General features: G+C 43.8%; 5 protein-coding genes across 7 annotated transcripts; 2 read left to right on the forward strand and 3 right to left on the reverse strand.

Moving 5' to 3' along the window:
• Positions 1 to 21,083: 21,083 nt before the first annotated feature.
• ADAMTS14 (ADAM metallopeptidase with thrombospondin type 1 motif 14) lies at positions 21,084 to 118,468 on the forward strand. Of its 2 annotated transcripts, none has more exons than XM_063133004.1 (22): positions 21,084 to 21,173; positions 23,573 to 23,991; positions 50,688 to 50,844; positions 51,982 to 52,178; positions 75,445 to 75,528; positions 76,504 to 76,660; positions 90,548 to 90,653; positions 91,698 to 91,841; positions 92,102 to 92,234; positions 94,493 to 94,606; positions 96,645 to 96,793; positions 98,288 to 98,463; positions 99,478 to 99,611; positions 101,123 to 101,246; positions 102,825 to 102,908; positions 104,842 to 105,005; positions 105,683 to 105,848; positions 110,612 to 110,744; positions 111,401 to 111,608; positions 112,307 to 112,436; positions 113,460 to 113,570; positions 117,623 to 118,468. In XM_063133004.1, exons 1-22 carry the CDS (start codon positions 21,086 to 21,088, stop codon positions 118,243 to 118,245), a joined length of 3,801 nt encoding a protein of 1,266 aa, XP_062989074.1. In that variant the 5' UTR covers positions 21,084 to 21,085; the 3' UTR covers positions 118,246 to 118,468. The 2 variants fall into 2 exon arrangements, with proteins under 2 accessions (XP_062989074.1, XP_062989075.1); XM_063133005.1 differs by having other exon boundaries at positions 76,504 to 76,651.
• A 10,797-nt stretch (positions 118,469 to 129,265) lies between these two features.
• Positions 129,266 to 157,389, reverse strand: LOC134402994 (microsomal triglyceride transfer protein large subunit-like). The gene is made up of 18 exons (XM_063133001.1): positions 157,106 to 157,389; positions 154,743 to 154,930; positions 153,445 to 153,579; positions 150,739 to 150,846; positions 149,363 to 149,479; positions 147,390 to 147,529; positions 146,545 to 146,695; positions 145,762 to 145,916; positions 144,302 to 144,470; positions 142,930 to 143,037; positions 142,585 to 142,797; positions 141,422 to 141,636; positions 139,413 to 139,513; positions 138,245 to 138,369; positions 137,407 to 137,628; positions 136,130 to 136,254; positions 133,721 to 133,891; positions 129,266 to 129,498 (listed from the first exon to the last, which is right to left on the reverse strand). Exons 1-18 carry the CDS (start codon positions 157,170 to 157,172, stop codon positions 129,357 to 129,359), a joined length of 2,652 nt encoding a protein of 883 aa, XP_062989071.1. The 5' UTR covers positions 157,173 to 157,389; the 3' UTR covers positions 129,266 to 129,356.
• A 2,546-nt stretch (positions 157,390 to 159,935) lies between these two features.
• On the reverse strand, positions 159,936 to 178,088 carry TBATA (thymus, brain and testes associated). Its single transcript, XM_063133285.1, has 8 exons — positions 177,869 to 178,088; positions 175,140 to 175,310; positions 174,768 to 174,859; positions 172,450 to 172,614; positions 170,445 to 170,526; positions 168,664 to 168,817; positions 167,090 to 167,142; positions 159,936 to 160,015 (listed from the first exon to the last, which is right to left on the reverse strand). The coding sequence occupies exons 1-8, from the start codon at positions 178,086 to 178,088 to the stop codon at positions 159,936 to 159,938; spliced, it is 1,017 nt and encodes a 338-aa protein (XP_062989355.1).
• An 11,096-nt stretch (positions 178,089 to 189,184) lies between these two features.
• On the forward strand, positions 189,185 to 248,116 carry SGPL1 (sphingosine-1-phosphate lyase 1). Its single transcript, XM_063133008.1, has 14 exons — positions 189,185 to 189,417; positions 206,923 to 207,088; positions 207,566 to 207,633; positions 210,662 to 210,809; positions 213,529 to 213,608; positions 221,367 to 221,495; positions 229,285 to 229,373; positions 231,910 to 232,015; positions 232,191 to 232,289; positions 233,727 to 233,876; positions 238,333 to 238,571; positions 240,640 to 240,786; positions 243,905 to 244,025; positions 245,388 to 248,116. The coding sequence occupies exons 1-14, from the start codon at positions 189,415 to 189,417 to the stop codon at positions 245,529 to 245,531; spliced, it is 1,689 nt and encodes a 562-aa protein (XP_062989078.1). The 5' UTR covers positions 189,185 to 189,414; the 3' UTR covers positions 245,532 to 248,116.
• A 736-nt stretch (positions 248,117 to 248,852) lies between these two features.
• Positions 248,853 to 258,867, reverse strand: PCBD1 (pterin-4 alpha-carbinolamine dehydratase 1). Of its 2 annotated transcripts, XM_063133006.1 has the most exons (5): positions 258,765 to 258,867; positions 257,740 to 257,781; positions 252,049 to 252,180; positions 250,988 to 251,068; positions 248,853 to 249,334 (listed from the first exon to the last, which is right to left on the reverse strand). In XM_063133006.1, exons 1-5 carry the CDS (start codon positions 258,765 to 258,767, stop codon positions 249,236 to 249,238), a joined length of 357 nt encoding a protein of 118 aa, XP_062989076.1. In that variant the 5' UTR covers positions 258,768 to 258,867; the 3' UTR covers positions 248,853 to 249,235. The 2 variants fall into 2 exon arrangements, with proteins under 2 accessions (XP_062989076.1, XP_062989077.1); XM_063133007.1 differs by lacking the exon at positions 257,740 to 257,781.
• Between the last annotated feature and the right edge of the window lie 29,491 nt (positions 258,868 to 288,358).

The raw sequence follows: 288,358 nt of genomic DNA on the forward strand, positions 1-288,358 counted from the left end.
ATGGGCGCACTGACTGGGGCCCCCGCCACTGATATTACATGGTATCAGTTGCCCCACCTCCTGGTGTCCACATATACAATGACCTGATTGGCATGTAATGATAATCCAGAGTATGAATTGTTGCCTGAATTATTACTCATGATTTGTTTGCCAGATGATTGCACAAAGTGCAGATTTTTTTTCAGTTCCTGGGTTGTTGGAATCCCTCCTCTTTCACCCACTCCCTCCCTATATCCCAAATGTCTTTGCAGTGTTATAGTACTGTCCTATAGAGTGGCCAGTTGTTGTTGTTTTACTATACCACCTCTGTACCATGATGAAACAACCCATGAACAACCCACGATTTTGGATTCGCATGTAACAATAACCCAGAGTTAAAACAACCCAGAGTTCAGAACCCAATAACAAATCATAGGTTCTCTTCCTGGGTTGTTCATGGTTAACAACCCATAGTTAACCCATAATTTTGGCATCACATGTAACGGCAATCCAGGATTCAACAGCCTATAATCAACCCCTATCCTGGATTGTCATTTTGTGCTAACCAAATTAGTGTCAACCTCTGCAGGGCAGGATACTATTTGCAGACAGCTGTAACCTCATGCAGCCTGGAACTACTCAAGCGCATAAGTGCTCATTTAAAGAGTGGAGCCTTTTATTAAATTTTTAAAAAATATTTGATTAAGTCCTTTGATGGCCAGAAGTTTTTCCTTTTCAGTACTGGACTACGCATCTCTCCTCATTATTTAAAAAGCAGCGGACAGAGCTCTTGCTAACTTGCTGCAACCAGGCTAGTGTCTCCATTCAGTCACATGAGGAACTTCACACTTCTGACATTGGATCCACATGGGTATGTGTATAGTGCTAACAGAATAGGATCAGGTTTCTAATGGCCTCCAAGAATGGACCAAAATAGCCTTAAGCTGTGAAGTGTGGGAGAGTCTGAACACAATGACTCTAGCTACAAAAAATCTGCAGTGTGGATTTGAAGGTGTCGTGCTGACATTTAGGATTAATTAAGAACCATATGGAATCAACATCACTTTTGCACTGGAACAATAACTCGAGGGAGGGGGCATAGACGTAGGGAATAAAAAGCCACTCTAAAAGAAGCTGCTGAGGATTCCTGTGGCACAAAATTGTTCTGGACAGGTCTAACATTCTTTTCGAGAGATTTAACATAGGGCACAGTCTGATACTGAAACATCAGGACTGAGCTACACATTCAGAACAAAGTTGATTTACTTTGCCAAATACAAACAGAGTTTGACTCCTACTTGCAAGTTCAACATGCCTGCTCTACACTGATGGCTGTATCCAGTGTAGCATGGGATGGCCAATGAAGTGGCTGTTATGAATGCATGGATGCTTTATTAGAACAAGCGACAACTTGAATCTTAGGGCTCATCTACACCAAGCAGGATATTCCACTATGAAAATGGTATATAAAAGGCAGGAGCCACACTACTGCTTTATAGTGATATTGAAGTGCACTGCAGGATTTATACTACTGTATTTCTTCAATTGTAAGACGCCATCGATTGTAAGACGCACACTAATTTCAGTACCAAAAAACAAAACAAAAAAAAAACCCTAAGACACACCTGTGATTCTAAGACGCACCCCATTTTTAGAGATGTTTATATGGGGGGAAAAGTGTGGCTTAGAATTGAAGAAATAGGGTACTGCTTTATAGCAGTACTGAAGTGCATTGACAACTGTTGGGGCCCATGACGCATCTACACCAAGCAGGATATAGCACTATAAAAGTGGTATGAAAGCAGTATATGGTATGTGTCAATGGGCCCAACAGTTGTCAGTGCACTTCAATACTGCTATAAAGCAGCAGTGTGGCTCCTGCCTTTTATATACCGCTTTCATAGTGGAATGCCCTGCTTAGTGTAGATGAGCCCTCAGAGAACACCATGAACTGAGCATGGATTTCTGAGTAGCTGGATAAAGACTGAACTCTTTGAAATATGGGCTCATGGACGTCCTATTCTGATGATGATACCATTTTTATATGTCTGCACATAGGAACAAAGGAGACCACCTGGACCGGGTCAGGTCATTGGTGCATTGAGCTCAGTATTGTCTACAGTGATTGGCAGCGGCTTTCCATGGTTTCAGACAGGAATCTCTCCCAATGCTATCTGGAGATGCTAGGAATAGACTCACATGGGTGAGTCATTCCTACAGCCATCCTACGGATGCAAAGTTTTTCATATAGGGACTTGCCCTAAGAAACATGAAGGGGCAGGCTTGCAATTCTGGGATATAACTCATTTTGGGATGGGCAGCATATTGCTCCCACCTTCCCTACAGGCACATTCTCATTGCCCTCATACAAAATACAGACTTAGGTGTTCGAAGTATACCCAGCACTCTGTTGAATTTGGTGGTTGAGCTTGTCTTTGCCCCTTGGCTGACCTAGCATTTAGAAACTGATGACTCAGCATAACCATAGCTACTAATTTCAAAACGAGTACAGTTGGAGGTTGGCCCCTGTATCAGTTTTTCACAGAAGTTCATTTGCTGTTCCATCACAGTTCAATTTCCTTATTCATTTGTGTCAAGGAATGTAGACTAGAGATTTTGCTGATCAAATTTGTGGCTGGTACGAACCTAAGAGGGATCTTGGATTCTTGAGGAGATAACAGCAGGATTAAAATCACAGCATTTTTCATTAATGAGAAAACTGGATTGATATAAATAAATCACTATTCATGTAAGAGGTTTGTTTTGGGTTGTATTCCAAACAACAGGCACAAATATAGGACGGGGGGAAGAGCCAAAGAGTTTTAGGACAAGAATTTTAGGCCATGGTTAGTGACAAATTGGAATTGAATCAACTATATGAGGCCATGATCAAAATACTCCCCAAAGAGTCATGCATTACGCTGGATTACAAAAATAGGACATGTAATCAGTGAAATAATTATTCTGCTCTGCTTAGTTCTGGTAAATGGTATTATGAACACCGGGAGAGAGAGTGAGAGTGCGCAAAAGGGCATTTTGTTTTTTAAAGTAAGGTCAGTGAAGAAAGGCAAATAGGATTCAGGTATTTATGGTCATCAACCGATGAACAAAATTAAATAAAGAATGACGGTTATGGCAGAAAACACCAATGTTTCAACAAATGTGGAAATGCAAAAGGATTTCAAAATCACAAATATTCTGGTGCCACAATCCAGAAAATTAACTGGTGGAGTTGCACCCCAAAGGTGAGATTTTGCTGAAACCCACGTGCACTTACTTGGAGTAAGTTCCATTGAATTCAGCAGGACTTATTTCACTGTAAACGTGCAGAGGATCAGGTGGACTTCACTGTTCCCTTTCTGCTACAAATCTGGTCTGAAAATACCTGACAGATGTATAATTGGGAGAGCCAGCTCTTTCCCTCTTCCATGGGGCGATGTTGAAATAATAAATTATGTTTCCTTGATCATGGGCCACCTAAGAACGTTTCAGTCCATATTGTCAGGAAATGGTTTGCTTGATTTAGGGCCATTTTTTTCTTAACCAAAAATAGGAGGGGACAGAGGAGTGCAGCAATGCTGTGTTTCTCTGTGGGCCCATTCAGAAGACACCTTAAACCATGGCTTTCACCATGCTGGTTAAGCCAGAAATCCAGGCCGTGTTCAGAAGACACCTTAAACTATGACTTTAACCACAGTGAATAAGGCTTTTTGCTTTATTCACCATGGTTAAAGTCATGGTTTAAGGTGTCTTCTGAACACGGCCTGGATTTCTGGCTTAAAAGCCATGGTTAAAGCCATGGTTTAATGTGTCTTCTGAATGGGGCCTGTATGTTGCAGCTTCCCAGCAAAGGAGCCACAAGGCAAGGACAGTTGTTTGTGCAACAGCATGGTTCTAAGCACGTTTACTCAGAAATCCCACTCAAGTACTGAGAGTTCCAAATCTATCCAGATACAGACCCTATACACACTTACCTGGGTGGCTGTGTGTCCTCTTTTACAGAGGGCAGTCCTCTCTTTGAAAGACTGCCAGAGGACTGTCCTGTATTTTGAAGGTGTTCTCTCTTTAAAAGACTGTCCAGTCCAAGTCCAGTATGAAGATTAAAAAAACCATCAGCCTTGGAATTGTCCATCAGCAGCACCTGGTCAACAAACTGAGCGAGGCACACTGGTCATCTGGTCACAGACTTCCATACTATGGTGAGATAGACTGTATTTCTATCTAAATTATAATCATTATTTCCAAATGTGCATCTGTACATATAAATTAGCATATTAAATTTTATGCAAATAGGTATCCTCTTTTGTCCTCTTTATCAGCAAATTACAAGTGGCTGCCCTAGCATGTGGTGTTGGTGAGAACTGACTTGAAAGCAACACCACCATCACCAAGCCATTTCCCCACCCCACACCCCAGTGGGTTCGAAACCCTGCACAAAGAGCTCCATCAGACGCGTGTTTTCTTGCCCGCTCGATACTGAGCACCCATGGATTTTTGCAGGTCCCTCTCATGATGTTGTCTGTCTCCTGTGCAGCTCCTGCCCCTTCTAGCCTTCTTCGCCCCAGTAAGTCCAACTTATTTTAAAGATGGAAGTTGCCGCTATCTCCTGCTGTGTGCAGGAGAAGCAGCGGGATCAAAACGGCCCCCTGAGTGGGCCGCGTGTGCGTTGTTTACTTCTTCTTTTGAAAGAGGAAGTAATGAAGGACAAACATGTGGGCGGAGAAGCGATGGTAAGCAAACACAGTTTTCCCTAGTGTGATGAGTCTCAAAATGTCCTCTGATGACAAAATGTTGTCAGTGGTGCCTGGTGGGATTATGTGGCTCATGGGGCCTGGTGGCAGCATCCCAAGCAGTTCTGAGCAGCTATATTTCGCTATTATTATTATTATTATTATTATTATTATTATTATTATTATTTTCTATTCTATTCTATTCTATTCTGTTCTATTCCAGGACTTGGTGTGGTGTATATTTTCTCTCTAAAAATGAGCAACCCTACTAATATATCAACAGCAGCTTCCCCAACCTGGTGCCCTCCTGATGTGTTAGACCACAGTGGCTGCGAATGATGAGAGTTGCAGTCCAACACATCTGGGGGACACCAGGTTGAGGAATAGCTTCGGCTATTGGGCGGCATAGAAATGCAATAAATAAATAAATAAATAAATAAATATAACACTGACTGATAGCGGCCCTCCAGCAAGAGTGTAACTCCATGAGGCTCAGCAGAATTTTTTTTCATGTAGCGGCCAAGTCTACATGGTACTTTAAGTCTGTCCCTGCAATAATGGCCTCTCCCCCCAAAAAAGGACAGCTAATAACTACGCGAGAGTGATTCTTGCTATGGTTATAGTATCATCCACTTAGGGCCTGTTCAGTCAACACACACTGTCATGTTTAGGGCTGCTAACCTTTTTGCAGCATGTGGTTAGTGAGCATGGTTAAATCATGGTTATGTAGCCACCATGATTAGGAAAAACCCCATTCACATGACACATTAAACCATCATGGTTAGCTCAAAAGGCTTAACCATCATGGCTTAGTGTGTTGTCTGAGCAGGGCCTTACATAGTCCATGCTTATAACAACTGAATACCTTGCAAAACGAACATGGCGACTACTGTTGGTGGATGGCAATAACATCCAGCAGCCTTTCCCAAACTGGTACCCTCCAGATGTTTTGGACTACAGCTCCCAGGATTCCTGACCATTGGCTATGCTGGCTGGGGCTCATGAGAACTGAAACCTAAAACACTTGGAGGGCAGCAGGTTGGGGAAAGTTGACTAACATTGTTACAATGATGGTATGTAAGGCCTGGTGATGTGAAAGGCTTTGTTACTTGTCATCAGAGAATCTGTTCCTAGAAGGAGAGCAAAACTTTCCCCTCCTTCTCCCTCTTCACCCCATAGCACTGGCATGAGCTGTTTACAGTAGGCTCTGGAAAGCATCCAAGCTTGTCTGCCTAATTCCCACTGACCCCATTTCAGCCCACGTTGCTTTGCAATCAAGTTTCCGATTAGCTGGGGTTTGTTTCCACTCTTTCTTTCACCTCATGGCCCTGTCTCCTCTTGCCAAGACCTTTTGTCTTGTCAGGATCCACCTCTCTTCAAGTTTTAGTTATCACCATGTCCCCTCCCCACCCCCAACTTTCTATATCATTTCTGTTAAACACATTTAGGGAGATAATTTCTCTTTCCAAAACTAAGAGATGGGATTTTGCAACAAAAGCTCAAGAATTGTAATTAAAGTGCATTTTTAGACAAAGGCCCACTGAAGTTTTCTTGGCAATTGTTCGAAACAAAGTGAAAGCTCCATTCCTATACCCACTTACCTGGGAGTAAGCCCCATTGAACTCAATGGGACTTACTTCTGAGTAGGCATAGGATTGCGCTGTAAGTGTTGACACATGGCATGGAGGTGGGGGTTGGAGAAGCTGTAAAGTAGTACACAATAGACTCCAGCAAGTATAGTGGAGGTAATTCAGGAGGGGATGGATATGACAACCTACATGCGAGTTCAAGGCAGTTGTTCTAGTTTCCTAATAATATGGCCTGTCATAAAAACACATGCAGTTAATAAAATACAAAGGGTCTTTTTTAAAACCTCGAGGCCCTCATTTAGTAGAAGATTTACGACTTTGGGAGGTATCTGCCTGCCACCTGCATCTATTTTACTCCTAAATCTCCTTGGCCATAACTTGATTTCACGCTTTTGAGATGATTGTTTCCAGCCAATGCAACTACGGAATCACTCACAGCAGCGAAAGGCCAGAGAATGTCCCCACATCTCTGCGGAATGACAGTGAGAGAGGCGAGGAGAATGGCAGGGAGATGAGAAAAACAGTGACAGCTGCTCCAAAGGTGACAGGCGTTACAGCGGGGCTATGGCAACCGCTGTGATGGCAGAGCAACAACCAGTTGATGTTGGTGGCTCCGATGTCAGTCGGGCAGGAAACCCACTTCGAGTTTCAGTCAGAAACAATCTGGACTCCAAAGGAGCTAGCCAAGGTCCTTTAGAATCCTGACTGGTTCTGACTGAAACCCGGAGCGGATTCACCATCCCACTGACATCAGAGCCACCAGCCTCCTCTGGCAACACTACAGCACATTCCCTCAAAAGAGAGCTAGACAATAGGACACTTGAACTCCTGTGGTTGACTAGTTGCACTCAAGCAGGGCTGGATGGCGTCAGAGATCTTTTCATTATTGTGCTTTCATTATGAATTGGCTATTTTATTTATACTTAGGGTGACCATATGAAAAGGAGGACAGGGCTCCTGTATCTTTAACAGTTGCATAGAGAAGGGAATTTCAGCAGGTGTCATTTGTATGCATGAAGCACCTGGTGAAATTACTTCTTCATCACAACAGTTAAAGCTGCAGGAGCTATACTAGAGTGACCAGATTTAAAAGAGGGCAGGGCACCTGCATCTTTAACTGTTGTGATGAAGAGGGAATTTCACCAGGTTCTCCATATATGTGACTGCCCAAAGTTACCCAGTGAACTTCCATGGCTGAGAAGGGAATAGAACCCAGATCTACCGACTCCCAGTGCCACAGTCTAACCGCTACACCACACTGGCTCTTGTTGTGCCCCTATCCATCGTATCAACTTAGGGTGGGGTTGATGTTGCAATTTTGGTTTTGCCTTGTCACTTCGTTGGGTGCTTTTGTGTTTTCCAGTGCTCGAGTAACAATGTGGAGTGATAAACTGATGACATCAGAGCTTTGAAATGGTTTCGGATCCAGCCTTCCCCAACCTGGTGACCTCCAGATGGCTTGGACTACAAACCCCAGTACCAGACTATTGGCTATGCTGGATGGGGCTGATGGGAATTGTAATCCCAAACACCTTGGGGGCGCCACCTTGGGGAAGACAGTAGTAGATTCCAGAAAATATTGCATTTTTAAAAGCAAAAACTACATTTATTTTTTATCTATTTATTGCAGTTTTATACTGCCTGCTAGCTGAAGTTCTCTGGGCAGTTCACTAAACTTTATATTTGAACATTCAATTCAAACAGTGTTTGAACAATTTCAGGATCAACTGAATTTATGTGCTGCTACAACCTCAAGGTGCTCTTTCCAGCAAGCTCTAGACTGTCTATTCCCTGCTGAGTTGGAGAAGAAGAATGAAATTGATAGAGATAGATGGGGAAAACACTGCCACAACCAAATTAGGAACAGTGAAAGAGTGGTGTCCGATTTTTACTAAAGAGGCATTTGTTCACTTGTCAACAATGCAATGTTGTATTTTGGAGATGAAAAATTACTAATTCCATTTCTATTCTGCCCAAGGCAGCGTATATGGTTCTCCCCTCTGCCATTTAATCCTCCCAACAACCCTGTGAGGTGGGTTAGGCCAAGAGACAGAGCAACTAGCCCAACTAGCCCAAGGTGAGCCTCATGGCTGAGTGGGAATTTGACCTTGGGTCTTCCTGGTCTTACTCTGACATTCCAGCCATTATACCACCCTGGCTTACAATTCCCTTGCACAGTATATATAATTCTGGAATTCTCAGAGGCTTTGTCAATGTGTCCTTTTGGAGCAGTGTTTCCCAAACTTCTAATAGACAAAGTGTACTTTTTTCTGATTGAAATTTGGACACACGCTTCACTTCTACAATGAACATGAGAACTGCCATTATATTACGTTAGTGACTTGTTCCATTTAAAGGCCCAATTCAAAGTGCAGGTTTTGACCTTTGATTCTCTTCATGGTTTGGGACCACCAGGGTCACCAAGGGTCCACCTGTTTCCACATGTGCCTGCACACCAAGATCTTCATCAGAGGCTCTCCTCTGTGTTCCCCACTATCTGAGGTGTGGTGAGTGACTCCCGGGGACAGGGCCTTTTAGGTGGTGGCATACAGACTCCGGAGTGCACTCCTGAGGTAAATTCACCTGGCACTAACTTTGTACTCTTTTACGCACCAACTTAAAACCTTTTTATTTGCCTGGACATTTAATTTTGTTTATAATTTAACATTGTGGTATTGTTTTAGCTGGTTACTGAGTTGTTTTATTCCTCTCATTTTTATGGATTGATGTTTGACTGTGTTTTATTGTTGTGGTGTTTATTTTGTCTTTGTACACTGCCCTGGAAACCACTTTTGTGGGCAAATGGCAGCATAGATTTTTAAATAAATATGGTTGAATCTATTTTATGGTGGTTTTGTAAGTCACCCTGATAACACGATTGAAGGGCAGGACATACATTTTAAGAATAAATCAATACCTGACTGGACTGGGGTTGCTTTCGCTATGGGCAGCTAATTATGCTGTACCTCAGATTCATGTGTAAATGAATTCCCCCCACGTACCCTGATGAAGAGTCTGAATGGAAGAGGGCAACAAGGCCAGACTGTGAACCATGCAGAGAGACAGTGGGCATCCTCCTTTGTGATCAGGGAGATGGGGCTGGCAGGAACCATTAACTGCTTCCTCTTGACATTCTGGGCAGTTCTCTCTTGATGCACAGCTTGGGAATCACTGTTTGAAAGATGTTTCCCTGGCATTGACAGGCTTCCCTCCTCATAGTTAGCGTGTTTGGTACAGTCATTGCATGCCTGTCTAAAGGCTAGTAGATTCCCTTTCTTTCTCTTCTGCACATCCAGACCCTTCCCTCTCTGCTGTTGGGGCAGCCGCTGAAAATACTTTCCGTTCTCGTATAATCCCAGCTCTGCACGTCTGGGGCATGAGATCATCCCCATTCATGGGGATACTGCTGGCGGCTTCCCTCTAGTCCTTTTGGAAGGGATATTGCATTAGGCCAGTCAAGGCTAGAGGAACACAGACACTGAGGAGAGCTTGGCGAGATGCAATGAAGGTAGATGTTGCTTTGACGGCCGGTGCGACCGCTCAGATAATGGCCACGGGAGACCTTAAATACCAGAGCAAATCTCATGGTCCAATCTCTTTATTCATTAGCATCAAACTCCTCACTTCCCAGATGGGATCTTTCAGGCCTTTTTCAGGGTCCAAGCGATGGCTGATCAGCTGGGCAATGGGGAAAAGTGGGTGCAGCTGTCTGGGCCTCCATGGGCTGCAGGTGGTGCCACCTACGGTCTAGACGGCAGACCTCGCAACTTTGTGCCCCCTTGTCTCCTTGGCCCACAGTCCCTAACCTCCCAGTTCTACTTTGCCTGAGGTGATGGAGTGTGAGAGGATAGGGATTTGCATAAAACTAACATATGCTAATTTCTGTATGGATTCAAATTTAGACAAGATGACTATAATTTAAATAAAAATACATCTCACCATAGTGTAGAAGACTGTGACCAAGTGACCGTCCAGGTGCTGCTGGTGGGCAACTCCAAGGCCCAATTCTCCCTTCTGTTGGTTCTTTGTCTTTAAACCCAACTTGGAATGGACAGCCTTTCAAAGAGAGGACCATCCTCCGCAAAGGAAGAGATATGGCCACCCCAATACATGGGGATGAGTTCAGTTGAGGTTCAGGCCTGGTTTTGGTACTGAGACTGCCTTGGTTGCTCTGTATGATGATCTAGGTTATGAGCAAGCCAAAGGGTGTGTGTGTCCCTGTTGATACTAATTAATCTATCAATTCCATTAATCATGATATCCCTAATTGAGCCAATCCAATTATTAAGATCTACAGGAAAGGCCCTTCTGAGGATACTGCTACTTGCAGAGGCTCGCTCGATGGGCACACATGAGCGTTTTCCTATATCACTCCCAATTCATGGAATGTGCTCCATTCAGAGTTATAAGGGGTCCCCACACTCTCAGCTTTTAGAAAAGGTATCAAGATGCAGTTTCTTTAATTTGGCCATTTAAGGTGTTCTTTAAAAATGTTTTAATATCACATTAAGTCAATGAGGGTTCCGTGTTGGTTAAGGTCAAGGGAAGAACTAAAATAAATGGGGCTAGGAATAAAAAGAATATGATAATCGGAGTCTACTACCGACCACCCAATCAAGGAGAAGACGAGGATGAAACTTTTGAGAAACAAATTGCCAGTGTTTCAAGGAAGTGTGATGTACTAGTGATGGGGGACTTCAATTACCCTGATATCTGTTGGGAGACCATTACTGCCAAAAGCGGCCCTTCCAAGAAATTCCTGACATGTATGGGTGATAACTTTCTCCTACAGGAAGTGGTGGAAGGAACTAGAGGGTCGGCAATCCTTGACTTGTTATTGACCAATAGGGATGACTTAGTGAATAAAGTGGCAGTCACGGGAACTCTGGGGGAAAGTGACCACGTCATACTTGAATTCTTGATTATGAAGGAGACAAAAGTCGAGCATAGCCATACACGTACTCTGGATTTTAGGAAAGCTGATTTTAATAAACTCAGAACTATAATAAGTAAGGTCCCGTGGCAAGGGAGCCTAATGAGAAAAGGAGTGCAGGATGGGTGGGAGTATTTAAAAAAGGAAATTTTAAAGGCACAGTTACAAACAATTCCAACAAGGAGAAAAGATAGAAGACAACAGAGGAAACCAATATGGCTCCACAAAAAGCTTAGAGATGACCTGAAAACAAAAAGGGATACCTATAGGAAGTGGAAGGAAGGCCAGGCTACAAAAGAAGAGTACAGACAAGTGGCGCAGAAGTGCCGAAATGGCGTCAGGAAGGCTAAAGCTGTGAATGAGCTGAGATTAACGAGGGATGCTAAAAGCAATAAAAAGGCTTTCTTCAGATACGTGAGTAGTAAAAGACAGAGGAAAGAAATGGTGGTTCAACTGCTTAATGAGGATGGCAAATTGATAACAGACGACAAAGAAAAGGCTGAAATGCTCAATTCCTACTTTGCCTTGGTCTTCTCCCAAAAGCGGGTCTATGACCCCACTGGAAAAAGTGAAGCAGAAGTTGAGGGGGCAGGATTGCAGTTTGAGATTGATAAACAAATGGTCAAAGAACACCTAATTTCCTTGAATGAGTTTAAATCTCCAGGGCCCGATGAACTGCATCCAAGAGTAATGAAGGAGCTAGCAGAAGAACTCTCAGAACCTTTGTCTATTACTTTGCAAAATCATGGAAGACGGGTGAGGTGCCGGACGACTGGAGGAGGGCTAACGTTGTCCCTATCTTCAAAAAGGGCAAAAAGGAGGAACCTGGGAACTACAGACCAGTCAGTCTGACATCCATCCCTGGGAAAATTCTGGAGCAGATTATAAAGAAGTCAATCTGTAAACACCTTGAAATCAATGCAGTGATTACTAGAAGCCAACATGGATTTGTCAGGAACAAATCCTGTCAGACTAATTTGATCTCATTTTTTGATAGGATAACCTCCCTTGTGGACTGTGGGAATGCTGTGGATGTCATATATCTTGACTTCAGCAAAGCTTTTGACAAAGTACCACATGACATTCTGATTAACAAACTAGCTAAAAGTGGGCTAGATGGAACAACTATTAGGTGGATCCACAGCTGGCTACAGAATCGGACTCAAGGAGTACTTATCAATGGAACCTTCTCAAACTGGGGAGAGGCAACGAGTGGGATGCCGCAGGGCTCGGTCCTGGGCCCAGTGCTCTTCAACATTTTTATTAATGATTTGGACGAGGAGGTGCAGGGAACGCTGATCAAATTTGCAGATGACACAAAATTGGGTGGGATAGCTAATACCCTGGAAGACAGAAACAAACTTCAAAGTGATCTTGATAGGCTGGAGTGCTGGGCTGAAAACAACAGAATGAAATTTAATAGGGATAAATGCCAAGTTCTACATTTAGGGAACAGGAACCAAATGCACAGTTACAAGATGGGGGACACTTGGCTCAGCAATACTACAAACGAGAAAGATCTTGGAATTGTTGTAGATCACAAGCTGAATATGAGCCAACAGTGCGATATGGCTGCAAGAAAGGCAAATGCTATTTTGGGCTGCATTAATAGAAGTATAACGTCCAAATCACGTGAGGTACTGGTTCCTCTCTATTCGGCCCTGGTTAGGCCTCATCTAGAGTATTGTGTCCAGTTCTGGGCTCCACAATTCAAGAAGGACGCAGACAAGCTGGAGCGTGTTCAGAAGAGGGCAACCAGGATGATCAGAGGTCTAGAAACAAAGCCCTATGAAGAGAGACTGAAAGAACTGGGCATGTTTAGCCTGGAGAAGAGAAGATTGAGGGGAGAGGGAGACATGATAGCACTCTTCAAATACTTAAAAGGTTGTCACACAGAGGAGGGCCAGGATCTCTTCTCGATCCTCCCAGAGTGCAGGACACGGAATAACAGGCTCAAGTTAAAGGAAGCCAGATTCCGGCTGGACATCAGGAAAAACTTCCTAACTGTTAGAGCAGTGCGATGGTGGAATCAGTTACCTAGGGAGGTTGTGGGCGCTCCCACACTAGAGGCATTCAAGAGGCAGCTGGACAACCATCTGTCAGGGATGCTTTAGGGTGGATTCCTGCATTGAGCAGGGGGTTGGACTCGATGGCCTTGTAGGCCCCTTCCAACTCTGCTATTCTATGATTCTATGATACATCCATTTGCCACTTCTGCTGGTCAGTTTAGAGAAATGGCCACAAGCTAACATAGAGCTCCATCACACCAGCTATTTATCACACACTCGCCATGCCTGGTATGTGGATTTGCAGCGTGGTACTCACATGACGTCATCCCTGTCCTGCACTCATCTTGCCCCTCCCCCCTTTGTGTTTTATTTTGGTGCAGGGAAAGTCTGGATTATTTTCCCCTCTTGTTTTTTCCTTTGTTGGGGGCGTGTGCTAATGGAGTCTTGCTGATGAAAGGGGAGGACAGGGCAATTATCCTCCTCCAGCATGTTGTCGGAGGGACTTGTTAGTCAGTTGAATGGACTTTTTAGTGCACCAACACCCCCCTCATTGCCTGCAGAAATGAAGCCCAGATGAAACCTTAAATCAGTAATTCCTAGATAACAAAGCCAGAGCCAGGGAGGGGGGAGATCCCACACGCATCAGAGTAGCACAACCAATGAACTGGAGGAGGAAGGAGAAGGGGTGGAGTGGAGTGGAAAAGCAAACAAGCAAAAACCCACGTGAAAGGGACTGTGTGTGATGGAGCCCTTGACACGCTTATAAAAAGAAGGTAAAAAACTTGAAGGTAAACCAGAAAAAAAATAGATGTGATGGAGCCCTTAGGATGGACTGAAGCATTCCAGGTTCAGTGTTGATTGTGGCATATATATATATATATATATATAGAGAGAGAGAGAGGGGGGGGGCATTCCGTTGGCAGAGTTTCATCTTTTTAAAAAGCCTGTTGTTGCCCACTACAATTAATTCATTTTGTGATTCACAGATGACTGTGTGAGATGCATGATTACACTTCAATATGTACTTGGTCACTGTTATTTATAATGATTGCCAAGGGTGGATTCTGCCAAATGAAAGGACTACTTTCCATTCTCACCTTGGAGGTCCTGTATTGGATCATATTCATGAGATGCTTCCAAATAGGAAATCTATTTTTGTCATGGTTAGAAAGATGTCTCTAATTCATTCTTAGGAGCTTGCACAGCTGGGCTTGCAATGACTTGTGCTCATGGATTTCACAGATGAGGGGTGTGATGGTGGGGAACCAATTAAAATGTATTTTAGAACTTTGGCCAACATTTCTGAAATAGGTCTTTGGTAAAAATGTGACATATGCAAAATGCATTATAGCATTGGGTGAAGGAGAAGTTGATGCTCATTTGGGATACGCATTTGTTCAGATGTCCCAAATTCATGGCCACGAAGACCCTCCTTACAATACCATAACATACGATCTATAAAAATCTGGGTGAGAAAGTACTTAGTATTTATAGAACTATATTTCTATAAATGGGGTTGAGTGCTCAGGGCAAAAGGCGCATCTACTGACGGAGAATGGCAGCAGTGTATTTAAAAAATGAGCACAAATATGCATGTGACCATTTGTGTTGTTGAGACATAGATTCACATTCCTGGATGCTATTGGGAATGCTCCCTGGACTGACTCAAGTCTTCAGAGGGCAATAGAACTTCCACAGCCCATGGCTCCCCCACCCCCCCAAAATGTGTGTGTTTGCTTAGTTTCTACAGGAACGCTGCCTTCTATTATGCTGAAAGCGTCACATTTGAAGCCAATTACAAGGGAACCCCATGAAGAATGGGGAAAAAAGCCAAAAGCAAAGGGGTAGGGGGGAAAAGGATGTTTAATTCAAAGAGTACTTTCTCAGACACTAAGGAATTGTTTTCATTGAACTAAACATCCTTTTTGTCTACCCTTTTGCTTTTGGCTTTTTTGGCACCCTAAATTTGAACTGTTTTGACATTTTGATGTCTCCAAACAGTAACTTTCCAATTGGTGTGAAAATCCCCTAACCCAGAGGTAGGCAACTTAGCACCCTCCAGATGTTTTCAACTATAACTGCCATCAACCCTAGACAACATGGCCAATAGGTAGTAATTATGGGAGTTGTAGTCCAAAACATCCGGAGATCACCAGGTGGCCTTCCTCTGCCCCAACTATTTTAAGATACACTTTGAGGTCAGACTGAAACAAGTGATCTTAAGCATGTGATTAAAAACGTGCTTAGATTGGCCGTGACTTTTTGTTTACAAAAAGGAGCTGCTGTTTCACCTCACTTAAATTGGGACCATAGCATGGGAGAATTCCTGCACCTTTTTCTGGAAAAAAAAATCACCCCCCCGAAGCTACTTGGTCCATTTTCAGCAATATGAGGAAAGAGCAGTTTGGGTGGATGTGGGGAGAGGTTTTAGTTCCCCCTCATGCCACAGTCTCATGGGAACACAAGTATAGTCATGCTGGATCAGACAAAGGTCCATCTCTCCCAGCATTCACATCGTGGCCAACTGTATGCCCGTGAGAAACTCACAAATAGGACAAGTAGTTGTTGTTTACATTTCTATACCACCCAATTGCCAAAGTTATCTGGCCAATTTACAAAGATTAAAAACATTAAAAACACAATAAGAAAAATTTAAAAATATCGAAGCACACAAGCAGGCAGTATACACACACAGACAACATATATCTAAAAACGATGTGACAAATCCAGGATTGATGAAAACACATCATATGCTGCAATGTTGTTATTAGTCATTCTTGTTTGTATGGTAATTGACATGAGAGGGAGATTAGAGATTAGTGGGAAAAGGAGCACAGTTATTTAGCTCTTGTTTGGGTGTGACCATTGAAGTTATAATATCATATTTCTTTGATTCTAAGACACACTTTTCCCCCTATATAAACATCTCTAAAAACGGTGCATCTTAGAATCGCGGGTGCATTTATTATTTCTTAGAATCAAAGCTTTTTTTCTGTTGGTGGTACTGAAATTAGTGTGCGTCTTACAATCGATGGCGTCTTAGAATCAAAGAAATACGGTAATGTTCTTGTTCTGCAACTTCCCAGGTGGTCTTAAATGAGATGTGTACAACATTTCTGGGTGATGCTTCAACCATTTTAGGTTTGATACCTAAGCCTTTGATGTCTCAACCTCAGCTGTTTATGGGAAAACCTACTGTCTTGGCTCCTAGTTATCAGCTATAACCCTGCTGGAGGCCTGTTCTGCTGTGCCCAAAAATGTGTGATGGGGAAGAAATTTGCTTGTATTGCATTGTAATGTGAACTTACCCAATTTCTCAGTTTTGAACCTATTCCCGAAATGAAATCCATTCACCTCTCAAAATTTGCACTTCTCCAAATTTTGTGATGGAATTTTCCAATCAAAATAATAAATGGGTGCTCAAAATTTGTATCTTAGGCCATAGCTAGACCTAAGGTTTATCCCGGGATCGTCTCAGGGTCATCCCTGTTCACACATAGGATATCCCAGGAGCAGGAAGGGACGACCCTGGGACCATCCTGGGATAAACCTTTGGTCTAGCTAAGGCCTTAATGAAAATGACAATATAATCAAATATATTAGGAGAAATGGCTTGCAAAAAAAGAAGCATGATTTATTTATTTATTTAGGGTGCAATCCTATGGAGATAGTCGTCAGCCTCCGAACTCAGAGGTTGATAGCTATCCAATGCAGGGCGGCTGGAACATGGAGGAAAGAAAGAATCCTTACCTCTGTGCTTCAGATACCTGGCAATTTCGCCTGTCTAGCCAAGGAGCTTCGGAGCAGGGCAGCGGAGAGGCTGCACAGTATATAGGATGCTACAGAAAGCAGCTTCCACAGTCTCCTCCCCTCCCTGCCGGGACCGCCCCCTTTTTGCCCTCTCTGTGCTCTGTTTCTGAGCATGGAGATGTAGCCAGCATGGCGAGAACTGGGACAGCTACGAGGGTGCAGAGGAGGAGGAGGGTTTCTGGACTTTGAAGTCGGAGGCCTGGTTCCAAGCTCAGATCCCAGAAATGGAAAAACCCTATGTCCCCCAGATGCTCTCTAGGTGACATAGGATAGGTAGCACCCTTAACATGATATTTTAGGCCACCTTTATGGTTACAAACTTGCATTAAAATGTGCATATTAGAAGAAATGCATGCACATTTTCAAGCAAACGTAAAAAAGAAAGAATGGCTCAAACTGATGTGGAAGTGGGATGAGCTGTATTAAAGATTGGAGAAATGAAAATCAGAAAGAAACTGAATTGGACAGATTCGTCCATCCTTAATTTAGAATGCTGGCTCCAGAATCATGTCCCACTCTGACAAGGACTGAACAGATGTAAGGATACAGTGGTGGTGGGTCATTTCCAAAGAAGGAGCCTCATTCTAGACCATCCTGGTTCCATATCACTTACTCAGTCACACTTTTATTTTTGAATGTTTGCTTCAGTAATCCTAGGAGCTGCAAAATTCCTACTGGGGTTCCAGGGACCCCCCCTGGAGATTCTTCTGCAGACAGCTGTTTGCACTTAAGATCATATGGTGGCTGTGCTTTACTGCTCATGATTTGTATCATGCCAAACAGATGTTGTAAAGTCTCATCACCGAATTGTACATGAAGATGAAGATCTCAGTCGTGCTGAAGGGAGGAGGGGTACTTCCTTGCAGTTACCTTGTGGTGCATGAGGAATGGGATGGGTGGGGGTTGGAATGGAAGAAAACAGTGTGCATCTTGATCCTAAATATGTGTACGCTATCAATGCAACCCTCAACCATATTCTCATGGAAATAGATTCCATTGTGCTCAATGGGGTTTGCTCCCTGAAAAATATGCTGTTCAGAATTGCAGTGTTTGTTAAATGGGGCCTATTCCCAGGTATGTTTGCAAGCATAAGATTGCAACAAACCTAAGAGATGATAATTGAATCAATATTGCTTTAATAATGCGCCTTGATTTGTTCATGTGACAGAGAATGAAATTGTTCAAGTGTGTGTGTTTCATCATCATCTGTGTACCACCTTCTTTTCTAAAAAGCCATCAAGGTGGTGGCCAGCAATTAGCAAGAGAAGGTGTGTACAAAAATCCCTGGCCGATGGCTGGTTGGCCACTGTGTGAACAGAGTGCTGGACTAGATGGACCCTTGGTCTGATCCAGCATGGCTCTTCTTATGTTCTTAAGATGCCTGAAAGCATTATGGAGAAAGTTTTAAAGAAATAAATACATATGTTTGTTATTGAGGCAAACATTGCTCCAGGGCAAGGCTGGAGAAGTGTTTTGATTTGTCTTCCCCAAGTCATTGGAAGGTCAGGGCAGCCTTCGCAAGGGTTCATTTCCTTCAGACTTCATTGGTGCTTTTAATCATTTTGTTTCCAAATGTTTCAAAGTGAACATGAATGTTGGAGAAGCAGCCACCGCTGCCACCACCAGCATACCTTGTCTGAATCCCACACTAGACGAGTCAAAGCAACATGTCATTGGTTTGATGAAATTTTGAGCAGCGATTCAAAAGGTATTAAGGTTTTCTTGCCTGATTAAAGCCTGTGGCAGTGGCTGCTGGCAAAGTTACACAGATTCGTTCCGAAGCTCAAATGCTGCCAGTACTCCAATGTTTGCAGAGGGATTCTATGTTGCAGAGGGATTCTAATAGATTCTATGTGCAATGTCTATTGTGGAATGTGACCTCTCAGGGACAAAGTACTCATTACTACCCAGACTGGGGCCTAGCATGGTGGGAGGCAACTTGGGGGCTTTTACCTTTTGTCCCTGCTGTGGTCTGGATTGGGCCCCCATTTACATTCCATGTACAAAAGCCAACTGGACTAGCAGATGAATCTGAAGGCACAGAATCTGAAGGCCCCTCTGCATCTGAAGGCACAGGCAAGCTTAGGGAGTGCAACAGAGCGTGCAGTAAAACGTTCGTCGGATGGAGCTTTAAAACGAATTTTTAAAAAGTATGAGTCCTTCAGGTTTGCAACAATAACAACAACAACAGTTCAGGTATGCCAGACATTGCTTAGCCACAGTATACCCAATCACTTTTCATAACAATAGAGGACTGAACAACAAGACTAAAAACCAGCCAGCTCTTCTTATCTATTGGTGTGTGTGTTTGTGTGTGTGTGTGTGTGTGTGATGAACTGGGGGGCGCTTACCCTTCCCTATAGGATCATTGACAACTTTGGCCAAGAGCCCATTAAGTTTGAAGTGCTCAGCCTTTATTGCCCATGATGAACATGCATCTGAATTGGCTCTCCCAACTCCAAATACTCTGTCCACATTCTTGAACCAGAGCAGATCAAAGTGACTCAAGCAACTGTGACAATCTTTTACTTCCGACACTGTTGGTATAGATTCATCTTGGGCAGGTGGGGGGTAAACTTAACCTGTGGCCCTACATACTAACCAGGGAGTAAGTCCCAGTTAATTCAATGGGGCTTATTTCTCAGTATATACGTATAGAATTTCTTCTTTTATTAACTCACCTTTGATATATTTAGGAAGGAAGGGTGCAAATCTTCTAGCTAGGTGGCTGGGTGGTTCGGGATTTCATTTATTATTACCATTATCATTATTATTACTTTTCTGCCAGGGAAGGGAAGAGGCGCTTGTGGTGTGGTGTAGTGGCTAAAGTGTTGGACTGGGAGGGAGATCCAGGTTCTAGGCCCCATTTGGCCATGGAAACCCAGTGGCTGACTTTGGGCCAGTCACAGACTCTCAGCCCAACCTACCTCACAGGGTTGTTGTTGTGAGGATAAAATGGAGAAGAGGAAGGTTATGTCCGCCACCATGGGTTCCTTAACAGGAAAAAAGGAGGGATATAAATGCCATAATGATAATGATAAAAGACAGATGGAAACCTTTTCCCTTTTCTTCTTCCTGTGACTGGTCTCCTCCGAGCCACATGACAGCGAGAACACAGGCACAGGTTCCTCCTAGCTGCATCGTCTTCCTGGGAAAAGCCACGCCTGTGCCTGTGGAACTTCTTCTTCCTTTCTTTACAAAACCAGGCAAGCAAGCAAGCAAGCATTCCTGAGAGGCATCGCCTGCTTCTGACGAAGCCCTTCTCCACTTGAGCATCTCAGGTGGCTGAGTGGACAGGTGTAGGGCTCTGCGAAGTCCTTCAAGCGAGGAGGGCGCGAGCGCGCTTTGCACACCAGCAATGCAAGGGGCTCCTGGGCGCGACGCGCACTTCAGAGAGAGGGGGGCGTGGCGTGGCGTGGCGTGATATTTACGATGTGCGTGTGCGCGTGCTGCAGCGTATCTGGGACCGTTGGCGAAGCCCTTTCGGGACCCTTCCCGGCTGCCAGGGGGAGTGGGCGGAGCTTGGCGCGGGGGCTGGCCAATGGCAAGTGGAGTGGCGCTGGGAACGCCACGTGCAATGGAAAGTCCTCTCTCTTTCTCTTGGCTCCCGCGGGAGAGGTGGAGGAGGAAGAAGAAGAAGCGGGGGGAGGTCTTCGCAGCCCCCCTCTCCTTCGCGCTATTCCGGCTGTCACTCACAGGCGTCGCCGCCGTCACGGAGCGCGCGGACCTGCCCCGCCCGGCTCGGCTCCCCTCAGCTGGCAGAGCCGCCTTGCGGTGGGAAGCGCCTCCTCCGCTCGGCGGCCGGCCGCTGCGCGTTGCCATTTGCATTGCATGGAGGGGACGCGTCCCGGGTCGGGCGCAGTGCGGCGACGGCGGGGCCAGCTGGAGGACCGGCTCCTGCGCTCTGGGCTCTGCCGCTGACAGCGCGCCCTGCTCGGCGAAGCGGCCGCGAAGGCAGGCAGAGCGCCCCGGCGCCCCTCGAGCCGCTCCGCGCGACGCGTCCGGAGGAGCCGAGGGACTTCCTCCTCTCGCCAAATGGATTGTCCTCCCCTCTATGTGGTGCTGTCTTGCTTGGTTCCTCTCCACTGCTGGCTCGCCACGGGCAGGGGAGCGAGAGCCCAAGGTAGGAGCCGCGCTCCTTGACCCCCGCGCTCGAGGGCTGGGGGAAGCCAGGACGGACGAGGAGGAGGAGGAGGCAGCGGCAGCGGCAGCGCAGGGTGGGCTGAGGAGGAGGAGGGCGGTGGGAGCCACGCCGGCGTGCCGACCTGTCTGCGGTCGCTGCAACCCTAAGCACGCTTGAACCCCGCAGCCCGGGAACGCGATTGCCTTGCCCCTCACAGGGGCTTGGGAGGGGGGCGCATCTGGCTGTCCTTGGTTGGGAACTGGGCTCGGGGGATTCTTGGTCTGCTCCCGAACAAGTCTCATTGGGTTCAGTGGAACTTAAGGTGTTTCCAGGCGGAGGGTTCCTAGCGCTACCCATCACAAGGCATTGCACAGCTATTCAGTCTTTTCTGCCTTAACGGGTATGAGTGTGTGTGGACGGTAAAAAGAAGAAGTGGTGGAAAACACAGGGAGGGGTACAAATGGAATTCGCCAACGCCTGGACCCCACCGTAAAATTCCATGAATGGGACAGGGTGGTGGTGCAGTTAAAGCCTGGTCCGGAAGCACCTTCACTTGTGAGCAAGCAGGCGTATCAGCTGGAATGGTGTCCCCCAGGCTTCAATCCTATGCTTGCTTGTTTGGAAGCAACTTTTGTTGGGCATCTGTGGGACTTTGTGCCAAATAAACAAACCTGTGGATTTAAATGCTAGGTCTTCAGAGCTTGAGTTTTGAAATACTGGCTCATGAGATATTGAAATACTGTCTTACTACACCGAAGCACAAATCACTTTTCCGCCTGTCATCTGTCATCCATCTCATCAGTACCAAATTGCTATACTAAACACTGCTAGAGATCTATTCTAGATAGAGATTTCAAATACCCAGGCAGTAACTGGGATGCACACTGTGATATATACTGTCCCATATACAATGAAATTAGGGCAAAAAAATAAACACAAAAAGCACCTTTTGATGTTGATGCTTAGACAAGTCCTCCTTAGGACTGCCCCCCCCCCCCCCCAAAGAGTCAGATTTCTAGAAGCCGGGTTATTTCAAAATATCTATGATTTACCTGGCTCTGGCTTTCATGATTTTATTTCTTTAAAGTAGGAAGGGAGACATAGCATTTCCCATATCACCAGCAATACATTTTCTTTTCATTACAGAGAGGAAGAGGATTAAGAGATTTCTGTTTTTCACATGACAGTGTTTGTTCATTCTCTTGTTAGTTCTTTTTATTTATTTTTAAGGCTGTTAGAAATTGGAATATGAATACAACATATGGGATCCTTTTGCAAGCCCTTTCAAAGTGTGTTATGATGCTGACACACTATTTTTAATTTCAATGGGATTCTCTACTTTAGAGGAGAGATGTTACATGGAAACTGCACAATGAATAGTTTGGATGCTTGGTGTCTGGTGGGCATGGAAATGCGTGTCAATATGAATTTCTTCTGTGTTGAACACACCCAGTTGACACTCCATAAACCACAGTTTATGAGGAGGAAATAAGCAAGGTTCTGCAAGTGGGCTTCCCCACTTCCCAGACCCCACTGGAAGATATAAAAGTATGCTGCCACCAGCATTTTGGGCTACTAGGGGAAATAATGTTTGAAGGTTTAAATGCTTCTATGTAAATGTAGAACATCCATAAAAATGTGGTGGAGGATGGATCAAAGTCAAAACTAAAATGTCGTCATCCTCCTCGCAAGTGGACAGAATATATAGTACCCCAACAAAATGACACCCATGTGTGTGCATTACTATAATTTCCCAAGAGCACGGAAAAAAGTGCAAAATGTGGTTTGGGCACAGAACTTTCTGAGATTCTCAGCTTTCAATTTAAAAAGCAATTTTTTGGAGTGCTTGTTATATAAGAGCATGGTTCTTGATTTGTTTACTTTGTTTTTAAACAAGGTTCCATCCCTTACGGCTGTGAAGTTATGCTTGAAAATATGTGGGCAATGCCTGCTGGTGCTGATGTGTATAGGGGGTATGGCCAAGTAAGTTTTTCAGTGGACAGGAGGCTGGGCTTCAAGGTCTTATATAGCTCCTTGCACTTCTTTATGATTAGCAAAAACAGAATAAATTGTGCATATGTATTACATTTGCAAACATTTATCCACGTTCCAAAATCCATCTGATTTGGTGCAGAATTTATTCACATTCCAAAATCCATCTGATTTGATGTAGATTGTTTTGTTTTTTTACACCCAACCATTTACCAGATAGATGACTTGAGTGATAGCAAAAGGCGTTGTGACTTACTGTGGGCAAATGACTCACTGGAACTAAGCTCCAGAATGCTGAAGTCCCAAGCATGCATATCCTGAGAGGAAAGGCTTTCCTTGCACAAAAAGGATTTCTCTCTCTGCTTTGAATATATTGAAGTTTGTCTGTCTGTATTTATTTCCACTAGAACTGCTCCTGTCTGGAAAGCTAAGTGAATATGGTGTGATTGTGCCCTTCAGTGCAGATTGCCAGGGACGGTTCCTCTCGCACGTGGTGTCTGGCTCAGTAGCGGCACGGAGGGGAGAAGCCCTCCATCCTTCTGCTCCTCCGCCTCACTCAGGTCGACGCAGAGTGGTCCGCAGCACCCCTCTGAACCAAGGCATGTCTGGGAATCACTTCTATTACTTCAATGTTACTGTTTTGGGGCAACAACTACATCTTCGCCTCAAGCCCAACCGGCGGCTGGTGTCCCCTGGTGCATTGGCTGAGTGGCAGGAGGACTTCCAAGAGGTATTTCGGAAACCTCTGCAGCAGGAATGTGTCTTCACAGGAGGAGTTTCGGGCATGCCAGGTGCCACTGTGGCCATCAGCAATTGTGATGGACTGGTAAGCAAAAGGGACTCTCATCTCACTCTTTTTCTTCTTCTTTGTCCCAGAAGAGGTTAATATCTTTCTATCTCCTGTTTCTCAATCAGTAGAACCATCATTGTTTTACTTAATCCTTGCTGAGTTTGGAAGTAGAAATCATGAGGTGTTTTTTTTATGAATCCATATTATGCTGAGTATGGAATTCCCCTTAAAGTCCAGTAAAGAGTGTGGAATTCCCCTTATAGCCCAATAAAGATAGCGAAAAATACATGCCAACTTTAAATTAATTGCAAAAGAAGTGATTTTTTTTGAGACAACCATCAGATTAGTAGAAGAAGCAACATACTAAGGGTGCAGTCCTGTGCATGTTTAGACAGAAAAAGTCCTACAACTTCCAGGTAGCATCCCTAACTTGTGCATGTTGGAAGTTGTATTTATTTATTTATTTATTTAAGGATTTTTATGCCGCCATTCAGCCAAAAAAGGCTCTCATGGCGGCTTACAGAGGTATTTCTTGACAGTCCCTGCCCACAGGCTTACAATCTAAAAGACATGACACAAAAGGAAAGGGGATTGGGAGGGAGGAGGAAAGGGGGGGGGGAAAGGAAAGCAAATTCAGGCACTACAATCTTAGTTGGAAAGTTCAGCAGTTACAGGTGACAGCAGGAGGGAGGGGGCTCTCAGCTGGAGCTGGACCCAGGCACGGTGGAGAGGTGCCTGGCTGCTGCTTCCTCCCTCACTGGTGGCCTCTCCAGAGACAGTTGGTAGCAGGAGGGAGGGGGCTCTCAGCTGGAGCTGGACCCAGGCATGGTGGAGAGGTGCCTGGCTGCTGCTTTCTCCCTCACTGGTGGCCTCTGCAGAGACAGTTGTATGACTTTTTTCTATCTAAACATGCCTTGGATTGCACCCTAAGTATTACAATGTCTAGCTCAATGAAAAACGGTTTTTTTTCATCCTCCGATGTCAGGCTAGCCTTATGACAGGGCAGATAAGTGTGGCCAATCTGGTCACTGCATGCTGCCCTCCTGTGGGGTCTTGAAAAGCACCATGTCGTTGCTGAAACTTCTTCCCAGGCTTTGAGAAGAGAGGGGGAACATACTCCAACCAAACTAGAAGTGACAGCACCAGGATGCTGACAAGCATGATGTCCCCATACCAATATTAGCCAATGTATCTAGAAACGAATAAGGAACTGGGTGTGTTCACCCCAGAATAAGCTTTGGGCAGCCCCAAATCCTAGCAATGTCATCTTCAGGCAGGGGCATTGCTAGGCATGTGAAAGATTTGGGACACAGGCCTGCAGGACACAAATCGGCATAAATGTGTAGATGTGAATTTATATCTATATATGCAGACTTACTAACAGTTACTAGGATTTATTTAAAATTCATAGGAGGCAAAGCCAGCCAATTCTCCATCCAAGTCACAACAGATAAATTCTTCAGTTAATTTATACCCAACCCCAGATCATCCAAAACCAGCTGATCTTATTCAATTACAATTAATTTGCAGTGCTTGTAAACAGATGTGAACAAATGCACAAAACAAGATGGGTTTTTTCATGAGCCCTTCCTTACACACACACCTAAAAATGGCAACTTTTGCACCAAACTGGAGTTCTAAAAAGTTAACAGAGCATGAATCCAAAAGCATCCCAAGGGCGAATCACTCCCAATTAATTTCCCTTTTCGCACCCAGATCCTGTTCCAAAATGTAATCAGTTCCCCTTTAGTTAGTGTCTTCAATTGTTGAGCATCATGACCTCCTTAAATTTAACTTCAAAATGAAATAAAATGCACAATTCTGTACAGAAGGTTTCAAACTGCTGGCTGGGTAGTGGGAGGAGTGAGGGCTAGAGCGTGAGGAAGAGAAAAGGGGGCAAGGAAGAAGGTTAGGAAGGAGAATAGAAGGGCAGGTTGAAGGGTGGAGGGAAGGAACAGGCAGGTTTGGAGGTGAAGATTAGAGGGAGGGAAAAGATGGAGCAAGGACTGGGCATCGTGGAGGAGAGAACACCTGGAACGAGAAAGTAGAAGAGGAGGTTCAGGCAGGGGCATGTGGAAAGATGGCTCTTTCCCTCTAAGCTTTGGGCCACCCCAAATCATACACCTGCACCTCCAGGAGAACATTCTTTAGGTGATGGTATAGAATTGTATCCAGCCTAATGTTTGTTTTGGCACAAGAAACCATCAAGTGTAAATAAGAAGAGCCTTGCAGGATCAGACCAAGGGTCCATCTAGTCCAGTATTCTGTTCACACAGTGGCCAAGCAGCTGTCAACCAGGAAACCACAAGTAACACACAGGTGCAACAGTATGCTACTGCCCATGTTCCCATGATCCACCCAGTGTTTGTGCACTAGGTATCATATTTGCAAAAGAAGCCAATGTGTGTAGAGCCCAGAACATGTAGGCTTGAACTGTGTATACCACAAAATCTTTAGGCATCAATTCGCTCAACAAGCAGATGACGGGTAGGCCTGGAGTGGGTGTGTCAGAAGGGGGTGGGTTGAGTTGGTGCCATCCTGATTCCACATTGCCTGCTTGATTAAACATCTGTGCAGGTCCTAGCTTGGACAGGCTTGAGTGAAGAATTTGGTTACTTTGCACGTATCAGTTCAACATGGTTTTATCAACATTGTCCTGTATGATAAAAGAAGCCTTGTAAACAGCAAAGCCATTTATGAATGTTTCCATATGTATGAAAATTGTGAAAGTCTTTATGCTGCTTCAGTTGTTGTATAGCGTTTATTTTTAGTTGCCTTATCATCATCAGTGACATTGAGCAGAAGGCTTATGCACCACAGTTTGCAAAGCCTTATTATTGGCAGTTCAAGGAGTGGGCACAGAGGGGTCTGTAGCGTGTCTGGCATGCACCTTGGCAGCTAAATTTCATTTTCCATATTGGATTCAAATTGGAAGTACCTGCTGGCTTTTTGTTCAGCTACTTGTGGGTGCTTTCTGTCCTGTAGGTCCTCCCTATGCCTAGGATATCCTGAGATCTGCCTACATTTAACAAAAATATATTGACATTTTTGCTTCTAAAGAAGTGGGGAGGGCGTAATCCCAGACATTTCCCCATATGTGGTGCTTCTCAACACATTTTCTCTTAATAGGTAAAAGAACCAGCTACTTTTGGATGCAAGAAGCATGTGCTCACTTGGCATCATACTTGTTCTAAAAATGATAAAGGAAGCCTTCCTTAAGAAAATGTAAGTCTTCCCCAAATAAGGAAAACAAAAGGGAGCACAAGTTTGGACAAAAGAGATGTAAAAAAAGCATTTTCAGGAATATATCACTAACATCATTAAGGCCAAAAATAAAGAATTATATGTACAGTTCTGGTCATCACACCTAAAACATGTTATTGTAGAGTTGGGAAAAGGGCAGAAAAGGGCAACAAAAAGACCAAGGGGGTGGAGCAACTCCCTTATGAGGGAAAATTACAACAGCTGGGATTGTTTAGCTTGGAGAAAAGGTGAGTAAGGGGAGACATGATTTATTTATTTATTGCATTTTTATACCACCCAATAGCTGAAGCTCTCTGGGTGGTTTACAAAAATTAAAACCACAAAAAACATTCAAAATATAAAACAACCAGTATAAAAGCATAATATAAAATACAATATAAAAGCACAACCAGGATAAAATCAAGCAGCAATGCAAAAATTAATACAGATTTAAAATACAAATTTAAAACAGCAAAGTTAAAATTAGGTTACTAGACTGTTAAAATGCTGAGAAAATAACAAGGTCTTCACCTGGTGTCTAAAGGAGTAAAGTGTAGGTGCCAGGCAAACTTCTTTAGGGAGCTCATTCCACAAAATTATGCATAGAGTGGAGAGTGAGACATTTTTCTCCCTCTCTCATAATACTAGAACCTGGTGTCATTCAGGACAGGTAAAAGGAAGTACTTCCCCCCCCCCCCCCACATAGTACAGACTTAAGCTATTGAATTCACTATCGTAAGATGTTATAGGCACCAATTTGGATGATTTTAAACAGGGTTAGATAAATAGCTAGAGAAGGCTGTCAAGGCTAGTAGCCCTGATGGCTATATGCTACTTCCAGTATCAGAGGCTTTGTGCCTGTGTACACCAGTTGCTAGGGTGCATGGGCCAGAGGGTGCTGTTGCACTCAAGTCCTGCTGGTGGGTTTCCATAGGCACCTAGTTGGCCCCTGTGTGAACAGAATGCTGGACTAGATGGACCCTTGGTCTGATCCAGCATGGCTCTTCTAATGTTCTTCTGCTTTTGGCACATACTATAATGCTATGCTTTTGGCATGTAATACGTCATCATGCACAACATTTGATCGTTCATTGGCTGACTTCTTTTGTTTCACCTAGAGTCTGCCTGTGAGATTCTGTCCCCCTGTCCTGCCACTGCCTGAACTGCTGTGATATCAACAACATTCTAGGAACTTAGGAAGCTGCCTTATACTGAGTCAGAGCCTTAGTCCATCTAGCCCAGTACTGCCTACACTGACTGGCAGCAGCTCTCCAAAGTTACAGGAAGGATTTCCCCCCCAGTCTTACCTGGAGAAGCTGGGGATCAAAACTGGGACCTTCTGAAAGCAAAGCAGGTGCTTTATCACACCCTGAGCCACAAACCCTCTAATTCTGAAGTAGGCAATCTGATGTCTCCAGATGTTTTAGATGTGTTGTCTTGGGCTGATGGGAATTGCAGTCCAAAACATCTGGAGGGCATCCCCCTGTTATCTAACTTTAATTAGAAATGTTTGGAGCCAATACAGCTATCGCATTGAAGAAGAGAAATGCACAACCACCCTTAATTCACACTTGGTACTTGGCGACTGTTGACATGATGTCTGCTGTGAGATTTGAGACTTCTGATGTTCCATTTATAAAAGTTTTATGGTATTATAAAATTAAAGTAATTACAAAATTCAAAAATTGTAAGAAACGAAAGGAAAGATTATTGAGGACAAATAATACATCACATGTAGAATTTTCACAGTTACATTATCCAAAGGCAAAGAGAGACACATGCTTCCTTCTAATGAAATTTGTGCCCTCAGAACAATGAGAGTTCGAAACTTTTAAAATGAAGATCAATACACTTGGGATTTTGTACATTGGGTTTCTCAGCCTCAGCATCTGCACCCCCCTTCTAGTTGATATCATGAGCTACTATCCCAAGAAATGGAATTGCTAACAGTTACTCTTATCATGAGCAGAGATATATAGGAAACACGTAGGGAGACTAGAGGAGGCAGGCAGTGAGGGCACACATCAAGGTGTTGTCATTGGCTATTCATTAATTTTGGAACTTCTTTTCACCCAAAGTTTGTCAAAATAGTCTGATTAATATCTTCCAGAAGTGCTCTTGGCTGGTTTTATTTGGGCAGGCATCTACTCACCAGGTAGAAACAAGCCATTTTTTAAAAAAATAATAATAATCACCCCATCCTCTAAAAGTTTTACAAATTGTTTTACTCATCCAGAATCTACAGGGGTATGGTGTGTTTATTTTATTTTTTATTTGTTTAAAATACAGAGCAGTTTCTTTTAGATGATAAAAGAGATCAGGTGAAAACCAACAGTAATTGCAAGATATGTAGGAACAAACACCTTCAGACACATTTTCCCCTTATGCTGAAATGCTTTTCTACTTCTCAGCCATATAATTATGCACAAAGGATGAAGTCTTTCAAAGTGATTTAGCAAATTAGAAGTTCGATAGAACTGAAAGCCTAAGGGTATAGCTAGACGGGGCGATATCCCGGGGATCGCCCCAGGATCGCCCCTATGCATCCACATGATGCACTGGGCATCTCGGGAGCAGAGAGGTATGATCCCTCCCTTTCCCCGGGATATTGCCGTACTCTTCTGTTGTGCTTTTTCCGTGGTCTCAGGATGATCCCGAGGCTGCAGAACGTGTGGCCGGGTGTTGCGGTTTGTCCCAGCTCGTCGCGAGTAACCGTGAGGAGCCAGGACCTGGGCATGGGGCACACAGCTCCTCAGGAGCTCTGTGCCCATCGGGGGTGGGGAGGGCAAGGTTTTGGTGGTTTTTTTAAAACCCACCTCACCGGTTTGTGCACGAGCGTTTGTGCGCTCCTTCTGGGGTTATTTTTTTTAAAAGGTAGCCGTGATGTCGTGCTCTGCGTGTAGACCAGGGTGACAATCTTGTGATCATAAAATTGCGAGATCGTTGCTGTACAACCCCCTCGTCTAGCCATGGCCTAAGTCTTGTATCCATTTGAAAACAGCACTTCAGCTGTAACTTATATGTCTCTCCGCCAGCTGCTTGTCATTGTCTCGGCAAGTGAGTAAGCAGGTTAGGAAGGTGCCCTGGAATCTTTATCTTCTCAGAGACCTAGATTTCCCTCTTGGCCCCTACGTTTCATTTCACCGTCCAGATGTCTGCTGAATTTTCCACCCTTGATGATCTGCAGTGGGAAGGGATGTGATTTCCCGTAGCCTAAGCAAGTAGTGTTTGGGAGGGGGCTGGTAACATTCTTGTTAAATTTTTAGAATTGCAGCCATATTTTAAAGGGGGAGCACACAGGCAGCTGCCGTATACCGAGTCAGGCCATGGGTCCGTCTAGTGTTGTCTTTCCCAGCCATGCCTGGATCAAACCAGGAACCTTTTGCACCCAAAGCATGTTCTCTCTCACTGAGATAAGGCTGTTCCCATTTTAAATGGCTGCTGGTTAGAAGACATCACAAAACTGCTGCCTCATCTTGGCGTGCTTTAGCACCATTGGACATCTGCCTGGTAAGAACCGGCCAATAGCCACAATAGTAAAGCTTTTGGCAAATAGGATGGATGGGATGGACAAAGCTGTGCACAGGAACTAGATGAGGAAGAGATGTTGAACGGCAGGATTCGAAGTGGATCAGCAGAACGTGTCAGGAAAAATCTCAGACTCTGCCTCCTATCTTGTATGTGTTTGAACCCCATTTCCTATGAAAATCAATACTCTACCTGCATGGTTTTTTGCACACTCTGAACATTTCCCTGCTCATGGAAGAGCACGATGAAGTCCGTGTTTGGGAATCTTCATAAGATGCTGTTATAATACATTTTAACGAGGCATTGTCACTCTTTTTAATGCACTGTGATTTAATGATACCAGGTATCTAAAACCAAGAGGTATTAATTGGGCTTTTTATTAGATAGATTTTTCTGTGACTTCTCTTGTATTTGGAGGAAATGCACTTTGCTATTGAAACAATGGGTCAGGGTATCTGGGTAGGCACAATGGTGGGCAGCTTTGATCTGGAGTGAAAGGGGTTGCAGAATCATTTGCCTCACTGCCCCCCCCCCCCAGCTTATCATTCCATAAGAAGGGAAAGAGTATTTGGGGAGTTCTTCCCAATGTTGGCAGATCTTTTTACAGAACCATGATGGTTGCTCATGCACCCTTCCCCTCTCTGGAAGCCTTGTGAGGCCTTCCAGCATTCATGGCATGAACTTTTTCTTCAACCCCCATCTCCACATGCCTCAGGTGAATTTCCCCCCCATTTTCCCATATAATGGTGATTGTAGTTCATTTCTCCTCCTCTCTCTGTTTTCCATCTTAATGACACCAGGGATGATGATGATGATGATGATGATGATGATGATGATGATTAATATAGCACCATCAATGTACATGGTGCTGTACAGAGTAAAACAGAGTAAAACAATAAAATAGCAAAACCCTGCCGCATAGGCTTACATTCTAATAAAATCATAATAAAACAATAAGGAGGGGAAGAGAATGCACCAAACAGGCACAGGGTAGAGTAAAACTAACAGTATAAAAGTCAGATCAAAATCAAGTTTTAAAAGCTTTAGAAAAAAGAAAAGTTTTTAGCTGAGCTTTAAAAACTGCGATTGAACTTGTAGTTCGCAAATGTTCTGGAACACATAATACTTGACATTTTTGAAACAAACATACAAAACTGACAAAGCAGTGGTGACGTTTATCTCTTTGAGCATTTTTACCCCTCTCTTTAAAAAAAAAAAAGTTCACAGAATGGCTTAGGAAGAGGAAAAACATGATAGACCTTGCTTTTAGGCTTACAATCTAAAAGTCACAACATGAAAGGAAAAGGGTTTGGGAGGGAAGAAGGAAGAAAAATTGAAAATCTGGGCTCTAGAACATGGGTGGGCAACCAGAACTGAGTGGGGGCCAAATGATACCACCACCACCCAGCCCTCTGTGGGCTGAATGATGTCAAAGAGCAAGGAGTGGGCTGGATGGGAAACTTTTGCCGGTTGGAGGTTGCCCACCCATACTCTAGAACTTAGTTACAAAGTTTTTGTAATGAGCAGTTCAAGGAGAAGAGTAGCCCAAGTTGCTGGCTTTTCACTGGACTTCAGGGAAGAGAAAGGAAGATGGTGAGCAAAACAGTGGTGGAGTGAGTGGGCAGGTTCTGCACAGAGGGAAGGGGGTGCTTACATAGACTGTTAACAAGCTTGTCGTGATAGGATTGTGTCAGAGTCTAGTTGTAGGGCAGCATGGCTCAGACTCCAGGGCAGGAAAAGGGGGAATATATTCTCCCACCTTAGGTGGAGAAGATAACCTGGATGCTATCGCACAATGCCCTGCAGCTAGACCAGCTGGTGGGAGTATGGGGAAACTTAGAGCATCATCAAACGAGCGTTTTATTGCAGCATGCACGGTTTTTCGCAGGTCCACCTCCCATGCATCTCCTGCTCCTTCTAGCTTTCTTTCCATTACAAAATAAGTCCCCAGCAAGTCCGATTTATTTTTAGAAGCAAAACTTGCAGTGATCTCCGCAATAAAAAATGCCCATTGAATGGGCCACATGGTCATTGTTTACTTCCTCTTCTTCTGTGAAGAAAGAGGAAGTGTTGTGCTACAGAAGTGGCGGGAGGAGGGGGGAGAAGCGATGGCAGGGAACCATGATTCCCCCCCCCCCGTGATCCTCTTCAAGTGAGAGAAAACATAACTTGCAAACAATAATAACAAGTATTAACAGAACTGAGGGAAGATTCCAGAGTGATCATGAAAACACTTGAAATGCACATGTAATTTTAGCCCATTAGCTCTTTCTTCAGGAAGGGTCAATTGCTTTCCTGAATGTTATGTAAGAGAGGTTTAGCCTTCCACTAAAGGTCAGGAGAAACATTCTTAAGAATTCACTTTCTGGGCCATAGTTAACTTAGGCTGATTTTTGTGGCATTTGAAAACACCTGTCTTCTTGTTACAGGTCTTCTTTTTTTAATCTGAGTGAAATGTTAGTTACACCGGGCTGTTCTTTTGCAGTCAAGGTTGCTTGCCTTGCAGTCTGAAGGTAGCAATTTTATCAGTTCTCTCATATTTCAACTACTTTTCAATGTCAGCATTTCCCATCTTTTGCAGAGTGTCATCCTCTTCCTCCCTTTCCCTCCCATCCTATTGATTTATTGAGGAGACACTAGAGAGTTCAGTAATTTTATCTGTGGCACAATAGATAATGCCTGTGCCAAACTGTCTGACTTTTCATTAAAGGGTTGGCATCTTTCCAGCTTGGTGGATTCTACTGTTGTCTATCAAAGCAGACAATCAGTGAAGGTTAACACCCTCCCCCCCACCTATTCTTTTTTTTTTAAGATACAGGGCCATTAAGGGTAAAACCATCCTCCATAATATTCCTCCATTTAAAAATCTCTGTTTGAAATAAATTTGTTTCAGTGTTTCTTAATGAATTAGTGGCATATTCAATCAACTATTGCTGTAAGGAAATGCTGTTTTGAGCAACTTCTATCTTGATATGTGTCATTGATGGCTCCTTCAAACTACACAAAACAGTGCTGAATTGTTTTTCCAGAGCATACACACCCAGGAGGAGTGCCGGAGATGTGCAAACTCTTTTCAGCTCAAATTGGAAGTGAGTTCGCCATTATCACCAGCATTGGGGGTAAAAATGGGATTTTCCTTTTGGAGTTCTAAACTGGCTCGTAATTATTAGGAAAGCATCACTCTTTCTTGAGATGCATATACATTCTTGCACTGCTACTTTGGAATTGTAGTGCACAGTCAGGGAAAGGCAACACGTTGCCCTAGCAGAGTTTAGGATTTTTAAATTCACCAGATTGCTATATTTTTTGGGGTGTGACTTTTCCTGCATAATTGGTTTTGGTAGGTCACCATTGAATTGGTTGGCACATTGCAATATTTTCAAATTGATGTATTTGTTCACAAAATATGACAAAAGCTAAATCAGAAGACTAGCTGCCAATTTAAATCACAAAACAAACAAAAACAAACAAACAAATCCATAATCCCTTTTCTTAAATTTCATGAAGTAAGGAATTTAGGGGTTTTGGGGTATTCAAATTGTAACAGCCAAGCTCCTGTTTTAGTTTTTGTCATATTTAGCTTATAGTTATATGATGGGGTGTACATTAATTTTTCTTAGTTAAAAATTCCAAGCCAAATTGCTTGCCTGAGCCATGACTCAGAAGACAGGGTATCATTGATTAAATTACAAACCAGGAAATTGAAGTCTGTTTCAGCAATCAGAAGATATTACAGATGCTTCTGAATTTCTCATCCAAATCTCTTCTTGAATCACGATGTCTTGTTTCCAAAGTAAAACCAGCACATCAAGATTTTTCCATTTTGATTTTAATTTCTGAATTTTGAATGCAGCACTGTGTTTGTGCAGTTTATAGCAGCTTTCACTTTCCTGAAGGGTTTCCACCCCCACCCTTGTGTTTCTTTCCACACTCTCTTCAGTGCTATTGATAGAATATTGGGGTGGGGGTAGCATGTTGATGTGACTGTATTGTATGATTGTATCAAGGTTCTTTTTGTGTGGTGCTATGCCCTTGTGCCCTTGTATTTATAAATATGGTTATACCTAGAGCCTTTTGTGTGGTGTTCTTCCAGTGTTTGCTTTGGTAAAATATCACACACACACACACAAAGAATTCTGATAGAATCATAAGATTGCTTTTTTGAAATGTTTTACTGATGGGTTGTATACAATGTTAGACCCATTTGTTTCAATGGTTCTATTCTAAATATGACTAACATTGGATACAACCCAGTGTATGTATATGGTCACACTAGTAACCTAGATGGAGAAACGATGCAAGTGAGGTGAAGGAACTGAAATCCCGGAATTAATTATAGACGTTTTCGTAGTTAAAAAGAAATTTGGATGGAGTGGAATGCAGGGTAGACCAAAGTGGAGAAAGAATAAAGGAAAATCCTCTCACCTCCCTGTGAAGGTTTGAGGCTTACTGAGGCAAGGTAATAAAGTCAGGCCTTAGAGTAGGGTAACCATATGAAAAGGAGGACAGGGCTCTTGAATCTTTAACAGTTGTATTGAAAAGGGAATTTCAGCGGGTGTCGTTTGTATATATGGAGAACCTGGTGAAATTTCCTCTTCATCACAACAGTTAAAGTTGCAGGTGCCCTGCCCTCTTTTAAATCTGGTCACTCTAGTATAGCTCCTGCACCTTTAACTGTTGTGATGAAGAGGAAATTTCACCAGGTTCCCCATATATACAAATGACACCTGCTGAAATTCCTTTTTCTATGCAACTGTTAAAGATACAGGAGCCCTGTCCTCCTTTTCACATGGTCACCCTACCTTAGAGACCTGGTTTTTTTCTGTTGGTAAGGGGTATCCCTGAGAGGAGTAGTTTCATTTCTCTAGTTAAGATATATCTCCCAGTTAAGTTTCATTTTACCTGTCAAATTTCATTTCTTCAAGATGGAAATAGTACTTTCACTTTTGGGGGAAGAGTGGATAAAAGGAGAGAGCGAGCCAGCGAGAGAGAGAGAGAAAGGAATCCAGGGAATACCAGAGCATAAGAAAGGAGCAGAAAGATACAGCTTGAAAAAGTCTAGGTGCAGCTTAGGGTAAAAGAACTTGCGTTTTTTTTTGCAAATTTTCTCTTAATGTCTTTTGTATGACTCAGCTCTATTGACTAAATACCTTTAGTTGTAAGTTGCTTGTTTTGTTTTACTACTAAACTGTTGTGTTAAACCTAAAGTGTCTGGAGTGTCACTCATCCAATGTCTACAGCCTAAACCCCATGTTACTTGGAAGGGGAAGATAAAAGAAAGAAGTGAGACTCTTAAGGAACAGAGATCCTTAAGGAGTTGCTCAGGGGATGCAGGTCACAAAAGGAACCCTGATACCCCCTAATAAAAATGCACTATAGCAGCTGCCCTTTTAATCATGTACTCAAGGGAAGGTAGCTATGCAGGTGCAAAATTGGCATATAAACTCATAACGTTCGCACTTTTAAATTATGAGCAGAAGACCTTTTTGTGGAGCAAGGGGACTTACCTTAAAATATATTTGTGTATTGTAAGCTAGGCAAATTTATTTATTTATTTATTTATTTATTACATTTCTATACCGCCCAATAGCCGGAGCTCTCTGGGCGGTTCACAAAAATTAAAACCATTCAAAGTATAAAACAACAGTATAAAACCATAATATAAAATACAATATAAAAGCTCAACCAGATAAAAACAGCAGCAATGCAAAATTACAAATTTAAAACCATGTTATTTAAAATTTATAGATTGTTAAAATGTTGGGAGAATAAAAAGGTCTTCACCTGGCGTCTAAAAGCATATAATGTAGGTGCCAAGCGAACCTCCTTAGGGAGCTCATTCCACAGCCGGGGTGCCACAGCAGAGAAGGCCCTCCTCCTGGTAGCCACCTGCCTCACTTCCTTTGGCAGGGGCTCACGGAGAAGGACCCCTGAAGATGACCTTAGGGTCCGGGTAGGTACATATGGGAGGAGGCGTTCCTTCAGATAACCTGGCCCCAAGCCGTTTAGGGCTTTAAATGTTAATACCAGCACTTTGAATCGGGCCCGGACCTGGACTGGCAGCCAATGAAGCTGGAAAAGGACTGGCGTAATGTGGTCTCATCGGCCAGTCCCTGTTAGTAAGCATGCTGCCCTGTTTTGCACCAGTTGAAGTTTCCGGACCGTTTTCAAAGGCAGCCCCACGTATAACGCATTGCAGTAATCCAAACAAGAGGTTATCAGAGCATGGATAACTGTAGCTAAGCTATCTCTGTCCAGATAAGGGCGCAGCTGGTATATCAACCTGAGCTGATAAAAGGTGCTCTTTGCCACTGAGTTCACCTGTGCCTCAAGTGACAGTTCTGGATCCAAGAGCACCCCCAAACTACAGACCCGATCCTTTAGGGGGAGTGCAACCCCGTCCAGGACAGGGCAAACATCACCTCGCCGGACAGAAGAACCACCCGCTAACAGTACCTCCGTCTTGTCTGGATTAAGTTTCAGTTTATTAGCCCTCATCCAGTCCATTACCGTGCCCAGGCACTGGTTCAGAGCAGCCACTGCCTCACCTGGGTTTGATGAAAAGGAAATGTAGAGCTGGGTATCATCCGCATATTGATGACACCTCAGTCCACATCTCCGGATAACCTCCCCCAGCGGCTTCATGTATATGTTAAACAGCATAGGGGATAAGATAGAGCCCTGTGGAACCCCATGGCTTAGGTGCCACGGCACAGAGCAATAATCCCCCAGCACCACCTTCTGGAATTGGCCATCCAAGTAGGAGCGGAACCACTGCAACGCAGTACCTCCAACTCCCAGCTCAGACAACCTATCCTGAAGGATACCATGGTCGATGGTATCGAAGGCCGCTGAGAGGTCTAGGAGAACCAACAGGGTCACACTCCCCCTGTCTCTCTCCCGACAGAGGTCATCCCACAGGGCGACCAAGGCAGTTTCTGTTCTAAAACCAGGCCTGAAACCCGATTGAAATGGATCTAGATAATCCGTTTCATTCAAGAGTGCCTGGAGTTGTCCTGCAACCACCCGCTCGAGCACCTTGCCCAGGAAAGGGATATTAGCCACCGGCCTGTAGTTGTTAACATCCTCCGGGTCCAGGTTAGGCTTCTTCAGGAGTGGTCTAATTGCCTCCTCTTTTAAAGAGGCCGGCACCACTCCCTCTCTCAAGGAGGCATTTACAACCTCCTGGACCCAGCTGGCGATCCCCTCCTTATTTGATGTAATGAGCCAAGAGGGGGAAGGGTCAAGCACACAGGTGGTCGACCGGACTTGGCCAAGCACCTTGTCCACATCCTCGGGCCTCAATAACTGAAACTCATCCAATAAAACTGAACCGGACGGCGCTCCGAACACCTCTACTAGTGGAGCTGCATTAAGTGTGGTGTCCAATTCATGACGAATCTGAGCGACTTTATCTTCAAAGTGCCGTGCAAACTCGTCGCAGCGTGCTACCGAGGGTTTCCCGCTTTTCGGAATTTGTATTCCGAGCTTAATATTTTTAAACTTTGGTGGTATTGCAAGTGAGCACATGGACTATGGACCTTATTCCTGCCAATACCCACCAATGCCCTATAAAGCTGATCACTATTTCCTCTTAATATTCCTAACTGCTGACCAAAGCCCCCTAACATGGCACCTTTGTTATCTGATCACCTACTGTCAATGGAGGGTGGAAAGAAGAGCTGGGAAAGAACTGAACCTCAGAATGTCCCAGGTTCAATCCCCAGCATCTGCAGGTAGGGCTGGGGCAAACATCTGTCTGAAACTTTGGGGAGTCAGTGTAAACAGTCATAAGCTAGGTGGACCAACATGGCAGCTTCCCATATTGCTATGTGCCTAACTCACTGTGTTAGTGATGTTGGATCAGGTATGGAGAAGTGTTCTGGAGCAATACTGTTGCATTCCATAACCCCATTTCTTCATGTTTTCATTTGCACACAAGCTGGCAAATCATGTAAATAAAGCTAGTGTTCTTTAAAATGGGCATACTTACAAAATGTTAAGTGCCCAATTTCCCTGGCAGGAGTTGAAGGGGCTGCTCTGAGGTCTGCTTGGCTTTTTGCTTTTTTAGAATACTCTCATTGTAAGTGAAAAGTGCACACCAGTCATTATTCCATTTACACTGTAATGGGAACTTGTTGGACTTTGATTAATGGACAGGGATGTGAGGTTCCCCATGGCCTCTACCAAGATTGCTGTGTCTGCAGCTGGTACAAATGTTGCTTAATAACCACCTTAACTAATGCTCAATATGTATTGCTGTTACTTTGCAGGAACCTTATACTCAGTCCTGTTTACTTTAGGACTGAGCTGGAATGGGTGTGGGTTGCTTTTCATGAATAATTCCAGAGGTGGCAAAAGGTGATTGTTCTTGGGGTGTGGGGGTGTGATGGTGAAAGAGGGTGGGAATGTTTAGCCATTTTGCAGTGGCGGCAACTGTCCCGTCAGGAGTAGAGGGACAGCAGTATAGAGCCAACACAGGACAGCCTGTGCAGAAGCATTGGCCTTGCTCCCCTGATTGGTTACAAGGGCTTGTGATACTGTCACACTCTCTATGTGATCCTTGATTGGTTTCGATCACTATTTGCAGGAAGAAGACAACCCAGTTAAGAAGAAAATTTGTTGTTGCTTTGGTACCAAAGAGGCAGAAAACAAGGATGGAGTTGGGGTTGGGGAATAGTTCCATAAAATGGAACACATTTATTAAAGCTGTTGGGAGATCATTCAGTGTTCATGTCAGCAAAGTCTAGGTATGTACATAGTCTGTGTCCAGAACAGTGCCAGCTCTTGAAATAAATAATTACGGTACCTAGGGCAGGGCTAGGGGATGAGTCCAGCATTTTGTTTTTGTTTTTTTGGTGGATCTGAGGATGGAACTCAGCGCAAAAGCTGTCTATTCATGTTAATGTATTGCTTTTTAAAAAATAGCAGTGCAAAAAACAGAAAAACTTGACAGTCTCTTACCCCCCGTCTTGTAGGTTGGCATCCCTAGTTTTGGCTACATTGTGATGTTTTGATGGTCCCCAGAGTTGAGACATATTCCCCTACCCCAGGATCAGCTCCCATGGGAGCGTAATTCCTGGGCACCAACTTGGAAATGCATCCTCCTAAAATTAATAACAGATGTATATGTGTATATAGTTAATACTAACTTCCTTCAGGTTGTTATTGATATATTTATTCTACCTACATGTAGAGATACATCCCCCCCATTTCCCCCCATCAAGGACTGTTTTTGTTTTCTACCCCCACCCCAAAATGGAAGAATTTAACAGCTTTAGATTATGAAATATTTGCTTTTAGAATTTAAGACCATGTATTTATATGTTGTCCCCCAAAATAATTTCTAAAAATGATGTAATAAAAACACTTTTATAGAAAGACTACATAAGTAAAATGTCTGGAAATAATGAAGCCATGAAGATTTTTTTTTTAAATCCTCTCAGTAAGATTACCAGCATAGTTATTTATTTCATTCATTGTTGAAATTATTGATCTAAATTATATTTTACTGCTAGACATTTATGTTCAATTTCCTAACACGTGAGTAGAGTCACCATTGTCTGTTCTTGACAGTAAATGTGAACTCTTGACTGAGTTTTGTTCTATAAAGTCCTTTGTTTCTGATGCTGTAACAGTCATTTCATGTGGTTCAAATCTATTCAGATAACAATTACAAATTTACCAAGTTAACTTTTAAAAGTTTTAAAATGTAATATTAATTTTATGAGCAAACTAAGTTATACGTAAAATAACTTTGGGAACAGAAAGGCTGCTCTACGTTCCTAAAGCAGCCCTCCCCATCCTGATGCTCTCCAGATGTTTTAGACTACAGTGCCCAGCATTCCTGACCATTAGCCATGCTGCCTGAGGCTGATAGGAACTAAAGTCCAAAATATCTGAAGGGCACCAGGTTGGGGAAGGCAGTCTTAAAGCAACAGTGATTTTAGATCTGTAAAGAGTGCTAAAAAGAAGTAAGTATTGCTGATTTTTCCATTTTCCCCAATTTTTTTGTCCCCCCTCCAAACAAAACCACCCCAGAAAAAACATACATTTCCCCCCCAGGGCCTCAAAATTTCTGGAAATTTTACATCTCTACCTACATGTGCCATAAATTTGACCTGTTGTAAATTAATGACTAAGGTTCCGTCTTGTCCCTCATGCTACTTAATTTCCACATGAAACTGCTGAGTGAGGTCATCAAGAGATTTAGAGTGGCATTTCAAGTGTGTGCTGATGACATGTAGTCCTATTTCCTTTTCTTTTTATCAGACCCAAATGAAGCAGTGAAAATGGTTCATCACAGCCTGGCTATGGTAATGGACTGGATGAGGCCAATAAAGTGAAACTAGATAATGCTGAGATATTATTGGTGAGCAGCTCATCTTTCCAGGGTACTGGTTGCCCTCCCCTTAAAGGGTCAAGTTTGTAGTTTGGACTGTTGGATCCATCTCTGTGTCTTCTGTGTCACAGACCACCTTTTATCAGTCTAAGCTGGTATGCCAACTACGACTCTACCTGGGTGATGGTAGCTTGGCTTTACCTTCCATTTAGATTGCTGCATTACATTCTGTGTGCCTAAGAAGTTCAGAAACTTTGGTTCATTTAAAACATGGCAGGAGAACTTATTCGAACTGGACATTACAGCTATTTTACATCAGTTTTATATTACCTTCACTGGCTCCTGGTTCATTTCATAGTGTTAGATTTTTTAAAAAACATACAGATCATAATGGCTTGGGAACACAGTATCAGAAGGACCACCTCTTCCCATGTGTTCCTACCTGAGCCCTGAGATAATCGACAGAGACCCTGCTCAGAGTGTTCCTGCCTTCTGCATACTGAGGACATGGCTAGACCTACTGGGTCTAGCGTGACGGAAGGGGGAGAATCTCCACCTCTGTCTACACGCGGCGCACGATGTCCCAGGAGAAAGAGGACATCTCATCCGCCATTTTTTTTTAAAGGAGAAGGAGCGCACAAGCGCTCATGCACAAAATGTAAGTGTTTTTTAATAAATATATTTCCCCGCTTCCCCCACCCCACCCCCGATGGGCACAGAGCTCCTGAGGAGCTCTGTGTCCCGTGCCCGGCTCCTTGTGGTTACTTGCGAGGAGCCGGGACAACCCGCAACACTCGGCCACATGTTCTGCAGTCTTGGGATCATCCCGAGGCCGTGGAAAAAGCGGGAAAAAAGGGTAGGGCAATATCCCTGGCCAAGGGAGGAATTATCCCTCCTTGCTCCCGGGATCCCCTATCTGTCATGTGAATGCACAGGGATGATTCCGGGGCGATCCCCGGGATATCGCCCTGTCTAGCTATGCTCTGAGACTCAGCAAGTAGCTACCCACCAATGCAACATATACGCTATGTTGGGACAAGGGAGAGGGCTTTCTCTGTGGTGGCACCCCGACTGTGGAATGCCCTCCCCTTGGAGGCCTGATTGGCGCGAACATTGACTGCATTTCAACGACAAGTAAAAACATGGCTTTTTAACAAAGCCTTTGATGGTTAAACTCACTGGCACATTGTTTTAACTGTTTTAACTGCATTTACTGCTTTTAAATTGTATATTGTTTTAACTTGGATCATGGTTTAATTTGTTTTTAACTGTGCATATTTATTGTTTTATACTGTATGTTTTTATCTGTACGCTGCTCTGAGATCCTAATGATATAGGGCGGGATATAAATGTTTTAAATAAATAAATAATAATACTTGTGAGCAGTGCCTTCTCATTGGTAGCTTCCCAATTGTGGAATGCCCTCCCTAGAGAGGTTTGCCTTGCATACACTTTGTTGGCTTTTCATCACCAGGCTAAGATGTTTTTATTCTCTCAGGTCATTTAACATTACTGCCAGTTGTATTTGAAGTTGCCTTTTATGATAGTTTTTTCCCCTCCTGCTTGGATAACTTTTAGATTGTTTGGGGTATCTGTTGCCTTTAATACTTATTCACTGCTTTGTAAAGTGTGTTTTACTGCTCCTTTTTGATTATGTTTATTGATTTTATTGTGGTTTCTTTATTTCTTTATTTTTATGTACATTGCTCTGAGAGCTTTGACTATAAGTTAAGAAATAATAGAATAAAATAAGTTGTAAGCAGGGGTTGGACTCGATGGCCTTATAGGCCCCCTTCCAACTCTACTATTCTATGATTCTATGTTAGTTGTGATTACCAGGACTTTTCTGATTTGAGCTACAGTTCTGTTATGAACTCATTATGTGTTTTTAGGTAAGAAACTATTTCTTCATTTCTGCATCTTCATATGCAATAATATGGTGTGCAATTTTTTTTTACCTACTTTACACGATTGTTGAGAATAGTGTATGCAGAACATTTAGAAAGCTCTATAAATATTAAGCATTTGTATTATTATTTTCAGGATAGAGGTAAGAATCGGACAAATACTGGGAAATCAGGATGGCCTGTAGCTAAAATGTTGGGCTTGATCCGGGTTCAGAATGTTGGGATGAAATCTGGGGTAGCATTGGACAAGTGTGTGTATTTTCATGCATCTTTCCCCCCCCAAATGTACACATTTTACACATCTTTGAAATGTATGCATTTTTCTATTAATTAAAGTGGGTTTGTGCGCATTTTCAAAAGGATGTCTTTTTCATAGTATGCGTGCTGATGAATGCATTAATTCTTTTGGTCCATCAATCACACTGCAAGCTTGCAAATGTGTGGACTTTGACTGTAGAGTTTTGAGTCTGTGTTCGGTCCTGGAAAGTGTGAACTGGTAAATCCTGATCTGAAACTAATTTCTAATACATCACTGCCTGAAATGCTGGAGACTCACTGCCAATCAGAATATACAATACTGGGCTAGATAGATCAATGCTCTGACTCTACATAAGTTTGCTCCCTATGTTACCCATCCTTGCAACACTACGTTCTCAATACTCGATGCTGTTTCTGAACAATTAGATGAGCTTTGATCGTATTTGTGTACATGACAAACTTCTGAATTTTATTTAACTTTTTAACATTGGGAAAAAACTTGCACCAGCCCAGAGTTTTAAGTTCCAGCGGTAGGCTCACCGCCTCTGCTCTAACGAAAATGTTTAAGACTGAACTTTACCAGATAGCTGGCAAGCAGTTGCAGGCATTGGCAGAGGCAACTAAAGCGCTGCCTACTGCCGTCCTGTGCTGGGGGCTGCCAGGACTTTCTGCCAAGCAAATCTTTCTTGGCTTGGAGCTGGCTTCAAGCTCCAGAGCTGCTCAGCAGACAAGATTCCAGAGGAGAAATGCGCTTGAGTGAAATGTCTGGTGTCAGGCTCATTGGGAGAAGTGAAAATAACGGGATTAGGCTCCAGTTTGGGTTCATTTTGGGATATTGTGCTTGCACATCTACGGCTTTAACTCTGCTCCAAAAGACGTAGGCAATAGAATTGTCTTTATTTTTGAATTAGCTGATGTTGATTGCTTTTTGAAGGAGTGCAGTTCTTATGTGCAGTTCAGTCGACATGGAATAACCCTGGTAGTGATCTCTTAGGAATTCTACCTGTGCCATTGGCTTATACCAGCCTGTTCCAACCTTGCTACAACTTCCATCATCCCCAGACAACATGGCCATTGATGAGAGTTAGTCTAATACACCTACAGGGCACCAGGTTGGGGAAACCTGGCTTATGCAGTAGAAGTTGAAGACTGCAATCCTATGCTCACTTAACTGAGTAGGCATGCATAAGTTTGCACTTTTAGTGCACTATCTTTATTTTTTAAAAAGTATTGGTTGCTTTTTTGCAACAACAGTAACAACAGCAACAACAATAAATACACCCAATTCAAAAATGCACATTTAAAAATGGCTAAAAGGAGCATAATTAATTAACAAGTAAAGCAATACAAAACCCATTTCTATCATATTACTTCATCTAATTAAATTACAACTGCTTGAGAAAGTGATTTTCTTTAAACTACTACTAAAGATGTCTCTTAGGGCCTTGCTAGACGAGGCCTTAGCGCGCTTTGAGGCCCGGTTTCCCTGCTGTGCGTCCAGATGACTCACAGGGGAATCCGGGGTCAAGCCGTGCTCAGACCTCCCTTAACACGCCATAAGTGAAGTCGCTTATGGCGCGCCTTTTCCGCAGCCCCAGCCTGAGGCCGGGGCCGCGGAACGTCTAGCAAGGTCCGTAGCTTTTTGCGGCTACTTGCTTACTCGCGAGTAGCTGGGAAAAGCCACGGACTGGGCACAGCGCTCATACGAGCGCTGTGCCCATCGGGCCGGGGGGATCCCGGGGGGGGGACATAGGGGGGGGATCAGGAGTGGATGGGGGGGGCTTAATTTAAAAAAACCCACCTACCTTCTCCGGAGTCTTCGGGGCGCACATGGCCCCTTTAACAACAACAACAACAAAACAAAAACAAAAAAATGGCCGACGCTACAGGGCTTCCGCAGTCCCTGCGTGTCGGCCATCTAGGAGGCGGGGTGGCGTGCACTAAAGTTAGTGCGCCGTCTCCCCGCCTCCCTGCCGGCTTATCCAGCAGGGTCTAGCAAGGCCCTCTGATACGCTTTTTAGATTTAACATGGGAATTGGTGACCGGATTGCTTGATTATTATTATTATTTTAAATGGAAATCGTGGGAAAGGTTAAATGCCCCCTGACAACAAAGACGTTGGGAGAAGCATTCGTGGGTCTCCTGCTGCATCAATTGAGATTTGGCCCTTATTACTCATGCTAAAAATGAGCAACAAAGTTACCATTGCTGACTGGCCTAAGAGAAAACCAACTAAGAAACTCACTCACTGTTTGTTCCTTAGTTTGTTTTCTCTTGAGCCAATGATGATATCCCCAGTTTGTATAGATTTAGCAATGGTAATTTTGTTGATGCTAACAGGTAAAATGGGCACTTTATTACTGATGGTTTTAAATATTATTTTGTCTTGTTTTTAATATATATGTCTTCTTGGTTTTGTTCAAAATTGCTTTAGGCATTTTATAGAGATCATACTAATCAGCTTTATAAAATAAATAAGGCCATGCACATAGGCGTGCGCAAGGGGTGTGCCAGGTGTGCCTAGGCACATCCTAATGTCTCGAGCACTAGGGGGCCATTGAGTAGGAATCCAGAGAGGGATGCAGATGTAGTGGGAATAGTTCTCCGGCTGCTCTCTGGCTGCTCTGCTGCCGCACTGAAGAACCCCTGCCTCCAAGAGAGCACCATTGCTCCCAGCACTAGAAGTGAAAAGGAATGGCTCTTCTGGGAGCTTCTCTGCCAGAAGCCACACCCCCTTGGCCATTAGGTCTTTGCCGGAGCAGCTATGCCAACTGACCTCACACCAACTGAGGCGCATTGTAAATGATACTAGGTGTCCACCACGCTGAAATGTCGCCCACACGGCGGGAATGGCCCTCCAACAGCATGCTGTTGCTCGGCAGCAGGAGCAAAAAGGAATCACTTTGCTGGGCGCCTCACTGCTGGGAGCCACGCTTCAAAGCGGCCAGGAAGAGGGCCCCCGAAGGCTGATATCACCTCTTAAGTCCCTCCTCTGGCCTGCGTCATCACAAAACCCCACCAACACTGGGGCTTGAGGAGCATCTCCTCATTCCCCTCACCTCACCTGCCATGGGCCTACCACAGTCCGGCAAGCCAAACGCAGAGTAGGACATCAGTGTCTACAGTGTTCAATAAATAAATGAATAAAAATAATTTCCTTTATGATTGAGTATTCAATAAATATTCAACTTTTTAAAAAAACAACAACCCTGGGTGCACACCTTAATAAAATGTGTTACGTAAGCATCTTTGATTCCTTCATGTCTTAAGAAGGTGCACTTACAGCGGTGGCCAAAATTGTGGACACTTTTTGAAATTTTCATGTTTTGCAACTTTGCATGCTTATAGAAAATGTTCCGTTTAGCGAAATTCAAATGTTTATATATCAACTGAAAGATAATGTAATGCTGAATTCAATACAAAAAACAGAAAGCAAATATCTGCAGTACAAAAAACGTTATGCGGACTTTAGTTTAAAAACAAACACAGGTGTGATTGAGTGAAGAAGCGGATTGGAATTGCAAACCCTACTGGCCAATCACAGTCCTTGTTCTGGGGACCAATCATATGGCAGTAGCTTTGATTCATCATGTTTCAAGTTGGGGAAAGTCAGTTTTGCTGTATGTTCTGTAACTGAAGCGCAATTGGAGATTATGTGAATATTTGAAGTATTTCTCAAATTAAAAATGATGTACATACATCATAAATAGAGCAATGGCACCAAATAAAAGAGTTGGTTGGACACCCAGGAAAAGAAGCAGGATTGTTATATTATGTGAATCAGGTCTTTCAGTTGATATATAAACATTTGAATTTCGTGAAACAGAACATTTTCTTTAAGCATGCAAAGTTGTAAAACATGAAAATTTCAAAAAAGTGTCCACAATTTTGGCCACCACTGTAGCTATCTTTCTCCTGGAAATCACAGGGCTAGTGTTGGTCAAAAATACGCAGGTCTGCATTGAACTGCATTCCTGGACCCAACAGCCAAAGAGCACACATGCCAGTGGTCTCTATAATCTTGTTCTGACTTGAAGTTAATTGTTTTATTTGAAAGCACTACTCATAGATGTTTCATTGACTAGCTTACATGTACTTGTATATGTCAAAGTGGCTCGAATAGCAGATTGGCCCAAGGCGTCTTCCTGGAAGACATTATAGCTTGCTCAGGTGAGAAGAACGGCAGGAAGGCAAGGCTAACCTGAATAATATGTTTGATTTACAGAACTGAGATTTTCCCTAGTTGCAACGCTTGGAGAGTTTGTTTGTTTTTTGTTTTATAAAACGAGTGATTCTAGGTTCTCGATCAACATTGCATGCCACTCTTTAGCAGAGGCGGCCTGCCACCTGCAGTTCTGTGACCTTAATCTGTTGGAAGGCACCACTAATACATGGAAAAATAGATTGTCCAGCAGGGCGCAGATCATTAAAATCAATTGTCTAGACTAGCTTTTTGATCATCTCAGGAAGTTGGCAGCGTAAAAGAATAAAGCAGGATAAAAGGATAGAGCACCGTTTGCAAAAGTCAAAGAAAGTGATGCTTAAATTTTGTGCAGAAATGTAGTGGAGCTGATAGTGTTAGAGCAGCAAATAATAAGCACACCTTGGTGGGGTTGCCTCCCATTTAGCTCAGCAGGGAACTGAGCGTATCATCAGACGAGCATTTTATCGCACACTCGTTACTGGCCACTCACGGTTTTTCGCGACTCCTTTGGACGTCGCCATCCACCCCACACATCTGCTGTTTCTGGTCATTTCCCATGTCAAAATATGACCCATTAAATAATAATAATAATTATTATTATTTATTTATTTATTTATTTATTTATCTGGTGGTTTACCTTGCCCATCTGTTTACATCAGGCAAAACAAGTTAAAACATTCAGCAAAATTATTTGCAATGCATTCTATGTTGTAAGAGAGCAAACTTGTTTAGCATTGTCATAGCAATGTGCCTGTGTTCTGCATTCTTAGCAGGCTGATTGAAAGAGGAAGGTTGATATTCTTCAAACAGTTGTATGGGAACTGATTTGCAAAGGAGGAGAGAAGGCATAGATGTCTTCTTTAGTAATATTGATTATTATTATAGACAGACACTAGAGGGATATAGCATCTTCTTCTGTTGTGGTGTAATAACAGCATCCAGTGCAATTACTTATCACAGAAATGCATGTAAAAGGGATAGGACTTGAGAAAACATATATGCCTTCCTAAAGGCCGTTTGGCCACCATGTCAGCAAAACCTCATGTGCCTGATGCATTGTAGTCAGTACTTAAAATGGGGTTGCTGTAGGGTGCTGTTGTAGCTTTGTTGGTGCAGCCACTGCATGGCCCAACAGATGTTTAAGAACTACAGATGTGCTGCATGCTTGATATGCAAGATAAGTTTATCACAGAGCATTGGATATCAGAGCAATGCAACTCTTTGGTAATGCAGTCCATACAAACTAGTTGGCCTATAAACGTGGTAACCACAGACCGTCAGTACTGCCATAGACAGACTGGCACGTATGGGCAAGTCTGTGGTAATAAATGAAGACTGGGGTATGATAGACTGGAGGCCACCAAATATGGCAACCTGGCTGATCTTCGTTTCAGATTCCCAAAGGGTTTGTTGATTTAATAGGGACAAAAATATGTCTTAAAAAAATAGTCTGGATTATTGCAGAGCTTCAAAGGATACCGCTGATGTGTGTTACAAAAGAGCTTTCTCCTAGCCAACAGTTGAAATAAAAGTGAATGGTGGTCAGGCAGAGCCAGTGACTGCTAGGTCAATATTATCATCCTTGCCAAAAAACCGCCAGCCGTCCATGTGTAATTCTATTTCCTTTTGATTTCCTTAATCAGATGGCTGTTCAGAACATAACTGATGGACAGTTTCAGTGCAGATTTACTGGAAGTGTAATGCTTATTTCAAACAGCTGGCATCTGAAGCATTTCTAGTTACTTTTGTTGTTTTGTGCAACTTCTTTGTGGAAATTAATCTCTGATGCCTTGCATTTTCTAAAGCAGATTCTGCCTGAAACATTCAAAATAGACTCTATCAGAGCTGCAGTGAATTGAAATCAGGAAGACACTTGAAAATGGCATTTGAAAATGTAGGATTTGATAGTGGTTCCCTGTGTAGCTCTTGGATGCATGTTAAGAATTATATAGATAACTTGGGGGGAAAAAATACAGGATCCAACAAAGGCCTTAGCTAGACCAGGCTTTATCCCAGGGCAAACCCTGGGATTGTCCCTGTGCGTCCAGATGATGCACAGGGGATCTCAGGATCAGGGAGGGATCATCCCTCCCTTGCCCTGGGATACAGCCCTCCCCTTTGGGCCCGCTTTTTCCGCGGTCTTTGGCTGAACCCGAGACCATGGAGCGTGTGGCCCGTTTCCGCGGGTTTACCCAGCTCTGCGCGATTACTCGCATGGAGCCGGGAGCTGCGCACGGGGCAAAGCGCTCCTCAGGAGTGCTACACCCATCGGGGTAGGGTGGGGGTTGCGGGGAAAGTAGTTAAAATTAAAAAAAAAACCTTACCTTTGCGCACGACCGTTCATGAGCTCTGTCTCCTTTAAAAAATAAAAAGAATTGGTGGGCGCGACGCCTCTCTTCCTGAGGTCATCGCGCCTTATGTGTAAACAGAGGAGGGATCTCGCGTTAATTGCAACACGAGAACTCCCATCCTCCGTCCGGGACTTTCAGGTAGGTCTAGCTAAGGCCAAAGATTGCAATGGCACAAATGGGAAGAATTCACATACTATCATTGAGATTTAATTATTGATCATTTCCTAGTGCTGGTCTTAATATCATCCGTTGGCGCAGAGAACCCATAAGATTAAAAATTGCTCTCCTTGATATGATGTTCACATGTGCAGCACCATGCCTATGTTATTTCTGCTATTCCTTTATTGCTAAGTGAAAATGTTCTTGTGCTTGTTGACCCCTGAAGAAACTGTGAGTTATCTGCATTTCCCCCCCCAGTGGTAGAAAGATGTCGGGATGTCGAAATGCTCCAGTGAGCTTTTCTACATGAGACTGTTAATTAGTTGTTTCCCTGATTTTTTAAACAACTAAAACTTGCTGAAAGTGCTGGTTGGACACAGAAGTGAAACTGGAGGGTTATGACCTAAAAACCCCATAGACAACTGGGAGGAGGGAACGACAAGCTCATGATAAATGCCTCATGTAGCAAATCCCTACGTTTAATTCAGTAATAAAATCAGAACACTGCTATTCCTTTATCACCAAGTGATATGAATAGGCCCTTAGTGGTGTTAGCCTTGCAAATAATTGGATGATCAGTGGGTATTTTCAGGACAAAATTTGGGGAATTCAGAGATGCTGTAATACTGCAGTGCATAAGATGAATAGGGCAAATAATATGAATAGGGCTTCATATTATTAATATCACAAATATGTCTTTTCTTTGTTTTTACTCACCATTTCCTTTGATGGTTTTCCAGGCAGGTCTGATTCGGACAGACAGTGGTGAGTTTTTTATTGAGCCCCTGGAGCGAGGACAGTGGGAGAAGGAAAAGACTGGGAGAGCTCACGTGGTTTACCGCAGGTCTACCATCAAACAGGAGAGAGCAGAAGCATTCAAGGAACATCAAAATGAAGGTACAACCATGTCTGCATATAGTTTAGGTCAAGGGTGGACAATTTGTGGCTCTTAGGATATTTTGGCCTACAACTCCCATCAGCCCTAGCCAACATATGAGGATGGTGGAAAGTGTAGGCCAAAACATCTGGAGGGTCACAAACTGGCCACTCTCTGGTTAGGAGATTGCACATCTCATGCAACATCTTAATTCCTCCTGTGTCCACTCCAGATACAGTTGGCACTGAGGAAATACTTGTTACCTTAATGACTCCAGGCAGAGGGACATTATGCCTCCACTGCTCAGGTGCTGCAGTGGTCTTTGAAGTGTTGTCCATTTCACCACACTCTTCATCTAGAGAAGACAGACATTTGTGCCAAACAAATTCAAGAGTTCTGTAACCATAAAATGCCAATGCTTGCAGTTAGTGCCTTTTGACTCCCCCTTCCCGCAATCCAGATTGTGTATTCCCCACACACATACAGGGCACAGGGCGGAGGGACATAATCTGCAGGCACGGGGCCTCTGATCTGGATTGTTGTGGGGGTGTAGATGGACTTTAACTCTTTGACCCCCCCCCCACTGTATTCCCAATCCAGATCCCCGCACGCCTGCAATCATTTCAGTAAATCCTTTTTTGGAAATTCAAATCACAGGCATGGCAGGCCTGACCTGGATCAGGCCACCAGGAACTCTAGCCTGCCTACCCACTATTCCAAGGTCCCAGTCTGGATCAGGCCAGCAGCACCTGGAATTTGCTTTTTCCCATATTGGCTGGGTAGGAAGAGAGCATTGACTCTGAGAAGGAAGGGACAGAGCTGAGGAGGAGGAGAAGAAGCCCTTGGGGCTGGATGGGAAGCCAGGGATGGGTGGGGGAGGTCACATCTAGCCCATGGGCCAGAAGTTCCCCTTCCCTGTGCTACGGGGATTCATTTCCTTAGGATGAGAGAGAGAAGTGAAGAATTACAACGTCCAACATTTATTTTATTTACAAAGGTTTGGCTTGCATGTTTGTTTTTTGGAGGGGGCACTGGAGTTGGAACAATACATTTTTGAGAAATCAGGATATATAAATAAATAAATAATAATAATAAACTATGCTCTTGTGCCTGCAATAGTTCCTTGATTCCTTTATATTTGCTCTTAACTTTTCTAGTTCCAGGCTTTAGCCTGGGTCAGCTCCCAGACACTCTGAACCTGATTGAAGACCAAGTTGGTGAAGCAGATCGGAAGAGACGCCACGCCAAGAAAGATGACTACAATATAGAGGTTCTGCTGGCAGTGGATGATTCAGTTGTGCGGTTCCATGGGAAGGAACATGTCCAGAATTATGTCCTCACCCTCATGAACATAGTGAGGCTCCTTGTTGACTTTTGACTGTTATGGATGAGGATAGGAAGGGAGAAAGGAGCCTGGCACTGATGTGTGCTTTGGCGTGTGTGTGTATGTGTACGTGCGTGCGTGCGTGCAGGCACACATGTACCCTAGCTATCTGCATGGCTGTGATCATGTCGTGGTGCAGAATATGGAATTAGTATGACATTTGCCCTGTTTGGATGTAACCAGCGATTCATTGACCCTGTTTGGTGTGCAGCAGCGATTTGTGGGGATGCCTGCTGTGCATGAGTTGCATTTGAGGGTTGTTGCTGTGTTCATGGATTAAACAACCTCAAGTTAACCCAAGAACAAGCCATGGGTTAACCGTTATTGAAAACTGTGTGTGGCTTGGGTGCATCACTCGTCCCCACAACTTGTAGGTTAATGAACCCACAAATTCCCAGCAGATGCCGCTGTTACATCTGGACAGCCCCATTGTGTACAGAATTCAGTGTTTCACGAGGAGGGGCTGGCCTCATTGAAGGGTAGCTGAGGTTGCATGACAATGAAGAAATTCAAAGGAAACACAAACATTTTGGAGCAGAGAAAGCAAAAGAACAATGACTTTGCCCCTGTTGAAAGAATTTGTTTAAATGGGGTTGTTTGCAGTTTTAGCATAATTGTAACTCTGAGAATTCCTGGTGTGTGTTTGTGTGTGTGTGTGTGTGAGAGAGAGAGAGAGAGAGAGAGAGAGAGAGAGAAAGAGAGAGAGAGAGTTTTGTGTGTGGGGTGCTGGGTGTTGGTGTTGGTGGTGTTATGATTTTTGAATCCTAAGATAAAACTGGTGTGTTATTTAGCTGCTGTCCAAAGCACCAGCTTGGTTGACTGGGTAAAATCAAGTACTCAGCAAGTAGGCAGATATGATTTATTTAGGATTTTCTCCTAGGGCAGAGAAAATGTCACCTCTTTTTTATTTTCTGTTTCTTCTGCCAATGTTTGTTTAATGCTGATCACATCTGAGGATAGAACATCACATTTCCTATAAATGTAACAGAACCTTCACAGCTGCTTTTTGTAGGGAGAAGCAGCTTTGTGAGCGCAAACATATGTATGGCAGGACCCCCTGGGAGAGGATTAAGCAGCTTCTCACCCGAGTGTTTGTCAGCTTCAAATTACTCTCTCTCCAAACTGCTTCTTTATTTAAGAAGTGGATGTTGGACTTCGTTACATGCATTTCTTTTCAAAATGTATGTCTGACCTTAAGTGGTAAATAGTTCTCAAACATGAAGCTTAGGAATTATTCAGGTGTAATGTTCCCAATCTCCAAACCCGAGTTTAGAGATTGGGAACATGCTGCAGACTACCCCATCCCCCTTCTCTTCTCCTATTTTGTGTGCAAATCTTCCCTCTCCCTTCCATAGTTTGCCATAGCCAAGGTTTAATGTGTGTACATGAGGCTTAATCATCATTAGAGCTAACCAGAGTTGCCTTGAACCATGGGTTTAGGCTGATGACAAGCCTTGATTTTGGGACAATGTGCGTTCTAACCTGAGGCCATAGCTAGACGGGACAAAATCCCAGGGTGATCCCCGGGATCATCCCTGTGCATCCACATGACACACAGGGGGTCCCGGGATCAGGGAGGGATGATCCCTCCCTTGCCCCGGGATCTCACCCTCCCCTTTAGCCCTGGTTTTTCTGCGGTCTCGGGCTCAGACACGTGGCCAGGTGCAGCGGGTTGACCCGGCTCCTCGCGATTCCTCGCGAGGAGCCGGGAGCCGCACACGGAGCGCAGCGCTCCTCAGGACCACTGCGCCCATCGGGGGTAGGGTGGGGGGAGTGGGGAAAATAATTTAAATTTTAAAAATTACTTATCGTACGAGCATTCATGCGCTGCTGGCCCTTCAATAAAAAAAATGGCAGGTGCAACACCTCTCCTTCTGAAGTCGTCGCGTGTAAACAGAGGAGGGATCTCGCGATAAACACATTGTGAGATGTCGTGTGCTAACAGGTAGGTCTGGCTAAAGCCATAGTTAGCTACAGTGTCCACATAATGCTAAGTGGTGGTTACAGCATACCACAGAAGTGAGGGAGGGGGAATTTGCACAGAACATAGGAGGGGGGAATCTGAAGCATATTCCTAAACTTTAAATCATGATTTTGTGTTTGGACATGTTGCATGTAGATTGCATCTTTAAAAGGCTCTGGTTTCACTGTTTTTTAAAACCTACATTGACTGGAATACTCATTCCATTACAAATGTGCCCCTTCCATTTTTGATTCTGTGTTTACAGTTATACAAGTAGTGCAAGAGAGGCTGAAAAGCAACTTAAGCCTTTTGAATTAAAATGTGTATAGGATATCTGCTTTATTTCCAATAAATATGAACTAAGATCCTCTTTCACCTGTCTATAAACACTTCCTATTAGATCAAAGTAATTTTGCTGTTTTCTGTCTCACTGCTGTTGTTTTTCCCTGACCTTTCCTCTTTCATAGCTCACAAGAACTTCTATTTCATAATTTATTTATTTTTAAAAGGGAAAGGCTAAGATATATTTCCTAAGTGCTAGAGAATGTGGAAGACTAATATTGAATTTGCTCTTAATTTGTCTGAGTATTTGCTTTCCTACACTTCTGGCATCTAAATACCTGCAGTCAGACACTTTTACAACTTTCTGTTTATGTCTTTTACCTTCAAATATCAGTCCATTGATTTTTCTCTTCTTGGCTGGGTTAGGGAGATTAGATATAAGGTCTAGGCACAGATGGACCTTGAAGCATTTTTTAATGAATATCTTTTTTGGCTCCTCTGTTTGCTTCTTTTTTGTCTGAAGTGCAGAGATTAGGATTCCATCCCTGGAATTCTACTTAAAGGGTTAGGTGACCAAGCAGTATTAGTTGAAAGAGCAGAAGCACAACAGAGTAAGTAGTTCAGGATGCAAATGTTGGTTGGTTAATATCCAGGCATCCACAAATAGGCCCACCATGGCAAACTTGGTGAGCACCCCTAGTGAGTGTGACAAGCTCCTGCCCCCTGCCCTGCCCTGTCCCAGAGTGAAGACTGTGCAGGTCAGGAAGCATGCGCTGTTGGTCACTTTTGCCCAGGAGATGCCCCATGCGCCTTTGCGCAGTGGTACCCAGGAGTGCCTGCTTCCACTCAGTCATCCCCTCAGGAAACACTGGGTGCATTGGAGCATTGGCTGCCACTTCCCGAAGGTCCATCTTGGGATGTGTTGCCCAAGAGCACAAGCATTCTGATCTGCCTTCCCCTTGGGAACAGCCAGGCGGAGGTGGAGAAGGAGGACCCTGCTGCCTGGAGATTCATGGAGCACCTCAGGGCAGCAGAACCCAAGAGTGTCTGCTTCCTATTCACGCTCTACCACAGCAGGAGGATGGGGGCACTTTCAGTTGTTCCTCAGCATTGGGGCTGTGGGCCCCTTCGCTGAACATTGGCTGAAGTCTGTGCTCTCCATGCCTCTTTTTCCCACAGAAAAAGTGCTTTCAGTCACTGGTCAGCACTGGGACTGAAGGCATGTGGACACCTCCAGGTAGCGGTGCCAAAGAGCATGGGCTTCCTGCTCTGACTTCCCCTCAGCCAGGCAGAGTTTTCTCTTTGAGCGCAATGGCACCTAACAAGACTGGGGCCATAATGGAAGGTCTGGTGACTACTATGGATGACATGGCCAGCAAGGCAAATCCAAATTTGTGAACTCTTGTTTGCATCAGATAATATTTCCTCTCCAATTGCACATCTCTTCTTTCCTGTAGTTACTGACTAGAGATATTGACTAGAGATATTGACTAGTAGAAATATGATAGAACTTTCTTTTGAATCCTGCTGTTCTTAAGGGGAGAGGGATATCTTATCACAAATAAAGTTTGATGATTTCAGGGGAGAAAAGGGCTGTAGACTTGAAAAACTAGTTCTGTGCCATGTTCTAACCAAATGTTTCCCCTGCTCACGCCACAATATGAGGCTAATGCATTCCATTAACCATTTTGTGGTTAAGCAGCATGGTTTAGCGTGTTGTCTGAATGGGGCCAATGTGTGGAGCTCCGTCACAAGACAAAATAATAATAATAGAGAAGTGGACAGGTGATCCCTTATTTGTACCTTATTTCCTTTGAATCTCATTTTGAACTAATTGACTTTCTAGCAATATGATTATGATGGGGAAATTCTCTTTGTAAGGTGAAAGAATGAAGGTTGCATACATGGCATGCTAGTGTTGGGAGTTTCTAGATGGGATGTGTGCTAATACTATGAGTAAATGGCAAGGGCATGAGAATAGAAGGAAATGCATGGGAGCAGGGGTACAGAATGGTGAAAACCGTTACGTGTCTCTCTTCCTTGACCCCCCTTCCATTTTCTTGGCAGATTTCATGGGGTGGGGGAAACGTGGATGATGAAGTAAGGAGTTGCGCTGAAATCATCTTCAAAGAAAACCATCACTCTTCATCAAAAAGTCTGATTAGTATAGTAGTTGGTACTAAAGGATTTTCAAATCATTCTTTAAACTAGGCTCCCCATTTTTCTGGCATCTTAATGATAGTTTCAACACATGTAAGCTTTCTTTAAAACTCTGACTATATAGTGCTGTGTGTCTGAAGTGACCAGTTGAAAGTGTTGCCTGCAATTGAACTAAAAATCAGGCAAATCATTGTTGGGACTTAAATAAATACTGGAGCAGCTTTGAAGTTATTTCAAAGGAGGTTATTTCTTTTTTTATTGTTGAAGTCCCCAGTGCAACAGTTACTTACAACAAATTGTGCTGTTTTTGAGAAATGTTCAGACGGATGCTTTTAATTAACATTTTTCAGGAAGACATGCATAATGGAATATAAGGTCTCATTTGAGATCCGAACATTTGCCCAAGTCCCTGTCTACACCAGGCAGGATTTTGCACTATGACAGTGGTATATAAAAGGCAGGAGCCACACCAACCAGGATGATCAGGGGTCTAGAAACAAAGTCCTCTGAAGAGATACTGAAACAACTGGAGAGTTGTTTCAGTATCTCTTCACAGAGAGCTTCGGCTATTGGGCGGTATGAAAATGTAATAAATAAATAAATAAATAAATAAATGTTTAGACTGGAGACGAGAAGATTGAGGGGAGACATGATAGCACTCTTCAAATACTTAAAAAGTTGTCACACAGAGGAGGGCCAGGATGTCTTCTCAATCCTCCCAGAGTGCAGGACACGGGATAATGGGCTCAAGTTACAGGAAGCCAGATTCCAGCTGGACATCAGGAAAAACTTCCTGACTGTTAGAGCAGTACAACAATGGAACCAGTTACCTAGTGTGGGCTCTCCCACACTAGAGGCATTCAAGAGGCAGCTGGACAACCATCTGTCAGGTATGCTTTAGGGTAGGATGACCATATGAAAAGGAGGACACGGCTCCTGTGTCCTAACAGCATAGAAAAGGGAATTTCTGCAGGTGTCATTTATATATATGGAGAACCTAGTGAAATGTCCTCTTCATCACAACAGTTAAAGCTGCCCTCTTTTAAATCTGGTCACTCTAGTATAGCTCCTGCAGCTTTAACTGTTGTGATGAAGAGGGAATTTCACCAGGTTCTCCATATATACAAATGACACCTGCTGAAATTCCCTTTTCTATGCAACTGTTAAAGATACAGGAGCCCTGTCCTCCTTTTCATATGGTCACCCTACTTTAGGGTGGATTTCTGCATTGAGCAGGGGGTTGGACTTGATGGCCTTATAGGCCCCTTCCAACTCTACTATTCTATGATTCTATGATAGCAGTATGAAAGCGGTATATGGTATGTGTCAATGGGCCCCAACTGTTGTCAGTGCACTTCAACACCACTATAAAGCAGTAGTGTGGCTCCTGCCTTTTATAAAACCGTTTTCATAGTGCAATATCCTGCTTGGTATAGATGAGGCCCTAGTTTGTCCCTCCGATTTATCTGTTATTTTGTATGCCAGCTGCTGGGGCAGGTCTATGTTCTAGAATATCTGTGCATAAATGATACACTTCTGCATGTGCCAAATGGTTCACTTGCTAGTAGTTCATAAATTCAGATTGTAAAGTTGGCCTGCAACAAAACGTAAATGCAAAGGCATCTTCTGTGCGTACAACTTGATGTTTGAGGTGAGTTGTGTTTATGGAAACCCGTCCTCAGCATTCATTAATTTGCTTGTGAAACCAGTCCAAACGGTGAGCACAGAACCGGGTTTTCCCTGCTTCTGACTCTTTACTCTCCCTTCTTGCACTGCTGGTGTCATGTATGATGTCATTTTTTTCAGCTTGTGGGGGATGGCATGAGAAGCTCAAAATTGTCAGGTTTAATCAAAAGCTTTATTTTCAACCCTATTTCACGGTTTATACTCAGCAGGGAATGCTTTTCACTTTGTGAATGTTCAGGATGCTGTGGGGGGAACTGAAAGAGGGACAGCGGCCTTTTCAAATGGAAAAAAGCCCCATTTGAGTGCTTAATGAGCTAAAAGAAAAGATCAATAAAAAGGGAAAACATGACCTCTTCGGAATAGTTTACCAAAGCATTATTTCCTTCATCAGGCTTCGGGCGGGCCTTTTTCTTCCCTTTCTCTTTGTTCCTGCTTCTAGTTCTGACACTTTCTTTTTGCAACCTTGTCAAGTCTCCCGGCACTCGGTGAGCAACACCCACAGTTTAATGGCCTCACTCCCTAGTTATCCATTATTGGTGGTGACCTTTTGAGAGGCTTCTCTTTGGGGTGGACTCCCACCATGCCATGACGTCACAGTGGGGGCTGCGGCACTTCAGAAGGTGTTTTGGCCTAGCCTGCTTCCCATGCCGCTTTCCTCAGAATTTGACAGGCCTGTCTTCTGTTACCGTAATACCAGAATGTAGCTTTCGTTTATTTCATCTGAGCCAGAATGAAATGAAGGGGACACAAGTAGTAATGGCAACCCTGCAGGTAGTAAGAGAATCAGAGAGAGCTGATGTAGCTTAGGGTGCAATCCTATGCATGTTTAGATAGAAAAACATCCTACAACTCCCAGCATTTTCCAGCTGGAATGGCTAGCTAGGGAATGCTGGAAGTTGTAGGACTTTTTTCTGTCTAAACATGGATAGGATTTGCACCCTTCGTTGCCGAAGGACTGTCCCATGAAATCTTGCTTCTGCAATGTACTCTCTAGGTGTCCTTTCGCAAGTCGCCATTATCTTAGCATCTCCCCCCAAATCTGCAATATGGAGAGGAAGGCCTTAGCTAGACCTACCTCTTGTTCCGGGGGAGAGGAGGGCAGACCTCGCATTGCGATTAATGTGAGATCTCGCCCCCATTTACATGTAAGGTGCGACAACCTCAGGAAGAGACGTGTCGCGCCGCCGTTTTTAAAATTTTTAAAGGAAGAGGAGCGCAAGAACGGTCGTGCACAAAGGTAAGTTTTTTTTTAAATTTTAACTACTTTCTCTGCTCCCCCCACCCTACACCGATGGGCGCAGCACTCCTTAGGAGTGCTGTGCCCTGTGTGCGGCTCCTGGCTCCACACGCATAATTGCGCAGAGCTGGGTAAACCTGTGGAAACGTGCCACACGCTCCGCGGTCAGCCCGAAACCGCGGAAAAAGCGGGCCCAAAGGGGAGGGCTGTATCCCGGGACAAGGGAGGGATCACCTGTGCATCATCTGAACGCACAGGGATGATCCCGGGGTTTGCCCCAGGATAAAGCTTGGTCTAGCTAAGGCCAAAGATAATAGTGTTCTGCCTTTGTTGTAAGGATTTCGAAGATAATGTTTGTGAAATAGGGCTGCCTTTGAAAACTATTTGGAAATTTCAGTTAGTCCAAAACTAGTCTAGTTAGTCTTCCAAACCTATTTGGAATATATCACACCTGTGTTGAGAGAAATGTGCTGGCCTTCAGTTTGTTTCAAAGTGCTGTGAAGCCCTAAGTGGACTGCATGATGGATACCTCCAGGAGCACATCTCCTATATGAACCTCCCTGTACACTAAAGCTCCATGCAGGAAGCCTCCATCAGATAAATAAATAAGCCTTACTCTTAGTAGAGAAGAAGTGGGCAACTAGTGGCTCTGAAGATGTTTTGGCCTACAACTCCCATGATCCCTCACCATTTGTTGTGCTGGCTAGGGTTGATGGGAATTGTAGACCAAAAGATCTGGAAGGCTACAAGTTGTCTATCCCTGCAATAAAGTTTAAAATGTGTTCTCTAGCTTCTACCATGTTCACACTGGGACAGCATTTTCATTGAGAGTTTTCTGCATATAAAGCATGTGCACTATCACTGAGCTAAGGACTTTTCTAAGGGGTGTGTGTGTGTGTGTGTGTGTGTGTGTGTGTGTGTATATATATATATATATATATATATATATATATATATATATATATATATTATTACTTCAGTTCCAAACCCTTTCTTTGTCTGGCATGGTGAATTTAGTTAGGATAAGAGGCAGGATATTCCTGGTGGTGGCAGGAAATTATTGAACTTTCTCCTCAGGTTATTGAAAACCTTCCCCGGAGAAATTTATCAGGGCAGCTCAATTTTTGCCATAAAAAGGATCTTGAAAACTGTTTTATTTCAATGAGCATTTGGATGTCTGGCCCAAATTACAAATTATTTGGCTTTTTACCGATGGCTGAAAATTGGTTTGTAATATATTTATTATTGCTTTTACCCACTATATTGTTGGTTGTTTTGTATTTTTACTTATATCTAGGAGTGAATTGTGTCATTTGATTTATCAAAAGGCACCCTGTTTGTGGGACAGTAATGAAGGAATAATATAAAGTATTTTGAATACTTTTAAGTTGCTATATCAGTGCTAAGTGAGTAAAGCTAACCTTTACTCACAAAGACACAAGCCATTGCATGAAGGAGACTGACATCGGTAGTGAAAGATGAGAGTGTGCTTGAGGTTAGCTTTACTCAGAAGTAGCTTGTTCACTCTCTTTCTTTCTCAGCTAAGAAATATGTTAGTGCAATGCACACTTTAAGCAGGATGCCCTGTGCTTTGTGGGGCGGGTGACCCAGGAGGAGCAAGGCGGTGTTCGGAGTTCATCAGAAAGAGACACACATGGGAGCCAGCAACTCTAAATCACAACCTGACCAAGACCACACAAATGAACACTAATCCTATTAGTTCAAGGGAAGGTTGAAGAGGAGTGTCAGAAGGGAAGAAGAAAGGATTTGATGAACTGGTAGCTTGGGTGAACAGAGACTGCAGCATGAATAGAGTTAATACATGAGGCCTGCACTGAGAGCTCATCAATAAATACATCACATATTTTTTTCTTATTCTTTTAAGGTTATTCCTGCAACAGGGTTCCCATGAAAACTTGTTGCTTCAGGCACATTATGTCAATTGGAGAACTTCATTATGCTGTACATTTTCTTTTCACCAAACAAAATGGTGCTCAGGGCTGCTAACAGTAATAATAACTTCCATATAAAAGAAGATATTCTGATTAACAATTATAATCTCTACAGTTAGAACCTTGTGACAACTACCAAGTATTGGAATGCTATGAGATGGCTGAGCTTTGTGGTGGAGAAGAAAGTTTATGAGAAGTTGCAGAGAGATATCTAGATGCTCTTCTGTGGTGAAACCTTAGGTTGGACTAATTCACATGACCAAAAAGCAAATTCAGGTTGTTTCCTCCTGCCCACACCCAGTGTGTGTTTGTGTGTGTGTGTGTGTGTGTGTGTTCCCAGATAAATGTGGTAAATTCCTTTGTGTAAGACGAACGTGTGCAATTATTTCCCACAATTATAAATTACTGGTCTACTTGCAGTAAGCAAGATACATTTTCTTATATACCTTTTCTCAGACACAGCAGTGAATTGAGACCATAATGGACAGGTTCTTGCAGGTGACTCATCATGTGTATACATCAGCTGTTTTGGCCACTAGGTGAACAGAATGCTGGGCTAGATGGACCCTTGGTCTGATCCAGCAGGGCTCTTCTTATGTACTTCCAAATGACTTTTACTCTGAGTGACCAGTGACTTTTACTCTGACAACATGAGCCTGTTTGGAAAAGGAAAAGATGCCTGGAATAATATCTAGATGTCGGTACCTATCTGTGACTTCCTGATGTTGGTGCTGTAAGAAACGAGAGAAACATTTATTCAAATATTAAGTTCACAGCATCCGTATTTCCAAATCTGTGATCCTCTACATGGGATTGGGAGGTGGAGGGAGGCATTTCAGGCAGCTCTCTGTGAGCTTGCGGAGTTTTGATGAGGAGAGTCTACTAGTTCCTGCCACCTTAAGCTGATTAGAGGGAGAAAATCCTTCTGTCATATTCTCACAATGAGCCAAGTTCAAAACTGTAACAGTTACCATTTGGCACTAATGAGGTGGCCTGATTACCTGCAATGGCCCAAACATTGGCTTTGTAGATGTCTGGAGATCTATCTAGGATCAGTTAGGGGAATGTTACATACAGATACCTAGAATTTGTTACTGGCTTGCCGTTGACGGCAGCTGTTACAATTGTTGTCGTTGCTGCTTTTTCAAACGATAATATAAGAAACCTTACATGGTGTGTGTGTGTTCTCTATAATAAAATCAGCTTTACTGCAAATGTAGTGATGCTTGATGTTTAAGGAAGTCCATTTTCTCCTCTACTATAATTAATGCGGTGTCCCTAATTAGTTGATCTATCTTTGCATGGCCAGCTGATTCTCACCATAGAATCCACCTCACCCCCCGCATTGTGCTCCCCCACCACACAGAGGACAATCATGTTCTTTTCTTTTTGATCTTTTAAGTGGGCACAGAATGGACATACAATACCATGGCTCCTTTCAACACATCCATAGCAAGAAGTCCTGCTCAGTCTATTTATTTATTTGTACAAATGTATATACTACTAAACATAAAATACTACAGTGGCATATAACATAAAAATCACAACATTAAAATATGTAATAAAGATAAAACAATCACATAATAAAACCGGTATACGTAGCTCGTTCACATTGCAGAGAAAGCCAGAGTGAGCAGATATGTCTTAAGCAGGGGCCTAAAATGCAAATAGTCAGGGCCTAATGTTAAGAGAGAGACAATTTCACAGGGCAGGAGTTGCGACACTATGTCAGGAATAGCTTGGGCACGGCTGTAGGGTCTTGTACCTTTTAGCTAAGATTTAATAGGCTGGAAGGCTTTGGGTCTGGTCAGCCTCTGGAATGTTACAATCTGTGTGAATTGATCTCTGTCAGGCCTTAGCTAGACTTAAGAGAGCTCCCCCTCTGTTCACACGCGACACGTGATGACCTCAGAGGGAGAGGCGTCACGCCTGCCATTTTGTTTTTTGTTTTTTCTTAAAGGGGAAGATGCGCATGAGTGCTTGTACGCTTGTGCGCAAAAGGTAAGGTGTTTTTTTTAAAAATATATATTTCCCCTGCTCCCTCTACCCCACCCCCTATGGGCACAGTGCTCCTGAAGAGGTCTGTGCCCCGTGCGCGGGACCCGGCTCCTCACGAGTAACCGTGAGGATCTGGGGAAAACTGTGATGCCCGGCCACACATTCCGTGGTTTCAGGCTCAGCCCAGGACTGCGGAAAAAACAGGCTCAAAGGGTAGGGCGAGATCCCGTGGCAAGGGAGGGATCATCCCTCCCTGATTCTGGGATCCCCTGTCTGTCATGTGAATGCACCGGGATGATCCCGGGGATTGCCCTGGGATTTTGACGCGTCTAGCTAAGGCCTCAGTGTTCTCAGAGCAGAGTTATAGGAGTGCTTGCTTGCTTGAGGGACTGAGAGACCTGACACACTAAAGGTTCCATTCTTGGTGGTTATAAGATGATGATGATGATTTCTTACCCGCCTGTCCCTCCGGATTGAGGCGGGGAACAACATTAAATACAAAAATGTTATAAAATACATAAAACTGATTAAAACATATAAAATTAATACTAATTGGGAGATCATCCCCCCTCCGCAGGTAGGTCTAGCCATGCCCAAAGAGAATGAGAAGCAAGAGCAGCTGGTGACAAGGGTGATGAGAAGGTAGACTCATTGAGGGAGGGGCCCCATTGAGGGCTTCTTGCCGAAGGGCCTCCAAAAATCTGGAGCTGAGAAACAGGGTAGCCAATTTGGCTTTTTTTTAGGGTTGGGGCTGCCCATTCTCCTTCCAGAGAGCAACAGCATCTATGCTGTGGCTTGATGTAGTTTGCCTTCAAGAAAGACACATGTTGGCTGCCAGCTTCCTTTTTCTTTCCCCCACCCCAGCTTGTGGCAACACATCCCTGGAGGACCGAGGCTCCTATTTACGATAAATAACCTCTTCATCTCATACTACCCACCCCACACTTACACACTTCCCTTTCCCCCTTTGTACTCTACTCCCCCAGTTCCATATATATTAGGAGAGGGGAGGTGGAGTGAAAAGAGAGAAAGAGAGGGGCGAGAGCGAGAGAGCACACTTTTAAAATTTGTTTACTGTGACTTTTTAAAAGCAACAACAACCAAACAAAGTAAACTCTCCCTGAAATGTTTGGGATATTTCCTCAAAATCCCCCCCTAAATTCTGATGCCCTTCCAACTGCCAAAACTGCATGTTTAGGGACCGAAATAGTTAGATCTGAACTGTTTTGGCCCACCCCTTCATGTTGGAAGCTGTGTAGCAACAAATAAATGAATCTAGAATTGTTTAATAGAGTCAGTTTAGGTAAAATATGAAACTCCTGGAATGAAGCATACCACATTATGCTAAAATGCAACTTAATCCCAAAGCTAGTGATATTTTCCAGACAGGGAACACTCTGCGTGATGTGCGGCACAAGACCTTGTTTGGCAAGGAACAGACGTTGGCTGCTACAGTGGAGATGGAATAGCTGTTGCCAAAGGAGGAAGAGGAAAGAACCAGAGTGTTGGATGGTTTTGTTTTGTCCTTCATGCAGAAAGCAGAGAAACATAGTATGAGGGATTGTGTGCATGGTTGAGTCTTTTGGTTTGGCTTAATCGTTTATTTAAGCATGTTATAGTTTTATAGAAAGAACATTTCAAAACCCTCCTGCTCCCTCTTCCAAAATCACAAAACTTTTATTGCTTGTATAATCTCCCTTCCTTCCACACCTCCCCATTTCTAATATATAAGGAAAGGGTGGACGGAAGAAAGTAGAGAGAAGGCAAAGGGTGGGTGCATCTGGGCAGGGTAGGGGTAGGGCATCAGTGGGAGATGAAGGGCCCAATCCTATATGGGTTTAGACAGAAATGCTGGGAGTTGTAGGACTTCTTTCTCTTTAAACCTGCATGGGATTGCACCCAAAGATGTTGTTTATTATAAATAGAAGCCTCAATTCTCCAGGGACATGTCCCATGCTTTAAGAAAGTCCCCAAGATACTGACCCCATTCAGAAGACACCTTAAACCATGGCTTAAAGCCTTGGTTTAAGGTGTCTTCTGAACACAGCCTGGCTTTCTGGCTTAACCACCACAGTTAAAGCCATGGTTTAAGGTGTCTTTTGAACGGGGCCAACATCTTTGGAACAGAAAAAGTGCCAGAAAAAAATTGTGCAGCCTGTACACTGGATCACTACAGCAATCTTATGCCAGTCCCAAGTCATCACAAGTGACTTCTCTTTGGGGCATCATTGATAAGCCAAATGTCTTTTCCTGATGACACAGGAACCAAAAATTGGCATGAGATGGCAAGGAAACCTGATAAATGAATTGCAAGAGGATACACTGAAACTAACCCAGCAGCAGATAGTAATGTACCATATGCAAAGGGCTCGAGATCACTTCAAGCAAATCGGGTTTTAAAAATGGGGAAGGGGGAATAAGATCTCTAGAATCACCCAATCGGTCACTACTCAGTTCTTATTTTGCACTAGCTGTACCCTGCCACGCGTTGCTGTGGCTCAGTCTGGTTAAATTGAAAAGAAAGAAAAGACAAAGCGGATGTTTCTAATATGTTTAATTTCACAATGCTTGTGGATATACAATATTTGTAGTTGTTCCATTGTCTGTGTAGATATAGAGATTGTCTGGTTTGCCGACTCTAGAACACACAACATATAATTGTCCATGTGAGAAGCAATCTGTGTCTAGATCTAAACCGCACAATTCTAAAGATTGGCCCTGAGCTTTGTTGATGGTGATTGCAAACGCCAATCGAATTGGGAATTGCAATCTCTTAAATTGAAATGGCATATCTGTTGGAATCATAGGAATGCGAGGAATGAGGACATCTTCACCTTTGAAAGGTCCTGTCAAGATTGTTCCTTCTATGACGTTGCTCAGTAATTTTTTTACTGCAAGCCGCGTGCTGTTGCAAAGTTTTGTGAGAGAACATGCAAATAGGAGAGGAGGCAGAGGCAGTGGATTGGCCTACTGTTTGGTTTTTAAAAAAGGATGTTTTTACGGTGAGGAGGTTAGTGGAAACTCCTGGCAGTTACCTTTCTTCAGAACGTGTAACTGTCACAGGTGTGACATCTATATTCACTCAGCCAATTGTGAGAGAACATGCAAATAGGAGAGGAGGCAGAGGCAGTGGATTGGCCTGCTGTTTGGTTTTTAAAAAAGGATGTTTTTACGGTGAGGAGGTTAGTGGAAACTCCTGGCAGTTACCTTTCTTCAGAACGTGTAACTGTCACAGGTGTGACATCTATATTCACTCAGCCAATTGTGAGAGAACATGCAAATAGGAGAGGAAGCAGAGGCAGTGGATTGGCCTACTGGTTGGTGATGTCACAATGACCTATAAGAGCAAATAGGAGAGAACATGCAAATAGGAGAGAAGGCAGAGGCAGTGGATTGGCCTACTGGTTGGCGATGTCACAATGACCTATAAGAGCAAATAGGAGAGAACATGCAAATAGGAGAGGAGGCAGTGGATTTGCCTACTGTTTGGTTTTTAAAAAAGGATGTTTTTACGGTGAGGAGGTTAGTGGAAACTCCTGGCAGTTACTTTTCTTCAGAACGTGTAACTGTCACAGGTGTGACATCTATATTCACTCAGCCAATTGTGAGAGAACATGCAAATAGGAGAGGAAGCAGAGGCAGTGGATTGGCCTACTGGTTGGTGATGTCACAATGACCTATAAGAGCAAATAGGAGAGAACATGCAAATAGGAGAGAAGGCAGAGGCAGTGGATTGGCCTACTGGTTGGCGATGTCACAATGACCTATAAGAGCAAATAGGAGAGAACATGCAAATAGGAGAGGAGGCAGAGGCAGTGGATTGGCCTACTGGTTGGCGATGTCACAATGATCAGCAGGACTGGTTTTTAGGAGGCCTATTTCTTCGATTTTAAGACAAACTTTTGTCCCCATATAGAACATAGTTATATAACAACGCTCGCGTATTCGAATGCAACGTTGTGTCAAAATTTCAAAGCAATCAGTGAAGAACTTTTGGAGATATAACGTCTATTTCGACCGAGCATTTACATTTTTATTTATATAGATTTCCCTGCTCTTTAGGATAAGAGCAGTGTTTTCCCTACTAAAAAATAGAATCTTCTCATAATTTTATCCCGCTCTGCCAAATGACCTGCCAAATGACCTGCCATTTATGTATTTATGTATTGTTTATTTACTAAAGCTTTTATAATCCCACCTGTCCATTTTTAAAAGAATATGCCCAAGACAGCTATCAAGGCTTGATGGAACTCTTAATGTGACATTCTATGGTTGAATTCTATTACTTAAAGCCGAGATACCTTTCAGCTTGATTTGTTCACTAGAAGGATTTATACTGAGTTAAATCATTAGTCAGATCTTTCTCAGTTTACTATAAGTGGGGATTATGTTTTTCCTGGTTGTGGAGTACCAGTTCTCTTCCCATCTTTCTGTGACCTACATTTTACCCCCTTAGTAAGTGTAGCCTAACATTTATCCTTATCTTGAAGTGATGAATTGCACAAGTGAATTGGCATATTCAGTTTTTATAATGCTAACTCAGGGTTTGGATGTCTGTTCGTACACTGAATCATTCACTCTGTTGCACTATTCTGTAGTCTCCATTATCTCAGCAGTCCATATTTAATGAGTCCTTGTGCAGAGGGGGCTTAACGGAATGCACTGCATATTTGAGACAGTCCTTGTGGCAATATAGGCCCCCAAGGGCCAGAAAATTCAACAGTATACTAGAAGACTTTCAGTAGAATTTGACAGTATCTTCATTCTTACTTTAAAAACAGGCAACTAATAATAACAATAAATAATAATAATAATAATAATAATAATAATAATAATAATAATGTATTTCTTACTCTCCTCTCCATTTTGATCGAGGCAGGGAACAACAGTCAATATAAAATACATAAAACTGAATTAAAACATAATATACATTGTTAAAACATCCTAAAAACATTCTAAAAACACTGGATAGGCCTGCCAGAAGAGATCAGTCTTGATAGCTTTCTTGAATGCTAATAGACTGTCAAGTTTATCACATGCCTTTGCATAAAATAGATGTAACATGAATATAATACAAATTAGCCATTTCACAACACTCTCCCTGTTGCATTCTGTTCCCCAAATGCATTATACTTCCCCAGCATTTGTCAAATTCTAATAAGGCTTAAGGCCTACGCTATGAATTTTTTCCATCTTGTTAGAACAAAGATGGTAGACTAGTCCATGTTAGTTATGTCACATCAGGCTATCAAAGGACTACTAATCATGATGGCTCTATATTACCTCTAGTATCGGAGGCAGTATGCCTTGGGATATGAGTTGCTGGAGAATATGAGTTGCACTTATTCCATTGCACTTATGTTCTGCTTGTGGACTTTTCATTGGGAAGCTGGTTGGTCATTGTGCAAACAGAGTGCTGGACTTTGGTCTTATCCAGCTCGTCTATGTTTTTAGCTTTCTGTGTGTAGATGTGTCCCCCCCCCCCACCAGTAAACCTAGACACAGGCCTTAGCTGTGCATATTTATTGTTTTATACTGTATGTTTTTATCTGTACGCCGCTCTGAGATCTTAATGATATAGGGCGGGATATAAATGTTTTAAATAAATAAATAAATAAATAAATAGCTAGACCTACCTTCTATCCCACGACAGAGGAGTGAAGATCTCGCGTTGTGATTAATAAAAGATCCCTCCTCAGTTTACACGTAAGGCGTGACGACCTCAGGAGAAGAGGCGTCGCGCCCGCCATTTTAATTTTTTTTTAAAGAAGACGGAGTGCACGAATGGTCGTGTGCAAAGGTAAGTTTTTTTTAACTTTTTTTAACTTAATTTCCCTGCTCCCCCCCACCCTACCCCTGATGCGCGCAGCTCCCAGCTCCGCGTGAGTAATCGCACGGAGCTGGGTCAAGCCGTGGCAACGGGCCACACGTCCCGTGGTCTCGCACTCAGCCCAGGACCGCGGAAAAAGCAGGCCCAAAGTGGCGGGCAAGATCCCGGGGCAAGGGAGGGATCATCCCTCCCTGATCCTGGGATCCCCTGTGCGTCATGTGGACGCACAGGGACGATCCCAGGGTTCGCCCCGGGATTTCGCCCGGTCTAGCTAAGGCAACAGACTAGACACAGGTTTACCACCACAGTGAAAACGACAGATATTGTGGCATTATGCATGAAAGGCATGGGCATGGCGAGTGTGGGTAGGGGTTTGGACTTGAAAAAAGCACTCAAGCTCTCTGTCCCTCATGCCTCTTCCATCCATGACACTTGACAGACCTTTAGCTAGTTACATTACAAGCATGACGAGAGAGTGTTATTTTAATCACTAATTAGTTTTGCCTGTTGGAGTTGAACACAGTCTACTTTCAGGGACAGTAAACTATACAGGAGGGTGGACAAAAAGCTTCTTTTCATAGGCTGCAACCTGTGCAACTTCCCATTGTATTTTCTTACTCTTGCGGCACATTAAACTTGGGCGGTGGGCTCCCCAGTAAATTTAGTTGACAATAGAAAATCCTCTTAATGTTTTCCTGTTTTGGGTTACCAAGGAAACGTAACTGCAAACTGCGTTTCCCCAGGGGAGAATGTCTTTGATCCAAGTCATTCGCTAGTCAGGATTCTGAAAAGCTGAATCTTCTTGAATCCTCCCTAAGGGCCAAATTAGGCATGCCATCCCGCCATTGCGAATGTGCACCTGACACATTTGTTTTGACTCGCTTCCCGCACCTGCATGACAGATGAGGATTTTTGACTAAAGCAGAGGCCCATCAATGGGATGTCTTCATTCTTTCAGACCTCCCTGCAAGTTCCAAGGCCTCACTCGGGTATGAAACCCCCTTGCCCATTTTTGTCCTAACAGCTTGAATTAAAACTAGAATGAGAAAGGGTCCCTCCCCCCGACCCTTCCTGATTTCAAGAAACCTCACTTCAGTTGTCAGAAGCTTAACAGAGTTCGATGCCCAGACTGCCCCAAAAGCCTGAGCATGGAGTTTCTGCACCATCTCTTTGCATGAGGTGTGGCCCTTTTAAAAAGCATGCGTAGAGCAGTTCTTTGTTTTGACTTGCTGCCCGCATCTTCTCCCATCCCAACAGTGAAAATATTCCCTGAGCAGCATAGCGACAAGTGCACATTTCATTGCTGCCAGCAGTAACAGCTCTGCTCTTCCGTTCCGAGCAAACTTGACCATGCTCCAGGATACTTTGCTCTCGGTGTAACTCTATCTCTCCGATTAACTGGGGGAAGGAGGGCATAGCATTTTCCTGCAGAGGGCTAATAGCCAAAGATTGCTTCTGCCCACCCCTTTAATGTCAGACTGGATTCAAATCATATGCATGTACAGCAAATGCTTAATCCTCTTGGAGGTGTGGAGAGATGAGGAAAAGGATTGATTTAACAATGCGGAGAGAAGCAACGTGCTACCGCTTGGCAGCTAACTTTTGTTTGCTTAGCTCCATAGTTTTGCTCTCTCCTGTCCTTTCCCTCATTCTTTTTTCCTTTCCTTGACTCTGACTGAGGCCAACCCGCTTGAGGTTTTGTTTGTAAGCTGCCAAAGTGTTTCTGAAGGCACTTCAGGTCAGGTTTGTCGGGTTCAGAGAGGAGCTGGCTTGCTCAGTGCTAGTGAAATTTCTGGTTCTCCACTGACAGATGTTATTTGTACCAGAAAGGCAAGCAGCTCATAGCTCTCCTTTTTCTGCTATATGTTATTATTGATTGCAACCAGGCTCATTATGGTATCTCTTTCTTCTTTCCCTTTCTTTCGCTAAGTGAGCATCTGATTTTTTTCATTTGCAAACTTAACTATCTGTATAATTATGGACACGATGCTGTGGGGGTATTATATTGTAGGACTCATATGCCTTAGGAACTACCTCTTTCCTATGTTCTGAAGCAACTTCTCACTCTGATCCGGAGAGATGTGTGCACAGCTGTCAGCCACCCACACATTGCTTGAGCGTGCCAACATCTAGCTATTCAGTAAGAGGTTTGCATATGTGAGTTTTGGCAGTGACAATCATCTGTTCGAAGAAATAAGGGAGGGTTTAGATTCAGTCCCTCCTTCCAAACAGATGATTGGTGCTGTTTAGAGATGTAAAATTTCCGGAAATTTTGAAGCCATGGGGGAAAAAGCTAGTTTTTTTCCGGGGGTTTTCAGGATAAAGGAAATTTTCGGAAAAATTGAAATAATGCAATATTAGCACTTTTTGCAGATTGAAAGTCACTTTGTTATTTTAGGAACATAAAATGTAATTATGTCCAAGTTGGTTTGGTATAAAATGATTATATTTGGTATATTAAAAGTAGTGTATTCAAACAATTATTACAAATTTAATTCACGTTTTTACTTTTTTTTTTGGTAACAAATGGAACTGTAAGGAACTTCTTTTGTTCTGCCAGTTTATGAGGAGCAGGCAAAAAACAATTTTAAAAAACAACAGAAGAAACCACCAACATTAGTAACAAAGAAAATTATTTATGTCTCCACTAGACCTCCAGTGTCAAGACATAAAGCACCCATTCCCATAAAAAGAACTGAGAAAAAAAAAAAGGGGGGGGACACACCAAGATTCAATGAATATGCATGAAGTTTAATCAGGCTCATTTTCTGACCTGTAGTTATCAATCACTATTAGTTTCAGTCTCTTTTAGTGGTAGTGCCCCCTAGAGGCAGAAATGCATCTTGCTCTTGCATTTGAGAGTTGTAGTCTCCATTTATAACCTAGGACTTGCTTGTCCTTGGTGCACAGAAATTGTAATAATCTGATACTGCACAGTTTTTAGAAATCATTTGGAGAAGTAAATAACTGAACACCTTGTCTTAAACATTGTATTCATCATGCTAAAATAAAACATCCCGTAATCCGTTTTTCTTCATTTTTTTTCCAATTTTTCCAATTTTTGGGGGGGAAACCCAAAAAAGGCTTTGGAAAAAAAACAGTTTTTTTCTGAATTTTTCCGTTTTTTTTCCAGGCCTTCACATCTCTAGTGCTGTTCCAGCTGAGACTGCTGATCATAGTTTTGGAGGTGCAAACACAGTCCCTAGTCCAGTTGATACAGAGACTGAACACTGGGAATTGTATATGCAACTCCCAGATGATGATGATGATGATGATGATGAATTAGCATATGATTATACCTCTGTGTTGCAGGTTAGACTGGCTAAAGGTGCATAGGAAGTAGAGTTATTGGTGGCTTTGGAAGACTTTACTCCAAGAGGTCTGCTGGAGCCTGAGCTTCATTGTAGATTATCTATATTGACAAGGGGCTAATCTACACCTACAGCCCTTTTGCAAGGGAGGAGGGGTGAGCACGACTTTTGCCGCATCCATGATCAGCTCTTACGGGGCGCACATGAACGAAGTTTCCCACCATTTCAGGAGTGCCGTTGCAGGAGGATGTGTGCCCCATGATGGCTCTTCCGCATGTGGGTCGGGAGAAGTGGGCGGGGCTATGCAGATGACGTGGCTACTGAGCTGGGTGTTTTTTATGACTCATGAGGATTGCGCATAAATGCAAATGCATAGCAATGCATGGGGTGGATGCATAGTCCGTTGAATATGCAATGCTATGCACAGACATGTTTGTGTAAAAACCTGCACATTCTCAGTGCCAAAACACGCCTATACACATCCAAAACATGTGGCGAAAATAGCGGCTGCGTCCGTTCCCACACACCTCCGAAACCGCTAGACACGCCCCTGGCAGCAGGTTCACTATTCATTGAGCAGGGAAGTTGCACCAAAGAGCAACAGCTTCGTGAAGGGGGGGGGGGCACACAAGCCGCAGACTTTGGGATTATTGCGAAAGAGGGGAGCAAAACGTGACAAATCCAGTCAGGGATATCCTGGAATAACTGAGTGGTGGACTCGAGGTCACAGTGGGATCAGGTGTGCGCCATGTGGGGATGACTTCGATATTATTCTGGAATAAACAGCTAGTTTAGACATGGCTAAGTACTCAAGGAGTGTGGGAAATCATGTTTCTGGGTCTCTCTTTATGCTTACTTTTCAACCACAAAATTATGTCTAGCTCATATATTTAAACTAGTCATAGTCTGGAAATTCATGATAGTGCACAGGGAAAATATTTCTGCCTCTGGTAATGTGGAAAATATTAAAATTAATTTGTTTATTTGACAATTATCGGGTTTGTTTTCTCTCCCTAAAAGCAAAATGCATTTCTAATTTATAGGGCTGCATATCATCATCATCATCATCATCATCATCATCATCATCAAATAACAGTCTTGGAAGAAAAGAAACTTCTAAGCTGGACAAGTTTAGAATTGTCTAATTTGTTTATTTTGACAGCTAAGGAAGCAAATTTGGAGGTTCTGCAGGTTAGGAAAGGTATCTGTTAGTAGTAGCATGTATCAGCCCATTCAGAAAGTGTGTGTGTGTGTGTGTGTGTGTGTGTGTGTGTGTGTGTGTGTGTGTGAAAGAGAAATTAGACAGATTCCTTCTTCAAAGGGTTTACTAACCACTTTCAGATTCTAGTTTGAGGGGTTTCTCCACCAAAATGAATAATATGCATCCGGTTTCTCTATAAGGTACAAATGAACAGTTTCCTCTTGCTGGATGAATCCCATCCAGTTCTTGGCCCTTGCATCTGTTAATTGCTTGCAGGATGTTCCATGACTGGTGATGAACTCCCCATGGCTAATCCAGCTGAACTTGGTTCCTTTTGGTGATATCATCATCTAGCCTTGTACCCTTATTTGCACATTTTGTTTACTCAAGATTGACCGGTTTATCGAAATGGAAGATGTTCCTACAGCACCTGGCAAATGAGGAGAGGAGAAGGAAAGGAAAGGATGGGAAATTTTAGCAATGTCTGCATGTTGCCACTGAAAATACTTTAAAATATTTAGAAGTCTCTATGTATGCTTGTATGTTGGTGCATGCATGCATGAGTTAGATATTTAATCTGCAGCTACATCTTTAGGTTTTTCAATAGTTGTTCCACTATCCTTAAGAAATAGAAAGTATTTTCATGTCATTTTTTTTGAAGGCACCCTGGGTATACAACTTCTTTTTTAAATAATTCAATTCATTTTCCTTTAATATAGTCTTTCCCTCCACCAGTGAAACTGATGGAAGATTATTTAAACCTTAAACTATTCCCAATTCCCAAAGCACATTCCTACTTACAAATGGGGGACTTTATTGAATGTGGGAAGGTATCAAAGGAGGGGGGAAAGGTTGGGGGGAGGGGAGCAAAGTAAGAGGAAGGGGAAATGCTTTGGAGAAACCTCTTACAAGTCAGCCAGCATTTATTCAGCTCCTGATTCAAGAGTGATTGTAGGGATTAGTTGGTGAAAGAAAGGTGGAAAGATGTAAGCCATGCTGGGAATTTCTTTTGAAGGTGGTATAAAAATTGGTATAATTAAATTAATTAAGATAGAGTGGGCTCTGTTTACATTTCAGGGCTGATTTTATGCATTATTAGTTTTCTACCCAAATCACACATTCAGGAATGAAACCGTATGAATCCCTATTTACATTATTCTTCCTGTTCTGTAAGCTGCCAATTTGTGCGAAACTTTTGGTGAATAAGCCAGTATGAGCTGAATTCACCCTTCTATATTCATGTGGTGAAGTAGCTTTTCAGTGACAAGGTTCCAAGCTATTGTGTCCTGAATGCTACTGGGGGGGGAAATAGTGTCTTCTGCTTGTTTCCTGGTGGTTTCTCTGCTTTTGCATCATTTGTCCTGTTATTTCTCTTGCAAAGGCCACAGACACCATCCTTACAACAAGGATGTCAAGCTAAGTGAAGCCAGGTTGAAATTCCAGCTCAGCATAGGAATCCTTGAATAGATTTGGGCGTCACACTCTCATTTTTCAAAAGTAGAGCCCAGACAGGAGGCCATAACCATAGTGCTGGTGTGAGGATGAATGAAGGAAAGGTTGGGACATGCTTTGTACCCCAAATGTATTGCATTTTAATCTGTCATTTTCCTCTTTAGGTAGATGAAATTTACCATGATGAATCATTGGGGGTTCACATCAACATTGTCCTGGTTAGAATGATCATGGTGGGATACAGACAGGTAAAATACTAATAGCACCTCTCTCTCTCTCTCTCCTGGTTTCCCCCTACTCTCCCTCTCCTTTGCTTTCCAATGTAAAGTAATTAATGTATGTGCATGCTGGTGATTTAGGCAGAAGGTGTAAGAAGCTTTCAAACAGGTTTACATTGGTGAAAAAACCCAACTTTTTCTAAAAGCTATTCACTGACTGGCTTGATATTAATATATCTCATGCCAAAAAACAGTGTTGTACCCTGCCTCGATCCAGAGGGCGAGGTGGCGGGTAAGAAATAAAATTATTATTATTATTATTATTATTATTATTATTATTATTATTTACTGTCAAATTCTAATTTTAAGGGAAGGATTCCCAGAGACGTGTGGTGGTGGTGGTGGTGGTGGTAAAGGAGCACAACAACCTGAAGGGCCAATCTTTATATGCAGAGAAATGATGAGGAGAAGCTTTGGAGGATCTGTATGATTTCAGGCTATGTGTAGGGGATCTTATGTTCTGAATACTACCCTTATGTACATACAAACAAACAAGCAACAGACTCTGCTTGAGTATAAAAATCTGCATATCAGGGAGAAGGCTGAGCAGATACATGGCTCTAGTACTGGGAGAAGATTTGATAACTGTGGAGATCCCTTGCTGTCCTCTGATTGGTCAGCTAAATGGTGTATGGAGATACTTCCACACATGTGTGCATGTTCCTCCTGCTGAGTGTAATTTTTTAAAGATGGAAAAGCTTATTTTGAGTTATGCTAGCTTTTGTCTGTTGTGCAGCTTACGCAACATTAGCTACCCATTTATTATTGAACCTTGGACTGATCATAGTAAAGCAAATTTCTGATTAGCTGCAAGCCTGAAATTGTCTTTGTAGTTCAGCGATATGACGTTGAGCTAGGCTTTCTTGAAGCCTCAATCTTTTAAACTCTGACATGGACCAGTTTCACCCTTCCCGAATGAATCCCTTCTTCTCTTGTCTTCTATAGTCAATCAGTTTAATAGAGCGAGGGAATCCATCTCGGAGCTTGGAGCAAGTCTGCCGCTGGGCCCATTCTCAGCAGCGCTCAGATCCGGAACATGCTGAATACCATGACCACGCGGTGTTTCTCACCAGGCAAGATTTTGGTCCCGCAGGTATGCAAGGTACTGTATTTATCTCGATCAGGTATGTGCAGTTTGGTGGACATAGAAGAAGGAAATAGCAAGAGAGGAAGGCACGAATGTGTCCCAAAACAGAAGAAAATATATTCTCAGGTGCCTAAAAACATTTTATTATGCCCAATGCATTTTGGAAAGGAATGTCCTTCCTCAGGGGCCGCTTATCTTTATCCAAATATACTGCAGAATGTCTTACCAATGCTTCCTCTGTTTCAGCATTTAGAAATGGAGGAAACATTGGTAAGATTTTCTGTGGCATATTTTGAGAGAGATAAGTAGCCCCTGAGGAAGGAAATTCCTTTCCTGAATGCATTGGGCATAATAAAAGCCTTTTTCAGGCACCAGAGAAAATCTTCTTTTCTGTTTTGGGACATAGGAGAGAGGCATTGATTGCAAAGCATTGCCCATTGACACGGTTTGTAGGGCAGCCTTCTTCAACTTGTTGTCCTCCAGATGTTTTGGACTACAACTCCCAGAATTCCTGACCATTGGCTGTGCTGGCTGGAGCTGATGGGAGTTGATGTCCAAAATATATGGAGGGCACAAGTTTGGGGAAGACTGGTGTAGGGCTTTGTTGTAGTAATTGCTTGTAAGGTTTTTACAAAAGGCTGGACAAGTGGGATTTTAGTAATAAGAATGGGAGACAGACATCACTATATTTTGTTGTCCTGCATTCTTCATGTACCTATGGCTTCAGATATAAGAAAAAGGGCTGGCACTAGTTCACACCTGCACAACTTGTGTCCCACCAACCCAAATGCAACCCGGCAATCATATATTGTGGTCTCCTGGGTGCGTGATAAGCCCCCTCTGTTTTGCGATTCTAGGCAGGTAGCAAAAATAGGAGGTTTGTTGAGACCTTGGTGGGCTTGTTGCCTTATGAGGCTATTGAATTATGTTTGGCTTGACTGGTCACAGGTTGTGCCAGCCTGCACTAAGTTCAGTAACACAGAATAACAAATGAAATCTGCCGGCCTTAGAGAGCACTTAAGGCAGCCTTCCCCAAGTTGGTGCCCTCCAGATGTGTTGGATTGCAACTCCACCATTCCCAGCCAGCAGTTCAACACATCTGGAGGGTTATTATTTATTTATTTATATAGCACCATCAGTGTACATGGTGCTGTACATAGTAAAACAATAAAAGTTCCACATCTCGTAAGGCTGGCTAACAGATGTGCTATAGTCACAAATGTGGGTTTCCAAAATCATGGGGCTGCTGTTTCAAGGCGAATGCAGAGCTTGGAAGAGAGGGATATTTCAAGGTGAGGATCATCCATAGTAGGGATACTTAACCCCTTTTATGCCTGCCAGTTCTTCTCTGGAAATGCTAGGCCTGCCTCACTTTTTCAGGGCTGGCCTCAACATTTTGCTGCCTGAAACTGCAGTCAAGATGCCCCTCCCTAATTCCATGTGCAGAAGCCAGTTGGACTAGCAGTTAAATCTTAAGGTTAACACTCATGAGAGCATCCTTCATCACACCTAGCTTAGAAGGTTCAGGGAAGCACACACATCTTGCCACCACTCTCTGTATCCCAGTATTGCCTTAATGGTAGGGCTGCCTTTTTCCCTGTTGACATTTTCCTGCAGCTTGGTTTTGGGGCCTGGCTGGGAGGAAAAACAGTTTTAAGGCCATCGGGGCATTTGGAGGAGGGAACTAATGAATGGAGAAGGGCGAATTCCTCTTGCAGTTTCTCACCTACAAATAAACCTTTGCATTAGTATTATGCGTGGAAAGTATTTATATTTTCCTTCTAACATCTTATATTTTCCTTCTAACATGAAGTTTTGACCCTAGTTCTACTGAAAGAGCAGAGCTTTGCATGCAAAACACAAATTTCAGCAAATGTTTTCCAACTTGTAGTAATGTAGTAATGTACATCTAGGTTTCTATAAGACAAGATAAAGCTGTAGGAACTTAACTCCTTACTCTGTATCTGCAAATGTGTGGTCTGAGACTTTTGTGGGAGAAAAGTCCTTCAGCAGAGCAAAACAACTGAAACTCGGCCTAAAAAATACATTCATCTTTGGCTGATGTATTTGCTGTTAGCAAAAGAGGTGAAGTATTTGAAAAGAATCCTAAGTATTAGCCAATGTTGTTGCTTCCACACACCCCACCACTTCCCCAAGAACAAATTTCTTGTAACCAATAACAACTCAGTATTTGTTCCTTGTCCACGCCCCTGTTCTCCCCAAAGCATTGCATTGGAGTCTAGTAAACAATGCTAACTTGCACTTTTAACTGTACTCTGTTCGGAGGAACTGTTTCTTACAAAGCAATCCTAAAAATGTTTTTAGTCCCAAGATGACTGTTAAATAATATTCCATTTCCGATGAATGCTTAAAGATGTAAAAAGGAACAAAATGCTGTTGGTTTTCAGTATCAGTTTGCTCACTGAACTAAATAAGTATCTGATAAACCTCCACCTTTTGATAGTTAAAAATGTAGTCTGCCAAACCAAAAAACGTCCAAATATTAAAATAATCAAATGAGTGTAATAATTGTGAAAAGAGCAAGTTTGGCAAAGTAATTTCCAACTGTTGCTTTGTGATTTTTATAAGCAGAGCTTGCAAATACTGGCTAAATTAAGAACATAAGAAGTGCCCTGATGCTGGATCCGACCAAGGGTCCATCTAGTCCAGCACTCTGTTCACACAGGGGCCAACCAGCCATCAGCTAGGGACCAACAAAGCAGGACGTGGTGCAACAGCAGCCTCCCACCCCCATGTTCCCCAGCAGCTGGTGCACACAAGCTTACTGCCTCGAATACTGGAGATAGCACACAACCATCAGGGCTAGTAGCCACTGATAGCCTCCAGGAATTTATCCAATCCCCTTTTAAAGCCATCCAAACTGGTGACCATCACTACATCTTGTGGTAGTGAGTTCCATAATTTAACTATGCGCTGTGTGAAGAAGTACTTCCTTTTATTTGTCCTGGATCTCAAAAAATGTCTCCCTATCCACATTCTCCATACCATGCATAATTTTGTACACCTCTATCATGTCTCCCCTTAGCCTCCTTTTTTCAAGCTAAATAATCCCAGTTGATGTATTATATTGAGCAGAGCAATGCAATGGGGGTGGGAGAGGAAGAAACCTTGAAATCTTGGGAGAACAGGACAGCTCTGGATCTGTGGGTTCAAAGCCTCTCTGGACATGACCATGGAATGCCTCCTTTTTGTCCTTTCTGCTGTTGGGGTACCAGGCCCCTCCTCTGGGCATTTGGGGTGGGGAAGCCTCACCTGGATGACACCACTTGGGCCTTCATGCTCTTCCGCCCGTGGGTTCCATGCCATGGGTTCCATACCAACAGAATAGGAGTGTCTGTAGGGGATCTGTCTGCTGCCATTATTGGGGAGGCATCTGAGGACTAACCTCCCTCCTGGGGACCATAGAACTGTACCCTTAATGTGTTTTTAATTGCTTTTGCTCCTATTTTAAAGTTTTATTATAATACAGCATTTTTATACCTGGATTTTTTTTTTGCCTTGGGTGGACTTGGTCCAGAAAAGTGTCCTATAAATATTTGTCTTTCGGGGTTCCCAGATGTTGAACAATAACTCCCATCATCCCCAGAAATGTGCCATGCTTGTTGGGGATTATGGGAATTGTAGCCCAACAGTATCTAGGAACCTCAGGTTGGGGAAAGGCTGATTTAAATTAATCAGGGCACAATCCTATGCATGTTTAGATGGGGAAAAGTCCTACAAAGTTTTCAGCCTAAACATGCATAGGATTGCTCCCAAAATAAATTTATTTGAATATTTGTGTATGTTTGGTTGTCTTCTCAAATGGTGAGAAACTTAAATAATAATCTAATAGTGAGAAATTGCTCTTTGGAGGCCAGAAAATGACCCTTTGGGTGTATTTTGGTTCAAATCCTTCTTGGCAATGGAGGTGATCTTAGAGTTGAATGTCCTTGTGATATCAATTTTTACTTTATTTCCCCCCAGAATTTTCTAAGCATAGCATCTTTGTCATATAAATAAAATAAAGATGAAACAATAATGACAATTTGGGTCATGTAAGCAAATGAAGGAGAGTAGCTAGAGGTTGTTTCTTGCTGGGAAAGTACTTTTGATGTGCAGTAGAATATTTAGGGTGCAATCCTAAGCCTGTGTAAACATGAAAAATGCCCAACAACTCCCAGCATTCCCCAGCCAGCCACGAGAAATCGAGATCTAACATTCCTACTCGTTTATGTGCTGGGAACTTACAGCTTTCTGGCATGAGATGCATTAGTTGGGAGAACATCATGCAAGTTCTGCCCGCTTATTAACTGAACATTTCATATTCCTTGTCAGAATAGTAGTACATCTGGAAAGTCCCCAATTTGAGCTGTTTCGTGGGTGATTTGAATGCCTGTTAAAGAATTGTGACAAGTCTGGTGTTGTGCTTCCTCAGAAGTATCTACACGTCTACTTCCAGTTGTTTGTGTTCCAATAAGAAATGCCACTCAACGGCATTTGCTATAGTAATATTGAGCAAGCAAGCATTGGCTTGTTATCCCCAGACCGACAGATGGGATTTCCAGATTTATCAAAGCTAAATTGCTTACTTTGTTAGTGATAGAGATCTCTCCATGGGAATTGTTAAAGCATCTAACTTCTGCCCAGAGGAACTATATGAGGGGTGGGGGAAACACAGGAACATAGGAAGCAGCCTTATATTGAGTCAGAGCATTGGTCCATCTAGCCCACTGTCAGGCAGCGGCTCTCGAGGGTTTCAGGCAACATTCTTTCCTAGCCCTGCCTGGGGGCTGTCTTAACGTCATCTTTGCCCCAGAGTGGCTCCGAATCTATGCTGTATCGGTTATATGATGCAGCCACTGATTTAGAGCCATCCCGGGACAAAGAGCGAGGTCAGCGTGGCTCTTGCCTGTATGTCCTCGTTTGGGCACTGCACCCGGGGGGGGGGGTATTCCCAGGTGGTAGGCAACCTCTCATTGGTCAGTGGAAGCTGCGGGAGGGGAGGGGTGGGCCTGGTTAGCCTACAATCAGGTTCGTAGTTTGGGGGTACTCTTAGACCCATTTCTGTCGCTGGAGGCTCAAGTAGCCGCCACGGCTCGGAGTGCCTTTTACCAGCTTTGGTTGGTTCGCCAACTACAGCCTTTCCTGGACAGGGATAGCTTGCCCACAGTGGTACAGGCATTGGTAACCTCAAGGTTGGATTACTGCAACACGCTCTATGTGGGGCTGCTCTGGAAGCTGGAGCTAGTGCAGAATGCTGCAGCTCAGCTCTTGTCTGGAGCTGCCCCTTTGCAGCATGTAACTCCTCTGCTGAGGGAACTGCACTGGCTGCCTGTTCGCTACCGGGCCAGGTTTAAGGTTCTTGTACTTGTGTACAAAGCCCTAAACAACTTGGGACCAGGATACCTGAGAGAGCGCCTTCTCCCTTACCAACCTGCCCGGTCACTGAGGTCATCCAAGGGCCTGCTCCTGGTGGTTCCACATAGATCCATCCTCCGATTGGTATCCACCAGGGGAAGAGCCTTCAGCATGGTTGCCCCCCTCCTATGGAATTCCCTGCCTCTGGAGGTCAGGCAAGCTCCAAACTTGGACTCCTTTCAGCGCCTCCTGAAAACATCTTTATTCCAGGAAGCCTTTCCTTAATATGCAGCCTTGAGTCTCTGTATTTGCTTCTTTTAAAATTTGTTTTAAGTGTTTTATTCTGTATTTATTTTCATTTTATTTTATCTGAAATTTTTCAATGGGGAGCGGTATAGAAATATTCTAAATAAATAAATAAATAAATAAATAATGGCCGCCGGAAAGCCCGGGCTGCCTCCCCCTGTGGGGATTATTTGCTGCCAGCTTCACAGTGGAGCTGTGCCAACTCAGCACCGTGAAAACAGCCCCCCTGGAGATGCCGAGGATTGAACCTGGGTCTTTCTGCATGCAGCTCTTGTGCTTTACCACTGAGCTACAAACGCAGCCTGTTGGACACATGTGGTGCTTTTGAAAAATGGCAATTTTAGTGCAATGGAGGGTCAAAGTGAGCTTCAGAACAGGCTAAATTTGACCCTTTTAGCTGTCTATAGCAATTTGCTGCTGGAATTCGGTGGCAAGCTGCCAATTTACTTTTATTTTGGGGGGGGGCGGCAAATTCAGTGGCTCAGCGGTGGCCAGGGTTCAGGCTTTGGGAGGTTCCAGGGCATTGAAAATGGCCTCCGCAGTCCGCACCCTCTGAATTTGCCTACCCCAGCCCATATTGTCCAAACATCATAGTTCCAAAGGTGGCCAACCAGAAGCCTCCAAGCAGGTCTTAAAAGTAATAGCCCTCTCCCTGTTGATCCCCTCAACTGGTATTCAGTGGTATACTACTTCCAAACACAGAACTGCTATATAGCCACCTCAATACTAATAAGGGATTCATTCTTGGAGTATGGATCCTTATGTAGGCAGAACAGTACCATTTACACACAAGAGGCTTGGGAGAACCCTAAGATTTGCAGAAGTACAAAATATGTTTTAAAGAAAAAAATCCTAAAGCAGCTGGAGGGGGGGGGGAGGGAGGGAGGGAGAGCCCCAAACAGCTCAATAAGGACAGAGCATGTTCGGTGGGGAGTACTTCACACTGCAACATTTTGTTGCAATTCCTATTTGTTAAGCCTAAAATGGACTCTCGGGATAATGTCCCTGAGCACATAGTGTTTGCATTTTAGCCAGTGAGTTCAGCAATAGGCTTGTTTCAGGAATGGGGCCATGGTGACAGGGACAGAATTTTGCCTTTTGGAGAAGGCAAAGAAAACTATTGCCATTGTGGAGAACTCTAGGGTTAGTTGATTGGATATTATACATTTAGAAATAAATGTATAAGGTTATTTACGTGCTGCTGTGCTCAAATAGGACAGGAGGCTTCTCAAACGGCAATTGACAACAGCTGAACTTGGGCCCTTTAGCATGGGAAAGGACCTGCGTCTGTTATAATTTGTACTGTCATTTCGTACAATTCGTACCTTCACACTTTCCATCACAGTGGTAGTGGTTACAATTGAGAAAACATTCTATTGACTTCTGTTTAATTTTCCTGGCTTTCCTCATCCGAAATCAAGTCCAACCACTATTGAATGAGCGACCAATGTTACCGGGACTTGAGTTTGGGAAGCTCTCTCTGGAAGTATTTTCTATTTCCTCGTCAGTTTATTACCCTTGCTCAGGACAGTTCCACCCATCCATTTAGTTTAGAAATACTCTTCAGCACGATCACATTTGCGCTAATGACTCCTGGCGCCTGATTCATTCATATTCATTCTTCTGCTGGGTATCTGTGGAATGAACGGCTTGGGCAGACCTTGGCATCGCACAGAGGCCAAGGGCAAGTCGCAAGCTTCTTGGAAAAATGCAGCAACTCCACAATGTTTGGGCTCAGCACAGGGCTATCAGCCAAGGGAGGTAGTCAGCAAAACTGAATCAGTAATTGGAGTGCACACGCGGGAGGCCGGCCTTCTCCCAAAGGGCCTAGCGTTGATCCTGCTAAAACCATTTACTTTAATGGAAAGTGCTCTGGGCCTTTAAACCCAGTAGCTATGCAGTGCATTGTAAATGAAAGATCAAAGTTACAAAGGTGGCCATTCATGACTTTGGCTGTGTTCCCTCACTTTCCAGTTCCATTTGGCAAGCCCGCCTGCTTTAAAATGCTGAGGCCTCTGTTTGTGCGGAATGCGTGTGGCAGTTTATCATGGGGAAGGGAGACGGTTCATTTGTCTCTCCCCCACCCACCCCCAGCACCCCTCACATAGCTGTTTATGTGATTTTTTCCCATGCTGTTAACAGTGAGCTGGGAAGGCAGCTCCATCTCTACCCTGTAACAGTCTCCCAAGCAGGTTTGCCACCCTTATACCACCATGCCAACATCAACGCCCCCCCCCCACAACATTAGTTGATGAACCAACTATAAACTCTGCCTTCCTGGTCATTGTCAGTAATGTGTGTCCTCTGCATTAGCTTAATGTGATGAGCTTGATGTGAGAATGCCTCTGAAGACGGTTCGGCAGCTACATGCAGGCTGCTGATTTCTTCCATCCAGCTGTTGTTTCAGATAGGCCAAGCATTGCACCAATTCTCGTTTTCTGTGCTGGTTCCCAGTCTGCTTCTGAGCCCAGTTCAAGATGTGGATGATTACGTTATTAAGTCCGGAGCCCAACGTAGCTTAGAGCAGGAGAAGGCAACATGGTGCCCTCCAGATACTGTGGATTACAACTCCTAACAGCCCCAGCCACATAGCCAGTGCCTGGGTATTGTGGGAATTGTAGTCCAAAACATGTAAAAGGCATTGGCTTGCCTTCCTCTGCCTTAGAGAATGCCTGTACTGGTATGGTTATTATTTATTCCTTAGATGTGTATATCCTGTTTTTTCAGTCCAATAAGCTCTCAAGTAGGGTGACCATATGAAAAGGAGGACAGGGCTCCTTTATCTTTAATATTTGTATAGAAAAGGGAATTTCAGCAGGTGTCGTTTGTATGCATGCAGCACCACAACAGTTAAAGCTGCAGTATAGCTACAGTGACCAGATAGAAAAAGAGGGGAATGCTCCTGCAGCTTTAACTGTTGTGAGGAAGAGGGAATTTCACCAGGTGCTGCATGCCTCCAAGTGACACCTGCTGAAATTCCCTTTTCAGTACACTGTTAAAAGATACAGGAGCCCTGTCCTCCTTTTCATATGGTTACCTAGGGTGACCATATGAAAAGGAGGACAGGGCTCCTGTATCTTTAACAGTTGCATAGAAAAGGGAATTTCAACAGGTGTCATTTGTATATATGGAGAACCTGGTGAAATTCCCTCTTCATCACCACAGTTAAAGGTGCAGGAGCTATACTAGAGTGACCAGATTTAAAAGAGGGCAGGGCACCTGCAGCTTTAACTGTTGTGATGAAGAGGAAATTTCACCAGATGAAATGACACCTGCTGAAATTCCCTATTTCAATACAAGTGTTAAAGATACAGGAGCCCTGTCCTCCTTTTCATATGGTCACCCTAGGTTACCTTACTCTCAAGCAGCTCACAACAGCACATAAAATCACAGCACACTGCAAACAAAATACATGCCAACAATATCAATAAAAAGCAGTTAAATACAAAAGAAACAGTTCCACCCTGCCTTTGGTGTCCCAAAGGCCTATGGTCTTAACTATTCTTCTAAGAACCACCTGCACCTGTGTGAAAGGAGTTCCAGAGGAGCAATGCTGCCACTGAAAAGATTCTGTCTTACTGCTCCTGTCCACAATTCCACTAACGAGGAAACACAAAGCAGAGCTTTATCCAAATATCCCAGAGCATAATAGCAAGCACACATTCCTCCCTGTTCTTTGAGATCTGTACTTCCAGATGAGATTTTCATTGTGCAATTATCCTTCTTCATTCATGGGATTTTACAGCAGTTCCAGATGATGTCTTCAATTTGTAGCCCTCCTGTATTTTCCCATCGCTCCTTCTGTCTTTTATCCTACCAGAAAAAAAAATCCATGAAGGAGGAAAAGTCAGAATAGCTGCACAGTGCCTTGTGAGTGGCAGTGCTAGGAGTCCTCTGTCTGGAAGCATCCATGGTCATACTGCTGATCCTACCATCCTTCATGTTTCTTTGGCATTTGGGTCGCTGCTTTCACATGATCAAATTGAGTCATGGTAACCTCTGGCACATGCTGGTTGGTTATGGGTGCCCATTCCATAACCCAACCCCACTCATAAGTTGTCATGTTGTCCAAACCTGGTGAGAGTGAGTTGTTGGCATGGTTAACAAACCATGGGGTGTTTTAGAGTCGTGGGTGATTTGTTAACCATGCTAACAGCTCACCATCACTGGGTTCAGATGACATGACAACCTTCGGGCAGGGGTTAGGTTACAGAATGGCACCCGCAAACGCCCAGTATGTGCTGCAAGCCACGGTGGATTAAATTAGCCATTATGGCTCTCTTTGATTGTGCAAACAAGGGGCATGTCTAGACCTAAGGAGGGGAGGGGGAGGATCTTGCGATATGGTGATCGTGAGATCCTCCCCCTCAGTTCACATGCAGCATGCGACATCCCGGGAGGAAGAGGACGTCGCGCCTGCCATTTTAGTTAGTTTGTTTTTTATCGAAAATGAGCGCACAAGCGCTCCAGCAATACAGGTAGTTCTTTGTTTTGTTTTTTAAAAAGATCCTGCTCCCCCCTCCCACCCCCGGTGGGCACGTGCCCGGTTCCCGGCTCCTTGCATTTATTCAAGAGGAGCTGGGCCTAAACCGAGATGGCTGCCCACACGTCCCGCAGTCTCGGCATGATCCCGAGACTGCGGGAAAAGTCGGGGTTAAAGCCGTCCAGGTTATCCCAGGAAAAGGGATGGATCATCCCTCCCTGCCCCCAGGATCCCCTGAGCATCCTGTGGACGCACAGGGATGATCCCGGGCCGATCCCTGGGATAAGCCCTCATCTAGACATGCCCTAGGTCTTTGTTTCCTGAGGGGAGAACTATGGCAAGAATGCAGCTTTTCCTAGTGGTAACTCCCATTTAATGGAATCTCTTGCCCAAGAAAATCTGCCAGGAGTCATCTTTTTGATTTAATTCTGTAATCAGGTGAAAAGGGTACTTCCTTTTTCATGTTGATAAGATTCTTAGTTTTATAAGCTCCTTTTATCTGATAGCTGGTTTTTAATCCTCTTCCCCCCCCCCCACCGCTCCATTTTATATTTTTCTAAGTCACTCTGAGTTAGGGTGACCATATGAAAAGGAGGACAGGGCTCCTGTATCTTTAACACTTGTATTGAAATAGGGAATTTCAGCAGGTGTCATTTCATCTGGTGAAATTTCCTCTTCATCACAACAGTTAAAGCTGCAGGTGCCCTGCCCTCTTTTAAATCTGGTCACTCTAGTATAGCTCCTGCACTTTTAACTGTGGTGATGAAGAGGGAATTTCACCAGGTTCTCCATATATACAAATGACACCTGTTGAAATTCCCTTTTCTATGCAACTGTTAAAGATACAGGAGCCCTGTCCTCCTTTTCATATGGTCACCCTACTCTGAGTACCATTTTCATACTACCATTTGTATTAACAGTAATGACAATAAACAATAATGAGGGATTGTATCCAGTTGTGTCTCTCCACTCCTGGAAGCTTCTTTGCAGGCTTCTATGAATGGATGTGACAGGGAGGAGATTTTCACAATGTTATCCTTCATCTCCTGCACCACCTCCTACACTGTTCCAACTTTCTGGAACAGCAGGGGGGTGGGTGGGCATAGGAGGCTGCAGAAGTTATGGGGAATCTGGAAAAAAATGCCTCTCCCTCCTTCCATTAATGGAAGCTTCTACTGGATCGAAGAGCCTTCCATGAGTGGAGGAACACAATTGGATACAACATAACAAACAAACAACAACAACTATTAGGTACACTCCCTTTCTGGCAGCAGTTGTAGCTGCTTACAGGGTGATGTGATGCTGGTAGGAGAAAATTTAATGTGCCTCCTCATTAACACCATTGCTAATGAATTACAGACATTGCTGCTACAGGGTGTGGATTTACCCATCTGGAATACTTTTTCCTGCAGCAGACATGCCATGGTGCAAGAGTCAGAATCAGGATGTAGCAATCTCTGATAGTACAGCGATATTCCTCTTGTCTCCCTTGTATGTTGAATCTGTTCTTGGGATGGATTTCCCATTTGACCAACACGGGCAAAGAAGAAATATGTTCTCCTACTTCGAGGAAAAAACAGAACAAAAAATGGCAGTGATACTTGAAAACACAGCCTGGTTGATCAAGGGGTCTTGCCATTAAACCATGGAAAAAGTGAGGAATGTAAAGTGCAATATATGTGTAATTTTATTCTTGGAAATGAAACCTAGGATGACTTAACAGGACATGGAGCCTTCTGTCCCCTACTGGCTGCTTTCCAAATGCTTTACCAGCTGAAGTATTTTGCAAAGTACTTTGGTTTATGCTTCATGGTAGCATTTGTTTTCTCTACTTCTAGCAATATAACCACCAGCATTTTCCAGACATTCTTCTTGTTGAATTCTGCTGCCTCTTGCAGTACTACAAATGGTTACAGGATTCAGTGCGGTATATTCCTTTGAATAACTGTTTGCTAATAATAACCCAAACAGTACAGATTCAGTCTAATCCTTTGAATTGGAATCTGCCATGCTGCCGAATAGGATGCCACCGACTTTGATCAGGTAGACTTCAGGTTTGCAGGAGATCCTTCTTTTTCATCAGAGCCCCAAGCTCCACCTCTAAGAGTCAGTCACAAGATGGTGGCTGTGGTCAAAGTCAGTCACAAAATGAGCTCTGCTGGGAAAGATGATTAAACACCCATATTTCAACATCTCAAAAACCAGCTCAATGGAGAAGGATCTGAACTAATGTGGTCATTTTATTATTTATTTATTTATTTATTTATTTATTTATTTATTTATATATTGCATTTCTATACCGCCCAATAGCCGAAGCTCTCTGAGCGGTTCACAAACGTTTGGATCAGTTCTGCTATATGCCATGTTCTGTACAAAAAAAAAGTACTACACAATAAATATCTAAGCAAGGTTAGCATTGTAACACTGCAAATGTTCATACATACTTGGCACATGTCTAGACGGGGCGATATCCCAGGGATCACCCCAGGATCGTCCCTGTGCATTCACATGACACACAGGGCATCCCGGGAGCAGGGAGGGACAATCCCTCCCTTTCCCCAGGATATCGCCCTACCCTTCCAGGAGCTCCGTGTCCATTGGGGATGGGGTGGGGGGAGCGGGAATGTTTTTTTAAATAAAAGCTTACATTTTCGTAGGAGCGCTCCTGCGCGCTTTCTCGATTAAAAAAAACAAAACCAAAATGGCGGCCATGATGTCCTCTTTGTCCCTGGACGTCGTGTGCCGCATGTAGACTGAGGGGGGGATTTCACGATCATAAAATCATGAGATCATCCCCCCTCAACTCCCCTCGTCTAGGCATGGTCTTAGTTTCATTTACAGACAGGATGTTTTGATTGCTTTGGCTGAAGTGTGCTAAGCCCTGCTGGCTATTATAAGTTGAGCAGAGACTAATACTCAATGCTTAATCTAAATAGTTCCGATTTGTGCTGTCTGGGTGTGCCATGTGTGCCTGTCCTTCCATGGAAGTCAATAAGGATTCACGTGTCAGGAATTGGTCCTTGTGACATCCAGTGACTAAAGCTTTGAAAAGTTGACCCTCTTTCTTATTAGTTTATTGCAGGGATGGCCAGTGCATAAGTCTAAGATCCGTGTGTCACCATCTTCCTATGGCCAAGAGCTGTGATGAGCTTGTGTATCATTTTACCTCTGTTCCCCTCCTTTGCCAATAGCCCCTGATATTCTCTACTGGAAGCCTGCACAACTTGTGACTCGTCAACCTGAATGTAGTTCACAGCCATGTATGGTGGTCCACTGGAGAGTCAATGAACTCTGTGCATTTGCTGCCTGCCTGGGACTGCAGAAACCATTCTCGTGTGGCTTGGAAGGTCACTGTACAAGATGCACGGGATGCATTTGGCCAGGAATATACTTCCTTCTGCGTTGCCTGAATGTTTCCCCTGTGGTATCATTGTGACAATGCCAAATGGGAATGTGTATGGAAAAAAAATGCATTGTAAGGTGTAAGTGTGCATGTGCTGAGATATGAACCATGTAAAATTTAAATACTTTCCAAGAGTAATTGCTCGCATGAAAAGAATGGGTGGACCGTCCTAATGGGTTTCATTTGTATCCCCAGGCAGCTGGGAGGCTCATGTATCAGGATTGAAACAGTTTTAGCATGCGGTTCCTTCTTTCTCATGTGCTTTCTCTCCACTTTCTCTCTCCCCACCCACCCCTTTCTGCCTCTCTGCCTTTGTTCTTGTTCTCTGTTTTATTCCTCTGCCTTATTCCAGGGTATGCTCCTGTCACAGGCATGTGCCACCCTCTGCGCAGTTGCACCCTCAACCATGAAGATGGATTCTCCTCTGCATTTGTGGTTGCCCATGAGACTGGACATGTGTAAGTCACGGGGGTGGGTTATTCAACAATTGTAATGTATCTTTTGCTGTGGTTGTTGCCTCTTACATTGAGCCTTGGCAGGACATTCGGTGCCTTTAGCTCCAGCTGCTCTTAAACGTTGCCCGCTTAATGAGAACTTTAAATACCAGATCCTTGTTCAAAGACTCTGAACTTCTGATGTTGGTTCCTTGGCCATCTGCCACCCAGTCTCTTAACCTTTCCTTTTTGGGCAAGGTGGTGGAAGTGCTAGTCACCTTGCAGTCTCAGGTGCACGTGGAGCACATTCGAATTCTGGGCCCGTGCCAATCCAATTCCTGGCACGGGCTGAAATCAGTAAGGGAAATTGTACACTGCTGATCCTGTGAGACCATTCAACTGCCCTTAATATCATTGACGCAACTTTAGAACCTGATAGGTTATCCTGGAACTCATTCCTGTCGGAATCATCTCAGAGGGCGGTCATGAACTATTAACCCATCATCTGGTCAGAAGTCTCTCTATGGCAGGGTTAGGCGGTGTGGTGCTCTCCAAGTGATTTGGACTGCAACTTCCATCAGCCCCAGCCAGTACATCCAATGGTCCATAATTATGGGAATTGTAGTCCAAAACATCAGGAGGGCATCACGTTGCCTACTCCTCTTCTATGGGCTTATGCAAGTTAACATCTAGGTGCAACACCTGTTAAATATATACATAGAGCTACTGGAAATATAGTGTCAAGTGAGATGCTCCCATTTTACTAATTTATTGTAACTTAGGGAAGGGCGGGCACATATAACTTAGGTTTCTAGCCTTGTGGGGTAGTCTTGAGCCTAGTATATTGTGCCTAGTATACTGCTATTGGGCACTATAGAAATAAATAAAGTTATAAATAGTACTTTATGTAGTAAGTCAGGCCAGCATGACTGTGATTTGCACTGTTTTTGCACCAGTTTTGTATACGTGGGAGGTGGTAACAGTGGCATTCAAAATGCTACTGCTGTTGTATTACGCACTGTTGTTTCATATACCTTGGGAAATACCATTTACAGGCTTTTTTAACAGGTTAGGTATGGAACACGATGGCCAAGGTAACCGATGTGCTGATGAGACGAGCATGGGGAGCATTATGGCACCACTAGTGCAGGCTGCATTCCACCGCTACCACTGGTCCCGATGTAGCAAGCAGGAGTTAAACCGTTACATACAGTAGGTCTACTCTTTCTTTTTCTTTTAAAATCCTGGACTTTTAAACTGTTCTTTTTTGCCTTGAATAGAATGAATGAGTGGATAAGGAGGGTGTATGTTGAAAAAACCCAGATAATCATAATTAGAAGACAAATTCAAATGACAAAATCCTAACTAGAATGCCGAAGTGTTTAGGAGTGCAAGGGCCTTTGGTGTACCCAAATATAGTTGCCAGAGCTGCAAGGAAAATATGACCTCTAACACACAGTTTTTGCCTCCAGCTCCTATGACTGCCTCTTAGATGATCCGTTTGAGCACGACTGGCCCAAACTACCAGAGCTGCCAGGAATCAATTACTCTATGGATGAGCAATGCCGCTTTGACTTTGGCGTGGGCTACAAAACATGCACAGCTGTGAGTATAGAATCCTGTTGGTAGGGCTCACTTTTTCTTCCCTCTGCCTGTTCCTACAATAAATAACATTTTGCTCAGTAAGGGCTGATTCACACTGTGGGTTGTATTGTCCATGGGTGTCTTTGTCTTAGGGGAAAGTGCTTCCCTTCACACAAGTCAGAGCATCCAATTTTTGATGATTGCTCCTCCTCTTTCATATCCCATTCTGTTTCAGAGGGTCCCTTAACTCTTTGTTGTTGTTTATTCGTTCAGTCGCTTCCGACTCTTCGTGACTTCATGGACCAGCCCACGCCAGAGCTTTCTGTCGGCCGTTGCCACCCCCAGCTCCCCCAAGGTCAAGTCTGTCACCTCCAGAATATCATCCATCCATCTTGCCCTTGGTCGGCCCCTCTTCACTTTCCCTAGCATCAGCCTCTTCTCCAGGGTATCCTGTCTTCTCATTATGTGGCCAAAGTACTTCAGTTTTGCCTTTAATACCATTCCCTCAAGTGAGCAGTCTGGCTTTATTTCCTGGAGTACGGACTGGTTTGATCTTCTTGCAGTCCAAGGCACTCTCAGAATTTAGGAACAGCTTTTCAGGAGAATAATAGGGGGGTTAAGTTAGTTGTTGGAGGGATTGGTGAAAATCTGGTGCCAGTTGTGTTTCTCAAAACTTCCTGCCTTCTTGGAAGAACACCTGCTAAGTAATCCACAAAGCTTTATTCAAGCAATAAACATCTCTTCCCACCTGAAGAGAGCCTAATCTCTAGGACCTTTCCCCTAGGCAAAACTATGAAAACTAAGCAAGACAATTGTCCTTTCAAGAAGAATGGAAAGCCTTTTTCCCAAGATGCGTTAACTTCAGAGAGACGAGTTCTGAGGCGGCTTCTGACGAGATGCGAGCTGTGCCAACTTCCTCTCGCCTTCCTTTTGCTCTGCCCGTTTTAGTCGGCAGCATACTCTAGGATTGGCTAACCTGTCTGTGCTCTCTCCTTCGGAAGAATGTTGGCTTCCCACTGAGTGCATATTATTTGCCCTTGACGAGATAAGCTCTGGAGAGGGTTCACTCCCAGGTGGTGAAGAGCCCGTGAGAACTTTCTCCCCCACTGGTACAGGCTGGCCTGTTTCTGGCGCCAACTCCTCTACTTCAGAGTCTGATTCTGATTGATCATCTGAACCACCTTCTTCCAACCCAGGGGGAGCAAAGCTAGACATGACAGTGCCCTTACTTGTGTGAGTGAATGTGCTTTCTGCTATGGCGAAGCCACCAATTTTTAAAACCCGTTATGCTTTTGAAGTGTACACTTCAAATATGAAGTGTAGGTTCAGTTGAAAAACAGGCTTTCTGCCTGTAACATTCAGGGGAACCAAGAGGACAAAACATAAAAGAATGGAGACAATTGAAAGGGCCTAGAAATGTAAGTTGCAAACACTGGAAATGGTTCCTACTGGAGACTGATTTATTTCTGAAGACAATTGAATTAAACTAAAAGGAAGGTTCCCTAAACATTGAAGGCAGGGAACCTATTTAACAGCTTTAATATGATAGGCTTGGATCACCATAATTATAAACCTGATTATTCAGAGGTTTCAAGACTGCTGTTTACCAATGAAAACAAGACTTACAGCAAGTACAAGTTTAATATCAAATTGAGGAGGAAAGAGAGTGATATTGTAAACCATCCTGAAATCAAGTAGGGTGAAGAGGTAGTACAGAAATATTTTAAATAAGATAAATAAATTAATAAGGGGGTAAAAAGCATCTAGGCTAGAATTGCTTTTTAAAAAAGTAATCAGACTCTGTGCTTTCAACATTAGCCCAATGGGAAGTCTTAAGCAGCTGAAGCTATTCCTGGTGTGTAGATAAGGTGATGGAAAAGCTTTGCTTGCTAAATATCTGCATCTTTGGCTTCTGTTAAAGGCCCCGGAACCAGGGTAGTGCAAAAGACTGCAAATTTACCTTGGACATGTCTTTCGTTGAAATCACTGTTCTTTGGTGCCTACGTGGGTTTTTTTAGGGGAGTTATAATACAGTAATATACGATTCTTGGTTATACTTGCAATAGATCGCAAGTTGAAGTGCTAATGTGAATGTGCAACTTGAACATTCTGCTGAATTGAACATCTGGGCCGGATCTACAAGCACTTTATAACAGTTATAAAGCACTTTTACTGCTTTAAAGCGCTATAAAACTGTTATAAAGCGCTTTAAAGCAGTAGTGTAGATCCAGCCCTGGAGGGATTCCCTTCATTGTGTGCATTATTTTCCTTCTTCACAGTTCAGAACCTTTGACCCCTGTAAGCAGTTGTGGTGCAGCCATCCAGACAACCCTTACTTCTGTAAGACGAAGAAAGGACCACCCTTAGATGGAACTGAGTGTGCATCAGGCAAGGTATCTATGTTATTGAAAAGAGTATTGGGCAGTTTCATGTTTAGTAGAAAGGTGGAATGTCTCACTTTTGCATGCACATGTGGGCCCGTAGACACACCATGCCATATCATGGGCCTTCTCTGTAGCGGCACCCACCATCTGGAAAATCCTCCCTCATGCAGTTCGGGAGGATGGAAATGTAACATCCTTTAAACGCCTCCCGAAAACACATCTTTCCACACAGGCTTTCCCTGGGCTGTAACTGCTGCTGGGTTATTTTAGTTTTATTTGGTATTTTAAAACTTTTAAAATTTTATATGTTTTGATCTGTTGTATTTTACGGTTTTAATTGTGCACTGCCAAGAGAGCCTCAGCATTATAAAAATAAATAAATGTTTAGAACTAGCATGTCCCCTGTACCTGTTGGCATTCTCTTCCCCTCCTTATTGTTTTACTATGATTTTATTAGATTGTAAGCCTATGCGGCAGAGTCTTGCTATTTACTGTTTTACTCTGTACAGCACCATGTACATTGATGGTGCTATATAAATAAATAATAATAATAATAATAATAATATAGGCAATCTTATACATTTCTGTGCATACAGCTTTTATTAGCCTATAACATTCACAAGCATCGTGCATGCACAATTGGCAGCGGTGGCAAAATAACAGAGTTTGAGACTTCTATAATGTTCTACAATTTGGAGAAGATCTTCTTAAAATTAGTACAAAATCAGCAAATATTTATAGACAACAGTAAATTATGCCAATGCACCAGAACGTTAACACTGCTTTTCTGAGATTCCTCTCCATATTCCACTATAAGAATCCACATTAACCTCCTCAGTAAAGGGCTTCACTTCTGTTATGCTTGCAGAACCATATCAGTGAGGATTGTACTGCCACTGCTTCTATCGCCTTTGCTCCCAATCTGAGAAGAAAAGTAGCAAGACTGCAGCAGCAAGACTGAATTGAGACTGACTAGAGCAGCCTTCCTCAACCTGGGGCGCTCCAGATGTGTTGGACTACAACTCCCAGAATGCCCCAGCCAGCTGGCTGGGGCATTCTGGGAGTTGTAGTCCAACACATCTGGAGCGCCCCAGGTTGAGGAAGGCTGGACTAGAGTGACGTTGCTGTGGGAGGACAGCTGTCACCAGAAACTTTTTTTTCCCAGTTGTAGCATTTGGGTCGTGGAACTCCTTCCCCAGACAGGCCCACCAGTCTTTTGACATCTAGTGTGATGTCATTTTTGTTCCGCCTCACCATTGCATGAATTTTTAATTCTGATGCTGTTATTTTTCAGTGTTAACTGCTGGCTTTAAAATGGAATGTTTTCAGAACAGTTTCATGATTTAGGATGATTTAATACTCTGTTGTAAACCACTTTGAGCATCTTCCAGTGGAAAAGCAATCTATAAATTAAATAGAAAGATATAAATCCACTAATATTTGCCCCAACGCTGGCTATTATTTTGCACCGCTTGGTATTTGTGTTTGTCTTAGGTATATACTATCCTTGCATTGATGTTCCCTGCAGCAAAGTGTGACAGCTGAGCATCACTAAACACTCAGGGTCACACATCAGGGAGTCCCGATGAGCCGCCACCGCCGCTCCCTGGCGTATGCCCACTTGCATTTTTAGGAACGAGCATTTGCTGTTCACACTTTGTGTTCACTGCAGGATTATTCCACAGCTTCCCATTCTCATAAATACTGAAAACCTAACATGTGTGGGGGGAAGGAGGGCAGGGATAGAAGTGTTGACCTCAAGGTGGTTTCAGTTTGTGCCAAGATATACATTTGGTGTTCCAAAGGTGACAGGCGTTTTTTCATGAATACACTGTGCCACTCAGGCCCCCTGAGACCTTTCTTTATTACTTTAAGGTTTCGTGACTTCACAGTCGTCACTGTCCGCCTGACCAATGAGAGTGGGAGATTCCGAACCCTTTTGTAAAGCCGGGTGCTTCCGTGGCTGTAGAACTGCCCTCCTCACTAACACGGGACAGTTATGAAGAGGCAGGTGTTCAGGTAACCCCTGTTTCTTCTCCTGTTCCAGTGGTGTTTCAAGGGTCATTGCATCTGGAAGACTTCAGAACAACCTTACAGCCAGGATGGCAGCTGGAGTTCCTGGTCCAAATTTGGTTCCTGCTCCAGGACTTGTGGGGGTGGGGTACGCTCCCGCAGCAGGAACTGCAACAACCCACCGTAAGTTTAGCCTTTGGCTAAAAATAAGGCTGTCATTTGGAGAACTGTGTCTAGCAGGGGTTAGAAGGGTGGGGGCGCGTTTCCTCAAATGTATCTGATAATAAAATAGAAGCGATTTTATGGCAAATTGTAAGCCAAAGAAAAGTTGGGGCAGTTCATTGGTACCAGAACACTGAAAGAACTTTCTTTCCTCTTCACCTTTATAGCCTTTAGGCATATGATTGGCTACCACTCAGAATCCTAACTTAAAATTAGGACTATAAACTTTGGGTGTAACTTATGGGTATGCGTACATAGTTATGCTGTGTACGCACAGACTAGCGTACAGTTAACATCGAGCCAGTGCCAGAAAGAGAATGGCTGGTTAGCTAAGCCAGACTTAGTGATGAGTGGAGCCCTTCATTAGAGCCGGCTCATACATTGATGGGTCCCTCCTTCGCCCTCCATGAGACCCCCTCCTATGTCAGTGAGCCCCCTGGTTGCTGGTTTACCTGATGGCAATGGCTAAGAACCTCCATTTTACATTAACATATCCCACAATGCTCCATAACAACTGAAGTATAGCATTGCTCCAGGGCCCTGTGGGAAATTGTAAATGGCGTGGGAGCCCAGGGCAGGCGTCAGTGCTGGTGTACTTTGCTGAGTTGTTGGGGTGGGGGTGGGGGGGCTGCAGCTGCTAGGTGCTCATGTGGGCCTGTCTTTCACCCTGGGAATGAAGTCCGATGGAAGATGTATGAGCTCTCTGATGCAGAACTATATCTAGTAAGAGCTGAAACAGTTATATTCTCCGGTAATGTATCCATCGCTGGATTTACATCTTCTGGTAGAAAAGCCTGCTAGATATAAAGGTAGCATGCCAGGGAGTTGGCTAGGCTAGACCAGAGGAGGCTGGTGGCTCCCATGTCAGTGGGGTGGTGAATCTGCCCCGGGTTTTAGTCAGAACCAGTCAGAACTCTAAAGGAGCTGTCCAAGGTGCTTTGCGGGACTCCATGAATGATGCTCCAAGGTAGCTCCTTTAGAGTTCTGACTGGTTCTGGCTGAAACCCAGAGAGGATTCACCGCCCCACTGACATGGAAGCCACCAGCTTCCCTGGCCAGAGCCCGTCTTCTTGCTATGCTAGTCTTGAATTTACTGTGAGGAATCATTCAAACCTGTCATCCGCCACCAGCTACGGAGGCATCGCATGAGTTTGCTGAATGTGTGTGTTCTAACTCCGGAAAGACACAGGCAAGGGGACAGTAAGACAAAGAGGGGTTACCCCAGAGGCTTCTGTACCAATTAGTTGGACTGGAGTACATAATCCTGGGCATTTTGTGGGGCTGCTTTTCTAATCCTTGGGTTTGCCTAAGCAAAGGCCAATATAAGCATCTGATATGAAGAAATAAAAGGGCTAGGATAAAAAAAAACCATCAAACTAATTGCAGTACCTGTTTGTGGTTATTTGTGGGATATCAATGCAATGCTCCCTAACCAGCTCTTCACTTATTTTCCAGCCCAGCCTATGGAGGGCGCCATTGCCCAGGGGCCACATATGAGTACCAAGTCTGTAATACGGATGAGTGCCGGGGCCCCTATGAGGATTTCCGTGCCCAGCAGTGCTCCAAGCGGAACTCATACTACACTCACCAAAACGCAAAGCACACCTGGCTTCCCTATGAACACCATGATGGTAAGTTACGGAGACATTCCAAACGACTTATTCTTTGAGCAGGGCCAGGTCATAGCAAGTTTGCCTTTATGCCTTAGGACGGGATTGGGAAACATGTGGCCCTCCAGATGTTGCTGGATTCCAGCTCTCATCCGCGCCAGCCAGGACGGCCAATTGTCAGGGACGAAAGTCTGATTCACTCATTTGTTATTCACACACTAACAAGGGATTTTAAATGTGATACATAAGTGAATGACACACCCTATACCTGTATCAAGAAAAGTTTAATTGGGGACATTGTTGTATTTACTTTAGTTGCTTTTAGTGGGGATGTGGCATATCCATGATCTCTTCATCCAGATATCACTGTGATCAATGTCCCATTCAGATCTTGTGGTCACAGTAGCCTTATGCAGAGGAAGGGCTCACACATTGAAATCAACATGACAGTCTTTGACAGGAGAAGCTCTATGCACTTAGTACTCTGTATGCATAGGATTCCCCTTTTCAGATGACATTTGGTGGGGGGCCCCTCTGTGACATCTGACATCAGGGAGGTGATCTAGTTCATGCATCGATTTTGACACATGAGTGGTCTTCTGCACAGGGTTAATAAAATGACACAAATTGTGAGGCCTCTTGGGGACTGAATTATTAATGTTTAGAAAACTGCTGGAAGCTGTTCTCAGTCCATGGCATGAGAGTAAAAGTGATCGATTGATGAAGCATCTTTGGATATGTTTACTGAGCAGCTTTGCCTAATTGTGCTTCCATGATTCAGTTTTTTAAGCAGTTGGAATTTGGGGTGATTGTTTTCTTTGCAAATGAGGAAGGATTCATAGAAGGAAGATACCAATATGAAACCATTTAGAAGCACTTCTCAACAGCCGTGAAGTTTAGAAACCTAAAAATGAAGATAGCTTTGGTTCTTAGAGAACTGAATTTCAAAACACTGAGTTCCACTTTTCTCTAAATCATCCACACAGACTATCATTTCTTCCTCCCCCACCCCCCCGTGTGTTTAATTTACTGCAGATGCCCAGAAGTGTGAACTGATTTGCCAGTCTGAGGAAACTGGAGATGTGGTATTTATGAATCAGGTTGTTCATGATGGCACCAGGTGCAGCTATAGAGACCCATACAGTATCTGTGTGAGAGGGGAGTGTGTGGTATGTAACTGAACCTGCAGGTTCATCTGTTTTCCTATACTTTTTTGTGTTCAAAAGGAGAGAAAGCAAGCACATGACGCACTTAAAGATGTTGGTTGAACTATATAGATTTTATCTTTTTTTGTAGATTTTTTTTTGAAGGGCACTTAAAATAGGATTGTGTCAAACACTCTCTGAATTTGGTATTTGTTTCCAAAGTAGCATATTCAATACAGTAAAACAGACTGCTGAAAAAAAATACTCACCTTTCAGAATTTTTGGCATTCTTTTGTTCCCTGCCAGTGGTAGTTGCTTCTTGGCATAATTCCCCTCTTCATAAGAACATAGAGCTGGAAAAAGAGCAGAAAAGGGCAACTAAAATGATTAAGGGGCTGGAGCATCTCCCCTATGAGGAGGGTTACATCGATTGTTTAGCTTGGAAAAAAGGAGGCTAAGAGGCGACATGATAGAGGCATACAAAATTATGCTTGGTGTGTAGAATGTGGATAGGGAGACATTTTTCTCCCTCTCTCAAAATACTAGAACCCGGGATCATCTCATGAAGCTGATTGGTGGGAGATCCAGGACAAATAAAAGAATGTACTTCTTCACACAGTGCAGAGTTAAATTATGGAACTCACTACCACAGGATGTAGTGATGGTCACCAGTTTGGATGGCTTTAAAAGGGCGTTGGATAAATTCCTGGAGGCGAAGATCATCAATGGCTACTAGCCCTGATGGTTGTGTGCGATCTCCAGTATTTGAGTCAGTAAGCCTGTGTGCACCAGTTGCTGGGGAACATGGGTGGTAGGGTGCTTTTGCACCGTGTCTTGCTTGTTGGTCCCCAGCCGATGGCTGGTTAATGTTCAACACTGTTATAGAAATGTTTATGTGACTTTGGATTATTACTATAAATATATTTTTCAGGGTTTTGATTTGTTTTAAAGCATTTTTTTAGTGATTTGTAAGAAGACTTGAAAAATATAACTAACTCCGCCTCCAAGGTTTTATGGGTTGAGTTTGGCCACCTGCTAGCCATCCATCTTGTATATCAGCCTTCCCAAACCTGGTACCCTCCAGATGTTTTCATCTTCAACTCCCCTGAGGCCCAGCCAGTATAGCCAATGGTCAAGAAGCCTGGGAGCTGTAGTCCTAAACATCTGGGGGGTAACAGGTTAGGGAAGGCTGCTGGATGTTATTGCCATTCACCGACAGTAGTCACCATGTTGTTTTGCAAGGTATTCAGTTGTAAGATGCATGGACTATGTAAGTGGACTATGCTAGAACCATGGCAAGAATCACTCTCAAGTAGTGATTAACTGTCATTTTTGGGGGAGAGGCCATTATTGAAGGTACAGGACTTAAAGTACCATGTAGGCTTGACCACTGCATGAAAAATAATACTGCTGAGCTACACAGATTTACACTATTGCTGAGGGGGTGATTGAAGTCTGTTGACAATTCTGTCACTTTGAAATTCCACCCTTAGCACCATTTGCTCTGTGTTTTTGTGTTTGTTTTCTTCTGACAGCATGTTGGTTGTGACAAAGAAATTGGCTCTCTGAAGGAGGATGACAAGTGTGGCGTTTGTGGGGGTGACAATTCCCACTGCCGGACAGTGAAGGGGACTTTGGTCAAAACCCCAAAGCAGTCAGGTGAGAGTAGAAGGATAAAGTAAACTTTTTTTTAAAAAAAGGCAGGAAAATAATCACACAGTGCTTCTAGAGAGACAGTTTTCTGCAAACTACGGATGACCAGAATTAACACGAGGTAACAGAGTTCAAATTATAACTGGAGCACAAAATCTAGCGCTCCAGTTGCTGTCAGGAGGACACAGCCTTCTGTTCTCCCTGAAGTTTTGTACGACTAGTCAAATGAACTCTTTTATTTATGACAAGTGAATAGATGTGGCTTTGCATGGGTTGGAACAGCCCTTAGTTTGATAAGGCGAAGTCTTCAAGCAAATCTATATGGCTATCAGAGTTGGACATATTGTGCCCTCCCTGTCTGAGTGATAGCACTCAAAGGAAGAGCCCTGCCATGATGTACCCCTATAGCCCCATGGAGGGGTCTGTCCATTCTATTCTCCTGAGGGAGGGGGGTCTGCCGCACAGCAGCGGTGGGGAGTGTAACTCTGCCTGCTAATCTCCTGTGACTTCAAACTGTATTAACTGCAAAGCTATGCACTGTTTAGGGAAGTCTGTCATCTTGTGACTGAAGGTATTACTGCAGGCTTCAACCATGCAGACGCATTTAAATTAATTAAATTTATTAATGAGTTTAAAAATGAAATAACCCTGAGGTGCACTCACCTAAGGTGCCCTTCGTATGCATGCCAAGTTTCAGGTGTCGAGGTTTCGCAGTCTTAGTACTATGATGCTGACAGACAGACTGTTGTGGATGATATTTGATTTATTTATATACAATATTATGTGTGCATAAATACCACTGATAGAGTTATACTTGTATGGAGACATATAGGATCTGCACAAATGAATACTATGAACCAGGAATTTCTGAACATTCCCTGCCTATAGGGATAGTCTCCAAGTAATGGAGAATATGAACTCAACTAAAGGATTTCCGTCCATTAGAGGAGAATGTGCATATTTATTTACAGCACATTCACCAGGCAACTTACAAAACATCCTGGTTACTGTGTCAGTTTGTGTATATTCTCTGATGTCACTTGAAGGTTACATATGTTGACTGTGTAGTGTATGAATTTTCTTGTTTATGCTGTCCATCTGGACATATTTTCCTTTCAGTTCTCACTAACTACAGTGTGTGCACACTATTTAGTATACAAGCACGAATCTGTTATACAAAATAATAAATAACTTTATAATTGTCCGTCATGTACACTGACGGTGCTATTTAAATACTACTACTACTACTACTACTACTACTAATAATAATAATAATAATAATCACTTATTATACCTATGATCTGCAGCACTGGATTGTGATACCTAGTCCACAGGAAACATCTCCATTCATTTCAATGTGGTTTGTGCAGGAGGTGTTCCCAAGGTAGTAAGCACATTCTTAACAAAATATGTTTGGTAGCTGCAGCAAAATCAAAGGTGATTTTTTTTTTTTTTAAAAAGAAGGTATTTCCTCTAAGTGAAGATTCCTGCAGCTTCAGAATCTAAGAGGAGTGTTTCATGGACTCATATCTGACTGTAGCACTATGCTTTTTAAGAATGGCTTCTTTTCTTTGCAATTTTCAGTGGGTGCTTTGAAAATGTTTGAGATTCCAGCTGGCGCCAGGCATGTTCACATTGAAGAGATGGAGCCTGCATCCCATACAATTGGTAAGAACCAAACATAGGCATAGGTGGAATGAGAGTCAATCCTGCCTCACCCTGTTTATTCAAAGGGGTATTTAACAGTTTAATCCTCAAAAAGGGCTTGTTGAAAAAAATCCAGGGTTCATTGGAATTAAGCACTTTAAAGTCCTGCTTATCTTAAGAAGAGATGCTTAACCATCACAATGAATTCAGTGGGATTCAAAACACTTAACTTTGGCTCAATTGCACAGTGTGATTTTCCAATGAGCTATTTTGATTTTCCGATGAGCCCATATGGTGCTAGTATTGCATGTAAGTATGTATTAGTATTTTTAGAGTGATTTTCTCTTTGTTGTCCTGGGCCAATTTTATTCAGTCATCATTACCATAGTGTAAATAGGCACTGCAGGGTTGACTCATGCATTTGTATATATTATGTATGCAGAAAAAAAATACGGCATTATACAACGCAGCTGCAATCGCGCACCCTGACTTTTTTCTCTGGAGAGAGGCAAGAATGTGCAAGATGGTGTCAAGGCAGCCCCTTGCCTCACTCCAGAGTTGCCATGGAGGTGTGGCCAGGAGGTGCCTGGTGGAAGGCAACCTGCGATTGGTCGCCTTCCACCAGGAAGAGGGCGGGAGTGGCTCCGGTCCCCGGATGGCCACCCAGAAACCTTGCACTCCCTCCTCGGCATCGGGATTACCCAATGCCACTACAGCGGAGGGAAACTGCGGGGTTTCCAACGGAAACGGCGCTGTGAAGACACCCCCATAGTATTAGTAAAGTGCAATAACTTGCAGTGCTATAGTCAGCAGAAACTTTAGATTATATTCCATCAGTGTTTTTAGAAATGTGATACTGATTTATTTATTTATACTTTGCAAAGTGTCCTAACTTTGATTTGAGTAAAGCAGATGTATATGGATGTGTAAGTGAGGGAAGAGAGCTTTGGTTCTGGGGAGTATAGAGTTGTAATAAACAAATACATAAGTATGGATATTAGGAGTGGATGGTTCGTGATCAGTTGGTAATATAAAGCAATGCTTCCCTCCGTATTCCAAGCTCACATTCTGTTGTCTGTAAAATCTGTCCCAACTGAGATTTCTAGTGGAATTGCCAGGTACAGCAGCAAAGGCTGGGATCCTTTAGCACTCCTATACGTGCTATACAAACTTGAGAAGTCTGGATTTGAAGCCTAACCTCTCATGCTTGTAGAAAGGAGTGTGTGTGTGTGTGTGTGTGTGTGTGTGTGTGTGTTTATGTTTTTCTTTCTGCTCAGGAGCTCTATTAATTCAGAGGATGACTTGGAATACCAGGCAAGACTTGATATGTCAGTGGTACATACAAGCCAAGCAAACATTTACAAGGAAATGAAAAGTAACTCTAAATTTCAACCAGAGGGCACTTGGACAATAAGGAAATGGAGGGGAGAGGATTTTCTTCTTCTACCTTAATTCAAGAAGAAAGCCAAATGTACTGCTAACTTTCAAACTTTAAAGATTACCATAATAATTTAAAAATATTTATTTATTTCTTACTCACCTCTCACTTTGGATCGAGGCAGGGAACAACATTACTACAACAATACAATCCTTAATATAGGAGGATTCCACCCCTACTTGCCGCCTTAACTTTAACACATGACCCAACTACTTATATATCCCTCTAAACCTATTGTGTGCCCTCAAAAGCTTCTTTCTGTATGCTATGCTAACAAACCCTTATAACCCCCCACCTTACACATACTGAAGTTGCAAGGCCCAAGAAAAACGCCTTCAAAGCAGGTGCAATTCTAAACCAGTCATCAAAAGAACGTTAAGAAGCTAAAACATGCTCTGTGTAGTTGATTTTGAGTTTTTGATTGCTTATGCCTAAATTTCCTTTTGTGTCATTTTGCTCTGCTGTCCACAAAAGGTGTTGATAAGAGGAAATTACTTTATGAACTTCTTTCCCCAGCTGTTAAGAACCAAGCTTCTGGCAACTTCATTATTAACCCCAAGGGCAAAAGTGTTGAGACCAACACCTTCCTAGGGATGGGCTTGGAATGGGAGTACACCATTGAGAATGGCAAAGAGAGCTTGAAGACCAATGGACCCTTGCATGAAGCCATCAGTGTTCTGGTGAGTCCTGGAAAGATGTAATAGGTTGATATAGACACACGTACATCCAGAAGTGCAATATTTTGCCCTAACACCCTCTCTAATTTACACTGGTTATGACTACTTAAAGTAGATCTACTTAAGAGCACTCCACACAATCATTTTTTTGTGCAAAACCCATGCAGTGTTGGAAAGTTGGCATTATTACTAATGAGAAGCAGAGGCTGAGAAGAGAGTAGCTAGGCTAGCCTTCCCCAACCTGGCAATCTCCAGACATATTGGACAGCTCCCATCATCCCCATACAATATGGCTAATTTCTGGGATGTGTTGTAGTCCTATATATCCAGAGAGCACTGGTTTGGGGAAGACTGAGCTAGGCTAAGGTTCAAACTCAGGTGTTCTAATTCCTTCACATTTTATTCACTCGACCATAACTGTACCTTTTAAAAATTCATGCCGAATTTAAGAGGATAACTAGAAGGTACTTTGTTGTTGTTTTTTAAATTCAGCATCTTACAGAAGCTCCTTTTAAAAGCTGTCTTATGACTTTGTCTCTCTGGAGCCTGGATCTGGTGGAGACAGCAAATACTTTTGAATTGTGTTTGCATCTATGTGTTGCTGGGGTTTTGTGTAAAGAGTAGCAGAATATTTTCCATCTCAGTGCAGTTTCCCCCCCTCCCCTTTCCTTTGTATCCAGGTCATTGCACAAGAAGATGATTCCAAGAGCAGCTTGATGTATAAGTACATCATACATGAAGACCTCCTTCCTGTCATCGGAAACAACAATGTCCTCCTCGAAGAAATGGACACCTATGAATGGGCTCTTAAGAGCTGGTCTCAATGCTCAAAAGCTTGTGGAGGAGGTAAGTTCTGTTTTTTTTTTTATTATTTGTTATTTGTTATTATTTCTTATTCCTGCAAGCCCTTCCAGTAGGTGGAGCATAGGACTGTTTCACATGAGCATGCATATCACGTGGTTGCTCAATACTTGATGGCTCACAGCTGAGTTGTGAACGGGTTCCGTTGGAAAAGGTGATGTGGATAGAGAGTGCAACCTGGAGCAGTTCATTCTTATGCAAGTCTTCACTTGATTTTGAACTCAGTCTATCACAGGGGTGATGAACCTTAGGCTCGTGAGCCAAATCCAGCCCTCCTTGTGCCCCATCGGATGACCATGTCACTCCCTTTTTCTGGCCGTATCCCCTTTCCACCAATCACCGTTTGTTTGGTGTCTTGCCTTTGCGTAGTTTCCTTCCTATTCTAAAAGGTTGAAATCCAGTGTAATTTTAGGATGTTTTTAGAATGTTTTTAGGATGTTTTTAACAATGTATATTATGTTCTTAATTCAGTTTTATGTATTTTATATTTACTGTTGTTCCCCACCTCGATCAAAATGGAGAGGTGGGTAAGAAATAATAACAACAACAACAACAACAATTGAAATGTCTCTCCTAAGGCTTATTCTTTATTGGCAGAAAGAGCTTTAAGCTGAAACAGGCTGGTATATTTTGCACCATGTCCTGCCTTATTTATTTATTTATTTATTTATTTATTACATTTTTATACCACCCAATAGCCGAAGCTCTCTGGGGAGGACAAAGGCAAAAGGGGTTGAGGGCAAAATAAGAACATGAGAACATAAGAAGCTCTGTGGGTGGTTCACTGTTGGTGCCTGGCCGACGGTTGCTCGGCCACTGTGTGAACAGAGTGCTTGGCTAGATGGACCCTTGGTTTGATCCAGCATGGCATCCTCACGCCCCCCCCCCCCCCACTGGAATGCAACCTCCCAGAACTTCTCCATAAAAGAAATCAGCCCTTGGGCTGAAAGGGTTGTTCTACCCCTGGTCTGTCGAGTGATGAGAATGCATGTGTGAAACCAGTCTTCAGTAGATAGAAAAAATGAGAGTGCCTTTGACAGTGATTGTACTGCTGTTTTGGAGATTTCTCCTGGTGTTCTTCATTCATTTGTTTTAAATGCTTTCCATTAAACCGTGAAATGAATAGCCACAAGAAGGGACATTCTGGTTCTTGGAATGGCATATTGGGTTTAATTTCAGAGACGATTTTGACTAAGTCAGAATCAGTCTGCCTTAAATGCAACTGCAGTTTTGCTTATTCTAACTGCATTGCGCTACACCATGGTGTAAATTGGGGCAGCCCCAGGTACACATTTCATTACCTTGCTTCGCTTTTACAGCCCAATCCTATGAGCCGTTGTTCCTGCAGAGCAGTGCATAGGATCCGGCGCACAATGTTTTTCTGATAATACGTTGTCACTGCTTGCGATATTGCATCCATTCAAGCAAGTTGTGCATATGAAGGGCAGTTTCTTGGCATTGGCAGGGTCTTAGAGATGTTAATGTGCTTTTGCTGGGATTGCTTCCTATAGTTTCTTGATTTTACCAGTAAGATAAAAGGAAAGCAATATTGTCACGATTGCAATGTGATAAGAGTGCTTTTCAGAGAATATGAACTAAAACTTTAGGTAGGATTGCAGTTCTTCATAGTACCCATTCTGGAAGCAAGTGAAATCATAAATAGGGAGTGAATTAATGCAAGCTTATGTCCAGAGCATTTAAACAAACAAAGCAGGTTTTGAAAAGCCAAGTAAGAACTTGCTGACTCAAGTCTGTTTTTCTAATGTTGTAGCTACATAAGCTGTATTTCCAGGGTAACAGCAGATGAAATCCGTACTACACACTAGATTGTGTTCATGACTAGGGTTTACTAATCTGCTTTTTGTTGCTGTTGCTGGAAATGCGAGTGCCTTTTAAAGTGTTTCTCTGGACGTACAATATGCTAAGAAGATTGCCTTATCTCCAGAGTCTTTCTGATAAATGGCAGGCTGGGGTGTTGGTATTCACAGGACTCACTCTAGCATGTTGTCCAAAGTGAAAAGTTCTGACCAAGTTCGCTTGACGGAGGATGTTGGACAACTCTACTCTTTGTGGGAGAAGAAGCGCTAGAGAAAAATCTGTTAGATCAGAAACACTCTGTGCAAGGAAGGATTGCAGGCTAGAGCCCTCCTAGGGCATGTCTACACCATGCCTTATCCCGGAGATCGTCCCGGGATCATCCCTGTGCATCCACATGACACACAGGGGATCCTGGGGGCAGGGAGGGATGATCCTTCCATTTCCCCTGGATAACCGGGATGGATTTTAGCCCGATTTCCCCCGCAGTCTTGGGATCATCCCAAGACCGTGGGAGGTGTGGATGGCCATTCTGGCTTCGTCCTGGCTCCTCGTGAGTTGCTGGGAACCGGGTATGGTGCACGGAGCTCTTCAGGCGCTCCGTGGCCATCGGGGGGGGGGGAGAATCAGGTTTGTTGTTGTTTTCCCTACCTTTGGCAGAGGAACGCCCGTGTGTTCCTCTCTTGTTATTTTTTTTAAAATGGCGACTACGCCATCCTTCTGGGACATCACGCAGCTGTCTGGACACCCAGGGAGGATCGCAGAAGACGGTAAGTTCGCAATCCTCCCCCTACACCCTTGTGGTGTAGACATGCCCCTAGTGAATGAAACTACTCCAGAGAAAATGCACCCATCTGTAGGCACTTACACAATAGATGGGGACATTTGCAAGCAGTTGCTGCTGCTTTTGGGTTTGCTGAACAACCTCAGTAGGATGCTTTCTTTTATGTATCTTCCTTAAACGTTGAGGTTAAAAGGCTAAAAGGCTACGTCTTATTCAACAAAATGTTTTGTTTCCGGCTTATTGGACTCTGCAATGCCTTTTTAATAAGGGTTTGTCTAACCTGCATAATTGTTGGAGGTGTAAAGCACCACATGCTTCTTTAATTCATATGTTTTGACAATGCCCAGTAGTTGCCCCCTTTTGGGAGGAAGTTATAATAAGGATAAACTTTGTACTGAAACAATCTATAATATGGAACAATGTGCATGTCCTCCTAAATTCCCTACTGGCTTCTTGGAAGTTAACCCACGGACAGTGCAAACGGGTTTTCAGAGCCCTTATGGCAGCTAAAAGACTTATACTATCACGTTGGAACAATAAATGCTCACCTCCCATAATGCAGCGGACTGAGGACTTAACAACGTTAACAACATTTGAACAGGTGTTATATAGACACCACTTGGATATTTGGTCTGCTTTTCTTGAAATCTGTGCATAGCTCTCTCCCTTTTTTTGTGAATGGTATATCTGACAGGAAAAAATGATGATATTCCTATGTATGTAATGTTTCTTTATTTTTATTTTTCACAATTTATTTTTTGTGCTGTTTTGTTAACATTCACAATTTTTTTAAAAAAGGCAAAAAATGTATCGTCCTATAAGGTGAAAGCTGAGGTTAAAAAACCCAAACTGCTGATTACACCAAATTTAGTATTGTATTGCAATGCGAAAGGATGTGTCACAGAATAATACTAATATTTTTAATGGAGCCATTGTGGTGTAGTGGTTAAAGGGTTGGTCTGGGAGTCAGAAGATCCAGGTTCTAGTCTCCACTCAGCCATGAAGCTCAGTGGGGGACTTTGGCCCAGACACTGCCTCTCAGCCTAACCTATCCCACAGGGTTGTTGTGAGGATAAAATAGAGAAGTGGAAGACCACGTAAGCTATCTTGGATTCCTTGCAAGAGGGGAAAAAGCAGGATATAAATGTAATAATCTACACGTGTATTGTAGTAATCAATATACTGGGGCCAATTTTAGAATGAACATGTTTCTGTGTGGCCTTTCTGACTGTGTAATATGGTTATTTAAAATACCCTTTTGTGCAAATGGCCATGAGGGGAAAGTGGAAACCAAAATGCATGTTGGTGGAGGGCGTCAAGGAGACCTAAGTTGCCTCAATACACCTGTTAGTCACGGAGAAGTAATTTGAAGAAGGTGGAATTCATTCTGAAAACAGTTTTCTTTAAAACATGAAAGGAACTTGAATTTATAAATGTAAAGGACTTATGTTGAAATTTTCTCTGGCACAGATAATAATCACCTGTTAAGATGTGAAAGAACTTGGTTAGATCACGATAGTGGGATCTTAACTTGTGTTAGATGGATTTAAAGATGGGACCCAAATTAATCTGCCTTTTTGCCTGTTGTGCTTTGTCACCCTGTGCTCTGTTTTTAGAACTATGCACAATTGGGTTGGATTTTAAAGCTATACATTCTGGGTTTGAGCCACACTAAGTCATATTTAGAGTAGACCCACTGAAATCAATGGGACTTAAGTTGGTCAGGACTTGAGTTACTTGAACCGACTATGAATGGATACTGGGTGAGTTCTATTTTGTCATGGATGTTGTGCAGTATTCCTTCCTATGGTCTGTAGCACCTGTACCAGGCTTCCTAATTCCTCACCTGCATTATTTTTGTAGGTATTTGCTTTATTAGTATCAAGACACTTCTTCATGGCCCTCATATCGAGTGATCCCAAGTGATCTTCGGACCTAGAACTGCTTTCTTTCAGAGAGAAAACTGGTCATCAGGGGCCTTCAGTCCATTTTCTGGGCCCACAAGACTAGCATGATACTGTCCAGAGATGTGTGTTTTGAGGAGAATGCTCACACCTCTGTAAGGAAGGCCACCTCGCACTTTGGGAAACCTGGGCCCAGACATGCTAGTTCCCTCATGGTTCTTGTTTTCGCTTCTGCGGTTTTGCAGGGATACAGTACACCAAGTATGGCTGCCGACGGAAGAGCGATAACCGAATGGTGCATCGGAACTTCTGTGACAATGGCAAGAAACCGAAGCCGATCCGCAGGAGATGTAATATGCAGGAATGCTCTCAACCAATGTGAGTGCTTCTCCCTTCCCAGCCCACCATCCTCCAGCTCTTTCTGAAATGAATTGCGGCATGTCAAGATAAGTGGCTGTGGTCATTTTAATAGAGCATTATCATTGCTTCTCAGTGGCGAGGCATTCGAATGCCAGTGTTTTCTTTTGAAATAATTCCCCTAAATTCTTCCAGTGTGATCCACTACCTAGCGATTTGCGAACTGAAACGAAATTCTCGTACTTCCCTAATTCTGGATCAGATAAAGGGCCTATATAGTCCAGTATTCAGTTCCCTTTCCATCAGTGGACAGCCGGATACCTGTAATCGTGGCCATTCGAACTCTTAGCAGCCTTCAGATTTGCAAACCAGATGGCCTAGTTCTCCCTGAGATAGTCAATCTGTGCCTGCACAGTCCTGTTTCAGACTGCAGGCGGTGGCTCACGTTCCACACAAAAACAGCCCAAAACCTTGCCCACAGAAAGGCATGTCAGGGTGAAGGCTAGGCTAGAACTTTCTCCCTGATCTTTAGCTTTCAGTGTGCTGGGAATTTGTTGTATGGCTCCTGTCATCCCACAACTGCAGGTTGAAATGGTACCACTGCAATAAGAACGAAGCCCGTGAATCTCTCTCTGTTACTAGACTAACGATGCAGGGTTTTGCTCTTTTCTTTGCAGCTGGGGGGCAGAGGAGTGGGGAGCCTGCAGCAAGTCTTGTGGCAAGCTGGGCGTCCAAATCAGAGTGGTGCAGTGCATTCAGCACCTACAGAACGGCACAAACAGGACCGTGCACACCAAGTACTGCACAGGAGACAAACCAGACACTCGGCGGCCCTGCAGCCGTGTCCCGTGTCCTGCCCAGTGGAGGACAGGGGCCTGGTCCCAGGTAAGGCGGCATCTTTGCCAAGGGCACCATTAGGTGTCCTGGCGCCCCAGGCAAACTCATAAAATATCACACCCTCCTCACTTCCGCAGGAGACCTTGGAGCTTCTAGGTTAGGCATCCCCTACTCACTAATGGCAGCAGGCCTATGACTTGGCAGGGTGCAGTGGGATCTTCTTAGGGAGGCGCATAGGAAGCTGCCTTGGACCAAGTCAGACCTTTGGTCCATCTTGCTTGATATTGTCTTCTTGGAGTGGCAGTGGCTCTCCAGCAGTCTTTGCCGGCCCTCCCTGGAGATGCTAGGGATTTAATAGAGCTTTAAACCATGGCTTTAACCATGGTTAAGCCAGAAAGCTGTGCTGTGTTCAGAAGACACCTTAAACCACGGCTTTAACCACAGTGAACAAGGCTTTTTACTTTATTCAGTATGGTTAAAGCCATGGTTTAAGGTGTCTTCTGAACACAGCCTGGCTTTCTGGCTTAACCACCATGGTTAAAGCCGTGGTTTCAGGTGTCTTCTGAATGGGGCCATAGTGTGTGCTCTGCGACCAGGTAGGGATGCCCTGATGGGACTGACAGGAAGGCGGAGGAGAACTAGGCTATGTAATTGCATCAGATAAATCCCTTTGCTCTTCCGCTCAGCCCCATTCTTAAAATGGTAGTCGGCTTGCTAGATCTGCTTTTCTGTCTCCTCTGTGGCAGTGCTCCGTCAGCTGTGGAGAAGGCATCCAGCAGCGCCAAGTGGTGTGCAAGTCCAATGACAACAGCGTCGGTCAGTGTGAGAGTGAGAAGCCAGAGACCATCCAAGTTTGCAAAATGGCAGCGTGCCTAGGTGAGAAAAGCTGGAATTGCACGAGGAATTCCATTTTTAAAAAAGTATGCCCATGTACAATACGGATAGAATGGATGCTGCCTTAACATGGCGATGCACATGGATATGTACGAATGACATTGTACTTGTTGATGCATAACCAGTTGGTTGGTTTCTCTGGGGTCTGCTTGCACAGTGTGTATGTGTAGGATGAAATCCTAAGGAATCTTGAAAGCCAGGACAGGGGAGCTAATGACCACCCAAAGGAGCAAGTGCTGTGGTCCTAGTGAAGGGTCTGGGACTGCAGGCCAGAGGGCAGGCTGAGATTCAAATGACAATTACATAAATTAAGGGTGCTTCCTGATGAGGCTTTTATCGTGCTGTTGCCCTGCCTCAGTCAGAGAATTTTGCAGGGGGTCCAGATGATGTCTCTGCCACTCGTAAAACTCCTGTGTTTTCCTAGTGATTCTTCCTCCCGTCCCACCGCCCTGCCCTTTTACTGCAGAAAATCCATGAAGGAATAAAAAAGAATTTCTGCATAATGCCTCCTAATTCGTAGAGCTAATTCTGGGAACAAGAGGGAAGGCTTGGCTTTACAACCAGAGAGCTATCACTGGGGAGGCCAAAGGTCAAGGGCAGGGGATGTAAATGAGCCGAAAATGGACACTTACCTAGATCCCGCTAAGACAGCCTTCCTCAACCTGGGGCGCTCCAGATGTGTTGGACTGCACCTCCCAGAATGCCCCAGCCAGCTGGCTGGGGCATTCTGGGAGGTGCAGTCCAACACATCTGGAGCGCCCCAGGTTGAGGAAGGCTGCTCTAAGAGATGCTGCATCCATGGAAGCTTATGTCGCAATACACCTGTTAGTTTTTAAGGAGCCAAATACACTCTCTTTGTATTTTCGTCAAAACATTTTAATCCATGTCAGCAAAAATTGAGGATTACTGTGGAGGGAAAGCCTCTAGCATCCTACCTGCCCGCAAGCTGTTTGACTCATTATTGTGATCCAACTACTTTGACCTACTTTTTTCTCTCCCTTTCAGGAAAGCTACCAAGTGTCACAGCAAATGCAGACACCAGTGATCATGTGACTCCTAAGGTACAATGGGTGTCTCAGGAGAGCGCCAAAAACCCTGTTAGTAAGATGTCATCAAGTAAGTGCACGGCTGCATCAGAGTCTCGTGCTTTTGAATGATCATTGGTTTCTCTCTCAGTTCTTTTCTGATACCTAGCATTGCTCAGGAAAAATCCAGCTTATAAAATATTTGAACTAGAATCGGGCTTTGGTGGGTCATACAATCACGCAACTGACTACCTACACTTACTGTGTGGGAAGTGTGGGAGGGAGATGGTTCTTAGGGAAAAGAAACCAGCCTTTGCCTGGAATGCTTCTTAGATTTCTGGTTGTGTGTCTGAGGGCATGTCTAGAACTCGTGGCGGAGGGGGGAGGATCTCATGATATGCTGATCGTGAGATCCACCCCCTCAGTGCACACGTGGCACATGACATCCCAGGGGGAAGGAGGACATCGCGGCTGCCATTTTTCTTTTTAATTGACGATGAGCGCACAAGCGCTCCAACAAGAAAGGTTAGTTTAGAATTTTTTAAAAAAATTCCGCTCCCCCGCCCCACCCTCAATGGGTACGGAGCACCTGAGGAGCTCTGTGCCCCATGGCCAGTTCCCAGCGTTTACTCGTGAGGTACCAGGATGAAACCCGGACAGCTGCCCTCACCTCCCGCAGTCTCAGGACGAAAGTCGGGACTAAAGCTGTCCCGGTTATCCCGGGGAAATGCAGGGATTTTGCCTCCCTGCCCCTGAGATCCCCTGTGCATCATGTGGACGCACAGGGGTGATCCCGGGGCGATTCCTGGGATAAACCATCATCTAGACATGCCCTGAGTCTCAAACTGTGAGCATGAAAAGCTGCCCATTCGACCTGCCCTTATTCTGATCCTTCCTTGGAGAATTGCGGAATACACCCCCACCCACCCACCGACCCCCACCCACCAAAAACCTTGGATTATCCCTGTCCAGGGCTTGGTCTACACTGTTGCTTTATAGTGGTATTGAAGCGCATTGATTACTGATTTTATTTATTTATTTATTTATTTATTACAATTTTATACCTCCCAATAGCCGAAGCTCTCTGGGCGGTTCACAAAAATTAAAACCATAATAAAACAACCAACAGGTTAAAAGCACAAATACAAAATACAGTATAAAAAGCACAACCAGGATAAAACCACGCGGCAAAATTGATATAAGATTAAAATACAGAGTTAAAACAGTAAGATTTAAATTTAAGTTAAAATTAAGTGTTAAAATACTGAGAGAATAAAAAGGTCTTCAGCTGGCGACGAAAGGAGTTCAGTGTAGGAGCCAGGCGGACCTCTCTGGGGAGCTCGTTCCACAGCCGGGGTGCCACAGCAGAGAAATCCCTCCTCCTAGTAGCCACCTGCCTCATTTCCTTTGGCAGGGGCTCACAGAGAAGGGCCCCTGTAGATGATCTTAAGGTCCAGGCAGGTACATATGGGAGGAGGCGTTCTTTCAAATAACCTGGCCCCAAACCGTTTAGGGCTTTAAATGTCAATACCAGCACTTTGAATCGGGCCCAGACCTGGACTGGCAGCCAATGACGTTGCAAAAGGACTGGCGTAATGTGATCTCGCCGGCCAGTCCCTGTTAGTAAACGGGCTGCCCTGTTTTGTACCAGCTGAAGCTTCCGGACCGTTTTCAAAGGCAGCCCCACGTATAACGCATTGCAGTAATCCAAATGAGAGGTTATCAGAGCATGGATAACTGTAGCTAGGTTATCTCTGTCCAGATAAGGGCGTAGTTGGTATATCAACCTAAGCTGATGGGGCAAATTACACATTCCATATACCGCTTTCGTAGTGTTATTTCCTGCTTTTTCTTCCATGTTATCCAAATTACTGCAACAAATGTCATTGTGTGTTTTATGAATGTGCAAGAGGGACATAACATTACCATGATGGGACCATAACAATTTGACACAAGATGTAGATCTACTTCAGTTGTATAAGTAAGTAAATATAATAATGCTGAAGCTATAGGTCAATCGTTCCCAGCCTGATGCCTTCCAGATGTTTTGGACTTCAACTCCCTCAAGCCCCAGCCAGCATGGCTAATAGTCAGGAATTCTGGGAGTTGTAGCCCAAAAAATCTGGAGGGCACTAGGTTTGGAAAGGCTGCCATAGGTCATAGCATGGAAATCAAGGCATCTCAACACAGGCTTTGTACGCTATGAATCAAATCTATACAACTGTAGATTTGCATCTACAAAATATCCAGGGTGAAGTCCACCAACCCTGGACATTTTGGTGGACCACCATAGATTAGTGTGGCCATATGGAAAGGAAGATAGGGATCCTGTGTCTTTAACAGTTGCATAGAGAAGGGAATTTCAGTGGGTGTCATTTGTATGCATGCAGCACCTGGTGATATTCCCTCTTCATCACAACCGTTAAAGCTGCAGGAGCCCTGTCCTCCTTTCCATATGGTCACCCTACCATAGATAGCATGATGGTTCATGAGTTGCGTAGGCCCACAAATTAACAATGGTAAAAGAAAAACTATTTTCAGGAAAAATTTAACAATAAATAGATCTTTGTAAAACAAGATTAGAATTATGCTGCTCAGTAATTTTAGTAAATACTGAGTGATTTTAGAGTGCTTATAATTGAATGAGCAATCTTTAGGAAGAACAATCTGATCTTATTTAGCACAGGAACAGTCAATTCTTCCTTTACCCTTACAATATACTGGTTAATATGGAAGTATTCAATTAAGCCCAATTCATTGACACGTGATTCCATTTTAAAACTCATTTGGGATTAATGTCCATCCAAAAGCTTTACAGTGCAGTCTTATATGTGTCTACGCAGAATGAAGTCCCATTGAATTCAATGAGACTTAGTCCCAGGTAGGTGTGCACAGTCATTGTTTGAAAATGAAATGCTCTTAGATTTTGTGTTTTAATGAGTTCATGTGCCACCTAGTGTTTCTTGATTTATCTGCAGGAGTTGCTAGTGACTGTGCACTACAAAGTGCTGTCTTTGCAGAGCATTTAAGCAAATTCCTAGTAGGTACTTCTGCTTGCTTGCTTGCCTGCCTATTGGTCTGCCTGTTTTTATCTCTTAAAGCTATCTGTACACTTGCATCTCACTGACTTTTCCGTTCCTCTCTTTGTCTTCTCATCTTAGGCTCCCATGCTGACATTCTGCAGTTGCTGACATATCCATAGGCCTAATGCCATTTGGGTACATGATTTTATGCACCTTTTGTCTCCTGTAAACAGTAAAAAATACAGTGATTGTCGCTGAGCACACATCATTTTCAATCTTTAGACTTTCCTGCCTATCTTTCAAACACGTTATTTCAACATTATCTGTGAAGTGTAGCAGAACATGGGTTTCACAGTTCTTTAAGCCTGTGTATCACAGGGCTAGGATGTGGGAATTGACCATTTCTCCATAGAGATGGTAGAAGAAGAAGGGAGAGTGAAACGCAGCTCCGTACTTCTGGCTTCTGATTGAAACAGTCATATGCAAGTGGGATCATAACATGGGCCTCAGAGGGAAGGGGAAGAGGAAAGGAGGGCATTGAACCACACCACCCCTCTTGTATCTCTGATGCCCTGTACAAATGGCTTCAGATTGTGTTTGCCCCATGTGACAACCTTCAGTTGGAGGCCAGCCCTAAGCACTGGAGTCCTACAGATATGTGACTCCTTTTTTCTCTATTCTTATGCATCTCTTTCTCTCTCTCCCTCCCTCCCTCCTTCTAACTCCATTTCTGTCACTACTGCCAGATATATTAGCATCATTTTATAACAGCCTTCCCCAACCCAGCATCTTCCAGATGTGTTGGACTGCAACTCCCATCAACTCCTGATGGCCATGCTCGCTGGGAAAGCTGAGTATTGCAGTCCAACATACCTGCAGGGCACCGTGCTGGGGAAGGCTGTTTGGCAGCAATACTCAGAGAGATGTAGGCCAGGTTGACTTGATTTGGATCCAGCTGTGATGTATAACATGGGACTGTTTTCTCATAGCATTGTAGTGTGGTCATTCAGACTACTCTGTGCCGTTATTTGATGTCACAATGGATTTGGGTGGCAGTTTCGCCCGTCCGACAGAAGCACATTGTCGCTCCACTTAAAAGAACCTTCTTTTCTTGTCGTAGAGGAGCCTTGCCTTGGAGACAAGTCCATCTTCTGCCAGATGGAAGTCCTGGCTCGCTACTGCTCCATCCCTGGCTACAACAAGCTCTGCTGTGAATCCTGTAGCAAAAAGCTCACTACCAGTCAGCCTCCTACCGTCAACCAAGATGCTTCTGAGACTGGGACACGTGGCGGTGCTGTCCTTCCAAGCCCCTTCCCACAGCTGCCTTTCCATCCCACTGTCATGAGCCATCTGCAACGGGTAAAAGGCACCGCTCCGAAAGAGACGGAGGCGGCCCGTGGACTGCTAGCCACTCTTGCAGGTTCGACTGCCCTGGGCAGCTGTCAGTCGAATCTTGCTTCTCAGTCTCAGGGCAATCCAGACAATGGCACTGCTAAAGGTGGCACATCAAGGTTCCTCCCTCCTCTTCGACAAGCTCTTGTAGCAGGGTGGGATCCTGAGGGCCTCCGGGGCAGCCCAGTCTTCCAGTGGTTCCCTGCTGTCTTGGACAAACCGTTAGCTGTGTCACCCAAAGAAAGAGACTCTCCTCTCCTTTCTCAAGGCAGAGTGGGACAGAGAAAGGACAACGTGGAGTCCAAACAGTCGCCTGCCAGCCTCAGGACCTCCTCCCCTGTGGTAACATGAGTAGGGGTGACTTTTTCCAGAACCTTCTATTATCTCTCTCTCTGTCTCTACACAGTTCTCACGGGGCAAAGCCGCCACATTTCTGAGCCCCATTCCAAGTGGGAAGAGGACCCATCTCAAACACAACCCGGACGATTTTGTTGTTGTTCTGTGGTGCTTCTTTTTTTTTCAAACAATATTTTTAAAAAATTCAAAGAAGCCCACAGTTGCAGCAGCAACGGCCATTCTGCTGCCAAACGAGTGGCCAAGAGCGGCTGACCACACAGCACTGGTGTAACCCAGGTTAGGTTACCTCAGAGTGTGGCTTGAATCAGCAGGGCTTTTTTTTCTTCCAGGGTGCTAATGAGAGGTTTTTTGAGCAATAAGGCAAACAGAACAAAATACCCAATCCAAGGACTGTGTGTCGTTGTCCCCACCTCACCTCTTTCCTCAGTTTCCACCCATTGTTGCTGCTGTTCCAGCCATGGTGGATTCTGAAACAGTGCTGCGAGCTACACAGTTCTAGTCAGAGTTCTGGTGGACAGCGAGCTGAGCGCGTCATGCCATGCGGACTGAAGTTTATAGTGTAGCAGAGAGAGGAGAAAACCTAGTTTAGAAAGCGAGAAAGAAGTGTTTGGTTTGGACCACTGGCTTCCTGAACCAGCCAACACAGCATCCGTAGTTGCTGAGCTGGTGTGTTGAGAAGGGATGTTTAATTCCACAGCTCACATTTTGAATGTCACTTGAACTGGGTCTGAGCGATGCACCTCTCTCCTTTTAAAGCCAGTGTTCTCATTGTGTGGCAGAAGGCCTTTATTTAGCATGGCAGTGGCAAACAGGAGAATATAAGGACATAATAAGGACTGCCTTGTTGAATTGGACCAAATGTCCATCTCTTCCAGCACTTTGTCTACAGCAGTGGCCAGCGAGAAGTTTACGATCAATGCAGGGTGCTTCCTGCCATTCTTCGTTTGTCCCCAGCATCTGGTAGTCAACATATGCTGCACTTGAAATGAGAAGGACTTGTAGAGCAAACAAGGAATCCAGGGACAGAAACGTGTTTCCAAATGCCTTTGTATTTGAAATAATGTTATTACTGCAAAGATTTTGCAGAGTGTGGCCTTTCTGCTAAAAACAAAGCAAACCAACAAACAAACAAACAAATCATGTGGACACCTTTTGTCCCTCGCAATACACTTCATTTCACTTCAGCTTTGAAAGCTTTCTCTTGCGTTGGCAAAGGTGCCGTCTTGTGCTCTGCTTGAGGTGGGAAGTGATACCAGTGACGCTGGTTTTAATAAAATCTGCCCACTGCAGGAACTCCGGATAAGTTAGAACAGGTGCTGTTGAAAGTGGCTCAGGTGTGTGGCATTGAACCAGGAGCTACCTGAGCTGCAGTCGGTGGTTTTGAAGGTGTCTGATGATAAAAGCTACATTATGCTGAGGAATGGATGAGAATAAGAGCCAGAACTGGGTATGAGGAATATTGACCAGTCTCTGTCTGGTGGGAATGAAGACCGGGAAAACCTTTAGGCTGATTTATGTCAAAATCCTTTCTCTGACTAACCTCTGTCCTAACACTCCCTCCCACCCCACACATGCACTTAAGGCTCTTTTTTCAGGGGTTGTGGCTTGTTGGTATTTAATGGCAAACCCCTTTTATTTTTTCCTTCAAACATGTTTACGTCATATGGAACCCAAAGGGCATTATCTGTCCTTTCTCAGACCTTTTAAATGCCACAAGTGTAGTCTCAGGGATCAGGACAGCTTTGTGTAGTGCTCAATTAACCGCACTAACAACACACTAATGCTGCTGTTGTTGGGTTTGTTTGTTTGTTTTTTGTCTGAGTCTTGCTTCCTGTGTTACTTTGAAAAGACAAGAGTCCTGATATTTTAAGATCCAGGAAAGCAACAACAACGTAAGATCATGGGGAGGGTGTCATGTGCCTCTCTGTTTTTAAGGACAGAAGAACCCAGGGCAAATCTCTGGAAAGTCTAGGAGACAGATGCAGCAGCCACTTTTTCGCATTCAGAAAAGGAAATTTGTGTATTTAAAGTTCATCGTCATTGAATGTCTATAAAACACAGAAATGATACTTCCTACGTTGCGTGTTTTCCCGGGGCTGTGCAGAAATGGCTACTGTGAGAAATTGGTACCGACGGTGTCAAATGGAAGGAAAGGTGGTGGAGAAAAGGTTAGCGCAATAATTCTGTTTGGTTTAAATGTCACAGAAGGCCGCGTGATTGCAGAGTGCAGAAGCATCACACGTCCACACAAGGCCAACAGACAAAGATTTGGGCAGCCATGTTGCAAATCAGTGTGGGAAATTTGGCTTTCCTTACCTCCCACCTATAGCTCCATACTGTGTGCACACTGCTGCCTACCCATTCTCTGTCCCCAGTTGGCTGTTGCTTCTGACTTTTTCTTTGAAGACCTCTTATTCCTCTGGAGCATCCCTCTTCCAAGCCTCCCTTCTTAGACTCACCTGCTTCCTCTGTCATGCTGACAACTTCGGTCCTTGTCTTCCATCTCCCTTAGGCACAGCCTGCCCCTCCCCTATTCAGTGATCTCAACACCTTAACCAATGGCAGACAGAAACACTTGGGATCAGATCAGCTACCCCAGTCGTGGCCAGAACGCCTTGTGCCTGCCCTGCCTCTCTGAGAAACCAGGATTGCTCCACCTAGAGCCTTCATCCTTGCCCCCATCTGATCTAGGGTGACCATATGAAAAGGAAGACAGGGCTCCTGTATCTTTAACAGTTGCCTAGAAAAGGGAATTTCAGCAGGTGTCATTTGTATATATGGAGAACCTGGTGAAGTTCTCTCTTCATCACAACAGTTGAAGCTGCAGGAGCTATACTAGAGTGACCAGGTTTAACAGAGGGCAAGGCACCTGCAGCTTTAACTGCTGTGATGAAGAGGGAATTTCACCAGGTTCCCCATATATACAAATAACACCTGCTGAAATACCCTTTTCAATACAACTGTTAAAAATACAGGAGCCCTGTCCTCCTTTTCATATGGTCACCCTAATCTGATCCCTTTGTTTATTTCAATATAGTCTCTGTGCCTTCTGCAACATTTTAAGAGTGTTGGTAAAACACATGTCTGAATCCTGCTCTTTTTCTTCAGTTCTAGTGTATCTGGTCCCCAGAGTAGGCCAAGCTGAGTTTGGGAGACAGTGTGATTCTTCAGGCGCTTTGCTGACACAGGGCTCATTAAAGCGAGTGGGACTAATGCAGTAAATACCAATCTGTGTGCCATTAGGAATTAATTAGCTTAGGGTGACCCTATGGAAAGGAGGACAGGGCTCCTGTATCTTTAACAGTTGTATAGAAGAGGGGATTTCAGCTGGTGTCATTTGTATGCATGCATCACCTGGTGAAATTCCCTCTTCATCACAACAGTTAAAAGCTGCAGGAGCCCTGCCCTCTTTTGTATCTGGTCAGTCTAGTATAGCTCCTGCGGCTTTAACTGTACAACTGTTAAAGCTAAAGGGGTAACAAATGCTTCAGGGCTCTTGGGAACCCAAAGAGAATGCTGCTCACAGTAGCTAGTTCACTTCTATAGTCTTCGGTCCTTTTGATCACCCTCCCTTGGGGTGGATAGTCTTGCTGTGCATCTGCACTGGGTATGAACAGAAGGTCATAAAATCCCTCCTGGTTTGCAGCAGAATTGCCTGTCCTCAAAGGAGGCGGCCTGGGTCTCTGTATGTCCTGATGCTCCAGACATGCCCGCTCCCACTCAGGAGGCCCTGCCCATAACATGGCTCACAGAGAAACACGGATTGGGCTCCACTGAGGCTGTGTACTACTGCTAACTTAAGGCCTTGGGGCATTTAACATATATTTACAAAAGCACAATCCTGTCTACAATGAAAACCAGGGCCTGTGTGAATGCATTAATGGGTGGGGTCGAAAAGGAGGAAGAATACATTCACAAAGGATGGTTTGGGTTTGATAAATTGCTCCAAGCGCCTCTCAGTCCAAGATGGAGAAGAGATGCTAGAGCATTACGCCCTCACTGGCTGGTTAATAATAATAATAATGATCAGTGCCTGGTAGGAACATAGGAAGTTGCCTTAAACCAAGTCAGAAAATGAGCCCATTAAACTCCATTTGCTCTGCACTGACTGGCAGTGGCTCTCCAAGGTTTCAAATGGGGGGGGGGTCTTTCCCAACCTTTCTTGGGATTATTCCTGGGACTTTTTGCATGCAAAGCATGAACTTTAGTACTTCACCATCGTTTTTGGCCTGCTGATCAGTGGTTGGCAGACAATAAGTTAATGTTCTTGTTCCACAAAGACGCCATAAAGGAGTACAGAACTGTCAGGTATTAGGTACTGTGCAAATATGACAGCTTGTAACTAACCAGTTTTCTTTTAATTGCCTCTCGGTTCACCCATTAAGCTCTGTATTTACTTGGAAGGGAACGCTCACTCTCAGGAATGGAGTGGCACTTATGACACCAGCCCTAGCAGCCATCTTGATCTCTGTTGTGAGTAAGTACCAGGGGACTACCATGCCAAACCTCTGAACTGAAGAGATGAGAGGTGGAAGGACAGCCTCCTCTAAACTTACTCCCAGCACAGAAACAAGGCTCTGAGATCTGCAGTAAGGCGTTTGTGGAACTGAACCATCAGCTCTCAGATGGAGGGAGCCCAACAAGTCAACTGAACAATAGAAAGTGAAGGACTTGCCATAGTTTTAAGAGGTCTGATCACGACCAGCTACAGTTCCTCCGGAAAGTCTCTCACAGAGACAAAGTGACACATATTCCTTCAGCCCATGCAACATTAGGTCTATGTTGGAATGGATTCTTTTTCCTCTGTAGTGGGATTCCACCATAATTAGATGCGAGCAGGCCCTGTGTGCTATGCATGAAAAGCAATGACTTAATGTGTCACAATGTCCAGCGTTTTACATCCATACCAAAGAGAGAAGCAGATTTTTAGCTCTCTTATCACCTCATCCATTCTTTTCTAGCTGCGCTTGGCAGTATTCTGCTTTACCTTTTCAGATTACCCAGAACCTCCTTTTTCCTGCAGCAGTGCTAAGCACCAAGGGAAAGATGCTGCAAGGAGAGAGCCAAGAACACTGTTACCACCAAGAGCGCCATCAGAAAAGCGTTTTATTGCACACTCATTATTGGGCACTCGTGGATTTCGTGGGTCCCTCTCACAACATCATCTGCCTCCTGTGCCCCTTCCACCCCTTCTAGCCTTCTTCATGCCACAAAAAACCACCCCAGTAAGTCTGAAAAAATTAAGACAGCAGTTGCTGCTATCGCCTGCTGTATGCAGGAGAAGCAGCGTGATTAAAACAGCCCACTGAATGGGCCATGTGCGCGATGTTTACTTCCTCTTTCAAAAGAGGAAGTAATGAGGGATAAATGTATGGGCGGAGAAGCGACGGTAGGCAAACGGGATTACCCCCTGTGTGATGACACTCCAAGTGTTGTCTATGATGCACAGTTGCTTCCAGATGGAAGACTCCTAGCACTAGCAATCAGAAAGCATTATTCACACCATTCTATCTTTTTCTTTTTAATGGATTTTCTGCAGTAAGAAAAAAGCATGGGTAGACTTCTGTGAATGAGGCAGAGCAATGGAGCCATAAAAGCCTTGTCTGGAAACGCTCACTGAGACAACTGCATCAAGGAAACGGTGGAGGATATCTTTTTTTTTTTTTGCAAACAGGTTCATATGTATAAAAGGTTTATACTGCAGTTTGCAATTGCCAGGGAGTAGGGAAGTCCATTGACATTAAAGGGATCCAGTTTAAATGCTATGCTGGAGATACTGTGAGCCAAGTCTCTGCCTCTCACTGCAATCAGTTTTTGCTTACCGCACAACTGGAAGATGTCTGGTTATCATAGCAGTTAATACTTAAGAGGGAGCTGGAATTTCCTATTCATTTCTGGACAGACAAATCCAGTCATTCTTGTGCTGTAACCTTGTCTAGTGTTACAATGTATAAGAGTTTTGTATATATGAGATTTGGAGCTTTTAAAAATATTTATTAACTTGGTTGCTTTTCATTCCCCCCTCCCTTTGTTTAGGGAAGAGGGGGAGTTAATATTTGTAAAGGGCTGGTGTTGGTTTCTTTTTGAAAGATGAGAAATACATCCTATGGGTAACTCAACTTGGCTGAGTGGTTATTGAAAAGAGGGCAGAGGTATTAGCAGAAATGGTAGACCATCAAAGTCCACCCAAAGTTGTCCAACCCAATAATATGGGTATCTTAGGACCCATTTACACTTGCTACAGGTTGCATTAGGGGATTAGAACATAAAATGTCCTGCTGGATCAAACAAAAGATAAATTGATTTAGGATGAAATCCTACACACCTTTAGAGAGAAAAATGTCAAAGAAAAGGTCCTTAGCTAATTAATAGGACTGTGCTCCGCTTTGGTTCTTAGAACCGATAGTGGAGCGGCCTGATTCACCTCCAACAAAGACGGCGACGGAATGGGTCGGGGGAGCTACGGATCGAGACCAAGCGGATCCTTCGCCTCGATCCGGAGCTCCAAAAAAAAAAGGTAAGTGTGGTGGGAGGGGGGCTTACCTGGCGGTGGCGCAGTCCATGTGGCGACGGCCGCAGAGCCAGGTAAGGGGGCAGGAGGGCTTACCTGCCTCCATTGCGGTCCAGTGGCAGCTTCAACTGAGGCCCAGGCCTCAAACCAGAAGACCAGGCCGCAGCAGCCTGGTCTTCCGATTTGAGGCCTGGGTCTCAGTTGAAGCCGCCGCCGGACTGCGATGGAGGCAGGTAAGGGGGGAGGGGGTCTTACCTGGCACCACCACCACAGTCTGTGCGGCGACGGCAGCAGAGCCAGCTAAGGGGGCAGAAGGGAGGGGGGCTTACCTGCCTCCGTCGCGGTCCGGTGGCGTTTGATTTTCAATGCAAGTGGGGGGAACATGGAGTTCCAATCTGGATCCGGAGTCCCGCAGCGGAGTGGAGCATAGGCGGATCAACGCGGGGCAGAGCAGACCTGATCTGGAAGTTGTGCATCGGGATCCAGAGCGGACCGTGGGGTCTGTGCACAGCCCTACTAATTAATGCATTGGTGTGGGCATAGGAGAGGAGCCACTCCTTTAAATAACTTGCTGGGCCTTTAAGAGCTTTAAAAGCCCAAAACAGCACTTTGAGCTGGGCCTGGAAACACACCAGACTTCTTTAAACAGAGGGCAGTCCTCAGTGGTATCCCTCAAACGGAAGACTGTCCTCGCTTAATCCACCCACAACCCTCTCTCTCCTTCGTCTGCTCTTTCCAATTTTTCACTTGAGACATCCTAGGAAGGAACTGGGGCCTTCATGGGCTAGCGAAGGAAAGATTGGGTGGTGCTCTAAGGGGCCTTTGTCCCACCCCCCACACACGCAAGCTTCTCCCCGGGGGACCTGGGATGGAGAGGGAGAAGCTCCTTTTGGCTGCAGCAGCATCCCTTTGGAATGCCAGCATCTCTGTAGTTTCACAGCCCAAGCACAACCCCTGCCTTGTCCTCAGCCAAGCCTTCTCCCACATGTTGAGCTGGATGGGTTATGGACAAGAGCTATGCCTCAGAGCAGCCACAACAGACGAGCAACCTGTGCGAGGCTCCTTGGTGCACTGTTTCCTCCTCACTCCACCTTGCCTTGCCTTTTGGGCGAGGCATGAGGGGCCAAGCGGAGCCCCAGAATGGCTGGGTGAAGGACACCCAGAAGACATACCTCTTCCGCTTCGTCCCTTCCTCAGTGGGAAAGAGGAGGGGTGAATCCCACCAAACAACAGCTGGAGCAAGCAACGTGCAGGCAGAAGAAAGCTCTCTAGAGGTGTCTGTGGCCATTTCAGATGGCTGAGAGCCAAACTACACGTTATGCTAAGTATGTAGCTTGTAGCTGAGGTTTGTCGTACTTTTTTACTCTAATGCAAGCACACTCCAGGAGGTTAAACATCTCTCCCACCATCCCCCCTAAAAAAAATGCCTCGGGGGGAGGGGAATTAAAAAGAAAGAAAAATAAGTCTCCTTTGGCATCAGTCTGAAACCCAGGGTTCACAAGAAGATACAAAATCAAAAGGTAGAGGTAACCTTTACTGCTCTGCCCTGGCTCAGGTGACATAGCTGGTAGCTATGGGTCCACCAGCCCAAACTGGAGAGAGCTATCACAAGGTCCAATTCTGCACCCTCAGCTATGTATGTTGCAGTTGACAGTCTGGAGGTTGACTGGCGCTGGCTTGCTGAAGCAGTTTGTCCATTCACACAAGGACCTGTTTGCCTTCCTGCTCTCTAGGCACTTAATGCCTTTCTACACTAGGCTTTCATTGTGCACTTCTGACTGCTCACTTATGATAGTTTGCAGTCCTTTACATGATGCCATTATCCTCCAGGGCCTCTCCTGTACTTTGTGAGCATTATTACGGTTCATTCCTTAACAAGGAAAGTGTGGTATTTCCCCCCTGAATGGCCTCTATAAGGCCATAGAGCCCACATATAATTGTGGATTTACATTATACCACAGCTTCACCTAGTGGTTGTATAATGGAACATAAAGTCAGCGAAAGAAACCCTCCTGAAAAAAAAAGTGTAAAGGAGCCAATCTTAAACCTACGAAGAATCGAGAAGCAGAAATCTCAGTGATAGTGCAGGTTAAAAGCTTCATGTAGAAAACCCCTATTAATAGGATTTGTAGCACATTTTGAAAAACCCTTCACTGGGTGATAATTCAGAAGGGCCACTGGAGGTACAGATATCCAGTCTGGCCTATAGCTGAGCACTTGAAAGTCTTGCTGATTACAACAGGAGAGTTAATTATGTGCTTCCATTGAATTCTCCTAATGCATTCAATGGAATATAGAAGTATTTAACTGTGGCTTGATCACACCCTCGGTAACACGAGGAGTGATCAAGCTGCAGAGTTTTTGGGTCTCACTAGAGTTTTGGGCTATGCTCACTAGCACATTCTCACCTCCTCCTTAAACTTCATTCACAGAGGGCTGATTAATCCATCACTGGTGTGACAGTCTTTTCTAATAAATGAACTTGGCTCGATTTTTTTTAATCACCATTTGTTTTATACCAGAAAGCCATTTTATACAAATCATGTCATTGCTACTAGATTTTTTTTCTTTTTGCCAGGCACATCTTTGCTGTCTTCCTTTTAACTAAATGCAATTTATCTGCATAGAGGTCTTAGTAAATAGACACATAAATAATACAGTTGGAATACTGCAATGATTTGGTGACTTGATAGATGCTATAGTATTGCTTCTTCTAAGACGTTGATTGGCCATCATTTCCCCCTTTCTCCCATCTATTTATTCAATATATTTGTGTATGGGCTTAACTAATTGTCTACTGAAGATTTCATTTTTCATTTCCCACAACACAGAATAGCTCAGTTTAATGACCTAGATTAAATACTGCTTCTCATAAAGCTGCTCACTAAACAATCACAATTTCCTTGAAAGAGCAATCAATCTAGTTATCCATCCACACAACTCTACCAACTGTATGTAGGGCACGTCTGTATGTGCCTTTTTATCCCGCAGCTTTACCAGGGATTCTGCTTCTGGATTCTTTGAGGGATTAAGATCAGCTCCTTTACATGTGCTTTTTCTGGAGTTTTTCTTTCTCTGCCTTTATATATGTTTCATTATACAGTCACTAGATGGTGCTGTGGAATTGCACAATTACACCAAGGGTTTAATGGTGTCATTCAGGATATGCTAGAGTTTCCCTTTTAAGAACCCCACGCCCTGCGGTGAATGTGAAATCACGAGCACACAACCATGAATGTGATATCATGATTACACTTCCCTGTGCCTGTTTGCATTCTCCTTCCCTCTTTATTGTTTACTACAACTTTATTAGATTGTAAGCCTATGCGGCAGGGTCTTGCTATTTACTGTGTTATCTGTACAGCACCATGTACATTGATGGTGCTATATAAATAAATAATAATAAATAATAATAATGAGTGCACAATAAAAACCTCATGTAGAAAGGCTCATAGGTTGCTTTGCAGAGCTACATATGCAGAAATGGCAAGGAGCTCTTCCAGTTTTTGAGTCTTTATGTGTTATGGGCAAAGATGGCACCAAGAAGTGGCATATAGATTGAAACAGGCTTCCCCAACTTGGTGCCCTCAAGATGTTTTGGACTGCAAGTTCCAGCATTCCTGAATATTTGCTATGCTGACTGGGGTTGATGGGAGTTGAAGTCCTAAACATCTGGAGCCACTCTGCATAGTTAATGAACTACCATGGCTGTGTTCAGACAACACAATAACCCATCCTCTGGAAAATGTGCTGTGTTCAGACAACACACTAACCCATGGTTCAATAAACAACCCACGGTTCAAACCAACCCACACTCAACCACTGAGTGCGGGTTAGCATGTTGTGTTTTAACAGCCCCGAGGAATTAGGGATCTTTGGATCATAAAGGTAAAGTTTTAAATAGTATGCTAAATATTAAAATTAGATCCCCATCGTATTGAATACTGCAGCTATCCATCCTGAACAGCTGTGTGTAACCTGTCAAAAGCAGCTCCATTACATCTTTTACTCCCATTGGCAGTGATCACTTGGTCAGAAGTTTTATCAAGGATCTTTTCACTCCCCTGCCCGGCACAAAACCTGGCAGCCCTATCTTAGGTCCTCTTAGGAGAAGGAATTTCTCCCAGCGGCGGCATACACTTTGTACTCACCAGAGGTCAGTGATGCTCTATGGGTTGTGTGTTTAAATCCCAGATATGTGGAGCTAGCTCATTATCAGCCTCCTTTAGAATGTAACCGATGCATATGTTTTATCAACCAACAGGTTAAGGACCACATCCTATTGAAATCAATGGCAAACTTCCTATTGATATCAATGGTGGCGGATTGCAGCCTTAATAATTTAGTATGGCTATATAATGCCCCCATAAAGTCCATCAAAGTGATTGATAAACCTTCGCCTAATTCTTCATGGGAAATCCCCAGCCACAAGCACAAATAATATTTACAGGCAATCCAATGCATGTATATGCAGAAGTAAAAAGCCTCTAGATTAACCACTTTGAATTTTGATGTAGGTCAGGTCAGGCATTGGTGGAAAAAGGAGGAGCAGCAAATCCAAGCTGAGGACAGAGTGATGCTACTTTTATTGTTCTCATGTCTCTGCAAGCAGTATTTTGCACATTTCAGAGTTGGCTGGGTATAAGGCAAATTCACGTCCAGGGATGGTGGTGCCCCTCCCTTTGCGGACAGTGCTGTTTTGGTTTGCAGAAGATTCTGAGACCAAGAAGTTTTCTCTGTGAGGAGAGAGGGTGGGGAAACAACAACAAAGCCCAACAGATATTAGCATCTACAGGATGGTTTCTGAGCTTGCAGTGTCTAGATACATGCAAAAACATCTCATTGGAACAGGTCAACCATGTGACTGGCTTGGAGATGGTCCTGTGGTGTGAAGGGGGATTCTGGCCTGGATGTGCCATCGATCCACAGAATGATCTAAAGTGGTCTTCCCCTATCCTGGTGCCCCCCTCCAAATATGTTGGACTGATACTCCCAGAATTCCTAGCTGAGAAGGCTGGGAACTGCAAACCAACACCTCTTGAGGGCACCAGGATTGGAGAAGGCTGACCTAAAGCAAATTGCACTGTGGGAAAACCCGTCCTGGCAAACCATTTCCCCAAATATCCTCCCACATGAGTCACTCTGAGAACCATCTTGAGTATGTAAAAATCAGAGTTCAGCTGGTTGTTAAAAGCTTTACTTTCATCCGCTATGAAATATAGCCTTCGGGAAATTGTTAGTCTAGCTTCCCCCTTGAATGGCAAATGCTGCGTCAGTATTGTTCTTTTCGTTAGATGGCACACAAAACTTCATAGTTTTCTTCTATGAAAACTGATATATATTGGGAAGAATTCTATCTCAGTGAACTCTTGGCAGCTCGCAGTAGGTTGTGTGTGCATGTTTGTGTGTGTGTTTTAACATAGGGATCTGCAACAAAAGTTGCAGCGTGGAATGCTCCTGTTTGGGATTCCAGCCTGCCAGCTATGTCCTCTTCCAGGATACTCCATTCCACCACCACCACCACCACTGAGCAGTCGGTTAGTATTCCTTGCCTACCGAGCATCCTCACTGAGCTGTTTTTGGTTCTCCCCATCATCTCCTTAGGATTTTTTTCTCCCTATAGATGTTTTGTACCTCTGAAAATCTTGGGGTTCCCCCAAGCCTGCTGACACCTCCCTTTTGTGTGTGCATGGTGCCATTTTGGCTCCACTCAGAGAATGTGTTTGCTATTAATATTCAGGATTGGAACCTATCTGCAGTCTCCTTTCACAGGAACATGTCAGCCAAAGACAGTGAAGGTGTGGGCCCTGGTGAAGTTATACTAAGGATGTATACAATATGAAAGCTCAAGAACCTACTATGTTGAAGGAAGATATGGAGGACATCACGTGATTCTTTTCCCTCCCTAGGGCTGATGCTAAGCCTGCAGGCAATGTTCTGCTTCACACCTCTGACGTGGACGAAGTTGCCAAGGCCTCCTTCTGAGAACAAGGGTGTCTTCTCGATAAGCAAAGACTCTTGCTCATCAGCTTGAATGAACCCTGGGAACATTGCCAAGGGCTTCTGATGTCATACAGAGCGACAGCAATCTGCTCTGGGTCTATTCATGTCAAGAGGCACCCATGTAAGATTTATCAGCGAGAACAGTGATGTTATGGCTGATGGGGAATCAATCTTGGCACACGATGCAGCAGTTACGGTGCCACGGAAAGGATTTATCACCACAGCACTGTAAAATAAGCCAGTGGTGGGTTTTTTTTTTTTACATGGGGCTCCTCAAGGCTCCTTAGGCTAACATCAGGTCTGTCTTTGGCCTAGGTTTCCGTTAACCTTCTGGGGACTTTCCTAGATTGTGGCTCTAAGAGAACTTGTATTAGCTCAAATGGTGGGTGTTCTATTTATTATCGCTTGTTACCAAATACAAGTGCGGAGGCAGCTGTGTTGATTTCTTCCTTCCTTTATCTCTCTCTCTCCAGTGAAGAAACAGCTTGTCCTAGTTCTCTAATGAGTGCAACAATGGAACGTGTGTTTGCCAACACCTGTTTATCTAATTTACATGTAATATATTTAGATGTACACTCCAAAAGAGTGAGAAGAGAGCCTGTGGGCCTTTCATGAAGGCACAGTTACCACCCATTCTGCTGTGGTTCCTTTCTCCGTGAGGATATATTCCTTTCTCCTTGAGGAAAGGGTAATGTTAAGATGGCCTCAGAAACTACTTTGAATGACGACCAAAATAAAGGACAGTGTGGTGGGGCAGAGAGTATTATCTCAAAGCTGTCCCTGGGCATGTCTAGACCTGCTGATATCCTGGAGATTGCCCCGGGATCATCCCTATGCGTCCACATGATGCACATGGGATCCCAGGGGCAGGGAGGGATGATCTCACCCTTGACCCAGGATATTGGCCTACCCTTTAATCCCAACTTTTCCCATGGTCTCAGGCTCGTCCCGAGACCACGGGACGTGTGGCCGGCCGGCCTGGTTTGTCCCGGCTCCTCACGAGAAGCCGGGACCAGGGCACCCCCATCGGGGGTGGGATGGGGGAGCAGGAATTTTTTTTAAACAACAACAACAACCCACTTGCTTTTGCGATCGAGCACTCGTACGCTCTTTTCTGATTAAAAAAAAGGCCTCCTGGGACATCGCATGCCATATGTAGGCTGAGGGGGTGGATCTCGTGAGCATAATACCACGGGATCCTCTCCCCTCCCTCCCAGAAAGCTGGGAGGTCTAGACATGCCCCCTGTTTCTTCAGTAATGATTGATTCATTCTCTCTCCCCTGCACCCTCCAATCAGTGTGAGGGTAATGTGGCTCTCTGTGATGACATGATGCAATCACATCTGATTGGCTATGTGTAGGGATGTACAGATTGTGTACAATCCATTCTGTCTGTGTTTTTCTGATTGCCAGGCATGTTTCATTCTGTCATTTCCACATCAATGGAATCTGTTTTTTTCCCCCAGTTTCTGAATTTGTGCAAATGCACAATTTCCCCCCAAATGCACAAATTCTTCCAAAATGTGTGTTTTCACACTTTAGCAATGGAGGGGAGGGTGATATGATTTTTTGGCCATAGGGGGATTTGGGGGGGCATTTTTTAATGATTCCCCCCCCCCATAAAATTCCTGAAGGTTAGGAAAATGGACCGCAAGAACACATAATTCCCACCAACAGGGAAAAAGATGGTCAGAAGAATCCACAGGTCAGAATATTAAAAATCTGAACACATTTGGTTCCATTGTGGATATCTCCCACATCCCTAGCTATGTGGCAACCTGACCCTCATCCTTTCCCTCCCATCAGGAATATTTCCATGCTTCATGGCATGCCCATCAAAATTGGCAAAAAAGAAAGAAAACTTTTGAAAGGCATGAAAATATGCCAAAAAATCATGGCCATCCTTCTGTTTCAGTTGATTTCCAGTGCTAGAGCAAGGGGATTCTGGGTGAATATATCCTAAATACAGAAAGTGTGCTTAGCTGGTTGAGATGGAGCAATTAAACTTTGCACCAGTTGATCCAAAACCAAAATACTTTTGGAGCCAGACAACTCTGTCAATTCTAAAGCTTCAGCCATAAAGTGAGTTTGCAGCTTCATGCACGTCACTCAGGCCCTTTCTACACCTAAGGGTTATCCCAGGAAAATGGAGGGATCGTCCCTGCCTGCTTCCGGGATCCCCTGTGTGGCATTTGGATGCACAGGAACAATCCCGGGACGATCCCGGGATATAGGGCTGGTGTAGACATGCCCTCAGTCTCTCATCATTTGATGACTTGAGGCTGATTGTTTGAAGTGAACTTTTGAAAAATAGTTGTCTGAGATGATATGGAACTTCCATGGCTGCATTCAGTTCTCAAGCCAAACCACACAGGTGGCTGGTTTTATGTCTGAACATGCCAGCTCACCAACCATGCTTTACAAGGGGTGGCCAAAACAGGATATTGAACCATGATTTGAAGCTGCATTGCAAACCACCATTTGTGCTACCTATGGCTTGCCATTACAATGGAATTCACAAACCACAGTTAGGGCCATTGCTGCAGCTCAAGAATAAACGTATGACGTTGAGTCCCAGAAAGAAAATGAAAGCACAACAAGCAGCTCTAACCATGGTTGGCCTGGTGCATTTTTGAAGGCTCAAAACATGGTGTGGGTTCATAATGATGGCTACCATAGAAGGTGGGTTGTTTTTATATTTCATCTGAGTCTCTCTCGGAGGCTGATCTATGACGATTCTTATGCATGAAAGACGTTGCTTAATCTTCTCAACATTGGGATAAATAGGCATGTTTCCATGCATAGATGCTCTCTGGGAAAAGCCAAGATGGCTCAGGAGAAAAGTATTGTTATAAAATCACTCAGAGTGGTACCCATAGGAGTGTCTGAGATTATCCATGGTTTGGATTCAGCATCTATGAATGGTGTATCTCCTGGCTTGAGATCCATAACTTACCTGTAAGAGACCTGGTCCTCTGTAAGCCGCAGACACATGTGCACGGGACTGATAGAAAGTCTTGCAGTGGTATAAAAATTGGTGGCCAACTCCACCTCGGTTTGGCTTTGGAGTGTGGCTTGATAGAATGGGGCATCCAGTTCTGCTTGGAAATCAATGGTCATGGCACCCCTGTAATGAAGGGAATGGAGGGGAGAAAGGATAACGGGAACGCTTGAGTGTTTTTAAGGAAATTGGCTAACCATTGTCAACTCTTATTAAAGCTTGCTTTGCACTATGTCCTTCTGTAAGATGAGCTCTGCTAGATTAGGCCAAAGGTCCATCTAGTCCAATATGCTGCTTCCCACAGTGGCCTACCAGATGCCTTTGGGAAACCCACAAGCATGTCATGAAGGCAACAGCCATCTCCTGCCATTGTTTCCCAGAAACTGCTACTCAGAGGCAGGGTTGGCATGGTTGGGAACCGGCTGAGGGCCCACACCCCAGCACAGGCCCACTGACTAGAGCTTCTTGGGCTTGCTCTTCCTCTTCACCACTGCAACCTGCTTGTTCACCTGCCTCTCACTCTGGCCCAGACAATGGTGGTGGTGATGAGGAGGAGCAGTAGATGCCATGGCCTACTTGTTCACTGGTTCTCTATCTTGCAAGCAAGCAGGTGGTACCAATGATGATGAGAAGCAGCAGCAGCTAATGACAATTCTGATAAGAAGCTAGACACAGCACCTGTTCAGACAACACATTAAACCATGAAGATCAAGCATTTTGAACAAAATCTTATGGCATAGCATGTCGTGTGAACCATGACTTAGTGTGTTGTGTGAGCCATTCCTAACCCTGTTGGCTACATAACCGTGGTTTAAACATGCTTACTAACCACCTCCTGCAAAAGTGTTAATGGCCTAACGATGGCTTAGCATGCTTTCTGAACAGGCCTTCAGTGTCAGAGAAGAGCTCACTGATGATGTCTTCCTCAAGGGCCCTCCTAAACCTGGCGGCAGCACTGTTCAGAAGCCTGCTGCTGCCTCTGATCCTGGACGTAGCATATGGCTGTCATGATGAGTAGCCATTGAGGTTCCCAAGTTTTGCTTAGATAACAACAGTTAAGCCACACTGATCTGAGTTGAATACAAGATGTAAGAGATGATACATAGGTTACACAAAACAGTATTTATATGGGCAGCCTGCCAAGTCGGTCATGATTAAAAGCACTAAACTCTTAAGATGAAAAGATAGTCCTCTGATAGCAGAGGGGAAAGCCAGAATGGAAAGCCAGAATGTTAATCTCTCTCTCTCTCTCTCTCTCTCTCTCTCTCTCTCTCTGGGACTAGCTCGGTAATAATCATTTTCTCACACTGAACCTTTCTACATCTGTCTTTTCATTCTTTCTGCTAAGTTGATCCACATTATTTATTCAGTTTTACCTAGCTAAGATTGCCGCGGTTGATCCCTTAAACGAAGAACATGGCCATCAAGTGAGAAATGTAAATGCTACTGAGGTATTTTTCAGGTCCCCTGATACTGCTTGGTAAGCAAGTCAACTACACAAGCATCATGACTTTGGGCAAGCAGGATTTCACAGCCTAGGATGCCCCTAAGAAACAACAGGCCACACAGCTGGCTGCTTTGGGGCAATGGGTTAAAGACCAGGGATGTCTTCTTTGGCATAAATATCTCCATAGAGATGGGGCTGAAACTGTATGCAGTTAGTATGGTTACCATAAGGCCAAAGGCAAAGAACCTCTTGCAGGCCGCATTCCAGTGGTGGGAGGGGCCAATGGAAAGAGGGGCGGGGCCAGCATTATTACTTTTTTAGCTTAAAGCTGCCAGTAACCAAGGCTTTAGGAGAGGCATTTCCACCTCTTAGAATGGGGGTGGGGGCTGCATAAAACCTGGAATCCACCAAACAATTGGTCGTAGGGAGGAAGGAGGTGGAGCCAGGGGGAGGGACTGTGGCCTTCTGGGATATCCTGGAGGGTCAGAATGGGATCTCCAGAAGGCCATATTTTTTACCTTCATCCCAGCATAGGACGTGTGGCCAGCTGGTTGTGTGAGGCCCTGGAGATAGGATTTTTTTATATATTATTATTATTTTTACATTTATATCCCACCTTTTTTCCTCCAAGGAACCCAAGGCGGCGTACATAATCCTCCTCCTCCTCTTCTCCACTTTATCCTCACAACAACAACCCTGTGTGGTAGGTTGGGCTGAGAGTCTGTGACTGGCCCAAAGTCATCCACTGGGTTTCCGACTCCCAGTCCAACACCCTAGCCACTACACCACACCACAAACAATGCTGGCCAACAGAAGATTCCCCTTATGAGCTTTCACAAGGGTTCTTGAACGCTTGCCAAAGCACTGGGTCAGTCTCCTTCACACTTTGGAGGTGAAACCGGTCCTTATTTACATACCTTGTTTCAATGCCTGTTATGAATTCCTGCTCCCACAAATTCACGTTGATGTCGGCTGAAACATCTAAGCCAAGTCCTCCTTGAAGAGTAATCACAGCTTGCAAACCAGACTGAAGTGGGATGGCCTATGCAGCACAATAATATTAACTTAGTGAATTGTTCAAATGTTGACCTTGGATCTACAGAGGTTAACAGTGCAGTCCTATTCCGATCTACTCAGAAATAAGTGCCATTGGATTCAGTGGGGCTTATGGCCACATAAGTGCATATAGGATTCCAACCAAAGTCACAGGTCATCCATAAATGATAATTTTTACAGCTAGTCTGGAAGGGACTTTCAATGATCACTGCTTTAATAAAACAGTGATCTAAACATATCCCTTTCTGCTTTTCTCTAAATCAGTTTTCCCTAACCTGGGTCCCTCCAGATGTGATGAACTACAACCCTCATCATCCCCAGACATGATGGGGATTGTATTCCAACACATCTGGAGGATGCCAGTTTGGCAAAGGCAGATCTAAATCATAGATCCAAGGCAGGCTGTGTATTAATAAAGCAAAACTACTACTAATCAAACAACAGAATCCAGTAAAATCTATCATACAATATTATGAAAAGAGCGCAGATTAAGAGTGAACAGTAGCTGATGGCAAATGCCTCCCAAAAGAGGACGTCCATCACAGTCTTTCAGAATAAAACCAAAGATTGGAAGAAAGAAATGAAGGGCTGCAGGGTCCACCAATATGGTGCTGCAACAGACAAGGCCCTGCTTCTTGTAATCACCAAGCTAATCACTAAAAGTGATGGCACATGGAGTAGTAGGGCTTTCTAAGAAGTTCTTAATGTGAAGAGGTTCATATGGGAGCAGGTGCTCCCATATGTTCTACTCCCAATACATACTGGTGACTGGAAAGCTAATGAATGACACTGTTGTCATTCAAAGGAAGACTATATAGTTAATGGGTTGGAACCTGACTAATTGAAATCAATTGGACTAAAGATAGTTAGGACTAACTTCAGTTCCATTGATTTCACTAAATATGACTAAGTCTAGATCTAACCCAATAGCCGTAGACTAATATTTCAGATTGCCAATACTGGGAATATTGGGAATTTCTACCTTAATATATCAACTATCTTAAGTGAAGCTGTTCTTGTCTTTTGGGTTTCAAATTGGCTTAAACTATTGGGAAAGATCATAATGTTAGCCTCCTCATGAGAATGCCTTATTGCTACCACATGCCTTCTATGTCTATGGATAAGGGTGGACTGATACCTGTTGATGATCCATCAATAGCACATTCCCTTTGACCACATTTGTGGGCTCTCCCGAGCTTGTAAGGACCTTTGACATTAGGTCTGTATATCCTTCAAAGAAAGCAACCGGCCGCAGCTGGACATCAAGCAAAACTGCAGACATGCCAGCCATGAAGTCCTCCTGTTCATCGGCTGCATCACCTCCCAAAACACTTCCAAGACCTTTTGCTTCAATGGCCACCTAAGAATGGAAAAGGAGAATGTGACCCACAGGACTACCCTGGTATATATGGTGCTATTTTGTTTTAGGTGGTCTCTACATTAAGGAAAGAGACTCACAGCCTTATCTTTTCCTCAGGTATTTCTGCATCCACTACGGGCTTCTTTAGACGGTGATCAACAGCGACCACGTGTTTTTAATTTAAAACTTCCCCTTTGAGCAATGCTAAATGAAACAGTATCATCTAGTGATGGAATTATAGAGCTATGCCAAATTATCGTGGGAAATCTCACGATAATTTAAATGTTGCATTATTTGTTGTTTTCTTAAAGCAAAATTATCAGGAAAAGTGTGGGAGATGTCCTGGAGATTGACAGCATCATATAAAGAACCCACAAACATCTGTGAGTGGACAATCATGAGCGTGCAATAAATTTTATTATTGTTGATTTTATTATTATTGATTTTATTATTGTTTTATTTCACAGTTTTACATTGTGTTGCACACCACCTTGGGAGGATTTACCTTAAAAGGTGGCTTCTAAATCTTTTAAATAAATAATACATGAACAACAGAATCAAATAAAATAAAATGAAAAACAGAATCAAATTGTATCAACAAGAGAGAGTGCAAGACCTGAGCTGCTTGGAGTTGGTGGCCACGATGACTTCGGATATTGAAACTGGTGATGCTCTTCCTCAGGATACCGAAGTCTGAGAACAACAGGTCCAGACTAAAGGTTGACAATGTGTCATTGGTGACTGAAAGGGAGAGAGAGAAAAGAGAATCCCCAGTGAAGGCCTGTCGTGTTGATATGGTGGCAATGGTGCCTTCAGCAAGCAGAAGGGAGGCTTCAGATTTCAGGGCTGGGGAGGAAAATCTCCACGCAAGTTTTAAAGGCCTGATGTTGGTTATATATTTGATATTACACTTCACAAAGGCAGCCTGCCTTAAGAGTCTTTGCTGTGGTTATTTTTTATACTTCATAAAAAGTAGTAGCATTATCACGGAGGTGAAACTGTCAACTCCCCTTCCTCACCCCTATTTGAGCTAAATGGTTTTTGTGGCACATGCATACTTTGTCCACAGCTATGGTTATAACGACAGTCCTTCAGTGTATAGAATCAGGGAATTGACCTAAGGTGGCCACTTATGAATTGCCAAAAAAAAAAAAAAGAGGGTAAAAGAGGACAACAATTTGCATACGCTAATTTATATATCTAGATGCAAATTTAGAAATAATTATTATAATTTAAAGAGAAATGCTGTCCCTCTCACCAAAGGGTGCCTGCCTGTTCAGTTTGCTGTTCAGATACTAATTGTGGACGGTTTACAATTCCTATGGTTCTTTATCTTCAAACTGAAATTGCATAAGACAACCCTTCAGATAGAAGACACCTTCAGACAGAGGATGGTCCTCTGGCAGTGTTACAAACGGAGGACTTTTCCCTATAAAAGATACATGGCCACCCTAATTTTACCAGAAATATAGGTGTTCCTGTGTAATAATCATAAGCAGTTTGCCATTCTGCCCTCCTCAAGTGGTGTTCATAATATGTGGGAGAATATAGTTGACTAATCAATTCATATCTGTGGAGCTTATGTCTTTGGAGTTCACATGTGTGTACGTGCGTGATTATGGTTAAATGGCACACAATTGTAATGTTCAGGTAACCTAGCATGGATTTCCCCACTCCTAAATGAGGTCCCCTAATTATAAATGGTCATGGATTCTTTCCATTTTTCTGAGGGAAAATGAAGCAGAATCATGTAAAAGAAAAAAGAAGAAAAAAGAAGAAGTCACCTGCCAGTGGTCCCGAGCAAGAGATGGAGCTGCCAACTTTGGGTGACAGGAAGTAGTAATTATTTATCTGTGGATCTTTCAGGACATCTTTGATCACCTGCCTGGGAGGAAAAACATACACAGGAGGTAGTGATGTATCTAAATCTGAGGGCAACTCATCTCAGAAAAGTAGGCTGTCATTTGGGGAAGGCTAATTGTCAGCATTTCAAGAAACAGTAATTATTACAGAGTAACAGGGGTGAAATTCCCTTCCTGCTGCAAACTTAGAAAATATGCCAGGTTTCAAGATGCCAGCTTGAAAGGAGGAGGAGATGGAATCTGGGTGTATCAATGAAAGGAGATCCCGTTCTTCCTGGTGGATTCTATTTCTCTCTGCCTGGTTCCCCTGGAATTTTCCAGACAGTGTTTCAGGCACAAACCTACCTAGAGCATCTGACAGAAGAACCTTTCCCTCCAGGCTCATAATGCTGCATGTGCTACAGGTGGTACACCCCTATTTGTGGAAGGCTAAATCACTATGTTTCCCTTCACCATCTTTTACGTATGGAAATAATAGTGGAATCTGGGCCTCTCTGCATATGGAGGTCAGCATGGAGTGTCCATGTCACATGAGTGTGGTGGAACAGGATATTTGGTTCATGAACCAGGCCTTCTATCATCTTTCTCATGCTTTTCATTGGACAAAAACAATACATGAACAAAACAATTGTGACCCCATTCAGACAACACGCTAAACCATGCTGCTTAACCACAAAATTGGTAACGGAATGCATTGACCTTACTAGCTCAGTTTGGACATTTTACTAAACAATAATTTAGTATTATTTGAACAAGCTACCACAAGACTCTTGTACCCCTCCCTCCTTCGTTGCTTCCATGTAGAGTGCTTCAGAAGCTTTCACTTCCACTTTTACACTAACCAGAGTTCCTTCTTACATTGGAATTCAGGCAATCTCTAGTTAGTTTAAAACTATGGTTAATTGAAACAAGCCAGGATCAAGATATGGTTTATGACGCTGGCTTGTTCAATAATTAAAAGTAACGGGGTTTAACCAAGATTGAATGTAATGAGGAATTCTGGTTAGTTTAAAAGTGGAAGTGGAAGCTTCTAATCTCCTCACAGGGCCAAAACAAACATTACTTTAAATCCGTACCTAGCCATTAGGTATCCCCCCATTTTTACACTAGAGTAGATGCAAATCGGAATCCAGATCGGAATCTTAGCAGGTTCATGCATGCCCAAAAGAGCCCACTTTTTAAAATGGAATTTGCTTATAATAATCATGCTTAAGGTAAGGCTAATTTCCAAATATTTTTTCTCTCATGAACAACTAACCAGAGCATACAGAACCCATAGTTTTATATTCTTGGCTTATATTTTGTTTACTATTGTTAGATGACAGAAAGAAGAGAATCATCCTTGTGTTTTGTCACTGGTTACGAAACATCAAGCATGTTTACATGGAAGCAAGTCACACTTAAATAAGAGCATCCAGTCTCGTGCAATGGGTACAATCCAGAGGAAATCAGGGTTGCCAAATGCTTGTCAACATGCCCCCTCCCCCCGAAGCATATGTCTGACCCTTATTCATAGATGGGATCCTGAGTTACATGGACCATGGGTCTGATCCACCATGAACACTCATAGGTTATTAGGATCACAGCCCAGTGATAGCTTGCATGCTTTCCATGTTTCAAATCCAGAATCCCTTAAAGGGAGCTCAGGTAGTCCGAATGAGAAAGATTTCTACCTGAGACATTGAAAAGCTGCTATCAGCCAGATGAGACATTACTGGACTAAATGGATTAAAATGTGCCTCAATGTAAGGCATATTCATATGAAATTCTATATGGCAGCAGCAGCAATATCTCTGGGGAGTTATCTCAAGATTGTTGTGTTGTTTTAAAAGAGAGCATGAAAGAGAGAGATGGGGAAATAATTAAAAATAATACTGTATAGCATACAGAGGTAAATGGACAATTATTATATAGAACACAGATATTTTTACCTGGTTGGATGTTCCCGGGAGTGTAGAATGCCTTGAATTTTTGACAGTAGAAATTGTGCCATTTCTGGTTCAAGTTCTCTGGTGGTCAACAAAACATTGATGAAGTCCATTGGTGAGGGATCATTGTCCAACAGGATTTCTGCTGCAGCGACCCTGGAAATTTTTTGATAACGTTGCCGAACTTGATGGAAAATGCGTTTCATTGCCATTTTAACCTGGTGCCAAAATGCAGATGTTCAACATAGGTACTGAAAAGACTTCTTCGGTTTTTAGTATGATGACAGCCAGCTACTGGATTTTATTGGCAGCTTGTCTTGAAAACAGATGAAGATCATTCTAAGCCTAGATTTTCTCCCTGAACATTAAAGGGTGCAGAACCTCAGGCCTGGGGCCAAATCTGTCCTGAGAGCCGAGTCCGGCCATCCAGGGTTCCCCAGAAGGCCACGCCTCCCTTTCCCTGACCCCACCCTCTTTCTTCCAACCACCAATTGTTTTGTGGTTTCACAGCTTTTGCGTAGTTTAACCCCCATTCTAAAGGTTGACAAATGACACGCCTCCCCTGAGGCTACATTACTGGCAGTAAGAGCTTGAAGATACAGCATGGTGGTAATTTTTTTTGTATTTTTGGTCCCACCGCCTTTTTTATTTAGCCCCGCCCCCTTACCTTTGGCCCTGGCCACCCCTGGAATGTGGCCCCCAAGAGCTTCTCCAAAATGGATTTCAGCCCTTGGACTGAAAGATGTTCCCCATCCCAGCTTTAGTCCATGGGGGAAAGTGTCTCTTTCAAAAATGATACCCAACGGATGCATGCCTTTGCAAACATGCGCATAAAAAGGTGCACAAAGAAAAAGAGAAACTGACAATCTAATGCAGTCATGAGATGGAATGAGCTTCGAGGTGGAAATCAGAAAACCTCGACAAGCTAGGATCAACTGCGAATGGGGGAACCTTTAAGGATCATGCAAGATACAGGGCATATGAGCTTAGCAAATGAGGGTGGTAAAGTTATTTCTTGATGGGCATCAGGTGGTGGACAAATGATACAGCCCCTGCACTTTTTGGCACTGAAGCACCTAGAATGCTCCATTAAAGCTATACTCCTCCTCAAAACAAACAACCCCATTTTAGGAAAAAGCTCTTATTGTAGCAAGAGCATCCCGTACCGTGCTTGAGATGTGCTGTGTGGAGTACTGCTGCAGCGCAGTCACCGCCGTAGCTGAGACGGAGGCAGAGCCCTCCTCAGCGTAATGCAGGAAGGTGGGGATGGATTCTGGGAGCAGAGCGTTTTTCAGGGACAACAGGTAAATCACCTTCTCGGAGTCTTTCCTGGTGCTTTTGAGCTTCTGCAGGACCGTCTCCATCTGGAGCCTTACTTCCTGTTTTATTTGAGAGATGGAAACAAAAAAGAAGAGGGGACTAACGTGATATCACCCACCATCCAAGTTGGCAGCGGTGAGAGGGGGATGCACAGTGTGCTAAGGGCACGGGGGTGTGTGTCATCGACTCACCTGCAGCCCACACAACTGCATCCGACACAACTTGCCAATCACGCTGCCGATAACAATATTGCCTGTTTCCCAAATGGCGGTCTCTAGTTTCTTCCCACTCAGCTTGTCCTGCAAGAGAAAAGTAAACAATTCATGGAAATAGAGGGGTGTGTGTGTGTGTGTGTGTGTGTGTGTGTGTGTGTATTAGAGATACTTGAGGTATTTAATTTTTGCAAATTCTGATACCAACTAGCTTGATTGGCACCTCTTGGAATAATGTGTGGATGAGAACACAATTATCCTTTGAATTCCACACTTCTCCAAATTTTGCAATGCAGTTCCCAGGAAAAGAATGCGTCAAAATGAATTTCAAAAATCTGCATTTTTAGAAAAAAACCCTGCTTAGAACTGTGTGTTCCGTGAGAAAATTGGTTCAAAAATATTTATTTACATGTGAATTTTCTTTTGATTTAAAAAGAAAATCAGACTGATATAGAAACAGGCTTAGGAATAAGCATGCACAAAAGTAACACGGGCCAGAAATAGACTTATCTGTCCATCCCTAGCGTATGTGTGTGTGTGAGAGAGACAAAGGGTGGGGGAGAGAGAGGGCTCATCCACCCCAAGCAGGATATTCCACTATGAGGCATGGCTACACCTACCAATGGATACAATGATCGCGAGATCCTCCCCCTCAGTCTACATGTGACGCACAACATCCCTGGTGGACGGAGGACATCACAGCCACCATTTTTTTAAAAAATTGAAGACTAGTGCAGGAGCGCTCCTTTTAAAAGGTAATTTTTTAAAATAAAAAAACCACCTCACGCTCCCACCCACCCTCGATGGGCACAGAGCTCCTGAAGAGCTCTGTGCCCAGTTCCCGGTTCATCGTGTTTACTCACGAGGAGCCGGGAAGAAACCGGGATAGCTACCCACATGTCCCGCAGTCTCAAGACGATCCCGAGACCGTGGGAAAAGGTGGGATTAAAGCCGTGCCGGCTAACCAACAAATAAATAAAAACAACAAAAGCAGGAGTGGGCAACTTGTGGCTTACCACTCCCATCACCCCCTTCCTATTGGCTATGCTGGCTAGCCTGTGAGCTGTAGGCCAAAACATCTGGACAGCCCAGGTTTCTGGAGTGCCAGATTCATTCCTTTATCACATTTGTATTCCATCCCTCCTCAGAGCAGCATGATGTGCTTGCCACATTTTAACTTCACAGTAGCCCTGTGAGGTAGATTGAACATGGCTTTCTCACAGCCAAATCTACTTCTCTGTCTATCTTACAACATCTGGTGACCCATTTATTCCTAAACTGAAGGAGGTTTAAGGGTAAAGGAAAAATCCCAACCTGAAAAGAGAAGTAAGCAGAAATGGCAGCTACTTACCAATACCATGCGCAAAAGCTCCTTGGAAGGCCGAGGGGAGAAAGCTGCAGCATAGAGAAACTTCTCCAGCAAGGGTGCTTGCTTTTTGTTCCTCACATTCAGAAATTCGGACAGTGCCGCCAAGGAAGCTGTTGACTGGGCAGCTACCGCAGCTTCGACATAGAAGGGGCTGAAAGAAGTGGGGTGTGACGGAGAGTGTGTGTGAGGATGTTGTGGGGAAGGAGAGCAGCAGAGCACTTTTGATTACTAAAGCAACTGCAAATATTTTTTAAAAAACCTCATCCGTTCTGTAAATCTGGAAGGTAGCTGTGACCTCAGTTAAACTATATCAGGGGTAGACAATCTTTTCTTTTTTCCTCTCAAGGGCTTCATTCCCTTGTGGGTAATTTGTCAAGAGGGGCACATAGTGGTGGGGCTGAATTCAATGGTGAGCAGGGCCAGACCCAAAAGTGGGTGAATCAGCCCTTTTCTCTTTTGGCCACCCCTCCCCCCTCTCTCCTTGCCACCCCTTCTCTTCCCCCCTCCCCTTCCCCCCTCTCTCTTTCTTGCTCTTGGCCACTCCCTTTTCTCTCCCTCTCCCCTCTCCCTTGCCCATCCCTTCCTCTCCCTCTCTCTCTCTCTCTCTCTCTCTCTCTCTCTCTCTCTTTATCCTCCTCCTCCTCCTCCATCCAGTGGGCTGCCAGAGAAGAGAGGTCTGAACTCTTGCCAGATGTTTAAACTGATTGCATTCAGAGGGCTTTTGAAATTACACTGAAGCCTGCAGGTTGCCTGCACCTGAAATTTATGTATATATCAGAGCTGCATGTTTGGCCCTCCATGTTTGTGGCCTACACTTTTTGCTGTGGCTAGATATGTGTTTGAGCCCCACAAAGACACTACGCGCCTTTGGCCCATACTTTCTCAAATGTACTAACCCGGGGGTGGGGGGGAGGTAGTAGAGGCGGACAGGTCACTTTTTCAGTCTGCTGTCCTATCCTAAAATGCTACCAGCCTGATTTTGCTCCAGTGTGATTTGGAAAGCAGGCATACAGAAGGTATCCAAGGTGCTGAACCCTACTCCCAAAGTAGGTTCAGCACCTTAGATAGCTCCTTTAGCATTCTGGCTGGTTCTGACTGAAACATGGAATGGATTCACAGCCCTACAAAATGGCAGCCACCACCCTCTACTGTATATAAAGCAATATATATATATGTCTTTGGGATTTCTGCACCCAGCACTGAAAGACTACCAACTGTGGCACACAACAGGAATGTAACAGTGTCCAGTAACGTTCTCCATCTTTCAGCAAAAACAATTTCTTGGAAATGCTCCTTAGAGCAGAGTTAGAAAGAATCTGCACTTCTATAGGGTTAGAATCATAGCATGTAGCATTTTGGGATGTGCTGTACTTGGTGATGGCCAACGATTTCCTCTCTAAAGTGTGGGAAATTCTTTATTTTCCTTCAGCCTCTTTACTTACACTGTATCCTCTGGTGCTTTCTTCAACAATGTAAGAATATCCCTTTTCTTGGCATCACGCAGCATCTGAACAACTGTGCAAAAATGCCAAGTAGTTGATGCCTCAGAAAGGTCCATCTTCACTTGTTCAGAAAGTGTTTTTAAGTAGGTTTTGAGCTAAAGTAACAACAACAGCAACATATTTCACAATATTATTACATCAGCAATTTATGCTACATTTTCCGAAATTCAAATTGGCACCAATGTGGAAATGTTTTAAAATGCAGAGGGATCATCATTTGGCAACACTCATTAGCATTATTTGGAACTCCTAAAATCATGCAGAAAGTGCCTTTCTATCCTTACTTTCTATCCTCCCCACACCTGCAGTCTGAAATGGTACAATCCGAGGGTGGGGGGAATTATCACTTGATCTTGCTGATGGTATACATTGGCCCTAAATGGATAGAAGCTACCATTTTTTCTCCAGGCTGATTTTCACCTTGTATTTTACTCCTTTTGATTATTATTCTGTCTTTTTAAAATATTGTATGTTCAAAAAACAATTGTCACCATTTGAGTAATAGATCCCCTGCTGAAGTGGAACATAACTTCTGCTCTTTTCTTTTGTGATGAGAGAGCAGCATTAAATATATTCACGGCTTTCGGCCATGCGAAAGGAGTCAAGGGGTTAGGTCTCAACTCTGAAACATCTCTAGACCATTACTGGGCTGGACCTCTGACCTGCACTTTACTTAGCATATTGGTTAATCTGGACCAATGCTAGAGTTTTCCTCCCGCTCACTTTTTGGCACTCGGTGCAGATCCTCTTGGACGGCTCACTCGCTATATTAATGGGCTGAGGTTTGCCCAGCGCAGCAGCCAGAACTTCCTGAAGACTCTTCTGAGGTAATTCTTTGGATCCAGGCATTTGACTCACAAGTTCAAGATGTTGCCTGAAGAGAGAAAAGAAGGTCAGTGATAGGGTCTTTGCCTTTAAAGTACCCTTGCTTCTAAGATAAAATGCTGTGGTCAAGTCAAGGGTTTATAGATATGGACAAATGGGACATGCAACAAAATGTCACAATGCGAACCTGTGCTATTGTTCGGGTTTCCAGCCATGCCCTCTTCTAGCATATGCCTCAACTGGTTTTCTGCCTCTCCTCAAACAATTAGCCAATATTTTGTGGCCACTGAGCATGCTCAGTTCTTTTGGGTTTCTTTCCCCCTCAACTTTAGGGCGCTTTCTTCTTTTTCTTTTTGTACTTTTAAAAAACTTGGGGTTCCCCCAAGCCTGCTAATTCCTCTCACTTGTGGATTGATAGCGTCATTTTGGTTACATAAGTAGCCACACTCAAAGTTTTACTATTAGCACTGCATATAATATTGGTGAAGTTCTTGGTAATTTGTCAGGGGATGCAAATGGGAATATTGAAAAACGGTGAGGAAGCCCTCAGAAACTGTCATTTATGCCAGCTTGCCTCCATCCTGCTGCCCTTGCTTATGGCTTGTATTTTTCTTCTCACGCCTTGGCCTCAGCTTCAAGGAAATCAAGATGACCGAGGCCTCCATTTTCTAATGGAAATCGAGATGGAGTTGCTCACCTTCTGCAACATGCTGGCCTACTGAACGAACCGGCGCAGAACTAACCTAGAGGTGATATTGACTCCAATAGAAGACTTCAAGGTTAGAGAGAGGATGTGACTTTCCTCAGATAATGCAGACTTGATGAGACTTCCTTCCATAGAATAATGGGTTTTACTTGTGGGTTGCCACAGGACTCCAAAAATCTGTGAAAGGAAGAGAAAATTTTCCACATAGGATTCTGGCTCTGGCACTGAAGCTTACATGGAAGAATCCATGCTGGATTTGCTTACAAGTTAAACTATTGTTGTGGGTTTGTCACCCAATTGCTGTGAATGAATCTGGGCAGTGCCGGTCCTATTACTAGGCAGAGTGAGGTATCCACCTTAGGAAGCCGAGTTGGGGTTTCATAAAAGGGCAGCAAATGGTTCAGGATTTCATTTATTATTATTATATCTTTACTGCCAGGGAAGAGAAGAGGTGCTTGTGGTATTTTTTTTGCCTCAGGTGCCACTGTGGTGTAGTGGCTAAACTGTTGGACTGGGAGTTGGGAGATCTGGGTTCTAGTCCCCACTCAGCCATGGAAACCCACTGGGTGACTTTGGGCCAGTCACAGACTCTCAGCCCAATTTACCTCACAGGGTTGTTGTTGTCAGGATAAAATAGAGAGGAGGAGGATTATGTATGCTGCCTTGGGTTCCTTAAGAGGAAAAAAGGCAGGATATAAATGTAATAATAAATAAAATAAATAACTTGACAGGCCTCAGACAATATGTAACTTGACTAGTGTGGGGGTGAGAGGAGGAGGAGGGAACATAATTTACTATCTTTTACCTCTGGAACTGAGTTTGGGGTTTGGACAAACGTTTTTTAATGAGCCAGAATGGCAGGTTGATATTTCTTAAAGGTCACTGAGGAAGCTGCACTAGCCTTATCCTCTTGTGAGAAGAATTGCAGGTTCATGGCTAATATATATTGCTGGAGACCCTGGAATGTAAGGAGATAACATAGGAAGGCGACTCATCCTCTCTCCTTCCTCCCCTCCAAGGTGTGTACGTGGGGGTGTTTTTTAAGGTATGTTTGTGCAATGTAACAATAGAAGCAGGCTTCTTGGAACTGATGGAGAATGAAGCAGAGGCCACATTCACACATAATGATATGACCGGAATCCTGGTTTATTAAGCCACGATGTGAATGACCTCCATGCTGGTGTATACAGCCCCATTCACTTCTCCCTTTGCACAGGTAAACAAACTGGGGTTTTGTCTTCACGGTGCTGAGTTGGTGCTGCCTCCCTTCAAAACCCCATGGTTTCCCTCTCCCAGGGTGGTGTTGGTAATCCCAACACTGAGGAGGGAGTGTGGGGTTTCCTACAGCCGTCTGGGTACCAGAGCTGCCCCCCACCCTCTTCCTGGTAGAAGGTGACCAATTGCCAGTCACCTGACACCAAGGACCACCCCTGGATTGGCCCCGAAGCGACGTCAGAAGATCCGTACTGACATTGCTCTGATTGAAAAAGTCAGGGTAAATCCCCGACTTTTTCAATCTGCAGCTTCATGGGAAAGCCCTGCAGTGGCGGCAAAGCTGTGCCTCTGTTGTATATAACTGACGCAGCACAGATCTGCAGCCATCACAGGGTTTTCCCTGCATATACACAGCCCCCAGGAAAGAGAATGTTTCACGTTACATTTGAAGCTGGGATTGTGGTTTATTGTGACCAAACAAGCCAAGATCTGTAAACCAAGATCAAGTTTCTAATCCTGACTTATTTGGGTGTGATAAGCCATCATTCCAGGCTTAGATGTTATAATAGGCTATCCTGTCCTGGTTAGTTTTACCTACTCAGAGTGAAGCGGGGAGCAAATAGGCTGCATGCACCAGCACGCTGCCCATTCACAACAAGCCAAGCTAAACTAGGAATCCTGGATTATTGCTATGTGTGACTTCGTACATGGATTGTGGGGGGCTATACTGTAATATTTTTGAGCATGATAAGAGAAAGATGTAACAAAGAGAGAGATACAAATACATTGACTTGCTTCATTAATAGAGCTGAATCCAAATTTTGGTCTTATGCAGCTGTGTAAATCTTTTGTCTTCAGAACAGAATTCTCAGAAACCACATAGGTAACCTGGCAGCTTCCAGAAATGTCCTCCTAAACAACACAAATAGGCACAGTATGAATAGAGTAGTGGATACAACATCAGCCCTATATAGGTCTAGCTACTCCATATGTACTCTGTTGGGTCAGATCAGATGCTGATGTCTGCATTTAGCTGATTGTTCTTATAAACTTCAGAATCCAATATAAACTTCTCCTGTTGACCTACAAAGCTTTTCACTGTCTAGCTCCTTCCTATCTCTCCTCTCTCATCTCACACTATTGCCCCGCTCGTGCTCTTCGCTCCTCTGATGCCGTGTTTCTCGCCTGCCCAAGGGTCTCTACTTCCCTTGCTCGGCTTCGTCCATTTTCTTCTGCTGCCCCTTATGCCTGGAACGCTCTTCCAGAACATTTGAGAACTACAAGTTCAACCGCAGCTTTTAAAGCTCAGCTAAAAACTTTTATTTTCCTAAAGCTTTTAAAACTTGATTTTGTTCTGACTTTATACTGTTAGTTTTACCCTACCCAGTGCCTGTTTACCCTACCCCGTGCCTGTTTGCTTTCTCTTCCCCTCCTTATTGTTTTATTATGGTTTTATTAGAATGTAAGCCTATGCGGCAGGGTCTCGCTATTTACTGTTTTACTCTGTACAGCACCATGTACATTGATGGTGCTATATAAAATAATAATAATAATAATAATAATAATAATAATAATAATAATAATCAGGATTGTAATGGGTTGGATTTTTTTTTTAAAAAAAACACTTTTGTCCAATGTTTTCAAAAGGCTATGGGCTACATACAACGTTACATGAGTTTGTGCAACAAGAGTTTCCCTTTACCTCCTCTCCATGGTACATGGCCCTCACATCTGCTCTGGAGTGTCCCCCAAATCTTTGGAATGGATTTTGGGGATTCATAGGAGTATGCAGGGGGAAGTGGAGATTTGATCTGCCAGGAGGGTTCTGTTCTACTGGTACAAGTACACCACTGGATACAACAACCCAGTGATTCCTACACAAAATGTACAACTGCTCTATATTGATTCCATGAGATTCGAAAGCATTTTGCTCCTTGATTTAAACAAAATAAAAATAAAGTGGAGACTTGGTTGGAACTCGCCAGTCAAGGGCACCATGCAATCAACCCATGTCTTGACTTTAATTGTCGGCCTTGTCTTGTGATGCTGTGAAAGTACTTTTTAGAAGAGGTGAAAGGCACCGGGGGCACAAGGACAGCTGAATAAGGACACCAGCAATACCAGGTGCTGCAGTCTTTCTCGTCAAGACTCAGTGAAACTCTGCCTTGTACCTCAGTCACTGTCCCAATGTGGGTCTGAAACTGGAAGAGGCTGACAAGGCCTCGCTTCAACTCTAGAGTTAAGGGACTTCCGGCTTTGTCTTCATAGATGCCTTTAACCTGCAAAGGGAAACAAGCTTTTATGGGAGAGGATCCCAATGGATATGAGGAAATAATAACAACAACCCCCCCCCCCAACAAAGAGTTACATGAACAATATGAAGCCTAGATGTATAAGTAAGTAATGTTTTGGCATCCTCCCCGCTATCCCAACTTGTAGGCTTTCAACTGTTCAGTTCCGTGGCATAAAGCAGGGGAAGGGGAGAGCAATAGATGTGGTTTTTAGCTCCCCAAAAGTACCACATCACCAAAGTGCCTCCACGTGGATCCTGAATCTGGGGCAGGTTTTGTGCCACACGTGTTTACCAATTATGTGGGCAGCACAGACTACAGCCATGGAACCCAATTATCGTTTTACTATTCTTATGCAGGTTTTGTGATGATTGAAGGATCTCTTCTTAGCTAATTCGTAGAAAATTTTGGCCACATGAAACTATCCCAATGGGGAAAGCAATGGCAGTAGCATATCGAAAATCTTCCCCATCTTTTCGCACCACAGGGCGATTGGCCGCTGTGTGATCGGAGTGCTGTCCCCTTGGTCTGATCCAGCGTGGCTCTTCTTATGTTCTTATGATTGCGTACATAGCATTAGTTCGCATATGGATGTTCATCCTTGACAACAGCGGCACTGAGTGGTGACTGGCAGATGCAAATCAAAGGCCACAGAGAGAATGCAACTGTCACCTCATATCACCATCACCCCAAAACACAATGCTTCCCGGGGAAGCCAGGCTTGCACATTTCAGCCACAAATCATCAAGTGTTTCAGTATATGCATGTGTGAACCTTTCCATAGTGTAGTGGGTTTGATATGAATTTTGAAAAAGTCCAAGACCTTATAGCCCTATTCAGGCACTCACTTAAGCCCTGTTCAGGCATTCACTTACCAGCTATATCAAACATGTGAAGAGAGAGAGAGAGTGTTCCAGCCCAGCCCCTCCCCATCCTTGCATTTATCACCCTCTACACATGGAGGGAAACTGTGTGGAGAGGAGAGCCCCCTGTATCCATAGGGGCTTTTCACACGAGCCAGAACGTGGATTTTCTCACATGAAGAGCTTCCACAAACAGAGGAGGCTCTCCTCTTCATATGATCACACTCTATGAGCAGAGGGCAATGAATGCAAGGAAGGAGAGGGACGGGGCAGGAGCACTCTCCCTCCTCAGGTGTTTGGTCTACCCAGTAAGTGAACACCTGAACAGGGTTTATGTGTTCTAATCTATGGACGGCACATTTGCCTCCAAGCCTCATCAATCTGTCCCCTCCTGCCTGTGGTTGTGGTGGATGTTTAGCCAATGACATATAAGACACAACTGCAGTGCCAATGCATTTATAATGGTCCAGACTATGAAGTCAATCATTTCATTTCAGTGGAAATAGAACTTGCTTTGCTAGTGCACAAAAACCCAGGATGCTTCTGAACATTCTGTGTCAACCTTCCCCAACCAGGTTGCCCTCCAGATCTGTGGAACTAGAATTCCCATCATCCCCAGCCAGCATGTCAAATGTCCATGCTGGCTGAGGGTGATGGGATTTGTACTCCCACACATCTGGTGGGCAACCTAGTTGTGGAAGGCTGTTTTGTTATATAACTATTAAGGACTAGAAACTCTGGTGTTCTCTTAAATTAATCTATCTAATTTACAGCATTCGAGAGCATCATCCTTCTTCAAATTGTGGGTGCTGGTCAGCAAGAATGGGCCACTACTAGACCTATCCTGTTTCTATGGAGAAATACGGCAGGCTGAAGCAGTTGGATTAATTTTACGCTATTGTGGACGGGACAAAAGAGAAGTCCCTTCTGCCTCCTGCTGTGCTTTTGCATTAGTAGGGCTGGCCACAGACAGTACACAAAGGGCCCTTCCAGACGGAGGGCTCCTAGCACTTCTAATAAAAAAGTCATTGTGTGGCTAGCTTGCCTTTTCCTCTTTAATGGATTTTTGTATGGAAAAGGGGAAAAAAGACAGCAGAAGCACTGGGAAAACATAGGGAGTTTACAAATGGAGACGACTTAGTCTAGACCCCCTGTAAAATTTTGTGAATGAAAAAGGGCAACTGCACAATAAAAGCCTCATCTGGAAGCAGCCTTACCCAAAGGGATGTACAGCTTTTGTTAAATCCATTCTGTCTGCTTTTTGCAGACTGTCAGGCATCTTCCGTTTCTTTGTCCTCGTGGACAAGAGTTTCGTTCCTGTTTGCAAATGCGCACTGGTGCAAATGCTCCAAAAGTAAAATACCAGTCTGCAAGTCCATGGGATGTGTGCAACTTGGAAAAAACGGTCTGCTGCAAAATCTGCAGGCTGGAGTCATAGAAATCTGAACTCATGTGAATCCTTTGGGGGTTTCTCTGACATCCCTACTTACTCCCACTACCCAATCAAAAACTGTGCTTGCAGGTTCTGAAAGGAGTTCTGTCTTACTAAGGGAAGCCCTGCAAAGCGCTTTGTCCACTGGAAATTACCATTCCACAGTGTAATGAATGATGACAATCAACTATTCTTGTCCGCAAGGCTGCTGCTGGCTACCTTGTATGTGAAAGCAGGCCTTAAACCAAAAGGGCCCTCAGCATTTGCACATGGGGAAAAATATTAACCTACCTTCCCATTACTCCAATGGAGGAAGACCGGCTGCTGCAGTTCTGTTGCATTCAGTGAAGTTTTCACAGCTCGGTCACTTTTCACTGTCTCATTCTGCCTTTGTTCCAGATCATGACTGACTTGTAGATCATGAATCTAAGTTCCCAAAATGGGCAGAAGAAATGTAGGAATAACTGAAAGTGTTTCCAATGGAAATGTACAGGTTATATATACAGGCCTAAGGCTAGCCTGAGCTTTGTCACTGCCTGAGGCAAAACGGGTAAGAATGCAATCCTATACAAGCTTGCTTAAAATTAAGGGCTTACTTCCAGCGGTGTATAGGATCGCACCCTGTATTGCTGCCCATTTCCACCTCCTCCTCCACCCCTGTCCTCCATCCAAGTAGGCCTCAACGCTAAGAAACGTGGACTCTAAATGCACATGTGGTGCCAGTTTGAAAGTATTTCACCACCACCATATTGTGGAAAGTCAAAACTTTTAATCAAAACTTAAAACAACAACAACACAGCAAATTCTCCTACCCTTATCAGACTCTTCACTTTGCCTCATGGTAACATCTCTCTGTATTTAGCTCATGATATGTTCTGAACATATATAGTTCACTTATGGAGGGGGGATGGATAAAATAGAATTAATATGGAGTTTATAATATTTAACACAGTGATTTAAAACGTCAAAAAGAATTAATTATCTAGGATGGGGCTGCAATTGACAGAATCCTGAGTAAATACAATGACTACTCAGTCATTGTATTTACTGCCAAAATGTTCAGGTATTGTTTTCAATTATGTGGACACTTAACCAGACCCAGCTTCCAGTTCTTTTTAAGTATCAAGTTCTGCTTAATTGTTTTCCGTAGAAAATAATTCCACTGGCCAGATATTCAGTGATATCCAGAGCATGAATACCACTTGAAGTAGTATATAAATCACCCTTCCCCAACCTGGTGCCCTCTAGTTATTTTGGACATCAACTCCCATTAGCAGGAGGGGCTGCCATGGGAAGGAGAGGATCAGGGAAGTCCACTTCCATCAGTGAAGTTGATCTAGTGTAAATCTGGATCCAACCTTAACAAATCCATTAGGGCATAAGCTCTCATGGACACTGTTCTTAAGATGTAATAAATTTGTTAAGTCTGTAAGGTGCCACAAGATTTCTTGTTTTTGTGGCAACAGACTAACACAGCTACCTCTCTGGATCTGAACATGGTTAAAGAAACATCCAACATCTGTCAGTAACAGAATGCCAATGTCTTCTTGAAGAGACTGAAACCAACACCGGATGGAGACATCACTGACTTGGACTTGGAGAAGCTGCTCGCCTGCGTCGTTGGCATTTCTCCACAAGAGTTGCACATCAACCAACGCTTCCACCTGGAGCTTGCTCCCTTGCAAAGGCAACCTTGACAGATAATGTAGGTGGCCATCCAGGGAGTACCGGTACTGATATACGATCCCTGACTGGAAAGAGGGTGTTTCCCGGTTCTCTGTAAAAGAGTCCTACATTGACATAACTTTAATACTCTTACATGAGATAATGAGTTGCAACTGTTCCATGGGGGAAGGATGGTTTGAGTTTGTTTGAGATGCTGAGCCCCAGGAATCCTGCCCAGCTCTCCTGCCATCTCACAAACTCAATTAATTCATGAGTTACCCTGGCAGTATAGCTTGGTCCTACATGACCTCAGAGCCTTGCTAGACCTACCTGATAATTCGGCCGGGAGTCGGGGCGACGGCGGCTGCGACTAGCACACGCCGTCTCCCTTTTCCACATGTAAGACGCGACGGCGCAAGGGGAAGCCCCGTTGCGTCCGCCATTTTTTCCCCAAGTTAAAGGGCCATGTGCGCAGGAGCGCATCGCCGCACCAGGTAAGTGATTTTTTTTAAAATAAAGGCCCCCCGCTCCCCCTGCCCCTGATTCCCCCCCACAATGCCTGATGCCCCCCTGCCTGCTCGCCCGTCCTCCCCCTGTCCGCCAGGCCCGTCCCCACTCTTCTCCCCCCTGCTTGCCACGCCCGTGCCCGCTCTTCTCCCCCCGCCCCCCGCTTGCCAGGCCTGTGCCTGCTCTTCTCTCCCCGCCCCCATCCCCGATGCCCGTGCCCGCTCTTCTCCCCCCCCTCTCTCCTGCCGGGTCGGTCTTTCCCCTGGCCCCCATCTCCCCCCATGATTCGCCCCCCCCGGCCCGATGGGCACAGCGGTCCTATGGAGCGCTGTGCCCAGTCCGTGGGTTCTCCCGGCTAGCAAGCAGCCGGGAAAAGCCACAGAAGTCGCTAGACTTTCCGCAGCTGCAGAAAACCCGGGCCATAAGCGAATCCCCTTATGCCAGTTCTAGCGAGGTCTTAGCCTGGCCTGACCCCGGAATCCCCTGTGCGTCATCTGGATGCACAGGAGGGAGACTGGGCCTCACACCGCGCTAAAGCCTCATCTACCACGGCCTCAGTAACAACAAGAGGTAATCAACCACTTGTTGTGTGAACCACACTGAGGATATAATTCCTTCTGATGTTACCAACAGTAGGTGAATAGAACCAGGAGAAGGTAATGCTGGTATAGAAAGGAACAACATTTTATAAATAGACAAGATAATAATTATTAGCTATTGCAATATCCTTTCCAGGGGGATATTCTCAGTTATTACTGATATTAATGGGCATTTGTTAATCCTGATTCAAAGCAAGTTTTATTGGGAGTAAACGCTACTGATTTCAATAGGGTTTGCTTCCAAGTATGCATGCATTCAGATTACAACTTTAGGGTACAACACTGATTGAAAAAAAGAAATCATAGGCACAATCCAACTAAAGTTAACTGGGAATAAGCACCACTGTAATGGGACCTACTTCTGAGTAGTCATCTATAAGATCATACTATTAGCCTACAATCCTATGCTCACTTAACTGGGAGTGGGTGTTGAATACACTTAACTTTGGGTTAGTTCTGCTGCGTTAGTTTCATCTCACAAGGTCTGGTAAGGCAACTCTGTTCAACTTCAAACCAAGCCTCCATAAACTATACGATTAGTTGCAAGATGTTCCTTACCGAACAATAGGATGTTCCAATACATTGTTGTTTTTAAGACATTTGTTAGTTTGTGTGACTCGCCGTTCAAACATTCATAACATGGCTGGTTAATTTTCATAACTCATTATAATCAGGGATTCGGATTTTTAATTCTGCAAAGAATTCCCAGCAGATCCAAGGATAAACGCACACACAGACATACCCCAAAATAAAAATATATTTGATTTTCATCAACCATTTCATGGCTATCAAAGGTAAGTGATGTTGAATTATTTTCTGTGTCACTGAATGTTGTATTTCCCAGGATCTCAGGAAGCAACAAATGCTCCCATTTTCAGGGACATTCAGTGGCAACATTTGGGTCCAGTTGTCACAGAGAACTGTCTCTGGAGATCCATTTGTTGTTGCCATGCCAATAAATCTTGCATAAAGAGACTGGACATATGAGCCTTCCTACTACTTCCTCCCCTTTTGTTGCTGCTTCGTGAACAGACCTTTTAGATATAGAATTGTATTCAGCAAATGACATTGGAAGAGTTTGTGTAAAGAAAGTTACAAACGCTCACATCAGTCAGAGATACTTTCAGATTCCATGTCCTCCTCCTCCTCCTGAGAGCACGAGTGCTGCATAGGTCTCTTACCTTTTGCCGCAGTTGCAAAGGAATAGAAAAGCAGCCAACAGTATCTTGAAAGTGCCTGCGAGTTCATGGTGCGGGTGATGGTGTGCAAACAGAAATGCACTGATGGGCAGAGAATCCAATGGGGAGGGTGCGGAGGAATTAAACAAAAGAACGAAAAGAAGACCCCATAAGCCTAGCTTCGGAAGATCATGTGGTCAGCCTTGACTTGCTTCCTATCCCCAAATTACACATCATAGAGAAAGCAAATGATTAATCTGCAGCAGAAGCAGCAGAAAAACCAACAACCCAAAAAACTCAAAGGCTAGAATGCCTATCAATATTTACAAAAGCTCTAAGGAGAAAATGCAGAATAGGCCAGCCTTTGGAATTAGCTTGTGCATGTTCCACCCTGGTGTCTCACTCTTTCACTTATGAAATATACTCTTTTTATTCCGTACCCATGAGCCATCTCTGTGAGAAAGTACTGAAAAGGCCGCCTCCTCCCTCTCCAAAGGGAAATTGACATGGGAAAATTGCCAAAGCAGCAAAAAGAGGTTCTCTCTCTCTCTCTCTCTCTCTCTCTCTCTCTCTCTCTCTCCCTCCCCCCTTTTACCAGTTTTTCAACCTAAGAGGCTCAGTGTTCCAGCCTCTACGATCAAATTACTTCAAGATGCAGTCTGTAGAGAGGAAAAAGCAGGGGTTTGTAAATAAATGAACTTCTTGGGGGAACGAGCGCATAACGCGCACACAACAAAGCCAGCCAGGGAAATTTTCATTTTAGTTTGTGTCAAGTTTGTGCCAAGTGTTGTCTCTCTGCTGTGTAGGCACACTAGTACGCAAATTTAGGCAGCCAGTTCTTTTGATATTATTAAACTGGTGAGTACCACTAGTAAGTATTTCACAACACCAACATTAGGTGCTTTCTCAATAAAAAAGGAGGAACAGTCCCTTTATGTGAGAGTTTTCCCATTATTGAGGGCTGTGCCCAAGTGTAGGCACTTTGCAAATTTGTTATGCGGCTTCAGGTTTCTATGTCAGGGGCTTAAGTGCAGAAAGGCTAGTTCCCACATGCATTCTCACAACTGGATGACCCTCAGCTCCCAAGTGACTCCATTTAAAAGCATTGTGTTTGAGCCAATGTGAGGTCTGTGATGTCCCATTGCTAACATCTACCATGGCCTGGGTATAAATATCTAAAGCAAGTGTCACAAGCCAAACGTTTTTGACATTTAGACCTGATCAGACAACACACTACACCATGGTTATGCTGCTAACCCTTTTGCAGCAAGTAGTTAGTGAGTGTGTTTAAACCGAGCTTATGTAACCACCATGGTTAGGAATGGTTCACATGACACTCTAAGTCAAGGTTCACACAACACACGAAACCATAATGTTTAGCTCAAAATACTTAACCACCGTAGCTTAGTGTGTTGTCTGAACAAGGTTTTACTGATAAAACCTGACATTTATAATGGAACAGAACAAGTCTTTGGACACACATATTTCTGAAATTCACCAGTCAATCTCAGAAAAAACTGTTTCTACTATATTGTTCATATTCGCCTAAATTTTTATCATTTTTTTCTATTTATCTTTTAATTGTGATTTTAACAAAAACAAAACAAAATGTGAAGGAAAAAAGGACAAGAAATTACATGCATAGAAATATCAATGTTCCATTAAATACAACATTCTACAAAAAGAATAAACAAACAACAGATTATGTGTAAGCTTCAAGAAAAGCAGACCAAGTATCCATATATTTATCCATTCTGAATGCACCTATATACCACTTGTTCAAATGTTGATAGTGTTGTTTGTCCTCAATCGATTGCATTATAGGAGGTGAACATTTATCCTTCCAATGTTGTAATATCAGTCTTTTTGCAGATATTACAACATTTCATCATTTATTAGTAAATGTCAACCTTTATCAGGACAGTCTGGGAAATGTCCAGAATCATGAGGAAAGTAATTGCTTTTTAGATATGTTTTAGCAGATATAATGGATGTATTAACAACATTAAAATAATTTGCAGTTGTTGTGGAGGTTAGTGCACAGAAATGTTTATTAGTTTGATGAAAGGTTCCATTTTGGCTTGACATTATCCTGTCTCCTCATAAGCCATGTCTTTGACCCTAATTATTTCCCCTTGACCCTAATTATTTCCCCTATAAACCTTTTATGACTGTAGGGTTCTAGCTTCTCCCTTACAGATCAAAATATGGATGGTCCTGGAAAAGTAAGCGAAGGGATGGAGGATGGAGCAGTGAGAAAAGACTGTGGCAGGAGAAACTGATGGAAGAATGAAGCAATAGTTGGGAGACATCAGATACTGGGATCATATTGACCCAGGTCTAGGAGCAGGACTGGCAGACCATATCCTAAAAGTAGGGGTTCAAGCCTGCTACCACAAAGACCCTTTCACACACTATGCGGCCAGCTGGGATAACTTCCCACACTGTTGATATAACATGAGAAGCCATGTGTTATATGGGAGGAGCTTGACTTTCTGAAAACTAGAGCAATGATCGCACGAGGTGGTGCAAATTGGTGGGATCACTGGAATGTCAGTCTTTGAAAATCTGGCATCATTTAAGCAAGGAAAATGTGCAATGATGCCATCTGCAATTATGTCATTAGAATTAGAAGAATCAATGTCTTTTGATTGGTGGCGTTAGGAGCCATCTGTCTGGAATCACCCTTTACTTTAAAAACTAGGAGATACTAGAAGTTTGTTTCTAACGTAGCACTTTTTTCATTTAGCGCTGTTGTCACTGGGTGAATAGCAGGAGGGGAATGGTACAGTTGGAGCAGCACACTTGATAACAGCCGGAGGAACATGTCTTTCTATTTGGATTGATCTGGCTGGTTTTGCTTTTCATCCAGGCACGAGTGGAGCTGGAGAACTTCTGCAGTGCCGATTAGAACTGAAAATAGAGAGCGCATTTAAAACGAGAAGGTTCGGTTAATTCATTACCAGCTAACGCGTGAAGTCAGAGACTGATTTGTAACCACATTTGCTTAACCAAAGGGAATCCATCATTTGCTGCCCTACCACCACCACCCGGTCACCCCCTAATATCAGGCCCACAAATCTACTTTAGGCAACTAAGTAACACAGTGTGACAAACAGGAACAAGATTATCTAGTCAAAGGTATTTCTAGGAGAGTTTGGCAGCTCTCAGAGAAGGAAATTCAAATGAACCAATCAATGGCCTGGGAGGACCTGCTTATGCATCCTCCATGGGAGGGCGAGTCAGGATTTCTGGTGCCTATAGATGCCTTCTCATGGCCTTTGCGCAGAAACATTTCTAGAAAGGAGAAGGGAATTCGTCACACATGGTCTGAACGACGGCTGCATGGTTGCATCTGCAGAAGAACCAGTTGAGAATTCAGCTGGGTTGTATGAAATTGAAAGCGGAGGTGGCCCAAGACATTCTGGTGTCTGAAGCAGAAGATCAAAAAGGCCAACACAGTGGTGGTAAAGATAGATACGCATGCGCACACACGACACATTCCTGCCCTTTAACTGATGGGCAACCTCCCCGTGCCAAACAGTAGGGCTGGCCTTGATCGAAAGCGTAAAGTGAGGCACAAATAGGAATTGTGGGGGAACTAACATCTACCCCCTTGTCATGGTCAGATCACTTCCTATTGAGGTTTAGACTCTCGGCGGCCTTTCCCCTCTGCAAGGGTGGGGGGCCTATTAAAACGGTCCGCCCCCGGAGGCTAATGGACTCCGATGGATTCTAGAGGGCTCTGGGGGATTTTCCTGCTGATATGGCCGGTGCTCCTGTCGAAGCCCAGGTCGCTCTGTAGAATGCAGAGATTCAAAGTGCTGGTATTGACATTTAAAGCTCTAAACAGTTTGGGGCCAGTTTATTTGAAGGAACGCCTCCTCCCATATGTACCTGCCCGGACCTTAAGATCATCTACAGGGGCCCTTCTCCGTGAGCCCCTGCCAAAGGAAGTGAGGCAGGTGGCTACTAGGAGGAGGGCTTTCTCCGCTGTGGCACCCCGGTTGTGGAATGAGCTCCCCAGAGAGGTCCACCTGGCGCCTACACTGTACTGCTTTCGTCGCCAGCTGAAGACCTTTTTATTCACTCAGTATTTTAACACTTAATTTTAACTTAAATTTAAATTTTACTGTTTTAACTCTGTATTTTAATCTTATATCAATTTTGCTGCGTGGTTTTTTATCCTGGTTGTGCTTTTTATACTGTATTTTGTATTTGTACTTTTAACCTGTTGGTTGTTTTATTATGGTTTTAATTTTTGTGAACCGCCCAGAGAGCTTCGGCTATTGGGCGGTATAAAATTGTAATAATAAATAAATAAATAAATAAATACTGGGAAATGTTCTGCATAAAGTCAGAAGAAAAAATAACAACCTGCAGGACAGGTTTGGTAAAAAAAATTGCCAGCTGCTTGCACACCTTGGCTGGGAGAAACAGATGCCATGACCTGCAAGGCTGCCATCGCTTCTGCCTCCAGGCTGCTGATGCAGTTATTATTATTATTATTATTTATTTATTTATTTATTTATTTATTTATTTATATAGCACCATCAATGTACATGGTGCTGTACAGAGTAAAACAGTAAATAACAAGGCCCTGCCGCATAGGCTTACAATCTAATAAAATCATAGTAAAACAATAAGGAGGGGAAGAGAATGCAAACAGGCACAGGGTAGGGTAAGCAGGCACAGGGTAGGGTAAAACTAACAGTATAAAGTCTGCACAACATCAAGTTTTAAAAGCTTTAGGAAAAAGAAAAGTTTTTAGTTGAGCTTTAAAAGCTGCGATTGAACTTGTAGTTCTCAAATGTTCTGAAAGAGCGTTCCAGGCGTAAGGGGCAGCAGAGGAAAATGGACGAAGCCGAGCAAGGGAAGTAGAGGCCCTTGGGCAGGCAAGAAACATGGCATCAGAAACATTGCTCCCATCTGTTGTGTTTTATGACTGGCTCTGGCTCTAGGAGGTTGGGAAGCGGATTACGCAGGAAGGAGTGAGCCAGTGGAAGCGGGGCACTGCTATGCCTGATGCTGCTGCATTCACAGATAGATGATTCATTCAGCCACAGATCAACAGCAAAGATTCCCATTCAGGGAAGGATCTGGAAACTGGTTGTGTCAAAATATGTCGCATTCACAAGATGTCTAGTGACGACTGCAAATTACACATGTCCATGGGAAGAATCAAGTGCGAAGTCCCTTGCTCCCCTCCAGGGAAGGGCGAAGCAGCTCTTTGCTTTCTCCACTTAAAATATCAAGTCATTCCCTAACGAGGAGTGCTGATTCTGACCAGGCGTAGTGCCAAGACAGAAAAAAGCAAACAGAAACTTGTTCAAGTCAAAGATCACTTTGATAAGCCTGAAACTTTTGAGGAAATGCCAGCATTTTCCCTTTTATGTTGTGTTTTTTTTTGATGCAACTCACTGAAAGCTTGGCTTCACATAGACACCCAAGTCCCTTTTAAGAAGTCTAGGATATGCTCCTGTCATCATCCCTTTTTTCATTATAGGTCTTATTTGTATAAATAACAACGGGGAATAATTACAGCTCTGATTTGTTGGTGATCTGGGAAGTAATCAGCCAGGGCTTTTGTGTAACACTGTCATCTCTCACAGTGCTCTGCAGCAGAAATCGAGTCACTCGAGAATCTCTGCTTTCCTCTAAAGGATCCAAGTTTCTAGTCCTTTGGCTAGCTGCAAAAACAGGGCTCAGATGTGTGTGGGCAATGCCTGTGCCTGTTTTCATGAGTGAATGTTGTTTGAATGCAACTCATATACTTGGGCCTTCTGTGTGAAACAGTGGTGGCCAAACTTTTCCACAAGATGCGAAAAATCAGGCACAGTGCCCCTTTCGAACACGAGGGTGCCTGTGTAGCCTCCCTTATCTGCCTTAGGGTGGCTTTGTCTCTAGTTTACTAGGTAAAGAAGGGGCGCAACAGCACAGCCTAGGAAAGGCAGGCCGGACCCTGAATCCTCCTGCTCCTGTTCAACAGGGCTGGAGAACCTGTGGAATTCCAGATGTTGTTGGACTCCAACTCCCATCATCCTCAGCCAATTGGCCATGCTTGTTGGGGCAGATGGGAGTTGGAAATCCAAAAACACCTGGAGGGCCACAGATTCCCCATCCCTGCTGTTCAGGCATGCTATAAGTTCCCACCACATTTTCCACCTCTAGCTACAGATATGAAGGCCTGGGTGTGGGTGGGTGTGGTGACATTGGAAAATGTTGTTTCTTTCCTGAAAAACTGGGAAAACAGAACAGTTTTGGATTATGAAATATTTTCTTTCAGGATTTAAGAAAAGGGTGTTTATATATTGTTCCCCAGCATTCACACAAGCAAATGTTTCATGTAAAAACAAACAAACAACCCACTGTGATGTAATGCAACAGCATATGGATTATCCCATCTGTTTCTTTTTTGAAAAAAAATAACTTTGAGACTTGGGTCTATAGAACTCAGTGCCACAGTTTTTAATAAAGTTCTCAATTAGACCTCACCACTACAGAATGTTGCTTTGGCTATAAAACATTTTAACTGCTGACACTAGAATAAACCCTCTCTTTCTAAAGGAAACTCAGTAGCCTGGTACCTTATCGTATCGCATAGAGACAACCATTCAAAATGAAACAAAAATAAGATGTTCATTAATGGAAGTTATTTACAAAAGTGAGTAAAATGTCACTCTTCAAATAGTAGGCTAAAATTGCTTAAAGATTTTTAAATTAAATATGGCTGCTTAACCTTTATCTAAGTAGACTAATTCCCAGCTAAATAAAATTGCAATAGCTTTTTGTTTCAGATAAGATTTTCCTATAGTCCACCCCACAAACAGAAACAAGTTTAGGAATTTCCCTAAATTTCCTTACAAACAGGACCAGTTGCTGTCTTCCTCTGCTTGCAGTTCTTTCTGTTTCTTCTGGCTTCTAGGATGATTCAGATGTTTCAGAGACTACTTGTTGAAGTTCCCTCTAGTCAGACATAAATTGTCAACCTAAAATATTTTATGTATAACTTGTTTGCTCATAACATTATCATATTTGGTACATTAAATTTAAAAGTATAATTAGAAGTTTACTGAGTTTACTTATAAAAGTTTTTTAAAAAAATATAATGGAAATTTTATGAGCAAACCAAGTTATACATAAAATATTTTAGGTTGCTATTTTATGTCTGACTAGAGGGAACTTCAACAAGTAGTTCCGGATTTTAAGAAAGCTATAAAGACTGATCTCTTCCAGCAGACCTACCCAGTTGAATTTTAAGATGCCTTTTAATAATGTGCTGCTTTTAATGATGTATTAGTTTTGAATGTTTTAATTATATGTATTTTATGGCGTTTGCATTTGTGTTGTACCCCGCCTCGATCCGGAGGGAGAGGCGGGTAACAAATAAGTATATTATATTATATTATATTATATTATATTATATTATTTATTTATTTATTTATTACATTTCTATACCGCCCAATAGCCGGAGTCTCTGGGCGGTTCACAAAAATTAAAAACATTCAAAGTATAAAACAACAGTATAAAACCATAGTACAAAATACAATATAAAAGCTCAACCAGATAAAAACAGCAGCAATGCAAAATTACAAATTTAAAACACCAAGTTAAAATTTATTTATAGACAGTTAAAGTGCTGGGAGAATAAAAAGGTCTTCACCTGGCATCTAAAAGCATATAATGTAGGTGCCAAGCGAACCTCCTTAGGGAGCTCATTCCACAGCCGGGGTGCCACAGCAGAGAAGGCCCTCCTCCTGGTAGCCACCTGCCTCACTTCCTTTGGCAGGGGCTCGCGGAGGAGGACCCCTGAGGATGACCTTAAGGTCCGGGCAGGTACATATGGGACGAGGCGTTCCTTCAGATAACCTGGCCCCAAGCCATTTAGGGCTTTAAATGTTAATACCAGCACCTTGAATCGGGCCCGGACCTGGACTGGCAGCCAATGAAGCTGGAAAAGGACTGGCATAATGTGGTCTCGTCGACCAGTCCCTGTTAGTAAGCGTGCTGCCCTGTTTTGTACCAGTTGAAGTTTCCGGACCGTTTTCAAAGGCAGCCCCACGTATAACGCATTGCAGTAATCCAAACGAGAGGTTATCAGAGCATGGATAACTGTAGCTAGGCTATCTCTGTCCAGATAAGGGCGCAGCTGGTATATCAGCCTAAGCTGATAAAAGGTGCTCTTTGCCACTGAGTTCACCTGTGCCTCAAGTGACAGTTCTGGATCCAAGAGCACCCCCAAACTATGGACCCGATCCTTCAGGGGGAGTGCAACCCCGTCCAGGACAGGGCAAACATCACCTCGCCGGACAGATGAACCACCCACTAACAGTACCTCCGTCTTGTCTGGATTGAGTTTCAGTTTATTAGCCCTCATCCAGTCCATCACCGTGCCCAGGCACTGGTTCAGAACAGCCACTGCCTCACCTGGGTTTGATGAAAAGGAAAGGTAGAGCTGGGTATCATTCGCATATTGATGACAATTCAGTCCACATCTCTGGATAACCTCCCCCAGCGGCTTCATGTATATGTTAAACAGCATAGGGGATAGGATAGAGCCCTATGGAACCCCATGGCTTAGGAGCCACGGCACAGAGCAATAATCCCCCAGCACCACCTTCTGGAATCGGCCATCCAAGTAGGAGCGGAACCACTGCAACGCAGTACCTCCAACTCCCAGCTCAGACAACCTCTCCAGAAGGATACCATGGTCGATGGTATCGAAGGCCGCTGAGAGGTCCAGGAGAACCAACAGGGTCGCACTCCCCCTGTCTCTCTCCCGGCAGAGGTCATCCCAAAGGGCGACCAAGGCAGTTTCCGTTCCAAAACCAGGCCTGAAACCCGATTGAAATGGATCTAGATAATCCGTTTCATTCAAGAGTGCCTGGAGTTGTCCTGCAACCACCCGCTCGAGCACCTTGCCCAGGAAAGGGATATTAGCCACCGGCCTGTAGTTGTTAACATCCTCCGGGTCCAGGTTAGGCTTCTTCAGGAGTGGTCTAATTGCCGCCTCTTTTAAAGAGGCCGGCACCACTTCCTCTCTCAAGGAGGCATTTACAACCTCCTTGAGAGGTTATAATATAATTTTAGGAAAGTATGTTCCTAAGGCTGCCTCCCCCAAGCTGGTGTCCTCCAGATGTTTTGGACTACAATGCCATCATTTATAACCATTGGCCATGCTGCCTGAGGCTGATAGGAGCTGAAGTCCAAAATATCTGGAGGGTACCAGGAAGGGGAGGTCTGTCCTAAAGCAACAAAGTGACTTTAGATCTGTGAAGTATTGTTTATCTTTCAATTTCCCCAAAATTTCTGTGTGTCCCCCTCCCCGCATGGCTTCAACATTTCTGGAAATTTTACATTTCTACTTCTGGCACCCATGCCCCAGCTTGGCCACCCATGATCTGAAACTGAAAGCATCCTAGTCCTAAGCAGACACAGAGATGGATGTTGGGCCCATTGATTTCAGTGGAACTTCTTTTCAGGTAATGTGCTTAAAATCATAGCCCTACTTGCTCGGATGAAATACTGACATAGTTTGATCAGAGGTCATAACGTGGGTTGGAAGCTGAGTTCTATAGTCCGGCACCGCTCTTAGCTCATTTTGAGTATTGACCGGCTTCAGCCATAACAGGACTATCTGAAACATGTTCAAAGTTGATTTCCTACTTGATGGTGGAACAGCGTTAATTAAAAGATGCCTTTCAAGGTATTTCCATTGGTCACTGCAGCAGCATCAATGCCTATATACAGTATCTCCCCAGTAGCAGCATCCCTTTGAACACCAGTTTCTGGGGAACATGAGCAGATGGTGCAATTGCGCTCATGTTCTACTTGTGAGCTTCCCAAAGGCATCAGGTTGGCCACTGTAGGCACAGAATGTTGGACTAGGTCGGCCTTTGTTCTGATCCACCGGGCTCTTCTTATGTCCTTAATAACAGCCCAGCATCTGCTTCCACCTCCCCAACAATGTTGGCAAAACATTTTTACCTGGCTTCTCTCCCTCTGCAGTAGGTTCTTGTTTTTGCCTTAGGACAGACAGCCTGTAAGAAAAGAAACAGTGCCAAACCAACACATACTTAAGTCTATATTTTGAGCTGCACCCCTGAAAGTAAAGCACTAGCAACATTTGCTAATTTGTCATCTACTTCTGCAACCTATTGTAGATGTTTATGCAGCATTTGGAATGGTCTCGATCCAGCACGAGTACCAATGATGCCAGGGAAACTTTATTTCTGAAATTTGGCCCTGGGGCTGAAGAAGTTCAGCACTCCTGAGTTAAACTTTCCCTGGCATCATTGGTACTTATGCTGGATCGAGACAAGGCTTTTGGGGGGAGATTTTGTCCCCACCTCATTTCCCCCCCAGCACTACCCGCCATGGAAATGTGGACCCTGAAAATATCTCCAAAATTGAATTTGGTCCCAGGGCTGAAAGTGGTTGAGCACTCCTGAGTTATTTTCGGGCTCCATATTTCAGTGGCAGGTGGTGTTGAAGGAAAAATGGCCTGGGGCCAAAAACCCCAAAACCTTGCATATTCCAGTTTAGAGCTCTTAATTAGGCTGACAATTTGAAAAGGAGGTTATTATTATTATTATTATTATTATTATTATTATTATTATTAATATTTCTCACCCGCCTCTCCATTTTGATTGAAGCGGGGAACAACAGTAAATATAAAATACATAAAACTGAATTAAAACATAATATACATTGTTAAAACATCCCCAAAACATCCTAAAATTCCACTGGATAGGCCTGCTGGAAGAGTTAAAGCTGCAGGAGCCCTGCCCTCTTTTGTATCTGGTCATGCTAGGCAGGGGCTCCTGCAGCTTTAACTGCTGTGATGAAGAGGGAATTTCACCCGGTGCTGCATGCATACCAATGACATTCCCTCGTCATCACAACTGTTAAAGATACAGGAGCCCTGTCCTCCTTTCCATATGGTCACCCTATCTTAATGCTTGTAACTAAAGCTCAGGAGAGGCATTTCAACCTTTTAGAATGGGTTGGGGGGTGCTGTATAAAAGCTGGGAAAGCAAGAGAAAATCAGTGGTTGTGGGGAAGTGGGTGGAGCGTGGCCATCTGAGGAACCCTGCATGGCTGGATTGGGAGCTCAGGCAATCTGGATTTGGCCTATGGTGCTGAGGCTCTGTACCCCTGCTTTAGCTGACTGAGGAATGCAGCCGGAGTGTCCATGCATTTTATTGCTGATCTTACTTGCAAACATTGAACTCTCGGCACACACCCAACCAATTCTGTCAATATGCCTGAATCCTTGGTGTACTTGGGCTCAAAGGTCAGGCCTTAGTTACAACTGTCAAGTGCTCCACAATGGCCTTTGAATGCAGCCGTACGAGAACGGCTTCACTGTGATGTCCCGTCCCATGCTGCTGTATAATTAATCCTACATGCACACATGTGTGTGTGTGTGTGCACATGTACATCTATATGCATCTATGTAGGAGCTATGTAGCAGCCCCAGAATCAAGCCACTGCTCTTTTCCAGGCTTTATAAAGGAAATGGCATTTAGCAAACTTTCAAACAACTTTAAAGGGAGCACCTGGTTGGCTGATTTCTTCCAAGGCTGTGTAGCCTGGATGCATTTGGGGACAACTGTGATGGAAGTCTCTCTTCCGCGTTGGTGATCAGCTCCTGGGGCTCAAGATGGAAGTTGGCCGTTGCAATCTGCAACAATCCCATGACAAGATCCTTTTCTGTAGTGAGAGGAAATCAAATGCTTTCTGAATCAGAAGGTCTAATGTTCTGTTTTAAAGTAAACGGTTTCATCTCAACTCATTTCTTTTCTCTGCCTGCACCTTCATCCATATAGAGAGTTACCCAGCAATTTCTCCTTCCCATACAAGGATCACAACCAGACTGAGAAATTAGTCACACATTACCTTGATAGATATTGCAATAGGATACGTATGCATAATAGAAGTACACTAACCAGCAAACCAGGACTGACTACAGTTCCTTTCCAAGTGTACAGTTGGTTACAAACCTGGTTTTGCTGCCACATTCTGGCCCTGTTCAGACAACATGCTAAACCATGATGGTTAAGCGTTTTGAGCTAAACTTTATGGCTTAGTGTCCCATGTGAACCATGACTTAGTGTGTTATGCGAACCATTCCTAACCATGGTTGCTACATAACCATAGTTTAAACACACACACTAACCACTTGCTGCAAAATTTTGGAATTTTGAGTGTTAAGGATGCTCCCACAAAATGTCTGACATGGAGGGGGCTTGCCTATTCACAAAATGGTGCCATGGTGGGGATGGATGGTTACAAAACCCATTTCTCAGAAGGGAAACTCATGAAATTAAAAGAAAAGTAACTAAGTACCTAACCTCCAAAACACAAAACCGTTATTTTGAAGCCACAGGTTTTTGCTCCAACGCCCATTTCCCAGAAAGAAAACTGATGAGGCCCAGAGACAACTAACCTGGCCAAGAAATTGAGTACAAAGTAGAAGTGGGGGTGCTGAGCCCCCAAATGTCAAATCACACGTTTGCCCCTATAAAGCACAACAAAATTCCCATTTCACTGAAGGCAAATCGGTGATGCTCAGAGAAAGAGGAACACCCCCAGTGATGGCATTGGACACAGGCACTTTGCTTGGCAGCATGACACCCTCCGTTATTTTTTTTTTTTGGTTAAAATAAAAATTAAAATCATGAAGAGAAGGAGCTTGGTGGGCACCAAGAGGGATATCCACAGACACATTGATGCCCACGGGCACCGTGCTGGAGACCTGTGTATGGGCAACTACAGGAGGTTGAAGGGCCATTTTGTTCCCTGGACCTCCCCTACATGGGCTGCACTTCACGGGGCGCCCCCTGACATTTGCCACATTTAAATAAACCTCCCAGAGAGCTTTGGCTATTGGGCGGTATAAAAATGAAATAAATAAATAAATAAATAAAAATAGGTGCGAACCGCTCTGTAGAGTGGTATAAAGGTTACATTTCCCTTTTTTCCAAAGGAATGTTAACCCTTTGGGTACTCTGTCACTGCTACATATGCCATTTTGTTCCATTATTAGTTTTTCAAATTTGGGGAGGGGGGGCAGCGGGGGCAGCAAGGGCTGCATGCCCACCCCTTCCTCATCTCTATGCTTTTCCCTCTATGCTTAGAGATGGCATTCTAAATACACGCCATTAATGCTGCATGACCCAAGTGTTCTAGTGCACCAGATCATAACCACTCTGCTAGCATGATGAAAAGAGGGTGATTGGAAGAGAGGGTTGATAACACTGTAAAGTCAACCAAGACGTCAAAGGATCAGAACAAACGTGGCAGCCTCAGCCTCTTGCAGGCTCCGTGTTCTCCTCACCCCTCTGGCCAGCGGTGAGCAGCCATTGCTGAATGGCTGTCAAAGAGTCTGTCTGCAGGATCTGGCACAGCAACTCCAAAATCTGTTGACAGAAGAAGACAGTGGAAATTACTGTCAACATGGTCTGGTCAGAGTGACATTGGAAGACGGGCAAACGGAGGATCAAGGGGGTAGATACACACAGGCACCCTGATTTATCTATATTACAGTGGACTTTGTCTGAAGATACCATTCATTCTCATTTGATGGAATAATGCCACTCCTTCCTGAAGTACCCGGCAGGCATCACAACTTGGAGGCTTATCAAGACCAGGATGGTCTGCTGCCACATCATCTCTGGCACCCGCTCCGACAGAACGTGCCAGGTGCAAGTTGTGCAGACATATCTTAGGATAATGCTCAAGAGTTCCAGAGAAGATCCTGGGGGAGTTCTGCTTTGTTCCAGGCACAGAAGGTGGGACTGAGGAGGAGTAAGCCCTTGTGAATGGTGTGAGCGGTGGGATATCTTTCATACTACTTTACAGACAGCCGCATTTGATTTGTGCTGATGGCACCCATGTCACAGTGGCTAAAACACAGGATCAGAAGCACTGCTGGTTTCAGGTTTTGGAGGGCCCTACGGCAAGGCACCCTCCATGGGCCCTCTCCAATAGGGAGTCTGCCTTCTCACTGCCATTGCCACCAGCTGCTATGGCTCCTCGTCCTCTTTCTTATCATTGTTACCAAATGTTTGCTTGCCAGGCAGGGAGCCAGGGAGCAAGTAGGCCATGGCATCCATTTCTCCTCCTCACTACCACTGTTGCCTGGGCCAGAGTGAGAGGCAGGTGAATAAGCAGGTTGCCATGGTGAAGAACAACTTCAGGGGGCTCACGTCAGTGGGCCCCTTCTGGGGTGTGGGCCTTTGGCATGCATCCAACCGTGCCTACCCTTGATGCCAGATCTGATCAGAAGAGCCACAGGGTGGACTTTTGGTGGGCTTTACCTCTTCAGATGAGGGATTGCACTTTGGCTGCCCTACCTCCATATTAAAAAGTACCTACACTTACAAAATTAGCCTGCTACGGAGCAAGCTTGTCTTAGAACCCTTATCCCTGACAAGCTAGCTTTCTATGGGCAGGGAGGGATTTTATAAGATAAGAGGGTGCGTTTGGACATACAATTCTCCACTTGCAATCTGGGCCTGAATTGATGCAGCCCAGCAAAAGCGATGTGTTTCAGTATTCATGATCTGCAGGTATGGGGTGGGCGGATGATCAGAAAACGTACATTGATGGTGCTATATAAATAATAATAATAATAATAATAATAATAATAATAATAATAATAATAATATGGCCAGCTAGAATCATATCTTACCATTATTTTCCCAGTGTAAAGAACTACATTTGAAGTGCTATGGGTTCCCACATCCCTTCAAATATTCTTTTGAGCAACTCTTTCTCAACATTGACACTCATTCACTCTGGTTCTATCAGTTCATTACTTTAACTTCTCTTCCCCCAAATTAAAAACAAACAAGCAAACAGTGCAGCACCAGATACTTAGGTGTGTGTATAAGAACAAGAGAACTAGTGAATACACATCTCTTGTCCCAAATGCCGTGTTACCCTTCTGTTGTTTGGGGAGGCTGGTGGCTCTGATGTCAGTGGGGTGCGAATTCAGTCTGGGTTTCGGTCAGAACTCTAAAGGAGCTCTCCAAGATGCTGAACCTATTGGGGGGGTGGTTTTGGCACCTTGGACAGTCCCTTTAGAGTTCTGGTTGGTTCTGACTGAAATCCAGAGCAGATTCACAGCCCTGTTGACACTAGAACCACCACTACACACTGGATCTCTTTCCCATGGATACCTTAGATAACGAACTTAATCTAAGCAGAAGCTTTTCTTATTTCTCCATCTGTTCATCTACTGTCCTTTCATCACCCTGATCTAAATCATTGCAAGCTGCCGGTGGGGTGGGTGTGGAAACATTAAGAGGTGGTTGTCCCATTCCTTTATCTTTGCTTACGATCAGTTCTTGGTCCTGAAAAGACAAGGTAGCGTCTTTGCCTTTATTCCTGGCGTTGTTCTTGCGCGTGCGGCGGGTTGAGTGGCGGGTTGTGGCTCGGGAGGCAGGTGGGATGAGACGTCCTGTTTCTTCTGAGTACTGTGTCTCCCTCCGGGACTTTTCTGTCTTCAAATGCAACAAGGTGCAGTAAAGTTAGGAGGCCCAGAAAACCGAAACAGGGAAGAACAAGTGTGAACTGCAACAAATTGTGGAGTGCTTCTGTTCAGACACTCCATTTCACAATCAAATCAAAAAAGCAAAATGAAAAACAAAACAAAATACCAACAACAAAAACAGAACAGAACATTCTTTAAACAAAAAACAAAGGACAGAACAGACACCGGCCTCATCGACACCAAGGAGGATACTGCACTATGAAAGCAGTATATAAAAGGCAGGAGCCACACCAAGCAGGATGTAGCGGTATGAAAGCGGTAGATGGTCTGTGTCAATGGGCCCCAATAGTTGTTAGTGCAATCCAATACTACTATAAAGCAGTAGTGTGGCTTCTGCCTCATATACAGCTTTCATACCACTTTCATAGAAGAATATCCTGCTTGGAAGAGGCCACCATTTTATAAGCCAAAGGCATGGAGAAACAGCTTCCTCTCTTTGATGACTGCTGGATGACAGTTGCCTTTTGGCTACATAAAGCCTGTGTGGTTCCAAAACATTACTTGGGCCTTCACATAGAAGCTAACCTTTATGATAGAAAAAGACACAGTCCTCCTTTATTTATAGCTGAGGGTTGTGGGCCATCTACTGGTGACTGACAGCACAGGGGGGAAACATACTGAGCGGAGGTTTTAAATTGTGGATAAGAAGAGCCTTGGTGTTTATAAATACGAAGAATTTGCAGCACTCTGCAGAGTTGAGCTTAGAAAGTTCCCTCAAAGCACCGTAATTCCTTTTTGGCTCATTATTCCAGGTGGACAACAATCGACTTCCAGTGTCTTCTGTTCCCCTCCCAAGCATATCTAATGTTCTGGTACGACACTTTCACCCACTTCTGCTCTGTAATTCTCACCTCTGGCACAGTTTCAAAAGTAGCCATCACATGACTAGAGAGGGCTGCACTGTAAATGGGTACTAAGGACATAGCTTTCTTTCTTGGACCTTAGCCTCACATTTCAGAAAAAGAAGCAGATTGATTATAACCCTAAATCTGGAGGTTGTTTAGACCTTGGAGTTTTAGTCCCACCCTACGGAGACCATGCAGTAAAGAGTTACTCAGAAAAGGGAAACCAAAATGTTCAAGAGTCTGGGGCAATTCCCCTGCGGAGCAATTCCTTTTTGGGGCTGTTTAACTTAGAAAAAAAGGCAAGTAAGAGGAGATATGATATAGTTGTATAAAACGAGGCATAGTGTGGACAAATGGGTACAGTGAAGTTTTCTCTCTTTCTCATCATATTAGACCCCAGGCTCATACAGTGAAGCTGACTGGGGGGAGAGATTCAGGCCAGAGAAAAGGAAGTACGTCTTCAACACAGTGCAATGTTAAACTACAGAATTCGCTACCACAGGATGTAACAATGACCAATATGGATGACTTTAAAAGGGGATTAATCAAATTCATGGAAGACAGGTTCTCAGTGGCTACTAGCTATGAAGGCTATATCTCCTTAATACCAGGGGTGGTAAACTTCTGTATATTCTTTAAATTCAAATCCACTTATTCAGATATATACAAAATAAGATTTTAGTAAGTCCTGAGAACATAGGAAGCTGCCTTATTTATTTATTATTACATTAATATCCTGCCTTTTTTCCTCCAAGGAACCCAAGGCGGCATACATAATCCTCCTCCTCTCCATTTTATCCTCACAACTACAACCCTGTAAGGTAGGTTGGGCTGAGAGTCTGTGACTGGCCAAAGTCACCCAGTGGGTTTCCATGGCCGAGTGGGGACTAGAACCTGGATCTCCCGACCCTTAGTCCAACACTCTAACCACTACACCACACTGGCTCCCAACTTATACTGAGTTAGACCATTGGTCCACACTGACTGACAGCAGCTCCCCAGGGTTTAGGAAAGGATTATTCCTCAGCCCTGCCTGGAAAAGCCAGGGATTGAACTTGGGGCCTTCTGCTTGCAAAACAACTGCTCTACCACTGAGCCACGGCCCTCCCATGACAAACACCAACAAAAATGGCCCATGTCTCAGCATAGTTATCCCCCACTGTACTCGTTCCTTTCTTTACCAGTGCTGGGCCGATCTCATTGCTCAGCAAAGCAGCCCCGCGATGCGTAATAACAATGGCACCATTCTCCTACTCACTGTCTGCTTTTTCTCTGTCTCAGTGGAGGAGGCAGCCCTCACTTTTGCAGCAAGTTCCCTCAGCTCTTCTCGCCATGCATCTGACAAAGAACCTATGTGTGAGACAAAGAGAGGCTTAAGACAGCAAAGTAGCAAAGAAGAAAAAGGAGCGAGGCCACCGCTCAAAGGCAAAGCACAGACCTGTCCGCCAAAGGTTCCTAGAATCTTCAGTAAAAAGAACCTTCACACATTACATTTTTTTACATGTCAATTGTTTCGAGCAGGCGCTTGAAAACAGTTAACGCAAGAGACACATTATTTTAAAATGTGTTTTATACAGATTCAAGCATATCGGTGGGAGCTAGGGATGCAGCATTCATGTTGTACACTAACCTATCGATAGCCTGGGGATTGGAATGGGCTGTGGATCTCCAATGGGCATTTGGACCCCCGGCACTCCCAAAACAGCAGTACGAAGATGACTTTTTATCATTGGATGAGGTGGAAGGATGGTCTGCTCAGACCACTCATCATTAACTATGCAAACAGGAGCGCCATTCAGACCTGCAAAAGAAGGAAACATTGATAAATCATCAGAAAGAAACACTGCGAAATTCCAACTTGAATTAGAGTTGGGTAGAACCAGTCCACCAATCTGCTGTGGAAAGGGTTCATAGAGTCAGATTCGTCAACGGAGTGAACCTGTGGACTTCCCTTGTGGAATCCATTTCAGATTTTGAAGGTCTCAACTCTGCTTTTAAACTTACTGGAAGATGAGGCTCTGATCTCCATCACACCAGCATTTTATCACACTGTTGTCGTGCCTTGTTTACCATTTTGCCCCACGACCCTCACCTGATGTCGTCCCTGTCCTGCAGTCATCTTGCTTCTTCCCCTACATTTTCCAAGTTTTTCTGGGGCACAGAAAATGCAGTATTTTTTCTCCATGCAGGATAAAACCACCCTTCCGTCCCTGTGTATTGCCGTCCTCCTGCTATGTTGCAGAATGTCCCTTCTTGGGGGGAGGGGGAATGCATTCAAGGGTGGTCTTGCTGATGGAAGAGGAGAGCAGGAGCGCTTCTCCTCCAGTCTGTAGAACAGCTCAATCACTCAACCGGGAAGAGAGAGGGAGGGCGCACAAAGAAGGGAGCATTATCTCACCTCTAAAAGCAGAAACAGCACCTAGCCGATGAAATGCTTAATAGCTAAAAAGCAAAACCAGAGGGGGGGGGGGAAGGTGCCCATGCCCATCACAATGTCCGTCAACCACAAGGACCAATGAACGGGGAGCGGGGGGAGAGAAGAGTTTTCACTGATACAATGGCAATTCCAGGAAGGCCCTTGATGTGCTAATGAAACAGAGCTGGATAACGTAGATTGTACCTGGGGAAAAAGTAGGTGTGATGGAACCCTTTTTCTGGGGCAGAATGAGGCCACATCAGCATAGGACAGGGATTGGGAGTGCCTGGAGTTCTCATCTTCCCCATGGATTCCCTGTCCAGCCCCCCTCCCAGAACTAGAGCAATGCAGCCTGCTCTCATCTCCCATTACTACCTTCCTCTAGCACTGAGCAGCCTATGCCTCCCTCTGCATGGAGAAAAAGATTGCTATGATGTCAGGGGCGAGACTTTGGGGGCAGGTCCCCGCTTTCTGACATCATCCAACCCCTGGTGGGGTGACCAGAAGGCAATTCAGCCTCCAGGGCTAGAACAGCTCCCCACCCCTGGCATAGGAGCTCTCTGCATAGGTACAGCAAAGCCTGTTGCCTTGTGGAAGCTTCCAGAGTCATGCTGGATTCTTTTAAGTCCCTGATTCATTGCCTGGAATGGAAACTCCACATTCCATGGCCTTCTGGTGGATCCTCTACAGCGGCATCAAGGGATGGCAATTTGTGGTGGAGAAATTCCATGTGGTATTGATGCCTAAACTTTCCCCTACTAAATACTCCCCCCCCCAATATCACTTCCCCATCTGTTCTCCACCCCCACCTCAGCAGAGGTTTCTAGATACGCATTTGGGTGGTAAAGGAAAAGTCGGATGGGCTTGGGTCTGAGAAGGTATCCATGGGTTACCATCATTACTCCTCAGAAACAGCAGCATCTTAAAACAAGAACGTATATTAATTTTGGAAGCATATTTGGTAGATTTCTTCCCATCCTGCTTGAATTAAAATCAAAGGGCCTCATAAAAGTACCACTGTAGCCTACAGCTCTAATCAGCAAGATTGTGCTGCAACATTGTGAAAATTCCTGTTTTCTTTCGTCTTATTTTTTAAATACTTTTTAAGTAAAGTGATTTTAGATTTCCATAATGCCATACAACAAGTACGGGGCTGGGGAGTGGGGGAGCATGCCTGAACTTGCCCATTTTCCCTCAACACAGAAGAAAAGTAACTCTATACTTGCTTACAGGGTGTCTCAAGACATTTTGCTGCTGACATGAAGCAGCAAATGGCACCCCCACCTCCCACCCCCAGTCAAAGTGTATAATACCCAAGGCAAGCAAAGTTACTTTGTCTCCTGAGGCTGAAAATCTCACAGCTGCTTCTCTGTGGGATTAAAAATACAACAATAATAGTTTAAAGAATTGTCCCGTCCTTTCATGATTCTGAAAATCAGCTTCCTGAGGCAGCTGCTTCACTCTGCCTAATGATAGGGCTTGGCCTGGAAAGAAGTTATGCAGAGCCACCATCAAGTGTGGGCATGGTCACGCATTTGCTGAGGGCCCACCTGCCAGCACGGGCCTGTGGGCAAGAGCCGCTTGGAGTTGCTTTTCCTCATCACCATTGCAATCTGCTTGTTCACCGGCCTCTTGTTCTGGCCCAGATAAAGGTGGTGGTGAAAAGAAGGAGCAGTAGCTGTCTCTGTGTTATTCGCTTCATGACATTCTGCCTGTCAAGCTAACAAGAGGTACCGAGAAAGAGGAGGAGGCGAAACAGTAGCTGGTAACAACGATGGCGAGAAGGCAGACTCACTGAGGGAGGAGGCCCATGGAGGTACTTTGCCCAAGGGCCCTTAAAACCTGGAACCAGCACTGACTACGCATGTTTACCCAGAAATGAACCCCACTTGGTTCAATGGGGCTTACTCCCAGGTAATCGTGCGCAGGACTGGCAGCCTTACCTTGGATATGAGTCACTCGGTGAGGGTGAGGGTTGTGTCGTGAGAAGAAAGAGTGGTGGCTGAGATTGCCAAACCGAGCAGTGTTCTTCGAATGGGGCCTCAAGGCCTGAGCGCTGAATCGGAGTGGGGTATTCAGGGCGACATGTTTAAGCTTCCCCGCTAAAGCGGTGATGTCTTTGCCTTTGAAGGGGCTGGTAACTGGACCCTTCAGTTTCTCCATTCCCTCTTTCATAGATGTATCCTCGGTTCTTGAATCAAAAAGAGAAATGGCAACATTACAACAAGAAGCAGACACCTTGGCATCCAACAGATCCCTATCTGGTGTCTCTTCTAGGAAGACAGAGGCCCTGTTCAGAAGACACCTTAAACCACGGCTTTAATCACAGTGAATAAGGCAAAAAACCTTATTTGCCGTGGTTAAAGCCATGGTTTAAGGCATCTTCCGAACAGGGCCAGAGAAATTTAATTCTCTTGGCTGGCTTTGCAGTTCCCAAGCAATTGTAAACTACACCAATTCCACTGGGATAATTTATTGAATTTCTATTCCCTGCTGTTGAAATCAAATCAGTTTAAAAGGAGCTTAATTTTGTCCCAATCAAATATTCTAGGAAATCCAACCAACCTGATGAGATCAGTTGTCTAGATGAACTAAGGAGATTTCTTATTCGTATTTTCCCTTCTCTGCAAAGAAGTCAACAATCCTGAATCTTGTACTTACCTGAAAGGCTGCTATTAAACGAAGCGATGTAAGAAAAAAAGAATGGTACAAACCATTCTGTGTATGTTTGCAGGAAGGTTTTATATCGCAGGGGTTTGCTGGGCATATATGAGGGAACCGAGTCACGTGAAGAGGGAATTTGAGACCCACACAAACCCAGCAAATTTGCTGAAGAACCCAAAACATGGCCATTTAAGAACTTCTGACAGTTTTGAAAGGTGACCTGATGTTTTGACTGTCCCACTTAGATCATATTCTGAAGACTTGCAGAACACTTTCTTCCAAAGCTTTTTTGCTGACTGTTCTTCACAAAGACCCTTGCATCATCAGCGTTAATGAAGTCGATACTGTTGTGCGGAACCATTGAAGCATCCTAGCTGCAAATCCCTTGTTTCCTTGGGTAATGTTTCAAAATAAAAATACCACACCAGAAGCATTGCATCAATTGTGTCCAACACGGAGATCAGTATAACTTGAGCCTTGATGAGGCTGTCACATGTACGATGTGGAAATTGGCATATCAATTCAACTCAGATGGCGTAGTTTTTTTAAAATGTGGTTGCCCAACAGAGGTGAACAAAGCTAGCACTCTGGAGATGAGTGCTGCCACTTGCTTCCAATGCCAGGGGCTAGAAACTGCAATGGAAACATGTTGTAATTGCATAAGAATATATACCAGTCCCTACTAGTTTTTACTGCACCTTTGAGAAATGTGTTGTCTGGCAGGAAAAATCCACCCCACAGTGGAATTTTCTTGGAGGGAATCTACACGTCGTTGTGAGGGCGCCTGCATGCGCCCCCAGTGCGCCCCCAAAACGACTGTGTAGATAGATTCCCCAGCCGCCGCCTCCTCCGCCTCTTCCTCCGTCTCTTCAGGGGCACGATCTACACAGTCGTTTTGGGGGCGCACTGGGGGCGCATGCAAGCGCCCTCACAACGACGTGTAGATTCCCTCTTGGAAAACACTCCACGCTGAATACCCATGCTGTGAAGAAGAGAGTTCCTGCACAACCGTTGTGTTGAATGTTGTGTGGAGGGAGTGGCAAAAGGAGCAAGTGCCACTCTAGGACAGCCACCAGGATTAATTTTTTGCAGCAATGGCTCATGAGATACCATCAGGAGGACCGGGAGAGGAGAGAGGGCAGAGGGAACATCAATCAAATGTTTGCAATAGATTTTACCCAACTCCACGATAGCCAACAGTCAAACAATGGGGGAGTTAGAACATGTGTGGGAAGTACCTCATAAAAACTCAACTGTTGAGTGAAGTTTTCACACTGCGTTGGCTAATGTGTTGTCTGAACTGAAGCAGTATCTTTGGGACTGAGAGAATATATCCCCACTGGAAATTCAAGGAAAAATCCCAGCTCCATACCAGGGCCCTTTCTACACCTAAGGGTTAACCCAGGAAAATGGAGTCATCGTCCCTGCCTGCTCCCGGGATTCCATGTGTGGTATTTGGATGCACAGGAATGATCCCAGGATGATCCCAGATATAGGGCTGGTGTAGACATGCCCCAGGATAGCTAATTGGCACAGCAACAAAAGATAGATGGAGAAATTGCTTTCAGAAATATTTTATTTCACAAAATTTTAATATCACTTTTGTTGAAAAAAAATCTCAAAGTGGTTTATATGTAAAATCATAATAAAATACAATAAAACCAATCAATAAGCTACTCATTTCCTGACTTAATTTACTTAGGATAATTCCTTCTCAAATATGAAAAGTGGGACTTGACTACTCACTCCATTTGCTGAAGACGGGGACTGGAGTTCTTTATTTCTGAGGTCATCTTCTAATTTCTATAACAATAAAGAAACATGAACCATCATGGATGCATTCCAATCTAGATACAGCAGTTGTACAGATACAGGACAACATCCCCTATCAACTGCTGGGAAAGAAACTATTCTTTCCCACAGATGGCATGATTTAAGATCAACTTAAATTAATGAGGCAATACACCATGGCTGATCAAAAATAATATATTATCTTTACTGGCAAGTCACTAATACTTCCTGCATTTAATTTGACCTGCTATAAATTGGAGAAACAATATTTTCTGGATTTACATTGCGTGACTATTGCATGTTATTATTATCACAGTTTACTTGCACTATCAGACCATCTCAGTAGCAGCCACTTGATTAACCAAGCGGTGTAATTCCTCCATTTTAAAAAAACACAAGGAAATCAATGACCGATAGAAGTACACAGAGAGTAGAATTCAGTGCTTAAGGCTTTAAAATTGTTCTCATGTCTGAAAATAGTAAACAGAACAAGCAGTCAACATAACAAACAGCATTTTTAGGGCACAATCCTATTAGTTCTGTGCCTGATGCTTGTAAGTCTCCAAACTCAGAGCCTTACAAGCATCCAGTGCAGAGCGGGAGGAGCGGCGGCAATTGTCACCTCCAGCTCTGCATTTTAGCTAGACGGGCTTTTCACCTGTCTAGCTGAGACCTGTTGGAACAGGAGGGAAGAAGGATAGAGAGGCCTCAGGATAGCCTGTATCCTGACTTTAACAGTCCCCTCCTCTCTCCGCCCATTAGAATGCCCCCTCTTTCCCCCGAAGTATCCTATAGCCCACCCAGATGTTGTCTAGGGGCCATAGGATTGCTCCCTTGTTTACCGAAATGCTTCAGGTCTATTAGTATAATTATTTTAATATGTATTTACACATCAATAGTGGTGTGCTTGGTTGGCAGAATGTAGATCACCAGATGTTTTCAACTTCAACTCCCAGGAGTCCCAGCCAACATGGTCAGGAATGCTGGGAGTTGGAGTCCAAAGTATCTGGAGATGCTTTTTGCCCATTCCTGCTGTACCAAACACAGGTGGCATGGCCTCTTGTCAAAGGAGCACATCTGTATAGCATTTCTGCATTGTAGCTCTAAGGTAGGGGACAATTAAAATACAGCATGGAGGGAAACATGAGCTGCCTCTTCTAACTGCATTTTGCAGCCATTTTTCTGATGATGAGGTTCAGTGCCTGGAAGTAACCCCAGCAGAAGAAAATGGCTTTTAAAAAGAGGAGAAGGGTTCAGTGCTCTCAATGCTGGACTTTAAATAACCCCTCCCTCCACTATTTGGGATTCAGCACAGCCCTGGTTGAATTGTGCTGCATCACATGTGATATTAGCCTGAAGCTAGACAGGACCCAACCTGCAAGTGTTGGACAGAATTTTCTTCTTCTTCACGGAAGGGTTCTGAAAAACTGTCAAACAGAGAGAGAGAGAGAGAGAGAGAGAGAGAGAGAGAGGCAAATAGAGGTGACAAGAATCAGTTCTAGGGCTAAGTAGAAAACAATAAGTGAGTGGATTCAGTGGAACTGCTGACAGGAATGCAATGTACAAATTGAATTCTGTACATTCAAAGCCTGTCTTCTCTGGATAAATTGGTGGAAAGCATTAATAGCTATAATTATGAAATATATAGAACAGAGGTGGGCATCATTTTCAGCACCCTGAGCCATGATTTGAACCTGGGTCTTCCCAATCCTAGGTGGATCACTGGTCTGATCCAACAGACCTGCCTTGTGTGCTTAAGCAGAGGTAACATAGGCCATGGCTAGACCAGGCCTATATCCTGGGATCATCCCTGTACATCCAAATGACACACAGGGGATACCGGGGCAGGCAGGGACGACCCCTCCATTTGCCTGGTGTAATCCTTAGGTCTAGCTAAGGCCATAGTCAATGCTGATAAAAGGCTTATCTTCTCCTGTGGTATTTTAAAAACAGTGTCCCAATGCAATGTAGTGTTCATTCCTAGGGACTCACAGGGGATTAACACAATATCAGCAGCTCACAGGTAAGGCATGATTCAGCATCAGTAGCTTGGTGAATGCATAGAAGTAATTAGGGGTCGGTGGGAACAATCACCACATTTTTCTAATTCCATTTGCTTTCTCATGTTGGAACAGGGAATTGACTAGATGAAATCCTATGCAGCTTCTGATCTAGTTAATTTCAACCCCTCCCTCCATGGAAGGATTGTACTTATTTTCCTTTTTAAAGGGCTACATGGTATATAAACTAGCCTTTCACATACTAAAAAGTACAAATTAAAAACTTCTCTCAACTTTTTAAAATAATAATAATAATAATAATAATAATAATAATAATAATAATACCCAGGCTTTGTAAGGTGGTGAAAATGTGATAGTTTCCATATAAGCACCACCCAATAGGTGCATGCAACAATCAAATAAAATGTCCAGTCTCAAAAGTGGAAAGTGGGGAGAAGGAGTAAAGGGTAATAAAAGCATTTGATCAAACTGATGTGTGTGTGCCTAGGAGGAAATACAGAGGAAGTATACACACTTCGCTCTCTCAACTGTGCATATGAAGAAGAAAACTCATTGTTGCAAGGCATTTATGTAAACTTGATTCAGGAAGTTTTCTTTCATTCGTTCGTTCGTTCGTTCTTTCCAGTTGCCTGGCTCTCAAAAAGCTATTGTTTTTAAAGGATCTCCATAGGGTAAGTTGGCCTGCAGCTATGGCATTTGAACAAAGAAAGTAACGAACGCCAGATATGTCTCTTATTCAATATTGATAAAGGAGCTACTCACCATGTAAACAGTTGCGCAACCATGGGAGAGCAGGGTGCCTTTTTGCTTCACTGTCTGGAAGAAGGCTGCAAAATAACCTCACTTCTATACACAACAGAAGTCTGCCTACTTTGTTCCTGAGTGTGTCAAAGTTGCTAGGTAACACTTTTGCTTGACAACCACCAAGCACATCCCTCTATCCCCCTCCCCCACTTTCATCTACTCCATTTTCTTTTCCTATGTTTACACCTGGGTTTCTTTTCCTGATCAACCCCCAAATTTCTAAAAAATAACAATATCATTAGTGGCAGGTTCTAGGTAGGATAACTCACTTAAGAATGTTTCCCTCCAAATTTGTTTCAGCGATAAATGAATATGTGGATGCATTCTGATCAAGACTGGAGGACTAGGACGTTTTCAAAGTTATTTTGTACTTCCCTAATAATCTCCTTCTTTCACATACTAAAAAGAATAAAGAATTAGTTAGGACGCAATCCTATGCATGTTGAGACAGAAAAAAATCCTACAACTCCCAGCAATCCCCCAGCTAGTCTGGATTTAGGCTTACACTTAAATGTAATGCAATTTACCTGTTTTTGTTTTGTTTTGGGTTAGTGTATATACTATACCATATCATTATTTTAGATTGTAAGTCATATGGCAGATTGTCTTGTTTTTATTCTGTACAGTGCCATGAAAATTGATGGCACTTTATAAATAAATATTATTAATAATAACTTGTTTAGCAGTTATGCTTCATTGTTTTAAAGTGGAGATTTGAGGCAGACTTACTTTAGCTAAAGTCTGCTCCGATCTATGGAACTTAATTCAAAGCAAATGCATTTAGACTTTCCAAATCAGCAATTTTGATTCATGTAGGAAGGAATCTTCTACATTTGTAGCACTGCAGCCTGGGAATAATTCAGGTTCTTATTTCCTTTGTCTTCATCAGTAGAATAAAGGATGGGATTGACATACAATTAGCATCAGTTAGAACTTCATGCTTTTCTTTACTAAACAACCCTTTCCCCACTATATTGCTGAAACCTATGCAAGTTTACTTGGAAGAAAGCTGTCTTGATACCTTTTTAGCAGTTAAACTTGTGTATAATAAGGCAGCATAGAGATGATGACTGAAGTCGAAAGATCTTAATGGGTTTACCTTCTACAAAGTTTGCTTAGGATAGGTGCTCATTTGTGGAAGAGGAGTAATTGGAGAACATTTATCCCACTAAGCTGTTGCAGTGTTGTAGGATTAGATCTCCTGCATTTCTAGTTTCCATGCTGATACCACTCAGGTCTTTGTAAATAGCATCAGATCACTTCCTAGGGCATGGTATAATGTTACTTGAGCTACTAGGAAGATTTTGAGTTGCACAATGGATGCTTCCAGACAGTGGGCTCCAATTCGAAGGCATTATGCAGCTAGCTATTCTTTTTCTCCTTAACAGTTTGTGTGTGTGTGTGTGTGTGTGTGTGGTAGGAAAATAGACAGAAGAAGTAATGGAAAGACCTGGGAGGGTTATGAATGGAAGATGTCATCTGGACTGGCTCTAAAATTTTGTGAATGAGGTAGGGCATTTACAGATAAATGCCGGTGGGGGGGGGGGAATGGGGTGGTGGTGGTGCCCTGACTCTGCACATCCACCCCCACTTATTTATTATTTTTAAATGATGGTCCACAGAGGCACAGAGGTGGTCCAGTGATCATTCTGCTTGCTGATCCACGTTCTTCCCTGTCCAGCCTATGGTGACCAATCAGGGGTCACCGTCGGCTGTGGCACACCTCCGCAGCAGCTCTGGAGCTGTCATCGCCTTGCTGTGAGCAAAAGAAGTTGGGGTAAGTGCCTGATGTACCCCTGGAGATGTTGTGATTGAACCTACGACCTTCTGCGTACAAAGCATGTGCTTTACTGCTGAACCATTTCTCTTCCCATTGCTATCTTGCAATGCAGCATTCAACACACACTTCGCAATACCCCAATATAGCCAAAAAGACAAGGAAATCACGCCACTTCCCATCTATTCGTTCCCTAGTCTGTACTATCTGCCTTGGCCTGTATCACTGCTGCATGGCACACCTGAATCCCTGATTAGCCCAGCAGGTGAGGCAGGAGGGTAGACCAGGCATGGAATTGGCAGGAATAGCTGCAGTTGCTTTGTGCCCTGCCACTAGAGCTAAGCTGAATTTTTCCAGAAGATATTTTTCTTTTTCTCATCCCCCACCACAGAAAAAGAAGCTCTATTTGGCTGAATTTTCTCTGAATTACCTGGAATGATGTTAGGGAGACATTTTTTCTACCTCTCCTATGATACTAGAACCCAGGGTCATCCTATGAAGCTGATAGATAACTTTTTTCCTGTTGACATAGTTCTTTAACTTGCATAGCCAGTGGTGTATATTTTTCCTCTCTTTTCTGCAACATTTTTGTCATTAGGTGTTGTTATGTCAATGACAGTGTTTTTTTTGTTTATGACTTATGTCTGGTCGATTGCAAAATGTAGTCTTGTCCCAGAATTGTTCTGTCTCAGCAAGTTAATATGGGAGTGCATGGTGTGGCTTGGCTTGACTTGTTTGAGTGTGTCTGGATCTCCTAGGCTCTGAAAGCATCTTTCTGGGGAGCACCTACTGGTTGCGTAATCCACGAGGTCAGGTACAGTGTAGACAGGGCCGGTGCCAGACTATTTTGCGCCCTAGGCAGGTGAGCTGCTTTCACCCACCCACCCCCACTCCAGCGTACCTGGGCGCGGGGCGCCTTCTCGCCCCGCTGAAGCGAAGCCAGGACGCTGGGGTGGTGGGGCGGCTTTGGAATGGCGCGCCTGGCTGGAAGCCACTCTGGGAGAGCTACTTCCGGGCGCACCGTTCTGAAGCCGCCTGCCCGTCCCCCCCAGTGTTCTGTCTTTGCTTCAGCTGGGTGCCCACCCAGGACGCTGGGGGGCGGGCGGGTGTGGCTTCACTTCGGCTGGGTGGGCGCCCAGCCAAAGCAAAGCCAGAATGCTGGGGCGGGGCGGCAGCTTTGGAACGGCTTGCCCGGAAGCCGCCCTCTCAGAGCCGCTGTGGGAGAGTGGCTTCCAGGTGCGGCGTTCGGCGCCCCCTTTACCTTGGCGCTCTAGGCGGCCGCCTGAGTCACCTATATGGTAGCACTGGCCCTGAGTGTAGAGGGCGGGTGGTGGGACAATCCCAGACTTACCTGCTTCTGGGATCCTCCCAGGGTGTTTACACACTGTACATGATGTCCTGGGAGGAAGAGGATGTCACACCCGCCGTTTTTTAAAAATTATTATTGAAAAAGAGTGCAGGAATGCTCCACCAAAAAAGTGAGGTTTTTTAAAAAATAATCATCATAATCCTGCTCCCTTCTCGCACCCCTGGGATGATCCCGGAAGTGGAAAACTCTGAGTTGCAAAATCACAAACCAGGCATGACAAGAGTGTAATAAAATGCTGGCATGATGGAGCTTCCAGTAAGTTGGACTTATTTTTAAGACAGAAGCTGCTGCTATCTTGTGCTGTGTGCAGAAGCAGCGGGATCAAAATGGCCCCTTGAATGTCAGACACAGGGAGAGAGAAAAACAAAGCAAAACAATGCTAAAGAGCACACAACTGTATTAAACACGTTATAGTACAAGTCAGATAGTTTTATACAAATCAGATAGGTTGTTTTATACAAGTCAAATTACAGGCATCTGGTTTTTGTCCTGTTTCATCATATGTTTTGACTTCGTCAGAAAAACAGTTCCATTATCTGTAAAGACCGATAAACATATACAAGATACAAATTGAATACTATTCAGTGTTACATCATTATTTTCAGAAAGCATCAAAAGATTCAAAAATATTTTAGTACGTTAAAAACTCAACGCCATGAATAAGCAATACTGTGGGAGTATAGGAGCTTGCAAACTTTAAATAGTCCTTCCGTCATTTTTTTAGTTTAAACCCTCAAAAAGAGGGCTGTGTGATAAAGGAAGCTTTTAAAAACATAATAAAATAAACATAATGACGGAAAAATAATGAAGGATTCAAACCTCAATCCCTGGCAAGTAATCCAAAATGCTTCAATGGTGGCAAGTACTGTGAACAGGTGTGTTCCTTCTGCCTTATTAGGTTATTTTATACATGAATCTTAAAGGTACAGGTAACATTCACTGTATGTAGTACAAACTAGAATAGCAATGGTGGTAGTACTAGTGAGAAAGGACTATCCGTCGACATTACTTTCCAAGAAAGGATGCCAATTCCAAACTAACATTCAGGCCACACGTTTGTACAGTGCCAAGCTTAAAAATCCATTCTGTTTCCTTCCTTAAAAGAAGGTTATCAAGATTATTCCAGTTGTATTTATGGGAGTATACTCTATCAATAACCAAAACCTTGAACTTATTGTATCTATGAGAGTTGTCAGTAAAATACTGTACCAATGGTGCATCCAAGATTTGATGTTTTAATTTAGAGTGATGGTCTATTATACATGTTCTCACACTACGAGAGGTTTTTTCCTACATAGAGAAGTCCACATCGGCAAATAATAACATAAATCACCCATTTTGTTGTACAATTAGAAAAGTGATGTAGCTTAAATAGTCAGTGGTCACGTGGATGTTCAAACATGTCAGTTTGCAAGGATAATGTACATACAGTACATCCGCTGCATTTAAAGTGACCATGAATGGTGCACGCAGTAAATTGGGGTGGATCAATAACAGGATGGACCAAAAAATTCAGAGGATTTTTTGTTCATCTGAGTCCAATTCGTGGTGTACAATTACACCCAGGTAGATCACCCACAATATGCTAATGCTTTTTTTAAAAAAAATATATAGTTTTCATTATGGCATAAGACAAATGGGAATGTGTCAAAGAGCATGTGATTCTATTTTCAGGATTCCTCACATGATTCTGCAATAAACTGGATCTTGGAACTGCATCTGCCCATCTTTCAGCAATATTGATAACTGTACTAGGATACCCCCTATCCATGAGCTGCTGTCTTAACCTGAATTTAATCTTGGAGTACTCCTTAGCTCGTGAAGAGTTCCTTTTAATATGCAAGGATTGGCCGTATGGTAAAAAAAAAATTACCACAGGGAGAGGACCATGAGGTGGCCCTAACATAGTCCAGGAGCCACATTTCCTCTTTAAAAAATGTAACTTTTTTGTTATTGAGTATTCTTTCAAAAGTCGTAGTTTTTGAGTAAATCATGGTTAAACGTCACACATAACCAATGTGAACACTGATTTTATACGTTCAAATGAAATTCTCTCCAAAACTAATGGAGTTAACAAAAATGTGAAATTACAAAAAAAAATTGACATTAAATTTGAAACATTTCAGAAAAAAAAATCATCTCTGTAACATAAACGGGTGAGAAGTTATGCATATTCAAATGGAGCAACTACGTATTGCGTGGCAGTCATGTTGATGTCATCACGCAGCTCCCCACCACTGGAATTTTGTAAGACTCACTTTTCTGAGACACTTATGTCGTATATAAACAAAAAAAATTCACTAAGCTTTTGCACTTGGTGGGGTAAATAAAACCTTCCTGGCTCTTGGACTAACAGGAGGACTCTCTCTTTGAGAGTTTGATACATACAAGAGGATCGAAAGCTGTGGAAAAATGTGCTCAAATGTTATTCTAGTATTAAATGTCCCAGATATAATTTTCCTGTTGAATGGGCCGATACTACAACATCTATGCAACCCTGTGTATTTTGTTGGTGGTAGACGTTGTTTTTTGATACATTTACACTTTTTCTGAATCGTTTTAGATTTATAAAATCAATAAAACCGATTTTAAAAGAAATCAAGGTTTCTCCAACCCGCCCCACCGGGGAAAAAATAAGAAGCTTCTTTTGCGTTCTTGTGTTTATTATTATTATTGCCGTTGCAATAGGCTCCGATCCAAGGGGGTTGTATGTGGGGGGAGAACACAGCCCCTTCCGCCCAGCGGTCTGCAGCAGAAAGCGCTGTGATTGTCGATACTCGAGCGAGGCTGGAAGGCTGCCTGGGCCTGCTTCCGGGCCGGCAGAGGGAGGGAGAAGAGCCGCGCCGGTTTGCAATCTCAGCCCGTTTACACAGACTGGCGCGGCGGCGGTTTCTCTCTCGTCACGCGCAAGACCCAGTGGGGAGGAGCCATTGGCGTCTCGCCTCCGCCCCGAGCAAGCAGCTTTGTGCTCGCATCGAGAAACGTCACTTAGGTCGCTCTCTGAGGCGCAAAGCAGCGGATTCCGCGTACACGGTCAACACGGCTGAGCGGCTCCGGACAGTCATGGTGAGCCACTAAGCCCCTTCCTCCCCCGGCCGCGCTTCTCCCGGGGAAGCGGAGAGCTTGCCCCCCTTTTTTTGAAGAGAGTCAGGGCTGCGAGCGGTTCATCCACATCCCCGATGACAGCCTTCCCCAGCCTGGCGTCCTCCAGGGGTGTTTGGACTACAGCCCCCATCATCCCCAGCCAGCTGGGGAAAGCTGCCTTAGGAAGTTCAGTTTCTCGAACTTTTTTTAAAAAAATTTTTTAGACCTCCACCTCCTCTGGTAAATTTTGCCGGCCTTCTTCTGTGCGCTTTCCTTGCCCTCTCCTCTTCGCCGTCTGCTGCTCCGTAGGTGATTGTGAGCGCACCGACATTCTTTGCACACCCGGTCGCGTGTGCATGGTGCCTAATGGCGGGGAGCGTGCGAGGATCTTTGGGGTTGGAGAGAGTAGGCAAGACCGGCGTGAGAAGGGGGAGAAACAAGACGCCGCTGATTCTCCGCCCTAAAACTGCGCTCAGGGGAAAGAATTGAAAACAAGGCAGCGACCAGGTCAGGTTGCGATGATGGGACAAACAGAAACCCCCCCTCTCTCCTCCTTTCACACCACAAATACAATGGGATCAATGAGGACCTTCAGCTAAGGGTCGTGGTGCTAGGCTCACCCTTCCTCTTGGGCCTCTCAGATTTTTCATCTCCTCCCAGGGGTCGACTGCATAGTTTGAGAACTGTGGCCCTATCCCAGACTTCCCCAACCTGGTGCCCTCTAGATGTTTTGGATTTCAACTCCAATCAGCACCAGGTTGGGGGAAGGCTGCAATATACTGAACTTTAGCTTGGGTCTTATTTATCCCCTTGTTCACAGATTGATTGCATTTTCACAGACTTGAAGTAGCTATCTCTTGCTGAAGTCCTTTTCTGTTTCTCCCTCTGAATGCTTCTGTACTTTGAGATGTCTAGATAAGTTCCTTTTTCTTGCTCATCCTTGTTTTCTCCCTGTGACACCCCCCCCCCCCCTTCCTTACCCAGCCTCTAAATGAGAAAGTAACTAGACAGGGGAAGTGGTGAAACTGTCTTTACCGGGAACCCTGCTTGTGTCGTTCGTTGGTAAAGAAAAGTGAGTGAAGGGGAATGTAATGAGCTCACTCCACCAGTACAAAATAGGGAAGTGAGAGGAGGGGTAGGGATGGTGGAGGACACAAGAAAGTACCCTACACAAAATACCCTTCAAAGCATAATTCCTTAAATATATCCCCTTTGAGAGAATTTTTGGATAATATCTTCATTTAGACTCCAGCTGGTCGACTTCCTGTATTCTAAAAGTTTAGCAGAAAGGCAGAGATTATTCTGAAAAGGCTGATGGGGAGGGGGGATTGTTGAAACTGGCCTTTGCATGGACAGAAAACCAATAATTGTGCCCAGCTTGTGACGGGGGGGGGGGGGGGGCGGGATGAGGGGCTACCTACCACTTCCTTGTTTATTTTCTTGCTTTTTATTCTCCATAATGGTATGGAGAAACATTCTGATCTGGTTTGCATGATCAAAACAGTCTGTGGCACAGTCCGTGGGTGACACGACAAGGCACAGGTGGGGCTTGAATATTCAGAATGGTTGCCCACACATGCTGTTTAATCATGTGAACTGGCCCATAGTGTGAATTGGCAGCACAAGTTTTTTGCATTTGTTGATGCCCTCCCAAATATTGGTGGGATTGCAGAAATAATGCTCAACAAAAAGTTAAGGATATATATACAATGAAACCATAATGTTTAATATACAAAAATATAAAATAAAAATTAACAATGATATTGCATTAAAAGTGCAATAACATATTGCACAGACCAATGTGTAGCTAAAACCACGCAGAAAGGGGCCAAATGCATTTCGACAAAGGGTCTTTGTCAGTGGCCAATACTAAAATGCAATATACAAAAAGAACATGTTACATGAATATACATACATGGGGAAATGGACCAAACACCAATAACTAATTGTTGTTTTAAATATGGACACAAGGGTGTGTGTATATAGGACAAAGCAATTAACATACCAGATTGCTGTGTACTTCCTGAAGATTTACTGGGCCTAACTTTAACTAAGATTTACTGGGCCTAACTTTCCCATAATTGTGTGGTATAGGGTGTCACTCCCCTTTGAAAATATGTCAGGCTTCCTAAAAGGAATAATACATTATTTACATAATAATACATATAGCAGTCCCATGTTGTTAGTTAGAATTCCTTATAAATTTGCCTCTCTATAAACTAATGAAAGAAATACATTAGAAGTTTACTTACAGCCTTTCCAAGCCGCCTAGGTCATGGTCTTTAGAAGAATGGTGTTAAGGCTGGCAGATTTACAGTTGAGGTTATGTACTGTTCGTTTATATGCCAATTAAGCCTCTTAATCAATCAATTAGTATGAGGCAAAATAGATCTAGTTCCCATTTGTTGTTTTTAGTGGCCAGTTAGATGGTAACTAACACTTCAGGTGTAAAATCACAATGATTCATAATTAGATGATAATATACAATAATGCATCAATACAGTAAGCCAACATGTGACATTAAAGACCTATACATACACAGATGTTTACAAAAAGGGAGACAAATTACATTCATCATTAAGACCTTTTGGTATTTTCATTTGCAAAGTAAAGATCCAAAATACTCTCCTTTTCAGTTTCAAGTCGAACTGAGCTCCTGAGCCATTCTGCTTTTCAATAAACCAGAATTTAACGTCATTAGGGGTATGATTACATTCTATAAAGTGGCTTACCAAAGGGGCCTGTATTCTTCTATTCTTTTATGTTCACAAATCCTAGTTTTGATTTTTCTGCTTGTGATCCCAACATACAGAAGTCTACACGGGCATTGGATAATATACACCACGCCCTCAGAATTACAGTTGGATAAATCATGAAGTACATATCTCTTATTATCATTTGGATTAGTGAACTCTCTAAGGGGTAAGCTATTAATGCAAACACTACAGTGATGGCAGGGAAAATGGCCTCTCATTCTCCCTTGTAGACTGCCACTATTTTCCTCAGTGTCTGTTGTCCTCAGGGTACTATGTACCAAGAGGTCCCTAAGATTGCAGAAATCACTGCAGAGTGTGCTCACATGCTGCTGTTTTATACAATGCTGCTGTTTCTTGAGATGATCAAGTGAGTGGCCAAGGATGATAGCATAGTCACTGGTAGCATAGTCACAACGAATAGACATTGGCCAGATGCATTGGGGGAATCAGTCTTAAGTGCTCTTCCCACTAAATACACATAGGCCACATAGACATATGCATTTGTTGCACTTGACTCTATGCAGATTTTCCACTGAGGTGATATTCATGGAGGAAAATGATTATGTGTAAAAGCACTTCTCAAATTTGGGCTGAGTTTCACCATGTGCCCAAATCTTACTTTTAAAAGTGAATCTAACTTGTTCTGCACGACAGCAAAGGATGGTCTAGAGGAGGTGTGATAATATCAGTCCACACTGAAAGGTTGGCTGTTGGTGCAGTGACTTCAGTGGATGTCCAAACTTTGCTCATGCAGAGAGCCAGTGTGGTGTAGTGGCTAGAGCGTTGGATTGGGAGTTGGGAGATCCAGGCTTTAGTCCCCACTCGACCATGGAAGCTCACTGAGTGACTTTGGGCCAGTCACAGATTCTCAGCCCAACCTACCTCACAGGGTAGTTGTTGTTGTAATGATAAAATGGAGAGGAGGAAGATTATGTAAACTGCCTTGGGTTCCTTAAGGAGGAGAAAAGGTGGGATATAAATCCCATTTTCATGTATAAATGTATAAATTCCATTTTCATCATCCATTTTTAAAAGTTGCTAAAAGTTTCAGGTTCTGGAGGAACTTGCTAGAAATCTTTGTGGTAGGCACCCTTCTTCAGGGGAAACCCCACAAGGTCTTAGGCATACTGGACAAGGAAGACTTGTTTTTCATTCTAATTTTATTCTATGGCTCTAGCTGTAGTCATGCACAGGCAAGTATGTGCAACAATTAATGGCTATGGGAAGCACATCTGTCCCAAAAGACACATCCAGTCAGTTTGGTGGGGTATGGATGTGTATTGTGATGTCGTTCTAGATGTGCATATGCATTGGCTGCTTAAGGAGAAACATGCTTTCATGTGCAGATCTCCATTTCTGGATCAGGCCCAGAATAGCCAGTAGTGAGACTGAACATTCAAGGGGAAAACCCACACTCAAAAAAAGCTGCCGTTCTAAGTTCCATTGGCCTTGGTGTGACCTACACATCAAAGTAACCCTGTTTAGAATGACTCCTTTTTTCTCCCTCTGAACCCAAATCTAGATATACATTCCTGAGGTCTCCTCTCTAATCATTAGCAGTCCCCCCCTCCCCCAGTGTATACTAATGCGTAAGTACAACATCTGTTATGTGGTGTCTCTTTTTTAAGTAGTCTGTTTTTTAAGCACTCCAATTTGTTGTTAATTTGTATATTTCTTAATCTATTCAGGCATACCTAAGCATGCAATTTATGCACACAAAGTACACAGAATCCTCTGTTTTCAGTTTGACTGTCTAGATGCCATATGGTTTGCTTTTGAAATTACAGATTTGCAACATTCTTTTACTGCAGACTACCAGTCTGACAAGTCTTGGTTGAATTTTCCTACAATAGGTCAATAATGCACTCCCTGTCACCACAGTAGGTCCCTAAAGACAGGGTGCAGAACTAGTTCTGGGTAGATAGGCTTAGGGTATACAGCAGTGGCGGCAACCTTCAGCTTCCAGATATTCTTGGACCAAACTCCCATTAGCTCCAGCCAGCATTGCCAATGACCAGGGTTGATGGGTGTTTCAGTCCACCAACATCTAGAGGGCCACAGGTCCCCCAGCTGTGGTATTCAGGAACGGAGCAAGAAAGTTGTTGGAACCTATCTAGTTTTCACTGGGGAGGTAAACCTGTGCTTGGGTTGTATTGGCAGCATGCGCAGAGACTACAGGTTGAGAATCGTGTAATTGAATGCCCCACCATATTAAAAAGAAATCCCTGTATCTAGAAAACTAGCATATCAGGGAGAAGGATTCAAACCTAAGCCTTTCCCCTGATGTAATAACATTCTGTTTGTAGTAATCTCTCCCTCTCTCTTGTGTGGAGGCATTCTATCATATGATGGTACATCCCAGACACAGGTATGTATACATAAGTCTTTGGTGAGAACTAGATAATTATTTGAGGGAATTAAAGTCTGAAGGATTTACATTTGAAGAGAGTTGACTTTAATATGGCCTGCAGAATGTGTATCTTTAAAGTTTCCTCAATTCCTCAGACGGTATCTTTGTTCTTAAAATACACCATTGCTTCCAATACATTCTTTCAACTCAAATTCCATCGTTAAATTACAGACTTGTGTTAGGCATGCATTCTTTTTGTTACATAAGTGCAGGTAATTGTCGAAGTTGAGTTTGGTATTTATGAGAGCTGGGGTAGTGTGTTGGAAGGTGGAAAATGCCACTGCATTCAAACAACCTTCCCCAACCTGGTGCCTTCTAGATGTGTCCTGCTGCAACCTCTTCATCCGGAAGCAGCATGGCCAATCAACATACCTGGAGGGCACCAGGATGGGGAAGGCTGAATTAGAAGAATAATTAAGGGGTATTGAATTATAAATATTGCTTCGTTCTTTTATTTATTTATTAAGACATTAACACAAGGATCACAACTACAAGTTCAATCGCAGCTTTTAAAGCTCAGCTAAAAACTTTTCTTTTTCCTAAAGCTTTTAAAACTTGATTTTGTTGTGACTTTTATACTGTTAGTTTTACTCTACCCTGTGCCTGTTTGGTGCATTCTCTTCCCCTTCTTATTGTTTTATTATGATTTTATTAGAATGTAAGCCTATGCGGCAGGGTCTTGCTATTTTATTGTTTTACTCCGTACAGCACCATGTACATTGATGGCGCTATATAAATAAATAAATAATAATAATAACAGGGCAGCGTACAGATAAAATCATACAACCAATATAAAATAATAAATATACACAGCTAAAAACAAATTAAACCATTAATAAGCTAAAACCTGGATTAAAACCTTACACACAGGTGATCTGAAGTTTGAAAACAGGACCCAGGATGGAAGCTAAGGAACAGGGAACCCAGAAGAAAAGAACATAGGGAGCTGCCTTATACTATTAGACCATTGGCCTATCTCAGTCAGTATAATTTGTTCTCAATGACTGACTGGCAGCAACTACCCGGAGTTTCAGGCAGGAGTCTTTTCCAGCCTTTCCTGAAGATACTGGTGGATTGAACCCAGGGCCTTTTGCATTCAAAGCAAGGAGATGAGGGAAGGGTGAAGAATAGGCAAGGAACTGGTGTAGGCACTGAAGCTTTTACTCCCTAAAATGATCCACACAATCATAGTGCCTTGGCAGAATACTGCTAGCGTTTAACACCCATTAAAGAGCACAACCCTGTTCTTACAATATGTATGTTCTAAAGGGTGGAAAACTTTTTGCCAAATTGGAGGTGGGCGGGGGGGGGGAGGAGAGATGGAGATGAAATGTAGCACTAAAACAATAAAGATATGAGCACATTAGTGAAGAGAAGGTATTGCTTGTGCCAGGGCTTAAGACTACCTTGAAATCATGGCCTTTGCTGATGGTTATGAAAACCATTGCATACACTCCCAGCTACGCTGCTACCCCAGAGGTAAGCACTACTATTAAAAGAGATGCTGGAATTTTGCTTTAGAAAGGGATGAATAAAAAGCATAAATGGAGATGACAATGCAAAAATGAAGAAGAAAAGAAATGGGCCAGGTCCTACAAACGATGGCACACATGGGAGGAGAAACCTGCTTCTTGCCAGGCCCAGTCTTTTAAGGCACTAGTGGCTTATGGACACTGGGACGTTTGCAGCCTGTTTATGCTTATTCCAGCATCCTTAATCCTGTTGTTATGGCTATACATGGTTGAAATAGATCACAGAGTGGCTTGGGTCAGTTGGAAACAGAAAGGCAAGTAGTAGTGAATCCATCCTACTCTGCCATCTGTTAATTTAGACCAAAGGTTGGGAACTAAGTTGAGGAGCACATTTCTGCCTAAATGGAAATGCACGTGAACACATGGTTAATGTAAATTTATTATTATTATTATTATTATTATTATTACATTTGTATTCTGCCATTTTTCCTCTTGCAAAGGACCAAACTCATTAATATATTCAATGTCAAATGTCCATTTCAGTGGCTGTTAGGTTGTCAGAGTAGCTTGGCAAGATCCCATAGTACTCCCAATAATTTCTGTGAAAAGCAGTCACGTGAATTGAGTGACTGAACTGTTTATGTTCCCACCAGCATCACCAGGCATCGGAAGGAGCAATGCTGGCGTGTAGCAATCATGCAGTAGCACGATTCACCCGATAGTGTCTTACAGAAGTCACCAAAGTGGCGTGGGACAGAAGCAGTTCCCATGACGCTCTCGCCACCAAAGAACCCAACCTCAAGTGATCTTTTAGTGTGAAAACCCGTGGTGTTTTCTATATATGGGGCCAGACCCATGTATGAGCAGGCTCAATGTAATTTCCAGTGATGCATCATTATGTTGTCCCTGTACATGGGTTGAATCCATTGTCACATTGCAGCATTGGATCCAATCTATTAACTGCAACTAACCACTTCTAGTGTGTGTCTGTACAGGTGGCAGAGAGTACTGGATATACAAAACAAGGACATGTAAATCCAGTTGACCTTAATTCAGTGATCATGAACATGTTGATCTTTTGAATGACTGTACCTTGTTAACCTGAGTACAATGCTAAGAACCCTCAAATCAGTATAGTGTTTGCAGAGCTACAATCCAACACACACTTACCTCAGGGTGCTTCTGCCCTGAAAGACAGCCAAGAAACATTTTAAATACATCAATAAATTGGAAGGAAGATCCATTGAAATCTGAGTAAATGTGCATAGGACTGAACTGTTGGTTTCTAAGTGGCAGATATTTGTTTAAAATTCTCATTATTTTAAGGGCCATCATGAGTTAACAAATTAACACACTCCTTAAGTCATTGGCTGTGTTCAGACATAACAGTATACTGTGGTTTAACAATCCTGCTTACAGCCTCTTGATTCTTCTTCCGGTGTTGCTGTAAGGAGGAGAAGGGAAGCTTTTGCTTCCATTTTCAATTTATGGCAGCTTAGCATTACATCCAAACCTTAACTGTGATTGAGGAGTCCTTACAAGTTCATAAACTTTACCTTCATTAAACTTTGCCACTATACTATAATAAAGACTATTTATGGTTTGCCTGGGTTTGGAAATAATGCTAAACGGTGATTAGTTAGAAAAATGGAAGCAAAAGTGTCCAATCTCATTTTAGGCCACAGCTAGACCTAAGGTTTATCCTGGGATCATCCCGGGTTCGCCCCTGCCTGAGCACTGGATCCCCTGTGTGTCACCTAGATGAACAGGTTTGACTCCTGGACAATCCAGGGATAAACCTTAGGTCTAGCTATGGCCTTAGTGTCAAGAGGAGGAGATACAGAGGGTTGGGGGAGGCAAGCATGAGCCAGAGGCTCATTCGTGTAATGCTAAATCATTGATTATAGTTACGTGTGAATGCAACCTTTATATATGCTTCGGAGTTCTAATTCTTGCATCTCTGAGATAGTAATGTTGGAGAAATCTGCAACTGATTCAAATGATTTCTATGAATCCAACTTGTGGTTTCTGTAGTGGATTGGCATTTTTCTGAGTTGCATGGTTTCTGCAGACCTGCAGACTTTTTTTTCACTTGGGTGGTGGTTATGCTAATGCACACTTGCACTAACGTGCACTAGCACAAGTGGAGTGAAATTCTTGCACATCGCTAAAAAAAAAAAAAAAGCAATTCCGTCAATTAGTGGACGATGGAACAAAAGATGCCTGACAATCCGAGAAACACAGAAGGAATAGATTTAACCAAATCCATATGTACTTACTCTGAATTAGTATCCTCTTGTCTTTTTAAAACCATTCTAGTGGCACACTTTGAATGGATTTTTTAAAAATAAAATTTTAACACTCTTGGCCTATTCAGAGCAGCTGTTAAAAAAAAGCAGTAAATAAAATCTCTAAAACATGACTCTCTGAAACACTGAATACCACACAACACTCAGAATCAAATAGATGTCAACAACAAGCATAGACTAAAAGCAAGCTACTTTCTTTAATAAACGCAATGCTCAAAGGTTTAATTGATCAAAACTATTTGGGTTTAGAAGAGGTTTTTGTTTGTTTTGTTAGTAGATGAAGTTGTACTTGCCCATGTTTTGGACTGTTGCTGAGTCCTGTCATTTGGCCTTTAGACCCTTTCTGCTATTAGCCACTTCCTTCCAAACACATAATAGTGTCCCAGACCAAGTGCTTGAGCTGTTTTATGACACTTTAGGATGTTTGAGCAGCTAGATTACATACAGAGCTACTGGAATAACATGAATTATTATCTATATAATTTAATCTGGGTGGAATAAAATTTGCATGTACTTGTTGACACATTCTTGTGACATCTATGGGTAAAATCTGACATCACATTAGTGCAACAGGATTTTCTCCTACTCTGTGCAGCCTTCCGTGCTGCCCAAAAATCTCTATAGCGTTTCTCAGAACTCCAGAGTATATTTTGAGGGTGCTGGAGGGCTGTGAAGAGAGGGGGAATTGACCCTCTCCTGGCTCTGTTGACAGAAGCAGTTCCATCAGCAGAATGATACAGTTGGATCCAACTCCATGTGTTTTCATTGAAATTCTGAAAATTTCAGCTTTCATAAGTTTTTGTGGAGTCTTGGTAACGAACATGCTGTACAAAGAACCCAGCCAAAATATGATTACTTTGGAGCTGTCACAGAGGAAATATAGGACAAAATGGGAATTGGGTGGTTGGTATGAATTTCATGAGATCTTCCATAGCTTCTCATCACAAAATTCTAACTTGGGACTAGTGCCGATACAGTATTAGGCATCATAAAGCTGTGAAGGGAGTGGAAATGGGACGTTACTGAATCTAGGATCTCCTGCTTTCTGAACCATAAAAGAGCTGTGGGATGGCATAACCTCTTAGACCCTCCCATCTCTAATATGAATGTCATCTCTCCCTCCCCAGCCACTGAACCAAGTTAGCTCTAAATCAGGTATGCTCCTAGCCCAATTCAGTTTCCTGTTTGAAACCTGGATCTTGGCACATGTTGCATCTGCACCAACCTTTGGTGTTCCAACTGCTTTGCTGTCAATGATTTATAGTGCCTCCTGCTTGTGTCCAACCTTATAATAACTGGCTGAGTGTTATCCCCGTTTTACAGATGAAGCTGAGAGAGTTGGCCAAGACTGCCCAACATGTCTGTGGCAGAGTTAGGAAGTTGAAAACTCATTTCCTAAATCTGCATAGCCAGTTCTCTGCCTGCTGAGCAAAACTGGTTCTGTATTAGCCATTGATGAACAAAGCTTCTTGTTGCTGCCATGAAAAATGGCTAACAGTGCCAGTCTTGAGCAGTCTTTTACAGGAATCTGCAGTTATACTGGGATTCACTTTGGACTGCGAGTTGCAATGCCAGGGAAATAGACCTGGAGGCTTTATCAGGACAGGTAGAACTGCCTTGTCTCTTTCTGTTGTAATCAGCAGATTTGTTGTGCAATGCTGCTAGAAGCAGCAGCAGCAATAAAATATATAGGACATACTAGGGAGCAAAATTGCAAGATGGAAAGTTGTTATCTCTTGTAGTCCAGTAGAAGACTTGGGTTTAGCTTGGTTTAAATCATCAGATCTGTATAAGCATCCTGATAAGCAGCAGATTGGATAGTTCATGCTGAACTTTGATCCTCTGTAAAGATGTAATGTGACCTCCTTTTAGATAAAAGTCAACTTTGCATACGACAAAGCTGGCCTTAGACTTGGGGAATGAAAATTATGTGCAGCTTATCTACTGCTGTCAAAAGTGGACAGGCTACATGTATTGCTAGAAGAAAAGTTTAAGATGGGTGTTGAACCACTTTCAGTCCAAGGGCTGAATTCCATTTTGGGGATGCTCTTGGGGGCCTTATTCAAGTGGTGTCTGGGCAAAAGGAGCAAGGTCCAAAATTCCAGCCTATTTTAGCTTTAAGTTCTTACTGCCAGTAATTGGGCCTGTTCAGACAACATGCTAAGCCATGGTTAGGCCATTAGCTCTTTTGCAGCAAATACTCAGTGGGCATGTTTAAACTATAGCTATGTAGCCACTGTAGTTAGGAATGGTTCAGACAATACACTTATCCATAATGTTTAGCTCAAAATACTAAACCACCATGGCTTAGTGTGTTGTCTGAACCATTAAGCCTTACTAGAGGCATTTCAGCCTTTTAGAATTGGCGATCACAAAAACCAGAAAGCCATGAAACAATTGGTAGTCAAGGGAAAGGGGGTCACGGGGAAAGAACGTGGCCTTTTGGAGAACCCAGAAGGCCGGAATTGGGATCCCAGACAGGCCAGATTTGATCCCTGGGCTTGAGGTTCTGAAGCCTAGGATTAAGAAATATAAATTCCTCTGGCCAGATATGCAGCTGCAGGTAAACAAATAGATAGGGACTGAATAGCAGAGGAGAGCTGTGGAAACTCTGCTTCATCTTGGTAGAATAGCAATGGAGAAAGTTGCCTTATTCCTAGGCAGACTGTTGGTCCATCTACCTCAGCATTGTCTACACTGATCGTCAACAGCTGCCTATAGTTTAGAGCATAAGTATTTTCTAGCGCCACTTGAAGATGCCTGGGATTGAACCTCAGACCTTCTGCATCCAGTGCATGTCTTCTGCCACTGTCTGAGGTGCAGTCCTTCCCTGAAGATGAAAAAAAAAGCATTGCCTCAGTTCGTCAACACAAATTAAGCTTTAGCTTTGTTTACTTATAATTTTTAAATTATAACTTTTCAGAGCTAATAAAGAGAACTGTATCTGACAAGAGTCCAGCAAACTGTACGATTCATTTTTTTTTTTAAAAAAAGTATTCCTCAAAAGAATTTCAAAAGTGAAATTTCAAAAGGTTAGAAATTAATTCCGAATTTTTGTAGAACACATTAGTGAGAAATTTGATTTGTATTCCAATGGACACAGGATAAAAGCATATTTTTATACTATGGATATTTTTATACAATTGCCTTTTAAAATCCTATTTACTATCTGTCTCTTGATGGTGGATGTCTCTGTCACAAGTGAAGTTAAACTTCAGTAAAGCTACACTTGTTAATCCAAATGTAAACATTCAGGGAGTGGTAACATTATTGGTACTCTTCCCCATAAAGTAGAGGGTGCAGCATATAAGTTATATTAACCTTATTGCTAGAAGCAAATGGATTTTCTTCTCTTTGTCTAATAGTAGTTACTCATAATTGGGAGATAAATGAGTTCCTTCAGGATCATTTTTGAACCTCCCTAGCCCCCCTCAGGGTTCCTTGTAGGTAGTGTTGTGGTACCAGCTATAAGAAGTTGTTATTTCTAGTTTTCTCCACTTTGTGGAAGTGCAAAAAATGTTAATAGCATTCAGGCATGACGTTCTCATAATATGGATGATCTTACTCACTGTACACCATAGAAGTTTTCAATTAAAGCAAAAGACTACACCTTGGCAGGGACATCTTGTTAAATGAGCTGTAGTAGGTTGGAAGTTGAAGAACAGGTCTGAGGAGCAGTGTATAGCAATGCAAATGCGTGTTTCTTAATGGGAGTTGGGCAGGACTGACTAGTTTACAAAAGATCTTGCGATCTTTAAATGTTTTATTTATACAACTCCTGTTTAGAATAGAGCAGGGATGGTGCTCTTTCTCTCTTGGTGGGAGTAGAAGAGGGCTATCCAAAGAGTGCTTGATTACCATCTAAAGTCAAATCAGCGTTTAAGCCTAAATGAAGGCAGCCTTATGAAAGACAAATACAAATAATATGCAATTCTGTTCAACTGCAATGTACTCATTTGCACAGAGCAGTGCATTGGCATCATGCTTGTCCTAGGCCTAGGCAACCCTTGGTGCCAGCAAGAGAGGATATGATCAAAGGTTATTTACAGGGACACAGCAGTGTCCCTGTAGTTAAGGTTGGAGAGTAGCTAAAACATTCGACCATTATAAAGGGGTAATTGGGGGGTGTCATTCTAACGTTCATAAAATAAAAAATGTTTTACCAATCTTCCTGAAATTTACATGTACTCAGAAAGAATAGTTGGTTTTACATACCCTGAAAATTTCAAGAAGATTGGTGAAAAATTGATGGAAGGAGGGGAGTTTAAAGTACAAAAGGGAAAAGAAACCTCTTTGAATCAAAATAGTTCTCATAATTTAGGCTGGCAATTTTTTCATCCATGAAATTTGGAGTATTTAGCCCCTTACCAATTAATTCAGTGGTTGTGTCTTCTTCCTCCTTCATTGTAGTTGGTGGAATGGCTTGTCTTTTTTTTTAAAAAAACCTTCGGTTGATTTTTAATTAATATTTATTCATCTTATTAGAGTGAATATAGAGGCCCTCAGGGATAGTGTGGCACATGCTCAGTAGTGTCGCTCTCCCCCTCTCTTCTGCCTCAGAAAGATTAGAATGTTGAAAATAAAATGCCCCCCTGCTTCCTCTAGCACAGACATTTCTTTAGTGGAAACATCAGTGTCTTCTCAGAAGTAAGTTCCATTGAGTGTAATGGTCTTACTCCCAGGTAAGTGTGTAGGGGATTGTAGCCTTTTTAAAACTGCCCGGAACCTTGGAAGGGGGAGAGTGAGAGATGTTACTGAGAATTTCCTCTCCTTTCCAGCACAATAATCCTACAATTAACAACTTGCTTACTGTGTGTGTGTGTGATTCCCCTGATAGAGGAATCCTCCTCAGAGGTGGAAGAAGAGCCCCCAGAAACCAGGGAGAGCCATCAAGTACTGGCATCAGACCAGGAAGAGCCTGGGCCTTTAGGGGAGACGGCTGCAAGGCCTTCCCTGACAGGGGGAGGGGACTTTGACTCTGGAGCAGAGGCTGTGCAACCCCCTGACCCTGAGAAGCACCATCGCCTCAAGCGACAAGCCAGTAGACTTCCTGTAAGAAGAAGTGCTCAGTTGCAAAAACAGTCTCCTCAGGAGAAAGCAACTCCTCCAGAGTAGGGCTCTGGCCAGAGAGCTCTGATGGACAGCAGCTGAGACTGGCTGGGGCTCAGCAGACTTTGTGAATAAAAGCCAGCAGTGAGAGTTTGCTGGTTGCTGGAAACAATATCTCACTAGCTTATCTTGCCTTGTCTCCTTACCCTGCCTTGTTCCTGAACCTCTGTGCTATGACCTTGGACCTCTGTTTGATCCTGCTACCGGATTATGTATGTAATGGGCTGCCTCAATGTGTTTGCCCCTTTGCCTGTTTTGACTACTTCTGCATTTGCCTGAACTTAAAGCTTGTCTGCTGGGACATTGGTCTGGGGTATTACTTGGCCTGGTGGTCAGCTGTATAACGAAGAATGCTACAGCCAGTGCAAGACTGTATGTGTGTTTGTTCTTTTATTCTTTATTTGATCATTGCTGCTGCTTGATCAAGCTTCCTCCCCGCACCACTTGCAATTTATTTTTTAAAAGAACTCCATGTATTTGATTTTTAAAGAATGTTTATCTGACTTTATATTGTGATGCAGCCTGTTCAGAAGGGGGTGGAGGGATGAAGGAGAAGAGCCCCATTGCACTGGGAAAGTGGGTGGGAAGGAGGAATATTTCGAGGAAACTTTCCCCCTCCTTTGGCCACCCTACTCTAGCAATCCAGTCTGACTGGAAATCACAATATGGATATATACTGCTCGGGCTCTTACTAGCTATGATGGGTTTTCATGTTGATAACTGGGGAGCAAGATATGCATTTGTGTGTGTAGGGAGATGTTTGGGGTTGGGGGGGTCTTAAAACGAAACGCATTACCAATTAAAAAAACCAAAACTTTAAACGTTGTTAAAGCACTTGAGCCCCAAACAGTGCTCTTCTGTTTTGCCATGGCTAGGACATGTAGTTTTGTCAAAATATAGGAGGTTTTTGACTGCCTGGGGTTGGTTGTAGTTAAGTAAGACCCCACCCCCAGTGCTGAGAGCAAAGGGAAAGCTAATCTATCCTTTGCATCATTTCCATCCCATAGAGATAAAGCTTCCATGCACACTCTTTCTTTTGTAAAAGTCTGTAATCCAATGCTTGGGTGCAGAATCCTCATTAAGAATGGGACACTTCTGTTGGTTTAGAATGCAATGCTAAGGTTTTAGTGTTGGGCTAATAATACTTGCTTACTCAGAAGCAAGTCCTACCGATCTCAAAAGACATAGTGTCTCTAAGTGCCTCCGTCCTTCCCTGGCATGTGTGCAAAGGATGGGAGGGGACGTCTGCTGTACTGTTTCCTTGCAGCCCCCAGGAAAGCCAAATCTGCTTCAAACTTGCCTCAGTTGTATCCCTACCTAAGATCTATTATGCTGCCGAGTTTTATCTCTTTATCTTTAAAAATGAGGGAGATGTAAGATTTTTATTAATTAATTTGAAAAGTGAGTTTAACACACAGCACTAGATTTGATTTTATATTGGATATCAACATGGCGTAACGTCCTGGCTGCCTCTGGCTTGGTTGTCAACTGAATAATATCTGGTCATCTGTTACACAAAACCATGAAATTCATTAAACAAAAAACCCTACGGTTTACAAAACTTGCACTTTCTGCCTCCTTAGGGAGGATGTGGCGTTAAGGCTTGTGAGCCTTAACTCCCAATTTCCCTGCTTTTTGGTGTTTGGTTGAAAACTGTAAAGCCTTAACGTCTTGTAAACTCTAGTTTTTTTGTTTAATTGTACATAGAGTGCAGAAAGCTTTTCTCCTCTCATAATACTAGCGTTTGGGATGGCCCAGTGAAATTGATTAGGGAGTAGATTCAGGAGAGACTAAAGGGAAAGTACTTCACACAACACACAGCGGATGTGTGGCGTTTGCTGCCAAAAGATTCACTGATGATGATCCATCTAGCTGAGATGGCATTATGGAACTCCGTGCTGGAAAAAAATCCCGTTTAAATCAGTATCTATTAATATGAGGGCATAAGCTTTGAAAGTTCTTCAAGAATGGTACATGACCTCTGTTTGTTCAGCACACATTCACCAGGAGTTCACAAGATTGTGCTGGAGGGAATGTAAGGAACCAGGTACCACCCAGCATATGTGGTCCTGTGTAAAAGTGGCAAAGTTTTGGACTGAAGTCTTTGGTGAAATTGATAAGATACTTGGACAGCAGTTGGAGAGAACACCAGAATTGGCACTTTTAGGACTATTTCTGGGAAACAACAAAACTGCTCGTTTAAGCCATTGGCTGGATTTTTGTTGGCGGCAGCCAGACTGGTCATTGCTCAATTTTGGAAGAACCTAAAAGGAGTTTCATTGGGTGCCTGGTGGACTCGGGTTTGGAAGATTGCCTTATCTGAAAAACTATCAAACAAGTTACAATTGGCAAAAGGAAGTAGGGAACACAGTACATTTGCTATGGATTGGTATCAATTTATTATGTATGATGATAACACTCAATTTCATAACACTCTGCAGGTAGCATATCGGTCTCTCTGGTTCATGTGAATAATGTATTTTGTATTTTTCTGCCTTGATTTATTTTAGTTACTGAATGCTTGAACTACCGCATGTAGGGGGGTGGGGGAAGGAAATAGAGTGTTAATTTTCAAAATAAAATATTTTTTTTTAAAAAAGGGAAAAGAAAGCTTTTCTCTTATCATAATACTAGCATTTGGGATAGCCCAGTGAAATTGATTAGCGAGTAGTTTCAGGCGAGACTAAAGGGAAAGTACTTTACACAACACACAGCGGATGTATGGAGTTTGCTGCCAAAAGGTTCACTGATGATGATACATCTAGCTGAGATGGCTAAATGTATATATAAAAAAGTAGATTCTGTAAGCTTGAAGTTCGCCTCCCTCTGTTCTGTAATAAAACCTACTTACTCTTATGAACAATCTTCTCTTCAGCAGCTACTTGATATTCTTGGGGATGTTGTATAAATGGCTTCCTTCTGAGAACAGCTTCAGTGGCTTCCATTTTGTTTCCAGGCCCAATTCAAAGGGCTGACTATGACAATTAAAGCCTTAAAGAATTTGGTACCAATATATTTAAAGAGACAATCTTCTCCCATATATGCTTGTGAGATATCAAGACTCTCTTCTCTGTCCATCCAATTCATAGTTGTGTTTGTCTTGGACACGGAAAATAAACTCCTCTGTGGCTTTGCCTAAACTTTGGAATCCTTGTCAAGGGAAGCCAAAAAACTGATTGTCCAGCAAGGATTTTGCCTGCCAAGGTGTTGTTTTTAATCTCCCTGATCTGTTAATTGAAGTGTGTTATCTATTGCCTCTGCCTCTTTTGTTGATGAATTTTTACAGTTCATTCTTGGATTTAACTTGAGTGTTTATTTTAATGGGGACGTGGAGCCGTATATTTTCTAATAAGTCTGACTTGCACGCAGCTTCTATTCATTCTGATTTGGCCTTATTCTTTGTCTCATGGGTTGTATGCTCTCTTTTCTAGGATACGCTCATTCTGTACAAAGACATCTTCCTGCAGTATTTAAACCAAGTAAGAAATACTGTGAATGGAAAGTGTGCTGGGATTGAGTCCTGGCAATTGATCGCATTGACAGCTGCTGCTACTCTCCTGGTTGTGAAGCTATACATGTTCCTCTTCCAAGAAGAAAGTAAGTATCATCTCTATCTGATGTGAGAAATGGGCTACTACCTAATGCTTTTATGCAGGGTGGATTTTGATTTAAATCACTACTCAGAAAGACTCGATTTAATCATATGACTCCCCCCCCCCCCAAAAGTGCACTCTATTCATTGATTTTTTTTAAAAAAATTAGCACTTAAGAGCTAAGGGGTTGATTCTGTGTTCATAGATTTGCAAAGGAAATCTCCCAACTCACAGGCCTACACTTTAGCCACTACACCACACTGGCTCCCAAACTTTTAAGAAGGTGTTATGTGTAAGAACTTTTAGATGATCTCTTGTCAGTGCCTGGAAGTGTAAAATGAAGTCTTATTTTCTAGGTAGATGGAAGTCTCTGTCCTACCCTCTTTTTGCTGGAGGTTTGAGATGCTTCAAATGCCATTAAATTGTATGGAAGCAGTGGGGTTTATATATTTACATTTATCTTTATATGTTTTCTTCCTAGGTTTAACATCACGATCTAAAAAATACTTCTTCAGAGTTGTACGCAAGCTACCTATAATTGGTTATTTGGTAAGTTTTTAAGCATTGAGATATTTAACATCAGTTTGGTAGCAGAAAACCTGTGTGTTTCATTGCTCTCTGTCGCTGGCATTTGTCTATTGAGGTTAAAATGAATGAATCAACAGTATTAAAAACATACAGATACAATAACAGTCCATTCTAAATGTTAAACCTGTGATCAAGATAGAGATGTAAAATTATTCCAAATTGAGTTTACTTTTTATTTTTTATTTGTAACAAATGGAGCTACAAGCTCCTGAACTGTTAGAAACATCTGAACTGTAAGGAACCTCTTTGGATTTGCCAGTTTATGAGGAGCAGGCAAAAAATAATTTAAAACAACAGAGGAAACCATCAACATTAGTAACAAAGAAAATTATTTATGTCTCCGCTAGTCCTCCACAGTGTCAAGCAGACATGAAGCATTCATTCCCATAAAAAGAACTGAGAAAAACGGGGGGCCAAGATTCAATGACTATGCATGAAATTCAATCTGACTCATTTTCTGAGCTATAGCTATCACTATCAGTTTCAGTCTCTGCTTCAATGGCAGTGCCCCCTAGAGGCAGAAATGCATCTTGCTCTTGCATTTGAGAGTTGTAGTCTCAGTTTGCAACCTAGGACTTGCTTGTCCTTGGTGCACAGAGATTGTGATAATCTGATACTGTACATAGTTTTTAGAAATCCTATGGAGAAGTAACCTTGTTTTAAACATTTTATTCATCATGCTCATCAAATAGAACATCCCATAATCCATTTTTCTTCATTTTTTTGAAAACCCCCAACAAAAGGCTCTGGAAAAATGGGGAAAAAAGTTTCCCCCTGAATTTTTTTCGGGTTTTTTCCGTCCCTTCACATCTCTAGGTCAAGAGGTCAGCAGGTAGAAAAATCACTGAAATGCACTGTAATATCTGAACATTTGTCTCAACTGAAAAGCATTGCAGTATCTGAGCAAACTGGTGATGCCTAGCACTCTTGTTTTTCTTTTCCATATAAAACATGTAATTTGTATCTGGGCCTCATGTTACTGGAAATATTTTTTAAGAATAGACTTGGCCATTCTTTTAGCCTTTGGTCAAATAAGTCTAATAATAATAATAATACATTTGTATCCCACCTTTTCCCCCAATACTGAGACTCAAGGTGGTTTACAAGATTAAAACAGATAAAGTTAAAACAGATAAATATAAGTTTACAAAAATTAAAATAAAATTAAACCTGTAGTAAAATTAAAGCAGTAACAATTAAAAAAATCCAATACGTTAACACAGGTCCAGAGTATTTCTAAAAGGCGGCTTTACAAAGTTAAAACACATAAATGGAAATATACAAAAGTTAAAAATATAATTAAATTGGCTGCAGTATTAAAACATTTAATAATAATTTTAAAAATCCAACGCATAAACAATGCATAAACATAGGTCCAAACTACTCCCCAAAGGCCTGCCGGAACAAAATTTTTTTGCCTGCCTTTGGAAGCATAGCAAGAAGTGAGCCAGTCTAGCTTCCCTGGGGAGGGAGATCCAGAGCACTGGAGCAGCCACCGAGAAGGCCCTCTCCTGCATTCCCACAAGGCATGCCTGTGATGGTGGTGGGACCGAGAGAAGGGCCTCCCCTGAAGATCTCAGAGTATGGGCAGGCTCGTAAGGGAGAATACGGTCTTTCAGATAACCTGGACCTGAGCCATATAGGGCTTTATAGGTCATTACCAGCACCTTGAATTGTGCCTGGAAACATTGCCCAGTGGAGCTGTTTTAGCAGGGGAGTTGTGTGCTCCCTGTAACCAGCACCAGTCAGCAATCTGGCTGCCCCTTTTTGAACCAGCTGAAGTTTCTGAACACTTGTCAATGGCAGCCCCACATAGAACATGTTACAGTAATCCAAAGCGGATGTAACTAAGGCATGTGTCACCGTGGCCAGGTCAGACAGCTCTAGGAACGGATGCAGCTGGTGCACTAGATTTAACTATGCAAATGCACTCCTGGCTACCACTGAAACCTGGGCATCCAGGCTCAAGACTGAATCCAAAGTATACTCAAGCTTGTGGACCTGTATCTTCAGGGGGAGTGTAACCCCATCCGGCACAAGCTGAATCCCTATTCAACTGACCAGAGCACCTCTGATTGGTCTGGATTAAGCTTCAATTTGTTTGCTCTCATCCAGTGCATTACTGCTGACAGACACTGGTTTAGCACTGAAACAGCTTCCATGGAATTGGTCATTTTCCAAAATGAACCCCAGCCACGACTCTCTAAGCACACGAACTTTCAGAAAGATAGCTTTAAAAACAACACAGTTATCCCCTATTCTTTTCCGCAATGCAATCCTATGGGCGAAATTTTTCAAAATGGCGATCGGATCGGTCCGCGAAAAGAGAAGCGCTCCGCGTATGGCCGCTTCTCTTCGCCGTGCTTCTACGGGTCCCCTGTCCGCTTCTACTCCGCCTCTGGGCAAGGCGGAGCAGGCCAATTCGCTTCTGATTCTCCGCTTCTAATCGGAGCGGAGCACATCCCTAATTTTGAGTATCATAGGGTTTAGAAAATGGGAGGTTTTCATGAATGGAAAGAAGCTTCTCTGTTCTCTCAGTGGTGCATTTGTTCCTTGTTTGCACCCTGTTTTCATGTTCAAAATGTAGTCAATGAACATGGGAGGTTAAGAGTGGGGATCATGGTCCCTGTCTCTGATGTCCACATGTTCCGTGGAAGATGTGCATGTGGAATTGTATTATGTAGGATCTTCCACTTGATCTGGAACTTTGCAAAAGGCAAGAGTCCAACGCATGAGGGGTCAATCCGAGAATTGCATAAAAAGCATGCGAAGGTTCAGTAGAGAGCAATCAAATTGCTCTGCTTTTGCATACAGAAACAAACACACCAAAAGCCCTACATGCTAAAACCCAGGTTTCAAACATAAAAGATATTATATGCATCAGTCTCTCAGTATTGATGTTAAGGCTTGACCTATGTATTTCAGGGATCTGCAATTAAATGATACTCTGTTTATGCGTGTGTATGTGCCTGCGTCTCTCCTTGTATAGATACAAAAGGAGATGAACAAGACGACGGAGAAGATGGCTGCCAGCTTGATGTTCTTGCAAGGAAAAAGTCCTTATATCAAGGCCCTACCAGCAAAAGGCATGACTCAACCAGACTTGATAAAGAAGTTAAAAGAATACAGCTCTATGGGTATGGTTTGGAGTGTGAAATTGCACATGATTATTCCTTTAAGTATATGGGGGGGGGAATGGGGATCTTAGCTAATAAGTGACAGCAAATGACTGTAAATTACTGGTACCAGCCCTTATTTCCAAATGGATAAAAGTTTAACACTCTGGGAGCCCTCCTACCTCTGGGACTCCAGAGATAAAAGGGTGACAGATATAGGAGAAAAGAAAACGCCTACCATTGTCTTGTATTAATGCAGTCAGTTACACGAGTACAAAGAAATCTTAAGTTGATTTATGGTGCAATCCTATGCATGTTTAGACAGAAAAAAGTCCTACAACGCATAGGATTACACCCTTAGAGAGCTTCGGAGTGCGTCTAGCCCCTGAGTCTGACATATTGGCTACGTTCAGACAACACAGTAGTCAACCGTGTGTTAATAGTCAACCATGTATTAACACGTGTGTTAATAGGGGGTGCTCCCCACACAACATGGTAATAGCCAGCCACCAGTTGACTATTAACTAACTGCATTGACTAGCTCATCTCCCACCCACCCCCGCCCTCTCTCTGTCCTCCCGCTGAATAGTGGCACTGGTACACCCTTGTGATCTCTGTCTCTGCCCGCTGCTGTCAAACCAGCTCTCAAAAGCAAGGTGGGGGCGGGGGAGAGAGAGCCCTCCAGGCACTGGGGGAAGCACCCTGTTTCTTCTATGGTGCCGGGAAGGCTGGGAAGGGTTACCCGTACCCACTTCTGCCTTTCCCCCCATGCCTGGCACCCCCGCTTCCTCAGAAGAAATGGGGCGCAACTCAGAAGAAACATCTTGGGTGGCACCGTAAAGTCCTTGGCAGGGAGTGGTTGTTTTTGCCAACCCCACCATGAAAAAGCTTGACTTTTTCACCTTAAGCTATGGGAGAAATCCTTTCCCACGACCTGTGAGAAAAGCTTTACTTGGAGGTAGGGAGCTGTGGGATGGGGGAGGAACACCTTGTGGGTGTCCCCACACCCACACCCCAGCACAAAGGGGAATTTCTGCTGGGATGTGGGTCTTTAAGACCCATCCTGTTTCTTCTGAGGAAGAGGGGGTGCCAAGCATGGGGGCAGGGTGGAAGGGGGTGCAGGCAACCCGTCCCACCCTTCCCTGGGCATCCCTGGGAACCCATGTGCAGCTGCGGATTGTGGTGCCCCTCACCAAGCCATTCTCCCATTCCCAGGCCAAGTAAGTTCTTCTCTCTCCCTCCCCTGGCCACGAGGAACTTAGCTGCAAAGGATTTCTCCTTTGCTGACACGTGACTATGGAGCCCTGGTGGGCAAGAGCGGCCCTTGCCTCGTGATTCTGTAGGCATATGAAATAGTAATCGGAGCCTGACGGACAACACAATAACCAATGGATGTGCAGATAGTCAACGCTGCACAGCGTTGGTTGTCTCAGTTGGTTATTTTGTGGAAATAGTCAACCATGGTGTGTTCCCCCCCACAATAGATGTCACAATAGCCAACGGTTGACTATTTAAGCAACCGTTGACTAACTTGTTGTCTGAACCCAGTCATTGTGAAAGCATCACTTGATTATTTGGAGGGCTCCTTCATATAAAACCTGATACCTTTTATTTATTGATTGATTACATTTCTATACCGCCTCATAGCCAAAGCTCTCTGGGTGGTTCACAAAAGATGAAAACATTGCACATTAAAAATCGCTACAGAAATTTTAAAAACATAAAAACAGACATTATACAAAGATAATATCTATTTAAAAACAACTTTTGAGTTCTCAGCCAAAGATAGATCTGGGGTCGATTAAAGCTCAACATATGCTTTTAAATGCCTGGGAGAAGAGAATGTTGGAAATCAAAGATACTTTTGAATTGTGGAAAAGGCTGGAGACAAGCTTCTTACCCCAAAAATTATACTGGGGAAATAAAAGCAGCTCAGGGATCTCTTCCATACTCCAGAGAGAAAGACCAGGTTTAATTACATCCATCCCAAGTGAATCCTTACCCTGCAAGCAGAAATGTCCGTCAACCTCCTGCTTGATCTCTGCTTGCAGAGAGTTCTGCCCGGTGTCTGGTGGAGCCTTTTCTGCTGCAGGGAAATCAGGTCCCACTTCTGCAAACTCCGTCTTTACCTGCTGCTGCTGTTGCAGCTTCTGGTCCTCTGCCTGGCTCAGGAGGAAGCCTTCTGCCAGGACTAACTTTTAATGATAATGATTCCCCCAACATGTAGTTTTCACAACTGTTGGCAGCAGTGGAAAGTGACTCTGCTAGTTGCATGTCCATAATTAGGCAATTGGATGTGAGCTGCAGAATCATGTTTCTCTGGCCCCAATCCCTCCCTTTTGGAGCATGCACACCTGCTGCCAGCTATATTCATGGTTAAGCATTGCTTGGTTAATCACAGTTAAGAAAATTGTGCTGTTTAACTTCTGCATCAGCCCAATAACTCCGTTACTCGGTAATGTTTTCAAAACTGCCTATATAGAACTTGAAAAATATATAAATCTGTTGACCTTTTGTTTAAGGTGCTCCTCTTGGCCCGGCTGTTTAAGCCCACAAATGTTCTTCTTCTCTTACTGAATCGATTGTCATAATTTCTAAGATGCATTTTGAAGGCAGCAAAATGGCAAGCTGCCCAGTCATTTCCAAGCGAGAGAAGGTGGACCATAAACAACCTTTTCCTTTGCAAAAGTGTTTTTGAATTTGACCGATACCCGCCTGGTTTTTGTCTCAATGTTTTCAGGTGAAATACGATGGGAAGATGGCAAAGTGTCTGGCACTGTGTACAGTGGGGAAGACAGGCTCACTAAGCTGTTCGTTAAGGTAATGCTGCGTGGTAATAGCTGTGAGTTTACACACATGCGTTCAACAAAAGTATAATTAAGAACAGCAACACATTGCATATGAAACCGGTTTTGTCCTGAAAGAGTGGGTGTGCACATGTGTGTGCATACACACACATTACCCCCACCCCCTCACCAAGCATACTGATTTGAAAGTTAAAGCAAATGTTTGGGGAAAAGAAAGGTCTTGGTGAAATTCCTGAGATTTACACAAGAGGTGACGGGCATGGAATTGCTGTAGTTCAGGGGCGGACAACGCAGTGCTCACCAAGGCATCGTACTCCCAGATTTTATTTTAAAAGTATTTTTTAATGTTTTCTTACTGTCAGATGGGATTGCTTCAAAGTGAAGTGGGAGCTTCTAGTTGCTGCCATTGTTGAGGTTACTTTTCGCCACACTGGTTCTCAATGTATGGTAACTGGAAAGGGCCGAAGTATATGTATTTTTTTATGTTTAGTAATGCCATGGAACATCCTTCATCCATTTTTCCTTTGCCTAGATCAGAGATAGGCAGCCTTTTGCGGCCGTAACCATATCTGGCAATTTGTGAATCTAACAAAATGGGCAATGTACGCTCTTCCTGGTACTAAATTACATTTTGTTTTTCAGATAGGTATGTCATTTTCAGCTTGACTTCTGAAGAAATAATTAATACTAAAAATGCCCTAGAAATGTGGTGACGGTCTGAGTACATAGATCTGTTTCATATGTAATGAACCGCCCAGAGTTTGTGAACCACCCAGAGAGCTTCGGCTATTGGGCGGTATAGAAATGTAATAAATAAATAAATAAAGGTGGCAAGTTGTGGGTTAATGAACCCACAATTTGCCAGATTGCATGCTGCTTCCAATTTGAACACACAACCTCCAATTTGCCCAATTCTTGATTGCTGTGTGATGTATGAACCTGGACACCATGCGTTATTTGTGAGTTAAGCAAGTCAAAGTTAACCTACTATTAGAAGAGTGGCAAATTGTAGATTAATCATAACTTAATTATGGGTTAAATGTGTAGGCTGACTATAGGTTGTTTAAACTATGATTAACCTACAGTATTTGGAGTCAGATGTCATGTAGCAACCTCTTTTCAGCCTGAGTGGAAGTTGAGAATTCAGAATGGCCACAGAATGCGCCTGGCACATACTGGGGGAAATCATAGGTTAATTAGCCCGCAATTTGCTGCTATTACATGCAAATTGGGTCTTAGTGCCAAGGTTGGCAAGTCATGAGGCAACATATTCAAATTAACCCACATTTCGCCACTGTGTGCTCTTATTCTGGCTTGTAGAATAATGACTTCTGTTTCTAAAATAATGACTTCTAACTTCTTAAATATTGAGGAGCGCTTTCATTTTACATTTCATTTTCATTTCAGTTATTACATTTCTATACTGCCCAATAGTCAAAGCTCTCTGGATGGTATACAAAGATTAAAACCTTAAAAGTGTAATATTGTAATATAATAGAAGAATCATTTACATATAACATACATACGCACGCACACACACATTTTTAACAACAGTAATTTGAGTGTTATTTGTTCCTCCATGCACACCACACACAAAGGGCTATTTTTAAAAGTCCTTTCTTAGTATAGGTGGTACTTACAATAGCCTGTCTCTTAAACTGAAATCATATAGGTTTCCTGAGGGGGAACTGAGAATAGCAACAGCTTGCATAATAAAAAACACATGTTGTTTCATAATATAACAGTAGTGGCAAGATTGTGCAACAAAAAGTCCTGTATAAAATTGGCATGAGCTCAAATCACTGCATTGCATGTACATGAGTGGCTGTTTATTTAACCTGTAAAAAACTCCTTGGACATCTTCAGTTTTGTGTGTGGCAGGGAGAGAGTTGTCTTGAGTTTCTCATAGGCTCCCCAATCTTGCTTCTTTCCATTTACCATCCAGTCCATGCTGGCTTGGTTCTGATCCTCTGAACAGATACAGCATCACTATTTGAAGAGACTCCATTGAGAAATGGCTGGAGAAATAGGTAACTTGTTTGGGAGTAGTTGTAGATTTCACACAACCAATTTATAGCATGGAGGGCACAAGCAGAAGGGAGTTTTAGCAACTCTGGATAGGAGCTGGAGGACTCATTGGGCCTGGCTATGCCTTTGTATCGTCCTGATTCTTTAATCTTGTGTTGTTCCCTGCTCAGTGGGCTAAAAGGGAAGCCGAATGCTCTTTCAGTGCTCACAGAGCAGGACTGGGCCGCTTGAGGCCCTCCAGATGTTTTTGCCTACAACTCCCATCAGCCCTAACCAGCATAGCCAATGGTAAGGGATCATGGGAGTTGTAGGCAGCCCCCCCAAAAAAAAAAATCTGGAAAGCTACAAGTTGTCAACCCCTGACCAACAGACAGCCCGTTCCTTGGAGTGGTACTGCCTCACGTTTACCCAAATGTTTGCCTGCCAGAGGAGTAGACTAAGTACAACGTCCATTCCAAATAGGTTAGGAGAAGTTGCATTTATATTCCCAATGATTGACTGGGAAAAGCTGAAGACCAAAGGTTAAGGATGGATGCAGTAATGGGTTCAGTGTTTAACATTTCACTGACCAGTGTCACACATGCAGGCTCAGCTGCTTGTAAAAGGTTAAAACTTTATTATGCACACTATATATATCTATATATCTTAAACTGCTTTTCTGCCCAAAGGCCTTCAAAATGGCTTGCAAATTAAAAATACAAGCACAAAGTTTATGCGGTTTTTTTATCCTAATCTTGGGGATGAGCAAGGAACTATGCAAGGTGCTGAAGCTGCTGAAAATCTTAACTCAGCTTCTTCCTTCTGGCTTCTAAGGTCACCATGCGTTGCAAACGCTCTTCCAAGCATACCTTTGCTGGTGATGAAATGGGTTGGCCATTTCAGGGTTGTTGTTTTTAATGTTGGGGAAGCTGAACTAGTTTATTCATTTTGGAAGAACCCTTACCAGAGTGATGGCAGGGGGGCGTATGTGTGTGCGTCCTCTTTTCCTTTTACATTATTTTAAAAAAGAAAATAATCCCCCGTCTCTACCTGTCCCCCCTTCCACCATTCCTACATTTAAAAGAAAAATGGCAAGAACAAGAGCTGCATCTTCCACGGCAGGCAGAGTTCTTGCATCGGTTTTACTTTGAAATGCCGGAGGGGTGGGTGTGGGTGTGGGAGAGGGAGACATTTCCCTTTCAGCCAGTGGTTTTAAAAAACATTTTAAAAGTGTGTGTTTGTGTGTGTGGAGCGGGGGGTGGGGGGGAGGGGAAGCGAAGCCTCCTCACCACTGTCATTCTGGTAAGGGCCTCTCGAAACTGGTCTGAGCCGCCCTCCAAACGGCTTTCCCTATTTTGGGAGAACCAAACTCGGGCAAAAAGTGACCAGCCCTATTTCGTAGCCATGAGGGCTAGAAGTGTGTGCTTCAAGGAAAGCTGGAATGTTATGACCCAGACCAGTTTTCGCCCCCCTTTTTTATGCTTTTGTGGAATTATTTTGCCTCATGGCTATCTTTGTTTAGCTCTTGGTCAGCAACTGCCATCTGCCAATCTTCACATGAAGATTGCACTTTTCATCAAAGGTATATGTGCATGAGAATCAAACAAGAAAACTGTGAGACTCTCTCTGTGTGTGTGTGTGTTTGTGTGTGTGTTATGAGAGAGAGAGAAGCTACAGTGGGAGCAGATGCGATGTGCATGTTTTAACATACCATTGTATTTCCCCCTGATTTCTATGCTGCCTTCTCACAGTTGAAGCTGGTGGGGAATGTCTGTCAAACCTCTGGATTCCATGTGCTTCTTTCCACTTCCTAGTATGCCTGAATTCAGTGTTGGAAGTCTACATATGCCGAAGGTTTTCTTATTATTCATTCTGTTCACATTGGAGCCAAGGACAAGGCTTCTCACTTTTGGCTGTAAATGACATGCTAGGAGGAGGACGACGATGGAAGAACATGCTTGGTCAAGTACTAGTTCTTACCCCAGCCTTCCCCAACCTGGTGCCCTGCAGATGTGTTGTACTACAGCTCCCACAATCCTCTAGCCGGCATTGCTGGAACTGTAGTCTCAACACATCTGGAGGGCACCAGGTTGGGGAAGGCTGCCTTAGCGTTTTCTTCAATTTCTTTGTTCCCCATTGCGGGTAGAGGTGTGCAGATGGGGGGTGAATATTCTTATTAAGGACCCAAGCAAAGCTGGTAAAATATTTCTTATTTCTAGGTACCTGGGATTTTCCCTCTCCCATCTCTAAATATGGCATAACTGCCTTCCAATAAAATCTTCTTAAGCACTGTGGAGAAAAGGCTTTATGTTGAAAAGCTGGTGAGCTGGCATGTGCTTATTACTTGTTTTCTTCACCAGCCCCCCTTTTCATCTTCATCCTCTCTGCCCCCCCACACCTCCCATCATCAAGGATGCCTTTCCCCTGGGTGGCTTTGTTCTATTTCTCTCCCCACCCCTCATTTGCGATGCCAGTCTTCACCGCATCTATGTTTTCGCACGTCCTTTTCAAAGCTAAACTTGACTTGCAAGATACGAGTTGCAGTGCTTGCAAACCACAAAATGACGTTCTCTTAAAAGTCTCAGTCCTTGACAAATCAGATAAGGACATAAGGAGAGTCAACGCTGGATCGGACCAAGGGCCCCACCTAGTCCAGCATTCTGTTTTCACAGTGGCTGGCCATCACCATTCATTGTTTTTCCATGAGATATGCAAATACACCCGTGTTCTAATAGGCTGTATTCAATTTCAGCCTCTGAAGCTTTTAAAAAGCACTTTGTGATTGTGATTCAGTAGTCTACCTATACTTACATCATCGTGTTTAGAAAAGAGAAGTATTGGATGGTTAGTCCAATTAAGTGATCTTAATCAAGGGATGCAACTGATGAGAGATAGCATCTGAGGTCTGTTGGGACCCCCGGTGTTAATCCCAAGTCATTACTCAAGTACTTCTTTTCTTAGAACCTCTTATGGCAAGTTAGCAATACTGAATGGTCATATTGTAACTGCTCTATTAATGTAAGTCATCAAACGTTGTGTAAATTGGGGTTATTCAGGCCCTCAGTGTTGGCCATACACTATTTTCTCCTCCATTGATTTTAATTGTGGCCAAAATGACCCCAGTGTCCTAAAACTCTCACATTTATAACAAGCAGGCAAACCAAAATGAAGGGTGGTGAGGGTGACACACCAGAGAACAAATAACCCCTTTTCTGTAGGAGAATTCATGGGGTATAAAGTGGCATAAGAGAAGGGAAACACTTTACATATTTTTATACCTCTTTGGAGTTAGTTGTGACGCCAAAAGTATAAGATGGTTAAAACAAGGATTCCCGGTAGGGATTGTAAGGAAACATGTTGAATCAGACGAAGGGTCCATCTAGTCCAGCACTCTCACATAGTGGCCAACCAGCTGTTGACCAGGGATCCACAAGCAGGCCATCTTGCATCAGCACCCTCCCAACTTGCAGCCCTCCAGATGTTGTAGGATGGCCAGGCATGATGGGAGTTGTAGTCCAACAATATCTGGAAGGTGACAGGCCCCCCCATTTCTGATTTAGAATAATAAAATCTTATTCTAGTATTGGGTTGGCATATGGGCCACGGTAAGTTCGATTAAAAAAAAAGTAATGGAGGGTGTAATCGTGACAGAAGGCCCCTGATGATGTTAGCATCAAAGGTAATCACAAGGTTCAGTGACTAACGATGTATACGTAACAAACTCTTGATAGGCATAAAAGTAAATTAAAGAGACGGGCTTTGGGAAAAGGCTGTTTAGAGCAGAGAAGTGGCAGGCATGTGGGAATGTTAAATGATTTCCCTGCTTGCACATTCAAATTCCCCTGCAGATGGCCTGCAGTTGCTTCCCCCCCCCACCCCCGGAGTCTCATATGCAATACATGCTTACAAGACTAGCCATCTGTGGGGATGGGGAACCGGTTAAGCACACTCCTGCTGCTTCTCTACTGTAAACTAACCCAATCACAAAACTGTTTTTCTCTTTAAAAGAAAAAGAAAGCTGTTAGTGGTGTTTTTTTAAAAATTGTTTGTAATATATACTCAGGAACGTCTTAAAACTGTTTTGTGAGGTATAGTATTTTGACTCCAGGGCAGGGAGGAGACATGAAATGGAAAGCAATCCAGTGGAGACATGAAGTGGAAAATAACTAGATGTGGATCAGGCAGGCAAATTGTGTCACATACTGGAACATATAAAACAAATTTCTAGTTGGATGTGAAATATTTATTTATTTATTTATTTATTTATTACATTTTTATACCGCCCAATAGCCGGAGCTCTCTGGGCGGTTCACAAAAACTTCTAAGTGCGGGGGTGTACAGTTAGAGTAATAGACACCTCCAGGCAGTTGCATTTGCATAAAGCATTTTTGGTCATAACATTTATGAATTAATCAACCGTTTAAGGCAGGAACAAATGTCTGGTCTCTATACTGTCTTCTCCCCCTCCCCGTACCTCCCTCCATTCATGTGCCAACTTTGGCACTTTGCTTCCATTCTGTTGAAACTCAGCTCCCTGTTACACCCAGAACAGGGAGATGTCTAATATTGGTTTACTGAGCAAGACTGATCCTAGTTAGTAAGCCAATATTAAACGATGCTCCCTGTTCTGGATGTAATTGGAAACAGCAGTTTAAACAGACCAGGATTTACGCACCAAAGCTAGTGTCAAAATGAGCAGCACATGGGTCCAACACATATTTGCAGCTTAGTAAACTATGGTTTATTAACTCAGAAATCTTACAGACAAGCAAGCCATACTGTTGGCTTAATAGAAATACTTGAATTCATAGAATAGTGGAGTGGGAAGGGGTCTATAAGGCCATCGAGTCCACCCCCCTGCTTATTGCAGGAATCCACGTTAAAGCATCCCTGACAGATGGCTGTCTAGCTGCCTCTTGAAGGCCTCTAGTGTGGGAGAGCCCACAACCTCCCTTGGTAATTCGTGCCCTGTGAGTTAATTAGAAGAACTTGTTCAAATGTATTTTCTGTCCCATTCGTTAAGATTCATAATTGGAAAGCACTGTTTACTATGTGCTGTGACTTTAATCCAACAAACCATGAATGTAGTTAAACTTTACTTCATGGAGAGGAGTATTCTAGGGAGGGAGAAGCAGAACTAAAAAATAATTTTCAAAAGGAAGTGACCTGTTTCTACTCCAATCAGTTTGCAAGGAGGTCACCCAGGAACAGTCCTTTTTACACTTTCTATGAGATGTATCCAATTACTCCCACCCACATACAGGATGGCTTCAGCCAGGGAAATGGGGAGGGGTTCAGTTCTCCCTGTCTTCTACAACCTCTTGTGCCTCTCAAAATTTGCACTTGAGGTTTGGAGGACTGTCCGGAGCAGATTTTGGGGTAGTGTGCAGCGGGCTGCAGGGGGAGGAGAGAAGGGGAAAGTCCCGTTGTACAACCACAAGTCCACTCCTACAATGTTGAATTTCATCCTATGCAAGACGTTACGTTCTGGGCCAATAGTGCTCAGTCTTCGTTTGGTGTGATCAGGCAGGATTTGTAAAGCATTCCAGGTGAAATGTGTAGAAAAGAACTTTGGGCTGCTCTAATGTGATTTCACTAAATGCAGTCATTCTTAGTGGAGGAGAAATGAGGCAACTCTCTCCTAAACAGGAAAGCTATGAGGACAATAGACTACCTATACCACTTTGTGGATTTTATAGCAGGAACAAATACAGTTGGTGCAATCAAATCCTAATCTTATTGTGTTGTTTTTCCTTTCTGTAAGGTTTATGAGGAATTTGCATGGAGTAATCCTCTTCATCCAGATATATTTCCTGGTTTGAAGAAGATGGAAGCCGAGGTGGTGAGAATGACTTGCACACTCTTCCATGGTGGTCCCAGTTCTTGTGGAACAGTAAGTAACGCGACATGCTTTCCTGATATAATCTTGACTTCTTGCCTTTCTGCCAACTGCAAGAAGTGTAATTCTGTAAATGTTAAAGATCCATGTCAGAGAACTTGTGTCTTTTTTGGGGGGTGGGGGTGGGGTTGTTTCCAAAACAAACTGAAAGCGCCCTGGTTCTTGGAAGCTGAATTTGACTGGCTAAGTGAATGCGTTCACAAAGTATTCAGCCAAATTCAGCCAATGACAGGCCTTTGTGGGCAAAGTTGTCCTTCCACCTACAGCTGTGCTAGCAGACTGCTTGGTTGCATGGTGAACTCCCTTTATACAGCCTGTGTCATCGTGTGTAATTAAGGAATTGCTGGCAAGACACACAACATTTCAGTTTTCTTAGTGCAGGTGAATATGAAGGAATATTAATTGCTCTCTCTCCGAGGTTGCAAGCTGCTGAACCTGTTAGTTGTCATAGCGTTGATTGCAGAAATAGATCTAGAGTAGTTGCTTGCAAATACAGCCTTAAGCACTGCCTGCTATTTGCAAATATAACCTTGATAGTGGTGTATGTCCACATTTTTTTTTAAAAAAAAAAATCTGTCGAGAATACAAAGAGCTTCTCTCTGTGTGTATATGTATCTGTTCCTTATTACGAGGGGAAGTTGTATACTTACGTTGGGATGTTGGAAGACTTCAGCCAGCGATGATGGGAGTTGCCAGTTACAAAACGAACTTGGGCAACACCATGCGAGTCCCTCAGTATTACACCAATTTGTGAGGGAGTCAAGCCCTTCTTTGCCAGCTTGTAGATCTGCTCTTCACCACTGATGAACCACCGATGGGAGTTGTAGTCCAACACCACTGGAGGATGCCATGTTGGGAAAGGCTGCTTTACACACACAAATGTGTAACTAGTAACAAAACTTAAACTTATGCAACAGTTGTTCTTTTCTCGAAGGATCTATAGTTCTGTGACAGATAGAGGAGGCTAGGGATCTCTAATAATTGGTACCCTCACCATACTATAATTTCCAGGGTTCTTTAAAGAAATCATTCCAATTCCACTGGTGAAACTGTGAGAAGTAAACTGGAATAAATACTTTACAAGTGGTTTATATTGGCAGATGCCTCTATGCTTAACTGTACGTCAGAAATGGGGGGACCTTTTTTCTGCCAAAGGCTGAATGCCCTCAGGGATAATCTGTCGGGGTGGTGAAGTAAGTGGTCTGTGGGACCTGAACCCAAAGTGTGGAGGCATAGGCGTGCACAGTACATTTCATTAGGGTGTGCACCCAGGGATATTTTTTTTAAAAGGCGAACATTTATTGAATACTCAGTCATAAAGGACATAATTTTTATTCATTTATTTACTAAACACAGTAGACACTGATGTTCTACTCTGCATTCAGCTTGCCTGACCGCAACTGCTCAAGCGTAGGGGCCAAGGGGCTGCAGCTCCCAGCAGAGAGGCTCCCAGAAGAGCAATTCGTTTTCGTTCCTGCAGCTGGGAGCAATGGTGCTCTCTTGGAGGCAGCGGTTCTTTGGCGTGGCAGCGGAACAGCTGGAGGGGCGTTCCCACTGCATCTGGATCCCTCTCTGGATCCCTTCTCAATGCCCCCCTCAATTCTGTGCTTATTGCTTGAGACTTTAGGGTGTGCCTGGGCACATCCGACACACCCCTTGTGCACACCTATGTGTGCGGGGGGCATTTCCTTTTCTCCTGCCCTTTTGGCCACTGCCTTTTCTCCCTCTTTCTTGCTCCCTGCCCTGTGGGCTGCCACGGAAGGAACAGCTGGCACTTGTCAAAGGTCTGAACTGATCATTCGGAGAGGGCTCGTTCACCCTTGGGTATCTTCAGTGTGTTGAGAGTGGGGGATGAGTGGAAGAGGAAGAATAAGGATCTGATTTAAGTGCTGAGGCATCGGACTTCAAGTGGCAGTGCATGAAGGCTGCTAAGCGCCTTTTCTGAAACATTGCTACTACAGTTGGGTAGCGATGCTGTGCCACAGTTGCTTTGCTAGGTCGACCCAGTTGTGCATGCTTCTATGTGATTAGTAGGTTTCTGCCGCTGCCTCCCTCTTTTCCTCTTACTGTGGCCAAGGAAGAATGTCCAGAGCTCCCAGACAATTATATCTACCTGGGAGAGGTTGGAGCCAAAGACAACCCTCCCGTCACCATGGCCAGGACAGCTTGTTTTCCTCTTCCCTTCCCTTAAGCTTAAGTAGGTAAAGTGAATCCAAGCAAGCTAGGCAGGTGGGAAGAGGAGTCTCTCTGTGTTTGCCAGAAACTCGCACTCAAAGCCTCAGGTCCAGGTTGAAAGAAGATAGTTAACGTAGTTCTGCTTCCATAGGTGGGGAAAGGGAAGCAGACAGGTACTTGAAAAGAAAACAAATATTAACAAGCTTGCTAACCTCTGCTAAATGGCTGGAGCAAGAAGTACAATGAAATGGTTGTAGTCAACATGCATAGTGTCTTTGGATGGCTGCTGGTGGTAAGGCAGGTTTCCCTAACCTAGTGGCCTCCAGAAGTTTTGGACTACAACTCTCATCAGCCCCAGACAGCATGGCCAATGGTCAGGAATTCTGGGACTTGTAGTCCAGAACCTCTGGGGGCATCAGGTTAGGGAAAACTGTGGTAAAGTGATGAGACCAAGAATGCGGGGATCTTAGTTAATTTTGATGATTAGCCAGGGAGCTAAGCTAAACATCTCAGGTATCCATGTTTACCCAATCATTGACAGTCCTGTAGCCAGGAACATTCTTTTCTCATCATTTTGGTTCTAGGACAGAAGTAGGCCACCTGGTGTTCTCCAGATGCTTGGATCGTGACTCCCTCCATCCCATACCATTCGCCTTGCTAACCAGGATTTTGGGAGTTGTATTTGGAGAGCACCAGGTTGCTTTCCCTTGATCAAGATGGGCTAGAAAGGTATTAATTAAAAAGATGATGGCTTTGGCTGTCAGGGCATCTGGAAGCCTAGGGAAAGGTATGTGGTATTCTCAGTGGGCTGTGAATGCTAGCTGTCCCAGCCAAGGATGCTAGTAGGTTTAAAAAAACAGGCACTGAAAGGCAGCTCAGTGTTATAAGATGATGGTCATTTTGCTGTTTTGCTGACCAGCTGAGGTTGGGTGCTTCCAATTAAGCAGAAATGCATGTGACCAATAACCCAGCAAGACAGCTACTACTAACCAGACACTAATAGTTATTACCTAGATCTAGATACCTTGCAACTTGGTTAAAGTTTTGTGGGCAGCAGACTCCAAAGCAGTAGCTTGGTCATTCTCTTGCATTCTCTAGGGAGGAGCTGTCCATAAACAGCAAAGATTTGAATGGAAGATAACAGTTAAAAGGACTTTTTCAATGGATTTTATGTTGAGCAGGTAATATGACGGTTAAGCGACCCCTCTTTTTACGCTGATGTGCGGCTTAAGCTACCTTCTCCAGTGATCAGTATTCCTTTGGCTAGCCACATAGTTGTTGATTGTTAGAATTTATAAAGCCTTTTCCTTTAAAGAGCTTCATATATATTTGTTGCGAATCCTTACAACAACACTGTAAGGTAGGCCGGTATTACAGGTGGGCTGAGGCTGAGAAAGAGCAGCTTGCTAGGAACTTTGCAGCTTGGGACGCAATCCTATGCATGTTTTGGAGGTCCCCCCCCTGTCTAAACATGCATAGGATTGCACCCTTGATTCTTTTAACCCAGCCTTCCTCGACCTGGTACCCTCCAGATGTTTTGGACTAAAACTCCCAGTGTTCATGGCCATTGGGCCATGCAGCTGGGACTGATGGGAGTTGAAGTCCAATACATCTGGAGGACGCCAGTTGGGAAAGGCTGTCTTAACACTCTGTCACATTAACCTCTAAGTGCTACAATTTCATTTTTCACCAACTTACAGCAATACAACTTTCAAAGGAGCCCAAATGCCATTTATCTGAATCAGTTCTTATCTGTGCAGCCTTTATTTGCTGAGTTTGACAATGCTGAGTTATTCTGTTTGACTTTTGGCCACATGTAGGGATAGAGATAAATACACTTCTTTTTTAAAACAACAACAACAGCAACAACACCCTGTTACAATGCTTATGAATTGAATAGTGCCACCCCTATTAATATGTTTTTATTCTTGGTGTAAATTTATGTCAACTAAAATGAAAATTGTTGAAAATGGGAGCGACCTGTTCTTTAGATGACAGTAGACCGCTGATACATGAAGACAGAGCTCCTTTTCCCCCTTTCTTTTTTTGAATGGCTCAACTTGTTTTTCATTACGTAGAATTTATGAATTTCAAGGTCATGCCTCTCAATACTTGGACCTGGCATTTGTATATTCCAAGGCTTAGTAAGCTTCTCAATCCCTTGGAATTCTTCCCAGCTGCAAAATCCCAGATGTTTATCTTCTTCACTGGGTATATGCCAGTTGTTTCTCTCTAGCCTCCTTGTAAGTAGGCATACCACAAATCTTAGTATGGAGTGTACATAACAGGGTGTTGGTGGAAGAGCTGAGGGAGCAGAGCTGCAAAAAGATCCTCAAGCCCTTGTAATTTCCTTGTAATTTAATACCTTGAAACTAATCTTGCAGATCTTGTAATGTCTTGAGGTCTGCAGGAAAAGAAATGTAGCTAGTATCCACCAGACATCAAAAGCCATTGAGCAAGCATTCATTAGTACCCACTGATGAAACCTCTTCTAGCTTATTAAACAAACAAGTGAGGACAAGTAAAAAGGGCATCTCCTCAACAGTATTATTATTGCAAGGCCAAGGAATCTCAGGGTAATGCTGTCATGTTTACTGCATTGGGTTAGTATATCTGCTTGGTGTGCCTTGCGGAACAAGGCAGCTTGTTCTGCCACCCCCTCTTTTCCTTTATAACTTGTTGCTCCCAGTTTGTAGAGCAGACAGAGATCAAGGGGGTACAACCCTGATGCAGCCCTCATTGGCGCTTCCAATTTGATACTAAACTGGTTTTCCACTCTGATGTTTGGTACAAAATATGTAGAGGTTGTTAGAGAAATACTAGAGTCATGTACTGTCCGAACTTTGGCTAGATATTCAGATTTTTCCAGAAATTTAGGCTGTGTGTGACTCTAATATTTACTTTATCTGTAGCATAGATTTGCTACCATCTTGTGAATATCCAACCCAACCCTGAAGATGACCTACTTCTACAGTACTGGTCTATCATGATGAAAAATGTAGCACTGGCCCTTGTGCTTGCAAAACCCTTTCTTCTATTGCAGGGAAACTTTTCCAAACCCTTTAGCCCCAGAACCAAAGAACACTCCACTTACCCACAGCTGTAAAAAGTCCCCTTTCTGATAAGATCCCTCAGAGCCAGGTTAGCATCTAGAACGGGTGAGTTGAAGGTAAGCTCTCCAGATGTTTTGGACTTCCAGGAGCCCCTGCCAACATGGCAGTGTTTAAGAATGCTGGGAGTAGAAGCTCAAAACATTCCTACATCAGACTCTCATAGGTCCTGTAGGAAGTATTCAAGGGCCACATAAAAGAAATGGGGTACTCTCTTGTCAAGGAAGCAAGTCAGAAAAATTCTGTGTAGTGGGACTGGCAGGCTAGCATAGTATGGCAATGTTTATATTGCCTGTGATATATAATCCTATTTGAAAGTTTGACAGCGAGAACCACTGTTGATCACTAACCAGTGAATGTAATGTTTCAGTGGTATATCCAGACAATTTATTTTAATTAATTAATTACATTTCTATACCACCCAATAGCCAAAGCTCTCTGGATGATTCTAACCACAAAATACAGCATAACATACAGTATAAAATATAATGGCTTAAAGCTGTAGTATAAAAGTGCAACCAGAGTAAAACCTAGCAGCAGTACAATTGCAGTTTTAAAACAGCAGAGCTAAAAACTGGAATGCTGAAATACTAAAAATGCTTGGGGAAATAAAAAAGGCCTTCACCTAGCACTGGAAAGAACACAAGGTAGGCGCCAGGCATACCTCTCTAGGAAGCTTATTTCATAACCAGGGTGCCACAGCAGAAAAGGCCCTTTTCCTGGTAGCCACCTTCCTCATTTTGTTTGGAGAAAATATATGGCATTTGTGTCTGTTGTGTCAAAATGACGTTGTTGTTGTTGTGCCTCAAGAACTAGGAAAAGTACAATGGTTGAAGGAAAAGAACAAACCTTACTCACATGCTTACAATCCAAAGAGACATGAAAGGAAGAGTTTTGTGCCTAGTATTTTTTTCCCAATTAAAAAATAAAAATAAAACCAATAATGGATATGCCCACCTCTTATCCCTTAAAATAATATAGTTTTCTTGAGATTATACATTAAGCTTTTCCTTGGCCTTGGGTGTTGATATCCAGCATTTGAACAATATCCCCAAACAATGTCTGCCTATTTTTTGGCTCGTCGCGTCCTGAGCTTCCCTCTTGTCAATGTGGGGTATTAATTAAAGGGAACAAGCATACATGTCCAAAAAGCCAGTCCGCTGCTCCTGAGTCACTGTGCAAGAGTGAGAGAGGGGGAGAGGAAGTGTCTTGTGACAGTGATTCACATAGTCTCAAGTAGATAATAGCCTGCATTAGAAGGCAGACAACGGACAACTGATTTGCAACTCATTAAGAACTGGTTAGAAAGAGCCTTAATTGAAACTGGTTTCTGAGAGGTGTGCAGTTTGCTTTTCGTAACATTGTGCCCACAGTATCCCTGTTTAGCATTAGATAGACTACTTAACTCGGGAGGTGAACAGGAATGGGGCCACGCTGAGTAGCCCTGCCCTCTGAGGTTGTGTGTGCTGAGGACCTCTGCCCAAAGGCAGCTGCATGTATTGTCCGGGGGTGGGGTAGGAGAGTTTTGCCCTTACAGCTGTATATGTGGAGGCTACCACATGTACAGGCACCCTGAGAACGCAGGGTTCCTGCATGCACGGAAGCTTCTGCGTGTTTACTTGTATGTGCAAAGACACCCCACCCACCCTGGGCAACCATTTGCAGTGTACACTCAGTCTGTGGTGGGGCTACTTGCTAATGTCACTAATGTCACAAAGTAATTGATGGGACAGAAAAATGAGAGACCTGCAGAGGGCCTTGGCCGGCCCCCTTCACTGAGAGAATTTTTGTCGAGACTCTCAACTCCTTTCTTCCATTTTAAATTGTAGAATTGTGTCGCAAGATGAGCAATGAAATCTTTAAAATACAAAGCAACACTTTTTGCGTTCTAAATCAGGTAGCTGAAATGTTTAGAGTTGCTCTTGAATTAGAAGGAAAGAAAGATTGATGTTGGGTCCACAACATCAGGCCAAGAAAAAAAGTTGCTTATCAAATTTCTCAGCCAACTTTCTAAATAAATCTCAATTTCTCTTTCTCAATCTGCTTTAATGCTTCTGTCTATTTATTATTATTTCTTTATGCTGACAGGTCTGTGCCTGAAACACAAGTCATCTGAGTCTTGCCTGGCCAGAAAAAGGCCATTTCACAACTTCTCTTTTCAGTTTCTTTTTTGATGACCCTGCTGTCTGGGGCTAATGGGAAGTCCAAAACATCTGGAGGACACCAGGTTGGGAAAGCCTGCCATAGAGACTCCTAGCACTGGTGGCCTAGAACAGCCTCCCCCAATTTGGTTCCCTCCAGATGTGTTGGACTGCAGCTCCCATCATTCCCAGCTAGGCTGGCTTAAAAGATTCTACTTGCTGCCTTTCAGAATGGGAATTTTTGAGATCTAGGGACTAAAACTAACTTTATAATAGTATGATACTGTATTCTTGTTTGTTTGTGGTCATTGAAGTTATTGTTTATTTATTTATTTATTTATTATTCCTTCTTAACAGATGACTTCTGGTGGGTCTGAGAGCATCATGTTGGCCTGTAAAGCCTACAGGGACCTGGCTTATGAAAGAGGAATCACATCCCCAGAAATGTATGTAGCGCTCTCTCTCTCTCTCTCTCTCTCTCTCTCTCTCTCTCTCTCTCTCTCTCTCGTTCTCTCTGCCTGTGTTTGGAGGTCATGATAGGTTTGTTGTGATTGGAAGAAGCCTTGCCTTCCATCTTTGGCTTGTGTGCTCTCCCGTCCTCCTCTGCTGTGTCCATGAGGAATTCAGAAAGCAATCACTTCAGTTTTTGCTTAACTGCAGTTTGTAGAGCTGTCCAAACTTGACAGATGGTGGTTAATTTCAACTATGGTTTGTTTGAAACAAATCAACTTCAGCAATGATTTATGAAGCTAGCTTGTGTCAACACAGCATAGGTCGAGTTCACACATCACAACACCCCACCATTTTTTAAAAAAAATTGTGGGTTGCCCTGAATGAGGCAGCCTGCTGGTTGTCATCAACTAAACATATGGGAGCATTAAATAACCCAGGGATGCTTCATCCCTGGGTTGTTTAGAGTTGTGTCTGAACTTGGATCTGTGACTTGTCTCTCCCCCTGCAAGCCAGAGAAAGAACCCATGGTTTGTTCTAGGGTTGTTTATCTGGCTTGTTGTGGGACAGACAAGCCAGAGGCCTGGATTCAAATGCAATGCTAAACAACCCAGGGATACAACATCCCAGGGTTGTTTAGCTGCTTCCACTTGTAGGCTGTCTTGTGCACAGCTACCCAGGATTTTAAAAAATCCTGCGTTATTGTGACGTGTGAGCCAAGCCATAGTTAAGATTAACCACAGTTTAGGGTTTGGTTGACATGCTTGACTGTGGTTAATCTAAACGGGAGGTAGAAGCTTCTGATCTCCTCATGACTGTGTTAGAGGAGGAGAGGAAAGGGCAGGAGGACACACGAACCCAGGGAGAGGCTCATTTCTGACACAATCAATTACAGAGAGTGACTGTTGGTTTGCTCCCTTTTGCTCCCTTTTCACTTTTGCCTTGAAGAATTGGCTTGCAGGGCTTGAATACTTACCTTCTATACATAGCATTTCGTCAGTATTTTATGGCTCACTTTCCGCTACCACTGATCTTACTAAAAATAGATTACATTATACCCTAGACATCTCAGCCTTCATCTTCTCCTAAGCAGAAGTTGTGGACCTTGTACACAGGTTTGGATTTTCTCAAGAAAATTGTAACATGCCAGTGACACTTCTACTCGTCCCCCCTTCAAAGAAAATAGTTAATTTCTTGTTAATTTAACTAAAATTAGTGACAGCAGGTCATACGTCTAACACACTTCATTTTTCATTATTCTGTATGTATGATTGATCTTTCTTTGGCATGTTCCTGAAAGAGGAAGCATTGATCTAGAAATGATTTATGTTTGAAGAATACAGGTCCTTCTAATATTTTAACACTAATTTGCTTAGGACAAAACACCACTGAAAAATCCAAGGCCGTCTTCAGGCACTGCCATCTGCTGGTTATTTTATAAGCTGCATGCTTTCTCTTAAGAACATAGGAAGAGCCATGCTGGATCAGACTGAGGGTCCATCTAGTCCAGCATTTCTGTTCACACAGCTGTCGACCAGGGACCCACAAGCGGGACATGGTGCAACAGCATCCCCCTCTCATGTTCCCCAGTAACCAGTTTATGTAGGCTTACTGCCTCTGATACTGGCGGTAGCACACAGCCATCACGACTAGTAGACATTGATAGCCGTCTCCAGGAATTTATCCAACCCCCTTTTAAAACCTTCCAAATTGGTGGCCATCACTACATCCTGTGGTAGCAAATTCCATAGTTTAACAATGTGCTGCATGAAGAGCTAATTCCTTTGCTTTTACTTTTCTAGTCATCTGACTTTCGGAACAAGTGTGAGACACGTCAGTGATAAACTTTGGGTGGTATCGCTTGTGCTTTTTCCTTTTTTGTTTCTTGGTTTGTCTTTCAAAATATTGATACAAAGTGGCAGAGGTTTTAAAAGCACAACTGTGAAATGTCCTCTGGATGCATCCAAAGGCTTGTGTGTATCCAGGAGGATTTTATTTGTTGTTTTAATTGTCCTGTGTTCAGCTGCCCCTTCATAAAACCCCTACATTACAAAAGCTGCTTGCCTTTAAAAAATGTGTTGATCCCGGTTTGGGGCAAGTCAAAACTCCATGCTTGACAGGTAGAGTGAGATGTGTAGTTCTCTAGAGCAGGGGAGGGCAGAAAGTAAATCTCCAGATGTTTTGGACTTCCCAGCAGTCATGACCATCGGCCATGCTGGCAGGGGCTTCTGGGAGCTGAATTCCAAAACCTCTGACGATTTACCTTCTGCCCACTCAGACTGTTGGCAATATCTGTCCCTTTGCTGCGCTATTAAAATGGTTAAAGGAAGGGAGGAAAGGCTGGCTCTTTTTGCCTCCTGATCCCCCCACCTCCCAACTTGCAGACAGTTCATTGGGTGAGCAAATACTCTTTCGGTTCTCCTTTTGATTTTTGTACAGGAGAGGAGGGCAGGTAACAAGAATGGCATATGGATTATGAACAGCCGCAGACCATTCTCTGACAAAGTGTTGCTTTCTGGGTTTTTTTTCCAGGTTGATTCCAGCGAGTGCACATGCGGCATTTGAAAAAGCTGCCAGTTATTTCAAGATGAGGGTTGTGCATATTCCATTGACCAAAGATATGCAAGTGGATGTTAAGGTATCACCTTGATATTTCCAGCTGTCTACTGATAGTTGAGCCTGGGCAAAATGATGGGATGTCATTTTGGGGACAAATTTTGTCTTTTGAATCGTTTTCCTTGATCTCCTTGAAATTTGGACGATTGGCTTATAGAGTATATTGATTGCCTAATCATCTCTTCTTAATTTTTCAGGCTATGAAGAGAGCCATTTCCAAGAATACAGCCATGTTGGTTTGTTCAGCACCCCAGTTTCCTCATGGGATCATAGACCCAATTGAGGAGGTAGCAAAGGTAACTTTTCCTGGTGTTGTTTTCACATAAGTCCTGAAGGTCATATTCATTTGAGATCGCCATTGCTGGCTGTAGGAGGGAAAGATCTTTAAGAAGGTTTTCCCCTCTTTCCATGGCCCTCAAAAGGAGAGCCTGGTATGTGCACGTATCCAGTCTCCTTACATAGCAGCAAGTGTCCATGAATACAAAGTGTATGGCATTAACATGTGCAATGTAGAGTGCTGAAATTGCTTATCCTGATGTAGACAAATACAGACCCAGGTCTTTGGAAAGCAGTTGCAAGCAGTTCAGTGATCACTCTTTTTATGGGCTTGCATCTTGCCATTATTGGCTCTTGCTGTTACTCAGGTTCTTACCAAGTGTCTGTCAAAATGGTCACCTGGCTCCTGAGCCATGCTGTTTCCCGAACTAAATCAGGCCTGCGTGCAGATAGTCTAGTGTAAAGAAAAAGATATGGCTGTGCTACACCGAACACAACACAACATGTACTTTCACCTTGTTATAGATATCAGTTATGTCTGTTAGAAACTACGCCTTAAAAAGAAGTCTCAGTGTAGGTTTTGTGCACAAATTTATGCACTCAAGGTGCTCTCATCTCCTCCTCTCTCCATTGTCTGGCTTATTGGTCTAGGAATTTGAGAGGTCTTGACAAGCCCTGTCCGGGTCATGGGAGTCAGTCTGTCCATTAGTAGCTCTGTGGTAGAGTCCCTGCTTTTCATGCAGAAGGACCCACATTCATTCTGCAGCATCTCCAGGTAGGGTTGGGCAATGCTCCCATCTGAAACCCTGCTACCAGTCAGCGTGCTTTCTACTTAGATAGACGGACACATGGTCTGACTTGATATAAGGTCATTCCCTATGTCCCATGCTGCATAAGTATCCTGCAGATGTCCAAACCTGAGATGTCCAAGCATTCAGTTTCAGTAGGAGCAATCTCGACTTTGCCACTGAAAAGAAGACATGAGAAACACATGTCTTCTTTCCTCTGCAGGGAGGATTTCTTGTGGCCAGTTCTGGACTTGAAGCAACCCTGTACTGATGATGCAAGTTGGTCTCATTAGGGTTAAAGCAGACAACAGTCTGGATATTTCAAGTAGAAGGATTTGATAGTCCAGTTGCCAATATCCTGAGCCACTGGTAAGGGCCTTCCTACCTGCAGCCCACAGCTTCAAATGGTGCATCTCTTAGGGAAGAATGCTTGGACATTTCCAAATATGGAAATGTAAAATACACTGGTCCTTTGAGGCTCAAGCTCTGCAAGTCATTTGCTTCTATTGCTTTGCCTTCCCCAACCATGTGCTCCCCAACACAGACTGTTGTTGGCTTGGCTGAGTATGGTGGGGGTTGTAGTCCAACACATCTGGACCTCACCAGGTGGGGGAAGAATAATTTAGCTTTAAAAAAAATTAAACTAGTATATTCCTTATCTTGCCCCAGCTTGCCCTGAAATATAAGATTCCTTTCCATGTGGATGCCTGCCTAGGTGGCTTTCTCATTGCCTTTATGGAGAAGGCTGGTTTCCCTCTACAACAGCGTTTTGATTTCCAAGTGGAAGGCGTCACCAGCATTTCTGCAGATACCCATAAGGTGAGTCAGTTTGGGACTCTGGCTTGAGTTGATCTGTGTGCATTCTAAAGTGGATCAGATGTCTTTCCTCTTCACTGCTTCCCTATGAGATCTCATTTATCCTAACGTTGTGCAGTACGGAAAGGCTTTTGCGCTGCATAAGTATCCTTCAGATGTCACTGTCATTTGTCTAAAACTGCAACCCCCAAGCATATGTACTTAGAAATGAATTCCATTAAAAGTGATAGAATAACTTCTGAGTAGACATGTTTAGGATTAGGGTGTAAAGGTAAAGGCAGATGCACAGTAGTAGATTTCCTATGTAACTGACAGTGCAAGAAGGAAAGGAGTGGGCATGAATGGAACACCACATACATTCATCTGACATATTTTATTTATTGCATTTATATCCCACCTTTTCCCCCCCAAGGAACCCAAGGTGGCGTACATAATCCTCCTTCCTCCATCATTTTCACAAGCTGACAACTGTGCCCTTGAGACCGCCTCAATTTAAAAAAGAAATTCTAATTTCCTCTCTATAGACTGCCAAAGCTGGAAGGCTTTGTATTTTTTTATTTTTTTATTTTTATTATTTTCAAAACTTAAACATACATCAATACAATGACAATAATAAAAAAATACATAAAATTGAATAACCTTATAACATTTTCTAATTCATATTTTAACATAATCATATACCACAAAGTGTACCCCCCCACCCCGGGATCTATTCCTGTTTCCAGAATCTCATTGTTTCTTCTGGAGGTGGTTTCCCACTCCCCTTAGATAAAACATATTCTAGGAACTGTTTCCAAATTCCCTCAGAGTAATTCGTTTTTGTTATCCCTCTTCTTACTTTTATATTACATGTTAATTTATCATTAATAGCAATATCCCATATCTCTTTATACCAATCTTCAACAAGACAATCTCCTTGGATCTTAGCTGGAAGGCTTTGTAAAACTAAACATTTTAAATGTCATTATTTTGTTAAGTCAGTATGAGATTATTAACTTGCAGTTCCACCCTGTGGCTCTTAGTAGAAGAGGTTTGAACCTGTCTGTAGAATTCAAGCTTCATGTGATGCTTACGTGTAGATTTCTATGGGGAAGTATCCAACACCGCTGCTGCGCTTAGCATAACAGGAACTAGTGCTTCTTCTTCGGGGTCTCTGTGCATCAGACGTATGGGCTCTGCACCTACATGGAGCTTCGTTTCAGGAACTTTCTATAGCTGAAAATTTTGGTGGGACACCCCCCCCCCCCCCGGCCAGGTCCAGTCCCTCAGTTCTTCGATTGCCTTTGTGGTTACTTCGTGGGGAACTCATTCGTCTTTGGACTGCAGTTTTTTGGCTGAGATTTCATCTAATTTTTCTTCTATCTGTTTTTCGTTTTTTTTAAAAAAATCCCTCTTTTAATTTGATTTTTTCACAAACGGCAATTGCGCCTCGCCTCTGAGGGCATATGGCTCTTCGAGCACCATTTAGCAAATGTACACATTGTGGAGGAAAGTTAATATCTGCTTTGCCTTGGTGAGGGACGCAAGGTTGAGGCTTGTCAATTTTGTCAAGCTTTTTCTAAACAAAGTGCCACTGAGCAGACCACCTTAGATCTGAGTTGTGGAAGGTGATCCTCTTGAGGAGGTGGATCAGAAAAGAGCAGTCATGCCGGTCTCTGAAAATCAAGAGATACCCTTAGCTGATCCTTCTGTGATGGCTGGTTTCGCACTCTAGACATAGGGGTGAGGACTACTCCGGGTCAGTCGCTTGCTTCTTTAATGACAAAGAAAAAAAGAAAAAAAAGAAAAAAAAAGACACTAAAAGCAACTGAGCAGAAGAAGAAGAAGAATATGGTTGGAACACTTTGGCCAACGCCCTTCAAAATCTCTTAAAGATTGTACTGACACCTCCCACAATACTGGACTCACGAATACCAGTGAGTTGGCATCAGTTGATACCAACAAATGACTTGGCACAGATGGCAGAAGACTTGTCAATACAGACAGTTGATGTGATACCGATGGCCTTGACCTCCGAGGGCGAAATCTGAGATTCCTCGCTGCAACTGTCTATGCAAAGTATGTCACGACAGCCTCGCTCTCCCCAGAGGCTTTCGTAGAAGCTCTCCAGCGTCGGGCGTATCGCCTCCATATCCTCTGGACTGAGGATGAGATTGATGAGACTTGCCTGACTCGATGTGGTCTGCTAATTATCCTCAGGATTCAGGATATCATCCTCGCTATGTTGATGACCGACGTCAGTCTTGCTCACCAGTATCCATTTGGGACTGTCAGTTGGAGTGGTCCTTGCCGCCGAGACCTACATATTATTGGGGAATTGACAAATGCGTGCATGATCCTTACCATTATGCTTATGCTTACCTTCTCCTTGACATCTGTCTGTCCCTTCGGCATTGATTTCTTGACCGCTTCAGGAACACATTTTTGTGCCTTCACGGGCACCGGCCAGAGCACCACTGGCTTCATCACAAAGGCCACCGTCATCTATCATGCCTCCCCCTCTCAACAGCCAGATTCGGTCCTTCGGCATGCTTGTCATGCTTGGTTACGATCTGGATTGAAGATTTATCATTCGACAGAACGGGACTGTTCAATGCAAAAACAGATGAGGCAATGGACTCTGTCCAAAAGGCCAAAACAGTAGCAAAGACAATGGGCCTGAGTCCATCGTCTCAACAGTTTAAGCCATGGAGATGGTTTCAACAGCCGACTTACCAGCAGTCTTGTTTTCCAAGTAACCATTCTTCCTTCGAGCCACAGCAGCAACAATCCCAATCCTAGAGTGAACAGCAACATTCATCTTCCAAATTCTGACTTGTACGCTGAAAGAATGATGTCAAAAGATGTGTCGTATTCAACTTTGATTTACCAGAGTTTTCAGCCTGACATTGAACGCCAGGACAACGTGACTTCGACTACCAGGAGCGGTTGCCAGATTGCTTGAGTGGTGGACTGTGACGATCAACCTCTTGATAGGGGTTCTATTCCATTGGAAATAACCAACAAGAGTATTGACAACAGAGTCTTCCCTCTTGGGTGGGGTGCACATTGAAAGGATCTAATGATACAGTGCAGATGGTCGGATAGAGAGAAGAAAGCTCATATCAATTTCCTGGAACTGCTTGCTGTCAAGAAAGCACTAAAAGTCTTTGTTTCCAAGCTACAGAACCACCATGTCCAAGTAACATCAGACAACACCACGGTGGTCTTTTATCTTATGCCCCTTCATGCCCCTTCTATGCCAATCCTCAGGACGTTACTGTCATCTTTTACATTGAGATCGAGATCGACTCTATCATCCCTACCTTGATGCTCTACGTTTTCCATCTTGACAAAGTTTTGTTACCCCCAGATCTCCAGTTTTTGCCTAAAGTCGTCTCAGATTTCCATGTGAATCAAGACATTATGTTGCCGGCATTTTTTCCATCTCCTTCACTGCCTTTAGAATCTACTTTGCATTCACTGGATGTCAGATGTGCACTTGCATTTTATAAGTCACAGACTAAGAGTTTTAGGAAGTCTCATCATATGTTCCTGTGTTATGGAAAACACAAGAGAGGGTTCCCTGTATCTGTACAGACTCTCATCGTGGATAGTGCAGACCATTCTGTTAGCTTATAAACTAAGCTTATAAACCTGGGAGTGGTGTCGACATCCACAGCTTTTGGCCAGGGAATTTCTCTTCCAGAGCTGTATTGGGCAGCAACATAGTCAAGACTGATGACATACATTGGATGTTCGATCAAGAGAAGAATCCTTCTTTGGAAGGACAATCCTTTCTTTAGTTTTACGATGAGACCACCTACTCACCTCTGGTAAATGAGCTCGCTAATTGGCCGTACAGAATGCACAGAGACCACGAAGAAGAAGGAGGTGTTGCTAACCTATAACTGTGGTTGTTCGAGTGGTCATCTGTGCAGTCACACAACCCTCCCACCATCCCCACTTTGGTGTCGATACGTTTTTCCCCTGGATGCTGAACTGGTGATGTCAGTCCCTTGGCTCAGAGGCCGCAATGGAGAAGTGAACTGAAGGACTGGGCAGGAACTCTCCTAGACATGCGCAGAAGGATGGTGGGGCAGGGTTCCCGCCAAAATTCTCAGCTCTAGAATATCCCCCAAATGAAGCTGCACGCAGGCGCAGAGCCCAAATGTGTGCCTGCACCGGATGACCACTTGAGGAACCACAGTTACAGGCGAGCAACCTGTCTTTCTTCAAGCCTGGAAAGGAACAGAACTGCGCTCTCTGGAATGGAGCAGGTCACTGGAGCTCCTTTTTGTGAGCTCCGTTAGCTGGTGACCTTCTGAAACAAGTGTTTCTGCTCATTTCCAATTGTTTGAGAACCACTAGCGTACAGTTATGGTAGCGGTACTCTCGTGAGTATGCTGGCAGAGTTGGATACTGCCCACGAACACTTGCTTTTATTTTACTACTTGAATTCCTATCTCCTTCTTTGCAGTATGGCTACGCTCCAAAGGGCTCCTCTGTGATAATGTACAGCGACACAAAGTATCGGCAACACCAGTTTTTTATTTCTCCTGACTGGATAGGAGGGATCTATGCCTCCCCTACAGCTGGTGGTTCCAGGCCTGGTGGCCTTATTGCAGCTTGCTGGGCGACGATGATCCATATAGGAGAAGATGGCTATGTGGACGCCACTAAGAGCATAATTTCAGCGGCACGATACCTTATATCAGAGTAGGTAGAAGGTTTTAACATTTGCTCTCTTATTGTACCTCCTCACTTCCACTCCAAGATGGCCCCTTTCAGCAGCACTCTTGGGCTGTTTTGCAGTATCTGGACATAAAGGGGTCCAGATCCTAGAGATCACCAGGAAGCAGTATTTGGGGGTGGGGGATAACTTTATTTATTTATTATTTAAAGTATTTATAGGCTGCTTTTCACAAAGTGATTTACGTTCAAATAAATCAAACATCCATTGAAATTATGTAACAGGAAACGCAGGGTACGGGAGTCGAGGAGGGGATCCTTTCTGAAAGCCTGATCTTTTTCCCTCTCAGGTCCAGACGTTCCTTGAGCAGTGGTGGTCAGGGGAAGGAGGGAGGGAGGGAGGGAGGGAGGGAGGGAGGGAGGGAGGGAGGGGACTGCCTCAGCTGGAATGCTGATCTACCTTCCCCAGCCTGGTGCCCTTCAGATATGTTTGGGGAGGGGGCGTAGCTCAGTGGCGGAGCCCCTGCTTTGCATGCAGAAGGTCCCAGGTTCAATCCCCGGCAACTCCAGATAGGGCAGGAAAACCCCTGCCCGAACCCCTGCTGCCAGTCAGCGTTGACAATACTGGGCTGAGATAGACCAATGATCTGACTCAGTATAAGGCAGCTTCCTGTAGAACTCCCATAGTTCCCAGCCAGCGTGGCCAATGGAGTTGCAGTCTCAACACATCTGAAGTGGGGAAGGCTGAGCTAGATGGTTGGCAGCTCCCCAGCCTCTCCTCTCCTCTTCCTCTTTGGCATGATTGGAACTCTCTCCAAAAGAAGGGTCAGAGATAACGTCCTAGTCCAAAGAGCAACCCCTTTCTTGCCATAGAATCATAGAATAGTAGAGTTGGAAGGGGCCTATAAGGCCATCCAGCCTGCAGCAGAGGTGCCAGGAAGGGCATATGGAGTTTTAGGATTCATAGGACTGGTGTTGTGGCTCTTTTGGTTGACTTTGTCATGTTATTGCCTTCTCTCCAGCTCAGTAGACTGGAGCAACTTTCACCCAACCTGGTGCCCTTCAGATATTTTGGATGTCAGCCCCCATCAGCGCCCCCAGCCAGCGGGGCCAGTGGTCAAGAATGCTGGGAGTTGTAGTCCAAAACGTTTGGAGGTCACCAGGTTGGGCGAAGGCTGAACTAGAGGCAAACCCAATCTTAGTGCAGGGTTGCACACTAGAATGGAATTACCTAAAAACTTGGACTGTTTAACGCACCAGCCCTGAAAATGTGCCATCACTAAATTACACCAAAGTCCAGGAAGTTGATTCCTCTGTTGTTTAGAACTTGTGTGCTAGACTAGATTTCCGTCCTAGATCTTAGTCATGGTTCCTCTCCCCTTCAAGAGAAAAGAAAGGAAAGTGCCCTTCACCAATCCCCAACCCCCAAATTTGGTTTTTTCCCCTGTCTTTTGCTATTCGCCTGTCTTTGCACAGCTTTTCCCCCCCCAAGAGGAGCCCTGTGTGTGGGATGCAAAAATAAGTTTAAATAAACTCACCAAACTCTGCATCCAAACTCCCCCACCCAGCCATCCCAGGAATGGCGAAATTGCTGCCACCCCGTGCAGCTCTGCTTGTGGACCCGGGAGGCCGCACCTCAGGGTTGTCCTGGGACCATAGGAAAACTGGGAAATCCCTGGGTTCAGTTATCACAGGGAAAGTCTGTGGTTGTCCCTGGTTGACACTGGGATCCCCTGTGCGTCCTTTGGCTGCACAGGGACAACCTAGAGACCACCCTGGGATAAATGAATCGTGTAGACATGCCCCTAGTGCATGTCTACACGAAAAAGCAAACTAGGATCACACTATTAGTTGGTCTTGGGGCTCTGCCACTCATGGACACCCTTTTCCCCAGATTTTGTTCATTTTTAAAGGAAGATTGAGAGACGTTCCTACATCAAGAGGGAGAGAAGCTAGCTATATAAATAAGAAAAATGCAGATCTGACATTTACTTTTTAATGAGTTTATTATTAGATTTAAAGGTACTTAGGTTGCTTCTTATCTTCTGTCTATATCGACAATATGAAACATACTTTTAAAACTTTTATTTTTAAGGTTGCGGAAAATTGACCACATTTTCATCCTTGGAAACCCTGAGGTATCTGTTGTTTCGTTTGGGTCCAACACATTTGACATATTTCGGTTGTCAAGTGCCTTACTGGCTAGACAATGGGCTTTCAATTCTCTGCAGTACCCTTCAAGGTGAGTTCATAGTGGTGGGAGAATGAAAAAAGGTAAAGAACTTAAGAACCCTGCGGAATGGATTGGACCAAAGCCCTTTCTAGTTCAACACCCTGTTCCCCCCAGTGACCACTCAGATGCCTCTGGGAAGCCCACAAGCAGGCCTCTCAGTCCCTTGTTTCCTAGCATCTGGTCTTCAGAGATACATTCCCTCCAATACTGGAGGTAATATATACAGCTGTCATGACTAGTAGCCATCGATAGATGCAGCCTTCATGAATTTGTCCAGTCCCTTTTTAAAGCTGCCTAAGTTGGTGGCTGTCGCCACATTTTGTGGAAGCACATACGCTGTGTTGAAGACAGCTTTTCTTTTGTTGCTCCTGAATCTCCCTCCATTCAGCTTGCTGGATGATCCCTTGGATTCGAGTATTATGTGAAAGGAAGAAAATGCCTCTCTTTCCATTTCCTCCCTATCAAGTCATGCCTTCCCCATGCTCACCATGCTGTGGTCCACACTACAACTTCCAGGTTCGCACAACAACAGAGGGAAAGGGGGAGAGTCAGAGAAGGTGTAGGGCATTTCTTTAGATTAGGAACAGCCAATTTGGAGGGCAGTGGTCTGGATCAAGCCCCCCAAGCAGGTCTGGCTGGCCATCATCATTTTTAAAAGTTAGAGAAAGAGGGATGGGGGGAATGAATGGTTGATCACTCTCCTGTGGATTTTTGTATATATTACCATCATAATATGTGGATAAAAAATGAAACATTCTATGTAATTCACTTAAATCCTTTTGTATTGCCAATCCAATCTTTATTATACAGTCAGACCATTTGGAATACAGGCTACTCCACAAAGCAAAATACATAACACCAACAAATGAAACTAAAGTACAACTAACGATACGGCAACCATTTAAAATATTTGAAACCTAAAAATCATCAGTCAATTATTACTTATGAATCTGAAGAATAGCCTTGCGAGTCTTAGCAATGAAGAGTAAACATTTTGTGACAACTTCTGTTACATATTTCTTAGTATCGGCCAGTAAGTCAGTCACATACCAGTCGGAGGATCTTCCAGGGAATTTATTTAAGATAGGTACAATATGTCTTATTCTCTCATCTCTATAAAAGCTGCAAAAAAAGCTGTATACAAGATAGAGACTCTATCGCTTCATCTCCAGAGACAATTTGTATAAGGAATTCTCTAGAAGCGGCCATCCATTACAGCAGAAGGCACTGCATTAAACCTAGCTTTAGAGAAAGTTATCTGATATTTAGGTATGGTCAGGTTTTCAAGTTATTTTGCACAGCTCTTAATATCAAATGTCAAACCTAAGTGAGTTGGTATTGCTATCTCAGGCTCATCAACGAAAGGCAGGCAACCTTTTGGGTAGCAATGCTTCCTCATCCCTGTCAGTGACCTCATGTGGCCCAAACATGTGTACACTCCAAATTGATTATATCTTACAGTGAGATGGTACTAACTTTATTCTGGAGCATGGCCTCAGTGTGTGTGTATTATGGCAGGTGGGGTGGGTGAATCAGAATCCGGCACAGTGAGTACTGGCTCCTAGATAACTATCAAGAGAATAGAAACTTGCCCCCCCCCCCAAAAAGAATACAGAAGTTAGTGATCCCTGTTCTAGACTGTATTGCTTTTCCTTTAGGAAAGGCATGCTTAACACCGAACAATACCAGAAAAGTCTCTAAAATAAGTGTCATCTTTTTTAAAAGATGCAGTATTTAAGACCATTCCTGATGCATGTTAAAATTCCTCTCGGTTACACAAAATTAATTTGTTTGTTACGCTCAAGCTTGCAACCAGACTGTTACTTCTGTGGGTGAAAAGGTAGTTGCTGTTTTTGGATCATTCATAGGAGATTATTTGATGAGCTTTCTGTAAGCATGTAGTAAGCCTTGGTCTATAGGTTGCTTCTATTTAATGTTGGGGTAAAAGTATTTTCAGGAGTTGGCGCACTCTCAGCCTATGCTGGGTATTTGGAAATGTCATGTGTCAAAACCTTGGCATTCCGGCATTGATTCAGTAGCAGCCCCTTTTTTTCACTCTTTCACACAAGAATCTCGCTCTTGAGATATCACCATCATACATCTTATAACATGGCCTGAGTGCTAAGAAACAATGTCAAACCACAAAGTCATGCTGGATGGGTGAGAAAGAAGAGTATGGTTGATTCCAGCGAGTCAGCTAGCTTGTCTTGCAACCTCTGCTTGGCCAGGGGAACAGAGATGAAGGCTGCACCATAAGGCCTGTAACAGAGAGGATGACTAATTGCAGAAAGCGGCTTTGTGGGTTTTTCGCTGCCTCATGTCGGTCTTTACAAACTTCCTTGCAGAATTTCCGCTTTCAGGTTATTGGAAGTTGCTGCTGGAACAGTAAAATGAACAGATGACAGGCCTGCCAAAAGACTGAAATGATCATGACAATGCACCAAAGAGTTCACTATTTTTGAAGAAATAAAGTCACACAGATAGATGCCTTCCTGTATTTCAGTGGTAGAGTGTAGAAAGCAGTGCCTGTCACTGCAGTAGCTGGATAGGAAGTAGCGTGTTTTTCAGAGTTGTTTTAGATGTTGAACAGCAGTAGGGAACTGAAGCCCTGAACAGCCACTGCTGTATTCATATGCGTTAACAGCCAGAGGCCACCTATACTTGAAAACAAGCAGGGTGTATATAGGGTAGACAGAGAGGATACAATTCAGATTTTCCAAGCGTTTTCTATCACTAAAGAAAATAATGGGCCCATTCAGAAGACTCCTTAAACCATGGCTTTAACCATGGTGGTTAAGACAGAAAGCCAGGCTGTGTTCAGAAGACACCTTAAACCACGGCTTTAACCATGGTGAATAAAGCAAAAAGCCATGGTTAAATCTGTGGTTTAAAGTGTTTTCTGAACATGGCCGGCTTTCTGGCTTAACTACCATAGTTAAAGCCATGGTTTAAGGTGTCTTCTGAATGGGCCTATTGTATTTTTATTAAGTTAAGTAACTAATAAATCAATTAAATTTATGTACCACCCAATAGTCAAAGCTCTATGTGTACAAGCTATGATGAAACAAAAGGGTCCCTCTTGCTGCAAAGGATGCTGATGTTTTATTTTCCTCCATCTCTTTCCTAGCATTCATTTTTGCTTAACACTGTTGCACGCAAAGCCTGGGGTGGTGGACCTATTGTTGAAGGATATCAAAGAGTGTATTGCGGAGATCGTGAAGGACCCCAAAGGCAAAACCAGCGGCTTGGTAAGGTGCCCCTTGATTTTCAAGGGGCTGGTTTTAATTGAATTGATGTCAGATACGGGTAGTGGACTGGATGAAGGCAAACAAGTTGAAACTTAATCCAGACAAGACGCAGGTCTTCTTAGTCAATTGAAAGGCAAAGCAGGGGATTCAGCCAATTTTGGATGGGACTGCGTTCCCTTTGAAACTTAGGTTCGTCATTTTGGGCTACTCAGCAGTGGCAAGGAGTTATATTCGTGCAGCTGAGGCTGGTGTGCCAACTCTGCCTGTTGCTGGCAATGTTAGATCAAGCCGTGGTGACCTATGCCTTAGTGGCATCTCGTTGGGATTATTGAAATTTTATTTATTTATTGGCTGTATTTTTATCCCGCTCCTCAGCCAAAAAAGCTTCTGGAGCAGCTTACAATCAACCCTTAAAGAAGACAGTTCTGGCCCTCAGGCTTACATTCTAAAAAAGACATGACACACAAGGAAAGGGGGATGGGGAGGGAAGAGGGGGGGAAAGACATTAAGGAGACTGTTCAGCAGGGCTGGTGGGAAGGCCCTGCTCCCCCCTCTCATCTCCCATTAGCGGGGCAGACCAACAGCTCCTCCTTCTTCCCCACAGGGTCATGATGTCAGTTAGCCCTGGGGTGGGGGATCCAACTGGAGCAGGCCCTGATGGTCTCTCTACCTGCTCCTGTCTCCCTTGCTGTGCAAGGTTGCCCTTGAAGACTGTTCAGAAACTTCACCTGGCTCAGAGTGCAGTCAGGCTGTTGATGAGGGCCAGTGAAAGGGAACACATGACACCTAGCTCACACTGGTTGCCAGTCCGTTTCCAGGCACAATTCAAAGGACCGATTAGGACCTCTACAACTCTAAGTGGTTTAGGCCGAGGATACTTGAAGGGCTCCCTGATCCCCTCCAAGCCTTCCTGAGTGCTGAGATCTTTCAGAGACCTTTCAAAAAAGGACAACCTTTTTTGTCATGCCAAGCTCTAGAATGGCCTTCTTAGTGGCTGCACCCAGAATTTAGAATGCCTTACCAAAAGAGGCTCGCATGATGCACTGTTGTCAGCACTTAAGCCCTTTTTTTATTTAAACAATCATTGGATTTGTTTTTCTCTGATGCTCTGTGTTTTGATCTGTATTTTCAGTTATGGCTCCCAGGGGTGGGGGTCTGGTCTGCTTGAATCTGATTTTCATATGATTTGTGATACTTGTCATTTTTATTTTATTGTTAGCCACCTTGGGCATTTTTTTTTAATGCGAAGGCAGGGTCTAAATGTAACCAACAGATCATATAAATTTCACGAGTGCCCTTGTTTGGGATTATATCTGTTCACATTTACTGATCATCCTGTTTTGCTTTTGTTTGAATCTATAGGGAGCTATCTATGGCATGGCCCAAGCCATACCCGACAAAAGCATCGTTTCGGAGATCGCTGGAGCTTACTTGAACTACCTGTACGTCACGGAGAATGTTCCTTCATCTGATGAACACATGAATGGTTCTCCAGGCCACCACTGATTCTGTAGCAACATGTACCTCAACTGCTGGGTGGTGGTCTAAGGAATTCTAGGGAAAGAGAACAACGTTTGGAAGTTGTTCCTTCAGCAGTTGCAGGGGCCACACATGGCTGCTTGATCATCTGTTCCATAACATCTCTCCTTTTATGTGATAAGATTAGGCTGTATCCCCCCGCCAAGTTTCCACAAGTAGTCTCTCTCTTTGTTAATACTCTTTGTATCCTTTCATGCTAGCTCACTGCCGCTGCTAGTCCTCAGAGGAACAGCCATATGTATGGCCAATGCAAGTTCATTCCACCAACCTTCCTACTCAGGGCTTTGAAAATCTGTCCATTCCTTACCTTTCTGTCGTCTGACTTTCGCTTGTAGGACTGCTGAACAGTGAGCCAATTTAAAAGTTTGAATATTAGTTTCTCGGACTTTGGGATAAGAATTGAAAGGGGGGATTTGTGTTCAGGTCATTGTATGGGAATTTGATCTGAATCCCAAACCAATGAGATAGTAAGAAGGAGATAGGAGGAGAAATGATATTCTGGTCATTCCCAGGGTCCAGCGTACTGTTACCTTGCTGCTTTCCTTTCCCCCTGGGACTTTTACAATCCCACCCACAGTCTTCTTCAGTCATGCATCTGTGTGGAGGCGCCAGGGGCAAAATGGTGCCTCTTTTATGGTCTGAAAGTTTTGCTGTAGCTTCAGACACTGCACTCCAACAGCAGGGAGAGAAAGCTATTTGTGATTCCTAGGTGCCAGTTTGAGAAGTCCACATACCTAAGCGGCTCCGCCCTTTGGGCTCTGTAATGTTGCCCAGAGCTTTTATAGACGTGCGGCACCAGTGGTAGCTTTCCAAATTCAATTATGCAAAATGGTGATTTTGTTTTCACGTAGTACTTTTCATGCTACCTGCTGTTGTTTTGTGTGTGTGTTTGTGTGTGTGCTGCATTGACCGTAAGGCTCACTTTGAAGAAAGAACTCACAAATTTGCCTTAATGTTGATCACATCCCTTCTGGGAAGGCAGGAAGGGGGAAGACGACTCAGTCAGTCAACAGCTGATCAACTCCTTTATGGTACTACACTGAAAATAACCTCAATGGCAAGTCAGCCTCAGGTATCACACACTCCACCCTCAGTGCGTCATATTATCTGAGCCAAACATATTTGTAGATAGAACAGTAGTAAATTACTGTGATGTGGGCTACCTGTGGCCTAGAGGGTGATCTGAATTGCATCGAGACTCAACCCCATCTCAGTTTGCTTCTGGAAAATAGTTGCCATTCCTATGTGAAGTGTATTGGACAAAGGGAGGTCATCATTAGCTAGTTCCAGACCTTGAGGAGAGGGAGGAGTACAGGTTTAGGGAGCTCTTTAGCCATTTCTACACAGCTCTAGGTACTTCACTAGCTTACATAAAGGTTTAATTACTTCCCATTATCTGTGCTCCAGTGAAAGAAGCATGAAGTTGAATTTACCAATATATAAACCTGTGAAAAGCTCAGCCATTACTACACTGTTCTTGGTGGCATGGTGTGTTCAGGCTGGAGATCCATTCACTTCCCACCGCTGTGAATAATAGTTTAGTCCTTCGTAGCCATCTTTCTCTTTTAATTTTGAATAGTGAAAGCTTTGAATTGATAACTGCTGGTATGTTTCCACAGATGCAGAGGGTACAGTTTCCACAGCACTGCATTATGTTGTTTAAAAAGAGAAACCATTGACTGTCACATCCTTACCCTGTGTATGAGTCAACCAAATGTTGTTGCTCAACAAGTCATTTTCATTCGGGAAATGACTTGTTGAATGAAGCTCTTGTCAGTTTCTGAAAGCTCCGGAGTTGAGTTTTGCAATCGTATCAGGAATTCAGCTCCTGCTGGCATATTACTTTAAAGAAACTTCAGTATGAAATTGCCTCGGTGGTACTTTTCTTTTGAATGCATAACCCCTGTTTACTTTGTCATGCACCATGTGAAAATTTTCAGGTTTAAAGTAAAATTTTCTAAGGCAACCCCCGCCTACCCCCGAAACAGTATTGTTGGATAACGTTTCTATGCAAGATTAAAATTTAAATGTAAAGCCGTATTGACCAATAACATCTGGATTTTAAGGGCTTATTTGTTCCTGAAGTACAGTATTATTACAAATGAAGTTCTGCTCCCTAGCTTTTTATTAACCTTATTCCAAAAATGTAGAATTCAGTTAACTGGTAATGCTATATTCAGTTTTCATTAGATTTGACAGGGAACTTGGAGAGATTATATAAGAGGTTTCAGTCTCTTTGGCTAACTCTTCTAAAAAGCACACAAGTCTTTGTGGCACATTTTTAAGTGTGTGTGTGTGGGGGAGTGATTTGAGTTGAGTATGACTCCATAGGGGTGGGCAGGAGGAAGGTCAGAATCAATTGGTAGATTTCTGTGTGATTTGCAGTACATTGGCAATGGGGTTCTGACTCGCAGTTGCTTAACAATAGGAACAACAAAGTGACATTCTTCAGCTAAGGGTACAATCCTATGCATGTTTAGACAAGAAAGAAATCCTACAACTCCCAGCATTCCCCAGCCAACCTAACACCTTTTGCTATCTAAATATATCATAGAATCATATAATAGAACAGTAGGAAGGGACCTATAAGGCCATTGAGTCCAACATTCCCCTGCTCAATGCAAGAATCCACCTTAAAGCATACCTGACAGGTGGTTGTCCAGCTGCCTCTTGAAGGCCTCTAGTGTGGGAGAGCCCACAACCTCCCTAGCTAACTGGTTCCATTGTCGTACTGCTCTAACAGTGAGGAAGTTTTTCCTGATGTACAGCCGGAATCGGGCTTCCTGTAACTTGAGCCCATTATTCCGTGTCCTGCACCCTGGGAGGATCGAGAAGAGATCCTGGCCCTCCTCTGTGTGATAACTTTTCAAGTATTTGAAGTACATGCATAGGATTACACCCTAAATTAGGCTACTGAAAGGAAGAAAGCTTGGGGTAAGCAGGAGTCAACTTTTATGTGAAAGTACTGTAAGCTTGGCTCCGTTTTGGTACTAAAAATAAATTCTTGGAGGCAGAGCAGTGGAAATTGGTGACTCTGATGTCAGTGGGGTGGTGAATCCACTCTGGGTTTCAGTCAGAGTGAGTCAGAACTCTAAAGGAGCAATCCAAGGTGTGGAGGCATCAATTTCTTTTAATTCTCAGTGTGTGGCTGGTGGATATAGGGGTTCTAGTAAAAACAACAAAAGGAAACATGTAGCTCAGTGTGCCTAACTCAACAGTAGCTGTAGTATAATGTGTCCACTTCAACAGAAATCGAGTAAAACTCAAGTAAAAAGATGGATGAGAAGGATATTGTAAATCACTTTTATAGATTGCATACAACTTGACTGCACTACAAGTAGCCTTTCACTGTGCTGGTATAATACTGCCTGAACAAAGACTACGGAGTAACAACACTGAGATGCTGTATTTTGCCATAAGACAGTTTTGACAAAAGGTAACAACGCAATGACTTGCAGAGCACCAGCTGCTATACCAGTGTGAAATCATAAGTGTACCACAAGTGAAGACGATGGCTATGCTTAGATGGGCTCGTTCCGTAACGGCATAAAACATCGAGGCTGGGTTAAAAATCTCATGATGTCTTTTGCTGGGGGAAGGTCTGTGTCTGCCCAGGAACTGCCTTTGCAGACAGAAGGAAGAGGAGGGAACAAAAAACTGCACGGGTGTTTTTAGCCTAACGTGTTGGCAACTTGCTCTATGAAACTGGCCAAGTTGATGTCCCGCTCAGATAAGCCAGCACACTCGTGTGTGCTCAAGGTGATGTGGACCTGCAACAGAAAAAGTGTCCAATTAGTGCAGTTGTCACACTTACGCATTTACGGAAGGACCGAAAGTACACACCAACTCTGACAAAAATAGAAGCCATTTTTAAGTTCAATGCAGCGGCACCATGTGAGAAGCACCTTTTACTATTTTCTTAAACTACTCCCCACTGCAACTTAAGACCTGGGGCCAAATGAAAAATGCTTAAAATCACACACAGCTTTTATATGGCTTATTTACTTCAGTGTAAGCAAGCTTGGCACCTATTTGGATCGGGGACCATGTGTTCTGAAAGGGGGGGGCGGTAAGCTTCCCCTTGTTTTCATCCTGAAATTCCACCCCCACTGTTGGATGTTTTCTTTTTTAATCCCCCAATGGTTATTATTATTATTATTATTATTATTATTATTATTATTATTATTTATTTATTTATTTATATAGCACCATCAATGTACATGGTGCTGTACAGAGTAAAACAGTAAATAGCAAGACTCTGCCGCATAGGCTTTGGTGGTGGGAGTTTAAATCCCAACCCTCCTGGGGTGCAGTGGTCTTGATCTAAATTGGAGTTGCACATACTTACACTGAGGTAACTAAGCCAATCACACGTACATCTGCTATGTGTGATTTTAGGAACATTTACTTTGGCCCTTGGTCTATGCCACAAGCATGAGGAGGCTGAGTCAGTTTGCATCTCAAGAATATTCTGAAGAACTTACTGCCGCTGAAGCGTCGATCCTACCTGCAAAAATACTACAGATGTCTGGCAAAGGAGGTGACCTCCTTCCATGGAAGCCAGGGGTGCAGAACATCTTTTGGCTCAAGGACTGAGTTCTATTTTGGAGAAGCTCTCGGGGTGGGGCTGAAGGCAAAAGGGGCGTGGCCAAAATAACCACCCAAAGCTCGGAATGCCAGTAAATAAACCAGTAACTGGCAGAGGGAGCTGCAAAAGTCAGGAAGCCACTAAGCGAACAAAGTCCCAGTGGCCCTTTCTCCTTCATTTCCACTAGAAAAGGGGCAGGGAGAGGGAGTGTCACAGTCTCCCTGTCAACACCTCCTGCTGTTTTAACCTCCCCTCCCCTCCAAGTCCCACACATTTGTGAGGAAAATGCAGGCCTGGCAGAGGTGAAAACTGGCTGGGGGAGGGGGAGTTTCCGAGAGATGTTAAGTGTTTTCTCCCCCACTTCGGTTTAGTTTACTTACCCAAACCAAACACACCTCTTTTAGCTTTGTCAGCTGCTAATGCCTAGTATTTCTGGTATGGGGACATAGTGAGTGGGAGGGTAGAGCATTTACAGTGGAATTCACTACCACAAGATGTAGTAATGGCCACCAGTTTGCATGGCTTTAAAAGGGCCTTGGATAAATTCCTGGAGGAGAAGGCTATCGATGGCTACTAGCCCTGATGGCTATGTGCTACCTCCAGTATCTGAGGCAGTAAGCCTATATATACCAGTTGCTGGGGAACATGGATAGGAGGTGGTTGTTGCACCATGTCCTGCGTTTGGGTCCCTGGTCAACCACTGTGAACAGAATGCTGGACTAGATGGACTCTTGGTCTGATCCATCAAAGCCCTTCTTATGTTCTTAAGTCTTATGTCCCCAGTTGGCTTAGCCACCAAAGACTAATGCTTGAACAGCCAATGTTTCTCGCTTACCTTGTTGTAAACATTAAACCATTCCGGGTGGTGGTCCAGTTTTTCTGCCTGTAGCGCTACTCTGGTCATAAATCCAAAGGCCTGCTCATGAAATGGAAGGGATGATTTAAGAAGACCTGCAAATTTCACTCCTAAACACAATGAGCTTCTTTTATCTATACAAGCCAGTCATTAACCGTAACTACAATTTGAAGATGGACCGCACAATTTGAACCACCTAAGGCACATCTCCATCCATCATGCAGCTGTAAAATTTGGTTTCTAGTACTGTTTATGCAGAAAGTCACAGTAGGGCAAGCTTACTATAGAGTATTGTATCCATTAAATGCAGTACGTTGGTAGCAAAGGGACTATAAACAGATTATGGAAGCAGTTAAAACAATCAGTCAAGTATCCAGTATCAAGTCAATGGTAGTTTTCTCTTTATTTAAAGCACTTCTCGGCCATCTTTCAGGGCAGAAGCCCTCCCTACACAAAACCCGATAAAATAGCCAGCTCTTAATGGATGGACCTGGCTTTGCATGGGTTGGAATAGCCCTTAGTTTGAGCCTTCAAGCAGAGCTGGACACATTGTGCCCGGCCCCATCTGACTAAAGGCATGCCCACTGGCACCCCAGGCTTGGCTCTATAGCCCCCCCCTCCAAGATTGCCCTATAGCCTCCCATCAAAGGGTCCTCTCTTCTCCATTCCCTTGAAGGGGGGCTGCTCCACATCAGGGGCGAGAGGGCAAGCATACGGCTCTGTCTCTTACCTTACTAGTCTCCCCTAACTTCAAACTGATGGACTGAAATGTTAGGTGGATGAAAAGGTTACCACAGGCTTCAAATACCTGAGCACATTTATATTAAGATTAGTGCATTTTAAAAGCAAAACAACCCTGCGGTGCATACCCCTAGGGTTTCCTTAGCATGCATGCCAAGTTTCAGGCGTTTCGGTCTCATGGTCTTGGTGCTAATGGACAGGCAACACATCCTTTTATTATTATGGGAGAGTTGTGGATTGCACCTCTACTGCTTATTACCCACCACCAGGCCAAACAATACGAATAAGTGTTTTTGTACCCGATTGAAGTCCTTGAAATGGAACTCTTTGTAAATGGCATCTCTGCCTTCCACCTCATTCCATCCCACAGCTCGGAGGTTTGGCAACAGCTGTTCTCGCTCTTCACCACTTAGTCTGTGGGCTTTTCCTGCCTAGGAAAGAGAGAAAGCGGAACTGGCAAAGGCCACAACAAATTTAAGGCTGGCCTTCTGAACTAAGGGCAAGCTTGATTTGCATGGTTACACACTTTCATCATGAATCTAGAGGAAGGCAGCTGCCCTTTCTCTTTTTTGTAAAGTTGCACTTGTTTGTACATTAGTGACTGACAAAGCAAAAATGTCTGAACTGGTTCCACTGAGAGAAGTATTTTACCTGACTGAAATCTCACGCTATTGTGGTTGGCTTCAACTGCTGGGCCATCCATGCATGCAAGTCAACAACGATGGTTATAGTTATCCAGCAACTGGCATGCACATGTGATCTCGTCCCATGCAACTCCAAAACACACACACACACACCCCGGCAACAAAATTTGGGAATATTGAGAAATGTGATTTATTGCTTCATAAGTAAGTGCCTTTCAGTGGTAAGGAGCTGATGTGTCTCATCACTTTATTTATTTATTTATTTAAAACATTTATATCCTGCCCTATATCAATAAGGTCACAGGGAAGCATACAGATAAAAGCATACAGTATAAAACAGTAAATATACACAGCTAAAAACAAATTAAACTTTTGATTAAGTTGCTTGACTTGTTTGAAGCCAGCCTTCTTCAGCTGAGTAACTTTGCTGGACTACAACTCCCATCATCCACAGCCATTCTAACAGGAGGATGGAGTTGTAGTCCAACACATCTGGGGAGCACCGGGCTGGGCACTCAGGGTGAAGACCCTGGGTGAGTGGTATGCTTACTACTTGTCCAGTTGCACTGCTACCCATATTTATGCCTTGGAACCCAATGAAATACGTGCTCCCTGTTTTCGGAGAAAAAACATGTAGGGGAGAGTTGTAACCTGGTGTTAGGAACAGCTCAGCGTGTGTGCATTGTCTATGGTCTAGCCTGCACACCTTCCAGTATCCCTCACTGAGTTCTGACCTGGGAGCAGTGAACTGCTATGGCCTATTACTGCTAAAGCTACTGCCAGTGTATTTGTGTCGTCAAAGACGCACCACACACAGTTGGGCAACTTGACCTGGAATCTCTAGAAGACAATTTGGAGAGTTGCTTCCCAGCAACTGAATCCAGCCTGTAGGCATTTTTGCTGCCCAGTCCTACTTGCAAGTTGCCATGTGTTTTTCTGGGCTCCACACTTCCTTGCAATCAGTCTTTATGGGACATCAGTCCTATTAGGCTGCGTCACAACACCCATGTTAAGTGGCCAGCAACAGTCCCACATTGCATTCACTCTGAAAGTGGGGCAGCAGTACTTCTTTCAAACCGCAGTGTTAGTTACAGGGAAACAGTTAACTAGGAGGCACACATGTCTATATGAATTGTGGGGTGGGCAAGTGAAGAACCTGTTTCATATTAACCAGCTTATTTTTCAGTTAATGGTTAAAGGCTATTGCATCATTTAGCTCTGTCCTTGAAACTTATTTGGATGTTGGGAGGAACAGAAAGTGACAAATCAGAACATGCCAGTGGTTCCTACCACTTCCCATACTGCAAATATTTCTGGAGGCAAGCTTTATAACTCCCCATCCCAGATCTCATTTGAAGGGGATTTGTTGCACAACAACTCTGGATAACATTTTCTGACTGCTATTATGCAGCAAGGGGGGTGGAGGGAAGAAGAGGAGGAGGAGGAGGAGGAATGGGAATTTTCCATCGAGACTGGTAGATTCAGAGCCAGCCCTACCTTTAGGCAGAATGAAGTAGCCACCTGAGGCGACACATGCTGGGGACTGTTAGAGGACAGAGCCAGCCCTGTGCCCCCTAAGTTAGTCTGCTGCTCTTAAGGGCAGTGGAGGCTGCTGTTCAACCACTACTGTTGAAATAAGATTCAAATGGTAGTCTGGACACCTGTACATGGAATGGGATGCAATCTTGTCCTTTGCCTCAGGCAGCAAAGTATCCTGGTTAGCCCTGGGTATATTGACTTCTTCAAGCAAGTGTTGCTAATGGGAGGCACATGGCACCCATTTAGCCCTTTAGCGAAACCTTGGAAACCAAACATCCAATGCAGTCACACCCACCAATTGCATCTCTCCTGCTGATCACATTGCTATTCCATCTTGTGTTAATGATCAAAGCTCCCTACCTCTGTGACGCCCCTACTTAATGATGTCTGGTCCCCCCCCCCCCCCGGATCATAGTGTGTACCAGAAAGTTCCATGCCTTGTTATTTGTGACATACTTGGCTGTGCCCATTCTTCCAAATTGTCCTACATATCCACTCTTTGCTAAGTATTCAAGATTTTTTTTCTTTATTTAGTGGACTTTACTAAACATTGAAGTTCTTTGTCGCTAGGCGGTTTTTCATCAATTAAAAGCACTACAGAGTGTTTAGGAATTAGCCTGTCTTTTCAGTTTGGGCAATTCTCTTGTATCTGGACTAGTAGCTCTTTTGTGGATGCTTGAAAGAACACTTATTAGCTGAGGGAAAGTTCATCAAAGCAATGGGTTAGCTGTCACACTTTACTCCCACTGAAATTCATGGGAATAAGTTAGTCATGACTAACTTGTTCCATTGATTTCAATAGAAGTAAATTATGACTTAGTTTGGATCCAAACCAATGACCTGGTTAACACCTAATGACAATCCAGAATACAAGCTGAATATAGATTGCCATTTGATTGTGGGTAGTGTTTATGTGTGAACTGTGCACTATGGTTTAACTATGGGTTGTTAATCATGAACAACCTAGAGTTCACAACCCAGCAACAAACTATGGGTTCTTTTAACTACAAAGAACCCATAGTTAAAGCATAGTGCAGGGTTCACATATGTGTCTGTGTGTGTTTTAAGGCTTCAAAGTGATGTTAATACACAGTGTAGATCTTCAGAAGACGAGAATCCCTGAAGGTCACTTATCTTAAATCAGCAAGTTCACACAGTTCTAACAAGGAGTAGAGCTAATCCTAAAAGTATACCTCTGTGAAATTATAAGTGACTAATCTGCAGAGCTGGCCTTACCGTTAAGCAGAGTGACACGACTCGCTTAGGTGGAACATGTTGGTGGCAGCCCCAGAACCATTCCCTCTGTATGCCAGACAACATATCAGGCACCCCCTAAACTAGCCTAATGCTCTCAGGTGTGGTGGAGGACACTATACAGTGTTGAAGAAGGATTCAACTGCCAGCCCAATTGGCTTCTGTACATAAAATGGAAGGGGACGCCATCTTGTCCTTTGCCTCAGGCAGCAAAATGTCTTGGGCCAGCCCTGCTAAATCTTGATCTACAGTCTCCTGCAGAATATTCAGGGAGTCGGCTAAAGGAAAATTCCTCTTATCTTCATTGTAAAATCTCATTTGTTACGATGTGAGCCAAAGTTGAGTATTTCAGTGAAGTGAAGCCTCACTGGGTAAACATCGCTCAGCACAATAAAACTTCAGCCATTGCCCTTTTAGTGAGATCACTCGATAAGCTTGTTCAAGGTATCTTAGCAACTGGGAGATGGTGGGGAGGGAACGGCAGCAGGCAGGCTTATGAGACCAACGCCAGCCCCTCCTCGCCCCTCCTGTAATTGCGTTGCTAGAAGGGAAGCAGCACTTAACTTGAGAGAAAGGAGAACGGGTAACCTCTATTGTATGCGTGGACGCTTAAAAAACATGCATTCAGTGTAAGAGTGAAGTCACTGCTCTTTAAGCAACACATCCTGGTACAAATCTTCCCGTTTATCCTTGAACTTGTCTGGGCCACAGCTCTTATCTGAAGGTTTCTAATATTCATTTTAATCTTCCATAAAGCCACTGCAATATAAAGGCTCCCTGCTCCCGAAAGGGTTATGTCCAACTGCAGAACTGCATCACAAGGTTATGTTTGCCCACTAGATAAGCTAGTGATGACTAAGCAGTGATAAATCAATTCTCTTTCAGTCCTCTCAAAAACACTTCATCTTGCCTCCTACAGGGAAAAGAGGGAATAAAACACAGAGGTGCCTTCTTAATGCAACCCTACGATGCAATAGAAAAATGAGAAAGCTTTAACTTTATTCAGTTTGAAGAAAATAGCACCCCTTCCTTTCCAGGTATAAGTAGAATAAAACCTGTCAAACTACGGCTGTAATCGTATGCATGTTTAGACAGAAAAAAGTCCTACAACTCCCAGCATTCTCAGAATGCTGAGAATTGTAGCACTTTTTTCTGCCTAAATGTGCATAGGATTGTGCTCTAAATTCAGTTTCTGCCTTTTGCGACGGATAAAGCTGGTAGCACTTAAGGTTGTCAACTTTCTTCCTGCTCCGCAGTCATTTAAAAGCAGCCCAAAATCTGATAGAGGTTTTTTTTAATCTCCATACCAGCCTCATTGCTAAACCCCTATGTATGTTAGGCTGTTGCTTAGAGGCACACACAGTATGAAACTTGGAAACGGTACATCCAATCTGGAGACCTCAAGGAGGAACAGATGTTAGATGTGAATGGCCTACCATATGGACCTTCCCTTAGGCGTGGCACTGAGAGAGAGGTACAATTGTGAGTGGCGCTTGGTCACACAGCACACCCTGCAGGCAGACACCCCGAACAACTGAAAAAGGTGTCTACTAGCAAGGCTACTGCCACTTGTGGATTAAGGACTACTTTACCGCGTTTGGTTCATGGGACAACAGTAACAACAATAACCCCAACATACATACACACCAAAAGACACACACACGTAGGGCCAAAACAGATATTACATTCAATATGTGTCTAGCAGCTACATCTCTCCCTACCATTTTTACTCTAGAGCAGGCAAAAGGCTCTTAATCCAGATGTCAGCAAGCTCCCTACTCCACAGGCTAGTGTCCAAATCAGGGCCCCTGCACATACTCTGAGTAAAAATGAAAAAAGAAGATGTAGCTGCTAGACACACATTTAAAATAATGTCTCTTTTGGCCAATGGTGTTTTAATTTAATCTGCAGACTCATGGGAAAGCGTGTTTCTAAGATCCTTCAATCCTAGGCCTCATCTATACCATGCAGGATATTGCACTATGAAAGCAGTATGAAAGTGGTATAGAAAATATAGAAAAGGCAGGAGCCACACCAAGCAGGAAAGTGGTATAAGGTATATGTCAATGGGCCCCAACAGTTGTCAGTACACTTCAATACAGCTATAAAGCAGTAGTGTGGCTCCTGCCTCATATATAGCGCTTTCATAGTGCAATATCCTGCTTGGTGTAGATGAGGCCCTGGTGTTGATGGCCACAAGTGTCTCTTTTTCCTTACCAATTCAGCATCATCACATTTCCCCCCTCCCCTCCCCTCCCCATATCTAGTGTTTCTGACCATGAATCCTTGGGGGTGGGGGTGTTTTAACGTCTCGCAGCTCTGATACTTCAGGCTCCTTTCCTCTCAGCAGAGGAAACTCATGTTTCCCCATCGTTTCCATTGATCTCTAAAAGACCACATGCTTCTCATTACAAGCAGGCTGCAGAAAATTCTTAACAGGGAATGTCAAATCAACAAGTGCTGTTGTTTTCTAACTTCCAGAAGCTGGCAATAAACAACAGATGAGCAGAAAAGTGATGTAGGCATATAACTGAAGTGACTTTGTCTACTTACTTGGAATGTTAAAAGGCATAGCAACTCCCTTTCAGGCTTTGGCTGGGGATGGCAAAAGGTGCAAAGAAGACATTACCCAAAACACAGCTGCAAGGCCGCTGCCTCTCTCTCCAATACTCTATGTATGAAGGCATCAGGAAAGCTATTCTTTCCAAGCAGGGTTTGCCTATTTCAGGGCTAGGCAACCTGGTGTCCTCCAGAGGTTTTGCACTACAATTCTCATAAGCCCCAGCCAGCATGGCCAATCATCAGGGACGATGAGAGATGTAATGCAAAACATCTGGAGGGCACCACATTGCCCTCATCAGTGTATACGGCAGTCGGAAGGCTCAGAGTTGGCTGTCCCAAGGGCCAATCTGCCCTCTCTCGCTTCTTTAGGCCACTAGACTCAAAAGGGGCTGCGATTGTGTAGGAACCCAACCCATGTTATTCCATGATGGTTAGTTAAGGTGCCTGCCTATGAAGACCACAGCTACTGGAGTAGATACACCAGACGTAGTGCCATCCAGATGTGGTAGACTCAGTGGAGGCTGGTGGCTCTGATGTCAGTGGGGCCGTGAATCAGCTCCGGGTTTCAGTCGGAACCAGTTAGAATGCTAAAGCAGCTATCCCATACCTTAGAGAGCTCCTTTAGAGTTCCGACTGAAACTCAGAGCCACCAGCCTCCTCTAGTTGGACTACAACTCTCATGGCTGGCTGGGCATGATGGGAGTTGACATTGAAGACAACTAGACCGCACCAGGTTGAGGGAGGCTGCGCTCCACTGTTCATAGTGATCTCTTGAAGCCGAAAGAGTGGCACAGAAAGTATGCCAGCCCTCCTTCCCCCAAATCCTCCATCCTCCTCTTCTCTTTAGCAGGGCAGCGGGCTTCACTTGGGTTAAGGATTAACTCGTGCACGGATCGCTGGAGTAACTTTACCCGCCCCCCCCCCCACCCCGCGCGGGCTTGCTAACTCGCTCCCGGCGTCAAAGTTTCTCCAGCCCAGCTGTCGCCACGAAAACCGGCCCCCCAGTTCGAACTCACCATGCTCGCGGCAGCCGGTGAACGAGCAGCCAGGTGGGGCGAGCCACGAGCAGACGCTTCGCAATCGCAGCCCCGGCAGCGCCTTCTGGGCGCCCCCGACGCGCGATCCCGGCGTCGCGTTCGCGGAAGAGGGCGGCGCCGCTGTCAGGAAAGCCACCCCCCGAGGGCGGCCGAGCTGATAATGGATAACCAGGGCCAGCGATGCGGAGGCGGAGCTCTCCAGGACGCGCGTCTCCCAATGGAGTTAGGGATGTGCCGCCCGCGGTAGTGAGGGCCCAGTGGCTCCGATTTCAGTGGGGCTGCGAATTCGCTCCGGGATTCAGTCAGAACTCTAGAGGAGCTCTCCAAAGTGCTGAGCCCCATCTCCCCAAATGGGTTCGGCACCTTGGATAGCGCCTTTAGAGTTACGACTGAAAGCCAGAGTAGATTCGCAGCCCCACTGAACTCGGAGTCACCAGCCTCCCCTAGCGGATGGTGAAGGTGGGGACGGTCGGATCTATTTATTTAATTAATTAATTAATTAATTAATTAATTTCTATACACCGCCCCATAGCTGAAGCTGTCTGGACGGTTTGCAAGATTTCTCTTAAGAAATCACCCTTGGGATTCATTTCAGAATGTTTTCTGCTCCGATCTCACACACCCTTGACCTGGGAGTAAGCCCTGCTATTGAATCCGGTGGGGCTTACTTTTGAGTAGGCATGCATAAGATCGTGCTATATACTGCGCTCTGCTTTTTATTGCTGCCTGTTGTGTTCTCCTGCTGGTGTTTCTGCGTTGGGGAGAGATGTTTTTAGTCGCGGGCTATTTATTTCTTACGAGCTGTCTCGAACACTTTGGAGAACAGGATGGATAACAGGATGGAGAACAGGATGGTTTTAAACTAACATACACATGACCGTGCTGGCTGGGAGTGATGGGGGTTGTAGTCCAACATACTGTATCTTGGGAGCACCTGGGCAGGGAAGGCTGGGTAAATTAAGAGCTGTATCCTCAAATAAAGGCCCCTGATTGCCATGACACTGACCTTCAGAGATGGCCCAAGACCATTTGCTGCCTGAAAAAAAGCTGAGGATTCTTTACTCTTTGCTATATATTTTAACAGCTCGTGTTATTTCAGATCAGTCCATTTGGTTTTTGTTCTGTGGGGGGTAGCTTTGGTAATCACAATGTACAATTTTATTCATTGCGTAGAAGCATGTTTAATGTCTTATAGGCAGGGCCGGTGCTACCATAGAAGCCACTCAGGCGGCTGCCTAGAGTGCCAAGCTAAGAGGGGCGCCGGGCACAGCACAGCACTCATGCGTGTTGGCTGGGAGCTGGCCTGCTACTACCTGTCATGTCTAGCCCTGCTCCCCCTAGGTTGGAAGAAGATGTTTCAGGTGCTCAATCAGAATCAGATTCTGAAGTAGAGGAGTCGGCGCCAGACACAGGCCAGCCTGTAACAGTGGGGGAGAAAGCTCTCATGGACTCTTCACCAGCTGGGAGTGAACCCTCTCAGAGCTTATCTCATCAAGGGGAAATAATACACAGTCAGTGGGAAGCCAACATTTTTCCGAGGGGGAGAGAGGCTAGCCAATCCTAGAGTACACAACAGACTAAAATGGGTGGAGCTAAAGGAAGGTGAGAGAAAGTCTGCCCGGCTGGTGTCCTGTTAGAAGCTGCCTCAGAACTAGTCTGTCTGAAGTTAACAAGTCTTGGGAAAGGGCTTTCCATTCTTCTTGAAAGGACAATTGTCTCGCTTAGTTTGCATAGTGTTTTGCCTAGGGGAAAGTTCCTACAGATTAGACTCTCTTCAGGTGGGAAGAGATGTTTATTGCTTGAATGAAGCTTTGTGGATTACTTAGCAAGCCTAGTTATTGTCTCCTAAGAAGGCAGGAGGTTTGGAAAAACACCACACTACCTCTTTGCCTTAGGAGGAGGCACTCCTGCAGCATTAGGTGAATTCAAGTGCACCCTCCCTCTCTCCCATGTTTACTGACCTCTTGCCCTGCCTTGAGCCTTGCCTGTCTGGCTGGAAACTGAAAGTAGAGATAGATGGGGCAGGGGCAGATGTTGCTGCTCTCAGGATGATGTCATGACAGGAATCTGGTTGTACCCCTTTGCCTGGATGCCCATGGGCACAGAGGTCTTCCCCACTATGGTGAAAAGCACCGGATTTCTAATTAAATTATAATAATAATTTCTAAATTTGCATCTATACATATAAAATAGCATATACAAAGATTTTGCAAATCACTGCCCTCTTTTGTCCCTCTTTTTGTGATGCATTTTCTCTTCCTTGGTGATTTGTAAGTGGCCACCCAAATGTATGAGATTTTGGGGTCAGAGAAATGCTGATTTGAGGAAAGCTCTTCATCATGTTGTCAGACAACTGTTCAATAATATATGCCCCCCTCCCCTTCAGCTGCCATTCGTCAGCAGCCTGCTCAAAAGGAACTTTAACAAATCAAAGTTTAATGGAAGGATATATGATGGGAGAGCTGTGTGTGTGTGTGTGGGGGGGTTTGGCAATGGGCGTAGGTGCATAGGACAAGCAGTTAATTAAGACACTGGAGGATTCATAAATCTGTGTTCAAGAGATTGGAAGGATTTCCTTACCGCCCAGTTAGTCCATCATTTGTGCAAGTTCTCCTTATGGTGATCTATTTATTGCCTTGAGTATTACTTAGAGCAGTGATGGCCATTGGCCCCAACCAGCATGACCAATGGTCAGGGATGATGAGTGTTGTAGTTTAATAATATGTGGTGGGTCACAGGTTCCCCATCCCTGACTTAGGGTATTAAGAGCTAATCGCATGGTAACTAGAGCTGATGCATGCTGCAGATATCAAATGCTGTTGTTTATCAGTTTATCTGGGTATCTCCATCCTGATACAGATACAGGTGCATGAAGAAGACAGTCAGTGATTTAGAGAACTTGGCAGATGAAGGACTAACACAGTCATTGTGAGTGTGGTTGGAAATCTGGCAGAATATTTGAATTATTCTGGCCTAACATAATAGGTAGATGTTTGATAACCTTTATGAGTGGGTTTTGTTTTTGTTTGTTTGTTGGAGTTTTTTTGAGCCACTACCACAAGATGTAGTGATGGCCACCAATCTGGATGGCTTCAAAAGGGGGTTGGATAAATTCCTGGAGGCAAAGGCTATCAATGGCTATTAGCCCTGATGGCTGCGTGTTATCTCCAGTATTCGAGGCAATAAGCCTGTGTGCACTAGTTGCTGGGGAGCATGGGTGGGAGGGTGCTGTTGCACCATGTCCTGCTTGTTCATCCCTGGCCGATGGCTGGTTGGCCACTGTGTGAACAGAGTGCTGGACTAGAAGGACCCTTGGTCTGATCCAGCAGGGCTCTTCTTACGTTCTTACTCTTTGCAGAAAGAGTGATGAGCATGTTGGAAGTATGGGTGCAACTCAGCTAGCTCTAAAAGGGGGAAAGAATCAAAAGAGAGAGAGAGAGGAAGTTCATGCTTCCTAGACTGTCCTCTAATCTGGGCTGACCTTCCTTCTGGTGCTGGACTGGTACTGTTAGGGCTGCTGACCTCACTTCCTATTTTTGTTCTTCTTATGCTCTTGCCTTTCAGAGAGGAGACACTGTTTGGGTCTCCCGCCATCTTGAATTCGGAAACTTTAATGAGACGGAAATTGGGACCTTTCTATACAACATGTATTCCCCACAATAACTGCAAGCTTCATTGGAACCCAGAGTCTCCAGTGTGATTTATCCAGGATAAAGCATGGGTATTCTTCAGTTAGGATTCCACATGGCTCAGCTCTTGCCAGGTTCTCGCTATTTTGCCAATACAGCCATCTCTATTCTCATGCTCCATGTCCAAATGTCAGCTCTCCTTGTTTGCCTTCCCTGCCTTCATTGACCACTGCTTTTGGCAAGATGGGTATGTTCCCTACAAATTAGTACTAGCATATTCCACAGTATATTGGACTGTGAACAGTCATTTTTTCCCATAATCAAGAAGAAGTTGACCTCTTTGATGGGGAATCATAGTACATTACGATTTGAGATCTTATTATACTGACTATTTTCATGTCCACACTACTAATGGTTCCACATCTGATTAGATGCACATGGCAACATCAGTGTTAAATACATCACTTCTGTTTCATAATTAAACACCTCAAATTTCCCATTTTGTTAGTTTCCGAAGACAAGCACCCTGTCCATGAACCCTGTCCATGGCATGAACACACACACACACACACACACACACCACTTAACATGTGAATAAATTGGACATATGAATGATACCCTGCTTGTAATCTGCAGACTTCATCAGAGGCCCTGTTGTATGTCCCACACAAAAGTGTGGGACATACAACTGGTGGGTACAAGAGACGCTGCCTTTTCTATAGCAACGCCCCAGCTCTGGAACTCTATTTTGTGGGCAATCGGATTGGTTCCACTAATACCAAGTTTTAGATGGACAGTAAAACCTATGATTCGCTTGTGTTAAGGAATGTTTTGTTTCTGCTTTTTTCTGTTGCAATTTTATGATATAATTGCACTGGTGTTTGAAATTGTACATCGCTTTGAGGATCCCGGTGGGCAGAAAAGCCATTTACAAATACTTTTAATAACTAATTCATGACATTGCCACATCTGGTTTGCCTCTTATTAGCGGCCACATTCAGAGCCCGCCTAGCTAGACTCTTGTTCAGACCTTGGCTTTGTAGAGAGGTGGGCATCAAGGCCCCACACTTCTGTGCACGTTTGCCTCCCATTTCCCAAACAGAAAATTATTTCTTCATTTCAGGTATTCATAGAATTGCGATTTCTGCCAGAAAAGTCCTCGAGGCCACAGTATCCTTCTCCATTTCTGTATAGGAGGAGAGAAGCTGTACTTCAGTTATCCTAAGCAGGCCGGGGAAGGAAGGAGGGGGGAGGTGCCAGCAAAAAAAACGAGATGGCTTAATTATGGGCAATGTAATTAAAGTGACTTTGTGATTTCAAAGAATAGCATGTGCGCGTGTGCATATGCATAATTCCAGATGAGGCCATGTGAGTAATCGAGCTAAGAAAAGCCATTTCAAAGCCAGCAGGATTAAGTTAGAGCTTGGGTGGCAAAGGTGCCCGCGTGCTTCCTCCCGGCTTGCCGGCAAAAGCGGTCTGTGCTCTGCCAGGCTCCTCCAGCGACGTGCGGAAAGCTCAGCCAGTGGCAGGTTCATCCAATTCAGTCAGTATTTATAACGTTGCTGCTGTCACACAAAAGGTTTAATTAAAAGCCTTGTTTAGTGTTTTGGATTTAGTGGATTTGTGGCAACCTTTATACTGACTAAAGAGGCAGATAAACAGAGATGAATTATTAACCAGTATTAATTATCCCTGCGCAAGGCTCTGTCTTGTCATGTTGCTTGGCCAAAGTCAATGAGGATTCAGGATCCACTTGAGAGGAATGAGCAAAATGGATGGGGAAGCCAGGTAAATTGGGATTCGACTGTCAGAACAAACGGAGGTGCCCTGCCCCCTGCTCTCCCCAAATGCAATTAACTGAAGATATATTCATAAACTATTTAAAAAAGCTGAAGAGAACAATTATGTGGTCCCTGGGTGAGCATCCCAGGGACCATTAAATAGCTCAGAAAACCGCTTCTGAGGTCGAAGACTCCAACCTCAAAAGGAGCAGGGTGGGGTGGGGTCTCTGTCTCCTGCCCCCTCACAGCCGGCATAGAGAGAACTGCATCAGCTGCCTCTCTGAGGTTGGAAAATCAACCTCGGAGAGTGGGGAAAGGAGTGTTCCGATGGACAGGGAGGGGAGGAGACCAGAGAGGCCAGGATATAATTTATCCTGAACCTCTTTCAGCCTCCTTCCCTTCCCAAGCACCCTCACTAGATGGGTTGAAAAACCCATCCAGTGCAAACAAAGGAGACCAGAGGATGGGGAAGCTTTAGCCCGGCAGGGCTTAGGTATCTCAGAAGACTCCAACTTCGGGGCCTTCTGAGCAGTGAGGGTGCAGTCCATAAGATTGCACCTTAAATAGTTTAAATAGCTGTAGTCCATGATTCCATGTAGTCCATGTAGTCCATGTAGTCCAGAAAAAATACATGATCCTTATGGGAGGTACTCATGCAGGATTAAGCAACTGGGTGGTTGCACCCTTCATCTCTTAAACCGTAGGCATGATAGAAGACAAGATCTCTTTCCTTGGCCTATTGCCATAGTGGTAATAGCCCAAGTTCACTTCTCTAGTCTTATAGGAGTTTGACATTGAAAACACATTCTAGGACATATAGTCTGTTGTAACAGTACTGGAGAATAGTCATAATTTTTTATGTGCTGTCCAAATTGTTTTTTAAGAGAAAGGAAATAAATCACGATGGAAAGCGTACATGAATTTAAATATCTTGCGCATAGGCAGGAACCAAGACCAAGGTTAGGGCTGCAATCCTACTCACACTATGAGTAAGGCCTACTGAACATAATGGAGTTTACTTCCAAGTAAAAATACATAGGTTCAGGCTATAGGACTAGAGTACAGAGAAGAGAGGAAGTAACTAGAGTATTGTTTGATATGAGGTTGCAATAGAAGGCGAAAGTGACAATATATAGAATAAGAGGTATTATTTTGTATACCAGTTATATCACCAAAAAAGGACAAAAGATTTGTATAAAATTTGTATATACTACTTTTTATGACTATATACAAATTTAAGCAAAATTACTAATGCAACACAGCTCACCATAGTGGGGAAGATGACCAAGTGACTTATGTGCCTGCCTGCTCAGCCTGTTGCCCATGGTGCTTTTGATGGGTAACCATTTGGGCTACTGTAATGCGCTCTATGTGGGTTTGCCCTTGACAACTGTTCAGAAACTTCAGCTGGTCCAAATACTGCAGCCAGACTGGGGCCAGTTTCAGGGAGTGTGTGTCTCCTATGTTATAGCACCGTCACTGGCTGTATACAGTGCTGGTTATGACCTATAAAGCCTAATGCTTCTTAAGATCATAAGGACATAAGAAGAGCCCTGCTGGATCCGACCAAGGGTCCCTCTAGTCCAGCACTCTCTTCACACAGTGGCCAACCAGCCGTCGGCCAGAGATGAACAAGCAGGACATGGTGCAACAGCACCCTCCCACCCATGTTCTCCAGCAACTGATGCGTAAAGGCTTGCTGCCTCGGATAACAGAGGTAGCACTTAACCATCAGTGCTAGTAGCCATTAATAGCCTTCTCCTCCAGAATTTTATCCAACCCCCTTTTAAAGCCATCCAAATTGGTGGTCATCACTACATCTTGTGGTAGTGAGTTCCATAGTTTAACTATGCGCTGTGTGAAGAAGTACTTCTGGTTATCTGTCCTGAATCTCCCACCAATCAGCTTCATGGGATGACCCTGGGTTCTAGTATTTTGAGAGAGGGAGAAAAATGTCTCCTTATCCACATTCTCCACTCCATGCATAATTTTGTACCCCTCTACCATGTCTCCCCTTAGGCTCCTTTTTTTCAAGCTAAACAATCCCAGTTGTTGTAATCATCCCTCATAGGGGAGATGCTCCAGCCCCTTAATAATTTTAGTTGCCCTTTCATGCACTTCGGGCCTGCCTGCTTCTTATGATCTCCTGGAGATGCCCTTCTTTCAAGAAAGCTGCCATCAGAAGTGAGTTTGCCTCCTAAACCTTCTCCTCATCTCTCATTCTCTCTTACTGTCAATAATGTTACGCTTACTCCAGTCAAGGAAGCTCGTAGTCTTGGCTTTATATTTGATTCCTCGCTCTCCTTTATTCCTCATATCGAGGCAGTAGCTAAATCCTGTTGTTTTTTCCTGTATAATATTGCCAGGACTCGATCATTTTTGTCTGTCTCTTCTGCCAAGACTCTTGTTCATGCATTGGTTATTTCTCGGTTGGACTACTGCAACCTTCTTCTCACTGGCCTTCCTTCTTCTCACATCAGTCCGTTGGTTTCTGTTCACCACTCTGCTGCTAAGATCATCTTCTTGGCTCGCCGCTCTGACCATGTTACTCCACTTCTGAAATCTCTTCATTGGCTTCCAATTCACTTCAGAATCCAATATAAACTTCTCCTGTTGACCTACAAAGCTTTTCACTGTCTAGCTCCTTCCTATCTCTCCTCTCTCATCTCACACTATTGCCCCGCTCGTGCTCTTCGCTCCTCTGATGCCATGTTTCTCACCTGCCCAAGGGTCTCTACTTCCCTTGCTCGGCTTCATCCATTTTCTTCTGCTGCCCCTTATGCCTGGAACGCTCTTCCAGAACATTTGAGAACTACAAGTTCAATCGCAGCTTTTAAAGCTCAGCTAAAAACTTTTCTTTTTCCTAAAGCTTTTAAAACTTGATTTTGTTCTGACTTTATACTGCTAGTTTTACCCTACCCTGTGCCTGTTTGGTGCATTCTCTTCCCCTCATTGTTTTATTATGGTTTTATTAGAATGTAAGCCTATGCGTCAGGGTCTTGCTATTTACTGTTTTACTCTGTACAGCACCATGTACATTGATGGTGCTATATAAATAAATAAATAAATAAATAAATAAATAATAATGGTGATGTGAGAGAGGGCCTTTTCGGTGGCTGCTCCCCAGCTGTGGAACTCCCTCCCAAGGGAGACTAGGTTCACTCCCTTTCTGCTGTCCTTCCACTAGCAAGCAAAGACTGCTTTACTCAAGAAGGCCTTTGGCCTATACGTGGGTCCGTTGGATTGGATGCCATATTTATTCTGTAATTGTTAAGTTTTTATTGTATTTTAATGTTGTTTTAATCTATTTTAAATTGTTTTTGTAAGTCTTGTTTGAGAGCCATTTTTGGGTAGAAAAGTAGGATATTAATCAAATAAATAAATAAATAAATTAGCAAGCTCCAAGGCCCCTGGGCTCTTCATTCTGACGGTTCTTTATATTTAAAACAGAGTTGGAGTGGACTGCCTTTCAAACAGAGGACACTTTCCTATAGATGGTATATGTCTCCCTCAAAATTAGTAAAAATGTATAGGGGTGGTTTGGGAGACTGTTGGAAATGTGAAGAACAAGAAGGAACTTTATACCATTTGTGGTGGTTATGTAAAAAAGCAAAATCTTTTTGGACTCAGATCCATTTGTCAATGCAAAAAATATTAAAGACAAATCTACAAATGAAACCAGAAACGTTCTTGTTGGGACTTATGAACGATCAACTTAAAGAAAAAGGAGGACTGTTGTTTTTGTATATGACAACTCTGTACAGCACCATGTACATTGATGGTGCTATATAAATAATAATAATAATAATAATAATAATAATAATAATAATAATAATAATAACAACAACAACAGCTGCCAGACTACTATACGTGCAATACTGGAAAAATACACAAGTACCATCAACGGAGGAATGGCTGCTTAAGGCAGCCTTCCTCAACCTGGGGCGCTCCAGATGTGTTGGACTACAACTCCCAGAATGCCCCAGCCAGCTCTGGCTGGGGCATTCTGGGAGATGCAGTCCAACACATCTGGAGCACCCCAGGTTGAGGAAGGCTGCCTTAAGGTTTTGGAACTGGCCAAACTTACGGCATTAGTAAGAGAAAAATCAACAACCTCGTTTGCATTGGATTGGAAACCTCTGATAGAGTATATACAAGAGTTGCAAAAGAATGATGTCTTTGTTTGTGGGTTTTACATATAATCTGTGGTCTTACTACATAATACTGGGCTGGCTAAAGTGGAGTAACTGATAGCCTATATGTCTGACATGAAGACTGCCTCAAATGGAATATGCCCTTATATGTTTTGCATATGTGTTTTGATTAGATTTATTTATTTATTTCATTTATTTATTTATTTCATTTCTATACCGCCCAATAGCCGAAGCTCTTTGGGCAGTTCACAGCTCTCTGGGCGGTTCACAATACATTAGATGTATTGTATTGTTAGTTAAGCGTGTGATGTTCTGTTCCGTTTTCTTTCTTTGCTTGTCTTTCCCCCCCTATTCCTTTGTAGAAAACAATAAAATTGTTAAAATGCAAACAGAGGACACTTTCCAAATAGAGGACTTTTCTCTGCAGAAGAGGACACACGACCACCTTTTGAGTGCAACATCAAACCAGCTCTCCCTCCCTACCCCGCAACCTACTTTTTGTAACATCTTGCCTGATGAAGAGATCTGGTGATCTCAAAAGCTTTTTCTGTGAGTGATCTTTGGATCGGCCTAATAAAAGTATTATACGGATATGAATTTCGGAACTTTATAAATGGGGACACCGTGTCCCAGGCCTGCAATATTTGTACACCAACGGCGCTGAACGCAGCCCATCCGGGTGCCTGGTTGCCTGGCCAGGACTCCGTCTTCCTGAAACTGCTGCCTGTCTGAGACTGCAAAAATGCCGGGGCAGTGATCAAGCACCTGCCAGGCCACAACACGTGTTCGGCTGTGCTTGGCTTGATGGATCACTAGCTGGATAAACCTGCGCTAACGTTTATGTACATGTTGCAATATGCTCTTTTGCCACTAGGGGTCAGGGAACAGCTACTGGAGAATTAGAGGATTTGTGCAGAGTCAGGAGAGAGGGAGAAAGAGAAGTGTTTTTTTTAAAAGAAAGAAAGAAAGAAAAGAAAAGCTGAGGGGTAATATTGACACTTGACAGTCAATATTAGCAAGTCAGCTAGGAATCGGAAGTGAAATTATATCCAGAAAAATTATTGTCTGATGTCATATTCCTTTTTTTACAGTCCATGTGTTAAGATGTACACTTTTGGTGACATGATATATTAGGAAAAGCTCTCAGCAATACTTGTGGAGACAATAAACTTCAGCAACTGAAGGGTCCTAATCATTTTCTCTAGGTAATATCTTGTAAATCCCAGCTCCAAATACTTTTGCTCGGAAACCACAGCGGGATGCAGAGACAGATTTTTTTTAAAAAAAAATATATATATATATATATATATATATATATATATATATATATATATATATAAATATAAATAATTCAGAGATTGTATCAAAGTGGCCTTTTGGAAATATTTCTAGTGAGACAAGTACTTTTTTTTAAAGAAACTTTGTCATTACTGAGCAAACAAAGAACATGTGAATGGGCAAATCTGTCAACTTCATTCTCATCGTGTTTTTCATTCTTCCACTCCAAAGCTCATTCTGCCCTGTTCCGCTTGAGTATTTCTCCCCCCACCCCCGCCGAAATATATACATTTATTATTATTTTATTTATGATTGTATTTTATATCCCGCCTTTTTTCCTCCAAGGAACCCAAGATGATGTACATAATCCTCCTCCTCTCCATTCTATCCCCACAACAACCCTGTGAGGTGGGTTGGGCTGAGAGTCTGTGACTGGCCCAAAGTCACCCAGCAGGTTTCCATGGCTGAGTGGGGACTAGAACCCGGATCTCTCAACATCAAGTCCAACACCTTAGCCACTACACCACACTGGCCCTCCATACATGTGTTTAGGCAAAATTTTCAGAATACATGCATTTCTCAGTTGTCAGCATTTTTTGCACAGATGTACCCATTGACTAAAGTGTGTTTCTGCACATTTTAGAAACGTACATTTTTTCTTCGCACATTTTTTTCAAATGTGCTCATATTTATTACATTTATATCCCGCTTTTTTTCCTCCAAGGAACCCAAGTCGGCGTACATAATTTCCCTCCTCTCCACTTTATCCTCACAACAGCAACCCTGTGAGGTGGGTTGGGCTGACCCAGTGGGTCACCCAGTGGGTTTCCATGGCTGAGTGGGGACTAGAACCTGGATCTCCCTACTCCCAGTGCAACACCTTAGCCACTACACCACATTGGCTCTTATGTTGCCAAAGGTATTTTGTTTTGTTACACAGAACATTTTGCAAACTTGTACTTGGTTCTGGGAATTGCAAATTGAGTCATCTTGCATTAAAATGTGAAGCCAAAAACACCTCTCCTCCTTAATGGGGACATGACCTCTCTCAGCTCCCCAACACATATTCCTTTCCAGGTAGAACATTTGGATTTGATGATTAGCAGAAATTATGCTTGGACAAGCACATGAGAGTGTATGAATGAGAGTAGCCATGTGAGCCCTAGATTCTCTGCCCAGTAGGTAAGAACAGGCTGTGTGATGCTCTAATTTGCTCAGCAGTCAAAAAGCTCCATCACACCAGTGTTATAATCTGTTGTCACAGTGAATTGCATGCAAAGGACTCAGATGACGCTGACCATGTCCTGTTGTGATTGCGGTCTCCCTCCCCCCCAGTGAAGTAGTTTGCCGTGAAGAAAGTCCGGTTCTTCCAGTAATGCGAAAGCATACCGCTCAAACTTCAATGTGTATTTTCATTTTGATGTTCTGTGGGAGTGTTTTCAAGGGGTGGTATTGCTGACGAAAGAAAGGGGCATGCCTTTTCTCCAGCGGGCTGCATAGCTTCTCTCCCCTCTCCTTTCCCTCTCTCCTTTTCAATAAAAGGGAGTTTTAATTGATTAATCAATTAATCTATGGATTAAATTTGCATGTGGGTTATAAGCAGTCCCTCTGGAGCAAGAAGAGGTCCCATTGAACTCTATATCCTTACTCCTGAGTAGGCATTTTCACCTTAAAAGAAATGTGGAAAATGCACCCTCCTTGCCAGCAGCACCCTCATTTTTAAAGAAAAAGAGATCCAAATTGGCACAGTGATAGCTCTTAAGGAGGGCTTTCAGCATGCCAATTTGAATATCAGATTGGATCATCCCTTGATTTTAAGGGATTTTTAAAATGGAAATTAAACAAATGCTTGCATCTCTGTAAGTTTTAAAGATAAAGAGATCCAAATTGGCACAGCGATAACTCTTAAAGAGGGCTATCAGCATACCAAATTTGGAACAGATTGGCTGAGGATACCAATCCTGGGAGGGCTGCAGCGGCGGCTTTTCTTATTCAAGGTTGGGGCGGTGGGCGGTGGCTCTGTTTTGCATCAAGGGGAGGAAGAGAGGCAACCTTGACTCAAGCAGCAAGGAAGCAAGAGCCCCATGTCTCTTTCCGTCCAGGTGGGCACTTTACTGAAGTGGGATTCATTCTCTCTCTCTCTGCCCCACACCTTTTCTTTCTACCTTTCTTTTTACCAGCCCAATCCCAGGCAGTGTTCCGTGCTCCTAACTTGGACTTACTTCCAAGTAAAGATGTGTAGGAGGGCGCTTAATGACTTACAGGGGATATCCACAAAACTACTTAGGGAAGAGAAGTCCTTGTTTCCCCCAAATCTGTTCAGCAACAAGAGAAGCTACTGCCAAGGAAAAAGCAGAGCAACACCCTAGTAGCCCCATGTCCATCACAGTCAGTGCAGGGGTGGGCGGGCAGGGAGTTGTCCAACCACCACCAATCAATAAAGTGTAGGGGGAGGTACGAAGGAGATCCACGGGCGGATGGAATTCGCAGGCACGCAGGGGAGGAGAGGTGTAAAGATGTGTGAACCCTAAAAGCGCACAGGTGTAAGTGATCCGGGCTTCACATGCTATGGAAACAAAGGTGGATAAGACAAGGGAAAAAGTATAGGTGTGATGGAGCTTAAAGTCTCAAAGGCTCTGTCTGCCTGCTGTGAATAGCCAAGCAACAGCATGCTCTGGCTGTTACAGCATATGACTCCTGCAGTGGAGATGGTGTGAGCTGTCTACCTGCTACAGCCATGTTGTGTGCGATGGACCTTCTAGTGAAGATTGTAGCAGGCGCTTAACGTTTCTCCCCATGCTAGGTTTTCACCCCTGGTGTTTGTATCTACATCCTCTTTAGCCAAGGGGGGAGTTGGGGTCCCTAGACCATCCCATAGGAAAAGACATTTGACATCCAAAAAGGAAGAAATGCTTCCTGGTGTTTACTGTCTGCCAGTCCTGCAGAACTAAAAAAAACAGGAACAGTTCAGTCAAGTGTGTCTCACTCACTAGGTGAAGACAGGCACTGTCAATGGGAAGGCGCGTAGTGCTACTGTGCTACAATAAATAAATATAAATTAAACAAATGGCAGCTAGCTGTAACACAGGAAATCCATGATTCGCATTCCGAGTGGTGCCTTCAATGTGGTGGCCCCCCTTCTTTTGGAACTCCCTGACCTTGGACATCAGACAGGTGCCAACATTGTGTTCCTTCCAGCACTTCCTGAAAATAGTCCTATTCCAGGAAGCATTCCTTAATCGACCAGCCATGTTTTTTATTGTTATTTTATTGCTACTCTGTTTTAAAATAAATACATAAATACATAAAATGATTAGGATCACTCACAGGATTCCCCCCACCAAAAAAAAGTTTAATCACAGCTGCAGAGGGGTCCTTCCAAACCTAATTGGGCCCACAGTCCTGGTGGTGGTGGTGGTGGGGAATGGGAAGATAGACGAGGATTAACCTAAGAAGATTTATAAACGGCCTTCTATTATTTGTCCTTATCTTCAAAAAGGGCAAAAAGGAGGAACCTGGTAACTATAGACCAGTCAGTCTGACATCCATCCCTGGGAAAATTCTGGAGCAGATTATAAAGAAGCCAATCTGTAAACACCTTGAAATCAATGCAGTGATTACTAGAAGCCAACATGGATTTGTCAGGAACAAGTCCTGTCAGACTAATTTGATCTCATTTTTTGATCGGGTAACCTCCCTTGTGGACTGTGGGAATGCTGTGGGCGTCATATATTTTGACTTCAGCAAAGCTTTTGACAAAGTACCACATGACATTCTGATTAACAAACTAGCTAAAAGTGGGCTAGATGGAACAACTATTAGGTGGATTCACAGTGGCTACAGAATCGGACTACAAACGAGAAGGATCTTGGAATTGTTGTAGATCACAAGCTGAATATGAGCCAACAGTGCGATATGGCTGCAAGAAAGGCAAATGCTATTTTGGGCTGCATTAATAGAAGTATAGCTTCCAAATCACGTGAGGTACTAGTTCCTCTCTATTCGGCCCTGGTTAGGCCTCATCTAGAGTATTGCGTCCAGTTCTGGGCTCCACAATTCAAGAAGGACGCAGATAAGCTGGAGCGTGTTCAGAGGAGGGCAACCAGGATGATCAGGGGTCTGGAAAAAAAGCCCTATGAAGAGAGACTGAAAGAACTGGGCATGTTTAGCCTGGAGAAGAGAAGATTGAGGGGAGACATGATAGCACTCTTCAAATACTTAAAAGGTTGTCACACAGAGGAGGGCCAGGATCTCTTCTCGATCCTCCCAGAGTGCAGGACACGGAATAACGGGCTCAAGTTAAAGGAAGCCAGATTCCAGCTGGACATCAGGAAAAACTTCCTGACTGTTAGAGCAGTACGACAATGGAATCAGTTACCTAGGGGGGTTGTGGGCTCTCTCACACTAGAGGCCTTCAAGAGGCAGCTGGACAACCATCTGTCAGGGATGCTTTAGGGTGAATTCCTGCATTGAGCAGGGCGTTGGACTCGATGGCCTTGTAGGCCCCTTCCAACTCTGCTATTCTATGATCTATGATTCTATGATTATCATGATGATGATGATGATGATGTATATACCGCCCCATAGCCAAAGCTCCCTGATGAAAATTGCCTCTCCAAAGTTAATCTTAAGGCAAAAAGTACGTAAATGATACTTATGGGGTAAAAGCTTTGGGATGTTTTAATTGGAGAAAACAGCATGGAGGAGGAAGGGTTAAGCCCCATTCTCAGCACTACAGGCTGCTCTAATTGGCCCACCCCGTTCATTTTTGAAAAAGCAAGGCAAAGTTGGGATACTTTAATTAGAGTTCTCCTGCATCAGGTCACGTTGGGCTCTCACAGTTCAGGCTTTCGAGGGTCTGCCCACAAGTACATCCTATTGAGTTGAATGGTACTTACACCCAGACAAGTATGCCTAAAACTTCAGCCTGAGAGGGGGATGAATCGGTCAGGCCTTCCTCAGATCTTCTCCCATCATAACTAACAGAACAAGCGTATTAGAAGTTGTTACACTTAACAATTCACAAACATGCAGATGTTAAACAGGATCTTCATTCTTTATGAGCAAATCTTTCAAGAGTTGAGCATCAGGCTTAGAGTAATAAGTACTGAACATAAAATGTTGGTACATTAGAGTACAGCTTTAATTACATTAAGGACTCTACTGATTTCCAAGGTCCTATCTATACTTATTAGTTTTCAGTCTACTTCGAAAAATTAGAGGAATATATTGTGGTATTTAAATATCATTTTAGGTAAAGTATTTAGCATCAATTTTTGTGAACCACCCAGAGAGCTTTGGCTATTGGGCGGTATAGAAATGCAATAATAAATAAATAATAAAAATAAAGTCATCTTAGGCTGCAGTCCTACACCTGCGTACCGCCCCACTGAACTCAAGAGGGCTGCCTGCCCCAAGCTGATGTGCTCTCCAGAGGAATTAGGCTGCAATTAGGGTGGGAGTTGCAGGGAATGTTGGGAGTTGCAGTCCAATGCATTTGGAGGGTACCAGATTGGGGAAGGCTGCAACAGGGCTTTCTTCTGAGTAGACTTGTATCGGATTGTGCTGTTAGGCGAGGCGGGCTCAAGGTATTTTGTTGCCCCAGGTGAAGTACAATTTGGGCTCCTCCCCAGCACTACCATTATTACTGAACAGCATGAAATGGGCTCATGGGTGAAAAAAAGACAAGTTTCCTGGGACATTCATATTGTCTATTTTTAAGTTCTTTCTTTGACATGGAAGCCATTTTCCATGTCATTGCACTGTAAGGTGCTTTCAATATTTGTTTGGAACAGAGCATCTGCATCCTTGAAAGAAGTGGTCTTCGGCTTGCCCTACCTCAAGATCCACCTCTGATTCCCAGCCTACAACATGGGACCCTTTTCACTTTGTGGCAGTGAGCTGAACCAATCAGATGCTGCTTTGGGGCAGGCCTCTAACCGCTCTCATGCCCTCATTGGCTGCGCACCCACCAAAGGTCATGAGCTGATTGGTGCAGCCCGCTGCCTCTCCCGCTAGGGAAAAATATTGTGATTTTACAGGGTACACAGCTGCCATTTTAAAGCACTTTCCTTTACTGCATGCCAAGTCTTCCCCACCATTATTGCTGTAGCCTCTCCGGGGGTCATTTGGCATCCTGGATCTCTCAGTACCCTAGGCAACTGCCCACTTCACCTCCCTCTAGAAACGGCCCTGCGGTTCGGTAAGCTCCTTTGCCTCAGCCCCAACTGCAATAGAGGGATAATAATAATAATAAATAATAATACAGGAATACTGATAGGGCTGTTGTACTTAAGCATTACCGGGAGAATGTAGGTGAAGTACTTTAAACACTTGAAAAAGCACTTTGCAAATGTGAAATGAGATTATCGTCTCATTTAATCAATGCTTGACAATACACAACAGGGCATAATTACAAAAGATCACATTCTTCAGCTTCATTACTGAGGTGGCCAGTCACACCTTGCTAATGTACATGTATAGATGCAAATTTAGAAATAATTGTTATAATTTCAATAGAACTACAGTTCACCTCCTGGAGAGGGGGAAATTGTGTGCCTGCTCAGCCTGCTGATCAGGTGCTGTTGAGGTGCACTTTCAAGGCCTTTGAGCTCCCTTCTTATAGTTTCTTTTGGTTCTTTACCTTTAAACCTGACTTGGTCTGGGCTGCCCTTCAAAATATAGCTCTGTTCTCTGACAAACATTCAAACAGAGGGCCGTGTTCTGTAAATGAAGGCACGTGGCACCCAGTATTGTTAATACAAGCAGCCAAAGACTGAGAGCAATGATTCGTATGACCCCCCCGCCCCCCAAATTCAAGTAGAAAATGATGAGGTGGTGATGAGGTGGTCCTATTTCCTCATCCCTACAGCGGCCAGGGCAGCAGGTGTGAGAGGCGGGACGGTGGGTGGTTTTGCTGAGCTGTTCGGTCCGGACGATCCATGCATTTACAATTTCCCCCACTGAGAGCAGTTGGTGCAGTGGATGCTAGTGACTCTGATTTTGCTGGGGCTGCGAATCCATTCTGGGTTTCGTTCAGAACCAGCCAGGCCTCTCAAGGAGCTGTCCAAGGTGAGGATACCTAGCCCCTAAAATGGGTTCGGCATTCTCCTCCATATCAGTGACCCTTCCTCCAAAAATTCATATCCTGCTTATAAACCACTCTGAGCATTTAACAGCAAAATCAATAATAAAATACAATAAAATTCCCAAACAGCAACTTGATAATAAAAACAGACAGTGGCAACAGATAAAACAAAGACATCAGATAAAACATACACATCTGATACTGGGGCGAGCAACTTGTGGCCCTTTAGATGCTCTTGGTCTGCAGCTCTCATCATCCCAAGCCAGCACAGCCAATGATGAGGCATGATGGGAGATGCAGTCTAGCAACGTCTGGAGAAATACAAGTTGCCTGCCCCTGTGATAAAACAAATGCCTGCTTAAAAACGAAGATCTTTGCCATGTGGCAAAACACTGTTCAAGAGAGTGCCAAGACTTCCAAGGCAAAGAATCCCACAATTTAGGTGCCATCACAGAAAAGGCCCTTTCTCTTACCCTCATCCACTACAGTTGGGACACGGAAAGGGGCCTCTCTGCCAGCTCTTAGGGTTTGGGCAAGCTGGCATGGGAAGAAGCCATTTAGGGCTTTAAAGATTATCTCGCCAACACTTTGAAATTGTGCCCAGAAACAAATTGACAACCAGTGCAACCCTTGCATGACAGGTATCATATCATCTGGTAAGCGAGTGCCTATCAGCATTTGCACTGCTGCATTCTGAACCAATTGCAATTCCTGGAGACTCTTCAAAAGTAGCCCCATGTAGAGCTCATTGCAGTGGACCAACTTAGATGTAACTGACGCAGGATCTACACTACTGCTTTATAACGGTTTATAACAGTTTTGACAACTGTTTGGGCCCAGGACATATTGTCAAACTGTTTTCAAAGTGTTATAAGTGTCACCAGAGGCAGAACTGACCTTGTCAGGTGAAGACAGAGGGCTCCTTTTCATGAGCTATTCATAGCATGCTTGTGACTGGCCACTCACGGAAGTTTCTTGGTTGATTACATGATGCGGCAATCCTCCAGTGCCTCTCTTGCTCTTCCTGTAGTTTAATTGAAAACAGAAAAAGTAGTAACGCGAAGACCCCCTTCCTGTTTCACCATGAAAAGAGGAAACACGCTATAAAAAGAGACAGAAGACAGCACTGTCTTGTGGCTGTATAAATGAAACCTATAGAACTCTTGGTTAAAGGGGGAAAAGGTGAGGGGAAAAGGAAGTGTGTGTAAAGGGAGCACTTCATGATTGTGGGATAAAAACAAAAGCCAGAAAGTTGTGGTAAAGCTGCAGGATTTTCCCCGGTGTAGAAGAGCATACAGTTGGCACATCATCCTAAACTGGGTGAAGGCATTCCTGGCTACAGCCACCACTTCAGCACCATGTAAGGTATTTGGATGAACCCCAGACATAACAGACTTTTCTTTAACCAGCTTTTTGTGATATTTGAAGGGAGGCTCGAATAGAATTGGAGAAAGGTGTCCCCTGAGTAATCAAGCAAATACAAAATAAAATCTGGAATCCATATGGATTTACTGAGTGGTTTACTGCTCTGCTGAACTGATGACTTTTAAAGTGCAGGTGATGCATATCTTATTAAAAACCTATTTTAAGGTATTTTAGGGCTGGGAGGATGTATTGGTCCCAGCATTTTCTGAACCTCACTTACGTTTTTCCCAGAAGACTCAGCCTGCAATCCTATACACACACTTACCTGGAATTGAGCTCCATTGAAAACCACGAGACTTCCTTCTGAGTAGACTTCTATAGGCCTGCACTGTTAAAAATGGCTCAATACTTTCACAAAACTCTGTGACCGTCAATGACAGTTCAGACGCTTTGTTGAAAACCGTCAGAACAAAAGACAGTATTTCTTGGTGTTTTCATATTTCCTGGAAAAGAAAAAGAGATGGTTATGCATCGTGGCAGAAGCGAAATCCAGAGGTCACCCAGACTTCACAGAGAGGCAAGCATATGGTAGCAAATGTAAGGGAAGGATTCAGAAGGATGAAGGAGGTTGGGTGAAGGTAACCCTGCCAAACGGGTTGTTATTTCGTCCATTCCAAAGGACCACATGCAGGTGATGCCTTTATTGTCTCTGTCTGGGCTTTGAAAGCCTAGTAGGAAAATCTCTCCCATAATGCTAGAACATGGGGTCATCCGATGAAGCTGATTGGTGGGAAATTCCAGACAGATAAAAGGAAGGACTTCTTCACACAGTGCATGGTCGAACTATGGAATTCATTACCATAAGATGTAGTGATGGCGCCCAGTTTGGATGGCTTTAAAAGGGGGTTAGACAAATTCCTGAAGGAGAAGGCTATCAATGGCTACTAAATGGCTATGTGCCACCTCCAGTATCAGAGGAGCTAAGCCTATAGACACGAGTTGCTGAGGTACATGGGGGGGGGAAGGGTGCTGTTGCACTCATGTCCTACTTGTGTGTCCCTGGTTGACCACTGTGTGAACAGAATGCTGGACCGGATGGACCCTTGGCCTGGTCCAGCATGGCCCTTCTTATGATCAAATTCCTTCAATAGGCTTAGGCCAGTCTTCTCCAACCTCATGCCCTCCAGAGATGGGTTGGACTACAACTTCCAGCATCCTCCAGCCTGCATGCTGCTGGCAGGGTGGGAAGAGCAATGGAGGACATTTTCACCTCTCTGTCCTCTTAGCTTCTCTATAAAGGGCATGCAGGTGGGTGGGTGTGGCTGGAGAGGCCATATGTTTCCGTGTATCCTGGCCTCTCCTGCCCCTTTCTGGAACGCCCCTTTCTGACTTCTCTGAGGTCACCATGAGAAGCAGCCAGCACGGTTCTTTCTGCAGTGGCTGCAAGGGGGTTGGGAGAGAAATCAGAGACCAGAATCCACCCCTCTGAGGTTGTAGCAGTGTTTACGGGACCCTGAAGAATCCTATGGTCCCTGGGATGCTCTTCCAGACCATAGGATTGCTCTTCCCCCATGATTAGTAGTTATTTTTAAATGCCCGTCTCTACCTATAAAGTAGCATATGCAATTTCCATGCAAATCTGTCTCTTTTGTCCTCATATTTTGAAGATGTATCCACTCTGTTTTGGCATAAGTAGCCACCCAACTGAGGGCTGTAGAGCATTCATCAGTCCACACATTTATGGCCAGTTCTCCCGCTATCAAAACTATGCTCTGCAAAACACTTCAGCCTCCAGATTCACAGTATATTATATCAGCCGCATAGTCTCAACCTCTCAGGCGTCTTAGAATATATAAAAGCAGCAATGTCACATACATGTACGAGAGTAGGTTCACACTTGACATAGCACCACAGAAACACTGGCGTTTGACCAGCATTTGATGTGGCAAAAGTAAAGCGTCAAAGGTGAGATGTTAATTTCCCAAACATACAGTTGCCCGGACATGTGCTGGAACTGCAGTAGCTCCCTGGTGCCTGACCCTCATTGGGGAAGTGCATCTCTCCTTCATACTTTATGGCAAATACGTAGTATATTTATCGTGCCATGTAAGAACATAGGAAGAGCCATGCTGGATCAGACCGAGGGTCCATGTAGTCCAGCACTCTGTTAACACAGTGGCCAACCAGCTGTCGACCAGGGACCAACAAAGCATGACATGATGCAACAGCACCCTCCTACCCATGTTCCCCAGCAACTGGTACACACAGGCTTACTGCCTCAGATACTAGAGGTAGCACCTCAAGGTGGCTTCTGTAAAGTCAGAAGCCACCTTGAGGTGCTATCAGCTACTGTTTCATGCTTCCAGTTTATCTTCCCTGATAACACATGATATAGGACAGGGGTTCATGACCTTTTCATTCCCAAAGGGGCTGTGCTTAGGCATGCACAAATGAACACACCCAAGCAAGCTTATACACACAAATGTACATACGTGCATGCACACGCATATACACAACATATGTGAGCATCCCCTATCTGTACGAGGATCTCTTGGGGGTATACAGACAGTGGTAGGGTCAGGGGTCTGCAGTAAAGGCCTTTTGTTTAGGCAAAACATCATAAAATGATGCACTTTAAATGGGACAATTTTCAGAAGAGCTCCCCATGAAGTCTCCTGGATGCTTGTGAACCGCTGGGAGATTCTATTATATTCAGCAGAATATAAATATTACAAATAGATAAATAAAAATCCAGGGCTAGAGCTGCAATTCAGGGAACACTGCATGTTTTAATATCAATAAGATTAATAGTCTTTGGGCTGGGTTTTCAGCCGATCGGAATTGCCCAAGGAAAAGTGTCCTACATTGAGAAATCCTCCCAATCTCCCAAGTGCCTTGACCTGAAAACCATCTCTCCTATCCCTTGCACAATTTTCATATTTTATTTTCCATCAGGGAAGCAAATGTGCTGGAAAGCCTCACCTGAAACCACATCCTTCTCCACGTCTCTTTTTGCTCTTTCATTCGAGTGCCTCACAATAAGGCCAAACTTAATTCCAGCCATGCATCTTCACGGTGCCCCTCTAGAGCAGGGGGTCAGAAATGTCTGCTGGTGCTGAGGCTGCCTGCTGCCATTGTTGCTGGTGCTGAAGGTGAGTTGCAAGGCTGCACAGTTCCATCACCGTCTTTGCACAGGGGCTACCTGACTTGATTGGATCTCTATTATTAGTATCTAAGATGCCATTACAGTTCCTCTCTCCACTTCCTTTGCTAATTAATCAAACTCTCCTAGTGACATCGCTTGACCATTAAATAATTTTCATTAGCGCCATGAGGCCAGCAGTGCGGATGGGTTCATCCATCTTCATTAACTCTCTGATTCCAGAACCAGAGAGGGGCTGATGGACCAACCGTTGTGTCAATTTTTCACTAGGGCACCTCCCCATGTTCTGTCGCCAATGAATGACGCGACTTTTCAAAGTAACTATTCCCCACAACCTTTTTATCCCAATCTCCCTTTCCATCAAATCCTTGAAATGCCTGAGTGGGGTAGCTGGTTAGTTTAAGGTTGGGCTTCTGGTCTTAGAAGAGAAGGAGAAAGTGAGGAAGACAATGGTAATGGCGAATCTTAAAAGGAAGACTATGGGTTAGATCCAGGTGTTGTCATACTTCATGTAGATCCACTGAAATCATCAAGACTTCAGCTAATCAAAAGTCTCACTGATTTCAGTGGATCTGCTCCAAGTATCACTAAACTTGGATCCAATCCTATATGCTTAAGGTTTCCCAACCTGGTGCCCTTCAGATCTTTTGGACTATAATTTCCATTGTCACTGACCATTGGCCATGCTGGATGGGCTTGGTGGGCCTCGTCATCCCAAACATCCCAAAGACCACCAGGTTAGGGAAGGCTGGCTTCAGGTATTTTATGCATTTATGTAGGTTCTTTCTCAAAAGAAAGAAGTGGGAAGCTAATAGTTCTGTCTTCTTCTCTCATCATGTCCCTCTGTCTTTCTGGCTAGATTTCTGTGTATAGCTTCAGGAAAAGAATGGACAATGAACCTTTTATGAGGTGGATAAATAATGTATAGTTTCCCTCATTTTGTAAGTAATCTGAGAATGCCTTCCTAGGTCAAGAAGGAAGATCAATATTCATTGATATCTGAATTACTATTCCCCCAGACTAAAAATTGACTTCTCCACTTGCTTAGCAGAACCCACTTGGGAAATAACCCATAGACCTTCGGGCTCATGTGCAGCATACATGGCCAGTGCAGGGGAGGCGCTGTTGCATTACACACACATGTTGATGTCTTCCTCCCTGAGAAATATGCTCTCATCTTGAGGAAGGCAGAAATAATTCCCCTCAACCCCTGAATTTTTACAGTTCACTGATGGCCGCGCTCTCTTTTCAACCAAGTAATATTTGCTGTGTCGAGATGTCCCCAGAGCTGGGTGGGTAAAGAGATTCCTATGTGTGCATTACATTGCAACAGCAGGGAATGTTGTCTTCTCTCGGGTTTCAAGGACTAAAAGTGGTACATCATCCTACAACAGCTTAAGAAAGTGTCCTTGAAACTTGAGTTTTCAAGCTCTTAAGGAATGTGAACCTATAAATCCTGGAGATCCCTGAGTTGGAAGAGGCTTTCTCATTACAGTGAATATATTAATTGGTGTTTCTGTACAAGCAAGGACAGTTGTGTTCCTTCCCAAGGCAACAATCCCCGATATTTTGGACATGAACTACAACCACACAGGCAGAAAAGCATCCGTTGGCTTCTTGTTAGCGATACAGTCGCTAAAGGCAAAGGAGGAGAAAAGAAGATGGCAACTAGGCTTTGAAGAACTCGTGGGGAAGGGGCTGCCCCGTGAGCTCACGGAGTCCTGCTTCAAAGAGCCAGGCCACGCAAGCCTCTGCTGAGTGCTCAGGAAGCTGCCGACCCCCCCCCCCCCAAGTCCTCAGCATAGTGCACTTTCTGGGGCCTCCGAAAAGCGTGTAATTCTCCCGGCCATGGGGAATTTTATTATTTTCAAAACTGACCTCTTCTGGCAGGCCTATCCAGGGGAATTTTAGGAATTTTTAGAATGCTTTTAGGATGTTTTAACAATGTATATTATGTTCTTAATTCACTTTTATGTATTTTATATTTACTATTGTTCCCTGCCTCCATCAAAATGGAGAGGCGGGTAACAAATCATCATCATCATCATCATGGCATTAGTGTGGCTGGGTGAATTGCATGCTTTCTGGAGGCTCCAGAAAGTGCACTTTGGTGTCTCCCCCATGCACCAAGCGGGGCCTTAAAGGTCCTCTTATGTAAGGCTAAGAGGGCTTTTAAGGCCCCGACTGGCATGGGGGGAGGGGGGGGGAGAAACACATTATTTCCCCAAGGCTGAGGAAATCACATGGTTTCCCCCTCTGCTCTAATGATGGCAGTCTTGGGGAAATCATGTGTTCTCCCTGGCCCCCCCCCCCCGCCCCCGGGCCAATGGGGGACTTAAAGTCCCTGTTAACAGGGCCTTTAAGGCCTCCATTGGTGGTGTGGGGGAGAGAGAAATATACAATTTCCCCAAGGCTGGGGAAATTGCGTATTTCCTCCTGCTGCATTAATGTCAGCCACCATTAATCATAGAATCATGGAACAATAGAGTTGGAAGGGGCCTATAAGGCCATCGAGTCCAACCCCCTGCTCAGTGCAGGAATCCACCTTAAAGCATACCTGCCAGATGGTGGTCCAGCTGCCTCTTGCAACAGGGGGAAAGGGACAAAGGGCAGACCCACGCCTGACTGCTCTTGAAGGCTCGAGAGCAGTTGGGCATGGGCCCATCATAGCACCTCGCAGGTTCACCTGGGCCCATGAAAGCCGGTCACAGGGGTGTCCGCTGCCCTCGTGGGTGCAGGTGGATTTTTGATACAATGTTAATGGCAACCTTTTGCAACTGGAAACTGAACAGAAGATATGCAGGAAAAGTTTATTCCTCTGTGGTAGAGAAAATACCTGGCATTCAGACAGTCCCAGCGTCAATATCTGCCATTGCCACTGAAAGGGGTCCTGTACTCCTTGAGATGCTGTTAGAGTCCAACCGGACCAGCCCCAAGGGTAGATATGATTGGGTACTTGCTGAGGGCCCAGATCCCAGCAGGAGCCCAGTGCCTGTCGTCTCAGCAACACTTTTCAAACGTAGCCCGCTTAATTAGGCTGTGAGCCCTGCTACCAAGAGTAATCATTATTGGCAATGGGCTCTTCAAGATCACTTTTACTCACAGCCAGTTGATAAGGAGCTGTCCAGGAAGCAGACTAAGGCCGTAGCTAGACCTAAGGTTTATCCCAGGTTCATCCCGGGTTCGTCCCTGCCTGAGCGCTGGATGCCCTGTGTGGCACTTAGATGAACAGCTTTGACCCCAGGACATTCCTGGGATAAACCTTAGGTCTAGCTATGGCCTAAAAGTCATGCCCAGTGAATATAGTATCTAAATAAGGCAAAAACGAAGTCAGGATCAGTCTGAGGGTTGAAAAAGATCCAGTTTCCAAGGCAGAAGATACACGAACATGAAAAGTACTCACTGAAGACAGAGGAAGTACTCCAGGCCACTGTATTCAGTAAAACCCTGAGGGGTCTTGCAGTCTTATATCCAGGTGCTAGTCTGGACCTGTCCAACTGCCAGCTGCAGCTCATTAGAGAGCTTTCCGGTGAAGCTGGCTACAAAAGGAAGTCTTTCAGAGAGCTGAATTCATTGCTTCTAACCTGGCACTTCTGCAAAGATATTGCACCTGCTCTCTGCACTTCATTCTTCATCCCTCCCAAGACCGGGTGGTCTTGTCATGTCTGGCTCAGTGTCTGACTTATCCTGGGCAGGGAGTGGGGGAGAGAGGCTCCTATTGGGCACTTCAGAGGGCCCAGCCTTCTCCTCAGCCGCACATCCCTACGAGGGAAGGTTACATCAACTGGGATTGTTTAGCTTGGAAAAAAGGAGGCTAAGGGGAGACATGATTGAGGTGTACAAAATTATGGAGAATGTGGATAGGGAGACATTTTTCTCCCTCTCTCAAAATACTAGAACCTGGAGTCAACCCACGAAGCTGATTGGTGGGAGATCCAGAACAAATAAAAGGAAGTACTTCTTCACACAGCGCATAGTTAAATTATGGAACTCACTACCACAGGATGTAGTGATGGCCACCAATCTGGATGGCTTTAAAAGAGGGTTGGATAAATTCCTGGAGGAGAAGGCTATCAAAAGCTACTAGCCTTGATGGTTGCGTGCTGTCTCCAGTATTCGAGGCAGTAAGCCTGTGCGCACCAGTTGCTGGGGGACATGGGTGGGAGGGTGCTGTTGCACCATGTCCTGCTTGTTCATCCCTGGCCGATGGCTGGTTGGCCGCTGTGTGAACAGAGTGCTGGACTAGATGGACCCTTGGTCTGATCCAGCAGGGCACTTCTTATGTCCTTATGTTCTGCCTCTGGAACAGCTTCAGGGAAAGGAGAGTCAGGTAAGCCAAGTTCCTCCTCAGAAGAAGCTTCTCAAGGGGAGTCATGACATCAACTTGCTCCTCTTCTCCCCCTGCTGCAACCTGGTTGTTCACCTGCCTCTTGCTCTGGCCCAGACAACGGTGGCAGTGAGAATGAAGAGCAATAGATGCTATTGCCTACTTGCTCCCTGGTTCAAGCAAGCAAGTGGTAGCAATGGCAGTGAGAAGGTTGACTCATAGAGGAACCCTTCCCCCCCCAAAAAAAACCCTGGAGGTGGCACTGACTCCAGGTCCTATCTACCCCATCCAGTATGGTCAATGGTCAATGGTCAGGTTTAGGGTGATCATATGAAAAGGAGGACAGGGCTCCTGTATCTTTAACAGTTGTATAGAAAAGGGGATCTCAGCAGGTGCCATTGGTATGCATGCAGCACCGGGTAAAATTCCCTCCTCATGACAACAGTTAAAGCTGCATGATCCCTGCCCTCTTATCTGGTCACTCTAATGTAGCTAGAGTGCTTCCACTCTGAAGACCCAGCTGCTATACAGGAGCCTAGTGCTCTCCTCTTAAGAGATCTTTGGTCACTCTTGGCACAATCCTGAGCAAAAGACACAGACACACCCACCCACTCTTCCTGCCCATTGCCAGAAGGGCCTCTCAGATCAAGGCAGGGTGGGGGGCGTCCAGAGAGCCCTGTCCGCATATGTGGGATCAAGTAAACATCTGGCATGACTCTCAGGAGCAGTTTGCCCAATGCCTCACTCTGAACAGTCCTCAGAATGATGTATCGGGATGGGCACATGCTCAGAGAGCCCACCAGGCCCAAACGCCTTGCTCTATAGGTGTCCTTTCTCAGAACAAAGCATTGTGGTCAAGGTGGCCCTGGAGATGCCTGTGCTGCTACAGGATATCTGGGGCCACTGCTGACAGATGCCAACAATAACTTGGGTCTTTAGGCAATAAAAGGGGATGGGTGGATGGTTGCAGGAACAGAGTTTAGCAGGAAGTGAGTGGGGTGATAGTTGGGGGGATTAATCTATTGGCATAATTATAGCGCAACACTGAGTTTACGCACTGGGAGTTCATGTGATTTCCCAGATATTCCCACATTATCTCTGGGTTTTTGTTTGTTTTTTGTTTAAAAACACACCCTGTGATTTCCTGAGGATAACAGGAGGGGCCCTGCATGCTGACAATGTCATGTAATGGATCTGCAAACTTCCGTGAGTGGCCAATCCCAAGCCTGCTATAAATCACTAATTTAGAGAAGCTCAGAGAGAACTGTGAAAGGGCCAGCAAGTGTCTCTTGGCTGAGTTAGTAGTTTGATTTTCAAGCTGCACTTCCCTTGCACCTCCGGAGCCAGGTGGGCAGCATGGGCAGAGTGACACAACAAACTAGGATTAAACCAAGTACCCTGAGTTTGGCTGTAACCACAAACCACAGTTAATTTAAACAGAGATTCATAAATCAATTTCAAATCATGTTTTATGATCCTGGTTTGTTGGCCCCATTTTCTTCTTTGCCTCAAGTAGCAAAATGCCTTTGGCCAGTCTTGTCTGGCTTGGCTAGTCTCCCATCATTACCCCACAAAAAGAATGGACTCCAAGAAAGCCTTTCCTTTCTGCTCCTGAAAACAGAGCCGTTAGCTATTGGGTGGTATAAAAATGTAATAAATAAATAAATAAATAAATAAAATAAAAGCTGCTTCTTTCTGGAGTCTCACATAGCATTGAGAAACTATTTTCTTTTCCTTTGGAACACTTTCCAGTTTAAATGTACTTTTTATTATTATTATTATTTTGCCGCAAAATGTTTACCAAACGTGCTTAAAGCCTCAGAGAAAAATGTTCCTTAGAGTTACCGGTAGACGTTATTTATAGGGTTTAGATAGCGATTCAGGCTCTTAATGCAAACTTGTAAATCACGCATCCCGATACAGCTATCGGTCACAAACTATAAAGTTTCATTGGGCAGTATACATCACTTACTGTCTTTCTTAATGTTTGTGTATGTTTAATTTCCCACAGACTTCTCCTGCTGTTACTTCCTTCTGATTAAATAGTAAATCTAGGTGCTTTCCGAAGACATTTTGCTGTGATGGTCTAAGTGAAATTCTTTTTAAAGGGACATGCCTGAGGTTAAAAAAAATCCATATGTTAAAATATATAAATCACACCTTAGCTGCATTACTAACAACTTGTATTATGAAATGGAAAGAGGTTTAGAAACTGTGATGCTTCACCATTGTTATTGTTGTTGCTGCTGCTGCTGCTGTTTCCCAACATTTAGTAATTAAACAGGACATTTAATATACATTTAACTTTCTGGTTCTTTGGCATGTGCACAGAGTTCTTGCAGATTTGCGGCATAATCCACATCCTCTTCTGCTGGGGCCCTGTGCATAAATGATTCCCACAAGGACTATGAGTTTGCTACGTTCTGGTGAGGAAGACTCTGGGTAACTGTAGGTGTGGTGCAGCGAGGGGAGCTTGCGTTATAGGCAGCGGCTTCATGCATGGTAATGCATCTTCACTTGGCATAGTGGGAGCACATCCAGCAGAGGGCCAGAGGAGAAAGCAAAGAATTCCTATGACGGGGTAGGAAACCTATGGCAGGGGTACACTTCCTGATGTTTTGGACTACAAATCCCGTCAACCCAGCCAGCATGTGCAATGGTCACAGATTATGGGAGTTGTCATCCAAAACATCAGAAAGGTCCTAGGACAGGTTGCCTGTTCCTGACTTATGGGAAAGCTCTGTGTGTGTGTGTGTTTGAGAGAGAGAGAGAGAGAGAGAAAGAAGCAG

This window comes from Elgaria multicarinata, chromosome 8 (assembly GCF_023053635.1).
Source record: "Elgaria multicarinata webbii isolate HBS135686 ecotype San Diego chromosome 8, rElgMul1.1.pri, whole genome shotgun sequence".
Lineage (NCBI taxonomy): Eukaryota > Metazoa > Chordata > Lepidosauria > Squamata > Anguidae > Elgaria > Elgaria multicarinata.

Excerpts from the sequence above, each read along its gene's own strand:
- ADAMTS14 (XM_063133004.1), top strand. The coding sequence starts at position 21,086 with ATGGATTGTCCTCCCCTCTATGTGGTGCTGTCTTGCTTGGTTCCTCTC. Across the intron at positions 21,174-23,572 it reads CAGGGGAGCGAGAGCCCAAG|AACTGCTCCTGTCTGGAAAG; the intron begins GTAGGAGCCGCG and ends TATTTCCACTAG. Across the intron at positions 76,661-90,547 it reads TGGTCCCGCAGGTATGCAAG|GGTATGCTCCTGTCACAGGC; the intron begins GTACTGTATTTA and ends GCCTTATTCCAG.
- LOC134402994 (XM_063133001.1), bottom strand. The coding sequence starts at position 157,172 with ATGAACTCGCAGGCACTTTCAAGATACTGTTGGCTGCTTTTCTATTCC. Across the intron at positions 145,917-146,544 it reads TCTGCACCGAGTGCCAAAAA|CTCAAAACCTACTTAAAAAC; the intron begins GTGAGCGGGAGG and ends TTGTTACTTTAG. Across the intron at positions 144,471-145,761 it reads AAAGCACCAGAGGATACAGT|CCCCTTCTATGTCGAAGCTG; the intron begins GTAAGTAAAGAG and ends CACTTCTTTCAG.
- TBATA (XM_063133285.1), bottom strand. The coding sequence starts at position 178,088 with ATGGAGAAACTGAAGGGTCCAGTTACCAGCCCCTTCAAAGGCAAAGAC. Across the intron at positions 172,615-174,767 it reads AGACAGAGAAAAAGCAGACA|ACAGAAAAGTCCCGGAGGGA; the intron begins GTGAGTAGGAGA and ends TTGCATTTGAAG. Across the intron at positions 167,143-168,663 it reads GGAAGAAATCAGCCAACCAG|GCTGTCTGTCCTAAGGCAAA; the intron begins GTGCTCCCTTTA and ends CTTTTCTTACAG.
- SGPL1 (XM_063133008.1), top strand. Across the intron at positions 207,089-207,565 it reads GTTCCTCTTCCAAGAAGAAA|GTTTAACATCACGATCTAAA; the intron begins GTAAGTATCATC and ends TTTTCTTCCTAG. Across the intron at positions 229,374-231,909 it reads GGAATCACATCCCCAGAAAT|GTTGATTCCAGCGAGTGCAC; the intron begins GTATGTAGCGCT and ends TTTTTTTTCCAG.
- PCBD1 (XM_063133006.1), bottom strand. Across the intron at positions 252,181-257,739 it reads TATGCCTTTTAACATTCCAA|GCAGGAAAAGCCCACAGACT; the intron begins GTAAGTAGACAA and ends TCTCTTTCCTAG. Across the intron at positions 251,069-252,048 it reads ATTTCAAGGACTTCAATCGG|GCCTTTGGATTTATGACCAG; the intron begins GTACAAAAACAC and ends TTTCATGAGCAG.